General features: G+C 43.5%; 2 protein-coding genes across 2 annotated transcripts; one reads left to right on the forward strand and one right to left on the reverse strand.

Moving 5' to 3' along the window:
- The first annotated feature begins 31,215 nt into the window (after window positions 1-31,215).
- On the forward strand, window positions 31,216-174,196 carry grin2ab (glutamate receptor, ionotropic, N-methyl D-aspartate 2A, b). The gene is made up of 20 exons (XM_085356822.1): window positions 31,216-31,233; window positions 32,015-32,221; window positions 63,757-63,981; window positions 64,075-64,233; window positions 136,062-136,228; window positions 136,329-136,463; window positions 136,565-136,664; window positions 141,292-141,497; window positions 144,918-145,032; window positions 145,135-145,337; window positions 157,797-157,965; window positions 160,243-160,396; window positions 161,880-162,005; window positions 164,278-164,507; window positions 165,161-165,321; window positions 167,335-167,522; window positions 168,300-168,538; window positions 170,554-170,737; window positions 171,638-172,421; window positions 172,516-174,196. Exons 1-20 carry the CDS (start codon window positions 31,216-31,218, stop codon window positions 173,516-173,518), a joined length of 4,773 nt encoding a protein of 1,590 aa, XP_085212948.1. The 3' UTR covers window positions 173,519-174,196.
- Window positions 46,164-48,302, reverse strand: LOC146630273 (uncharacterized). The gene is made up of 2 exons (XM_085355710.1): window positions 47,847-48,302; window positions 46,164-47,777 (listed from the first exon to the last, which is right to left on the reverse strand). Exons 1-2 carry the CDS (start codon window positions 48,297-48,299, stop codon window positions 46,164-46,166), a joined length of 2,067 nt encoding a protein of 688 aa, XP_085211836.1. The 5' UTR covers window positions 48,300-48,302.
- Window positions 174,197-210,130: the final 35,934 nt, after the last annotated feature.

A 210,130-nucleotide genomic window follows, 5' to 3' on the forward strand; every position in this document is an offset into this window, starting at 1 on the left:
AGGAAGACGATATGATGCACTTCGAAGGTTTGCATTCGTGAGAGCCTGAAGGAGGCAGAGGAAAAGCAGAGAAGTTACTCAAGAGTGCAGTTTAGGTCACTAAAATGTCCCCAATATTACACTTCATTTCAATAGTCTGTAATAGCTAGAATGTTATGCTTAACTTTAGAAGCAAAAAAAATGCAACTAAAACAGCAATAAAAACATAAATAAAAGCAATACAAATAATGTTTACTTTATACTTTATTGAATAGTATAAATAGTAATAGTAAATAGTGATAAATAGTAATAGATTACTGTAGCAAAGCTAAATGATATACTATTTTTAACAGGTATGCACTTTAGAGATATCAGGGCCAACTGGCTTCCATGGGTCAATGATGATGGTTCCATCGGGCAGGGTGTAGGACACACCCTTTAAATAAGGATTCTGCAAGGCAGCTGCCAGGTTGGGGCTCTTTGGTTTTCTTGGGTCAACGATAATAGTTCCATCTGGGAGCGTGTATGAAGCTCCTTTCAAGGCTGGGTTTTGGAGAGCCTAAGTTTTAAAACAGAGACAAATGATTTAGTCATCAGTGAATTAAAGAGGCACCTCAGGTCAACAGTGATTATTAGACAAACTGGAGCCACGAGAACTTTTGAAGACATGATACTTATACTTGTTAACTTTTACACAAGTCCTGCTATGTGGGGAAGAGAGGGTGAGTTGAAAGAGAAATTCATAGCACATAACATATCAATAACTAACCTTGATCAAGTTTGGTGATATGGGTATATTGGGGTCTTGAACCCCTTCTGGTAATTTGAATGAGGCACTCCGCAAGGCGCTGTTTTGGAGGGCACCGGAAAGGTTTGGAGAGACAGGTTTGCGTGGATCAATGATGATGGTGCCATCTGGCAAGGTGTAGGATGCACTTTTGAGGTAAGGGTTCTGAAGTGCTGCTGCGAGATTGGGGGACTTTTGTTTCTTGGGGTCAATCACAATGGTCCCATCGGGGAGAGAGTAGGAGGCCTCACGCAAAACTGGGTTGCTTAGGGCCTTAGCCAAGTTTGGGGAAATGGGTTGCTGAATGAGCAAAAACAAATAGAGAAAAATGTATTAAAAGATTCCTTATTTTGAACAAACAGATGATGAAAAGAATGAGTTAAGAAAGGAACATAAGACATGGATTACTTGCTGTCTAGGATCGATAATGGTCCCATCCGGAAGAGTATATGAAGCAGTCTTAAGGTTCTGATTCTGAAGAGCTCTCGAGAGGTTAGGAGACATTGGCTTCTGAGGCATACGAGGGTCCTATGTGGGTAGAGGCAGAGTGTGAATTAGAAGAGTATAATGTAATGAGGCAGCTGTTGTTGTAGCCTACATAACTGACATATTCCATTTACGTACCCTGATCGATCCATCGGGCAAAACATACGAAGCTCCACGAACTTGCTGATTTTGCAGGGCATGGCCAAGCAATGGGGAGGAACGTGGATCTGCATATGGCGAAACCAAAGTTCCATCTGGCAGACGGTAAGACGCTTGCATCAACTGTGGGTTTTGCAGGGCACTTCCTAATGCTGGGGAAGAGGGTGGTTTGGGTCCATATGGAGATCGTCTGAGTTGCACAGGAGTGTGATAAGAAGCTTGACGAAGGTTTGGGTTCTGCTGAAGAGCACTGTGGAGCTGAGGCCCAGCTGGTGCATAAGGGTTACGACGCTGCATCATAGGGGATCTCATAGTTGAGACACTCTGCAAACCAGATCGGTTTTGCAGTGCATCATGGAGCAGCGGTGCAGGGGCAGGCTCAGAGATATAATCATATGGTGTAACAACAGTTGGTCCATATGGCAAACTGAACTGTGTCTGATAGGAAGCTACGCCTCTTAGTGCCTGTCCATGTCTCATGGCTTCAGGGAGCACTGGAGATGGAGGTACAGATGGGGGATAAGGGGATTGAGGTCTATAAATAGGAGATACATAGGACGCTTCTCTCACTGCCTGGTTTTGCAGAGCTCCAGATAGTAATGGAGAAGAAGGGGACAGAGAAGGTTCAAGAGTTGACACTGGCCTTTGTAAAGGGGAAACATAAGATGCATCTCGTAGAGCTTGATTTTGCAGAGCCCCAGACAGCATAGGAGATGAGGGTGCCATAGGCTGACCATAAGGTGACACTGGTCTCTGGAGTGAGGGGACATAGGAGGCATCACGAATAGCCTGGTTTTGCATTGCACCAGACAAAGTAGGGGACAAGGGAACATAAGGGTCTACTTCAGGAACCATATCCTCCATCACTACCATTTGGGCTACCTGAGGTCCAAGGGGGGATGAGAAGGAGGCTTGTCGGAGAGACTGGTTCTGCAAAGCACCAGAAAGCATGGGAGAAGATGGAGCTACAAATTGATGTGACTGTTGAGTGTAAGGATCAGCATAGGGCATCATTTCTGGTGTGTAAGTAGGCGAGTGGACAGCACGTGGGGGCAGGAGGGGGGAGGGCTGACGGGAGACTCGAGGAGAGAGGTGCGGGGACGCGGAGTGCGGTATGTGTTTAATGGACAACTGTGGGGAAGGGGGTGGCATACTTCTTACTGACCGCGGGGCCATGAGTGGACGTCCTCGAGCAATGGGACGAGGAGGTAATCTTCCAGATTCTCTTCTCCTCAAGGGAGCACGGTGGACCATGTGAGGGGAGTGGAAAGGAGAGGAGTGAAGCGAGGAGTCCACTGTGAGAACAGAAGACCTATTGCTTCTTATAGAGGAGGCACGAAAAGGACGCACATTCTGGGTTGGTGGGGGTACTGGACGTCCTCGGAGACCCATAGGGGAGGGTCTGACAGTACCTAAAGGAACATTTCCACCCATCCTAGGCCGGGCCACTGGTGTTGGATCCCTAAGCAGTCGAGTTGAGCGGCGAGAAAGAGTAGGGGATGATAGGTGAGGCCGGGGCCCAGCAGGAGATAAGCTACGATGAGATGGGGAAGGAGATGGTCTTCTGCTGAGCTGTGGAGAGAGGGGGGGAGATACATGAGCAGGAGAGAGGGTAGGAGATGGTGACCTATGAATCTTTCTAGCTTCAAATGGGCTGAGGGCAGGACTGGGTGCTGGTGGAGGACTTCGCCTTCTCATGGAAGCACGAGGTGAAGAAGGTGGAGATCGTCGCCTCATTGATGGTCTTGGTGACGGTGGGGGACTATGCCGGATCATTGAGGCACGGGGAGAGTGGGGGACTGAAGGACCTCGAGCCAGGGGAGAGGGTGATCTCTGAGGTTGCATTCTACGACGAGCAAGCGGGGAGGCCATAGGCGAGGAAGGAGGTGAGAGTTGCCTAGACATAATAGAGGGCGGTCTTTGGGCATTAATTAAACCACTCCTCATGGATGGCTGTGGAGAGGGACTGCGTCTTTGTGCAAACATAGGAGAGGGTACTGGGGAAGCCATAGCAGGAGGATGACGTTGCATTTGTGGGGAGGGCATAATGACAGAACGGCGGGATGGTGTCGGAGAGGGTTGAATACGGCGTCCCGGAAGAGGGGACATGTTTGCTTGCTTAATGATCATTGCAGTTGGAGTAGGGATGGATGGTGGCCCATAACCCTGCTGCTGTGGCATCATCATTGGGTCAGTCATCATCTGCTGCTGAAAGAGCACAAAGCTTTATGTTCAAAATGGAAACATGGACTTTAGCCCAGTAATTTACAGGCTGTGAAAAGCAGTTATCAGATTTGCAAGCTGATTTTGCCTGGAATATTATTTTTCATCAAGAAAATGTTACACTAATTATTTCAAAGAACTATTTATCACATTGTTGGTCATAAGCAAAAAAAAGCAGCTACACCTATCTAACATTGGCTTATTGATTATCTATCGCTATTTCCAGTTCAAATGAAATGAAATGAAATTAATGCTGCTATCACTAATCGTACTTAGTACTGAGAATCTAAAAATAGAAACATCCCATCTCATCTCAAAAAGTAGTTCATGCATTTATTACTTCTAAACTGGACTATTGTAATTCATTATTATCAGGCTGTCCTAACCCCCCCCCCCCCCAAAAGAAAAGCCTTCAGTTGGTAAGAGTACTGACAGGGACTGGAGGGAAAGAGAGAGCATATTTTTCCCATACTGGCTTCACTTTATTGGCTCCATATTAAATCTAGAATTAAATTTACCATATTACCCCAACTTCTCTCTCATACTGCTGGTTTACTTGTGGCTCCCAGAGTATTTAAAAGTAGAATGGGAGGCAGACACTTTCAAGCCACTCTTTTATGGAACCAGCTCCCAGTTTGAACTTGGGAGACAGACACCTGCTCTACTTTTAAGATTGGATCAGACTGGATCATACGACCCCAAACCCTCCCTTAGTTAAATTGTACAATGCTTAGGCTTCTGGAGGCTTCCGATGATGAATGTTTCTTCTTCACTCAGCGCTATTCACTCTCTTAGTTATTACTAATCTCTGGCTCTCTGCACAGTGTGTTTTTATTTTGTCTCCCTCCCCTCGCCCCCAACCAATGGCCGTCCCTCCCTGAACCTGCTTCTGTCGGTATCTTCCTGTTAAAAGTGAGTTTTTCCTTACCGCTGTCGTGGTGGTCTGATTGTTCCCTATACAATTGTAGGGTCTTTACCTTGCAATATAAACCACCTTGAGGCAATTGTTATCGTGATTAGGCACTATATAGAAAAACTGAATTGAACAATGTTGAGCAATATTTTCTTTATTTATTGAATATGTTACTGCCACATTTCTCCGTGTGGTGGGATTATTTAAAACAAGAGAACTGTGTAACTTGAAAGGGCAGTGCATGTGTACTCTTTTGAATTTCCTATTTTTTTCTTTTTTATATTTACAGTGCAATATGAATCACACTGAAAGTCAGCAAAGTCACCCTCCTGTGACTCTCTAGCTTTAAGAACATTGTCAGGTTCAATGACACTGCACAGCTTGAATTACCTGTGGTGAAATCATCTGTTGTTGTGGCAGCATCATTTGCTGTGGCATCATTTGCTCTTGTGGTGACATGATTTGCTGTGGCATCATTTGCTCTTGTGGTGACATGATTTGCTGTGACATCATTTGCTGTTGTGGGAACATCATCTCTTGTGACATCTGCTGCTGTGGCAACATCATTTGCTGGGGCATCGTCTGCTGCTGTGGCAACATCATTTGCTGGGACATCATCTGTTGTTGTGGCAACATCGGCTGCTGCTGCGTTAACATCATTTGTTGCTGTGGTGACATAATTGGCGATGACATCATTTGGGGGGACATACTCTGGTCTTGTTGTAACATCATCTGCTGCTGCGGTGACATGACTTGCTGCTGAGGTGATATCATTTGAGGGGACATCATTATTGGTTCTTGAGGGGGCAACAGATTTTGCTGCGAAGACATCATTATTTGTTGTTGTGGTGACATTGCCATCTGTTGCTGTAATGACATCATGCCACCAGGCTGACCTGGCACGAGAGGAATCTGGTCTTCGTACTGGATTTCTGACATGTCTTCAAATTCTGGATCAGGCGGCAAAGTTGGTGGAGGAGGCAAGGTAACATCTAGACGTTCTTTCCCAAAAAGGCGCACTTGAGGTCTGGGAACTCTAAACGTCATCTCCCCCCCTTGAACTAAACTGCTATCATCTCCATACTGATCCATCTGGCCAACATTCTGGTTTCCATAAAGGTACTGTCCTTGACCTACAACTTGGTCTCCAAACCCAAACACCTGTTGGCCTCCTGGAGGGAATCCAATTGCCTGCTGGGAGCTGAAGTCTTGGTATGGCATGCCAACATCAGTATAGCTAAGTTGATAGTCCTGCGCAAATCCACCTTGCATTCCCATAGATGATACATAAGGGTTCTCATAATAACCTGCCTGTCCAATGTCATAATAGCCCACTTGTTCGCCACCATAGTAAACTCCCTGATTATTTTCATCATAATAGCCCTGAGTCTGAGGGTCAAGGAACCCATCCACCTCTCCTCCATACATATGGTCATCACCCATTACTGCATAGTAGTCCAGATCCTCATCACCATACATTGCCTGCTGCTGCTCGTAAGCATAGTAATCAGCAGAGGAATAAGGGTTATAATATTCCCCCGTGCTCTCATCATAAAGAACACCAGGATAATATTCTGCATTTGGATCATTGAATCCTTCATCCTCATAGTAACCAAGGTCTTGATATCCTGCTCCCCCTGCCCCATTGTCATTGTCATAGTAACCATAATGACCATGATTTCCATATGCTGCCTCATCTCCATAACCGTCATCATACCCTTCATATACTTTCTGGTATCCGTACACATCTTCATCATGCTCATAACCATTGTTTTGGTAACCCTGGAGATAACGTCGGGAGCTGGCTTGCCGACTGTGAGCTCTATGCCCTTGCCAGCCATGCTGTTCTGAATTTTCCCGCATTTTGGTGGACAGGAAGCGTTTCGTCAGCCAGTTAGTTGCCGCTGCAACCTTCCCCAACAGTAGACTTCTGTTCTTGAAGTCGTCAACAGCCCCATCACCGTCCTTTTTCCCAAATAAGCCTTTGAAGAAGCCCCCTTTCTTCTCATTGGAGTTGTTCCCTCCCAGGCGAAGCAGCATATAGGTTGGCTTCTTCCCACCATTTGCCTTCTCTTTGGCCTCTTTCTCCTTTTTCCTCTTTTTGCTGGTCTTGAATCTCATCATGAAACGAGAGGTGTTCTTCAGAATGGACTTGCGACGTTTCTTCTTAGCAATTCGCGTCTTTCTCTTCCCCAAACCCAGGAATAAACGTGAAGTACTTTTAAGCTTCTTCCTGCTGTTCCTGCGTCGCTTGAAGCCTGAAAACTTCATGAACATCCTGGACATGTTCTTCAGACCTTTCCTCGGGAAAGTCAGTGCTTTCACTGGAATCTGTGGCGTTTCCTCTTTCTTTTTGCCCTTTTTCTTCTTTGCGTCAGCATCGGATTTCCCTCCTTTATGGTGGCGATCGTCCTTGGATTTTTTTTTGGATTTCCCATAATCCTCATCATCCTCGTCTTCCTCGTCATCTTCATCCTCATCATCATCCTCCTCTGAGTCTTCACCCCGTCTAGACTTCCCCACTTTCTTTCCTTTAGCTCCCCTGCCTCCTCGCCCCTTCCCTCTCCTATCATCCTCTGAGTCTTCCTCATCCTCTTCATCACTGAACTCTTCATCCTCTTCATCGCTCAGGAGCTCCTCCTCTTCCTCCTCAGACTCCACTTTCTTGCCTTTCCCTTTGTCTTTTCCTTTCTTTCCATCATCTTTCCCCTTGGGCGGTTCCTCTTTTCCCTTCTTACCACCCTTTTTATCATCCTTTCCACCTTTCTTATCATCCTTGCTGGCTTTCTTGTCGTCCTTCCCTCCCTTTTTGTCATCCTTGCCTTTCTTTTCCTCCTCCTTCTTTTTCTCTGGTTCAGGTTTTCCACCCTTCTTTGCGTCCTTTTTGGGGTCTTTCTTGCCAGGCATTTTGGCTAAGGGCACACCATGCCCTCTCTACGAGATGCAATGGAGCTGACCTTCAAAAGAAAAATAGAAAGACATGACATGTGTAGAGTTTGGAAGGCACCACTGTGAGAATGTCTCAAGTTCAATAAAAGGCATGTTGTGTTCCAAAAAGTCTGACCTTTAAAAGACTCCTTGCCTTATATGTGCCTGTTTGACTTTGTGCCAGAGCTATATGCGGGTTCTGTATCTGTGTAAGGACAGGTCCACCTGGCCAAAGCAGTTTGACACTGCCCAGATCGGGTCCCCATGAAGGCTTCTGTGCAGGTAGATAGATAGATAGATAGATAGACAGATAGATAGATGAATGTCTGCAATCTCACACATACAAATAAGACTAACATTAATATTGCTATCACATTCAGAAACAGCAGTAAAATGCATTTAGTTAGATAAGTCAGTGTTCTTGTCTTAGCACGAATACTGTCGTAATATCATATCCTTTACAAAGTGATTAGAGCTCCTATCTCTATATTACAATATGAAGACATCATCTAGAAATGTCCAGTTTCCATACAGAAATCTCTTAGCAATACACAACCTCAGTGAAAAGAGCCATCATCTATCAATGTCCAGCTGTACTATAGGCTTTAAGGTCAGCTCTAAAAGCCTTCTGTAAATTGCAATTCTACATTAGTATGCAAGGTGTTGACTGTAAACCTCACTGCAAACTCTTTGAAAGGAGATTGTTACTGTGTTGATTTTACTCATTTCCACACAGTTTGATCCCTACGGTGTTTGCGTTCGTGCAAATGCAAGCACTGAAAACACACAAACAACATATGGAGCTGTTACACCAGCTCCAGCTCTACTCCCTCTATGGTCCAGTCAGTGCTTCATCTGTAGACTTGAAGTTAAAGCCGCAATCATTCATCCAAACCTTTCCGGTCATAGTCACCTCTACTTCACTGACAAAAATAACGTCACAAAAGAGGAAGTGCTGCGCTCTTGGCTGGTGTCTGCAGTCTTCAAATCTGACGCGTCCTGTTTGCAAGTTTCTTCTTCAGCAAAAAACTCTGGGCAAATGTCTTTGGGTCACACCGAGCTTCTTCCTCTGACCTACTCTGTCCTCTGTTGCTCACTACAACACATTCTCTCACTCAACACGCCACTCTGTTCACCAAGCCCTCCTGTGTGTGACAACCAATGCGCGTGTATGTGTGTATATGTGTAGGTTTAAAGAGTTCCTTTTGGCAGCTCGTAGAAGGAGTCTTAATTTGTCATCTGGCTCTACAGGTGAAACTTGAGATCTCTGGGCGGCTGAGGGGGCGGGGCATAAATAATACAAAAGGTTGAGATAGTGAGAGAGAGAGAGAGAGAGACAGAGAAGGATAAAGAGAGATAGACAGACATGGGATGCATAAGATAAGCCTGATTGGCAGTAAAATGTCATCATCCCCACAAAGATGTAATAACAACCCTGACCTGAGCACCCAGACACACATTTATGCTCTAACCTTAAATATTCTCTAACTCTGTTTCCTGAACTCTGTCAGCTGTGTGCATGTGTGTGTGTGTCCTGCTCACACAGGCTTCTTTTCAATAAATATTAAATTTAAACAGCTTCAAAATGAGCAATGCAGCCACCACCAACCTACTTCCATATACGTAACAGCAGAAGAAGGAGCAGAGGCAGGAGAAGCACCCACTTGCTAGAGATATGACGTCTTCCCTCTAGGTATCAATGACAGAGGAATGACTCTCACACACACACGCACACATACACAGAGAACCAGTGAAGGATCAGTAACAGGGCTGTGATTATTAGTGCCATCAACCAAATTATTCCTCTTCGAGAGGGAAGGGGTCGGATTGCTGGATCAGTCCTGTTACAGAGTATAGGTGTTGGGTTGCCAGATCCTGATCTTTTGGTCTCTGGATGTAAGTCTATCTGATCATTACACACCAGGAACGGGCACAAGCAGTGCATGTGTGCACAGGGTTGCTCATAAAGATGCCATTGAGTGGGTGCACGTGTGTATTAAATAGATGGAGAGTGTGATGAAAGAGTGTTTTTTTTTCTTCCCCTGGCTTTCCCACAATTTGTTTCAAACTGTACATCCGCCTTTGAAGGAGAATGAAAAGCCCTTATCAAATGTGAAAAGCTCTGAGCTGCAGCCAGTCTCCCTTTTCCCAAAGCAATCGCTGCTGGCAGGTGGCCCTCCATCTTTTGATAGAATTTGCGGAGAAGAGACAACATAGAGAAACTGGGATAAATGCCCGGGAGGGGGCAAAAAAAGCAGAGTTATGACAGAGGTGGACTTGATGAGGCTCATCAAACGCATTCAGGTCCCAAGGGGAAGCTGTAGACCATCTTTGTCACTTTGCACACATACATCCACGCACACATGCACACACACATACACACACAGTAATCTGCTGCTATCTAGTGGAGCAGCATTACACCTGCAGCACTTCTTGTAGTCAGGAGTTGGTCGGATATCAGGTAAGTTTACAGGCCTGTGGCAAAAAGCTTGCACAACACACAGCAGTTACCTAACAATTCTGCATTTCCTTACATGATTTAGTTTAGTCTTATAATAACGGGCTGGGAGAAACACCGGGCAATCCAGCTCCAGGAAAAACATTATACTGCAGGAGAGAATAAGACCCACCAAAGCCAAAGCATGCAGGCAAACAGATAGATGTGCACTGTATGTGGGAGGCATGGAGGGAGGGGGAATGGGTGTGGATTTATGCACCTATAACCAACCTTTCCCTGGCACACACCAGACCTCGGGAACGGGCATCCTCACGTTACTGGAGCTCCATATTCACGTTTCACCATCCTCCTACGGGTCAAAATAGAGCGAAAGACTAAAATCAAAATAAAATAAAAACAATCCCCTTTTTAATTTAAAAAAATCTTAATTACTCACACAGCTTTACGCCTTTGCTGCTGCTCTAGCGGGTCTCGAAGCAGTAAGGGTCGGTCTGCAGGGAAGAAAAGTGTGCCACCGGGAACGGAGGATGAATATTTAACGACCGCTATTCTTCAGCGGCCGGCCGGGGGCTTGAGTTCCACACACTCCGGTGTGAAGAGATAAGGTCCCCCGGATGGGCAACAGCAGTCATATGTACGGCGATGCACGCTGATGTATGCAGTGTAAAAAATAAACAAGGAAAGCACGTGACATTCATTCTTAATAAAACGTGAATAAGACGTGAACCTAATTAATAAACTCCCCCGCTTATTTCAAAAGATGGAGCACCATTAAGTGGGTAAAAGTTCATTTCCTCTGCAGTGTACCTGCCTGCTGGTCGGAGCTTTGCTACAGTGCGCGGGTTTTTTTTTATTGTTGCATTAAACACTTCCTCTCATCCGGACTCAGCAACGGTGGGAAAGTGTGTTATGAGATGGCTCAAGGGGGAAATGGAGCATAACAGATGAAGGTGAGAGTTACCACAACAACAACAACAACAACAACAACACACACACACACACACACACACACACACACACACACACACACACACACACACACACACACACACAAAATGTGCCATTAACGTCTCCACATGAGCAATCCTTCTGCTGCCCGCCAGATGGACCCGCCTGACAACAAACAAACTGCAGAGAGCCACAAACTGCTGCATCTCCACTGGATTCACTCCATAACCCAGACGACCTTGCCGTCTCCCCCCCCCCCCCCCCACACACATATGACCGGCTGGCCCGGCTGTATCAAAACAGGTCTTGGCTTTGATATAAAACCCACTGTGGCGAGACGCGTAGCAAGAACACCTCGCTGGTGTTTAAGGAAAAAAAAAATACACACATACACACACAAGCCTTTGGCTACATCGGAGCTATTTTTGGCACTGTTAAGGAAACAGTGACTTACATGCTATAGGGTTCGGCCAGTCAGCGGATTTGTTCGGTTTTTGGTTGATATCTTTCATAGTTTTTGCTTCCAGACACAACAGGTAGCGCAGGTAATGCGAAGTCGGCTGTCTCAGCTCGTTTTTTAAAAACCATATTCAGAGCTCTCAGTGTGAACAGCTAATGTGCACTAAACTCTTCGTAGACGTATGTCATATTTAGTGTTACATAGATGACGGGCTGAATCAGGTGACCCTGAACCCTTCCTTAGTTGCGCTGAAATAAGTCTTGGCTGCTGGGGTCCTCCCATGATGCACCCTGTTTCTTCTTCACTCACCTTCTCACTCACTATGCATTTAATCATTAGTTATTATTCATCTCTGGCTCTCTTCCACGTCTTTTGTCTTGAATTACCTCCAACTTGTTACGGCAGATGCCCGCTTCTCCCTGAGCCTGGTTTTCTTCCTGTTAAAAGGGTATTTTTCCTTCCCACTGTGGCCAAAGCGCTTGCTCATAGCAGGTTGTGTAATTGCTGGGTTTTCTCGATTTTCTCTCCATTTTTGTAGGGTCTTTACCTTACAATATAAAGGCGCTTCAAGCAACCGTTTTGTTGATTTGGCACTATGTAAATGAAATTGAACTGAACTGAATGATGGATGTAAAATAACCAGTAAAATATAAAAAGAGTGAAAAATGTTTTGCTCAGAGGAACAATTTGATAGTGTGCCAAAAGTGGAACTTTGGTATTGCATGAGGAAGTCAGGAGTGGCAGAGAAGTATGTGTGGAAAGGCGTAAGGAGCAGAGGTAGCGAACGTAGTTTAAATACCTGGGGTTAACCATCCAAAGCAACAGGTGGTGCACAAGAGAAGTGAAGAGGAGAGTGCAGGCAGGGTGGAGTATTTGGAGGTGAGTGTAAAGGGTGAATGTGAGTACATCAGAGGGACAGCCCAAGTTGAGTGTTTCTGAGAAAAAGTGGAGATACCAGGCTGAGTGGGCTTGGAAATGGCTATATTGGACAAAGGATGTTGAACATGTAGGAAGACCACTGAGAAGATTCATAAATATAATGTAGGAGGACATGCAGAGGGTTGATGTGACAGAGGAGGATGCTGGTGATGGGAATGAATGGATAGGATGAAATGGAGACGGATGATCCACTGTGCTGACCACTGAAGGGAGCAGCCAGGAGAAAAAGAAAAATGGGTAGTTTTAATGTCTTAAGGCTTTCCTCAAATAAATTGCATTTTTAAAGTGGTGGATAATTTCAGGACTCCAAAAATTATTTGAGCAAATGGGAAGGAATCTATTTCAAATTTTGGTTAATTTGAAAAAGGTTAATTTGATCTGTAACCTGTGAGGATTGATTTCAAGCAGACGTTGCCTCATTTTAGAATAAAAAAAGAAAAAAGAAAAACACTGGGAACCACTGTATTTGGTAAATGATAGCAGAGGGTATGACTCTCTCTCTCTGTCTCTTTCTCTTTGCATGCTTCTTTAGTGATTTTTACAGAGCTACAGGGTGGCAACAGCTTCGAGCATTTGTGCTATTTTTTTCTCTTTGGATTAAAACTTTGCTTGAATTATTTGGCTGTTTTGGAGCTGTTACATCCAGAAGTTGCTGCGAGAAATTGTTGCTCCCCAACAACAGCTTGCTCTGGGCCCGAAAACAGTAAATATCAATCATGCTTGACATGTTCCTGGGCACCTCCGGAGTGAATCAGTCAAGGAAAGTTACAGTGTCACCCCACACGCTGGAGCTACCTTTCCAGAACAACATATAGAGCAAAACCCAGTTACTCGAAGGTCATGCATCAAGTTACAGGAGTGGTATCAGAAGATAAAGATATACTGTTATTTGAGTGGAGAAATATTAGTGCAGAAGAATATAAGAGATAAACTTTTTTTTAAGGAAGAAACTAAATGCATGGCTTCTTAATGAAAAGCAAAAGCTCCCCACAAAAAGCCCTCCCTTGCTTACTTACCTTTCGAGTCTGAAACGGATGTGGTCGTGACCATTCTTGCTTACCAGGCTTTGCTGGGTGAACGGCAGACAGGCAGAAGAGCAGTGAGTGGATCGCCAGCATTCGTTTTCCTGCTGAAGGAGTCGGCAGAGTCTCGAGCTGGAACAGCTGTTCTGAGACAAGCAGTCTCTGTAGCAGGTCAGAGGATGAGTGTAGAGAAGTCCCACTGGGACAGAAGGATTGTGTATGTGTGTGTGTGCATGCAGGAGAGACAAATCTATAGACTGAGACGGAGAGGAGCAGAGAGCTGGCAAGAGAGGAAAGCAGCAGGGCTCATACGTTCATATCCACTTAACAGAGGCTCCACCTGGATAGGCTGGATCGTGGAGGACAGCGAGGCTGTCGGAGTAGCGAGGGCCCTGCTGTGTGTCCATCAGTTTCAAATAAACCCTGCTGCTTCTGCTAAAGTGTCCTTGAGTCACATGTTGAATCCCTTCCTGTTCAGAGACGCACTTTCCTGCTGTTGAACTCCAAACCGCAGTGAATTTGTTCCTGCCACTCACATAAAACTGCTGTTTTTGTGCATCCACAGGCCAGATTGGAGACTCGCAGGCAATGTATCCAATCAAACGCCTTCTTCAATGAAGTGTGAGTTTGTGTGTGTGTGTGTGTGTGTGTGTGTGTGTGTGTGTGTGTGTGTGTGTGTGTGTGTGTGTGTGTGTGTGTGTGTGTGCACGCGAGGGTTAGTTAATGATGACAAATTGTCTTAAAACATCTGAGAGGTTAAGAAAGGACGTATGACAGTTACTTATTGACTTACATAATGAAGAAGACCTGCTGTGGAGAAACTTGAAAATCTTTTATGAGGGAGAACATGATTTTCTGTAAAACAAAATTAAAAAAAAGAAGGACATTAAGTTATATATAAGTTATAATAGTTAGGTCCATGACTATTTGAACAATGGCACATTTTTATATAGCGCATTTTAAATCAGACAATCAAGATGTGATTGAAGCTTTAATTCAAGATATCATCAACATTTTTAGAGGCCCAGTGGAAATCGCTAAATGCTGTGCTTCCTCCTTGAGATGCTCTGCCAAGCCTTCAGCAGCCACCTTCAGCTGTCGCGTGTTTGTGCATATTGCTGCTGAATGAGTTCATCTTTTTGTGTGCTGCAGCTTGGTATTGCCTCTGGTGACAACATCAAGATACTTCCTCAATAATAAGAAAATAATAGCATGCTCGGTTGGAAATTAGTTTGCAGTTGGTATACTGTGATGCAGGCTAAAGTGGTAAACTTCATGTTGGACTTGTACAGAGCAGACATGGTGTTCAGGGTCAATGTTAGGTTTCTCAAAGAGAGAGGGAAAATAGTGCAAAGAATTAAGGTGGGAATTGACTCTCCTGGCTGTTTTTACTCATCATCAGTAAACACCAGTGACCCAGTTCCACTGGCAGTAATACAGTGAGCACTGATGTGGTATGGTTTGGATCCATACTTTACTCCTGCCATTATTCTGGTGTTTTACCAGATGTGTTCTGGTAAAGTATTATGTGGCTTTCCTGTTTTTGAGTGTAACCAGCGGTTTGCATCTTGCTGTAAACTTCCTACATTTCCTCCCACAAGGATGTTTCTTGATTGATGCGACAGGAAAACACCTTCTTCCTGAAAAATGTCTTAATGTGATGTGAAGTTGTTTTTCTTAACCATGGAAAGAATTCTGTGATCACCCACTTTATTTATCTTTTTTGTTGGTGTTGGTGAGTGGGCAACTGCATTCCTTTTTCTTTAAGAATGTACCACATTTTAAATGTTGCTATTCCCAAAGTTTAGTGTCATCAACATCTGTTTGGACCTCATATTTATTGAGACTTCAAACAAAAAACTACCCAATGCAACTTCAACAGCTGGAATCAATTCCAGATATTTTATCCACTTAATTTGTCATGAAATAACAATGGAGCAGCTCTCACCTGGCCATGAAACTGCTTGTCTGTCTGAAGCCTCTGAAAACATAAAAATCTATTTAATTCCTCCACAGTTACTGCAGTAGTTTTGTTTTGTGGTGTGTGGGGAAAGATTTACAAAAATTACAAAAAATCAAATGTGTGTGAAAGATGAACAAAAGAAAGTCAAGGAATGAAATTATCACAAAAGAAACAAATGACTGGTGTGGACCCATGGGAATATATCAGTTAGTTTAGTAAAAAGCATGTCCACTATAAATGGACTAATAGGTCATAGATACAGCACAGAATAGCATGTACGCCAAGTAGCAATCAAGAAAACTCAGAAATGCATTTATTATCCCTAAAGCATATGTATATTTATCACCCTTTGTTGTCTTTGTACATGTACAACAAAACAAACTCAAAGTAACAGCCAATCATGTCCCAGATAATATCAGTTTGTGACAATATACCTGTATGGGGACATGATAAATGATTGTGCATGACGGATTCCATGTAACCACATCATCTGTGGATTTTCTCTGTTGCATGTCGTACTCTGATTATTGTTATTATTTTGTTTTTTGTATGGTTTGTTATCACCAAAAGTTAATATTTTACAAATAAATTCTGCGGCTCAGAATATTTTGAAAACAAAACAAAACAGTTGAACATTTTAGAGTTTTTATTTGAACGTTTTAGTGTAATAAATGAGGAAAGAGCAGGATTTACTGAAAGTGGACCTAATGAATTAAGGCTTTATTATGAGAAATCTTGGCTTTGATTTTAATGACTAGCAACCTCCCGTCACAGGGTGATATCTGACTGATTGGTTATCTCTTACAGATAATGGAAAGTAACGTTATTTGTCTCCTCTACAGCTTCCGGGAATGAGCTTTCATTTACTAGAACAAATCTCTGGTATTTATCTACATTCACAACATTTATTACAGCAAACCCACTTAGCTGTATTTCTTGAAAAGGGCTATTAAAACATGATTCAGCTTCAGCATCTCTCCCCTCTGGGTGTTTTGAAAACACAACATTGTAAGTTCGCTTGGTGTAGCTTTAGATCTACTCCACTATTGAGAACATGAGAGCAAAGGGGCAACAGAGATAAAATTATCATGTTGTTTTCTGCACAGCAGGTGATTATTTGATCATTGGGAGCCACTCGGTTCTGAGATTCGGCTTTCATGTTGGGATGGTACTGTGGAACAGAGATAACACCTGTGTTGGCACTCGGAAGCACAGAATTGGAATTTATATGAAAGCTGACGCATCTTGTAAGCTTGTTATATGAAGCCAAATTACAATTTCTGATCTTTTTAAGTAGAGGAAAGTAGGCAGTCCACCCATAGTTGATTTTCTTTTTTATTTAGACATGGAGCAGAGACACCTAGCAGAAGGGACAGCTGTGGCCTTAGACTTGGCAGACTTGCTGCTTGCTTTGACTAATTGTACTGCAATCTGAGACATTTATTCATATTACGCCTAATATGTGGAAGATGTGCAGCTGTGATTTATCAAATTTTTTTCTCTTCCCCTTTGTGTACTGATGTTCGGGACCAGGCAGGTTCCATAAATTTATATTCAGAAGGGCTAACTTCAACAGATTGGCAATAACACCACAGCCCACAGAGAAGACATTAAAGTACTGCATGGTCTACAAAGAGACAGTATAATCATTTTTTTCAAGAGAGCCTTTAAAATGGACTTGGCATTTTAAACACTCATAACATGTAATGAAATTTAATGTGAAATCAAACATTCAGGTGAGCATTAAAAGAAGAATACAGTTTCATCCTCCAGTGCCCTTCATTAGCTCGTGGTTCACTAGCTGGGACAAATACTTCAGACAAAACCTTTCACTGTGTTTGGTTTTTATGACTGTGCTCCATTGCTCTTGCCGTTGTTGGAATGGTTTTCGTGTTCTTTGCCCCTACATTTAGGATGCTCGAAATTTAGGTTAGCACTGTAACAGGTGTCAGACTCAGAGGCAGTATCAGCGGGTAGGAGTAAGTATGAGAAAAGAAGCTTTACTAGGCATAAGGCAAGATGTAGGTCAGAAACAGGTAGGCAGTCAGCAGAGGCAAACAGGACCAGAAGCGTTCGGGCAGGCAGCCAAAAGTCCAAAAACTAGCTGGGTTCAAAGTTACCAATGCAAGCAGGCACACTGGCAGGTGGGTAGATGCAGAGAAAAAGGCTGCAATAGACAATTTGGAGAAGAAAGTTGAACTACTAGGAAGCTACATATAGCGTGGGTCTAATGGGGTAATGAGGTCCAGGTTTGTCGACAGGTTCGGTTAAGTAGTGAAGGTGGAAATATCCTAAGAGGCAGTGGCTAAAAATCAATACAGTGCATTCATATACTTAACTGTGCTACTCCTACTAATGTCAGCAGGGTTTCTGTGCTCTGCTCATAAAAACATATTAAATGTGGAGCCTCAAAAATTAGGTTGTATCTATAGCAGACTTGAAATGAGACCTGCAAGCAAACACAGCAGGTAGTGGGACAAAAATAGGCTTTTACTTGTCAAAAAGACAGCATTTAGGTCAGTAACAGGTAGCCGGCCATCAGAGGCAAACAAGGCCAGGAGGGATCAGGCAGTCAGGCAAAAGTCCAAAGAAAAACTAGCTGGGGTAATGGTCTCTGTCTCTGAAGACAGCAGGCTGCAGCAGACCTTTTCAACGCTGCACATTTTAACTTGGCAAACGAGAAAAAGCACAGGTGAAACTAATTTCATTAAGTTTGGTTCCATCAAGTGTCCCAAAGAGGCCAGCATGCACAGTGCAGCCATTTTTAATTGTATTAACTGAACCTGTGCAGACAACATGACAAGTCAAACTGTCTACTGAGCCGGTAGTGGGAGGATTCTGCAGAAAACAGAGAAGTGACTAGCTTTTACAAACAGAATGGAGCCGAGGGAGGGAAAAGCTTCCAAACGAATTACATTTATTTGATTAGAAGCGTCGTTATTATACAAGCTTAGTTTGTGACAAGCTGTTTGCACTTTGAATGGCGTCTAGGCCGTGGTGGTGGAGCAGAGGTGAAGAATGATCTGAAGATATGGAGCGGGGCTGCTGATGAGCTCAATCCAGCGAGCGTTGGCTGCTGGTTCTGAAACTGGAGCTGAATGTTGGCGGATGAGGATTGATCTGACACTAAAATGACAGCTCCCGGCAGCAGTTTCATAGGTCATGGCAAGATCCGATTGATTTAACAGAGGGGAGAATGCTTTCAGTAAGCAGATGTGATGAATTCAGAGAGAGAGAGGGGGAACATGTAAGTAAATATTGAAAGCATGAGACTGAACCTGCAATATTAGTGGGCTGGTATATACACATACCGTGCAGCTGGAGTAATAAGGTTTGGCTGTGCAGGTGTAGAATCAGGTTTGCTTAGGAGTGGAAAATCAGTGCAAAAGTCTTGCAGTGTGCACTGGCATTAACTGGAAAAAGCAGTGGCTATGTGAGAAACTGGCAGGTTGGTGAGTAGCAGCAGAAATAAATACAAAAAGTTAATAGGATAAAATAAAAGATCACTGAAACTACATTAAGGAAGCGACAGTTTTAATTTCCAAAGTTCCACCACTGGATCTGGATTCATAGTGTCTGACTGCATCACAGAAAGACACATTTTGAAGAGTTTCTCTAGTAAAAGCTTCAAGTTTCCACAATGCACTTGGCTTATTTTGGACCAGGCTTGGCTCCCAAACTAGTTGCAATTTCACAAATTGTGGTTACAGGTAAAAAAGCTTTGAAAAAATAAGCTTTATAGTTTGTTTTTTTTACCCCATCATGCATACAAGGCTGATGGGGTATTGTTATCACGCCGTTGGGCAGGTGGGACACCCAAGTTTTTGAATGCAATAACTCGAGAATGAGGCGATGCAGGATTTTGAAATTGATACCATATGTGCAGCTACTAAAAATCTCACAAAAGTTCAAATCTCAGTGACTTTGAACTCGAGGTCAAAGTCAACTTTTTATGAAAATCACAGAGAATTTTCAAGTTTATATCATCAGTGCATCTGCTAAGAGGCAGAGGGGTAACACTGGCGACGTAACCCGTCAGCTGGATTTCAATACTTTTAAAGTGTTGAAATCTAAAAGCAAAAACAAAAAAACAACCCAAAAGCCCATGTCAAGCCCTGCATGGAGTACAGTGAAGGTCAAACATTTAAGAGAAGGCTGACCTTTTGTGTGCTGAGTTGCACTTTGTGGATGAATTCTGTTTGGCTGCCTCGATTTCAGGGTCCTGGTGTCATTCACGCTTTCTCACACTGAGAGAACCATTGTTCATTTTACTAGTAACCATGTCCTAATGTGAAAAGGCAAAATGACTTGTTAAGATACATTTGAAACCCAATAATATGAAAGAAAAGCATATGCAGGTTAACACACCTGCCAACCATTTGTAAATTAACCCCTGCTATTGCCTTTAGGGACCCCCACTCCTTAGAAAAAGCAGTCACCCAGTAGAACAACAGCGGCTGGTTAGCAGGCAGTTATCCTTACATTGCATCCTTTTCAAATGACCCCTTCCCCCTCTGATTTTTACAGGATGCCTGTAAATGTTTATAGTTCACCAGATCTTTATGTTCATTAGTTGCATGCTCTTTTTCTATTTACAGAAATTAAACAAGAGCCTAAAAGTAGAGCCACGGACAAGTGATCAAGTGATGCCCTCAACAACCCCCCAGCCCCCTCATCCCACGCTGTGCTCTCTCTCCCTCCCTCTCTGTGCATGGGGAAGGCACAGGGCTCTCTCAGCTCGCTGCTGGTCCCAGTTGGCCACTCATGATGGTCAGTCCACCTACGCCACAGTGTTTTTGCCAGTTGCAGAAAAAGCACAGGCAGCAACAATTGTAATCATGATGCATGGGAGAGGAGAGCCATCAAAGGTATTTCTTGAGCAAATTCTCCATTCCACATAGACTCACACAAACCCTCTGAAGTTGGCACGTGACTAATTAGCATCGAGATTTTGCCAAAGCTGTTTACGCTTTCTGTGTCTCTGTCTGTCGCACCCCCCTCTGTGGGGAAGAGTAAATGCATGGCGTAGCCTCCAGTAGCAGCTGGAGAAAGTCGGCGATAATGTCAAGAAACAGCTGGAGCAAGTTCACCTCATTTAAGGCATGACACACTCACTTGTTTACTTATGACTCATATGCAGACGTCTCCGCATACATTGCTGTGTCACGTGAATCCAACCAAACTAATTACCTAATTGGTACATATGCCGTGTTTGTGTGTACATATCTGCATGTTTAACAGGGAAGTATACCAGCAGGAATCCACTGACAGGATGCTGATTCTAGCAAATGATATCCATTCTTCTTTTACACACAGTAGTGTATGTGCTTACAATCCAAACAGCTTGCCAAAGTGGGGGAAAAAAATCCACATAATCTCATTGTAATGGATACAGTTTGGGGTTTCTCACACAAAACATTTTTTCGGAGTAACATCACAGCTGTCCCAGTTTTCTCCAGTTTGGGGGAGTGCCCGCTTTTAAGCCTGGCACTTCTGAGGAGGACGGATTTCTAAAAAGTGCTGAAGGGGCACCTGCTAACACTTTTAGTAAGAAATATATGATGAGACATTGAATATTTGTGGAAATAAATCAAAAGTATGTAATTCTACAAAAAAAAAAAAGGATTTATACCACTGACTCCTCTGTGAACTGCTGCAATGAAATTTCAAAAGGCACATCAAGCTGGAGTCGGTTACATTTAATGATTTGCTGGTGTGACCAGACACTGACGTTACTGTCATTTCATTAAGTACACCTGAATTACTGACAGGTGCCAGACAGGCTGGTCTGAGTATTCCAGTAACTGATAATCTACTGAGATTTCTCCACACAACCATTGCCAGAGCTCACAGAGAATGGTCTGAAAGAGAGAAAATATCCAGTGAGTGTTGAGGTCAAGGGTCAGAAGAGAATCGCCAGACTGCTTTGAGCTTGTAACAAGCCAACAGTAACTCACATACTACTTGTTGCTGTCAAGGTACGCAGACAAGCATCTCAATATGGTCAGAGCCCCTGCGTAAGCATCCGTTCATCTTGTGCTTTTGATTAAATGTGAAGATGTATTTGTTGTTGTTATTGTATTTAATTGTTTTAAACACATAACTCTCTTCTTCCATATTTCTTTACACACTGTTTCTCCTGCAGTTTCTCCTTTACAGTTTTTACTATTGCTGCTTTTGCTTGCAATTCTAAGACCTGGTGTCTTTAGTAGGCCATCCTTTTCTACTGGTTGTTGGAGCCCAGGTGCTGCACTTAAAATATGGTACATTAAGAGAAAAATCTCTGCACCTAACCAAGTTCTAAACTCTGGTTTGGCCCCAGCATGATGCTACTCATGTCCCCTAAAAGCAGGATTTCACATGGACTCTCAACAATTGCACAACAGAAGCTTGGAAAAACATTGCCTGTTGTGACAAATCTCAATTTCTGCTGTGACATTTCAACGTCAGGGTTAGGTGGTGTAAACGATATGAAAGCATGGTTCCATCCGGTCTTGCATCAACAGTTAGTGGTGGCGGTGGATGGTGGTGCAGACTTTACTAACTTTGAGCCCCTTAGTACTAACTGAGCATTGTTTAAACACCACAACCTGCCTGATGACTGCTTCCAGCAGGATAACACACCCACACCATGTCACAAAGCTCTCTAATGTGAAAAGTCTCCACAGTCAAGAGATCTCGATTGAGCAGAAGACCTTTGGGATGTGGTGGAACGGAAGTTTCACATCATGGATGTGGCACCGACAAATCTGCAGCACCTATTTGACGCTACCATGTCATCAACATGGATCATGAATCTCTGAGGTGTGTTTCCAGCAACTTGTTGAATCTATGCCATGAAAAATTATTGCAGTTCTGGCAGGTGGTCCAACCCGCCAATAGCAAGGTTAAGTTAATGAAGCAGCCAGTTAATAAGTAATAGCGACACTAACTGTATGTCAGTCCATAACAGCATGTTTATGACATTCTCATGGATGCAGGGTATCACAAATAAAAGTGGCCATCTGGTACCCAAGTACAAAGCATCGTAGAAGATTGCACAGTAGGTGGAAAACACCGACGACACCGACGGGGGACAAATGATCCCACTGGAGCCATAATAATGTGGCCTTCACTGATCACATCGACCACACCATATGTGCAAGAAAGTGCTACAGCATTACCTTACAAAGAGGTAGGTGTCTGTGTGCAAGAGTGTGTGTGTGCAAGTGTGACTGCATAATGTCGCCACCCCACAATCCCTCTGTGGTCCTTCAGGAGATGCAACAGATGGACGATATCCTCACAGAGCCGCAGTTTCTCATTCAGGAGAAAAATGTCTCAAAAACCAATCTGCATGAAATTACACAATAACCAAGCTGAGACACAAACGGGGAATAAAACAGTCATTTGCCAGCACACTGAGTGGGCACTTGTCTGAACAAACTGATTGATTGATCAACTTAAAAATTCAACAAAAAATTATAAGCACTAACTTTATAAAACCGTTTTTGTATCCCTTTATTAGTTCGGTTGTTTAAACCTTTTAAATCATCATGTTCAAGATTTAATGCAAGCGATTAATGGCAGAAAATTACTTAATCACTTGCTCAGTGATTTGTCACACTTGTGATCAAGGAATATCGATTGGAACAGTAAACCCACGACGAGGGAATGCAGCCCAAGCTGAACTTTCACAAAGTGACTTGATCAATGGTTAAATCTCCTGACAGCAGTTCAGGTAATTGTTCAGTCTATCCCGCTGCCAGTGCCTCAGGAATCCTTTCCTTTTTAATATTTCAATAATTGCTCCCTCTAAGACTTTGAAAATTGAATATTTTACTCGCTCTTCTTCACAGCATCCAAACAAATAAGCCCACAATCTTTTCTTATCCCTAGAGAAGCCAGTAACCGATCATTTTCTCCCTATTAACCCGATTTGCTGATGCCGGCATTCAACCTTAACATTCCCCACCACCACCAAGAACTCAGGATCAGCAGTTGGCTGATGGCCGGGCTGAGGGTTTTATGTTATTATCTGGTTATTGGATTCATCCCCATAATCGGAGAGTTATCCCCAGATAAACTTATGCCAATCTAGTCGAAGCTTAATCAACAACACTAAACTGATAAGCTGCTCTCCTGACTGACATCATCGCATGTATCTTTTTTACTTGTCAAAGTTAATGGAAAACAAGCGAAACAAGTACTCTCGTGGCTTTTAAGCGTTCAAAGGGGATCTAAAAATACATCACTGGAGTGCTATAGTTCATCTGTAAATATTTGCTGGTTCACATGTTCATTATCAGTTCTATCCAGCGTCTCACTGAGTCCTTTGCAGTCCCGTGTGCTAACACAAACAGCCCCTCAAACACTTTAGTGAAAAACAGCCCAGTTCCATTTTTTCCCAAAAGCTAATAAGTTCTGACAAACCTTTTAGCATTTTAGTAAATCTCGTATTTAGAGGACATACTGTCTGTCCTCATCAGGAGATCTGTGGTAATCTGAAAATTAATAATGCTTCAATCTCACGGTCAGGCTTTTGTTATTGCCAGTAAGAGATTTAATGCACCCTCTGGCTACGCTGATAATAGAAAGGTCATAAAAAGTTACAGCCTCAAGATGAGCTATTTTAAATTGTTCTGTGGACTGGACCAATTAGTTTGATTTGGCTACAGTCTCCAACATTGAAATGCTCTATTGCACCAACTTCTTGGCTGCAGTGCCCTGAGTACCCAACGTACACTCCGAGCACCCGGAGAATTGAACGCTCGATACACACGCAATATACAAATGGGATTTCCTGTAGCTTTGTAGATTTCCAAGCTGTCAAACCGAGTACCAGAGAGTGTGCCCTGGTGCTTTAAGTGCAAATTAGCCAGCACAGTCTAAATATGTACTTCCCCAGATATACTAGATTGCATAATTTCTGCATGTTTTTGCAGGTGTTCAAGGCTGTTACTCGAGTGGGCCATGTTGAGGAGTCGGTGTATTCCCTGCTCCTCTGTTTGTGTGCCATAACACTGCAGAACAGGAAGGCTGTGACCTCTATACGACTCCCCTGACTGTCAGATGCAACTTGCTGGTTGCTTTATGAAACCTGGAAATTATTCTTTATGTATTCAAATAACAGTTTTAGGGATAGTTTCAGACAGATACTGTATCCAAAGGTTTTCTCAGCCTAATGACCAGCATTCCCAAAGGCTGCTAACTAAATGTGCTGCACAATTTCTGCAAAGTTCCCAGTAGTGCTCCCACAGCTTCATAGTTTAATACAAGACAAAACCCATTACATTTATATTAAATTCTGAGTTATATTTTAATGAAATAGTGACATGTCTCAGTTTAAACATTTCATATATTTTCTATGTTATAAAATATGGGTTTGTGAGGTTGATGAGATCATTGCATTCTATTTCTATTTACATTTTACACAGTGACTGACCTTTTTTGGAATCGGGTGTATAGATCCTGTTGAACAAGGTCTCTCTTTTAGTAATCTTGGCTGGAACTGAACTAAACAGCAAGTATGTGAGGGAGCAAGAGGTGTGTTTTGATTTAAAGACTAACTTCATGGCAAAAATACATCTTCTTGTCATGACAATCGTTTTACCAGCTACTCTGTTTTTTTAGATGTTGGAAGTCAAAATACATGAAATCCGATAATGTTTTTCATTGACGTGTAAGAAGGATTTACAAAATGAACATCATGTTGTATTTGTGACTGCAAACTAGCAACTGAAGTCAATGCAACTAAACTGTATGCGCCTAACAGCCATCCTTTATTTACATTCTATGGTATTTTGGTACTAAGCACTAAATCTATAGCACTTAGCCCGGCTTTTGAGGAACTAGAATATCTTTTTTACTTTTTACACCACTGCGAACCAGTTCAGTTGCATGTATGTTGGAAACAGATTTATATAATGTACTGCATGTGGTGAAGACTTCATGGGAATTTAATAGATCAGCACTAAAGATTAGTCTCACCAGTTCAGTGATCACAATATTCCCTTCTGTTCCTGAGATACAGGGTTGAGTAATGGCAAGAAAAGTGTTTTTGCAAAACATTAATATATTATGTTGGCCTTTGACCTTTTGGAAAATGTCATCACTTTGTCATTTTTTCTTATTAATAATTTGTGTTCACTTCTGTGATCATTAGCATGTGAATTCTTGAACTATGACCCAAAATTCACACTGAAAATGTGACCTTTGTCAACTAAAATAAATCTATTCCTCACACCTCAAGGCTGTTTTTAGGCTGGTTGTTTTAATATTGTGGCTGACTGGTGTAGGTATGGCTGGACAGACAAGCCCTAAGTCAGTGTACACCCTTCTGTATACGGATGGCTTTGCCTGATTGTAGCATTGCAGCAGAAGCTCCACTGATGGAAACTTAGGCAAAAGCACTCAGGCAAATTCAGTATTTATGGGGAACGTTAAAGCAGTGATGTTGGTCAGTAATTACCCTTTTATTGGATTATTTCAATGCAAACTGTAGGGTGCTTCTAAGTTGATGCAGGTAAATAACTTTTTAAAATGACTTAATAATAATGCTGCATGCTGCGACACATTTTTCACTGCACTTTTAGTAAGTAGCTTCATATTCACGAGTATAGATACTAAGTAAAGAAAACGTATACGCATATTTCCCAAACTAGTGTCTTTAGCAGTGGGGAGGGGAGACCATATCTTGATCCCCTGCTGAATTTGTAAGTTTGCTCACTTACAAAGAAATGAACAGTATCTTATTTTTATATTAGTTTCATTTGAATGGACCTTTCATGTCTTGCTAACTGCAAATTCAGCAGTGAATCAAATAATTATTTAATTTTCCCGCTGTGAGTGTATTTTTTCCCCTTTTTATTTACAGTAACTATTGAAGCTGAGACCCTCACTTGCAGAGATTTTTCGCATGGAATTTATACATTTTGAACCTCTTGTTAAGGAAGCTCAGATGTTTCTCATTTACAGTATATTTTACTCTTTTCTAATGATATTCACAATATGAATTATTCAAATCCCCAAGCTTAACTTGTGCCAATTACTTTGGCTGAACTTACTTCAGTTTAAAAAGTCTAAATTGCTCGCCTGATTAATGCTTATTCGGTTCGACTGTTTCTGAAGTGGTTGAGTTTTTGTTGCGAAAATGAAGATGGGCTATTTTCATGAACACAGGTATAGCTGGAGCACTCCAGCACTTTCTAATTTCTTACCTGCAATTAATTGTTAAATTATTGACTGACCTTTTCAAGTTGAGGATAATTGCTGATGTAGCCAAGTGGAGAAGACACAGCAGTGCATCACTCCTGGCTAATTGATTTGGCCGCTGCGCTCATGAACTTTTCACTGACATCAGCAGTGTGACAGCGAGTAATCACCCATCAGTTTTTGAGATGAGCGGTTCTCTAAGGTGTCTATGAAATCCGAATGCTTGATTATGCTGAGAATCGGGCATAACCGAGCTCCACATACTGCCCCTCTCTGGCTGGAAGCAGAGCCGTCTGTGGGAGAGCTCATTCCAGGTCACCCACTCTCTGTGGGCGAGAGAGCGAGAGAGGGTGGAGAGTGCAAGAGAGGGAGGGAGACAAAGTTAAAAAAAAAAGGCAGACCAGAGAGAAAGGGAATATCTATAGCTCAGTAAGTGCCAGATATCACATCGCTGTGTTCCAGATAGAGAGCCTTGAATACATTTCAGTTTATTTTGTTGCCATTTATTGACAGAGTGATTCATTTCCTGAGCCTATATAAAGCCATGTACTGTAGCTACAATGAAGTGTCTTTGCTGTGGCAGCGCCTCGTCTGAGAAGAAAATGAACAGTCATTGTATAAAAGACAAATTCGTCCTGTATGCTTGCCTCTCCCTTGAGCTCATCGTGCAGCCAATTAAGCTGAACGCAGCCCACCTACTTTCTTTACCAACCAGCTTACATCCATTTGTCTTCAAGTGTACACTGAATCATGCTTTTGTGGAATTTCTATATTGTTTGCCTGACAATCAAAGTGTTGATGAGTGTCAGATAATGTCTAGTTTGTGCTCGGAAGAAGTTGCCAGTAAATTTAAATTAAATTAAATTTACAAAAAGCTGGGCAAGCATGTGTGGCTGCTGGAACTATGGTAGATGACCATGTGTGACAATCAGAAAAGAAGACAAGAAAGCAAATTCATAATGCTTTTGTTGAAAGCACATACACATTAACAGTAAAAAAAAAAAAAAAGATAAAAATTACAACCCAAAGTGTGCCATTATTACTTGTTGTCATGGAAACAATGCAGTTTTTTTTTTAAATTTAAAACACACAAAAAAATTCAAGTTTACAGTTGACAGTTACAGGTTATAATAGACCAGCCAGCTAGCTGTGCAGCTAATCAGCAGCACGCGCTTCAAAAAGTTTCCATATTGCGTCACCGGTGCGCAGCTGCAGAGGGGCTGCGCGTGCCGGGTAGGTGCGATCAGTGGTGCTGACGTCTGTCGGTCTGAATGAGCGGCTGCCTGGTGTCCTGCACCAGGCACAGGTGTTTGTGAATGGGGACTTCGTAGTGACAAAGCACAAACCTTTATATATCTGTGTTGGGCGTGTCTGCCATAGCAAAAGTGGTGACACTGAAAAAGTCAGTTACCATGGATACAAAAATTGCCCACATCATTTTTTGTCAGAGGCCTTGTATAATCCCTTTCCTTTCCCTGTAATTTATTTTATTTTATTTTATTTTATTTTAGTTTTTTTTTTTTTTTTTAATGTATTTATTTGTTTGTTTGTGTGCCCGCGTGCTGGTTTCTTAGCTGGAGCTGCTTTAATTGGACTCCTTTTCCCGTTTCCTCTGATTCATTCCAGGAATATTAGAGTGCGGGGCTTTGACTATTAGCCAAACAACATTAGTGAAATGAGCTTTTGTCTTGAATAATTATACACAGTGATAACAAAAGAGTTAGCACGCTGTTGACGCACTGCACAGTGATAATGGGTTCTTCCTTGTTTTTCAAATATTTTATAATCGCACTCGTGCTATGAGCTATTAGCAACACCCCTGTGAAATTTAATCAGAGGGCACAGATGAAGAAGCAAAAGGCGGCTCATTGTTTGAATGCTGGGAGCCAGATCTGAACTTGAGCTGTGTGTGTGTGTGTGTGTGTGTGTGTGTGTGTGTGTGTGTGTGTGTGTGTGTGTGTGTGTGTGTGTGTGTGTGTGTGTGTGTGTCCGGCACTGTCTGGGCGGCACGACATGCCTGGGTAACTTCTATTTAGCGTGCTGCTGGCCAATGAAAGATGCATGATGACTGAGACCGGCAGTTATAAATCTATTACATCAGCAGGGGTGCGTGTTCACGCTGTTGTAACTCTATTGGTTTCCCATCAGCTGCTTAAATACCCAGACTGCACACAGGACACTGTGCAGTCCATAGTCTAAATCACAGCCATCCTCAAGCCTGTGCGCATGAAGAATGGTCGCGTCCCCGAAATTACAACAGGGAGGTCTTTCAGGCATAAATTCCCTTGAATGAGATTAAGGAAAATACGGCTTTTAAAAGCTTATTTATGTGGTCAGGAGAGAAAAAATAACAAACGCATGAGTTTATTTCCTTGGCAACAGCCTGGTGTTTAAATATAGAATGAGACAATCGTACTCCATTGGGGCTATTTTTTTGTCTTTTTTTATTTTGTTTAAGATACTAAGAATGAAAGTCATTGTTAATGGCATCACACAACGTACATCTCCCAAGGCAGTGTCTGAGTCTGGCCTGTCCCACCAGGATGCCTCTAATGGGTAAATAGCAGTGGGAGCTGGTGGTGGGTAGGAGAGTCTGAAAGCAGACCTATTATATTCGAAACCGGGATTTATTATTCCTCAAAAGAAAAAGAAAAAAGTAAGACCATTATCTACTTTTGTGTGGTCTTCTCCCTTCTTTTCCCCCCCATACCCGTGTTATGCAATCATGTATTTCTTTTATTCCAAGCCTGGGAGGCTCGAGCTCTGACGGAGGAGGATAGAGAACCTCAACAGGTGGAGATTTTTCTTCCTTTCTTTCCTTTTTTCGTTCTGCTAGGGATATAAGCGGAGGAGGTGGAGGAGGAAGAAAAGGGTAGTGAACTGTTCCTTAATAATAAGCCCTCTGATCTGCTTATGCTGCGCTGCTTCTTGCCTCAAAGGGTAACTAGGCTTATGACAGCCAGTCCTAGTAGAGCCCCGGCCTGCTAACATGACCCCATGCAGGATCTACACCATCTGTCTGCAATGGGACTCCAAGGCAACACTCAGAGGGAGATGCAGAGAGAGTGATGGAGGTGGGGGGAGGAAGAGAGAGAGAGATGGGGGGTGTCAGCGTTCCCCGAGGACCCCCTGTGCTTCACTTTTGATCTGCTAATTATGTTCAATTGAGACTGTGTAATTCACTCGCGTTGCTTCTATTCCCCCTTATCTGAGCCGCGGCTCTTAACAAACTCCGGCGCTGATGAGAGAACATGACACACAATCAGCAATAAAAACGTTTTCCGGTGCGGTAATTTGTATTTATTTATTTATTTATTTTTAAGGGCTCTGCGTTTTAATTGTGAGGAAGAGTTGAGGTGTCTGCAGGGGGACCAATAGATTGGGTTATAACAGTTGAGCGGATATTGAAATGTTTTATCTGCGCGCAGCTGAAGAGCAGAGGAGGCGCGACGCGGCGACTTCTTTGACGCCGAGACAGTCGTCACAAACACACGCGCGCGCAATGACACCGGCATCCAGGAACAAACACGCGCGCGCGGCTTCGCTTTAGAGAGATGGCACCAGGTGATGCCATAAACGACGGATGATGCTGTGCGCCATACCCCCTCTCGCGCTTTCGTTTCTTTTTTTCTGCCTGGGAGAGGACGCACGAGGGAAAGGGAACGACCCGGAGAGGGAGAAAACACGACCAGGACAGACAAGGAAGCGACATGTCAGTTTTAACGAGCTGTGAAGTTGGAGTCGCTCTTTTTTTCTTAGGGGGGTAGACATGGCGAAATTTCCCTAGCACGCTCCTTCTTAACTCCCCACATATCTTTTTTTTTTTTTCGTTTTTTTATAATGGGAAGATGAAGTCACCCAAGTCTGCACCCCCTCACCACTGCCTCCTCTACCCCTTATATGTTTAATTAACTAGGCTGATGTGTAAGTACCTTCAGCTAGCGGAGCGTGGGCGGCCGGGCTGCTGCGGGGTAAAGACACTGTCGGGAGAATATTTCCTTCTTCCTCTCCGCCCGGACGGCTCGGTCGACTGCCGAGCGTCACCTCGGTCGTGCGGCGCGGAAAGCTACAAAAATAACTCGACCCGTTTGAACTTGTTCCGAATTGTTTAGGGCGGCTTGGAGTGCGGTGCTCGTCGGAGAGCGCGTGAGGGGAGCAGCAGCAGTTGGAGGAGAAGAGGGGGGAGAGAGGGAGGGCAAGTGAGAAAAGATAGGGAGAGAGAGAGAGTGTGTGAATATATATGTATGTGTGTGTGTTTTGATGTTATTTGTGACGGAATCCCCCCCTTCAGTCTCCAAGAATCCGCGAGCGGCGCAAGGAGGAGGAGGACAGGAGAGGAGGAGGAGGAGGAGGCGCGCGGACCTGTCCACGAGCCCTCACTGCGGAACGCGCGGGGCTGCCGCTGGAGATCCCAAACCAACGGTTATTTTGGATTCTAGAGTCTAACTGATCCCCGCGCGCCAGGGGGCTTTTTCCCCCACCCCGTCTCTCCCGTTGAATGGACGGCGTTTGACATCTAAACCGAGAGGAATACTACCTATCTACGGGTGGGAGAGGTGGCGGTGGCGGGGGGAAGTCTTCAGAACCAGACAGGTGGATTTATCCGTGTGGTTTCGTTTTTTGGGGAAGGGAAATTGAATGGAGGAGAAATTGATGGATTAATCTGACGGAGAGTCGTATGCGATTCCCACTCCTGCCGAGGGCACCCGAATGGAGTAACAGGCTGCAATGTCATCTCCACCTGGCCGCCTGGTGAGATGTGTCACGGGAATGGGGTGAGCGTAATTAGTGTTTTCTTTTTTATTTTATTTTTTTTAGGTTGGGTCAAAACTAACTCTGTCACCAAAGACGCGGAAAATGAGCGGCATTTGTCGGGATCCGGTGGTTTTAATATCTGCCGCACTCTAGCTCTCCTTAAAGTGGAACAGCGGCGGGGTGGTGTGTGCCTGGTTCGGGTTCCTCCGCGCTCTTACGCTTGTCCGAGTCCTCGTCACACAACCTGCTGCATGCCCTACATAAACGAAGCCCGGCACCGGAGAGAGGAGCGTGAGGGGAATATTCGCCAAAGAGCCACAGGCTGTTTTTACTCCGTCGTCCCCCCCCCCCCGCTCTCTCTCTCTGAAACACACATACAAGCACACGCGCGCGCACGGAGGGAGAGAGCACTAATTCGTCCTTTTCACCGTAGCCTACACCTATGATATGAACTTGTGTTTTCGTCACGGCGAGCTTTTCCCTCCAATAATCCCCCAATAGAGAGACGCAGGCACGCGCGCACTTCTGCTCCGACTCACACAAACATATAACCACGCACGCGCGCGGAAACAAAAAACACGCAGACAGCTAGCTGGTATTTGATGCTGTTCAAACTGTTAAAATGCTAATGAGGTGCGAGAAGTAAAACGACATTGGTTAAAACTGTTTATAGCTCACATAAGCACCTGCCTGTACGCTCGCGCCTATTTATAGAAAAGCGACAAAGTCATCAAGTCCTGGGAGCTTGCGGCGCAGTGTTAAAATCTGGTATCTTTTCGTTTCTTTCTTTTTTATTTTCAGATCAAGTTTGAACACTTTTCCTCTGGTTTCACCGACGCCGTGAGAAGGAACCAAAATGCCAGTAAACGGACAGGTCACGGTGGCTGCCCGCACGGGCCCTCGCACCACGGCAGCACAAGTCAACATTCATCGCACGGACTCCGCAGAAGAAGGCGCAAAACCTCCGCGAACACAACCCCGCAGCAGCCGCGCTTTGTGACACCGAAGGTAAGGACAGCTGCGTTCAAGGAGAGAGCGACGCTCTTCTTTTAGACGGAGCGCCGAGCGACGCTAAGCGGCGCTGTTGCATCACATTATCCCCCGGCTGCTGATGAGAAGCCATGTAATGAATTCATATCTCAAATTACAGTTTTCAGGCTTTGAATGCAGTCACGTTGTAGAAACACATTTTCTTCCGTTTTCCTCCTGCTTGGCGTGCCAAGTCTGACACACAAAGTGTCTTCTCCTCTTCTCAGGGACACTGAGGCCTTCACACGAACGCGCACGCACGCTCATGGACATGCACACACATAAACACACACAGATGTTACACTGGAGGGGGTAAATATAAGAAAATAGGAGTGTGACGTGACAGGATGACAGGATGTATAGCCCTGAATGGCCATAAATCTTCATCATGAATGATCCCCATCGTTCCTGTTGGCAAACAGATGCCCTCAATTTTGACTACTTAATATTATGTATGAATGAATGCACATTTATCATAATCATTTAGAGCAAATTATCATCCGTGCTGCGCCAGACTCATTGTGGTGTTGTAGAGAACTGAGAAGAGAGACTGATGTTGTGCTCAGCAGTAGCCTATTTTCCTGAATAGTGGGATGACACAAAAGGAGATCAACTCTGTAGGGCATAAACGCAATAGAGTGGGGAGCAGAGAATGTCGAGTGCTGTTGCTACCTTCATTAATATAAATATCTCGTGCAAAGCAGCAATGAATTCTGGGTGTGATGTCACAGCACCTTTTAAAAAAGCTCAACAGTATTTTATAACAGGCCTACTTTTCTATTCACTTTCTGTCTTGTTGTTATCACTCCAGAGAGAATTTCCTGCTCAGTTGGGCCTTGTATTTTCATCGCTTTGCAGTCTGCTATTAACCAACTACTGAGACAAAGCTAAACAGGAAAGACCTTAAAAAATCTCTGTGATGTGATGCATACCATATTCTGAGTCCCATTTGGGCTCCGGGATGACATAGTGTTGACGTGATGTGTCGAGATGCATCTGACTGAGCTGTGCACTGAACCGGCTCCATTGTTGGACAAGCAGGTAAAGTACATCAGAACTCATTGCGCCTAAGCTTCTTGTCAGCGCTGTCAGAAGTGAGGCCCTGTTGTTTTGGATTTCCGCAGTTAAATCGATTTTAATTTCTCGTTTTTTAATGTGCCAGTGCCAACATGTTGTTGTGCTGCCTGTAACAAGGCAGGCCCCTTGGGGATTATTTTGGTGGCACCTAAGTGGAACTGGCTTTCTCTCCCCATGGCTCTGCTGAAGCCCAAATGTACTACATTTACACAGGGATTCGGAGAGGTTTCTTGCATCAGAGGGGCTGCAGGAGGTGTGCCTTCACACTGCTCTGTGTCAACCAGGGCTCTGTGTTTTGGTTTTTAATATTGTGCGAGACATTTTTAGAGTCAGAGCCCAAATTTAGCCAAAAATCTACATATGCCTGCAAGTGTGGGAAAGGTTCAGGGAGCGATCATGCAGAAGTCTTTCTTTTCATGAAAGATACATAGAGGTTTTGTTTGTTTTTTTTACCTCTGTTGAACTGTGAGATATACTGAAATGATCCAAAACTATGCAATTATTATTGTGCATTTACTGTGATGTGGTCATACCACCAGAATGGCTTTGTGTGAAGATTGACTCTTTGATTATAACACTGACTGAACTGTACAAATATTGCTTTGGTGCCTCTCAGGTACTAGATACTGTGTTTTTATTTTTAAGTTTTTACTCATATGGTCTCTTTTTCCTGCAGTTTAGTGGATTTTAGGTAGGAGTGCTCACACAAGACTGCAACCTTGAGCATTATGAGAAAAATTACAAAGATACTTACAAAAAAAACAAAAACAAAGGAGAAGAAAAGCCAGGGAAACTTGTGGGTGGAATTATTTACCTTCCTGCCCTGTGTTGTAGCTGTATTTGTCCAGAAGAAGGTATGACATATCCTGTGATAGGAGCTACAGCAAATAATCCTCTTATGTGCACACTGTTTTTGTTTGGAGGTCCCTATCTAAGTTGACAAACTGTGGGTTTAAGGTTTTCGATGTCGGAATTCTGCCTACGACATTAACAGCCAAGCCACGTGCAGCCACCGAGCCTCTGGCGTGGCCTTTTAGCTGTTATCTGCTGAGTGAGTGCTTTCTTCAAAGTCAATTAAACCTGCTGCTGGGCCTGCACTTTGTTACTTCGGATATTCTCGTCGCAAGAAAACATCCGTGGTCGAAATTTGGTTACACGCGACCCGGCGGCGGACAGTTTGAACCCATTTTCTTGTTCACCCCTAGAATAACGAAAAAGCCAGTGCCTTTTTGTAAATACAATGGCAGTTCAGATTCGTCTTACACCGAGGGCTGAGAGGATGAAAATTAGTGTTTTCATTTTCCTTTTCTTAGCCATTTCCAGTAAAAGGGACAGAGTGACATATGATAATGAGTATTTTGACCCCTGCTGATCTTCTGTACATTGATGTGTGATAGTGCAGTCTCAGATGCAAGTTAATAACCCAAACGCCTCTTACAAACGTGCACTGTTTAATCATTTAATCAAAACACAGCTGGTACTCTCATTTAAAGAGTTAGTGAGCCATGTGTGATATTAAGTAGGGTTTGACTAATACAGGTTTTTGAACCGATCATTTTTAAATCAAGCTGACAGTAGATGCCATTTCGTAGAACCACTGCGTGCCTTAACACACTTTTCTGGTGTGTGAGAGTCCCTGCTTTAACATGATAGGCCCAAAAGTTGCTAGTGGTGATAAATTTATCGCCTAACCTAAATTTTTCTAAATGTTATATGAATTAATAACTAAGAATAAGAGACATGACTGCATCATTGTTGCGGTTACCAGTATTGCGAGTCGAAGCTGTAGCCCTACAGTTTAGATTCTAACTGAACCTGGTGGCAGTTTGACCTGCCTATGTGCCTGTGCCTAATGGTTATAGCTGGTGCACGACATCTCTAGTGAATTTTTAATGGTTTTAAAGTGTTTCCATCTGCTTCAGATTTCAGATAAGTCTTATCCAGTTTCAGCACAGTCTTTCAGAACTTTATGGATAGGATTTAAGTAATCGGATTGGAATAAATCTTAAAATTGGCGTTTTCGTTTGTTTGTTTGTTTTTTAACCTGATAAATCATATTCTCATTGCTCAGGCGAGGATTTGGATTTGAGAATGAAAAACCCACCTTTAATCAATCTCAAAACTTGTATCTGTGTTTTTCATGACTCAAAGGCAGATAGTTGTGGTGCTGGAAATCGAGATAATCTTCATCCTGCTTGAGAGGTGCTTTCGGGGTGGATTTAGAGACGTGACAAGCATAATAGGGCTGTAACCAAGAAATTGCCATCTATACATCTTGAGAAGAATTAGCATTTCATGATTCTATTTTCATCAGCAAACCTGTCAAAACAGTTTCATCCCAAATGTCTCTGTTGCAGATGGAGGGACCAGCTGGATAGTCCATCAAATGGCCTTTCAATTCCTTTATTTTTTTCTATAGATGTCTTCATGTAGACTGCTATACTGCATTAACATTTCAGTAATACAATTAGAAATCATAAAAGTAATTTTATTTTTCATTATGGTTTAACGACACCATCCATGCTGCCGTATTCACTTTACCTTATAACAGCGGTTCATGCCATTTTCACTTTGTCCATACAAATAGTTTTAGCTGAAAAGCAATCTGTTATTATTAACATTTTATATTGAGCTTGTAGTGAGATAAGGAGGGGTGGGATGTTAAGTAATTTATAACTTTTATTGACCTGTATTGACAGGGCTGCAGGAACGTCAATACATCTCAGCAGTTTATCACTGAGCGAAACATAACAGTCATACTCTCCCAGTAAAAAGTGAAGGGAGTCCAATTCTGGGGAGAGACTCAACAGAACAGTTTTTAATAGGTAAAAAAATGTCTTAATAGAACGGCTCTGCCAGGCCCCTTATCAATCTGAGGCGAATCTTGGTTGTCATTGCTGGCCACCATCTCCAAGCAGCCCAATGCCAAAGACTCTATATAAAAGATGGATGTAACATCTGGGTCTGAAAAGGGAAGACAGTGTTGAAGGGCTTTAAGGGGGTCGACTCTTTTGATTGCAAAAAGAAGTTTGTGAAAAAAAAGACCTTCCCATTTATCTATGACCTCAGTAAACTCTTTCCCTGATAAATTTATGATGTCATTTAGTGATGTGTTGTTCACAAATGACTCTAAGAGCCGATTGTAGCGCACGAAAAGAGCCGACTCCGTTGGGCAGAGCCAAGTCTTCAGCCCTTCCTGCTCAGGGCTGAGCATGTGGCCAATCACATGCAAGGACAGACAAGAATCACACTATTGTGTGAATATCATGTAGTGGGACAGGTCAGGTACACAGAGAGACAGGAAGCTGGATTTAAATCCAAGTGCATCAGGACAAATTGAAGAAACAAGTGAAAACTGTTGTGTTTGCGTCTCTGTCAGATTCACTCGCTCACGACTTCACCCAAAGACAGGACTTTACTAACCAATGAGGGATGGCAATGGCTATGCGCATCTTTTATATACAGTCTTTGTTCAAGGACCTGAAACTGGCTGATAAGTAAAACGTATTGTTAAAGCAGCGTTAATTTTGGGAGACGGGGGTGTACTTGCCCATAGCATAAATTTCTGCAAAAACAATATTAATAAATTAGCACCTTCCAATGTTATAGTGGACATGTTAGCAAACAATTGCTTATTAAGAAATCCAGCAGGCATGGATCAACATAAACGTTCATGTTGAGAGGTGCCTCCAGCTACTTAATGAAGTAAGAATGCTCCCTTTTTAATGACTGTTTTCAATTACAGTAACTCCCTAGCGAAACACACTGTATATGGCACTAGTTAGAGTCACTACCGTGAGGCTGAGAGCACTTACTGGATTTATCTGATGTTTTTACTGAAAAAAACAAACATCAAACTGCCTGTTCTCGCTGGAAATCTAGTTGATGAGTGGAGAGACCTTCCCAAAACACGGATGGGTAAAAACAAAAATAAAACATAAAAGTCATATTGCCAAGAGGATCTGCTGCAGTGTAGTGCGGGAGGATCAATACCTATAATTTTATTATATCCATAATTATTATAAAACTACTGATTGGGGTTACTGTGAATTGACAATGTTCCTTCAAAATAGTTAATCCTCAATACTGATAGCAGGCTTTTTTCTGAAAATATATATTTAAATAAATGGATGCGGACAGATTGCTCCCCTTTGATGTCAGTATTAATCTTTCAATTGAAAGCTTAAGGCTTTCAAGATGGTGGAAGTTTCATTTTGGATTGTAACCTCCCCCTTATGTGCCTATTTGAATGCTGTGCTTTAGAATTAGCTTGATTAGTATTAGGCACAACATGTGGCTCTGAGAAGAATCCAGATTCCTAGGAGGCCGGGTTGTTACCTTAAATGATGCCTCTTACACTTTGTCACTGAAGGTTTTTTTTTCCTAGGCTGAGAAAGAGGCTTAGGAGGTGCCTAAGTGCGGCCAGCCTGGCTCTGTCATTTCGGCCAACTTAACACCCAAAACCCATATTCCAATTTTATGCTTTTACAGACACCAGATTTTGGTTGAGACTGATATAACACTGTCCTAGTTAAGACATTCTTTAGCTTTTTAAATCCAATTTGATTCAGTTTTTCATGGCTACGAGGACCAGATCATTCACATAAAGGTATCAGCATTACCGGTGCGTTGGTGGTTCTTTGTATCTGGGGGTGGGCGTCCGGGTACACACCGGCTCACTCCTTGGCGGCCGCTTATTGGGGCTCGCTCGGGCCACTTTGGAGGTGGGGTGCCCCCGGCCTCTCGGCCTGGGGCTCGGTCACTCAGGCACGGCTGGCTGCCGGCGGAGCTCACGGGCGCGTCACTGCAACTCCCCCTGGCTTCTGCTCCGCGGCTGCTGAATGAGCTCTCATCTGGGACTCTCCTTAGCTCTTACTGGGACAGTGGCGCGGCTGCCCCTCTGTGGGTCTTCCTTGGTCTCTTGTGTTCTGGGGGCCTCTGGATGTCTGGAGTTTTGATCTCCTCCATACCTGCTTCATACCCTGGAGGACGGGGCTGTGGCCCCCCACACTCTCTAGCAGATCATTACATGGAGAAACCGTCTCTTCTCCCCTTTGGTTTTCTTTCTTCCTCTCCCCCTCTTTCTTTCATTCTTTCCCCCTGTCCTATTAAAAAAAAAAAAAAAAAAAAGGATGACAAAGGATGAACTGAAGCTCCGCCATCACGTGATGTCACATGCTGCTGTTTCTGATGTCACTTCCAAAGGAAAAAAAAAAAAAAAAAAAAAAGGTATCAGCATTACTTCATCACTTTTTTTGTCTCTAACACAGATTGGTGTGTAGCTGAAGTCTCTCTAATTCCATGAAATGTAGTTCCTGCTCTCACAGTTTCATGCCTTACATATGTTATGGCACAATTAGCTCAATGTGTGACTGAGATGATTAAGACATTTTTACAATGAATCAGACATTATTAAACCAGAGGAGATAACACATGCACAGTAGGGCTTTCTTTAGACAATGGTATTATGGAGCCACACACACTTTTTTTTTTTTACTGCAGCACCGTCTTTCTATTGGCAAAAGGCAATGTATAAAAAAATAGTAAATGTAATTCTCTAGAAAACCCAGCAGCTACAGCTACAAAAAGGAAAGGCTGGCGCTGTGTGCACAGCACTAACTGTGCCAATGATGTTAAGTCCATAAGGAATTTTATCAATCAGCTTTAGCCCAAGTAACATGGCTTTATTTTCTTCCCCATATTATTTCTTCCTTACTTCAGTAAATATAATTAGAGTTAAAACACACACACACACACACACACACACACACACACACACACACACACACACACACACACACACACACACACACACACACACACACACACATCACTGAGGGTTTTCTTTTAAGGCTTGTTTCATGCGTACACAAGAAATAAGCTTCTAAAAAGATTCGAGAATTGCAGCCCACAAATGTTTCGTTTTGTTTCTGAGCACGTGCGTAACTTTCTTTACCAGACAGTTTGGTGAGGTGACTTTAGCTGAAATGAAACCCTCGTTCCGTGTGTATCAAACAAAAAAAGCCTGTGTGGCACTTCTGAGCACCACCTGTTTTGCTAGCTTAACAAGGTTTGTCCTCAGACTCAGAGTGACCCTGGATAGAGGGCAACTCAACACAGCTGTAAACCTACGACTTTTATACTTTATACTGGGAGCATTTGGGCACAGTAAAAACCTAATAACTGTCTCGTTTGGCTGCTGCCTGCTGTCCAATCCAGCGTGTGTTGAAGCGAGCTGACTGGAACGTCAAAGGCAGCTTGTTCAGCAGTTGTTTGATAATTTGTTATTAAAGACTTTTGAAAGGGATTTGAATTGCTCTTTTATTATAACTTCTTATCATGTCTGTGTTTGTAATTTTCCTGTCGTTTGGGCTGAAACACAAGAAAACACATCGGCTGCTGTCATGTGATGCAGATGCTTCATCAAATATGGTTGTTTGAGCTGTAGACTGGCAGTTTTTTGGAATGAATTTTTCACAGCGGACCTGTATGAGGTTTCTCTTAAAACAATTTTGGATCCTTTACAGCAAATCAAATCTATAATGATAGTAACATTTAAGTACTGGTGATTAAAATGTGGGTACATCTGTCGGAAGTACAACAGAGAGTTAACACAAATAAGACTGAGCATCTTCATGAACAAATGAAGCTTACTTGGTGCCATACAGTCGGTTCCCCAGCCCAGCAGAAAATTACAATCTGATGATGGAAATGGGCCACCAGTACAAACTGACATAACAAGAATTTAACACTATCAGAGTAGAACTTGAAAGAATATCAGATTCAAAACTCAAAAGACGTTTAGGAACATTATCTAAACTATTTTATAGAATATGTGGACACCAATGGAGGAATCCCAGCTAGAAGATGTGCCTGGTATGAAAATATGGGGGAATTTCAATTCAATTCAATTCAATTTTATTTATATAGCGGCAAATCACAACAAAAGTCGCCTCAAGGCGCTTAATAGATACAGAGAAAAACCCAACAATATGACCCCCTATGAGCAAGCACTTTGGCGACAGTGGGAAGGAAAAACTCCCTTTTAACAGGAAGAAACCTCCAGCAGAACCAGGCTCAGGGAGGGGCGGCCATCTGCTGCAACCGGTTGGGGTGAGAGAAGGAAGACAGGATAAAGACATGCTGTGGAAGAGAGACAGAGGTTAATAACAGATATGATTCAATGCAGAGAGGTCTATTAATACATAGTGAGTGAGAAAGGTGACTGGAAAGGAAAAACTCAATGCATCATGGGAATCCCTCGGCAGTCTACGTCTATTGCAGCATAACTAAGGGAGGATTCAGGGTCACCTGGTCCAGCCCTAACTATATGCTTTAGCAAAAAGGAAAGTTTTAAGCCTAATCTTAAAAGTAGAGATAGTGTCTGTCTCCTGAATCCAAACTGGAAGCTGGTTCCACAGAAGAGGGGCCTGAAAACTGAAGGCTCTCCCTCCCATTCTACTTTTAAATACTCTAGGAACAACAAGTAGGCCTGCAGAGCGAGAGCGAAGTGCTCTAATAGGGTGATATGGTACTACAAGGTCATTAAGATAAGATGGGGCCTGATTATTTAAGACCTTGTATGTGAGGAGCAGGATTTTGAATTAAATTCTGGATTTAACAGGAAGCCAATGAAGGGAAGCCAAAACAGGAGAAATATGCTCTCTCTTTCTAGTCCCTGTCAGGACTCTTGCTGCAGCATTTTGGATCAGCTGAAGGCTTTTCAGTGAGTGTTTTGGACATCCTGATAATAAAGAATTACAGTAGTCCAGCCTGGGAGTAATAAATGCATGAACTAGTTTTTCAGCGTCACTCTGAGACAGGATATTTCTAATTTTAGAGATGTTGCACAAATGGAAGAAAGCAGTCTTACATATTTGTTTAATATGTGCGTCCAAGGTTCCTCACAGCGTTGCTGGAGGCCAAGGTAATGCCATCCAGAGTAAGAATCTGGTTAGATACCATATTTCTAAGCTTTTCAGGGCCGAGTAAAATAACCTCAGTTTTATCTGAATTAAGAAGCAGAAAGTTAGCGGCCATCCAGGTCTTTATGTCTTTAAGACATTCCTGCAGTTTAACTAATTGGTGTGTGTTATCTGGCTTCATGGACAGATAGAGCTGGGTGTCATCTGCATAGCAGTGAAAATGTATGCTATGTCTTCTAATGATGCTGCCTAAGGGAAGCATGTATAATGTAAACAGAATTGGTCCTAGCACTGAACCCTGTGGAACTCCATAATTAACCTCAGTGTGTGAAGAGGACTCTCCATTTACATGCACAAATTGGAGTCTATTAGATAGATATGATACAAACCACTGCAGTGCAGTACCTGTAATACCTACAGCATGTTCTAATCGCTCTAATAGGATATTATGGTCAACAGTATCGAACGCTGTAGGCTAGAGCTCGCCCATTACCAACACTGGTACAGTTTCTTCACTTCAAGGAAAGGCGAAAATGGTTCCATTACAGGAAATTTCATGACCTCAGGTTAAAATAGTCCGTGCTTTATCCATCCATGGTGATGATGGCAATCCCTGACTTTTCCATTACCTTGAAGAAACGGTCTTTTTTTCTTTTTGAATTTTTACTATAATCTCCACAATGAAATGCACAATACCCTTCTCTCACAGTGTAATCAGAGTATCTGATTTTGAAGTTTCTTTGAATGAAAAATGTTGTGTATGTCTGTTTTTTTCCTCTTATGTTTTGTTTTAGGATGCATTAAGTTAAATTTAGTTAACCGTTTGATCTGCTGACATGAACAGTCTGTTACTGTGCCTGCTTTATCTTATTCCTCGTCATTGCTGAGCTTTTTCCCTGTTCTATCTTGTATACAGTGTAGCGTCACTACAGCATACATTTTTTAGATCTGGAGTTTTCAAACTGTAAATTCTAGCCTCAAGTAAATGAGTCAGCCTGCTGATCTGGATTATTGACTTTCTAGGACTGCTGAAAAGAAAATGTGAACAATCTGTACTCAAGTCTGCTCGTCTTGTCTTTGTGCTATTTTTAGTTTATGCACTTCAGGGGGCTGGAGGCTGGCATATGTCACCTCTAGACTGATGTCGTCACATTTTTTATGATACATTTTATTTAAAACAAACCTAATGCATTACTAAATGTATATTGCCCATGACTGACTTTCCGCCTGTCTATTTGATAAAAATGCATTTGACTGCATAAATGTAACTTAATCTTAGACTTACTGAAATCATAATCTTCCATGTCTTCCAACATAATGTTCCAATTTTCCATGTTGTTTACAGATTAATAATTCAGACATGCTTTTTGATCGTTTTCAGTGACCACTCTATTCTCTTCTGTGTTTGGAATATTAAAATCCAACATCTTCCAATATGCATGAGGCAGAGTTAAAAATATGAATCTTGATATTTTAGTTGCTGAAATTATGGCAATAGACTGGAATAAGTCTGAAGATGCAAGGAAATTGCTGATAATCATGATTTCTGGTGAGTTAAAAGTGCAATATTCTTTCAGAGACACCAGCAGATTTCCCTAACATGTGTTATATGTAGTTATATTTCTTACTAAGATAATATGAAAATGCAGTTTAAAAGTAATGTTGTTTTATTGTCACAAAAAGTTGTGGAAAACCTGTTTATGCTCCAATCAGCACACTTGGGTCTGTTTGTGCTGCTCCAATCAGGTACTGCCAACAGGGTAACAAGTTGCAGAGTGCCCGCTGGTGGACCAACTGTGCAATATCAACACATAATGTGTTTGAAGGGTGTTTCTCCCTCTCGTTTTTTCATGCATCAGCTGTTAAACACTGATATATCAGCAGATGGCTAATATTAATCAGGCCTTAATCCTTATCCATTGGCCTGTCATTAGCCCTAGTTTTCAATTACTATTTTTCTTTTTTGTGATTAATCTTTTTTTTCTACAAATAAGGACTATATTAATTGGACTGTGGTGTAATTTTCTGTGACTTGCTGTGCAGTTAACTGTAAAAACAAACCTTTGGAGAAGTAAGTGCTTTCAACAATATCAGCATTTTATTTTTGCATTAATTAGCAGGTTTCTGTGAGTGTGGATGCACTTTTATAGCTATGTTAGCTAGCACAAATGAATAGTTTGGTTCATCCAAATATGTCTCCAAAACACCAAAATAGTAATGGTTAATATTCCAAGCCACTTGAGGTTTCGAAGCACCCTAAATGAGTCAATCGAGAAACATGGGATCATGTCATGGTGGATGCATCCATCGTTTATAAATACAGTTTGTATTTATTAAAACCTCCTTTTAGTTCAGTCATCATATGTACTTAACTGTGTGACTAGGACTTTGGTGGAACTGAACTGATTGTTCTTTTAGTACTTCAGAATTTCAGTTTTTGACTTTAAACTGACTGGATATCACTTGTGGCTGATCTGTTAGGTAGTTCGGTTTGTATGGTGGAGAGCCCTCCTGTGTATGACCTTGCTGATTTTGCTGTTAGTTATTTTTGTGTTATTAGACTGTTTAATTAATTAGCATCATTATTTATGCATGTAATTTTTGTTTTTGTTATTGTTTAAATTATTTTTAATTTTTAATAAGTTTTGCGTCTGAGGACCCTGTTTAAAAAATTACATGGTGCATCTCAAAGGGGTTTTTCCTCTAATTAAATTTTGAAATAAAACCTCAGTGCAGGAAAAACCTGTTTATTTACTCAAGAAAAAACATTTATGGTTCAGTTATCACATTAAGATTCTTTAACTGGGGTTTTTGTGATGATTTTTTACTCAGTTTAGCACAAAAAATACTGGCAATTGCTGTAGTCACATCACTTAAAGTGGTTTTAAATCTGCGCGTTATTATGTTAAAGTAAGACAGATTTTCTTGGACTCAACACAGAGGGGTGGATCTTTCAGTTTCTGCAGCATAGAGACACTATATTAAGCATTAAGGGAATTGACAATCATGAACAGTTGCTGAGAAAGGTGTCACATGGAATTATTTATCTATAACATTATTGTTTCTTTGGCACAGCTAAAAGAGGGAAAATTTAGGAGATCTTTCAAATTTTTGGACCAATATTCTGTCATTACCTTTTCACCTGTTTGATTTTGGAGGCAGAAGAAAAAGACTCACTTCTAAAAGAATCCTGAATAAAAATATGGATACCAGGAACTGAGTGTGTATGACAAATGTTTTGCCACGACCTCCAGTCACACAGTGGACTTTCAGACATGCCCTCTTTTACATGTGAACATATCAGAGCTGTATTTGAATGACTATGAGAACTAGCTGCGTCTGATCTCTTAACTTTGACATATCAGAGGCCTGAACTGCATGCCATCGTGTTAACTGATAGGCAGACAAAATGTCAACTATACGTGGCTCCGGTATTTAATCAGCTCTGCTTCTAATTTGCAGTATGATTAAAAAAATCCTCTGTGATGCATTTTTGTAATTCCCAATCCAGGAGTGGGGGCAGCTGCTGCACAAACATATTGACTCTGCTGTCAGTGACAACAGCAAAGAAAGTCTGGTAAACTTCATTAGGTGCTGACAGTGCGCGTTATCAGTGCACCAAATCTTTTGCTCATATGGCAAAACATAACACACCCAGCATGATTGTCTCTCTCTCTCTCTGTCTCCCTCTCATGGGAATGTCCAATATACCAGCAGTCGTGTTATGGAGACAGTAAGCCAAAACAAAGTAGGCAAGTACATTTACCTACCTATCTTTCCTGTGATGATGATTTGCGAATTGCATCTGCCATGCATCAGGTCAGCTATATGAGTGGCCAATAAATGTTCCTATCTGGGCCGTTGATTGTCTTTTTTTTTAGAAGAAGGGCAGGAAAACCGCCATCTTTAGCATGTCACGTTCTTGCAGAGCGCCCGGTCTCCTCCTCCTTATAAAATGTCTCTGCCAGAAAACAGCAACATTAAAAGGACGTGAGGAGTATAAAAGTGACCTGAATGACAGAAAACTGTCACATTATCAGAGCGATGAAAGCGGCAGGATTACGTATCTCATGTCTGAATAGGGCATATGTCCCTCCAGAGATCAGAGCGATGATATGTCACGGTCTGGCTGGCAGACCGTGGGGATGTGGGGAAGGAGGACCCAGGCGCAGAGCTCAAAGTTCAAGCAGTGTGTTTATTTACAGAGTGGAACAAAAACAACAATAAATCCCCGTGTTCTCCCAGACTCCCGTGTCGTGTCTCTGCGTGAATAGTTCGTGTCTCTGTGCTCTCCGCTCCCGTGTCAGCACCCCCCGGTACTCGCTGCTCTTCGTGCCTTCCACGCTCCTCCTGCGGGAAACAATAGACGCAGCCGTCAGGACACAAATAACCGCGGGCATACACTTACACACATTAACTCAATTCAATGGGACGACTAACGTGGAGTCTCAAGCAATGATCCCGCGTCGGTGGGAGCTCCAAGACTCTCCTAAGTAGCTCCCCCGACGAGCCCTGATCAGCGGCAGGTGTGTGGCTTCGGGTGTGGCCAGTCCTTCCGCAGGGCCACACCCCTCAGGCCTGCAGGTGGCTGAGCTCCATCCTCCAAGCATCCCCGCAGACATAAACACACACACACACTCACATCTACAATCATGGAGGAGAGCAGCAGCAATACCAAAATACATATAATAATAATAATAATAATAATAATAATAATATAATACATAACTGCTCAGGGATCCTGGGTCGCTGACAGTACCCCTCCTCAAAGGGTCGGCTCCCGACGACCCCAAAACCAAAACAAAAAAAACAGCACAACCAACCCAGGGCGGGCGGCTGGGGGAACCAGGACGGAGGGCCAGAACCAAAACAAGCAAAAACAACAAAACAACAAACCGACCCAGTCCACAGTCTCAGAGTCAGACCGCGCATCCCGCCGCGGTGCAAAAAGAAAACGAAAAGACGCCACAAACAGTCACAGGCGGCCCATCAACACAACAAGAGAGTTCAGGGGGCCTACCTCGAGCCCAACGGCGGCGACGTAGCAGCTCCGGCGGACGGCCCCGGGTCCGGCGGCAGCAGCAAAACAGTTCAGGGGGCCTGCCACGGGTCCGGTGGCGGTGGAACGGTTCCGGTGGCCTGCCACGGGTCCGGTGGCAACGTCGCTGCTCCGGTGAGCAACAGCGAGGCGTGGCAACAGGTCCATGACGCGCCGATCGCTGACGTGGACGCACCGGACGTGGACGGCGAGGAGGCCGCGCTAGACGTGGAGGTCCCTCCGGTCCGCTGACCTCCTCGGCCGGCAGCGAGAGCTCCTCCTCGGCCGGCAGCGAGAGCTCCTCCTCGGCCGGCAGCGAGAGCTCCTCCTCCGGCTCGCTGAGCTCCTCAGCTGGCAGAGCGGGCTCCTCCGGCTCGCCGAGCTCCTGCTCGGGCATGCTGAGCTCCACAGCTGGCAATGCGGGCTCCTCCGGCTCACTGAGCTCCTGCTCGGGCATGCCGAGCTCCTCCGGCTCGCTGAGCTCCTCAGCTGGCGGTGCGGGCTCCTCCGGCTCGCTGAGCTCATGCTCGGGCATGCTGAGCTCCTCCGGCTCGCTGAGCTCATGCTCGGGCATGCTGAGCTCCTCCGGCTCGCTGAGCTCATGCTCGGGCATGCTGAGCTCCTCAGCTGGCGGTGCGGGCTCCTCCGGCTCGCTGAGCTCCTCAGCTGGCGGTGCGGGCTCCTCCGGCTCGCTGAGCTCCTCAGCTGGCGGTGCGGGCTCCTCCGGCTCGCTGAGCTCCTGCTCGGGCATGCTGAGCTCCACAGCTGGCGATGCGGGCTCCTCCGGCTCGCTGAGCTCCTCAGCTGGCGGTGCGGGCTCCTCCGGCTCGCTGAGCTCCTGCTCGGGCATGCTGAGCTCCACAGCTGGCGATGCGGGCTCCTCCGGCTCACTGAGCTCCTGCTCGGGCATGCCGAGCTCCTCCGGCTCGCTGAGCTCCTCAGCTGGCGGTGCGGGCTCCTCCGGCTCACTGAGCTCCTGCTCGGGCATGCTGAGCTCCTCCGGCTCGCTGAGCTCCTCAGCTGGCGGTGCGGGCTCCTCCGGCTCGCTGAGCTCCTGCTCGGGCATGCTGAGCTCCTCCGGCTCGCTGAGCGCCTCAGCTGACGGTGCGGGCTCCTCCGGCTCGCTGAGCTCCTGCTCCAGCTGGACGAAGTCTGAGGTTTCCCGAGCTTGCACTACCCCCCGGGCTTTACGCAGGGTGCAAAGGCAGGCGGAAACTCCCTTGAGCTGGCCGAGGTAGGGGTTTCCCTCCAGGAGTGCCTCGATGGCGTCTAACCCCACCACTCTTGCCCTTGTGTTGGTGGTGTGAGTTACCCAGTCCATCAGGCGTTGGACGCGGGTGAGGTCGCTCTCTCCGGACAAGGCCGCTGGAGTGGGCAGTGGAATGGAGGCTGCTGCTGGTGGAGAAGATGGCTGAGCGTGTGATGTGGATGGTGAACAGGATGAAACGGTAAGCGGTGAGGTAGATGTCGCGGGGGATGATTCAGCAGGTGACGGCTGGATCACTAGCCGGGCGATAGGCTGAGGTACAGCGACCAGCTGGGCCGCGGGCTGCGCTTTGGCTACCGGCTGGGCAGCTGACCGTATAAACATAGCCCCAGAGTAAACAGTTGAGGTGAGTGACGATGAATTGTCCATACGACTCACCACAGCCGGCTGTTGAGATGTCTGTGGATTTAGCTGCGGTGAGGAACGCTGGCGGCGCGAACGTCGTTTCCGTGTCGGCGTCGGGGCCGGCGTCTCAGGCAGTGAATCCACCAGCTGTCCGAGCTGGTGGGCAGCCTGAGGAGGAGAGTGGAGGTGGAGGGTGGAAAGTAGGAAGTCCAGGACCACCGCATTAAGGGAGTCCACCAGCCAGGGGAATTTAAAAAGCATCTCCTGCAGCCGCCTCTCCACGGCGTGACGCAAACCTTCCGCAGGCTTCTCCCACCATAAGTCACACATGCAGTACACTTTGTCCATAATTTCCCTCCTGAGCCTCTCCTCGGAGACCGCTGGGTCCATAAGTGGCGGGATCATTCTGTCACGGTCTGGCTGGCAGACCGTGGGGATGTGGGGAAGGAGGACCCAGGCGCGGAGCTCAAAGTTCAAGCAGTGTGTTTATTTACAGAGTGGAACAAAAACAACAATAAATCCCCGTGTTCTCCCAGACTCCCGTGTCGTGTCTCTGCGTGAATAGTTCGTGTCTCTGTGCTCTCCGCTCCCGTGTCAGCACCCCCCGGTGCTCGCTGCTCTTCGTGCCTTCCACGCTCCTCCTGCGGGAAACAATAGACGCAGCCGTCAGGACACAAATAACCGCGGGCATACACTTACACACATTAACTCAATTCAATGGGACGACTAACGTGGAGTCTCAAGCAATGATCCCGCGTCGGTGGGAGCTCCAAGACTCTCCTAAGTAGCTCCCCCGACGAGCCCTGATCAGCGGCAGGTGTGTGGCTTCGGGTGTGGCCAGTCCTTCCGCAGGGCCACACCCCTCAGGCCTGCAGGTGGCTGAGCTCCATCCTCCAAGCATCCCCGCAGACATAAACACACACACACACTCACATCTACAATCATGGAGGAGAGCAGCAGCAATACCAAAATACATATAATAATAATAATAATAATAATAATATAATACATAACTGCTCAGGGATCCTGGGTCGCCCAGTCCCAGGACCCTGACATGATACCTCACCATGCAAATGGAGCTGGAGTTCAAATCTTTTGATGGCGTGAATAGAAGTAAATTCTCAAAGTATCAATGGACACCCAGGGGGCATACCTACGGTGTTATGCACAGATATTTGCACTTTCATCAGAAAACTATTAAAAAAAAACCTAATTTCCCATGTCGGGGAGGACCTGTTTGTACTTGTTTCTGTCAAGAAAAGAAATGCTTTCAAAATTTAGGCTCTTTTATCTATTATTGATTTGCTTAAAGTCATCCATGGTGTTATGTATTCTCATGTAGTCAGCTGTTGCTTTGTGTTTTTTCGCCTCAGTCAGAGGCCTCTCTTCTCTCCAATTTGTACAAACATGGCACCTAAGAGACTTCCTGGAGCACCAACTCTGTTTTTATTGATTCTGCTGTTGATTCTTTTGTGTTATTCAAGCCGTGTGGAGGGCAGTGCAGCTCTGAAAGTCCTGCACAAAAATAATTATTGCTTTAATTATGTAACTGTAAAACAAACAATAAATCTGCAAAGGGGGAGGGGGGTGATTGCTTTTTAATAAAAACCACACTTTGATTTAAGCAGTTAGCGTAATTTAATGCTAACAACCCAGTGGAGCAGTTTTTCAAAAGTCCACTTCTTACCTTGAAGATACAAACACGCTGATTTGATAAATATGTGAGCAAAAGCATTACCAGCAATTGGTTTCCCAATCCAAAAGACATTTGCATACTAATACATGCCCATAAAATATAACATGGTAATCAAATGTCTGGGAGTATGACACTGCCCGATTGATTCTGCCCTCCTGATGATGTGGTGTATTAAAAAGAAATGGTCAGTGGAGCAGCTGAGATGCATCTTGGTAAATGCGATGAAGTTTTTAAGGCATCATCAAATAAAATGATGCTGTTACTTTCCTGAAAATCTTGGAGATGCTGTCATTTTTACCAGCTTTCCCCATGAATAGGACCTTGATCACTCCATGATTTAGTGTGTCACGTCCAGTCAGTTTTCATTCCTTTTTTCCTCCCTCAACATGATCTTGTTGAGAACTCTGCCAGGCAGCAGGATGCACAGGCCAAAAATATTCCCAATACAGCCACAGATCATCCAAAATATATTACGCCAGGTATAATGCTCCCTTCTGCGCCGGCGACAGGTGCTGTCTCAGCCAGACAGTGCATCTGGTGATGTGGGAATATTTGAAGCCTCTGTCGCCTTCTGCCAAGTGTAGTTTTTAACAGCAATGAGCAGCACATCAAAAACCATATGCTGACCAGGCTCCCGTGCTCAAACACGCATGATCAGGGATTGATTTCATGTCGGAGTCTGTCATCAAATGTATTATTTCACATCACAATATTTCAGATGCCGAATGTGTAAGGTTGCATGTTTCAGCTGTCCATCGCATTCAAACACACACTAGATCTTCTCTATGTATAAAACAGAAGTGCGTACATCACTCTGCAATATCACTTCATTGCCCAATGACTCAAAATTGTGTCACCTTACATAATTACATTACTCCTGAGGTTTGCTTGGTTATTTGCTCTTATGTAAGAGCTTTGATTGGCTATGATTAAAAAACAGTCTCCAAAGTATAATTTCACAACAAAGATTAAGTCTTTTGTTTTTTCAGTACGTTCTGTGTCCTTAATGATGGATTTAATCCTTATGTTTGTAATTTTCTAATATCTGCTCGTTCCTTTAAGGCGCCTTATGTATTCAGACTCACCCTTGGTCAGGTCATAGCTTTTCCAACTGTTGGTCTTAAAGAAACCTCCTGTGTGGTTTTGGCAACGTGGGTTTGATCACTAACGCTGGAAAATTCCTTACCTGCCATACTTCTGGAGACTGCACTCATAAAGCCCGTTAAAATCACACTCCAGCCTCCGTGCTTCTCTGTAGGCACTAAGAATTCAGTTTGGTAGTCCCGATTAGGTTCACGTCAAACGTGTGGGACTCCACATCAGCAAAATTAATTTATCTTTGTCATATCTGATCAAAGAATGCATTCATCAGATGTCTCTTCGTGTTCTTAAGCAAAATTTAATCTTGGAGTTTGTTGCCAAAGAGTAAGCTAGAGTTTGAGTTTTTTTCCTTGGATGCATCCATAGATGTTGACATTATGCAGCGTCCTTCGCGCTGTCTGAGCTGCCACAAACTGATTTCCAGTGCCAAATCTGAAGCACGTTCCCATCTGTTTTCAGAGCTTGTGCAAGTATTACAGTGTTTATGGTGACATTTTGGGAAAACGGCCACTACTGCTCTGATTAGAAGTACTGTGGCTTCTTCGGCACAGTTCGCTCCAGAAGTTTTCGAACAGTGAGAACAGTTGAGATGTGAACCTGCCCAGAAAAAATGTCCTTGGACAGATGAAACCAAGACCAGAATGATGAAAAGAGAAAACCACAGAGAAGGAAACAAACAGCTCATGATCCAAAGCATAATGCATCATCTGTCAAACATGGTGGAAGTAATGTTAGGGCATTGCCATGTATGGATGTCAGGTTAACAAGCAGCTACTGAAGGTGTGCAGCAGTAAAGGCCGAGCAAAGCATCTCAAGGGAGGAAACATATTTTTGCACAAACCATTGAGGGGAAACACTGGACCTACGAGAAGTCAGAAAACAACTAAGCGTAACATTCAGCCAGTAAAATACATTTTTCTTTTTAGAAATGTAAATTAAAAAATGCAATGTGATCGTAAGGTTTCTGTTTTTGTAAAACATTTGAAAATGAATTGATAACAAAAATAATTATATTTTAGCATTAAAAATATTGTTTTGATTCAGTTTCTGTTAAGCACTGTATTTGATATTGAGGAACTAAGAACTGGATCAGGTTCATATTGATAAGATTACTATCATGATTTTTAAAGAGAAGTGATTCTGACCTGGAGCTTTTAAAATTTGCAGCACATTTAGACCATGATGAGTGTCTCTGACGGGGGCATGGAAGTGAAAAGTACAAGCTGCCTGGATCATTTTTCATCGTTTTGTAGCGATAAACAAAACCTTTGATTTTTAAATGCCGTTACAGCACATACGCACACCTGCCAAGTTAGTCCCAAATTATCCCCAAATCAAATAACTGGAAAAACTATTGGAGAGTGCACGTTCTGCCAAGGTCAATGCTCTCAAGTTTGGAAATTCAGGAATAGGGAGTCAGATTCATACCACAAGGTAGGGATTTCTACCTTTACCAAGGCCCTACCTGTACACTAAGTTTATTTACATTGACCCTGTTAGGTTATGATTAATCTTGCAAAAATACTTCTACAACGGTACTGATTACACACGTGTCTCGGCTCTGTCATTCGTCCACAGATAATCACTAAACAACGTTCTACATGCATGAATCTGCTCTGCTGAAATCAGTCACTTTCTCAACTTTGTACAGAGTAATGTTCTTTAGACATTACGGCATTCTGCGGATTAATAAATGTCTTTGCTTTCATCAATAATGGATCGTGTAAGAGATTGGCGCACTTGTCATGCATGAAAGCGAGAGCACGTTCGTTTTTTGGTTAAAAATTAAAGCGTGAATTTATTCCATCATTACATCAGATTGTTTAACAAGGCAATGATTGTCTACAACTGTCCTGTGTCATTTTAATGTTTCAGGTCCTTTTCAATAATTGATATCTAGAAAAAATCTCATTGTATATTCATAAGAGCGGGCCAGTCCCAGCTCAGCACGCTGCGCAGTGTTCTTGTAACCCTGCTGTTCTTACAGTTTTGGGTCAGACACACTTTTTACATGACCATTTTAATTAATTAACTTTGACTGGCAGCTGCTTCAGACATATGCAAAGAATTCTGACATGTAAACTAATTAGTTCTGGAACTAAAAAAAACAAACCAAAACAATCACAGTCAGACTTCATGCATCCCAAATACAGAATCCTAGATGAGAGTTAATGTTACCTTATAATAAGTCCTCTCTCCATCTCTCAGACAGCATCGAGCCTCAAAGACTACATTTCTGCACCTTGGCACACTTTCATAATAACTTTATTTTCCCTTTCTTTCCTCCCTCATCTTGTCTCACCTTTTGCCTTTTAGTCTCCTCCACAGGGGCTGCGTCTTTCTTACCTGTCTCTTTCTTGACACGGTGCTGCACAGAAACACAAATGCCCTCAAAGTCAAACTCACACAGCATATAGTCATAGCCACAAACACAGTAACAAAGAGAACAAGTGCAGGCCCCTTATGAATTAGACAGAATGTCCTTTTTGGTGTTTGGCATTGTGCTTGTTTTTTCATATTTATCAGCAATGAAATATAAATCACAGAAGTCATGCAGAGTTAACATATACCACATATATCCGCACATACAACAGTGACATAAAAAAAGAGGACTAAAAGAATTGGCTGAAAGTCTGCCCCCCTAACAGATGAGCACACATTTCTCAGAGTTACTGAAATTTTGATGTGGGATAAGGCTGTTGGGCTGTTAAAAGACTGCGTCTAGAGGGGAGCAGGCAGCAGGCAGCCGTTTTTATCGAGGACAAGCAGGAAGGCACTTGGAACTCGTGTCAATGTTAAACAAATAAAAGTGTGATATTTCAAACAAGCTCTTTCCACCATATTCTGCCATCAAATCAAGACAGCAAACATTTTTGTTTTGCAATTTAGTGTCTGGTGGGTGGATAATGATACACGCCGTACTTTAGCAAACGCACGACAACCCCTGGAAAAATGAACCGCGGCAATCGAAGGTCAGGAGAATCACATCGAAATGTGTAATTTGAAAGCAAAGATGTATTAAGATTATTCACAGGTGATGCACTGCACCTGTGGAAATGTGAAGCCGTGTCATCTAAGTGTTGTGCTGTGCACTTAAATGTGTTATTTTTGTTCTGGGATGATTTTGATTTAATTCAGTAATTTTTAGTTCAATTTGTTTTCCTGACCATTTTCTCTGAGATTTATAAAATGTAAGATTGTAAAATATGAAATTTCTCTATGAATAAATGACTGTGTGATTTTACTGACAGCTTTACTTTAGATCGGGTGTCAAACATACAGCCCTACAAGTCAGAACCATCTCACCAAAGGGTCCAATGCAGCCCACTCAATGACTTTGGAAAACCTGAATATTTTAAATAAGAGAGCATAAATTGTGGACCTTTTATTGTAATTTCAGCAGTTTTTACAGTCTTCTTGCTGACAAAGACATAACACTGAGACTGCCTTAGTAAAAATGACAGCTTTTTAAAAAAGATAAACTTAGTTTAAATTAGATAACAAAAACATGCCTTTTTCACCATGTACAATAGAATATTTGTAAAATTCTGTGAATTCATAGGTAAATTGTGTTGTTTAATTACAGGATAAAGTCCTGTTTTTCTTTATTTCTAACAGTATAAACCCGATTAGCCCGATTTCATACAGCAGCATTTCTTTATAATATGGAAAAAATAAGACCAGCATCATGCTTACAATTACACTGTTAACCCCTCAGCCATAAGGAGCTGATGGGGCATTGTTGTCATTCTTTGTCAGGCTGCCAAGAGGGGGGTGTGAACAACTGACAATTAACTTGAGAAAAACTCACTCAGGATTTTCAACTGGATACCAAAGGAATCTCAGTGTCCTTGACCTTAAGATCAAGGTCAGAGATCAAGTGTTTTTAAAAATAATGTAATCACATAGGATTATCTTATACCATAGCTGCATCTGCTAGGAAGGTGATGGGTAGCTGTGGCAGCCAAATAAATTTTTAATTCAGACATCTCAGGGACTGAATCTGTAGTTAAACTTTGTAACACTGAAAGTTGGAGCTCTTTTTTTATGCATGTTATTAAGCAATAGCTGTAATGGTCCAGCCTACTTAAGATGAAATTGGAGTACATGCAGTCTATGAAGTTAAATGAGATTTTCCCCCCTGCTTCAGATGTTTCTGTTCTTCAAACACGACCATGTGAAAGGAGTCTGATTGCGCTCATTCATTCTTCAACTCAAAGAACCTGAGCTATCGACAGCCATACTCAGTTACAAAATCAAGAAGGCGTTTCATTATAGATAATAATGTCTGACCCTAAGTTAGACATTCTGTGGTGAGTGACAGAAGATACTTGGATTAAATGTACAGGTTCCCCTTGAATGTGGACTTGGTCTTTTGGGGGGCTTTTTAGTCTTTATTGAGGTTGAACAGTGTAGAGAAGACAGGAAAGCAGGGAAAACATGAACGTAGATTTGAAACCAAACCTCTGTAATAGCCTAAAAGCATGTGGGTCAACCTGGTGCACTATATCCGTGCTTGTGGATTTGATGTTTGACTTTTCTATGATGTTAATTTAAAAAAGGAACAAGAAGAATTTTCAGTTCCTCTTAACCAATAATGTCAGAAACCCTTCCATGCTGCTTTAACTGCAAAATAAGAACCTTCATTAAGATGGACACAGCTATACTACACGGACAAAAGCACTGGGACACCTACACATTACACTAACAGGAGCTGCTCAGCCATGGAAAAACATGCCATGAAGCTCCCGGGACACACAGTGATTGCGGTGATGTTAACACCAGAGAAGGCTTGGAGGTCTGCAGATATTTATTCAGCAGAGCGTTGGTGACTTTTTCATACTTTTTATGGACTTTAACTTTATGCAATCTGCCACTTTGTGGTCTGTGCTGCTGTGGATCCTTCCACTTTGCAATATAACCAGTTATAGTTAGTCGTGGAAAATCTAGGAGGGAAGAAATTTCACAGACTAGCACACCTGAATTCAGTGGGCTGTTTGGAGCTACACACCCATGAAGTCTTGCACTTCATTGTGTTGACAGTGTCTGTGCACATACAAACAGACACAATGACTTGACACCTGCCGAACTCCTGAAACCTGCTCTCATGGTAGCATCTGCTGATTTGTGTCTGTAAAAACATTTTGCACAGAATATACACACATACAAACATACGTACAAAAAAATTAAAACAAGACCAGCCACACCACATTAACACTGCATTCAAATTTATTAGGACGCACTATCTAGTCTCCTCATATGTTGAAGTAATTGTAAAATTGGCTGGGTGCACTTACAAGTACTATAAGGACTGTTTTTAATTGAAAATGACATGCTCAGTCCCCCGATGAAAGCCCAAGAAGCTGAGAGCTGCCAACATGCCTCGGAGCATTCAGTGACGCTGACTGGTTTGTTTTGTGCTGCTTGAAGTTTGCATTTTAAGGTCTTTGTAAGAGCCCAGAGCATTGATTAACAGCTCTATTGAAAATCTGCACAATGTTCGACTGCTTCTTCCTTTCTGTTTTCACAAAAGATGCAGCATGTGGATGTGTGGACCACTTAGAGTTGTTTGGCTTATAATTACTCTTGAAATGCATTAACTGATTCCACGTTTTAAAGCAAACGACCCACCACTAGAAGCACCAGCCCGTCAGTGTCATTTCCAGTTGACAAACTGATATGCTGATTCACCATGTCCGCATGCTGACTTTCAGTTCTTGGAGGCGCATTGATCTCACCCACCTGTTATTTATCTTGCTTGCTCTTTGAGGATAAACGGGCTGAAATGCATCATCTCCTTTTTGGTGCAGCTTGACCTCAGCGCTTTTCCTCCAACTGGCAGAATCAGCTAATCATTCTGCACAAAATCATCCTTTAATAAATGACCGAACAAATCTGAGAGGTGGGCAGAGATTCAAAAGGTCTGGAAGCAGGCTAAGCTGCACCTCATTACTAGGTTATTGTCGAGGATGCAGCCCAAGTAATTAAAAGGCAAACTACTGATTCTCCTCCTGTCTGATCCTGATCTCCACAATATAGGTTTGCTCCTGTTACCCGACGGATTCTTGTTCCATTTAACTCATTCAGTAATATCTGCAGATTTTCTCTTTATGTTGGCCATCTGTTTCCCTTTGTTTGCAGTCTTTATGTTAAGCTAAAGCAACTAGCCGCTGGCTGTAGGTTCTTACTTATCTGCTTCTTTGTGTCTGAAATGAATGGAGAGATTTAATTGGTTGCCAACAGATGGGGTAAAACCTACATAAAGGAAAGGCATAGCTGCAAAGTATCAAATACTTTTGATGTATATTATCACAATTAAAATGACATATCTGATGTAGATAATTCCAGCATCACCATTAAGCGCTCAGTGCCATGAATGTCAGCTGCAAGTGCTGTATTTCTAGTGACTTTTTTAAAATATCACTTTTATCAGCTAAAATTGATTTAAATGCTAAATGACAGACGGATGAATGTTAAGCTGTCAGTCTCATTTTTCATACCCATTAAATGTAGTGTGTAGTGTTTGAGAGTGTGTGTGTCTAAGTGTGTGTGTGTGTGTGTGTGTGTGTGTGTGTGTGTGTGTGTGTGTGTGCCTAGTTTCAATATTTACTCGCCTTGCTATAAATTTCATTCAAAAAACACTTTCTCTCTTTAAGCATTCAGGTTTCTCACAATACTTGAACCTGAAAACAAGCAGATTATGGGCAAATACTGCAGTCTTACGGTGCTAAATTCAGCTGTCTGTCTACAAATTGTCTCTTAGGAGTCCTTAACAAATCAGAAACATGCACACGCATTGATTTATTTACTGTCTGTGCAGCAGTGAAAAAAAGAAGAAACATCCATTGAACGATATTCACCCCTTCCAGCCATTTCCTTTCTGTAAATCTGACATTGATACCTAATGATAGTGCTTGCCACTTGTTTACCTGCATTAGACCAACTCCACACCACGTCTGACATGTTTACAGCAGCCAGCGTGCCCGAGATGTTGGGTGACTTCGTGCAGTTCTGCTCCCATCAGTCACACATTAGCGTCTCTGCCTTGCCGAGGTCTGTGTAAACATCACAGGCTACAGTCGCTCTGTGTCCAAACTCAATAATCTATATTAGGGTGACAGTGCACTGGCTCAGTTAAAAGACAAGACTGTAAATGACTCAAGACATTTGCTGATTCACACTGATTCAAACTTACTTCTGAAAGGTAGAATTTAATGCATATATATGTATGTATATATATATATATATATATATATATATATATATATATATATATATATATATATCAGAATCAGAATCAGAATACTTTATTGATCCCTGGGGGAAATTATTTTTTGTTACAGTGCTCCATTTTAAACCAACATTAAGACAAGACAGACAATACGCTAACTAAGAATAGTACAATATATACATATATATACATACATACATACATAAGTCACTTATAAATAAATAGTTGGAAAAGAAACATGTGTAGTTGTAGCAGCAAACAGTGTGTTAAGTGGATGCGTGGTACAGGGAGATGGCCACAGGCAGGAATGATTTCCTGTGTCGTTCAGTGGTGCTTTTCGGTAATCTCAGTCTCTCACTGAACGAGCTCCTGTGACTGACCAACATGTCATGGAGTGGGTGGGAGGTGTTATCCAACATTGTCTTTATCTTGGACAGCATCCGCCTCTCCGACACCACCTTGAGGGAGTCCAGCTCCATCCCCACAACATTGCTGGCCTTACGGATTAGTTTATTAAGTCTGTTGGCATCTGCGACCCTCAGCCTGCTCCCCCAGCATGCAACAGCATAGAGGATCGCACTGGCCACAACAGACTCATAGAAAATCCTCAGCATTTTCTGGCAGATGTTGAAGGACCTCAGTCGCCTCAAAAAATAGAGACGACTCTGGCCCTTCCTGTAAAGTGCTGTGGTGTTTTTAGCCCAGTCCAGTTTATTGTCAATGTGTACTCCAAGGTATTTATAGTCCTCCACAATGTCAACACTGACCCCCTGGATTGAAACAGGGGTCAAGTGTTTCCTGGTCTTCCTGAAGTCCACGATCAGTTCCTTGGTCTTTGCCACGTTGAGCTGCAGATGATTCTGCTCACACCACGTGACAAAGGAGTCGACCACAGCCCGGTACTCTGTCTCATCATCCCTGCTGATGCATCCAACCACCGCAGAGTCATCAGAAAACTTCTGAAGATGGCAGGTCTCTGTGCAGTGGCTGAAGTCTGTGGTGTAGAGGGTGAAGAGGAAGGGGGAGAGGACAGTCCCCTGTGGTGCCCCTGTGTTATATATATATATATATATATACATACACTGTATATATACTGTATATACAGTGTGTGTATATACTGTATATATATGTGTGTATAAAAAGGCAAGCTCAGAGTTTTTTTTCTTTTTCAAGGATTCCACACCTTTTAAAACATTTTCCTGAAATATGCCCCTGAAGACGTCACACTGCCATCTGCAAGTTTTTTCCAACTGAGACACAGTTTAGCACAGACTGGCTGGTAATGTGACGAGCATGGTTAGCTTCTCACAGTAGTATTGCAGCCAAATAAAACTTAGAAACAATAAAGGTGGGTGGCCAACTCTTCTTTTAACTTCTGTGCACTATAATCTTTCCAAACGCTGAACTGCTCTCTTCAACAGAGACACGGACTCCTTTTTCTTCATCCTTCTCATATATGTATGCATTATGCACTGGCTGCCAGATTCTTAAGACAACGCTGCTAACATTGCCAGTCTCGTCAAGTCATAAGCAAGTATGAAAGCCGACATCAGTGCAAGTTTTTTTGGCGTGCGTGTTATTTATCGACCGGGTGCATCGGCCTGGAAGCGCAGTATGAGATGCAGCTTGTGTGCATCCAGCTTGTGTGCCTCTCTTCTTAATGCAAATGCAATTAGCATTTAAGGGACTGCGCAGACATCAGAGGGAGAGTGCACATTTTGTGGTCGACTACACATTCTGGTACATTTATTAAGGCTCGCCCAATAGTCAGGGGTCAGCGTTGGGAGGATGAGTCTCAGATTTGAAATGAGCTGTTAAAGGAAGGTTGTGCAGAGTAGCAGGATGGAAAGCTGAGATCATTAAAGCTGAACTTGAACTTGACACCAGAGCTAATTCGAGCGAAGCCACTGTGGAGATTGTGATGTTGATCTTGATCTAAGCTGCCGTGGCTTTTATTTCCCCAAACATTTTATGTTCCGAGTGACTCCTGCCTCACATGCTCCAGTAATTTTCTAACTTAGCGTTTAATCAAGACCTCAGTAAATGGTTCGGAAAGTTAAAAACTTCCTTTAATGGGGGACCTTTATTTCAGTATCAGCACATTTTTATTTGCTTTTCTAGGCTTGATTTCTTTCTTGATTTATCACCCCTCTGCATCCTAGTTTCACTGTTGAGGTGCATCTTTGGAGATCTCGTTTACAGGCGGAAAGCACCTAAAGACAGTCCCAGTTACTGATAATTAGCTTCTGCTTTAGAAAATCAGACGCTAATTTCATGCAGATTGCCAGTTCAAATATGCACATAAATCTGGCCCTGACACTAATATTTTAGAACCGGGTATTACAGGGATAAACATACCAAACTGAAAATATATATATATTTTTATGATAAAAAAAGAAGCTTTTATGTATCACTCACACTAGAAAGAGGGTGGTGAGATATTTTAGTTTGGAAGTTGTTGTCCTGTGCTACCACCGGGGCTGTGCATATCAAAAGAAATGCTAATATGTTTTAAGTTATTGAACCCTGAGAGTGCGGAGAACAACCTACCGGTTTGATATAATGCAAAAAACCCTGCGTTTGTGCTCCCGTTAATGTGCAGTTTAACGTTTTCTCTCGCTAAAGAAACTCGCCCTTAAGCAAAAGTAGATTTAATAGCGATCGCTGCTACATGCTTTCTCAGGAAAAGGACAACACATTTCCCAGGTGTTTCTGTACCAATACCGTTGAGAACAATATTATTGCTACAGCATGATGAAGAGGAGCACTAAAGAGGCCTGTTTTACTGATTTGTTATTGGACTCATTTTCTTCCTCCCTCTCTAAGCTCTCCACTGCAGCTGCATTGTTGCTGACCACCGATTTGACCATATTCGAAATCTGACTGTATAATACAATGTTGAGCTCTTACACTGCACTGAACACTTGACATAGGAAGGTTGTGCCTAAGGAGGTAGAGAAGGCTGGGCGCTAATCAGGAGGTCGGCGGTAGGGGTTTCGATCACTGGCCCTTCCAGTTTCTGAGCACGATGCTGAATTCCAAATAGCCCTGATGGATCCATCAGCGTGTCAATGTGATAGATGAGAGTTTCATGTGTGTGAATAGATAGATTTGAGTGGTTAGTCAGGTTAGTAGGGTGCTATATAAATGCCTGTCAGCTTTACGCATATGACAGCAGATCCTTAGTTAGAAAAATAGCAAGACAAATTTGATCAACTCTAACACGAAGCAGCATTTCCACACGCACAATTCAGATTTGTATGACAGATGCCTAAAAGAGAATCTCCACCAAAAACTGTTTGCATATTTGTGCAAATGACTTTTGTCACTTAAATTCCGTCAGTGACTGACTAAGCTTAATCTGTTACAAGAGGCCTCTGAAGGTTTAAGGAGAGATATCGAGTGGAATACCACTTTAAGGTATTTTGGGGAAACAGCCGTATAACCAAGAGCATAATTTGTGTTGTCATGTAGAGGCACTATGTAGGTCTGCTTCATTGGCGATGAATGAAAGGATGAAATTGTGGACTGATAGATTTAAGCAATTACGCCCACATGAGCTTTATTTAATAGGAGTTGGGGCTAACATTATTGAACCACAAAATGTGCTTATATCCGAGGAAAATCACTCTGGGTTGTGTTACAGCATGCACGCAGACATCCTCTGATTCACTGTCACTGAAGCTGCGGCTTGAGGGGCCCGTTAATGCGAGATCCTGCTCGAACATTGGGTGTGTTGTCTCGATTTTTGACAGATACATCATTTTCACAAATCTAGATTCAAGTTCAGCTACGAAAACAAAATTTTTTGTTCTTTTAGACGAGACTTATTTCCTGCTTGGAGGCAAACTTGTTCAATTTAGAAAGCATGTTTAATAATCACAAATGAAAAAGCTCCTTGCAGTCTGTTCCACTGCAGTAAATCAGCCACTGGGGGAAAAAATAAAAATTCCTTTTCATAGTCATTTTTTTAAAGAGTGAACACCAATTTTTGTTGGCAGAGAATTATCTCACTGAACATTTTACTTCATTAAGATCTTGCTTGGCCCTCATCTGGCAACATTAGCATGAATGCTAACAGCACTCAGTGACCCAAAGTTTTCCAGCTACGTTGACCGTTTTGAAAACTGCGGTGCAGCACACTCTGACTCCCAGTTATGTTAGCTCTGATGCTAACTCCAGGGAAAGTTAGTGTAATCTTGTCCCATTGGTTGGAGCTGACACTAATTCCCTGGGACAGGAGTGTAGCGGTGTGTGATTTAGCGGCGTATGCTAAGTGCTGCTGGAGCTCCGGGCTAGTATGTGGGCACCAGGGCAGAGAGAGCAAGCTGGGAAAGTACTGCCTTCACTAACTGGCCTGATTAGACCGGGTGTGAGATGACATGGATCAGATAAGATAAGATAAGATAGAACTTTATTAATCCCTCGGGTGGGTTCCTCTGGGAAATACACATACTAACCCACATACTAACCCAGCTGGAAAGACAGATTGGGAAAAATTAAATAAAAAGAAAAAACAACATGAGTGCATTAAGAGAAAATGAACAGATACGGATGATTAGGAGAAATGGGTGGAAAGTTAAAAACCAAGAGAGGGGAAAATGAAGAGATAAAAAGACAGTAGGTTAATTTTGTGGACGTGATGTTTCCTCCTGGGGTGTTTTTCAGCTCTGCTGGACTGTGGCGGTGTAAGAAATTGGCTGAGATGCAACGTAGCATTTGCATCATGGTTTCATTAGCTCTCATTCAGCCCAAGGCATTTCACACTGCATTTCCTCTACTCATCTGCTTCTCTTAGATCTGCTCGTATTACAGAAAAAAGAAGGTAATACAGAGTAAGCTGAAACAGGGAGCAGGAGCTTGTCTCAGACTAGAATTTGGTTAGGATATAGAGCTAAAGAGCATTTTCATCTCAGCAAATGTTACTGATTGATGCAGACACTTGTGTGGGCCTTTAGCACTTTGGTTTCCTCTCATATCCCCCACCCCAGGAATGAGGTAAAATCAGATTATTTATTTCGGGGTTATTTTATCTGTTAATAGCTGGCACTTTGCTGTGAATACTGCCTGAAGGCATAGATTGTGTTCAAATAAAAGCAGACAGTGGAAGGGAGATTTGGGGCATCTCATGAAGGCCGATTAGCGGTTAGTTAGGTTTAGCCCTGGTCTCCATGCGGTTGCCCACTTTGACACTGAAAGAAGTTATTTTTGAACACTAGAGGACAAAAAGAGGATGATGGGCTTCTAGTCGCAGTCATTTCCTATCATCTAATCTTTGGTTTTGCACTTGAGATTAATCATTAAATGCATCTGAGTCACACTGTGTTTAGATAAATAAAACCCAGTCTGTGAGAAAGCTTTGATATCACTTCTGTGCCTTTTGAAGACATGTGAATACACTGCCAAAATTTATCCTGCCTATTAGGGAGTAAAGTACTGTAGATTTGAACATGTTCTTGTTTTTTTATGACTCAAAATCATTCTTTACATTAAAATAGTAAAGATTTCACTTTTTGTGGCGGAAACTGTGTGACTTGTTGGTTATTTTACTTAAAAAGTCTTGGCTATAGATTTTATGATCTCCAGGATTATTATTTTAAGATTTAAGATGTTCATAAAATATGAATATACAGGTATTTTCTTACCTTGACAGTGCACGGTGCTGCATCTCTCATCTGCACCTGTGACATGCTGCTGATAACAGGCAGAATTTGTCAAGGTAAAGAAATATTGTTACAGGCTCAGTATATGAGCCCCGCCATCATTTCAGGAGTAAAATGTTCTGTTACTGGTTCTTATTTGTATTGATGTGTGTGTGTGTCTGTGTTTTACAGGGTATAATGGGTGTAGTGGGCTGGATGTTGCTCCTACTTTCCCATATGATGGCGCCTGTGGCATCCCAAAAGCCCCCAGGGCTCAGCGTGGGCGTGATCATGGGCCAGACGCGCGCCGTTATCGACCAGGATCTCCGACCACCTCGGCGCCCCGAAGATGCGCTCGATGTTTCCGTGGTCACGCTGAAGATGAACCAAACAGACCCAAAGTCTGTGATTACACAGGTGAGAAACGCATTGGCATTCACCAAGCATTACACACATGAATGCATCGCCTGCCACAAACTGATGCAAGAGTTTGTTTTACTTTGTCCCAAGGTGTGTGAGCTTCTTTCTCGCACTCGTCTCCATGGCATCGTGTTTGCTGATGGCACCGATCAGGAAGCCATTGCCCAGATCCTTGACTTCCTGTCCGTTCAGACTCAACTTCCAGTCCTGGGAGTCCACGGAGGCTCCTCTATGATTATGGCTGACAAGGTCAGTGACCTGACGCAATGTTGGCCATTTCGAGGACACACATGCAAGGCGGACTGCTTTGCATACATCAGTGTTTGTTTTTTGGAAGTGAAAATAAGGACCCCAATTAAGTTTTGTTTTCCAGATGTTTGTGGCACTGATATAGTCCATATAGTCCACTTGGTTTCCAATATGAAAAATGTTAAGCTCCATGCGTTACACATGTGAATTGCATGTTCTCAGCTGGTAGGTACATGAGTAAAAAAATCATTTGCTTCCAGTGAGTTACTTTGGGGATGCCTCTTTGAGGTTGTTTGTCTTATAAATGAATGCTCTAGATGAGAAAATAATACACTGGGAGGTTTCTGAATGATGTGTGTGCTATCAACAGCTCCATCAGATTAGTGTTTGTTTAAGTTGAAAGTGGAAATGCTGCTGTCAAAGTTAAACAGAATTTTAATTGCTCTGAATTGATGGCTGCTATCACCCGAAGTAATTTTATGTTAATTAGGCTTTTAAAAGGTTACAAAGTGCACATTTAGAAGTGAGGTGTTTGTAAGGTCAGAAGACGCCTTTGCATGGAGCACGCTGCATCCTCTGGTACATCATTTTTATTTTAGCAGATGATCGAGGATTGTTTAAATATGTAATAATGCATTTTCTGCTTTGTCTAGAACTGGGCTATGCAAAGCCTAACCCCCCACCCCCAAAGAAAACCAAAAGAAAGAACAAGAAAAAGAAATCCTGAGCTGTATGTAGCTGTATCATGTCTAGTGCTCAGTGGATGCAAGAAAAAACAAAAACGACAAAACAACAAAAAAACAGATTTCTAGTTTTAAAAGAAAAAAGAGGAGATATCTTTTAAGAACGGGTATTTGTGTGTTTGTGTGTGTGTGTGTGTGTGTGTGTGTGTGTGTGTGTGTGTGTGTGTGTGTGTGTGTGTTTGTTTGTGTGCGTATGTGTGTGTGTTTATTTTGGTGCGGTGCTCAGTGCAAAGTTAAGGATGTACATTGCTTTCTAAGCTGAATTCTCTCTCTGGTGCTGGCTCTGTAGACCTCGCTGATTGACAGACAGACAGACAAACACAACTGGTTCTTTAGCTTTTAAATCTCTCAGGGCACAGCAGCCAAAACACAGGAACCAATAACTGCCGCAGTACAGCAGCCTTTTGAAGTGCTCCTTGACGGGGGATGCAGTGCGCGAGCGTGTGCGAGAGAAAAAGACAAGAAAGAAGGATAACAGAAATGAGGAGTGAGGTAAAGGAGACAGAACTGGCTTGAAGGTGAGGGGGTCTGTGGTTGTAACGTGAAGGTCAGCAGTTTGGACTCCCCGCTGAGTTTATAACGATAGGGGAAATAAATAAACGAAACTTTTCTCGCTCTCAATCGCTGCCGTTAATGTTCCATTAAACAGGGTACTTAGCCCCCGACTGCTCTAATTGAACAGCTCGGTGGCCAAAAGTACAAGAGAGCGGTCATTTCTGGCAGCTCCCAGGTGTAAAAGTGAGTGTGTATGGCCTGTAACTAACCAGCTCCTCCACAACAGCTCCTGCAGGGTTTACCTGTAAATAACAAAGACTCCATGCCTGGTTTAAATTGGGGCAAAACCATCCCACTAGCAGGCAGGTATGGAAGAACAGTGAATGAGCAGATCATCGAAAATTCTCAGACATGCGGTTGCTCGAGTTCACATCTACCTTGTCAGATCAGAAATGTAGGGAAAGGACATGAGAGGGCACAAGTGAACTTCCTTGTGCGTGTTAAAGCTTCCTGTAGACACGATTGGGACTATAGGTTTTCATTAGCTATTGATATATCGTCAACAACTCACTTCAGTATTGCTGTCATTGCACAGACATGAGCTTTACTGACTCACTGACTCGTACGCCCTCCAGAGTGAATACACTTGTTATATTGACAGTGGAGGTAAACAGTGAACCAGCAGCCTGCGCTCACTACAGATGAATAACGACCAGAGTTGCCACCATAGCTAGGATTATGCACTTGAATTGGAAGGACTCAGGTGACTGTAATCTGCAGTCCACTGACATGTAGTCGTGATATTTTACACACTGTACCTTTAACAAGAGATGCGTATATTTTAAAGGGGAGACATGATCACCTCTTTGAGATAAGAGGTTTTTTATTGCATATTTGCAGATAAGGCGAGCCACATAAAAACTGCTACAATGCACATGGCATGATAATAACAAGATGTGGCGGCTAGTCATAGATAACTATTATTTTCTTTGGGAGGCAGATATGCTATGTAAAAGGCCTCTTTACACATTTGTGAATGGATACTGTTACTGTTCAGAATCTTAATAAATAGATACAAATACATAAATTCAACAAAAAATATTACATTTAAGAAACAATCAAAAGTTTGGTATTTTTATTTGATTAGGTGTAAAATATAGCTGGCATTTATTTGTTTATTAACCGATTGATTCTTTTGATAATATTTCTGAGCGTCAGACATACTGGTGTGCTACAGCATTTGCTGATGGCGCCTATTAAAAATAATTACAGAGGTGCCGAGGACTCTCAGTGAGGCTGACACATGCTTTGCACTTGATGCTCCCTCTGTGATCGTGACAGCTTCACAATAACCCCCTTCAGCACTTTTTTTTCAGCTCTATTAGCTCCCATTAATCTCACAACATCAGACACATTTAAGCAGGAATGGTCTGAAGACTTTGAAAAATAAAAACAAACCAACTCCAGCAAACATGATTTGCTGTGGAGGAAGAAAAAAAAAGTCTGGCTATGTGAAACATCTCTTGGCAGTGTGACCACTGCTTTCATACCTGCTGTCAGTGGTGTAGCGATAATCTGGAGGATCGAAATAAATCCCAGTGGGCTGGTAACAATTCAGCTTGATTACTGTGGACTAACAAACAATATTGTGCTTTTTTGCAGCTTGAGCGAGTCGTGTGCTCTCTGTCACCACGTATACATACACTTCACTCTGTTAGTGTGCCAATCAAGTTTGTACTAGAGGAGTGGAAAAATGAGCGGATCCTCCTGTGGTACCTTGGGTATGTTAGCTGGCCACAGTATCAGTTTAGACAGCATGCTTTAGATGGAGAGCAAAAACAGAAGGAAGAGGATGATGCCAAGAAAATACAGAAGAAAAAAAAATTGTGCTCTAAAATAATGGATATACATAGAGGTGGGCAGTGCAAGTGTGAAATCCTTGGTGTTAAAGCAGTGTTAAGCTGCCAGAATGCCAACTTAACTGTCATGATTGTGTCACATTTCAAGTAAAGGCTTTCTCCAGTTGTCACTTTTATTAGCTATAAACAGGGATGGGCACTGCAGCGATCCATATAAACTGATAAAGAACCAGGGTGAGGTGACTTAAGGCAATGACTCTCTATTTAAAAAAAAATAATAATAAAAGTGTTAAAACGAGGATTTATATATATATATATATATTTCAAGTATATTTCAACTTGGGGATCACTGCACCGAGCCCTCCGACTACCACTGGCCCCACTGTTACCCTCCACATTTTCTCGAGCTCTTCTTTGAGCTCTTGGTACTTCTGCAGCTTTTCGTGTCCTTCTTCCTGATGTTGCTATCATTCAGTATTGCTACATCTATCACCTGGTGTGATAGACCCCAGCCTCTATAGATCTTGTGCTCAATAAGCAGCTGGATAGCGTAGTGGCAAGCAGTGTTGGTCAAGTTACTTGAAAAAAGTAATCAGTAACTAATTACTGATTACTTCCCCAAAAAAGTAATCCCGTTACTTTACTGATTACTTATTTTCAAAAGTAATTAATTACTTAGTTACTTAGTTACTTAGTTACTTTTTTAAAACACGATTTACAACCGTGAGGTGATAAAGTGATAGATCTTTCAGCCCAATTCTACTTTTTCTGCATAATCCATCATACAAAATGTAATCAAATGGAAAAGTCTCTTTTTAAAACTTGTTTTATCAGTTTTAATCTTTTAACTTTATGCATCAAGCAAAAATTTAATTATATGCAACATTCTCTGACTTGAATAAATTAGTTTAACATTTAAACCTATTTTCTGCACATTCCAGCACATAAAATAAAAATCTTTTTTGTGTTTACACTCACTCTTTCAAATAGATGCAAGTAAAACACAGCAGAAAATAAATAAAGTCAAAGACTCAGCGGTCCTGTTGCTCTATTTTCACCTGTAAAGCAGGACTGCGGTAGGCGGAGGTTTACCCTGGTGCAGGTGTGCCGCAGCGGTCAGTTGAAGAATCCGCGAGTTTCTCTGTGAGTTTCCCATTACGTCGTAGCGCACTCGGTGCTTGCTTGGAAGTTTAGGGGTTTTTTTTTCACTGTAAAAAGAAGTTTTCTTCCCACGAACGATGGACGCTAATGTTTTTGTCACTTTTTATGGAATCAAACTCAAAGTAAGGTCAGTACTTCCACGCTTTAAACGCTGCACGCTCATACTCTCTCCCACAATCGATATGTGATCCATTGTTGATCTGCACACAGCTGTTGTCACTAACGGCGCACTCGCTTACGTCACTGTCGTGAGACATTCTCGCAAAAAATCACGGTTTTAGTAACGCAGTAACGCAGCGTTCCTACGGGAAAGTAACGGTAATCTAATTACCGTTTTTGCAATAGTAATCCCTTACTTTACTCGTTACTTGAAAAAAGTAATCAGATTACTGTAATCTGATAACGCAGTAACGCGTTACAAGTAACGCGTTACTGCCCATCTCTGGTGGCAAGACTATATGGAACGGGAGTTATGAGTTTGACTCCATACCAGGACTTCTACATCCAGTAAGGGTCCCTAGGCTAGACCCCCCCTATGCTAACTAAGCCTCCCTCAAACATGAGCAAGAGACATAAATATGAAGCAATACCGGCTCGGACGTCACACCTGGCAAGGTCCACGTCAGGTGTTGAGGAACAATTACACCCTGAGAAGTGGGCTGCTGGAACAAGATGGCTTAAGTGAGCACATATTTAAATGAACCGTCTACCAGGCTTTCATGTAGCTTCTTGCAAAGCACAAAGGAATTTTGGACTGCTTGTCATCAGTCCTCTTTAAATACAGCTTCTGACTTAAGATTGGATTAATGAGTGGATTGTTCCTCCAAAGACTGCACTGGATCTGGGACCCAAAGTAGCCCCCAACCATGATGCTCACTCCACCGTGCTTCACAGTTAGAACAAGTTTTCGGGGTACAGTTAATTTCATCCTTATCATAGTGTTGTGGATTTTTGTCCAAAGAACAAAGTGTTCTTTAACACCTACACCTACTTTGAATGTGGTTTGCATGCTATCCATTCCATTACATCTTTTTTATACAGATTTTTCTCATCAATGATACATGAACACAGTTTTTGCTGGTGTTTTCTTGTCACCCTTGAGTTCTTTTTCAAATCTTTCAGGATTTCAAAATGTATTCTTGGTGTTATCTTTGCAGGACGCCCACTCCCAGGGAGAATTGCCTCCATTTGCTGACAGCTTGTCTTTGTGGATTGATGACCAGCTAGGTTTTTAAGAAGCTTTTGCAGCCTTTCCAGCTTCATATGTCTCTATAAAGATTTTCTAACCCCTTTAAAAGTTGTTGTCATCGAGGAATGCTTCACACAAAGCTATATTTCCTCAGAAAAGCAGACTTTGTCTTTAACCAGATTTTGTCTGCCTTTTTTTGTAGAGAGAGGCACCTCTGCAACCTACGCATCCAATCTCATTTCCTTAATTGTTCGCTTACTTTTTCCTCAGTGTGTTCAGTAAAAAACATGAAAGGTATGGCAGTTTGTTTGTTCTCAGTTCAGTAATTTTGTCTTTGTCTATATTTGTGGCTTTGAGAATTTTATTATCCGAAATTCTGATAAGTCCTGGCGGTACACCTTATAAAAGAAGCTTTATACCTCAGGGTTATTCTGCAGTTGCACACTAGTAACAGACTGGCCCTCTAGATAGTAACCTTATCCACCATCACCCTACATTGTTATTGTACAGCAACATTTTGGCTGAAATTAAGTGAGTTAAATCAGCCTCTGCCAGCTGCAGACCAAGATGCTTTTTTTCTCCTAATTAAAGACAAACAGCTTAGAGATCTGTCCACTCTTTCCAGCTGTCTTTCTCTCTCTTTTCCAGTCTCTGCCTCCTCCTCATCCCTCATAATGCGTGTCAGGGGATAAACAGTGGGAAGTTTGATGTTGTGCAGTTAGGAGAGAGACATGGTTAGGGAACGTGGAATGGATGTGGACAGAGTGTATGTGTAAGCCCGGGAGAGGAACAGGATTAGTTTGGAATGCTGTGCTTCCATTTCAAAGAAACTGCTTTGGGAAATAAGACATGTTGTTGGCTTTACCTCAGCCTCATATATGCTCGCTTATTCTCTGCCAGCCTTGTTCATCTCGACTTTAAACTTTCTATTTTCACATGTGTGTGTGTGTGTGTGTGGAGGGGGGAGCAGAGGGTCACAGTGTGTAGGAAGAGGAACATGCTGAAATGGAGGGTTGTGAATTAAACATGCATGTTCTTTCTGCTTTGCTCTGCCACTGTGGTCGGATGCTACTCTTAGTGTCTCTGTATCTGCGTGTGCATGTGTGTGTGGGTGTGTGTGTGTGTGTGTGTGGATGTGCACGTCTGTCCCAGCCTGGGATGTCCCATATCAGTAGGGGCCATTTGCCCAGGTTCTCTGCTGCGACTCTTTAATATTTAACACCTGCTCCCCTCACCTGCTGTCACTTGCTGAAGACACATTACTGTGTCATTCACTCGCTGAGCTCTTCCACGCTTTCACCTCTAATTCTTTCCCTTTCTCTGCCATTTGTTTCCTTCGTATCTCCCTGTCTCCTCCAGTCCTACGTTTCTTTCTGAGCCTCCTCTGCTTTTCCCTTCTCCCACACATCTCCATTTGTGCTGCCACCTTATCCTTCTCTCTTCTGTTTTTTCATTTTATCCACTCTTACTTCCGTGGTTGTTATTCTCAGAAGGCTCAGGTTGTGTGAAGAACAGCCAGCCATGTTAGAAGGATTTGGGAAGTCTTGCTGGCCTTGAAGCCTGTGAAGCATGCTTGGATGATGGCTTTGTGGGTCTGTATGTGAGAGAAATAACAAAAAACCTCAAAAGAGGAGGGAGGGAAAGAGAGAGTAGCTCGGTTAGTATGGTTGCAATGGTGACTAAACCAGACTACATCATTTAGTCCTGTTTTCCTGGCTCCTGTGCTTCTCTGGCTCCACAGGGTTTGATGCCTGGTTCCTTGAGCTTGGCTGAGCACCACTTTGACACAACCGACTGGCAGTGTGAACCACATTTGAGGTCTTTTTCTCCAAATATAGTGAATCAATTATGACTAATTAAAAAAATATGAAGTATGTCCACACTAGCAAAGGTCTTTATCCACACTAAAATACCTGAAAAATAGGAAGCCTCTTCTCTGTCTTATTGTTTTGGTCGACAAACATCTAAGCAGCAACATTCACAGCAAGCAGATGCTGTGTATTTCAAATGTAGGTTAAAGAAATTAAAAGAGGTCTTCAGTATTTTCTGGAATAAACACACTGTTAAACATGGCCAGAGTCTGAAATAATGAGGCCGGTGTATTTACATGTAATTACTGTGAACCAAAGGTTCAGGCTTCATACTGCTCGCTCAATTTCTGACAGGATTTTTCATACTCTTGGCTTTTTATGATATCAGAGAGAGTGAATATCCTTAAGATCCTGCCTGGCTGTTTTCACGAAAGCCCCACCCACCTCCTATTCAAACCAATCAGAAGACAGTTCTAAAGAATCCATCCATCCAATTTTTTCTGCTAATCCAGTTCAGGGTTGCTAGTCCAGTTATCAAAGGACGAGAGGCAGGTTACACCCTGGATAGGTTAGCAGTCTATCACATGACTAATACTGTCTGTCACACACGATTATATTATACATACATTCTATATGTATAATATAAAATATATGTTATAGCACCCAGAGTGTAAATATGACTGAGTTGCAGCCATCTGCGGTGGGTGAGTTGTGCCCATGCCTATTTCACAGTAATGTCTCTCAGTTTTATGTACAGAAATTCATTTGTTTTGTTTCCAAAACCTCAGTTTTCCTTTTACACTGAGATGTTTTTAGAGTCATTCACTTTGGAGACTGTTTTAAAAAATGTGTTTAGTGAATGGAAACTCCGGTTTTGTCAACACATAGGGGGAAAAATGTGTTTACAGTTTCTGTTTGGCACTTTCTTATGGTAATGCAGTAAAAAAACTAAAACTAAAACTAAACAATACCACAATGTGGGTCATATCACGGTTATCCTGGAAATAGCCCCCATTATGCTGATATTCTGTTCATCAAGTCTGTGAATGTGACATAGCTGACGAACAGACTTTGACTTATCCTAAGTGCACAGTGAAGTCACCGTTTGCAGAGGAGCCAGACATCTGCCAACTGATGCAGCACATCAAAGACTATCATTGCTTTAATGTTACACACCTACCCTTAAAAGTGGTGATGAAATAATATATGTGGCCACTGCCAGCTCATCACTAGGCAGCATTTTACTGCTTCAAACATCAACTTTACTGAGTTCATCTAAGGTCATTTCCTGTTGCAGCATTTGCTGTCATCAGCTGACATGATAAAGTGTATCAAAGCTGTTACCAATAAAAATAATACCTCGTGTGCATTCAGAGGTACCAGTAAGTGCTACATGCACTTAATATTTGGTCCTATAGAACTCTTTAATATCTAACACTGTGTGTGTGTGTTGCCACCTTTGGCATGTTCATACTTTATATCCAATCTGTTTCTCTTTTATAAAAAAAAACAGGGTTACTTTTACTACGCAGTATAATTAAAGATCCTATGTGCTTAACTCAAATAGAAACAAAATTTTTATGGCTTTTTTTCCATTGTTGAACATAGAACAGCACAAAATGTGCACTGACACAAATCAGAAAATGGACAACTGAAAATGAGAGACAAACAAAAAGACCAAAAAAACATCACATTTGTAGCATATTTCATTAAAATTCATCAAAATTGTTTGTGGGTTGAAGAAATATATTTGAAACTTGAAAGATTTAAAAAAGCAGCTGGTCTATGCCCTATTGTGTTAAACAGGATATTGGAACTTGGCTGTCGGGTGGCGAGGTCACCATTTCCAAGAAGAAAAAGAGCTGAAGCGCGTCTCCTCGTCATGCTGTTTTCTGTTGATGCTTTTTTCATTAGAGCCTCAAAGTATTACAGACTGTTTTAATTTGCTGGGTGTCAAATTCTGCCATTTTGTAAAAGCTTCACTGCCATCATCAGTTGTGGTCGGTCTCACTCGCAACTTGTCAAATATGAATGCTTGTTAAGGATGTTTTGGCATCTCAGTCATACTCAATCGTTTGTCAATGTGCAGGATCAATGTTGTGACGGATGATATACCACAATCTTTTAGATACCATGTATCTTTTACTAAATGTAACAAAGTGGATTTGGTGAAAACACAAAGATCCCCCGGCTCTTGTGTAACGTTAATCGACATCATCATTTTTTTCTTTTTCAGTAAAAAACTGAAAACTTTTTGTGAAGTAAAGTCAAGTTGTTAAGTAACCTTGACATGACCCCACTGCTCTGCAGTCCTAAAGCTTTGAGCTGAGCATTTTTGCTACTTCCAACCCAGAGTTTTAAAATTGGACGTGACAGTAAAGCTGTTCCTACCTTATTGCCTTATTTGTCTACAGTAGAGACAATAACTTATGAACTTATGAATGAACATCATGTTGTATTAAAATGGGCGCCCTGGTGATGAGGTGGTTTCCACTGTTGTGTCCCAGCAAGAGGACCATAGGTTTCTGTGTGGAGTTTGCATGTTCTCTCCAGCTTCCTCCCGCTGTTCAGAGATATGCATGGGGTCAGTCTAAATTGACTGTAGGTGCAAATCTGATGGTTGTTACAGGTTGTACCTTCCCTGAAAGCTGGGATAGGCTCCAGCCTCCATGCAACCCTCAATTAGACAAGTTGAAGAGAATGCATGGATGCTGTTTTATATATAGTCTTTAAAAGTCATACATACAGTATGGTATGTATGACAGTGGTATCTACCTATCTAAAACAATATCAGAATTTTGCCCTCAGTAACCACATCTTCAGCTTTGACACGTCTCCCTTTCATCATCATTACCTTTTAACTTGGAGTGCTTTTTATCTGTGAACAATGATGTTCTCTCTTACTTTTGTTCTTACCTTTTAGTACACGTTCCACTTTCCTTGTCCTTGAATTTTCTGTTTATGAAGTTTGATTTTCTGTAGGTTGTCCTAAAGAAACCTACAACAAACTGGCAAGACCTTACAGACTTGTTAAAGATCAATCTGGGAATTCATGCTTTTGCCGTCCATTTCTGTGGAGAGATAAAAAGAAAAGAAAAAGAAAACATTGCTCTAAGTACACGATTGATAAAAAAAACATATAAATTTTACTTGACTGGACCTCCTTTGAGATATTAAATCCAAATTCAAGCAGAAGGCAACTGAGGCACAGTAGTAAGATAACAAAAACATGGAGAAAAATAATACTCTTATTCAGTTCTGGTGAACTGTGCTTTACACGCATCTTTTGATTTTCTTTCTTTCTTTTTTCACCACCATCAATGAAATGGATTTTGTTATTATAGTAATACAGTTATTAGTGAAATGTTGATCACAAAAGGAAAAAGATGCTAGAAAAAAAAGGGGAAAAGACATATAACAACAGTCCCTGTTTAAAAGTCGACGTTTGTAGATATAAGCACGTTAGCAAAAGTTGCTTTTCATTTAATCTGCACACTGCTGAATGAGCGGATCACTGCCTTGAAGGATGACAGAAGAGCAATCCATTTGTTTCCGTTAAACAAAAGCTCCTCTGATCTGACCTTCTGCTCCCACTCTACACATGATTGCTTTAAGTGAAATAATTTGCATCCAGTGATGTGGACGACCAGTCTGAAAGGTCAACACAATCCATTAAAGCCATTCTACTTTGGTTCTTTTTACAGTTTATCTATTAAAGGACCCTGGATATCAGTGCACAATGTATTCATTACTATAATAGACTATAATAGCTATTTATTCAGTGCTATCAATTAAGAGAATGAGTGTGTTTACCTGGACGTGACTTTAAACTCTATATTTATACTCAGAAAGGATGGCAGGCACACACTTTACATCTAAGCTATGGCTGCTATTTTTACTCAGGGAATATGTCAGTTTTGATAACTTACCCACTTTCTATCCAAAATTACAAATACAGTACATAATTACAGTAAGAATACAAACAGTTATGGGTGAGGGGAAACATACAGTATACTATCACGATAATTTGCGTGGTGACATCAATCCAGGGACAATAAATATCAATATTTTATTAAATAAATTAAAATAAAAACTCTGGCAATACTATAAAAACAAGGGCTCATCTGATGTACCACCATCCTGTGAGAACGTCAGCTGAACAAACTACATCCATCACTGGTCGCACTTAGCTTGATAAAGCTAGCTCCTAATTCACAACAAGCTAATGTCTCAGTCACATGAGTAAAGAGAGAACAGCAGTCTCCTTGTATCTACAAGAAAATCAGTGGCTGCCTGGTGATTGTGTTGAATTCTTTCACATTCTCCCACTGAATGCAACCCTTGATGAGTGAGTGACTGAGTGATTACCCATAGCTTGAGGGTGTTTCACACTCATAACCACTTTTGTTTACAAAGTGATGGCACAGGTCACCAGGTAGGATCATCCAGGTCATGGTAGTCTTAAGAGCTTGAAAAGAAAATGAGAAGTGAAACATCTTAAAACAACGTGAAGAAGTCCAGTTAACTTCTTTTTGAGGTCTTTTGTCTTCATCAATGAGCATAGCTCAAGAAGACTGGACTCATCTGGCTTTCAGCTGGTTGTATTTTGTTTGGTTGCTGAGTTCAAATGTAATCATTAAATGTTTCTGATCAGTGTTTCTATTTAATGTGATTTTATTTCATTTAAACAGCGGTAGATATGTCATTTTTGGCTATTTATCTCAGTTAATTGCTGTATTATCAGAAGCAGATTAAATGTAATTGCTAACTTGACCCCATTCAGTTGCAGACTGATAGCAGACAGGATCTGTCTTATGGCAGCATTAATGGCATGTTGTAGTGTGAGTGTTGATATGCTTAACAATCTCATTTTGCAGTAAGAAAATAGCTGAAGTATATGTTACTGGAATACTGTTAAAAGCAGTATTGAGAGTTAAGTATTGTGATAATATCATATCGTTGGGTGTCTGGTGATTCCGACCTCTACGTTATGCACAATTGCAGCTTTTGAAATTATACATGCATTGGTTATGATGAAATTTAGTTTAATTTTGCCTCCTTTGTATGACAGTATAAACAACCATTTGTACCAATGACTCCTTTAAACAGAACTACGAATATGTCTTTTAAATAAACCAAGTTAACTTGCTTGTTCAGAAATGTTTTATTCCATTTCAGAGCCTCGTTATTGTATTCAAAATGTTCGAAATGTCAGTAAAATGACTCAGTATGAGGAAAATGGAAAGAATCTCAGCTATTGTGATGCTCAAGCACCGTCATATTCCCATCTCGCTGTGTGTCGAGCTAAGTGCTAAGCACGCAGCAAGATGTTTAGGATCAGGCTCTGCAAGTAATCCCTGCTTTACCAACCCTTTGAAACACACATTTTAAAGGACGTGCAGATTCACTTTTTGTTTACTGTTTTAAGCCAGCGATTGTAGTAACACAGAACCATTCTTTGCGATGATGTTGTGCTAAAAGTCCGTAGATGTAAAAAGCCTTTGGTGATCAGTTGGTTTCTGTTGACACCAGGAGCAGAAGTGCTGTCAGTCGCAGCTGATATTTGACAGAATAGTCTTTAAGGTCCTGGCTAGTGGAGTTGCTGCCCAGCCTAAGCCTCTGCTTTTTTCCTATTGTGGTGACTCAGGCTCATACAAGTCAGCTTTGACACTGACAACGCCTGGCGTTCATGGGGGCAATGGTCTGCCCTTTTTCCTCTTGGGTGCAAATTGCCCTTTTCAAGTAGCAATCAAAACTTTTCAGGCCTTGCCCTGGTCCTTTCATAGTTCATGACCTTCTCTGGCTCAGCTGAGTTAGAATTAGAGCTTTTATTTATTTTTTGCCCATGCCCCTGAAAACTGCCTGAGCAAGGCAATGCTGACAACCTATTATCAAATGTGAAATAATCCATAGCGTCATCTGCTTGCTTATAGTGGGAAGTCATTTTGGCTGTCCAAAATGCCGATGTCAACTCGGGTGCCCTTAGCTCATCAGAGCTGAAGGAAAGGGAAAGAAAAAACCTGAATGTTATCTCAGAAAAAAACTCCCTCTGCACTTCTCTCACCATCAGCTGAAGTCAGAACATGTCACCGGATTCAAACTACTCTGCTACATCTGGCCATAGTGATAACAAGTAAAGGATGTGTCGTTCCTTTGGCTTAAAGTTGGAAACCAGCAAAAATTACTTGCATCGCAACAGCCAAGCAATATGTGTCCACATTAAAATGCTCTATCTCTAAAAGTAGAGAGAGAAAAGGTTGGCACTAAATGCTGCCATGGACTTCCATCACGCTGACACATGCAGCCAACGCAAACAGGTAGAAGCAACATCGATCTTTATTAGACTTAGCTAAGCAAGAAGTCTCAATAGAGAAAGCATGGAGAAGCAAACCAAAGTGTTGCGTAACAAAGGTAAAAACTAAATGAGACACAAACTAGTGGAACTGACAAAGCCTAGAGATGAGGAACACAGACGTGGAGTGGCACAGCGCACACAGGCAATCTGAAAAAGACTGAGGGGAGTGCAGAGCAAAGTACAGAGGCCTGCGTTAGGATAAGGAGGTAACTTCACTGGCTCACTTCTCTGGGGCAGGTTGTGTTTGTGATAACAGGCCAGCAGGTAAGAAATCGCAGCCTACTGGGCAATCAGTTCTCTGGAAAATAGTTACAGTTCCTGAAAGATCCAGTTGGCCTCGGTGCACAGATGGTAAGACGGTCAGTCGTTATAGGAGACGTTAAAGTCTTTGTCTTTCCCTGATGGAATTCAGTAGAAATATATATATTCTCACGAGAAACTGTTTTCCTTACATGTTTCCCTGATGGTTACAAACAGTTTTTAAAAACCTGTATTGTTCTATATGCCTTGATGCAGCACCATATGCTACTTAAAAGGTTTAATTCTCTTTGTTCTTTACCTTCTCTCAGGTGTTAGCAGCTAAGGGCTGCTGGAGCTGTAGGAAAAGGCAAAGAGTGTCTTGCACACTGTAGGAAATTCTGTCCATTTAGGGCAGAATTAATTCAGCAGGAGAGGCTGCACTCTTGTAATTATACTCAGATCTTGCCTGTGTTTTAATGATGGGGCAGTGATACTAATAATTCTAATACCTGACGCAGTGGGCTTTTTTCCCAAGCTTTTCTTCTTGGCTTTGAATGTCTTTATTTGCAGTAAATAGAGCTTTTACATTCAAAGGCCTTAAAGCGCGCAAATGTTCTTGGAGGGCTTTTTAATACTACAGACCTACATGCCATGCACGGTGCTTTTCACATCACCACCACTCACGCAGCGCTACTTTGATTGCAGCAGCTGTGCTCCTTTTAGTCTGCGTTGTATCTTTAACCTCTTTGGATTTTTCTAATATTATAGGTTTCCGTTCTTTTATGTGTGGAAACCCTGGGTTGATTTATCGAGTTGATAGCCTCGTCTGTGAAAGCCTGACGCTGCCTGTTGATGTTAGGGTAAGTGAAGGCAGATAAGGATAAAGATAGCCTTGTTTTGGTGAACTTCAGGTTAAACTGGGGTTGCTCAGGCAATCAAAAAAGGAAGGACGGAAGAAAAATAACACAAAGACACACAAAGAAATTCACCAGCCACTTTATTAGGTACACCTTCTTACTACTTAGTTGAACCACCTTTTGTTTTCAGAATGAGCTGAATTCTTTGTTCACCAAGGTGTGCTGGAAACATTCTCATAGATTTTGGTCCACATTGACATGATTGCGTCACACAGTTGCCGCAGATTTGTCAGCTGCAGACCTTTGATGTGCACCTCCGGATCCACCCCATCCTAAAGGAGCTTTTTTTATTGAGCTCTGGTAGCCATTTAGGTACAGTGATCTCACTGGCATCCTTACAAAACCAGTTTGAGATGACCAGAATAACTTAATCTGAATAATAATAAGTGAATAACATGAACATGAAGACTCCTAAGTCAAGACAACAGACTCCATGACAAACATTGAGACATAGAGGGGCACTGGGTTTTATTAGGTACCCTTAATACTCATCCTGACAGAGTCTGTTACTACATAATGTGTCCATCTTCCACATGGAGGAAATAAACAGATTCAAATGATATCTTGCAGAAAGATCCAAGTTGCCTTGATGTATCAAAAAGAAATCAATAAAACTTCACTGAAGTTTAATTTCACACATCCACACATTTCACATCAGTAGAATCTATGTCTAACTTTACGGTTCGTCCACCGATTCATTAATTTTAAGCAACAACAACAAAACCCCTGCAAAATTCTGACTTTTTTTTCTGTGAAACATTGTTGACAGTGTAACAGCACTTGTGTAATTATGTGTTTGTGTGTGTCTGCTCTCTGTTTATCTGTCTGTGTTGGCAGTGAGTCTCAGTTATTGGTGTTTGCTTGCTGGAAGCGGCTGCTGAGGATGTCAGTCTCTCCACAGCAGAGCTGCTGCAGCTGTTTAGCATACACTGTGTTGGTGCGTCCTGATGTCTGTCTGCGCTGTGTGATGGAACAGCAGGATGTCGCTGTCAGCCAACAGGTTCCTGTGTCTCACACGCACTGAGAGAGCTGCGTTAGCCGGACCCGCCGTCCCCCACCTGTGTTTGTGTTTATGAAAAAGAATGTGTGCACGAGTGCTCACGAATCACTCAGATCTGTCAGCAGTCATCTCTGCCTCAAACAGCCCAGCCCAACGCACCCGCTCCGAGTCTATGTTAATATATCTTCATCTTTTTTCCTGCTTACCACTGTCATCTCTCACAGTCCACGCTTTCCATCTTTTGCCCTGTTTCACTCCTCTTATAACCTCTTACTTTTCAGTCATCGTCTTTTTACTTACTCCCTCTCTTCCCGTCACATCTTGCCACTGCCTTATCTCTTCTCCTTTTTTCTTGTCACCCCCCCTTCCCCCCCTCCGTTTCCTCTCCTCCTTCTCTCACGCCCCAGTTGGGGAGTACAATGAGATGGCAACGGCAGGGCTGTGTGGTGCGGTGCGGTGTGTTTGTCTGTGTGATGTCACACTACAGCAGCTCCATAGTGGCTCTCTCTTTTTTAATCCCCATGCTCACAGACCACACTGCTATTTTAAGATTCTATAAACCTTTTCAAAGAAGCTTCGATGGGGAAAGCTTGTCCGCGTACTGTGCACCAAGTGTGTTTGGCGAGAAAGAGTGAGCGTGTGAGTTTTTAGTTATGGTTGTATGTTTTTAAGTCATGGCAGCTGAGCACACGTAGCATGTTTAGGCTTCATGTCAAAATTATGAACTTAAAGCCTTTTTGAACAGCGAGCAAGTGTATACCTGGAAAACAGCTGTCGCTTCTGAATCTATATGTACTATGTTAATTTTTTTGCAGAGCCACATTTGCGTTTTTGCTGGGTCATGAAACTGTTAGTGTCTCAGCAAAAAAAAAAGTCAACTTGAATATTTAAAAAGCAAAGCCGGTGTTTTAATAAAACAGGCGGGACCTCCAGACAATAAACCTGGCAGTAAAACTTGACTCAAAGAATATTGCCTGCTCATTTTTGCCACAGCAGTGTAATATCTCCAGTTGTGAACTGTTTGATCCCTCGGCCTTCGTCATATGTCCGTTATTAGCACAGAGTAGCAGTTCTCTCTTTTCCGTAGCGCTTGGTCTGCCATTTCTGAGTCATTGCCCCTTTTAAACTTATAAAAAAATAAAGAGTGGCACAGCCGTGGCACAGCCGTGGCTCTGAGCCAGCGCTGCACCTGTGCTCCTTGGAGGGAAAGGTGAGAAAGAGGAGGGATTTTCACTTATTTGATAGACTGCTTAAAACATCACGAGACATTCAAGGTCATGACAGAAATATACTTCTCTGCCCTCACAGTAAAAAATTCACCATGCTAATTACTCCAACAGGGTAAAAGCCCAGCAATAAAGTGTCACTTAAGGAGAACAAAATGCATTTTAGCAGCTAAAAGTCATATGTCCTGTATATATTATCCTGTGTTATGACTGATTCATTAAAATAAAGTACACTCTGGTATTGTTTCGAGACGGAGCGCTTTCTGAATTCAGCCCGCTTCTATTTGAGGTGCTCTTTGGAAGGGATGCATATAGGCTTTGTGTGCCAAAACATGGTGGAGTTTTTACATAACCTCACCGTGAAAAAAAGGCATGTTCGTTTTATTTTAGAGAGGGAGTGCCTTGCAGTTTGTTAACATTTAAGCCTAAAGTATACACTAGATTTAAACTTTATAGCTGATTTAGACTTATACTGCTGTACACAGCTGTTACATACTTTATACTAAAATAATTTCGTACTAAATTGTTATATTTACAAGGTCAACGTGTGTATATATTACCTTACAATCATAAGCCCTGTGACAGGCAGTCTGTCCAGAGTGCAACAGAAACTTGCACAATCCCAGCTGGGATCGCTTCCAGTCGTCCTGCAGCCCTGAATAGGATAGGTGGGAGAGAATGGATTCATGGATGGATAGAAGTACTACAGTCATACAGCAGATACAACAATGTAAAAGTACCTTTGTATCACCCACAAATGGGAATTTTGTGGCTTTAGTATGAAAAAGGAGCACAGCATAAAACTAACAGGTCGTATATTTGATCATAAATCTCTTGGTTCAGTATAACTGAAATGATAACAGAAAATAGAGCAAGTTAAGTGAATACTTCCAGCACGCGACTAAATGTGCATGGTTGTATGTGTGTTCCACCATCGCCGCTCTGAACATTAACATCTGCTGTTACAAATTCAAACAAATGACCAGCACTGTTGTTTTCTGGAGTGGACAGTCTCACGGGCCCTGTTCCACACTAATAAATGTGTTGCACTGGTGGTGTCCTACAAATGTCCCCCAACATTTCTATTTCACTGGGAAATTCTGCTGTGCTGAACTGCTGTGAGCTTTCTTTCTTAATAGAGACTGTTTCCTACATGAAATATACAACCTGCCTCTTGACATTATCCCCACAAGCCCCCTTAAGGGGTTTCTGATATTGTCGGTCCAAGTGTCATCTCCACTGTAAATAGCTCTTTGGCCACTGGGGCTTTTCCGTCCTGTTTTATACATGCAATGGGCCGGACTCTTGTTAAAATTACACAGTCTTTTGAACCATTTACATATTGGTGACTGTGTGCTGCTTTTGAATAGTAAGCACACTTGCCTGACTGCTGGTTCTGTCTGTGCTTTCCTCATACACTACTGCAGTGCCTTTGATAAAGTAAATCATACAACTAAAACTGATTGTTCTGAGAACCGGGCTAGTGCAGACAGCTCTGTCCTGGCTGTGCTTACATCATAAGCAGGCACCAGAATCATTCGGACAGTTTTTCATTTACTTCGACTTAGATCTTTCACGAGGTCCCACAGGGTTTGATTCAAAAGCCATTTGTCTTCTACATTAGTTTGCTACTTTACTAAGTCATAAACTCAAGATTTACATTTCCTTTCACTGCTATGGTGAGAACACCCAGTGATATGTCCTGCTAAAACCTAATGATTTGTACAATTCAGAAATGGAGTATTCACACTGTGAGGAAATACTCTGCATTTAGCCTGTCTGGACTTATTTGTTTGTATTAGTATTATCAGTTGCAATTGTATATGTTATCTAATATGTTCTGATATGAAAAGCCTTTTGTCTTGTCTTGTTTTTACCTAGTGTATTGCTGCAAAGATATAAATAATGACCACATTATTTTATCTTTTTAATACATTACTGTGCAAATGTTTTGAGTCACCCGCTTCTTTTTTTATATTTTGCTAAAAAAAATAGAAAAAAGGTGCAACAGTTTATTGAAATGTGCAAGCATACATGGAAATACATTAGAAAGGCTGTGCTGAAGAATATGACCACCATTATTCTTCAGCACAGCCTGAACTCTTTTAGTCAGTAGGCTTCAAGAATGCTTCTCCAGGCTTCTTGAACGACACTCAAAGCTCTTCTTTGGACCTTGGCTGCCTTTTAGTTTATTCTCTGTCATTATGATCCCACACTGCTTCAATAATGTTGAATTCTGGGGAGGCCAATCTATGACCGATAGCGTTCCACTGTGTGCTTTTCTGTCCAGGTATGTTTTTACCGCATTGGCAAAAAAATTAAGCCACTGCCGACTCTGGACTCGTAGTTTAATCATTTTTGACAGCAAAAATGTCAAAAATTACATTATAGAAGCAAAATATAACAAATCATGGGTGGCTCAACACCTTTGCACATTATTGTATAACTATAATTCCTCTTTGTGTGAAGAACATCTTCTCTATTTATATCTTTTTTTTCATTTACTAAAAAAAAACTGTATTAACATAGGCCGATGGGATACAAATTCAAACTCAAATTCAAATTCTATTTGTCACGTACACAGTCATACACAGTACGATATGTAGTGAAATGCTTGGACATACTTGGATACCACATAGCATCTATAGACTGTCTCCAATTCTGAGACCACTGCCTTTTATCCTTTTTCTGCTGGATTACTTAAATCCTCGCACATATGGACTGGTCTGTCTTTCATGTCCTGCCTGACGAATAGTACATTGCTGCCAGTCTTATAAGAGAAAGGTAAACCAGATTTCCCCGTCGGCTTGTCTTAATCTCACACTTGCGCTTTCATAGCACAGATGTGTTGCGTATGGTCTGGCATTGTAAGCCTAACTGTGGTTGTTCTTTAAAGACCCTTGAAATGGCTCAAACATCAGTTCCTCTTTATCTACAGTTTGTTTATGTCACGGGGGATTCTTTATTGATCCATATTCAGAGGAGTCACCTTTGCCTTTTCTTAGACTATTGACATATCCTGGCATAGTGTTAGGGGTTCCGAAAGAGACTCAGGCGCAGGCCAGGGTTTTCCTTTAAGCGAAGGACAGTGCGTTTATTTCCAGTGAACACATACACCAAGTGGCTATATACAACGTGCAGGGGAAACGGGTCCGGGTCGCCAGGGTCCGTGGGAAACAGGGTTGGGAGAAGGGTGTTCCACACTTTCTGTACAAAAAGTTCCCCCTTCAATCACTCCTCTCCGCATCGGGTTCCAAAAACGATCTACACAAAAAACGTCGGGTTAGCAGGATAATAATAAGAAATTCTCAAGGTGAAGGTTAGCCGAAACACAAGTCTAACTGACACTGATAGCTCAACGATCCAGCGAAGACTAGTGCAGACTCGCCATCTAAGTAGTGCAGTAATCAGCTGGGATCAGCGGCCGGTGTGGTGATGAGCAGGTGTGTGGGCCAGCAGCGGGAGCCCGCAGTGAGCATCGCCGTGGCGAGAGAGAGAGAGAGAGAGAGGGCGAGAGAGCAAACAAACCACAAACATATTGCCCAATAGAGGATTGACCAGCGGGGCACAGGGACCATGACAGTACCCCCCCCTCAACGGTAGCCCACCGGCGACCCACCAGGCTTACCAGGATGAGACAGATGGAAGGCCCGCAGCATACGCTTGTCCAGGACAGCGGCCCGCGGAACCCAGGACCGCTCCTCAATGCCATAGCCCTCCCAGTCCACAAGGTACTGGAAGCCACGCCCGCGGCGGCGAGAGTCCATAATCCGCGTGATGGAATAGGCGGGCAAGCCGTCCACAAGCCGGGCGGGCGGAGGGGGCCCGGAAGGAGGGCACAGAGGGCTATTCCGGACAGGTTTGATTTGGGAGACGTGGAACACATTGTGAATCCTCATGTTGCGCGGCAGCCGGAGTTTCACAGAGACGGGGTTGATCAGCGCCGAAACCTCAAAAGGACCAATGAAGTTTGGGTTGAGCTTCTTGGACTCAGTCCTGAGAGGAACAAAGCGCGTGGACAGCCATACCTTTTGTCCCACGCTGTATGCTGGAGCTGGTGTGCGGCGGTGATCTGCGGTCTGTTTGGTTCGGTCCTTTGTGCGCAGCAACGCCGTCCGTGCGGCCCGCCAAGCTCGTCGGCACCTACGTAGATGGGCCTGGACAGATGGTACAGAATACTCACCCTCGACAGAGGGGAAGAGAGGTGGCTGGAAACCCAGTGAGACCTCGAAGGGAGACAGACCAGTGGCGGAGGAAGTCAGACTGTTATGGGCGTACTCAATCCAGGGTAGTTCATCACTCCAGATGGACTGGTTGGAGGACGCTGTGCACCGCAACATTGCCTCGAGCTCTTGGTTAGCTCGCTCACACTGACCGTTGCTTTGGGGATGGTAACCGGAGGTCAGACTGACCTTTGCTCCTAATGAGGAGCAGAATTCCTTCCAGACGCCAGACGTGAACTGGGGGCCTCTGTCAGACACAATGTCTTCCGGGATCCCATGCAAACGAAACACATGACGGGTAAGCAGTCGTGCGGTCTCCATGGCCGTGGGAAGCTTGGGTAGAGCTATGAAGTGGGCAGCTTTAGAAAAACGGTCTACGATGGTAAGTATGACAGTGTTGCCTGCTGATTGCGGCAGTCCGGTTACAAAGTCCAAAGCTATATGGGACCACGGCCTGGACGGAGTCGGCAGGGGATTGAGCTGTCCAGCGGGCGGCTGATGAGACGGTTTATTCCGGGCACAGGTTGCGCAGGCGGAGACGTACTCCCGAGCGTCTTTAGTCAGAGAGGGCCACCAGAAGTAGCGCTGGAGGAAGTTGATAGTGCGGTGGACCCCTGGGTGGCACGTAAAGCGGGCAGTGTGGGCCCATTGAAGTACTTGAGAACGTACTGATTGAGGGACGTAGAGCCGTTGGGCTGGCCCACCTCCCGGATCCGGTTCCGACACCTGAGCCTCCCGAATGGCTGCTTCGATCCCCCAGGAGATGGCGCCCACGACACAGGTGGCGGGGAGAACGGGAGCGGGCTCAGTGGTGTCCTCCGAGACTGAGAACTGACGGGACAGGGCGTCGGGTTTGACATTCCGGGAACCGGGTCTGTAAGAGATGGAGAAGTGGAAACGGGTGAAAAACAGGGCCCACCTGGCCTGTCGAGCGTTGAGCCTCTTAGCTGATTGTAGGTATGCCAGGTTCTTGTGGTCTGTCCAGACGAGGAAAGGCTGAGCCGTGCCCTCCAACCAGTGCCGCCACTCCTCCAGGGCTAGTTTTATCGCCAGCAGTTCCCGATCCCCGACATCATAGTTTCTCTCTGCAGGGGACAGACGGCGGGAGAAGAAGGCACAAGGGTGGAGCTTACCGTCCTTCCGTTGCGACAGAACCGCTCCAACCCCTGAGTCGGACGCGTCGACCTCGACCACAAATGGCTGCGTGAGGTCGGGTTGGATCAGGATGGGGGCTGAGGCGAATCGTTTCTTCAGTTCTTGGAAAGCTGCCTGAGCTTCTTTGTTCAACTGAAAAGGAAGCTTGGGAGAGGTTAGCTGGGTCAGCGGCAAGGCAACTCGGCTGAAGTCCCGAATGAACCGCCGGTAAAAGTTGGCAAACCCAAGGAAACGTTGCAGTTGGTGCCTATTAGGAGGTTCCGGCCACTCAACAACGGCTTTTACCTTCACAGGGTCCGGGCGGAGGTTTCCTTGGTCGATTATGTACCCCAGGAATGCAACGGTGGAGACGTGGAACTCACACTTTTCTCCTTTGACGAACAATCGGTTTTCGAGGAGTCGTTGCAGGACCTGTCTGACATGGGTCTCGTGCTCGGATTGGTTTCTGGAAAAGATCAGGATGTCATCTAGATAGACAAAAACAAAACGGTTAATGAAGTTTCTGAGCACGTCGTTCACCAGGGCTTGGAACACCGCAGGGGCGTTAGTGAGACCAAAGGGCATGACAAGGTACTCGAAGTGGCCGAGGTGGGTGTTGAAGGCGGTCTTCCACTCATCGCCCTCACGGATGCGAACCAGATGGTATGCGTTTCGCAAATCCAGTTTGGTGAAAACAGTAGCCCCCTGGAGGAGCTCGAAGGCCGAACTGAGGAGCGGCAGAGGGTATTTATTTTTTACTGTGATGTTGTTTAATCCGCGATAGTCAATGCATGGCCGGAGGGTTTTATCCTTCTTTTCGACAAAGAAGAAGCCTGCCGCGACTGGAGAGGTGGAGGCCCGAATGAGGCCGGCAGCCAGGGATTCCGTGATGTACTTGTCCATAGCGTCTCGTTCTGGAAGTGAGATGCTATATAGCCGACTGGTGGGTAAAGGAGCTCCCGGGAGCAGTTCGATAGCACAGTCATAGGGTCTATGCGGAGGAAGTGACTGGGCGCGGGCCTTTTGAAACACCTCAGCTAGGTCGTGATAAACAGAGGGCACATTAGTTAAATCAGCTGATTTCAATACCCCAGGAGAGGGCGTTTCAGTGCTTGGAGGCGAGGCTGCTTTAAGGCAGGTCATGTGGCAGTCCTCCCCCCACCCAGTGACACGCCCCTTTAGCCAATCTATGTGAGGGTTGTGCTGTTGTAGCCAAGGATGGCCGAGAACTAGTGGAGTGCGAGTTGCTTTAAACACCAAAAAACAGATTTCTTCAGAATGATTGCCAGAGAGGGTGAGCTCGACAGGCTCCGTCACCAGAGTGATGTCTGGAAGGCGTTGACCTGACAATGCCGTAACACGTAATGCATGAGGCAGGGGCTCCAATAGTAACCCAAGTTGCCGGGCTAACTGACAGTCAATAAAGTTTTGTTCCGCCCCAGAGTCGATTAACACCGATAGGGAGCGGCTCTTAGAGTGAATGGAAAGCGTGGCCGGTAGTGTTAAACGGGGAGGAGCTTCTTCCTGGCTCAGCTCGCCCACCAGTACTCCTACCATCACTGGCGGGCGCGCCCTTTTGCCCGCGAAGGGCAGGTAGCCACAACATGTCCCCTGTGACCACAATAGAGGCACTCACCGGCGGTAATCCGGCGCTGACGCTCCGCCGCGGTGAGATGGGAGCCGCCCAGCTGCATGGGTTCCTCTCCGTCCCCGCTCTCGTGAGTCCGGGAGGGGCCGGCATCCGCCATGGCGCCGGTGCCAGAGACTCCCGCAGCCTCATGGAGGTTGTAGTTCCGCTGCGACCGGCGAGCCCGTAACCGCTCATCCACCTTAATGCACAGGGACATTAGCTCATTAAAGGAGGCAGGGAGATCACGCATGATTAGCTCGTCCCTTAATTCTTCTCTGATATTGTTCAGCAACGTGCTCCGTAGCGCCTCCTGATTCCACCCTGCCTCTTCTGCCAGAATCCAGAAGTCGATAGCGTATTCAGACATGCTTCTCCTACCTTGTTTGAAGTTGAGGAGACGGAGAGCAGCGGCCTCTGCCCCGGTGCCTGGGTTAAACACATTCTTAAATTTGGAGAGAAAGTCAGCGTAGGTGATGACAGGATCAGAGTTTAACACAACCTGGGCCCACTTTAGTGCACGGCCCCTCAGAAGTTGAACTAAATAAGTGATCTTCGCCCCATCGTTGCTATGAAAACGCTGCAGCTCGCGAAACGTCAGAGACACCTGAGCCAAAAATCCGGCACATTTGTCAGACTCACCCGAGAATGGTTCCGGTGTGGGTAAAGGTCCGTCAGACGGCGTACCGACCCGCGGTGAGCTACCTGACGCTACGGCAGGCGGTGCCGCCTGGGGAGCCGGGCTGGGCGGCTGGGGATTCCCTGGTTGCGCATTTCCCTCCAGCGGTATTAACTGCGCCACCGCCAGGGTCAATGCGGCGACATCCTGCCGTAGCTGCCCGAGCATTTGTTCATGGCGGGCCAGCGCGGCTTCCTGGGCGGCCAGAGCCCGGCCCACGGGGTCCTGTCCTGCTGAGTCCATAATGGCTGGATCGTTCTGTTAGGGGTTCCGAAAGAGACTCAGGCGCAGGCCAGGGTTTTCCTTTAAGCGAAGGACAGTGCGTTTATTTACAGTGAACACATACACCAAGTGGCTATATACAACGTGCAGGGGAAACGGGTCCGGGTCGCCAGGGTCCGTGGGAAACAGGGTTGGGAGAAGGGTGTTCCACACTTTCTGTACAAAAAGTTCCCCCTTCAATCACTCCTCTCCGCATCGGGTTCCAAAAACGATCTACACAAAAAACGTCGGGTTAGCAGGATAATAATAAGAAATTCTCAAGGTGAAGGTTAGCCGAAACACAAGTCTAACTGACACTGATAGCTCAACGATCCAGCGAAGACTAGTGCAGACTCGCCATCTAAGTAGTGCAGTAATCAGCTGGGATCAGCGGCCGGTGTGGTGATGAGCAGGTGTGTGGGCCAGCAGCGGGAGCCCGCAGTGAGCATCGCCGTGGCGAGAGAGAGAGAGAGAGAGAGGGCGAGAGAGCAAACAAACCACAAACATATTGCCCAATAGAGGATTGACCAGCGGGGCACAGGGACCATGACAGTACCCCCCCCTCAACGGGAGCCCCCCGGCGACCCACCAGGCTTACCAGGATGAGACAGATGGAAGGCCCGCAGCATACGCTTGTCCAGGACAGCGGCCCGCGGAACCCAGGACCGCTCCTCAATGCCATAGCCCTCCCAGTCCACAAGGTACTGGAAGCCACGCCCGCGGCGGCGAGAGTCCATAATCCGCGTGATGGAATAGGCGGGCAAGCCGTCCACAAGCCGGGCGGGCGGAGGGGGCCCGGAAGGAGGGCACAGAGGGCTATTCCGGACAGGTTTGATTTGGGAGACGTGGAACACATTGTGAATCCTCATGTTGCGCGGCAGCCGGAGTTTCACAGAGACGGGGTTGATCAGCGCCGAAACCTCAAAAGGACCAATGAAGTTTGGGTTGAGCTTCTTGGACTCAGTCCTGAGAGGAACAAAGCGCGTGGACAGCCATACCTTTTGTCCCACGCTGTATGCTGGAGCTGGTGTGCGGCGGTGATCTGCGGTCTGTTTGGTTCGGTCCTTTGTGCGCAGCAACGCCGTCCGTGCGGCCCGCCAAGCTCGTCGGCACCTACGTAGATGGGCCTGGACAGATGGTACAGAATACTCACCCTCGACAGAGGGGAAGAGAGGTGGCTGGAAACCCAGTGAGACCTCGAAGGGAGACAGACCAGTGGCGGAGGAAGTCAGACTGTTATGGGCGTACTCAATCCAGGGTAGTTCATCACTCCAGATGGACTGGTTGGAGGACGCTGTGCACCGCAACATTGCCTCGAGCTCTTGGTTAGCTCGCTCACACTGACCGTTGCTTTGGGGATGGTAACCGGAGGTCAGACTGACCTTTGCTCCTAATGAGGAGCAGAATTCCTTCCAGACGCCAGACGTGAACTGGGGGCCTCTGTCAGACACAATGTCTTCCGGGATCCCATGCAAACGAAACACATGACGGGTAAGCAGTCGTGCGGTCTCCATGGCCGTGGGAAGCTTGGGTAGAGCTATGAAGTGGGCAGCTTTAGAAAAACGGTCTACGATGGTAAGTATGACAGTGTTGCCTGCTGATTGCGGCAGTCCGGTTACAAAGTCCAAAGCTATATGGGACCACGGCCTGGACGGAGTCGGCAGGGGATTGAGCTGTCCAGCGGGCGGCTGATGAGACGGTTTATTCCGGGCACAGGTCGCGCAGGCGGAGACGTACTCCCGAGCGTCTTTAGTCAGAGAGGGCCACCAGAAGTAGCGCTGGAGGAAGTTGATAGTGCGGTGGACCCCTGGGTGGCACGTAAAGCGGGCAGTGTGGGCCCATTGAAGTACTTGAGAACGTACTGATTGAGGGACGTAGAGCCGTTGGGCTGGCCCACCTCCCGGATCCGGTTCCGACACCTGAGCCTCCCGAATGGCTGCTTCGATCCCCCAGGAGATGGCGCCCACGACACAGGTGGCGGGGAGAACGGGAGCGGGCTCAGTGGTGTCCTCCGAGACTGAGAACTGACGGGACAGGGCGTCGGGTTTGACATTCCGGGAACCGGGTCTGTAAGAGATGGAGAAGTGGAAACGGGTGAAAAACAGGGCCCACCTGGCCTGTCGAGCGTTGAGCCTCTTAGCTGATTGTAGGTATGCCAGGTTCTTGTGGTCTGTCCAGACGAGGAAAGGCTGAGCCGTGCCCTCCAACCAGTGCCGCCACTCCTCCAGGGCTAGTTTTATCGCCAGCAGTTCCCGATCCCCGACATCATAGTTTCTCTCTGCAGGGGACAGACGGCGGGAGAAGAAGGCACAAGGGTGGAGCTTACCGTCCTTCCGTTGCGACAGAACCGCTCCAACCCCTGAGTCGGACGCGTCGACCTCGACCACAAATGGCTGCGTGAGGTCGGGTTGGATCAGGATGGGGGCTGAGGCGAATCGTTTCTTCAGTTCTTGGAAAGCTGCCTGAGCTTCTTTGTTCAACTGAAAAGGAAGCTTGGGAGAGGTTAGCTGGGTCAGCGGCAAGGCAACTCGGCTGAAGTCCCGAATGAACCGCCGGTAAAAGTTGGCAAACCCAAGGAAACGTTGCAGTTGGTGCCTATTAGGAGGTTCCGGCCACTCAACAACGGCTTTTACCTTCACAGGGTCCGGGCGGAGGTTTCCTTGGTCGATTATGTACCCCAGGAATGCAACGGTGGAGACGTGGAACTCACACTTTTCTCCTTTGACGAACAATCGGTTTTCGAGGAGTCGTTGCAGGACCTGTCTGACATGGGTCTCGTGCTCGGATTGGTTTCTGGAAAAGATCAGGATGTCATCTAGATAGACAAAAACAAAACGGTTAATGAAGTCTCTGAGCACGTCGTTCACCAGGGCTTGGAACACCGCAGGGGCGTTAGTGAGACCAAAGGGCATGACAAGGTACTCGAAGTGGCCGAGGTGGGTGTTGAAGGCGGTCTTCCACTCATCGCCCTCACGGATGCGAACCAGATGGTATGCGTTTCGCAAATCCAGTTTGGTGAAAACAGTAGCCCCCTGGAGGAGCTCGAAGGCCGAACTGAGGAGCGGCAGAGGGTATTTATTTTTTACTGTGATGTTGTTTAATCCGCGATAGTCAATGCATGGCCGGAGGGTTTTATCCTTCTTTTCGACAAAGAAGAAGCCTGCCGCGACTGGAGAGGTGGAGGCCCGAATGAGGCCGGCAGCCAGGGATTCCGTGATGTACTTGTCCATAGCGTCTCGTTCTGGAAGTGAGATGCTATATAGCCGACTGGTGGGTAAAGGAGCTCCCGGGAGCAGTTCGATAGCACAGTCATAGGGTCTATGCGGAGGAAGTGACTGGGCGCGGGCCTTTTGAAACACCTCAGCTAGGTCGTGATAAACAGAGGGCACATTAGTTAAATCAGCTGATTTCAATACCCCAGGAGAGGGCGTTTCAGTGCTTGGAGGCGAGGCTGCTTTAAGGCAGGTCATGTGGCAGTCCTCCCCCCACCCAGTGACACGCCCCTTTAGCCAATCTATGTGAGGGTTGTGCTGTTGTAGCCAAGGATGGCCGAGAACTAGTGGAGTGCGAGTTGCTTTAAACACCAAAAAACAGATTTCTTCAGAATGATTGCCAGAGAGGGTGAGCTCGACAGGCTCCGTCACCAGAGTGATGTCTGGAAGGCGTTGACCTGACAATGCCGTAACACGTAATGCATGAGGCAGGGGCTCCAATAGTAACCCAAGTTGCCGGGCTAACTGACAGTCAATAAAGTTTTGTTCCGCCCCAGAGTCGATTAACACCGATAGGGAGCGGCTCTTAGAGTGAATGGAAAGCGTGGCCGGTAGTGTTAAACGGGGAGGAGCTTCTTCCTGGCTCAGCTCGCCCACCAGTACTCCTACCATCACTGGCGGGCGCGCCCTTTTGCCCGCGAAGGGCAGGTAGCCACAACATGTCCCCTGTGACCACAATAGAGGCACTCACCGGCGGTAATCCGGCGCTGACGCTCCGCCGCGGTGAGATGGGAGCCGCCCAGCTGCATGGGTTCCTCTCCGTCCCCGCTCTCGTGAGTCCGGGAGGGGCCGGCATCCGCCATGGCGCCGGTGCCAGAGACTCCCGCAGCCTCATGGAGGTTGTAGTTCCGCTGCGACCGGCGAGCCCGTAACCGCTCATCCACCTTAATGCACAGGGACATTAGCTCATTAAAGGAGGCAGGGAGATCACGCATGATTAGCTCGTCCCTTAATTCTTCTCTGATATTGTTCAGCAACGTGCTCCGTAGCGCCTCCTGATTCCACCCTGCCTCTTCTGCCAGAATCCAGAAGTCGATAGCGTATTCAGACATGCTTCTCCTACCTTGTTTGAAGTTGAGGAGACGGAGAGCAGCGGCCTCTGCCCCGGTGCCTGGGTTAAACACATTCTTAAATTTGGAGAGAAAGTCAGCGTAGGTGATGACAGGATCAGAGTTTAACACAACCTGGGCCCACTTTAGTGCACGGCCCCTCAGAAGTTGAACTAAATAAGTGATCTTCGCCCCATCGTTGCTATGAAAACGCTGCAGCTCGCGAAACGTCAGAGACACCTGAGCCAAAAATCCGGCACATTTGTCAGACTCACCCGAGAATGGTTCCGGTGTGGGTAAAGGTCCGTCAGACGGCGTACCGACCCGCGGTGAGCTACCTGACGCTACGGCAGGCGGTGCCGCCTGGGGAGCCGGGCTGGGCGGCTGGGGATTCCCTGGTTGCGCATTTCCCTCCAGCGGTATTAACTGCGCCACCGCCAGGGTCAATGCGGCGACATCCTGCCGTAGCTGCCCGAGCATTTGTTCATGGCGGGCCAGCGCGGCTTCCTGGGCGGCCAGAGCCCGGCCCACGGGGTCCTGTCCTGCTGAGTCCATAATGGCTGGATCGTTCTGTTAGGGGTTCCGAAAGAGACTCAGGCGCAGGCCAGGGTTTTCCTTTAAGCGAAGGACAGTGCGTTTATTTCCAGTGAACACATACACCAAGTGGCTATATACAACGTGCAGGGGAAACGGGTCCGGGTCGCCAGGGTCCGTGGGAAACAGGGTTGGGAGAAGGGTGTTCCACACTTTCTGTACAAAAAGTTCCCCCTTCAATCACTCCTCTCCGCATCGGGTTCCAAAAACGATCTACACAAAAAACGTCGGGTTAGCAGGATAATAATAAGAAATTCTCAAGGTGAAGGTTAGCCGAAACACAAGTCTAACTGACACTGATAGCTCAACGATCCAGCGAAGACTAGTGCAGACTCGCCATCTAAGTAGTGCAGTAATCAGCTGGGATCAGCGGCCGGTGTGGTGATGAGCAGGTGTGTGGGCCAGCAGCGGGAGCCCGCAGTGAGCATCGCCGTGGCGAGAGAGAGAGTGAGAGAGAGAGGGCGAGAGAGCAAACAAACCACAAACATATTGCCCAATAGAGGATTGACCAGCGGGGCACAGGGACCATGACACATAGAGTATTTAAATCAACTCTTTTATATGTTGCTCACAGCAAAATTGATTTTATAACCTTTTTTTTGCACTTTATGAGGACACAGTGTTTTCTGTGCATGAGTGAATTTATGGGATTGAGAATTAAGTACCTCTTCGTAGCACCAGGAGAAGATCAGCATTGACGAGAGTACATACCACTGTCACTGTCTATCAGGACAAAGAACTTAATAGCCTTTTATATCAGAATAGTCCAAGTCTTTGACATATGGACTTCTAAGCTCCAGTTGTCGATGATAATGACAGTGATGTCAGAGATGATAACGACTATGATGACAGCGATGAAGATAACAATGACAAGGATTTAGATGGTGATGGGTGGTGAAGATACTGTGAAGACTAGAGAGCTCTTTTTATCTCTGATGTCAGGAAATAGGAAATAATAGTCATCACAGCAGCACTGAGGTCATTCTCTGTAATTAGATTTTTATGTATTTTTTTATTTTTATTAAAAAGGATTTCACATGTCTCTGCGCAATATTCAGATTATATGGAAACAGTGTTCATATTATATGCTAATGAACGGTAAAATAACATCTACATTAATAATGTAAACATCTGCTGTGTAATTAAAGTGGTCCATCCCCTGAAAAACAAAGCTGTTCACTGCAGTGTTTGCCTTCAAAATCCCACTAATCATGTAGAATTTCATTTCAAAGTTATTGTTTGAATATATTATCAGCGATTCGGCTCAGTGAAGAGCTGTTGTTGCGAAAACATGTGCTCAGCACCACAGATTAAGAACAGCATCATCCAAATCATCAGCGTTAGGAAAGTACATTTCCTAATTAAGTTGTTAGACAGTGACGCGAGGGCTTCCATGGGAATTAAAATCAAGACAAATCAGCGCAATTAAACACTGACTAAACCAGAAGCCATGGTGACTCTTTATTCATGGTATCTTTTTGACATTCGTTATTATTCCAATAACTTAATTAATGATGCAGACACACACATGCTCATACTTTTGGTAGTAAACTGGGGCAAATTAAACAACACGGTGAAAATAGGTGCACGACACAGCCTGACTGGGTCTGACCTGATATGAACTGAAGCAGTGTTTTATGCATGTGTCGATTGAACAAACCTGTCCATTAAGCCGCTCGGCAGACGGCAGTGATGCTTCTCTTGGGAGGAGAGTTAAGGATTTCGCCTGGATTAGATGGATGGCTGATGATTTGCGGAAGACTGGTGACAAGAACACTGCGTTAACCACTAGATAGCTGATGCATCGTGAGCGTTTTTAAAGGTGTTTTCACCGCATTGTTTTGCCTTCATTAGGCAGATGGCAGAAGAGGAGTAGCTGCGAGAAAAAAGCGAGGAGAAGAGATGAGAAATGACACGCAACAAAGGTCAGCAGTGGATGCAAAGCAGGGACATTGCAGTTCATTGGCCATGCCTTCACCCCCAAGCCAAAATAGCGGCCCAACGTTCAGAGCATAATTAGGAGGTAATAAAACTATTATGAGATTATAGTTTTAAAGTTCAAGGCAAATGCATACTTGAACATTTTTTTGGATTGTTTATCTGGACCCGAGCTCAGGCCTGAATAAATAGGACCTGTTTGCGTTACAGGCTCAGGCTCATACTGCATTCATTAAACTTTGCAAACAGGCAGCTTATTCTTTCTTCTGCTGCAGGAAAGCATGACAGGCAGAGGCAGCTAATCAAGCAGTCACACTCTTACTGTATGCAAAGACTCAGTGGTGGTAAAAATAACATTAAAATGCTACCATATTTTTCAGTTCTCAAGCCAATGAGTGCTCCCCTCCTAGTTAACCCCCAGTAGTTAAGATTAATTTTATAATCCCCCAAAAACTTTTATAAAATCTGGGTCCGATCACGGTCTGTAATAATCCTTGTCTATTCCGGCCCTGCCAGAAGAAACATCTATTGACTAGCAGAGTGTTGGGTAATTATCTGAAACAAAGATAGGTGGCAGGCTAAAAGTTCTGTATTTATTGATACTTCTACTGTAGAGTTACTGCTGCAATTCTCACTCACGGTAATTGGTTTGGTGAACAAAGGGCTGAATTCTCCAGAGCAGATATTCTCCATAGGTGGAATACCACCTCCTAACTTTTCGATTGTTTTGATATGCCAATTACTGCAGCTGCCATGTAACCCAATCAATCACAGTTAGGACGGTGCTTGACAAAGTCACAAGACATGAGGGACCAGTAGCTTCTGTTTTACATCACTCATCTCGCAACTGAAAGCAACTGCAAAATACTGAAAGAAGGAGATTTTTAGATCCATTTTATTAAATTGTAGTTAAACACTGGAGCTGCAGGTTGAATATAATATGCAAGGTATATGAGATAATTCTTCATGAAAGAAAGTCCTGTTGCTGTTTTAATTTAATTTAGTTCAGGAACAATTAGTTGTTGCGCAACTTATATAACATATGTCATTGGTCTGACATACTAGTGATAATAATAATGTATACTTTACTGATCCCGTGGGGAAATTCCTCTCTGCATTTAACCCATTCACTCAGTGAAGCAGTGGGCAGCCAATGGCCATGTTGGTGTCAGCAGAAAGCTCTTTGTGATTGCTTTAGTTGCTATAGATTGTTTGCAAACACGTGCCCTTTGAACCACGTTGGCTGAAGGCACTTATTTTTCCTTTGAAGGCAAACTGTTTCTACTTTCAAACATACCTTTTTACAGGTTTGCTACTGCTTGGTGAGTAGTTGGGGAATAGTTGCAGACAAAGAGGTAGACAGCAGTGTCTACCTCTTTGACACCAATTTAACCTCCAGCAACAAATCAAGGCAAATCAAGACTGGCCTGGATGTTGCGAGGGGGTCACTGAACAGCCTCCATGGACATCCTAAACTATGAATGCTGAGCTAATGTATCCTGTATAAGTTAGCTCTGTTGGTGTACATGAAAGATAAATTTAAAAAAAACTCTTTGTACTTGCTAATGGGTTCATGAATATGTGGTACTATATTTACAATCCCTGATTATCATTACCACAGCAGCCCAGTAGCATTCGTTACGTAAGTTGCCCAATCATATGTAACACTGACATAACTACTGACATATGTAACAGCTACAAATGAGCTGTTGCTCTACATAATAGACAGATACAATGAATGATTAAACCTGCATACGTGCAACATAGTGTTTCTCACCACTATCTACTGTACAGGCGGGCAACCATTTGTGCTAAGACTGTGAGCACATACCTCGAGGCATCCACCCTCGACGTGCTTTATGCGATCTATTGGGAGAGAGGAAGAAGGTGGTAGAGGGGGAAACAGACAAAGAAAAGGTAGAGAAAAAGTAGATTTGAGTGAAGCCTGTGTCAGAGGCATACCATGTTGGTGTCAGTTCCACTCCTCTTCCTCCATGTTAAGAAGTTTCTCTCTCCCTCAGAGGGAAAACACACCAACTGGCCCTGAGACACAGAAACTAAGAAGAGACACGGACACTGGAAACAATTGCAAGGACATGAGGACATAGCAAAACAAAAGCAGAGTGATAGTTTTGGTAACAAAACACTACATGCAGCTGTGCTGTTCAATTATATGCCTTGGAGAGCTGACTTCTCTGTGTGTGCTGCATCTCCATTCAAACGAACAACTCAGCTTTTTTTTTTTTTTAATATTTGCTCATGTTTCTCTCATGACATTTCATTTAGTCTGTAGCTTATCGTGCACAGAGAGTGGAAATGCCAAGCCATTGATCTTGAGTAATATCAGGCTTTCAGCCCATCTCTAAATGCAGGGAAGTATCCATGTATTTGTTCAGGAGTACACAGTCTCTCCAGGTGCTTTTACATGATTATCTCTTTACTACACTGGCTGTAGCCGAGTGTTCTGCATTCAGAAAATAAGGTATAAAGCACATTACTGTAGAAGGTGACATAGGGGGGTGTCGTGTGAGCTATTCAGTCACATCAACTTGAAGACAGTTTAGGGTTAATGAAAAAAATGAAAAAACTGTTGCCGTCGCGAGCAAGGAAAGCCCCCAAACTCCCTCCAGGTTATGTCTCCGGATGCTTGTTTTGCAAAATAAATGGATCGTTTTTTGGCCCTAGCTTTCTGAGTCATGATAAAACTGACATCCAACCCCTGGTGGAAGTGCTGCACTGTTATGTAACGAGAGAAAAAAGCTGATCTCTTAAATAAGGGTACAAAAATGCGTACAGGGGTACGCATTTTTGCGTACCCCATAGGACAAGAAGCTGGGTACACCCTGGATAGGCAGTGAGCCTACTGCTGGGCTAATACAAAGAGACAGACAACTATTCGTGCTCACATTCACACCTGCGGCCAATTTAGAATCACCAATTAACCTAACAAGCATGTCTTTGGACTGTGGGAGGAAGCCCGAGTACCCATCCACGCAGTTTCTTCAGCTTATCCAATTCAAGGTTGCGGGTGGGAGTTGGAGTCTATCCCAGCTGCCATCAAGGGGGAAAGGTGGAGTAGACTGTTGAAATGTTGACAGGTTGCCAGTCTCTCACAGGACTGACATAAACAAATAATAAGCAAATAAACAGCGCCATAAAAAAAAGATCAAACATGGTGCAAATATGTGTTAACTGCTGAAGAATATATGTGTATGTATTTTTTTAATCCTTTGAAAATGTGCACATGGTTACTTTAAGGTGCACTAATCGGCCCTGTGCATTTTGCATGTGTAGAGACATAGATGGACTTTTACTTTACCTGTATTTCTGAGATTGTGTGACTTTATAGTCACCATATGGCAGCTGATGTCACTGATTAGCTATACCTTAAAGCTGAGAGGATGCAATTAGTTAGTGAAGTCAACTGAAGTATTAATTAGATGGTAGGAGAGCCTTTATCTTTTTGTCGTTTCGGTTTGTTTTAGACTCAATTTTCTCCTTTCTATAGCAACGGAGCACTAAATGTTATTTTCAATCACCAATAATTATGTGAGACATGCATGCAGATGTGTCTGTGCTGCAGAGAAACTGTCTCTTGAGTTATATCTTTTAAGTCAGAATATCTCATATTTTATTGTTAGACTTTTATCTTCAGTACTTGTGGCAGTTAGTTTGCTTTTAGTGGCTCCTTTTCTTTAAGCTGGGCTGGGGACTTGAGCTTGCAGCCAAGCTGTACACTTAGTGTCTGTGTTTTGACTAAAAGCAACAGGAAGCTGCCGTGTTGTGACCCCACCACCTGTGATATTGATTTAAGGCTTATTTCGTATGGGCAAACTGGACAATTTTGTGCACCGAGCTCCTAATATGACACGTTTAGTTCTTGTATACCAAAGTGAATGCTGTTTTGTTATACCTGCCATTATATTTAATATGTTCAAGACAGATCAAGAATACAAGGATCTTGCATTTTTACCTGGTTTCCTGTCATATGTGAGACAGGCAGGGAGCTGCAGCTGTGGTGCGGTGTGCTGAGAAGAAAGAAAAAAAACTCCACTTATGTTGCTTTCTTTAAATCACAGATGGTGCTGTCCTTCTGGTTTCATCAGTCCGCGACCTCCAGTGTGCAGTTTGAGCTTTTTACTTCTGACTGGTGAGAAAAGGGTTAGCACCTCCAAATCGGAGGTTGTGGCTGGCTGTGTTCAGACAGAGGGGAGCGTCTGCATCAGGTGAAGGAGTTAGAATACCTTTGGGTCGTTGTCACTTATGAGTGTAAAAGAGGGGCCAGGAAGTTGACAAGTGGTGTTGCTACGTGGGTGCTGCACCAGAATGTGGTGGCAGAGGCAGAGCCAATTTAGAAGAGACAGTGTGCTGGTCAAGATAAACCACAGTCCTCATCTGTTGTTTTTCAGGAGCCTGAGCTTGTTTCTGAGAAATGAAATTGGGGATATGGATACTGTGGTTATCCACAGGTTTGCTGGCCTTAAAATTTCCAAGAACGGTCAGCGTGTCCAGGCAGAAACTGTCCTTGGTGCTTCCTACTGGAAGTGTCACCTTGGAAAGGAATCCGAAAGAAAAAGGTAATTATATTTTATAACTGTCTGTCAATGCCACTGGATCCTTTAAGAGTGGCTGAAGGATGTTACCTGGGAAATTGTCTCTTGTCCATTATATTTGCTCACATTCAGTTATAGTCCTGTAAAAAACTGGCAGCTTCACAAAATTGATATTTATGCACTGACAGTACCGTACCCTGTAGTAGCTTCACCAGCTGAGCTACCTGAACTAGAGCTGAAACGATTAGGGAGTTAAAAGTTAACTTAATTAAAAAAATATCCATGAGGAATATGTTAATTAAGCCACAATGAAGTCTACTATGAAAAAACAAAAGATAATTAAAAATTTCTGCTCATGAGAAGTTGACGATATAGCTTAAAAATGATATCACAACATTTCAGGGAAATTTGAAATGACGATATTTCTGATGATACAGAACACAAACATACTAAGATTGCAGCTTGCAGGCAGCAGCATTTGTTAGTGCAAACAACATGAAGAGCATTTTCCATCCTTTGTTTCCAACGAGCTGCTGTCGTAGATGACAGACTGCCTAATTCAAAGTGTGAATCTACTAAACAAGGTGCCAGCAGCAGCAGCATTATAGTGTAACGGTAGTGACACAGCATTATATCCATTGATACAACATAAGTCAAACACAAGCTCAAAAGTGGCGTCATTAGCGTTTTTCCCATAAAAAAAATTATGTAAAATTGTGACATAACTGCACATAAGACTAGTGTAAAGATAACTAAAATAACCTTCTCCTCATCAGGAGCTTATTTTCTACCTGGGCTGTTGTATGTTGAGTTGAGCATTTTAGCCAGCTGCTTAAAGCCGTCCTATATCTCCATTAAGCCGCATCAGTACTTTCTATCCATCGTTTCCTTTTCCTGTCATAAGGAGTCCAACTAGTGAGTGCTTCAGTGATGCTCAGTGAAGTCATTTGTTTAGTTTTGGGCTGCACATCAACAGCTGCTATAGTCTCCTTCTCATGTGCCTTCATAGCCTTGTTTGTACTTGACGGTGTGTTTGTTGCCTAAAGTGATTAAAATCTAATGGTCATTGGAGTGTGACACACAGATTTCATTTTCAGACATAACTGACATATACACATATATATATATATGTATGTATGTTGTTGTTTTCACACTTGACTGAAGCTGATTTCTGGGCTAATTTAACCAACTGTCAGTGCGCCTCAGGGTGGCTGTGGCTACAATGTAGCTTGCCATCACCAGTGTGTGAATGTGTGCATGAATGGGTGGATGACTGGATGTGTAAAGCGTTTTGGGGTCCTTTGGGACTAGTAAAGCGCTATACAAACACAGGTCATTTACATTATCACCGTGCTCTGTGAGGGTAAGTCTAGCAAATGGTTTCCTGCTGAATTTTCTTAAAATGACCTATTATCCCTGTCAGGGCCAATCATGGTAGCTGCAGCCCACACTAAAAGTGTTGTTCTAAAATATGAAAAAGAAAAAAAAAGGACAATATGTGTGAGTTCAAAAAGAGTACATATAAGCGAGGAAGTCATGTTAGTCAGGGTAGGCAGTGGGATTTGTTTTTCTATTTTTATCCAACTAAACTTGAGTGAGTATCCATGTTATTTTTTATTAGATGTTCCCAGCCAGTCAATAATTCACACTAGCAACCTTTGAGTCATAGTCCCACTTCTCTGACCTCCATACAGAGCTCTGACTCACTTCACATAATATGATGTTTCAGTATCCAAATCAGGAAAATGTGCTGCAGGAAAAAAAAAAAAAAAGCCTTCAAACGCTTTTTAGACAGCTTTCAACAACCTCGCTATTAATCCCTTATGATAATTATACTTGAATATATTTTGCAATACTTCAAACAGTTTCCGCCATATTACACTGGAAGGAGAGCTTGCGTGTTTTACGTAGTCATTTCTTATCCTGTTTACTGTCATTTTTTTAAGCTGCTGCCCTTGAACTATTAAGAATACCTCGCTTTAAGAGTGTGAACTGCAAGCATTTGATGAGGCAAAGATAAAGAAGCGCAGCGGCGTGGCCATAGATGGATTAAAAGAAAGAAGAGTTTTGTTTGTGTTTCTGAGGTGATGCCCACTTTGGCAAGTCAAACTCCCTTCACTGCTCTGTTCTGCTCTGCTCTGCTCTACTCTGCGTGGGTTGTTGCTGTATAAATAACACTCTCAGAGCAGATCAGAGAGAGAGAAAGAGAAAGAGAGAGGATGAGGGAGGCTGTAACAGCAGAGAAAGAGATGGTGAGGGAGATTTGGGCGGGGGGGGGGCTTGAATGTTGGAGGGGCTACAGCAAGCGAGATGGTGAGAGAAAGACAGAGAAACAGTTGATCAGAGTCGTTTTAGTGTTCAAGAGGAAAAGAGAGCAAAGAGAACAGTACTGCAGAGAGAGAGGGAGAGATGGAGGAGATTGAGAGCGCTTGTAGAATAATTGAACCATATATGGTAACAGTTAAGTATGAGGTGATCTGAAAAGATGAGAGAGAGAGAAAGAACAAGTGTGAGAGAGAAATGGATGTGAAGATGTACAGTACGAACCCTTCAGAGAGAAAGAGAGGGAGAGTTTTGTGTGTGTGTGTTTGTGTGTTTGTGATCTCATGAGATGGACTGTCTTAGGCGGTGCTTGTGTGTGTCACACAAGCACCGCCTAAGACAGTCCATCAGCGTTAGTCACGGTGAAGATGATTAATAGTGTAAAGATACTGCAGCAGCTCATCACTGCCAAACAGCAGATCTTTAATCATTTGGTTACATACACAACAGCTAATTCTGCCATTTTTTCCCCATGTTCGAGTCACTAACGCGATGAACAGATACCGCACGTTTACAGTGAGACACGTCACAGTAGTTTTTGCAGATTCGTTCCTAAAGATGAAATAAATGACAGTTATACAATTTGTGTAGGCGTTTTATAGAAATAACACCTTCCTAAATCTTTGGGGGGGTTTAAAATAAAAAGAAACGTTAATTAATGGACGAACTTGTGAAGTTAAATGAATGTTTTTTGCCACAGTAAGCCGTTAAAAACCATTCTTACGTCACCCTATGGATGACAAAACCTCTCCCTCTACCCTTCACATGATCCCTAAATAATTAAGTGGCCATTGTCACAGTGACAGTAATTAAATTCAGTCGGGTCACATAGCTTTTCTCTCACAAAATGTTAAATATGTTCTCGGGGTGTGTGTGTCCATCAAAGTGGTTTTTACCCGAAGCAGGTGGACTTTTTTTCACATCTTTGCAATCCGAGTGTTGTTGTTTAGTTTTTTTCACATTAACGCTGAAAAAGCAAGAAATGAAAAACGTTGAACTTCAGGTACGTGTGCTCGTCACTGTCAATTTACCCAGCTGTCCTAGTGGATGAGGAAGGAGGCAAATATGACACAGATCAATGGTCACATCCTGCAAGTACAAGTGCCAAACAAGTGTGAAGGAGAAATTAACACTGCTGCTCTATGAGTGTCCGTATCTGTAGTAAATGGCACCACCACACGGCCACAATATTCACACGGAGGAACATTTTGTTAGCTGTGGATCTACCTGTACAAATACCTTTGTGGATATTCTGTATCATAGCAAAGAAAGCTGCTCCGCTACACCTCCAAAGTGCTGCCAAGTGCTCCCAGCTGGTCAAACGGTTTGTCTCCAGTTGCTTTGGTCGACACTGCCTGTTAAACTGAATAGCCCAGGGACCAGATACAAACTTTTTATATTCAAATCTATCCATTCTCTTAAGTGCATATCCAATTTAGGGTCGCAGGGGGGTATCCCAGCCAAAACAGAGTGTAACTTTGACAGGTCTCCAGTCTATCAAAGGGGTCACATTTGCACCTACAGCCGATTTACAATCACCATTGACCTGACATACATGTATGTGGGAGCAAGCTTGAAATTCTGCAGAGGAACATGCAAACTAAACACAAAAGGGATTCTAACCCAGGACTTTGTTGCTGTGCACCCCTAATATTCTCATAAACTGAAATACAACAAACTGGAAGTGAAGCAGGAAATCCAGTTCATCATAATGTCATTAATTCTCTGTCAGGTTTCTTTTCTTTTTTGTTTTTGTTTTTTGCTTTTTTTTTGTTGGGGGTTGGGGCTTAAATGTAGTGAATGGATGATAACAAAAGATAAACTCAGTGCAAAGCAGGAAGCAAACCAGTTTCTCTGATGGCAGACGTGACTGATTCCATCTCCACCCTTTCAACTTCCAATGCGGACTTTCTCGCTTTTTAAAAGAGGTCTCTCTCTCTCTCTCTGCAGCTAGTGCATGAAGGCACAGACACCAAAGGGCACCTTCATGTATCTCTGTGACACCAGCAACATGTGTCAGGAAAGCAGTATTTACTGCCCGGGTTTTGTATTCTCCCATATAAATCTATTAAACCTTTCTGTCTTACAAACACCGCAGCATGCGTGTTCAGCAGAATTTTTCCAAAATCACTATCTATTAACACTGCAGTTAATATGCATGTTGTGAAATCCTGCATTGAACTAATAACTAAAAGAAGTTTTATTCAGAGCCGAAAAAAATTACCAGCATTGGAAAGCATTAACCATTTGTTAACTCTTTAACTTTCTCAGATTTGCTTTTGTTCATCAGAAGATGAAAAATCCAAAAAAGTAATGCTTAGATTTCTGCCAAATATGTTACGACAGATTCATTATGTGTACTGTACATGGACCAATCCGGTTGTTCAGTGATGACGCGACGAATCCTACTTCCGGGTCTAAAGTAGTCTGCGTTTAATATGGCTTTTGTGTTGTTAACATGTTTAATGTTATGTATTTTCTTCTATTTGATCTCAAAAAGCTCCTAAAACAGTCAGCGACCACTGTTGACCTCCCTCGGCTTTTATTACCGCTAATCATTTATTTAAGCTCAGTTTTTAAAACCTTACGATGTAACTACAGCCCAGCCCATGCAGCAGTATATGAATGACTAACCTCGTATTGTGGATGGATTATCTCAGTTGTTCTCCTGGCTGAAGTTTGGTCCTTTTACAGCATCCTGCCATGCGATTACATTTGTTCCTGACCACCGAGAACACTCACATTAACTTTTATCGAGTGGAAAAAAAGTTAGCTTGTTTATATTATGCTAACATAGCTGTGTCGCTAGCGGTCACGTAGCACATCATTATATACCAGCTAGCCCAACTTCAGTAACCCTACAAACGTCACTGCTGTTTAGTTTTCTGTCTTCATTTATGCTGGAAGTGATAGCAGAGCTGTACGTTTTAATTTGTTTCCAAAACCCCGCAGTCAGGACATGCTATATTGTATTTAGATAGAAGCTAGCGAGCTAACTCCCTGCTAACTTCTAACTCCGTTAAATGTCATAAATTCCGTTTTCATGGATGCCTGGATGTTAAACTCAATTGTTACACCTGGTAGAGGAGAAGGCTGATCATTTTATTAAAGATGAAATACTTTAGACAGTTTTTCAACTCTCAGTAATGCCATAGTGATCGTTTGATAAATGGACCTGCAGCGGAGTTTAGACCCAGACACGGCTAGTGACGTCAGACTGAACAACCGGATTGTTATTGCGTGCATAGTGCCCCCCCCCCCCCCCCCCCCCCCCCGGCCCATTCTGCCAGTAAAGTTCCTGTATTATTTAGTGATTTTCCTCCATGCGTTTAACATAAGCATTTGGAACATCAGGCGACGTCTCATTTAGTCGATCTACACAAACAAGGTGTTGTCTTTCTGGTGGTGTTTTCTCAGTGGTGTAATTCTCCATTGCACCACACAACCATGGGTGAGGGAAAGTTCTCCAGCTGAAAAAATCTTTTTGATATCAGAGGTCAGAGAAGAATGGCCAAACAAGATAACAGGAAGACAGAAGTACCTCAAATAACACTTTGTATCAACCAAGATATGCAGAAGGGCGTCTCTGAACACACAACACACTGAAGCAGATGGGCTACAGCAGCAGGAGACCACACCATGTGTTCCTCCTGTCAGCTAAGAACAGTAGGCAACAATTCACATGGGCTCACCAGAACTGGACAATAGGAAGTTTTACAAGCACTGCTCATTCCCTTGACTCTCAGTTTCTTTTACATTCAGATGGTAGGGTCCCAATTTTTTGTGCTGTTTGAGCCATTAGTACCAATTTAGCATCGCTTTAAACACCACAGTCCAACTGTTGACCATGTCCATCCCTTTATGTACCCATCTTCTAATGACTGCTTCCAGCAGGATAGCACACCATATCACAAAGTTCAAATCATCTCCAACATGTTCTTGAACATGACAGTGAGTTCAAATGGCCTCCATACTTAATGCTGTAGACCACTTTTGGGATGTGATGTAACGGAAGATTTAAATTATGGATGCGCAACCAACAACTCTGCAGCAATCTTTGTGATGCTGTCATGTCAACATGAACAAAAATCTCAGAGGAATGTTTCCGGCAGCTTGTTGAATCTTTGCCATGAAGAATTAAAGCAGTTCTAGAGGCAAAAGCAAGGTGTACCTATTAAAGTGTCCAGCGAGTGCAATGTACTTCATAGATTGTCAACTAATTATCTTGGGTTTGCAAATTCCCCGTCTATCTTATGTACATCCTCCTTTAAATGTATTCTGCATGTACCTAATTACACGACACGAGTCTGTTCAGTGTAATAAATCCAAACACAAAGGTAGCTGACATAATAGATGATATTATTGATGTATAGATAGACAAAAAAAATAACTTTAATTGTGAATTGTAATAATGCTTTTGTTTATATATATAAAAACTCGTTTGGAGGAAATCATTTCTATCAAATGTGAACATGTGAATTCGTAAACAAAATTAAAGCGTTATTAATTGTACCCCGGCTGTGTGTGAGCAATATGGAACAACATGGCCTACCTCGCTGCAGCACTTTAATGATGGCCAGAGGTGTTGCTGGGCTAGCTGATTGTGATGCATCCTAGAACACTGTTCTGCAGACCAGTGCTAATCAAGTGTTATTGGTACGAGGCTACATAGCAGAGGACTTGAATCAAAGTAGTGTGCGAGAGGCCTACATCACTAAGGCCGGTTAATGATGGCCAGCGGTGCTACAAGCCTGGCACATCCTAAAAGATTGCAATGCAGAGCAGCACACTGCAGATGCTTGCATCACAAGTCTGGCAGGGGTTATGTAGATTATTTTAGGCACTCTTCACATTTTATTAGTTTTACTCCAAGATGTTGAAATAGTAGTCCACACATGTGTGGACTGGAGGTTCGTTCTTGAACTCAGAGAACGACTCGTGCTACAAAACGAGCTTTTTGGGAGCGCTGTCTGACAGCCTTTCTGTCTTGTCTACATTTTTTATCAATGTGGGAAAAACAACAGGGGAACAAGCAACTCCAAAATCATCTGATAATAGCAATCCAGCTTGAAGTGACACCACTATAATCTCAATAATGGCGTTCCTGTGTAGCAGCCAGCAGATTGTCATTACACATGTACTGGAGGGAGGGAGATTTTTGACCTCAAAACAAGCATCATTCTTTAGGTGCAAATGTCTCTTTTCTGCTGCTGGGCTGAATTTTTGGGAGTCTCACTGGAATATTTAGCTTTTTTTTCTCCTTTCTTTTTCTTTTTGGCAGACCAGAAGCGAACTGGACATTTTACATCACTCCTATCAGCAGAGATTCTTTATGCTGTATGAATGATCTGGGAAATTACAGCCTGAGCAAATCTAATCCGATTTGAACAGTGCAGTTTGAGCAGTCTGGCTTTCTTTTTTTTTTCTTTTTTCTTTTTTTTTCTGCTGGGGCCAAGTCCGTCTTAGTGCATGTAAATACTGGCAGATTGGCGCTAGGCGAGGCTAATGCAGGTGCCAAGTGGAGTGTTAAGTGCTCGCCATGTGATGCGGGCCTATGGCTCCTGTTGCTGTTATGAGAGAGTCTCGTTCTCAGTCTCGCCCGGTTGCTGCTAATTGCCTTAATTGAGAAAGTGACCTACATCTGAGAGAGGCTTTTGGTGGATCAGCAGAACAGCTGGCGGACCTGCAGAGGGAGGGCGGGGTGATGAAACGAATGAGGGAGAAATTTGGAGAGACGGGAGAAAAAAAATCTGGGTAGCCTGACTCTCGTGTTTAAATATACTTGATAAAGCATGAACGTTCCTAAAATTGTTTAAGGTTATTTTTACTGTTGTTTTGTGGTTACACACATTGTGATTTATGGATCCAATTAGGCAACGAGGAGCCACCAAGGTAAATTTAGCCATTGGCTTTATCAAGGGCGGAAAGTGGAAATGATAAAGTAAGGTGCAAAGAGGACCGGGAGGAGGAGGAGGCTGAAAGTGACATCATGCTTTTAGAGCAGAGGCCGGCCCTCAGGCCAGCGCTGAATACACTCCTAACAGTCTTGTGTACTTCCCTTAAACTGAATTATTCAGCACCCGCCTGATGGAGAGACTGGCTGTGACTGTGTGTGTGTGTCTGCATGTCTGGCTCCTGCATTGTGCATGCGCGTATGGGCGTGAGCACGTGAATTCATTTGTTGAGAGAGAGAAATGTAAGTTTGGTGTGCATTTGTCTGAACTTTTCTTTATTTGTGTGCTAGAAGGAGTGTAGGAGAGAGAGGCTGCTCAGAGCCACTGAATGGGCTCGCAATGTGTGGGTGGCTGCTCACTTTTACGTGCATGTGGCGAAGTGCGCACACACGTCTGTCAAGTCTGTTGAAGTAAATGTGTATTTTCTGTCTTCGGCTACTTTTTTGCTCGTATTTAAAAAAAAAAAAAAAACCTAACTAAATTGTAGTCAATCAGTCCTCTTTGTCCCCTCTGTCTCACCACACTGTGTGTCAGTGTTCCCTGCCTGATCCGCTCGCACACACACACACCAATATGAACACTCATGCTAAAACGCACCGTCTCCCTCGCTCTGTGTTTTGGATTTCAAGCTGCAGTTCTCTTCTGTGTGTGCGTGCGTGTGTGTGTGTGTGCCCCCATTTCTTGTTTATGTGTGTGTTCTTGTGTGGTCTGTGTGAATTTTCTTTCAGTGTGTATGTGTGTTTTTGCCAGTGTGTGTGTGTGGACAGTGAGTGTTGGGGTTTGATCCTGTGCTAATGATCTCCCAGTGGCTCAAACTTCTGTAAAGTGTGTTGAGCAGGAAGGGAGAAAGAGGGAGACACAGAGAGAGGGGAGAGGGAGGACATGGGTGGGTGGGGGGTGGTGATAGTGCCTGATCATCATCATCGTTGTCATCACTCCCCCTCCCATGCCAGTTCCCAATACACTCTCACCATTTTTTAAGAGTAACTCTCAAGGAGCAGGAGCAGCCACGAAGGCAAAGCCTGCATGCGTTGAGAGTTGCAGCATCAAACCGGTTGACAGAAGGATGTAAGCAGGGGTGGATGGAGAGACAGATGGATATAGAGAGCCAGCGTGTGATGTGTGTGTCACACTCGTGCTCTGCTCAGCACACGCATGCACATTAGGAAGCATCATCTGCAGACAAGTCAGATATTAGAAGTGAGGCTTTTCCTCTTGTTTCTTTTTTCACTGGATGTCACATGGAAGGGGTTTTCTTGCATATCTCACTCTCTCCTTCTTTCTGTTTGTCAGTCTCTCTAACTCTCTCTCTCACTGCTCCCCTCCCCTCCCCTCCGCTCTGCCTGTCAACCCTCTGCTCATCTTCCTGCTTACATGGACTGTAATGTACTTTTGTTTTCTGAATGTGTTAGCACTTCCTCTGCTTCCTCCCCATCCTCCAAGTCTCGCCTTACCTTCTCCTGCACTCCCTCCCCATCTGGAAAAGATCTGTCTCACTAATAGGAGGCCTGGTAAATTAGCCCTTCTATCCTTCCTCTCTCTCTGTCTTTCTCTCTCTCTCTCTCCCACATGCTCGTTCACACCCACAGATACGAACACAAAAGTACAGATTTGCCCCCATTTGTGTGTCTGTCTGTTTATCTCCAGCTTGGGTACTGGCTAATAGGGCGTAGTAGGTAATGGCAGCCATAGCCTATTATCTCTGCTCTGCTGTCTAACAGCCACTGGCTTTAAGCATCTGCCATGTAGCTGCTCGTACTCCCCCAGTGGACACTTAATAACTTAGCACATACACTAATAGACAACACACACATGTACAATCTTACCCCATACTGACGCACAGCAGAGATAATATACACACTGCCAAAAGTCATTTGTGCATGTGTGAGTTTATCCGTGCATGTGTGTGTGTGTGTGTGTGTGCGGTTATCACCACATCTAAAGCACCATGCCCTGGCATTTGGTATGCTCTCTTTTCCTTAGGAGCAGTGCCTGCCTTTAATTAGTAAAGGAAATAGATTTGCTTATCTGATCTTCAACATATTGGCCACACACACACACACACACACACACACACACACACACACACACACACACACACACACACACATACACACGTGTGCACTCACATCTGCCTGCATGCACTCAGCCACAGCAAATCCACATCAAACCATTAACACAGTGGTGGAATGCCCAAATACATTGTGTGTTCAGGCATGTGTGTGTGTGTTTGTGTGTGTCAGTGTGTGTGCAAGAATGTGCTAGGGCGAAATGAATCTGCTCCCATCTGTAGACTAGCCATTGATTTGCCATGGTAACAGTGGCTGGTGACTGTCGTGTGAACAAAAGCGATGAGAACAAGTGGCTGGATTGGAAGGGCACTGAGAAAGGAGACGAGGGGAGCTGGGGAATCGAGGAGGCCGGTGGTGGCATTAAACAGGCACAAGTGGACTCACACTGGGACAAATTCAACAGAGGCCACAAGACGGAGGAGTAATGCTCGCTAGCCTGTTGCTGGCTTAACTAAATGTAGCAACAAGATTTTTATGTGTGCATTTCACAAAGGGAGAGTGGGTGCACAATAGAGTTGTGGGAGTGTTTTTGGAATAAAAAGGCTTACACAAACCTGAGTAAGGCTTATATATAATCAATGAATCCCCCTTCAGCTACCGTTTTTCTTTCCTCTGCAGAATTAGTGATTTGTCTAAGCCCCCCCCTCCACACACACTCCTTTCCCCGCAAACAATCTTCGCAAAACGCCTTCGCCGCTTTCTAACATTTGCTCCCAGAATCAGCCCTGCGCCCAACTGACAAGCCCCGGGGGCATCTGTGTCATTGTATAAACTTATACTGTGGTATTTAGTAGATATAATGCCGCTGCTGTCATAAATTCACTTAAGCAACACTAGTCTATTGTAATTTTAACCAAAATGTGGATAAACCAGTGTTTTAATATTCAGCAGGGCCTGAAGCGCTTCTCTAAATGCAGGAATACTAACACTCTTTGAATTGTCTAATTAATCTTCTGGCTCGCGGTATTCCTACATCAGCCAGATTTGTTTGCGTTGCAGTGATTCTGGACAAGTGACCCCGACAATGACTGACCATCCGGTTCCCATACCTGCGGCACCAACGTGCTCCGGCGATCAGTGCTGCGGTAGTCGGCCAGGATGGGCTGACTCAAAGCTTGCTGCCATTTTTACACCAGGCCTAAGGTTTCTAAAGTCCAACGGAGTCACCGTCAGTAGGCTGGAAGAGAGAGAAAGAGAGAGAAAGTAGGATTTTTTTCACCCCCCCCCCCAAGGCACTCCAGCTATAAATATCAAACTGGCAATTCTTTGATTTACCAATGAAGGCTGCCAAAGGAGGGAGGAGGATGCAGGGTCTTGCTCAGTTCTCGAGCTGCTTTAAATTCATTCACCAATGGGGGAAGAGAGGAACTGAGGGAGGAATAGGGTTGGCTTTGTCATTTATTTTCCATGTAGAGGGATGAAATAACGTTAACATCTCTTTCTCTCTGAAGCTCTATAAGTCAAGCACTTATTACTCAAACAGCCGTGGCCACACACGCACACACGGGCACACACGCGCACACACGCAGACCATATATAAACAGGCATCGCATTCGTTTTCCTGCCACACATATGCTTGCGTGTTTGTGGTTGTCACAGCCTGGACAGACACTTTGGTTTTAATAAAGCAGAGGCCTTTGAATACTCTGGCAGATCCTGCTGTAATCTCTCCTAAACAGGTGTTGTGATTAACCTCTGCCGTGAGCAGGATTCTGACACTTGGATAGGCAGGGCCAACCATACACACAACCATCAGCTACCACTCTGGAGACAGATTTAACCAGCAGTGCTTGGCAAGCGCTCGTCCGCCCTCCAGTACAATGGGCTTTGTTGTACTTGTGCTCAAAAAAAATTACATTATTTCTTTACATTATTCTCATTGACTTTTTGCACGCTGATGCAGCAACATATGTGATGGAGTCAGCACTGCAGAGTGCATCTTGATTTATCGGGGACAGCTGATGGATTATTTCTGTGAGCACACGCGGAGTCAGAGGGAATACCGAGAGTGTAGCCTGATGTGTTTCACCGAATCATGGCTGCACCAGGTCATTCCCGATGAGAATGCTTCCGTGGAAGGCTTCCACACTGTTCGGGCGGACAGGGACAGCATCGCTAGCGGTAAGCGGAAAGGAGGTGGGCTTGCTGTTTTAGTTAACAACCGGTGGTGTAACCCTGCCAACATAACAATCAAAGAAAGGATTTGTTGCCCGGACACTGAACTGTGTGCTGTTGGACTCAGGCCGTATTATTTACCCAGGGAATTCTCTCACGTCATCTTGGTGGCTGTTTATGTTCCCCCCTCTGCTAACCCCACAGCTGCATGTGACACTATCCACTCTGCCATAGCTCGGCTACAGACTCAGCACCCGAGTGCCTTTATTGTGATCTCGGGTGACTTCAACCATGTATCACTGGACAATACACTACCAACATTCAAACAATATGTGGACTGTCCCACCAGGGGAGAGAAAACTTTAGACTTACTGTATGCTAACGTCAAGGATGCATACAGCTCCTCCTCCCTCCCCCCACTTGGTAGGTCAGATCATAACCTGATTCACCTCACCCCCCGCTATGTGCCAATTGTGAGGAGGGAACCTGTGACCACCAGGACTGTTAGGAGGTGGTCAGAGGAGGCAATAGCGGAACTACAGGGCTGTTTCGAGGTGACCGACTGGGAAACACTCTGTGAGCCTCACGCCGAGGACATCAATGGGCTTACTGAGTGTATCACAGGCTACATAACTTTCTGCACCGACTCCATTGTTCCAGCTCAGACTGTTCATTGTTACCCAAATAACAAGCCGTGGGTGACTAAGGACATCAAAGCCCTCCTCAACAACAAGAAGAGGGCTTTCAGAGGGGGCAACAAAGAGGAGGTGAGGAAGATCCAGGTGTTACTAAAGGACAAGATCAGAGAGGCTAAGGACAATTACAGGAGGAAGCTGGAGTGGAAACTCCAGCAGAACAGCATGAGAGAGGTGTGGAGGGGCATGAAGACCATCACTGGATTCAGGCCAACCAACAGCAGGGGAGCTGAGGGAGGTGAGAATAGAGCCGACGAGTTGAATCTGTTTTTCAATAGATTCGACACCACAGTGTCTGCTCCCACCCCCACAACCTCACCTGCAGTCAGCCTGGAATCCAGAGCCACACCACTGTGCCAGCCTCTCTCTTCACATGTTGCCTCCTGTGAGATTCCTGACACCCCTCCCCCACCCATCACCTTCACTCAATACCAGGTTGAGATGCAAATGAGGAGACTTCACTCAGGCAAGTCTGCTGGACCAGACGGAGTGAGTCCCCTTGTCCTCAAGGCCTGTGCCCCCCAGCTGTGTGGAGTCTTTCATAAACTGTTTATGCTGAGTCTGAGTCTGCAGAGGGTCCCGGTGATGTGGAAGACATCATGCCTCGTCCCTGTACCAAAGACGCCCCGTCCCAGTGGCCCCCAGGATTACAGGCCCGTGGCACTGACCTCCCACATCATGAAGACCCTGGAAAGGCTCATCCTGGATCAGCCTCGTCTCGGAACAGAGGACGCCATCATCTACCTGCTCAATCGTGTCTACACCCATCTGGACCAGCCGGCGAGCACTGTGAGGGTCATGTTTTTTGACTTTTCCAGTGCTTTCAACACCATCAGGCCGACCCTCCTGGGTGATAAGTTAGCAGCGATGCAGGTGGATGCTTCTCTGGTGTCCTGGATTGTTGATTACCTGACAGGAAGACCACAATATGTACGTCTCCCACAGTGTGTGTCTGACAAGGTGATTAGCAACACAGGGGCACCACAGGGGACTGTCCTCTCCCCCTTCCTCTTCACCCTCTACACCACAGACTTCAGCCACTGCACAGAGACCTGCCATCTTCAGAAGTTTTCTGATGACTCTGCGGTGGTTGGATGCATCAGCAGGGATGATGAGACAGAGTACCGGGCTGTGGTCGACTCCTTTGTCACGTGGTGTGAGCAGAATCATCTGCAGCTCAACGTGGCAAAGACCAAGGAACTGATCGTGGACTTCAGGAAGACCAGGAAACACTTGACCCCTGTTTCAATCCAGGGGGTCAGTGTTGACATTGTGGAGGACTATAAATACCTTGGAGTACACATTGACAATAAACTGGACTGGGCTAAAAACACCACAGCACTTTACAGGAAGGGCCAGAGTCGTCTCTATTTTTTGAGGCGACTGAGGTCCTTCAACATCTGCCAGAAAATGCTGAGGATTTTCTATGAGTCTGTGGTGGCCAGTGCGATCCTCTATGCTGTTGCATGCTGGGGGAGCAGGCTGAGGGTCGCAGATGCCAACAGACTTAATAAACTGATCCGTAAGGCCAGCAATGTTGTGGGGATGGAGCTGGACTCCCTCAAGGTGGTGTCGGAGAGGCGGATGCTGTCCAAGATAAAGACAATGTTGGATAACACCTCCCACCCACTCCATGACATGTTGGTCAGTCACAGGAGCACGTTCAGTGAGAGACTGAGATTACCGAAAAGCACCACTGAACGACACAGGAAATCATTCCTGCCTGTGGCCATCTCCCTGTACAACGCATCCACTTAACACACTGTTTGCTGCTACAACTACACATGTTTCTTTTCCAAATATTTATTTATAAGTGACTTATGTATGTATGTATGTATATATATGTATATATTGTACTATTCTTAGTTAGCGTATTGTCTGTCTTGTCTTAATGTTGGTTTAAAATGGAGCACTGTAACAAAAAATAATTTCCCCCAGGGATCAATAAAGTATTCTGATTCTGATTCTGATTCTGATATTTAAAGTCTAAAAGGCACAAACTCTTGTGTGCGTGCAGAATTTATCACCGGATTACAATAAGTTTTGTTTTCGAGGCCTTTTCGTTTGTGTAATTCTGTGTTTTTTAATGTGCTTTGTTTTTCTGAAGCCCCTTCGTGCCAGCAATAGGAATAAAGTGTCACCATTACGATCAGTGTCAAATTACTCGATCATGAGTAAACACAAACAAAAGGATTACATTTGGGGGATATGACTCAGTTAGCTTTGCAGTCACAATTCTGAATTATATGCATCCTCAGAACATCTGCATTCAAAAGTTTTGCTAATTGGATCCAAATCTTGTAAGAGCCTGTTTGTGTTTCACAGTCCTAACCTAAAAAGCAGGCTGTTTCAGTCGCACACATTTACTTCGTATCAGACAAAAAGAAAACCTTTTTTTTTACTCTTCACACTGTAAGTTCAGTGAAATCCAGCTTCAAAAAGAAATTATTTAACCAGCCTTTTTTATGTAGTAATATTCCTTATTAATATTTGCAATAATGATTCTTCAATTAATACAAATCATCGCCAAAAAACAAACTTTGACAAACTCAGGCACACATCTCAGATGTCAGAGCTGGAGTGCAGTGTTACAACAGAAACATTGTAAATAAAAGCTGGTGTTGATGGCAGAGTGGAGAAGAGATATCTTACCTGATTTAATCATCCGGATTTGCTCTGGCACGTTAAGAGGAGTGTGACACCGGATTACTAACTCACTAATCTGCTAATCTCATCGTGCATTAATAACTGATAATTTGTTTTTGCTTCACAGAGATTCCCAACAAAACTGTAAAAAAACAAACAAAAAAAACCCAACTCACAGACATGTTCGCAGGAGAGGAATGCATTACACGAGTGTGATGGATTACAATACGTTCTTCAACGCTGCAGCGTGTCCGCGAGCTGTTTTTAATGGATTTTTGGAAAACAAATGTGAGTTTATGACTTCTCTGAGATAATGAAGGTAAACCTGCAGCAGATGGGTGTATTAACTGTTGACTAAAGCAAATACATCAGTGGGTTCAAAGTTTTGGTGACTGGGGCAAAAATAAATAAATTACACTGAAATGACAGCAGAAGTCTGAGAGGTAAATTACTTCTCTCTACATGTAAAAAATAAAAAATGACACACGTGCACATTTGCATATGTAACAGTTTTAAATTAAATGATGCTCAACACAAACTTACACTTTAACACCTGTGAATATTGCATTTAATGGTTTACTTTGAATTCATCTGACTTCATAAAAATCCCATTTTAAAGTTCAATTTCTAATTGGGGATTTAAAATGTCATATTTATAAGCATTAAAATGTTCCAAAACTTGACAAACATGAGCAGAAACAAACAGGAGGAAAGTTTTACTGGCTTTGTAATTATAATGATGAATTAAATGCGTCCTAAAAACATCCATATTTAAAGGTTTTGCTAAATATATCAAAATCTTTCTAGTTGTGTGTTTAAAAGGGGTTTAAAATTTTTATATAAGCATGAAATATTCCAAAACTATATATATTATATTTTTTTTTCATTATATATCTTTTTTTAATACTTCAAGTCAAATTAATACAGTAAGAAAATGTCCATCCATCCATCTTCTTCCACTTTATCCGGGGCCGAGTCGCAGGGGAAGCAGCCTAAGCAGAGAAGCCCAGACCTCCCTCTCCCCAGCCACCTCCTCTAGCTTATCTGGGGGAACACCAAGGTGTTCCCAGGCCAGCCGAGAAATAATCTCTCCAGCGTGTCCTGGGTCGGCCTCCTCCCGGTGGGACATGCCCGGAACACCTCACCCAGGAGGTATCCTCGTCAGATTCCCGAACCACCTCAGCCGGCTCCTTTCGATGTGGAGGAGCAGCAGCTCTACTCTGAGCCCCTCCCGGATGGCTGAACCTCTCACCCTATCTCTAACGGAGAGGCCAGCCACCCTTCAGAGGAAGCTCATTTCCGCCGCTTGTATCTGCGATCTCGTTCTTTCGGTCACTACCCACAGCTCGTGGCCATAGGTGAGGGTAGGGACGTAGATCGACCGGTAAATTGAGAGCTTCGCTTTTATACTCAGCTCTCTCTTCACCATGATGGACCGGTGCAGCGTCCGCATCACTGCAGCTGCAGCCCCAATCCGTCTGTCGATCTCCGACTCCCTTCTCCCATCACTCGCGAACAAGACCCCGAGATACTTGAACTCCTCCACTTGGGGCAGGAACTCATCCCCGACCCGGAGTGGGCACTCCACCCCTTTCCAGCTGAGAACCATGGCCTCAGATTTGGAGGTGCTGATCCTCATTCCCGCTGCTTCACACTCGGCTGCGAACCGTTCCAGTGCGAGCTGGAGGCCCTCACCCGATGAAGCCAACAGAACCACATCATCCGCAAAAAGCAGAGATGAGATTCTGAGGCCACCAAAGTGAAAGCCCTCCGCCACTTGGCTGCACCTAGAAATCCTGTCCATAAAAATTATGAACAGAACCGGTGACAAAGTGCAGCCCTGGCGGAGCCCATCACCCACCGGGAACGAGTCAGACTTATTGCTGGCAATGCGAACCAAGCTCTTGCAATGGTTGTATAGGGATCGAATGGCCCGTAGCAATGGGCCAGACACCCCATACTCCCGCAGCACGGGAAATGTAAATGAGCAAATATAAATGATGCTACACTGATAGATTGATTTAAAAAAAAAATTGATACAACACAGTTTTGTGATATTTTTGCTTGGTGATGTTATGTCAATACAGGGACATCAAAAATGTATGTATTTAATTAAATAAACAGAACAAGAAAAAGAGGGTCCTCTCTTTCAACACCATCCTGAGATAACATTAGTCAAGCACACTCACATTAAATTGGTTCAGCTGAAAAACACTGGACACACTCGCCTTGGCAAAGCTAGATCCCAATACAGAGCAGGCTAATGGCTCAGTCACACGAGTAAAAATGACCATGATCACGGCGACTGCACAGGTTGTCTGACAGGAAGCAACCTGCGGTCACTCTCAGAGGTTTGCAAATAATTGCTGCCTAATTTCTAAATACAGACAGATTGCCAAAGTGTTGCCATCATTATGAATGAGTCTTTGTCAATGAGTGCAACTTGAGGGGATTTGACTCTCTGAGTGCCAGCTGGTTGCATTCTAGTTAATTTCCTGTAGAACAGAAAGGTTGATAAGCGCAAATGTGATAGTGAAATATGTGTTTCTGCCTCTATAGAAAGCTACAGATATGTGATTTTCAGTTATTTCTCACAGTTAATTGGTGTATTTTCATAAAAAGTCTGCATGTTATTACCAATTTGACCCCATTCAAGTTGGCAGACTGATAGCAGAGTGAGTCCATCTTATCTCATGGCAGCCTTTTTTTTAGTGATGCAGTTATGCAATTTGTGCAAATACCCCCAGTATCTTCCTGTTAAAAAGGAGTTTTTCCTTCCCACTCTTGCTGGGTGTTTGCTCATAGGTGGTCATCTGATTGTTGGGCTTTTCTCTCTGTTATTACAGGGTCTTTACCTCACAATATAAACCACCATGAGGCAAATAAATATACAAATAAATATATAAATGAATTTGAATTTTTTTGCAAATATTGGAAAATGTTAAAAATCACAATAATAGCATATTGTAAGTACTGTGATAATGTTGTATCATGGGGTGTCTGGTGATTCACATAACAGATAGATAGAAAGATTTCTTTCTCCTATAATTTCAGAGAAAAACATTGATGTTTAAACAATGCTCTGTTGGGACTAAGGAACCCATAACGTTTCAATAAAATGTCCCAGACACCAGCAGCAGTTTGAATTCCTGATATAAGCCAGGATGGAACCAGATTTTCATATTGATCCGATTTTAGCATCCAAATGTTGCAGCAGAAGTTGAAACTCATCAGACCATGCAACATTTTTCCAATCTTCTCTTGTCCAGTTTTTGCGAGTCTATGTTTCCTGTTCTTAGCTGAGAGAGTGGAGTAGTACATGGTGTGGTCTTTTGCTGTTGTAGCACATCTGCTTCAAGTTTCACTTTGTTGCACATTCAGAGATGCCCTTCTGCATACCTTGCTTGTAACAAGTGGATATTTAAGTTACAGTTGCCTTCCTATCAGCTCAAAGCAGCACAGCTCAAATGAATAAGGTACTGAACATGTGTACCTGATACAATGGCTGGTTAGTGCGTATTTTTAAAGTATTTTAGAAATAACTTTTTCTTCTTCCATAGTTCTCTACATCAGTGGATGCAGACCTTTACTTTAAAAGTAACATCCTCAGCAGTGTGACCATTTAGGACGGTGTGTTCTGGATAACTCAGGAGTAAAATAACATTAAAACCATTTAAGTGTTGGGTCGGAGACGGAAAAGTGTTTTAAATGTCAGGAGACCCGCCGTATTCCAGGCCCATTTACATTCTGAGGTTTCGTTGTGAGCTTTGTCTATCTGAGGCTGCGCTGCTGTCCATTACGTGCTTCCCATGGTTTTGTGGTGAGACCTAATCTAAGCTAGGCTGTGCTAGCTTTGGGGCTCTGCGCTCTGTTAAATGGTATTCTGTGTTTCCATGGGGACCTGTCTCTGTGTTCTAAAACTGAAGAGCTTTTAGAGCTTAAGGGACCTCTGCTTGTTAGCTATTGAAAGACCTGCCTTACATCAGTGTTTTTAATGCTGCAGAGGTTGTCGACTGTGATGTCCCTGCTCGCAGCTTTCAGAAATACCCACAGACTGATGTTTGATGTAACATGTGTTACTATTATATTCATAAAACTGCTCTTTGTAGAGTTCCTGAAGTCACAGCACAGTTTAAACACCAAGAAATCAAAGTACACGTGTAGAATTAAATGCCCCCGTTGTACTGAAGCTATTCTAACACAAGCAGCTCTCTTTGAATAACTCCTCTTTGGCCTGATTATTCTGGTTTTGGTCAAGTAAAAAATATTCCTTTCCTTGGCTACCCGAGGTGTTTGTTTGCGAATAGATTTCCTGAGCTAATTCTATGTTAGCGCATGGATTTAGAGCAGTGTTTGTTAGCACTTGGGTTTGCAGAACATCTGCTGAGCATTTACAGAGAATTAGACTGCAGCAGAAAATGTGTCGCGTTCACCAGTGAAGCTCTTTAGTTCAGTTTTAATGTTTGACAGGCCCGCTTGTCATGCCCCTATGTTTCACCCTCTTAACGCACTAACCTGCAGTGTTAAATTATTCCTAATTGCACTAAGATCTAATATCACAGGACAACTAGGACAAAAAACAAAAAAACAAAATCTGTTGTGTACAGCTGTCCCCAAATGTGCTTACTGATGCCATCCCATAATTTATATACCAAAGTACTTCTTTTTTTTGTCAGTCACCTGTATCTCAGACCACAGGGAACTGAGGTAGTACATTTTCTGCACTATGTAGCCAGTAGACTTTGATGTTCAGTTCACCAGAATAATGTGGGGATTTATTTTAAGCTTTCTACAACTCAACTTTGGGCAGAATCTCATTCTGGGTTAAAAAAAACAACAAAAAAAACCCTCTGCCACTGTCGCTGTGGCTGTTCTCTTCTACAAGTGACCCTTGAAGCTTCACTTTGTTGACACAGATTTTATTTTGCCATGCTAGTTTGTTTGCACTTGGGGGCCATACTTAGTCAGTCTAAGTTAACGTAGCTGCTCTATCCTAACTGACCTGCTGCATTAAATATTAATATAGCACATTGCTGGCCTCATCACCCTCCTCCTCCTTCTCCTCCTTCTCCCCCCTCACCCATCTATTTGTCATCATCCCGCACACTGGCTTTATTCTTTTATTTTCTTCTGCCGCATGTCATGTACTCTCCTTCCAGACATTTGGCTGTGGTGTCTTAGCATGTGGTTGCTCAGTTCTTGCTTCATCCACCTTCACTAAGGGTAGTTTCAACTCCAACTCCTCCTCCATCCTCTAGCCCGTATGACTCCATCTCCCAGCCGTTTCTAGAAATGTGTCAGTTCATCCGTCATTAGCCTGAATCTGCACCGCTGCCACTACACTTTCATATTTTCTTAATCTGATTGCTGTAAACAAAAATGAATTTTGACATAAAGCACCATGTGTGTGTGAGGGGGAGCGAGAATAAGTGAGATACTGTCTTGGTTTTGATGGTGTATTATTCATCAGTATGCTGGCTCTTGAGTAAGGCTGTATTTTAGCCGCTCTTTGTGCACGAGTGCGCATGCGTATGTGCCGTGTGCATGCACATGGAATGATGTGAAACTGTACGCGAAGTTCACTGTATTTGTATAATTGATGCACAATGTCATCAGAGAATCTCTAGGTATGTGCGGTTATAATGTGGAGACACATTTGCAGTTTGTGTGTGTGTACACACGTGTTATGTTCATGCATTATTCATAGGTAAGCTTCTTGGTGGACTTGTGTGATTTGATGAGAAGGTGCAGGTCTGTGTCAACGTCTCTTATCCTTTATAATTCAGCAACCACCAGCAATTATCATCTTCTCCTCCAGTTTTCCAAAAAGACTTTCACCTCATTCATTCTAAATTCTCCACATGCCCGCTGTCCTTCGCTCTGCCCTCGCCGCTGAGGTAATGAAGGCACACTGCACAAATCTGTAGCTGAAAAAAAAGCATGAGATTTGAGAATGTGTACCTGTGAAAGATGAATTCATCTGGTCGTGCAGTGAGACTGTTAATGTTATGATTTTTTTTTACACAAGAAGAAATAAGGTACCAGTGCTTTACTGCAGTTTGCAGGAAAAGCATGTGTAAAGTAAATGCATTTTGCTTTATGAGAATATCTATACTAGCCAAAAATAAAGCATAAGTTTTTATTTTAAATCAATTTATTAGACTGACACTATCATATATGTACATGCGAGATATTTACTATGAGGCATGGCCTCCTCTGGATGCAATGCACGCAGCACACCTGTCTGCCCAAGGTCTGTAAAAATGTCCCAATCTGTTGAGGGAATTGCTCTCCATCCAGGTTAGTGTAGCCTGCAGCTGTGCAATGGTCATTGGTTGTGGTTAACCCTGATGCAAATGTCGACCCAGCATCTCCCAGGCATGCTCAGTAGGACACGTATTTGGACTAAATGCTAGCCAAGGAAGTGTCTGGATATGCTCCTGATCCAGAAAGGCCTTCACTGCTCTGGCGTTCCTGGCAGTGTTTGGGTGGGCATTGTCCGGCTGTAACAGTCATAGGACAGGGTCCTCCTGGAAGAGTGGCACAGGTACAATTTGGAGGACCACATTTCGATACCTCTGTCCAGTCAGATCTCCGCCAACAACAAGAGTCCAGCATGCAGTCAGCTGCAGCACGGTTATTCATATTTTGGTTTTTGGTGTGTACAACTGTAGCTTGCCTCCACCAGTGTGTGAATGTGAGAGTGAATGAATAGTGGAATTGTAAAGCGCTTTGGGTGCCTAGAAAAGTGCTATATAAATGCAATCCATTATTATTATAACACAGAAAAGGAAAAAGGACAAAGAATCCTGAATCTAAATGAACAACACATTACAGGACACAATAAACAGCTGTAAAATCAAAGTCAACAAGCCAAGCCATGTCTGGGTATTAGGTCTGGACAGTAAGCGGATTTTGACCTTTTCTTTGATCCGTACTCCGCAGTTGCTTTATCCACGCCCTGCTGCAGGCACAGGTCAGTGGTGGACAGCTCCACGATACTGATTCCTTCAAATATTTCTGTATTTCAAAACATTGTTTTAAAAGAGGGGCGTTCTGATGCCTCGGCAGCACTGTTGCGTCAGAGCAAGAAGATTCTTGGTTGTAATCACGAACAGGTGAAGTAATTTAATAATAATAATAATAATGGATTGCATTTATATAGCGCTTTTTGCACATAAGAGACATAAGATGCCTTTATAAGTTGAAACTATATGTGTATTGGTGTTGATATTGGCTATACTGATCCTGGGTTTGGTTGGTAACGGATCAATACCAAAATTTAGAGTATTGCACAGCACTTCTGGTTCCTCCTACAGTCCAAAGACTTACATGTTAAGTTAATTGATGATTTTAAACTGGCTGTATGCGTGAATATGAGAATGGATGTGTCTGTCTCTCACTGCTGTGATAGATTGGAGACCTGTCAAAGGAGTGCCCCGCATTTTAAACCGTGACCACTGCAATAGGCTGCAGCTTCCCTGCAACTCTGAATTGAGTGAGCTATTAAGAAAATAAATGAATGCTTAGCTACAATCTTTAAACTGTAGGAGTAATGAACAACTCGTCACTAAACCAACAAAACATCCCATTTCACTAAAAAAAACAAAAATCAAACAAGTCTTATAAAATGTGTCAGACTGCTACATAAATCATCATTTAAATAACTACACGAAGAAACGCCTAGACACAAATACTAGAAATGAAAAACAGCCGTGGCTTTAGCTATATCTGTGTAGCAGTTTACAAATATATGTCTGTGTAGGTTCTCAGTCATCCAGGCAGTTAGTAGTCTAAGTTGGTAATCTAAGGCAGTTTGCAATAATGTTTTGTCATAAATGTTTTAAACTCAGATATGCACAGGTATCCAAACACACTCGTGTAATTCAAACACACACAGTACATTTTTAACACCCCTCAAACAAAAAAAGAGCACAAACATTTGTGGTTTAACTACAAAAAAGAACAGAAAAAGATTAGAGGTAAACCTGCGAGTCAGGCTAAAAGTCCTCACCAACATCTCATGTGAGGTTTTATGGAATTAGCGCCTGTGGAAAGCATGTTCTCGAGTATCTGTCTAAAGTATGAGGGGTCTTTACAGTTTTAAAAAGGCAAAAATGAAACATCAGATTTTGAAACTCTGAAAATGTCTTTTTAAATATATGATCTTGTCTAAAAGCTGAGACAGGGACAATTAGGGATTATTAAAGTTATACCAAAAGAAAAAAAATACCAAGTGGAAAATCTCACTTTTAATTATGTTAATTGCCAGCAGGTAAATTTGATAATTGGGTATTAAAAGGGCATCTAAGAGAAACTCTTTTAGAAGTAAAGACAGGGAGGGTATCACTTTCTCTTAAACACAAACAATTTTAAAATAACCTTTTTCAGTGTGAAATAACAAAGGACATGGGAATTTCATCATCTGCTGTTCCCAATATCTTTAAAAGAGTCAGAGAATTCGTGAAAATCTCTGTACACAAGAGACAAGGCCAAAAATCAATATGGAACGGCCGTGATCTTTGAGGCGTCAGGCAGCACAGCATTAAAAACAGGCACCTTTCTCTAGTGGAAAACACTCCTTGCTTCATCCTCTTTTGCCTGTCACATTCTTTCCATCCGTTGTTGGCATTAACCTTCAACTCACCCGAGCTGCTTTCTCAACATTTATAGGTTTCATCACATCGAGTGAGTCTGAGTGATACCTGCGTGCCGTAGTTGTGCCTAAATCTGGCCACATGTTGATACTCTTATCCATGGCAACACAGTGCAAATATGTTTTTTTAACTAGCTTAAATGTCCTTGAAGTTTTCTTAAACACTAACTGAGATCAGTAAAAAGGGTTTCTCCAAAGAATGTTTCAATGAGGACTATATTGTAATTAATAGATGGCGCTGGAGTGACGGCAGCCTTTCCAAGTAGCTCTGCAACACCGCACCTTTTTTCTTAACTTTAACTTTTTTAGACTAGGTTTTTCAAAGTTTTTTTCACCTTCCTCTACGTATACCTCTTAGATATAGCGATACAAGATGGATAATGCACTTTTCAAAACTTCTGGAACCAGCTCCTTCATTTATTCGAGAGCGGAGCTGCTGGCACTAAAAACAAAGGGACAGACCGGCATGCGACACAACATCCCGGCCGAGCTAAAGAGGAGCTACAGAGGCTGCAAAGCTGGAGCGAGGACAGCGGATCACCGGAGGCGATTCAAACCATCAATCCCGACAGTGATCATGGGCAACGTGAACTCGTTACAGAATAAGATTGATGAACTGTGCGCTCTGAACAACCACAGACTATACCGTGAGTGCAGCTTGTTTATCTTCACGGAGACGTGACTAACCGAGCTAACGCCGCAGGCTAACGTAGACCTATGCGGTTTCACATCCGTGAGAGCCGATAGGGACACGCAGGCCAGCGGAAAAAGCAGAGGTGGGGGACTCATTGTCTACGTTAACAACAGATACTGTAACCCTGGACACGTCTCCGTTAAAGTTTCGGTATGCCGTCCGGACCTGGAGCTGCTAGCTGTTAGCTTGCGGCCATATTATCTACCTCGGGAGTTCAGTCATGTGATCTGTGTGTGTGTTTACATCCCTCCGAGGGCCGACGCAACAGCTGCCTGTGAGAAAATACACACAGTCACAGCAAGACTTCAGACACAAAACCCCGAGGCTTTCATTATTATATCTGGAGACTTTAACCATGCCACACTGGATTCTACTCTGGCTGCTTTTCACCAGTTTGTGAATTGTCCCACAAGGAGCAACAGGACAATTGACCTACTGTATGCTAATGTGAGAGATGCATACAGAGCCACCCCCCTCCCCCCACTAGGGAAGTCAGACCACAACCTGGTTTACCTACAGCCACAATACACACCCCTCGTCCAAAGGCAGCCTGTCACAACGCGCTCCATCCGGAGATGGACCCCAGAAAAGGAGGATGCTCTGAGAGACTGCTATGACACCACAGACTGGGATGTGCTCCTGAGCCCACATGGTGAGGACATAGAGGGGGCGACACACTGTCTTACAGACTACCTCAACTTTTGTGTGGACACAGTCGCCCCTGCTAAGACGGTACGGTGTTATCCTAATAACAAACCGTGGGTAACACAGGAAGTCAAAGCTGTCCTCAACATGAAGAAGAAGGCTTTCAGGAGCAAAGTGAAGGAGGAGATGAAAGCAGCACAGCGGGAGGTGAAACGCTGCCTGAGGGAAGCAAAGGACACCTACAGGAGGAAGGTGGAGCAGAAGTTGGAGAGGAACAATATGAGGGAGGTCTGGAATGGTGTGAAAACCATCACAGGCCACAACACCAAGAAAAGCACAGTGGGGGGGACTGTGGAGAAGGCAAACGAACTCAACAACTTCTTCAACAGGTTTGACCAGCCCACAACCCCCCCACCCTCACCCTCACCCTCACCTTCACTACAGAGTCCTCTCCCCACTCTCCTGCCTCCCTCGCTTCCCCCCCTTCCTGACACCATGACACCCCCCTCCTCCAATCCCTCTCTCAGCAGCAAGACATCTCCCCCCCTCCCCTCCTCCCAAACATCTCCCAGTGTCACAGTGGATCAGGTCAGGAGGCAACTGAGGAAGCTTCGCCCCAGAAAGGCAGCAGGCCCAGACAAGGTGTGTCCTAGGATGCTTAAGGCGTGTGCTGCGGAACTTGGGGAGCCGCTACAACGAGTCTTCAACCTCAGTCTGCGACTGGGGAGAGTGCCCGCCCTATGGAAGACATCCTGCATCGTCCCGGTCCCCAAAAAGAACCGGCCCAATGAGCTGAATGACTTCCGACCGGTGGCACTGACGTCACATCTTATGAAGACTCTAGAGCGGCTCTTCCTCAACCTCCTCCGACCACAGGTACAACATGCCCAGGACCCACTACAGTTTGCATACAAGGTGGGTGTCGGAGTGGAGGATGCCATCCTGTACCTCCTACACAGAGCCCACTCACACCTGGATGGGGGAAAAGGCACGGTCAGGATCCTGTTTCTTGACTTTTCCAGTGCCTTTAATACCATCCGGCCCTGTATGCTTCAGGAAAAACTGAACAGGATGGAGGTGGACCCCTGCCTGGTGGCTTGGATCTCCGACTACCTCACCGACAGACCACAGTACGTCAGGCTGAAGGACATCACGTCTGACACAGTGGTCAGCAGCACAGGAGCACCACAGGGAACTGTGCTGTCCCCTCTTCTCTTCACCCTGTACACCTCTGACTTCTGCTACAACTCTGAATTATGCCACATTCAGAAGTTTGCAGATGACACGGCCATCATGGGGTGTATCTGGGATGATCAGGAAGAGGAGTACAGAAGTCTGGTGAGGAACTTTGTCGCATGGAGTCACACAAACCACCTGCAACTCAACACCTCAAAGACTAAGGAACTGGTTGTGGACTTCGGGAGGTCCAGAGAAGGTCTACTGCCAGTTCAGATAGAGGGGGAGGAGGGGGAGGTGGTCAACAAGTACAAGTACCTCGGGCTGTGGGTGGACAACAAACTGCACTGGTCATGCAACACAGAGCACCTGTATAAAAAAGCCCAAAGCCGACTGTACTTCCTCAGGAGGCTGAGATCTTTTAACATCTGCAGGAAGCTCCTGAGGATGTTTTACCAGTCAGTGGTTGCTGGAGTACTTTTCTATGCTGTGGTGTGCTGGGGGAGCAGCACAGCAAAGAGGGACTCATCCAGGCTGGAGAAACTGATCAGGAGGGCTAGCTCTGTGGTCGGCATGAAGCTGGACACTCTGGTGACAGTGGCAGAGAAAAGGACATTAAAGAAACTGATGGACATTATGGACAATGCTGGGCATCCTCTGCACACGGCCATAAACAATCAGAAGAGTCTGTTCAGTGACAGGTTGCTTCTCCCCAAGACAAGAACTAACAGACTTAAAAACTCCTTTGTCCCACACGCCATCAGACTGTTTAACTCCTCTCTGGAGGGGAGAGGGAGGGGAAACAGGAGGACAAAGGAGGGGGGAACAACTAAGCTGTAGTGCCTCTTCACCTCACTGTACAATACCTTGTGCAATACTTTTTGTAAATAGTCAACAGTGCAATAGACTCAATACTTGAAATGTGCAATTCACTTGTATTTTTATTTTTTATTCCTATTTATTCTATTTATCCCCTTTGTATATTTTATTTATATTTGTCTCTGTATTTATATATATGTGTGTGTGTGTGTGTGTGTGTGTGTGTGTGTGTGTGTGTGTGTGTGTGTGTGTGTGTGTGTATATGTATGTGTATATATATATATATGTATATGTATATGTATGTATATACATACTATACCAACTACCGACCAATAACCTGCCTCAGTACTACATGGAAGCTCCTGTCAGGCATCATATCGGCTAAGATGAACAGGCACATGGGTCAATACATGAGCGGGACACAGAAAGGAATTGGCAAGAATACCAGAGGTGCAAAACACCAGCTACTGGTAGACAGAACAATCAGCCGAGACTGCAAGACCAGACTGACCAACCTGTGCACTGCCTGGATTGATTACAAGAAGGCCTATGACTCAATGCCCCACAGCTGGATACTGGAATGCCTAGAATTGTACAAGATCAATGGGACCCTAAGAGCCTTCATCAGGAACTCAATGGGGATGTGGCGTACAACACTAGAGGCCAACTCCAAGCCCATAGCACAAGTTACCATCAAGTGCGGGATCTACCAAGGAGATGCTCTGTCCCCACTGCTGTTCTGCATAGGCCTGAACCCCCTCAGTGAGATCATTAACAAGACTGGCTACGGATACCGACTACGGAACGGAGCAGTTGTCAGCCACCTCCTGTACATGGATGACATCAAGCTGTATGCCAAGAGTGAACGAGACATCGATTCACTGATCCACACTACCAGGCTATACAGCAATGACATTGGAATGTCGTTCGGACTGGAGAAGTGTAGTCGGATGGTAACAAAGAGAGGGAAGGTAGTCAGAACTGAGGGGATTGAACTACCAGAAGGCAACATTGCAGACATAGAGGACAGTTACAAGTACTTGGGGATCCCACAGGCGAATGGGAACCATGAAGAGGCCGCTAGAAAAGCTGCAACCACCAAGTACCTGCAGAGGGTCAGGCAAGTCCTGAGGAGTCAGCTGAATGGTAAGAACAAGATCCGGGCCATCAACATGTACGCCCTGCCCGTGATCAGGTACCCTGCTGGGGTAATAGGCTGGCCAAAGGAGGAGATAGAAGCCACTGACATAAAGACAAGAAAGCTCCTTACCATGCATGGAGGGTTTCACCCCAAGTCCAGCACCCTGAGGCTGTACGCTAAGTGGAAGGAAGGGGGCCGGGGACTGGTGAGTGTCAGCACCACAGTCCAGGATGAGACAACGAACATCTCAGAATACATTGGGAAGATGGCCCCAACTGACCGAGTGCTCAGTGAATACCTCAGGCAGCAGAAACCCAAGAAAGAGGAGGGAGACGAGGAACCATCATGGAAGGACAGGCCCCTGCACGGTATGTACCACCGGCAGATAGAGGAGGTGGCTGATATCCAGAAATCCTACCAGTGGCTGGACAAAGCTGGACTGAAAGACAGCACAAAGGCATTAATCATGGCAGCACAAGAACAAGCTCTGAGCACAAGATCTATAGAGGCTGGGGTCTATCACACCAGGCAAGACCCCAGGTGCAGGCTGTGTAAAGATGCCCCAGAGACAATCCAGCACATAACAGCAGGGTGCAAGATGCTAGCAGGCAAGGCATACATGGAACGCCATAACCAAGTGGCCGGCATAGTGTACAGGAACATCTGTGCCGAGTATAACCTGGAAGTCCCGAGGTCAAAATGGGAGATGCCCCCAAGGGTGGTGGAGAATGACCGAGCTAAGATCCTGTGGGACTTCCAGATACAGACGGACAAAATGGTGGTGGCTAACCAACCGGACATAGTGGTGGTAGACAAACAGAAGAAGACGGCCGTAGTGATCGATGTAGCGGTTCCGAATGACAGCAATATCAGGAAGAAGGAACACGAGAAGCTGGAGAAATACCAAGGGCTCAGAGAAGAGCTCGAGAGGATGTGGAGGGTGAAGGTAACGGTGGTCCCCGTGGTAATCGGAGCACTAGGTGCGGTGACTCCCAAGCTAGGCGAGTGGCTCCAGCAGATCCCGGGAACAACATCGGAGATCTCTGTCCAGAAGAGCGCAGTCCTGGGAACAGCTAAGATACTGCGCAGGACCCTCAAGCTCCCAGGCCTCTGGTAGAGGACCCGAGCTTGAAGGATAAACCGCCCGCAGGGGCGTGCTGGGTGTTTTTATATATATATATATATATATATATAATGTGTGTATATATATATATATATATATATATATATATATATATATATATATATATATATATATATATATATATATATAATGTGTGTATATATATATATATATAACAGTTCTGTAACTGTAACTTCGGTCGTTGCTGTGCTTTTTTTGGAAGTCGAATTTCCCAGAGGAACCCACCCGAGGGATTAATAAAGTTCTATCTTATCTTATCTTATCTTATATTCAGAGAAAAGGACATTTTTTAAAAAAAACTGCAAGAGAAATGACACTTAAATCTAGTCAGTTCTTTTTTAAAATGTTTTTTTGTTTATTAATGTGAAATATGAAACTGCAAATATTGTATTTGCAGTTCTACAACTGCTTGACGTTCTCATTCACCCGTTCAAACATGAGCTCACGTACCAATGAGAGTGGAGCGGTGAACACTTTAGCGTGTAGAGGTTTGAGGAATCAAACCACCGTCTGAACTGAATTTCAAAGTGTATGGAAGTCATTGGTGACCTTTTTTTAATTTTTATTGAGTATCAACAATGTAGTACGAAGATATACATGTAGCAAGGCCACAATGCTCCTTTTTATATATTTACCCCACCCCAAGAACATGTTGGACACCGATCCAGAGGGGAAAAAAATTAAAATAAATAAATGAATAAAGTGAATTTAAATGAGATACAAGGAAATTCACCATATTTGAAGATGTGCACCTAAAGGGCAATAGTTTGCACAAAATTAATCATAATCACACAGGAAAAGGATGTACGGCAGCTGTGGCTATGGTTTTAATGTATCCCAAACTGCAAAGAATCTCTCCTTCGACCCCTTGAGAGCATACTTTATTTTTTCCAACTGTGTAAATTGTGTCAGGTCACTGAACCACAAAGCCGCTTTGGGTGGCTTTTTTTTTAAGTTAAGAAGGAGCTTGATCAAGTCCCCAAAGTGATGCATATGGAGGAGAAAACAACCAACATTTTTTAACTGTTGAGGCAGAAAAAACACAGGTGTAAGTGATGCCAGTAACAATGGATGCATCCCATTTAGGTGAGTCCTTTCCAGGTATTTTGCTGGCTGGTTGAAATGGATTGATGGGACACTTAATGCATCTCAATAGTCATTAGGGTTATTCATTACACCTGCGCCTATTCGGCTGGGATGAGTTAAAATGCAGGCACTGTAAAGTGACTTTTTCTTACTGGTGATAAGTTCACTAATGAAAGGACCAGAGGAAGTGTAGGTTTCTGTGAACTAATAAAAAAAACCATCTGGACTATTCATTTTATTGCTCCGAATAGAGATCTGTGAGCATATGCTACTATAATCTAATACACCTGCCCAGGAAAACAGAGCTGATAGATGCTGAAAGGGTGGATGATCACACATCAGGTTATTCAACCGGTTTATTCTAACAGTGTGCACCCTTAATGTTCTACTTAAAATCAGAAACTAATAACCATAATGGGGTGTCTGATGATACTGCTGATAACACAAAATGTTTGTACATAAATTATTTGATGCGGATGCAACACCAGCATTTATATAAATAAGAAATATAAGTGTGATTTAAGCTCTTGTTACTGGACAGTCTTTGCCTTTGCAACAGTCTTGCAGCTGAAAGCAGTGTAAGAAGATGTTGCCTCATACAGCTGATGGTAATTAAGCTTGAATTTTCCTGTAGAATAACTAGCTTCAGATCCACCACCTTCACTAAGAAATAAAACATATATTCTTAAAACAATCTGGATAATCTTACACAATCAGCTCTTACATAGTATATTGTTCTCAAAATGAGATGAATAGGACTTTATGGTGAGATGTAAGACTGCAAGTCTTGGTTAGATCCAGAGTTTTACCAGGAAGCTTAAATTGAGAAGTTATGCAAGAGGTCTTACTCTTAAATTAGGGAAAACAATCTTGTTCCTCTGCTGGAATATTATGTAAACGATTTGTTCAAGCCTGTTAACTGTAGCTCAGTGTTAGCTGGAGTATCCTATTATAACAAAGTTGGATATATTGCCTTAAAATGAGATTACTATTCTAATACAAAGGGCTTCTCAGACAAAGAAGACTCATTTCCTACAAAGAGGTTTCTTTCTATGGCTTTCTTTTTTTTTCTTTTTTTTTGGCTGTTCATTTTCAATAAAGCGCAGCTTCGATTACGATGACAGGTGTAAATGTACCATGAACATACACTCACTGGACACTTTATTGGGTATGCGTTGCTAGTCCCAGGCTGATTGGCTTCTGAAACATCGCTGCAGACTTGGACTGTTGGACTGTTCACGAGGACTTTTTCTAAACCTCAGTAAATTTGGACTGAGATGTGGTGACTATGGAGGCCATTTGTATACAGTGAACTCATTCGCATGTTCAAGAAATCAGTTTGAGATTTTTTGAATTTTGTGACATGGTGTGTTAACCTGCTAGAAGCAGCCATCAGAAGATGGGTACAACGAGGTCATAAACTGATGGACATGGTCAGCAACAATACTCCAGTAGGTTGTGGTGTTTAAACAATGATCAGTTGGTACTAGGGGGTCCAAAGCTACCAAGAACATATTCCCCACACTATTTCATCACTAGCAGCAGTCTGAACTGCTCATACGAAGCAGGATGGACCCACACTTTATGTTGTTTACACCTAATTCGCACTCTACCATCTAAATATTGGAGCAGAAATCAAAACTCATCAGCCTAGGCAATCTTCTATTGTCCAAATTTGGTGAGCCAGTGCGTATTATAGCCACAGTGTCCTGTTCTTAGCTGACAGGCTGTGGTCCTCTGCTGCTGTAGTCCATCTTCAGAGATTCTCTTCTGCAGTGAAGCTCTTCTGCATACCTTGAGTATAGAGAAGAGTGATTATTTGAGTTACTCTTGCCTCCCAGTCACTTTCAAGCAGCCATTCTCCTCTGACCTCTCAGATCAACGAGGCATCTTCACCCTGAAAACTCCCACTTATTCAATACTTTCTCTTTTTTGGACCATTTGGTATACAACTGAGATGGTTGTGTGAAAGAATTACAGCAGAGGAGCTTGTTTCAGACGAGGCCGTCCGGCACCAACAACAATGCACATTCAAAGTCACCTAAATCACCTTTCTTTTTGATTCTGAAGCACTATTTGAACTTTAGCAGTTTGTTTTGACCATGTCTACATGCCTGGAAGCACTGAGTTGCTGCCATGTGTGGGTAGATTAGGTTTATAAGATATTAGGTTTAACAAGCAGTTGACCAGGTGTACCAAATGAAGTGGCCAGTCAGTACATATAACTTTTAGCACCACCTAAGTAGCTTTGTGTGTGTTGCAATACAATGCACACAATGCTAAAATTAAAAACAAGATATTTTAGACTCCTTATATTCAGTTGCTTTATGTGTCCAACCAACAATCTCGAAACCTTTCAGGCTAGGCAAACTTATTTAAATGTGAAAATCGAGGTGCATAGTACAATAATTACCTAATCAGTGGTAAAAATCACTCATGGCTTGCTGGCTTCCTCGTTCCGATATTGACGCACTTGCTGCATTTGTGCACATGCATTATTACAGTCATTTTGAGTGCACTCATTTACACATGAATGATTTAGATAATGTGGCTATTATATGTAAATTTGGTCTTGTTTACAAGACGACTCAGACAATCAGGCAAGTCGGACTTTGTTGCAATGTCAGGATGTTCCTTTGTTCCGGATCTTAACAATTTGCCTTGACAACTAATAATCTGCAGTGGTCAAAAGTAGAAAAGAGTGACCCAAAATCATCACCGTTATTAAAGCTCTGGCAGATAATTAGGTTGACCGGCTACCTGACAAATCAGATTGCTTGTAATCTCACTCGCAGCACTGATTTATATGTGAGTGTACAGCTGTGCACTTGAATATGAGCGAGTGTTAGTGTGTGGTAGTACCTGTGCTTGTGTGTCCCTCTTATCTAGGAAGAGCTGAGGATGTGCCTGTTGCCACACAGAGGGAGATTTCTTTTTTTTTTTTCCTTTTTCTAAGCCTCAGTAAAGTATAAAGACACACACACACACAGATGAAAAAAGCAAGATAGATCTTTTTGAAGTACAATTTCATCCTCTCCCCTTCCCACTTTTCTCCTTTTTTTCTTGTGGTTGAGGGAGGCGTGTTGGATCTGATGTGCGTTACGGCTACAGCCGAGAAATTTTTGTTGGACCAAAGTACTACGTGCGCAAACAGCATAGACGCACACATGCACGCACAACTGAAGAGAAGAACGGACTCTTCGTCTGTGTTCACGAGGGCTTTGATGTTTAATGTGTCACGTTTTTCGATGCCCTCTGCTGAAAGAGTGTTAAAGCATGTATGTGCGCGTGTGATCTTTCTGCCTGCAGAATAGAGGCACAGTCATAGTGAAGGAGGGTTTGATGTCAGTGTCTCTCTCTCTCGCTCACATACTTTTCCCCCCACTTCTTCTGCAGCAGGTATCTCAATCTCACTCAGAAGGCTGGAACATTTTTCTCCATCTCATTCACCCCTCTCAGCCTTTTTCTCTTTCTCCCCGTCCACACCCCCACCCCCTCCTCCTCTTTTCTCCCTCCGTCTCTAGTGGCTCGGCCGTGTTGCTGTCTGTTTGTTGGGGGTAGATTATCCTTCATGCAAATATACATTCTGCGATCATTAGCAACTTATTTCACACTCGGTTTGGGGTTTCATTCTGCTTAACAGCTGCTTTGGTTTTGATAGTGCATACTGCTCTTTTACTCTCACACAGTTTCCTCCTGAATCTGAGACGAAATGATTTAAGTGTGTATGGCATTGTGAGTTATTGCTCCAAAGCTGTGAACATTTCGATCCGCAGTTTAGAGACGATGGTTTCCAAATGAGACAGTTATAGGATGACTTTATATATTGTTGCAGTTAGCACAGGGGGGAAAAGGAAAAAAACAAAACATAATGACTCAAATGTTTTTAAGTCAGTTCACGTGATTGGAGACATCAGTATTTGGCTCAATTACCTTTCAAGACAATGCCTGGCTGTTTGGTATATTGGCTACGGAGTGCTGAAGTGAATCAAACCTGTGAGTTATGAGGCAGTTATCTCCTACCATTAGGCCCCCTTGTTGCCGGCAGTCACTCTTCTTGCTGTGCAGTCTCACTTGTTGTCGGAATCTCTCAGCATCTCTTCGTCCCTTTCCCATTTTCCCTCTCTACTTGTCGCTTCTCCAGCTCTTGCAAGTCTCTCTTATCTCCCTTCTTCTCTCGGTCTGTCTCGCTGATTGTAAAATTGAAAAGGGCTCTAATTCTGGTTTTTTGCTCACATAGACTCCAGTGCCTTTTTTATCCCTTTTTCTGCAATTAATTTACTTCCTCTGAAAAATCTGCTGACTGTCTGTGCTGCTGGCCCCACATGTCATTGCAGGATGAGAAATCCACATTCTTCCAGTTCGGCGCGGCTCTTCAGCAGGAGGCTCTGCTCATGCTTGCTATCATGGAGGAATACGACTGGCATGTTTTTTCTATCGTCACATCCAAGTTCCCCGGGTACCAGGAATTCATAAGCACGCTGAGGGTAACTGTGGATCACAGGTAATGAAAACACCACACACAAACGCACATGTTGTTTTCTTTCCTTTATTTATGATAGCTGACAAGCTGTGTGTTATTGTTTAATGGTTTATTGTTACAGCTTTGTGCGATGGGACATGCAGAGTGTGGTGACTCTAGATGCTGTGGATGGCGACCCAAACTCTAAATCACACATTGCACTCAAGAGGATCCAGAGTCCTGTTATATTGCTCTACTGCTCCAAGGATGAAGCCGTGTAAGTGTTTGCGTGTGTTGTTTCGTTGCGCCATTTCTGTCTCTTTGTCACACACTGCCTTCACAGACTTCAGCAATGGATCTGTCTCCTTTGTTTGACAGGTATATAATGGAGGAGGCTCGGTCCTTGGGTCTGATAGGAGCTGGTTACATCTGGATCGTGTCCAGTCTCACCACTGGCAACCCAGACTTTACCCCTGAGGTAGTGAGGTCCCATATGTAGTAACAGGTGGCCACTTTTGTGTGGTTTGATAAAACAAGCCGTGTTTTTGATCCCAGGCTGTTGCAGGTCATCTGCTGACTATCCCAGATTTCCCCTCTTATTTATGAATGCTGACCATGATACATGGTCAGCTTTTTTGAGAAAAGTTACATAAAAAATAATATAATTCTCCGTACCCACAGATTAATTAATTGTTTCACATCTAGTTTAAATAAATAAAAACTCTGACATATTGTATATATATATATATATATATATATATATATATATATATATATATATACATATATATATATATATTAGGGGTGCAACGATACACAAAATTCACGGTTCGGTTCGGTTCGATACTTTGGTGTCACGGTTCGATATTTTTTCGATACAAAAAAAATGTTCATGCCTTTTTAATTTGTCATTTATTAAAATTATAAATATATATTTTAACTCAAAAGTACAGTTTTTAAATTTAACCCTAACCCTTGTGCGCGTTTTTTATTTTGACAGCGAATGCGCACCTGCGGACCACTTATGTGCAGCCCTGGTTATTTAGCTCATCATATTGCAGCCACAGAAATTCTTTTGTCCATGAAACCATAAAGCTGCACTTTCTTTTTGCCTTATAGTCTGATTTGTCATAACTTCTCCGTTTTGTGGTAAGCTTTTCTTTGGCTGTCACTTCTTCACCCTGACCTGTCTTATTTGGCTCAGCAGAACTGAAATGCTTTTACACACGCACTCACATAAGCTCAGCGATTCTCTGCGCGATCAACCTCTCACATGTTTAAGCTGCGGGAGATTTCACTTGTCATGTTTGCATAGTAAGCTAACGATTAATAAGACGATGTCAGAGGAATTGGTGCACAAATTTTCATCACTCACAGATCAGTGCTGTCGCTCTCTATACACAGTTCGCACGATTGCAAAGTGAAAGCAAAAAAACAAGCGCAAATTCAAACGCGATTTCAATATGTCACATATTGACAGTGGCTCACCGATGCCAATGACATAATTACCCAGCTACATTTCTGAAAGAATGCGAAAGCATTGACATATATTTTTCCTACAATAGCCCGACGGGCAGGGAAGAGATAGATTTTGGTAGCCCGACTGAAAAAAATCGCTAGCTCCAGGACGTCGGGCTAGCGATATTGCAAGCCCTGTATCTGATTGAGGAATCACTCATCTTTGGAAAAGAGAGTTTATTACAGAGAAATGTCTCTTTCCAAAATAAAAGCTATACTATCCGCTTCTTCTGGGCTATATTCTCAGCAGCATAAGGAGAATCATGTGCTAACAGCTGTCTAAATGACTCGGCTAAAGTTAGTAGCATGCTTGTTGTTTTTGTCTTTGCACTAGGATGATGTCGGCGTAAATGTGCAGTCATATTCGTTGTGTTCCCACTAGTGATTTCAGGTTAATCTCGTTGAAATGACCTTAACGCCACAACACGGCAAATCTCCGTTAACGAGCTACCGCCGATCGCCCCGTGCATGGGGCTAGACGGCCAACACGTTAACGAGCTAACTACGCTAACACACTAGTTCCCTCCCATGTAATTGAGCATTGCACGGCACATCCAACATACTGTTTTACTTTAGTCCATGACTCGCTTACCTTCAGGGTCATACGCCACATGAAAACCAAAATAATTCCAAACGCCAGATCTGAATGAGGGAGGTCCATGTTGCAAGGAGAGCTTAACTTCTGTCTTGCTAGCTTGCCCTGCACTCTTCCTTCTGACTATGCTGTCTGTGTTGAGCGCTCAGTGGATCTGCGCTCAACAGTGCAGCCTAGGCGGAGTAGTCGAACGCAGATTCACTGAGCGCTCAACACAGACAGCATCGTCAGAAGGAAAGTTGATAAAATAAATTACAAATGTTGTATTGTTCGATATATATGCGTACCGAACCGAAAGCACTGTATCGAACGGTTCAATATCGATACGAATATCGTTGCACCCCTAATATATATATATACAGTGGGGCAAAAAAGTATTTAGTCAGCCACCGATTGTGCAAGTTCCCCCACCTAAAATGATGACAGAGGTCAGTAATTTGCACCAGAGGTACACTTCAACTGTGAGAGACAGAATGTGAAAAAAAAATCCATGAATCCACATGGTAGGATTTGTAAAGAATTTATTCGTAAATCAGGGTGGAAAATAAGTATTTGGTCAATAACAAAAATACAACTCAATACTTTGTAACATAACCTTTGTTGGCAATAACAGAGGTCAAACGTTTACTATAGGTCTTTACCAGGTTTGCACACACAGTAGCTGGTATTTTGGCCCATTCCTCCATGCAGATCTTCTCGAGAGCAGTGATGTTTTGGGGCTGTCGCCGAGCAACACGCACTTTCAACTCCCGCCACAGATTTTCTATGGGGTTGAGGTCTGGAGACTGGCTAGGCCACTCCAGGACTTTCAAATGCTTCTTACGGAGCCACTCCTTTGTTGCCCGGGCGGTGTGTTTTGGATCATTGTCATGTTGGAAGACCCAGCCTCGTTTCATCTTCAAAGTTCTCACTGATGGAAGGAGGTTTTGGCTCAAAATCTCACGATACATGGCCCCATTCATTCTGTCCTTAACACGGATCAGTCGTCCTGTCCCCTTGGCAGAAAAACAGCCCCATAGCATGATGTTTCCACCCCCATGCTTCACAGTAGGTATGGTGTTCTTGGGATGCAACTCAGTATTCTTCTTCCTCCAAACACGACGAGTTGAGTTTATACCAAAAAGTTCTACTTTGGGAGAATGTCATGTGGTCAGATGAAACCAATCCTCTGCTGTATCATCCATGTGCTCTCTGGCAAACTTCAGACGGGCCTGGACATGCACTGGCTTCAGCAGCGGAACACGTCTGGCACTGCGGGATTTGATTCCCTGCCGTCGTAGTGTGTTACTGATGGTGACCTTTGTTACTTTGGTCCCAGCTCTCTGCAGGTCATTCACCAGGTCCCCCCGTGTGGTTCTGGGATCTTTGCTCACCGTTCTCATGATCATTTTGACCCCACGGGATGAGATCTTGCGTGGAGCCCCAGATCGAGGGAGATTATCAGTGGTCTTGTATGTCTTCCATTTTCTGATGATTGCTCCCACAGTTGATTTTTTCACACCAAGCTGCTTGCCTATTGTAGATTCACTCTTCCCAGTCTGGTGCAGGTCTACAATACTTTTCCTGGTGTCCTTCGAAAGCTCTTTGGTCTTGGCCATGGCGGAGTTTGGAGTCTGACTGTTTGAGGCTGTGGACAGGTGTCTTTTATACAGATGATGAGTTCAAACAGGTGCCATTCATACAGGTAACGAGTGGGGGACAGAAAAGCTTCTTACAGAGGACGTTACAGGTCTGTGAGAGCCAGAGATTTTCCTTGTTTGAGGTGACCAAATACTTATTTTCCACCCTAATTTACGAATAAATTCTTTACAAATCCTACCATGTGGATTCATGGATTTTTTTTTTCACATTCTGTCTCTCACAGTTGAAGTGTACCTCTGGTGCAAATTACTGACCTCTGTCATCATTTTAAGTGGGGGAACTTGCACAATCGGTGGCTGACTAAATACTTTTTTGCCCCACTGTATATATATATATGAAGATTACAGATTAAAATATCAAATGTAATTGTGATAGATGTTTTATGATGGGCTGGCTGGTTTCGACTCTTGAACGCTGTTAAACTCTTTATAACCTCACGACAGCAAGATTCCAGGAAATCAGAGCTTCCAGCCAAAACAATTACTCTGGCAGTTGAACCCTGGTTGCAATATTGTGTTTCTACCTGTTTTTGTTTGTCCGTAGATCAGACAAGCAAGACAGAAATTCTTAATTAGTAGGGTTAAGAGGGGCTGGCAGGCAGATACGATTACATAGACAAGTGGCGTTGTGTGTCTGTGCAGAATTCCCAGAATTTGTGAAACTTTATCTTTAATCCATGTATTACATATTAAAAGATGCTTCAAAGACAAATCATGTTGACCGCTAATACAGTTCATGTCAGAGCATACTAATTTACAGATAATCCAGCAAAAAGTCATCTTTTACACAACTTTGTACGTAACAACATATGATCAGTCCCAAAGGCATAAAATACTCACATCTCAAAAGCCTTTCAAATGTTTATTCTCCTAATTCTTCTCCATCTCTGGCTCGAGTCTTCCTGTTTGTGTTGGGTTTCCGCCTCTGATTTCTTTCTCAGTCATGGATCTGACTCTACAGCTAGAGCCAAAGTAAAATGTAAAAACAAAGTACTGTAGGGTAGACAGACAGATTGCTGTGCCTGCATTTTTTTTCTGATGTTTGCTCAGTCTGCTTCAGAGAGATAAAGTTTGAGCTATACAGTTTTTTTTTTTCAATGACAGCTGCAAGATGTAGGCGATACCTGAATGAGTAATTCAGTTTATAGACATACAGTCTGTTCACACGCATCTAGTAGCCAGCTATGAATTATTTCCGGAGGACAGACAGAACCAATAAATCATCCGCCTGACACCTTTGAGAAATGCATATGGATGTTTCAAATCTGGGGTAAAAATGTCAAATTAAACTAAACTTGAAGCTTACAAACCATATGTGTCGTTTCTTAGATGTCCTCTCGTCCCCCTCTCAGGTCTTCCCCCTGGGTATGATCTCTGTGTCCTATGATGACTGGGAGTACCCGCTCGAGACACGGGTGCGGGATGGGGTGGGCATCATTTCCTCTGCAGCCACCTTCATGTTGCGGGAGAAGGGAGAGCTACCAGAAGCCCAGAGCAGCTGCTACAGCACAGCATCAGACAGGAGCCCGGGGAAGCTCCCACCTAGTGCCCTGCGCAGGTGTGTGTAACTGTGGATGTGTGACGATTGCGAGGAGATCAAGGTCCAGGAACTTGCATAACTCGGTTGGCTTTGTGGCTGACTGTTCGGCAGCCTTACATAACTCTTTTTAATGTAGTAATGAGAGGGGAAGAGGAGAGAAAGGAAGCAGAGATGACAGCAGTGTTAAACACTGTGATTTCTAATGGCTTTTAACACTGTTAGATGTTGTGTACACGGCTGCTCGGTGTGTGAGCTCATTCTGCCTCCTTAGCTGGGAGACCTCAGGCAGACCTCCTTGTTGTTGCCACCCTGTGTTAACTAGAGCTTAGGATGTGTCTTGTGTATGCGTGTGTGTATGATAGTGTGAACCTCTGCGTGTGCACCTTGCTTCACATCGACTGTCATTAAGTTTGGATTAGAGCAGGTGTTACTAGCTTTGTTATCTGGATTTCTTTTTTACTTGATCTGTGGGGGGCTCATACAGTGTATGTCAGAAGGTGTGTGTAGGTGTGCATACCAGCATGCAAGATAATGTACTCTTCTCTGAAGTCTCTGTGATGTACAGGCGCACACATACACACAGAGAAACACAAGCATGCAGATTCATACTGAGCTACTGAGCAGTCGCTGCTACAGGGCCGTTAGCTAAACTGCCTCTGTAAAGTTTTTTTTCGGAGTGATATTGTGACTGCATCTTGAATATGAAGCATGCAGTGGCTAATATGCTGTTATAAATTCAGAAGTCTATATTAAACTAACTGAAAATATAAAGGTCATGTTGCTAGGGTCTGCACATTGGTGATGACTTATGAGCTGGCTCATTAGAATGAGAGCCACAGTGCGATTTTCACCATTATGGCTTTATTATCCTGTTTTTCTCTCCCATTAGGCCGCTACAGTGTATATCAAGGCATATACAACACTGCTGTTGTTGACAGGTTGATCCAATATAACTCAGACCTCGACAGGAACTCAAATGTTTATTCAGAGCTCTATTCTTACTGTCAGAGGTACCTCATTTGTCTCACTAACTTATTAGATAGAATTTGCATATTTGTCAAAACAACTGCAGCCAATTTTTTTGTGATAATAAACTGACAGGTTGGATTTCCCCCACCCTGATTCGGAAAAGTGGTGAGGCTGTGATCAGGATTCTGTATACATTAGTCTAGATACAATCTTGCCGCAGTGTGCATATAAACAACGCGAGGTGGGGAGGAATAGGACAACATAATCCGGCACTTAAAAGACACTATCAGACCCGCCGGATTTTCTGTCATTCTTGCTTGACAGGAATTAATATCTCAGACTCTAGTTGAGCTTATTTGGTCTCCACAATGATACAGGTTTTTACGGAAGGTTTGTCCTTGTTGTAAATTTCAAAAGGTTATTCTTTTTGATGGAACCAGTGTAGCGTGCAAACCCCTAAGCTGTCACTTTCCTCTAAAAATATGCTCTCTGCCATAATACAGAATTTGGGAAGAAGCCTGCCTTTCTTCTTTATTCATACTTTCATAAAAGTGCTCAAAGAGTATTTCAGCTAATAGAAAAGTGCTTCTCACATAGTGGTAGCAGGATCCACATTAAAAACTGCACTTACTGAAGGAGGGGGTTTCATATATTTCTATGATGCAACTCTTTCTTCCACGTACTACTTAAACCTCTACTGAATTTCTAGGCGATGATGATACATTTATATAAAAATCGCTGAACCCACTTCATAATGTAGCTTTACATTTCATTTTCATTACACAAGGAATCACAATACAAACAGGATCTGGTTCTCCTGCATGCCTCAAAAACACAGCGCCGTCTTTCGTTTACATCAGAAACTTTTTTTCCCCCAAAATGGTAACAAACCTGAAATAGGAGGCGACAGCAGTTTCCCAGAATAAACTGCCACAGCGTTTCCGCTACATGTACTCAGCCGTGGCGATGCGCTGTGACAAGGGCATCACCTGCTGCACCGGGAAGATTTTTCCAACACAAAAAAATATATATTTGTCTTGACGTGCCCCTTATAGTCCAAAGCATTGTGATCTGTGACAGAGGTAGGTCTGGTTGTAGAGTGAAGCCTGTAATGTTTGGCTGTGTAGGTTTATATTTAATTATTGTGTTTGCTGGGAGAGGACATAACTAAACCGCATATATCTATATTTACTTATTTATTTATTTTGCAGTGCCAGTACACGAGGGAGACGGGGACCTTTTGTTTACTTTTTCTCAGTGTGAGTGGAGCCAGCTTTCACAGAGCACAGGCCTTTTTCCAAGTCTTTGTAAGAACAGATGATTAATGTAGCTCCCTCTAATCCACTGTCCGACTACAATATTTATGTGTGTTGACTCTAATACCTCTCCTGGAGATGGGACAACATAAAATCCCACCTGTTTGAACTGGAGTGTAATTATCATAGTTTTCAGCTGCAGGGTGCGTGCTAAACAGTGCTCACACGGTTCTTTTTATGCATCTTGACTTGCTGTCGCAATATCTGAGTGCACGCATGACTCCTTCATGGCCCCGTGCCCTGGTTAGCTCACATAAAAAACCTGCTTTTAACTCTTCCTTTTTAATAGTAATTCAGATAATGTATGTTTAGATAGCTGATGGACTGAGACAGTTTTCTTCTGGATGAAAAGGGGAATCTTGTGCAGAGTATGAATATGTTTATAAAGCAGATGTTTGCCTTCTGAAATATTCTGTTTTAGCTGAATGATATTTCATTTGTACGGCATCACACGATGCGGTGTCGAGATGATTCAGACAATTTCTAATAAAACAGAACACAAGGTGTCAGAGAAAAGGTGTTGTCTGTATTGGACAGCTGCTGTCCTGCCTGTGATTCAGTCTTTAAGGTAAACGTTCTTGAACAGGCCTTCTCTCCCCTAGTGGGAATCCACACTATTATCCCAGTCCTCACATGCAGAAATCCTCTCCTTCTGAAAATTGTTTCACTGGAGCGAGTGTATCTTTAATCCCCATATCACTGTGTGTGATACCGGTTCATTTACTTCTCTCTGCTGCTTCGCTTTAGCGAGTGTGTAAACGTTTCAGCATAGGATCTGTTTGCGTATGCAGGACAGCTTTAGTGAGTAAAAGAGTGAGGGCAGCCTTGTTGCACCAGAGACTTGTCCTTCAGGCATATATCTGTGGAGAAATCAATGCAGAATGTTGATGGGAGAGATACATGGCCTCTGATTCTTCCCACTCCTACACACAAATATATGCACGCACACGCGTACACACTCAGGCATCTGCGCACACATGGTGGGTGAAGACAACATTGATTTGAAGTGGAGACACTTGCGGTGATTACAGAGTGCTTAACTTGTTATTCTGAACGTATTTGCTGTTGTGCACATATACAAACACTCCAGCAGATGCAAATCAACAACAAATCTTCCTGCACCCCCCCCCCCCCCCCCCCCCCCGTGTTTCAGACACATGATGCACGTGTGGAATGAAGGCCGAGATTTATCCTTTACTCCAGACGGTTACCAGGCCAACCCAAAACTGGTGGTGATCGTCCTAAATGTGGAAAGGAAGTGGGAGAAGGTAACAAATTAGTGCGAAAATTGAAAGAAAAAACTTTAATAAGATGTCTTTTTGTGGATTTTTGGAGTGATTTTTGGTGTGTTTTTCCTCCCGTGCTCACAGATGGGCCGCTGGGAGAACGGGACGTTGTCGCTGATGTTCCCGGTGTGGCCGAGGTATAACTCCTATGGGGACGAGGATGCCGATGAAAACCACCTCTCCATTGTCACTCTGGAAGAGAAACCTTTCGTCATTGTGGACAACGTAGACATCCTCACTGGCACCTGCATGAGAAACTCAGTGCCCTGCCGCAAACACGTCAAAAAGTAAGTACCTGCACCCACACCTGCCCACTGCCCACATAAAATCACAAGCCAGGTTGTTAGCCATACTTCGCTACAAGAGACAGATACCTGTTTGTTCTTCGAATAGGTTCAGTCTCATTAGGACACAGGTAGTGTTAGTTCATCTGTTTGTGTATCTCTTGGCTGAACAGAATCACACCTCTCTAACCAGTCTCAGTGTGTCTGACAGGATGATTGTCAATCAGCTGCCCTTTGTTCTTGCACTTTTCGGGATCTATACTGGGCCCACTCGTTTTTAGTTTATATAATAATGATTCACCATCTGTTTGTCCTCTAGTCTGAAATCCAAATGTACAGTACGTAGCTTGCACTGTAATCGAGGCAAACTCGATTACGCTTCAGCACAACTTAATACTAAACTCACAAACTCTGCATCCCATGTTACAACTTGACTGAAAACGTTCGCACCTATAAGAGGAGCAGCTTTCGCCTAGCTCGATTTTTGTATTCTTTTCCCGCTGTCTGTTCTTTGCCAGTGTTGTACAAGATAAAAGTCTTGTGTCAGAGACAGAACCGACACACACAGCCCGAGTTCTCATTTGGTTCAGAGGTAATCATTTCTGTCAGCATTAATAATTAATTGCTCTCTGTCACTGTCAGCTCGCTAATGCCAATCTGTCGGTATACTCGATTTTTGTTTCTCCTGCCGCTTTAGTGGCAAGTGCAGCCCTCTGTGGTTTTATTGTTTCATTAGTTCGGTTTGATTTGTGTTTTATTTTAAATGCTCTGAATGTGTTGCTTGTTTTTAAATATTGCAATACAGCTAATTAGTAACCCTGCTTATTGTTTTCCTCATATTGCATATTGTACATTAACACTGCTCTCATTAAGGCCGTGCGTGCTTGGATCCTGGAAGAATGTGGATATTACTCATAATGGGAAAATTAAACCCCCCGGTGGTACTCTGCACCTTTCATGATTTGGGTTTTACGTGTGACTTGGAGAACTTATTCAAAATATTATTTAATACAGTTTTTTCTTCCTGATTTTTGTTTTCTTAAAGAGGTTGGCTTGAATTTATGGGTTCAAAAACAACCAACGGATCTCTCAGCCTGAGCTTGATTATAAGATCTTTTGATTCTGCACTGAAAAAAAGGCCATGTTGGATTTACTTGATTCAATAGTGGACATTGGTTGCACACAAATGTTTTGCTTTGGCAGAAACTTAAACAATTGTGTTCAATCAACGCAACTTTTTCATAATCAATAAACATGTGCATTTTGTGTTCATAAAACACGATTGAAACATGTTTAGATGAAGTAAGTTGAGCTCTTGGAATATTTTAATCCTTCACAATTTTGTCATTGTATTTCAATCAGAATCAGAATCAGAATCAGAATGGGTTTATTGCCAGATGTTGAGGTTTACAACATTAGGAATTTGCTGCGGTGCTTCAGTGCAAACAATAAGAATTAAAGTGCTATGTAGAAAGAAAGATATGTGCATGAGATATACATGAGATATATACATGAGAATAAGAATTAAGAGTGCTACGTAGAAAGATATATACATGAGTGCAGGTGGTGATCAGTGCCAGACATGAGATGATGCAGTGACACAGCGTAGGGTCATGTGTGAGTGGCGGGGACAGTCATGTGGTTATTGTTCATGTGTCCAACAGCAGAGGGGAAGAAACTGTTCTTGTGGCGAGAGGTTCTGGTGCGAATGGACCGGAGCCTCCTGCCTGAGGGGAGCAGGTCAAACAGACTGTGTCCAGGGTGAGAAGGGTCAGCTGAGATCCGGGCTGCACGCCGCAGTGTCCTGGAGGTGTACAGGTCCTGCAGAGATGGGAGTCTGCAGCCAATCACCTTCTCAGCAGAGCGCACAACACGCTGCAGTCTCTGTTTGTCCCTGATAGTGGCTCCAGCGTACCACACGGTGATGGAGGAGGTGAGGATGGACTCGATGATTGCAGTGTAGAATTGCATCATCGTCCGTGTTGGCAGGTTGAATTTCTTCAGCTGCCTCAGGAAGTACATCCTCTGCTGGGCTTTCTTGATGACGGAGGTGATGGTGGGCTCCCACTTCAGGTCCTGGGTGATGGTGGTACCCAGGAAGCGGAATGAGTCCACAGAGGTGATGGGGGTGTCAGTCAGGATGATGGGGGGGAGTGGGGCTGTGTGCTTCCTGAAGTCCACAATAATCTCCACTGTCTTCTGGGCATTCAGCACCAGGTTGTTGTGGCTGCACCAAGACACCAGACGTTCAACCTCCCTCCTGTAGGCAGACTCATCCCCGTCAGAGATGAGCCCAATGACGGTGGTGTCATCTGCGAACTTGATTAGCTTGACAGACTGGTGGGTGGAGGTGCAGCAGTTGGTGTACAGGGAGAAGAGCAGAGGAGAAAGAACACAGCCCTGAGGGGAGCCGGTGCTGATGGTCCGGGAGTCCGAGACATTCTTCCCCAGCCTCACGTGCTGCTTCCTGTCCGTCAGGAAGTCAGTGATCCACCGGCAGATGGGATCAGGCACATTCATCTGGGAAAGCTTGCCTCGGAGATGGTCTGGAAGGATGGTGTTGAAGGCAGAGCTGAAGTCCACAAACAGGATCCTGGCGTAGGTTCCTGGGGAGTCCAGATGCTGCAGGATGAAGTGTAGGGCCATGTTGATGGCGTCGTCTACAGACCTGTTGGCTCTATATGCAAACTGCAGGGGGTCCAGGAGGGGGGCCGTGAGGGTCTTGAGATGGGAGAGAACTAGGCGCTCAAATGACTTCATGACCACAGATGTCAGAGCCACGGGTCTGTAGTCATTTAGTCCAGTGATCCTAGGTTTCTTGGGGACAGGGATTATGGTAGAGGACTTGAAGCAGGCAGGCACATGACATGCCTGCAGTGAGGAGTTGAAGATGCCAGAAAACACTGGGGCCAGCTCGTTTGCACAGTGTCTGAGGGTGGCAGGAGACACACCGTCTGGGCCGGGAGCTTTCCGAGCATTCAGATTCTTAAACTGCTTCCTCACATCTGCTTCATGAATATGAAGAGTTGTGGTCGGAGGAGGTGGTGTGAAATCCTCTTTTGTGTGGGGTGAGGAGGGGGGTGTTGTAGGTGAACAGTTTGAAGGTGGTGATGGCTCTATGGAGGGGGGAGAGGTGGGGGAATGAGTGTCCAAAGTGCCTCTATTGTTGGGGTCGTTGGAGGTGTGAAGGCTGCCTGATGGCTCGTCAAAACGACAGTAGAAGTCGTTGAGGGTGTTGGCCAAGAGCAAGTCATCAGTGGAGTGGGGGGTTTTAGGCTTGTAGTTTGTGATATTCCTAAAACCTTTCCACACAGAGGCCGAGTCATTCTCTGAGATCTGCTGCTGCATCTTCTCAGAGTGCTGATGTTTAGCAATGTCCACTTCTTTAGTGAACCTGTACTTGGCCTCTCTGTAGCAGTCCCTGTCTCCGCTTCTGAACGCCTTACTCTTTTCCAGCCACAGCTTTTTGAGTTTAGGAGTAAACCAGGGTTTGTCATTGTTATAACTCACCCTGGTGCGTGATGGCACAATGCTGTCCTCGCAGAAGTGGATATAGGAGGTGACAGTGTCCGTAAACTCGTCCAAGCTGTTAGAAGCAGCCTTCAATGTGTCCCAGTCTGTGGTCTCCAAACACGTGCGAAGCTCCTCCACAGCCTCGTTGCTCCACAGTTTTTTGGTCCTCACGACAGGTTTGGAGAGCTTCAGCCTCTGTCTGTACGCGGGGATTAGGTGGATCATGACGTGATCAGAAAGTCCGAGTGAAGCGCGCGGCACCGCGCGATAGGCCCCGCTGATCGTGCTGTAGCAGTGGTCCAATGTCCTCTCCTCTCTGGTCGGGCATTTAATATACTGCTTGTATTTCGGAAGCTCATGGCTCAGATTGGCTTTGTTAAAGTCCCCAAGAGCAATGATGAGAGAGTCCGGGTATGTCCGCTCCGTGTGGAGAATCTGCTCTGCGAGTGCGCACTGAGCTGCTCGCGCATCCGCGTCTGGCGGGATGTAAACAGCGGCCAGGATGAATGAAGCAAACTCCCGCGGAGAATAAAACGGTTTGCAGTGAATAAAAAGATATTCCAGAGAGGGAGAGCAGTGCTGAGCAATCACTGTTCAACACTATTAAATAACATTTACCCCAATACTACTTGCTCATTTAAATACTACATGTTGTCTTCATATTACATAATGTTCAACAAAGTCTAGAGTCTGGTAAACATAAAAATTTAATGGATCTACAACAACTAACATCCTATCTTTATCCTGGTTGCAGGGGGGCTTGGAAATAACCCTGAATTGTTAGGCAGGGTACACCCTAGACAACTCACAAGTCTGTCACAAACAACCATTTGCACTTACATTGACAGGTAATTTAGAATCATCAATTAACCTAACTCTAACAACTGCACGACTTTTAACTGTGGGAAGAAACCAGAATACCCAGAGAGAAACTAGTGCAAACTAGCCAGATTGTGGATTTGAACCCAGGATCTTCTTACTGTGAAGCAACAGCACTAATTCAGTTCAATTCAATTCAATTTTATTTATATAGCGCCAAATCACAACAAAAGTCGCCTCAAGGCGCTTCATAGATACAGACAAAAACCCAAGAATCATATGACCCCCTATGACCAAGCACTTTTTTTTTTTTTTTTTTTTTTTGGCCTGTCCCGTTTGGCTCTTTTGCCATCAGAATTGTTGTCTAAAGGCAAAGAAAGATGCCCAACGGATTTACTTTACCAAACTGACCATCCCAGCCTTGCCGTAATGGTCCATTTGATTCACCTTTTATTGTTTATTTTATTTTCACTTACTGAATACGGGACAGACTTGACTGGGGGAAAGAAGGGGAGAAAGAAAGAGGGAAAGAGAAACAGCTGAGAAGAGGGACGGGGGAGAAGGGCAAAAGACAAAAACCAACAGAACGGGCAGAGAAAAAAAAATGCATATATCAATCACCTGCTGAGAAAGAAAAAAGAAAGCAAGCAGAAGAGAACAAGAGTAATAGAATAAACAACATCACAATGATATATGGGAATATGACAGTAAATACTAAATGTTAAACATTATTGTGCAGCACATAAGATCAACAGAACACAGTGTGCTTTGAGGTAGGAGCCAAAAAGGGTGTAGTTTGTGGGTGTGATCACCCGTGTGTACACCTGTGAGCATGGACGCGCTTGTTTTTTGTTTTTTTAAAAGGTTCCTTCATGTAATAATCTGCTAGAGGGTGTGGGGGGGCCACAGCCCCGTCCTCCAGGGCGTGAAGCAGGTGTGGAGGAGATCAAAACTCCAGACATCCAGAGGCCCCCAGAACACAAGAGACCAAGGAAGACCAACAGAGGGGCAGCTGCGCCACTGTCCCGGAAAGAGCTGAGGAGAGTCCCAGATGAGGGCTCACTCAGCAGCCGCGGAGCAGAAGCCAGGGGGAGTTGCAGTGACGCGCCCGTGAGCTCCGCCGGCAGCCAGCTGCGCCTGAGTGACCGAGCCCCAGGCCGAGAGGCCGGGGGCACCCCACCTCCGAAGTGGCCCGAGCGAGCCCCAGGCTCCAGGCCCCGATAAGCGGCCGCCAAGGAGTGAGCCGGTGTGTACCTGGACGCCCATCCCCGGACACAAAGAACCACCAACGCACCGATGTCTGAGGGGGTCCGCCACTGGCAGGGGAAGTGGTGGTAGGGGGAGATAGGCCTCCAAACCTTGGAGGGCCTGAGATGTCCCCAGAGAGGTGGCGCCTGACACCCAACCTGACATATAGACACAGACATACAGGCACACACAGATACAAACATCCATTCCCACCCTCATATGACCAAGCACTTTGACGACAGTGGGAAGGAAAAACTCCCTTTTAACAGGAAGAAACCTCCGGCAGAACCAGGCTCAGGGAGGGACGGCCATCTGCTGCGACCGGTTGGGGTGAGAGAAGGAAGCCAGGATAAAGACATGCTGTGGAAGAGAGACAGAGGTTAATAACAGATATGATTCAATGCAGAGAGGTCTGTTAATACATAGTGAGTGAGAAAGGTGACTGGAAAGGAAAAACTCAATGCATCATGGGAATCCCCCGGCAGCCTACATCTATTGCAGCATAACTAAGGGAGGATTCAGGGTCACCTGGTCCAGCCCTAACTATATGCTTTAGCAAAAAGGAAAGTTTTAAGCCTAATCTTGAAAGTAGAGATAGTGTCTGTCTCCAGAATCCAAACTGGAAGCTGGTTCCACAGAAGAGGGGCCTGAAAACTGAAGGCTCTCCCTCCCATTCTACTTTTAAATACTCTAGGAACAACAAGTAGGCCTGCAGAGCGAGAGCGAAGTGCTCTAATAGGGTGATATGGTACTACAAGGTCATTAAGATAAGATGGGGCCTGATTATTTAAGACCTTGTATGTGAGGAGCAGGATTTTGAATTAAATTCTGGATTTAACGGGAAGCCAATGAAGGGAAGCCAAAACAGGAGAAATATGCTCTCTCTTTCTAGTCCCTGTCAGTACTCTTGCTGCAGCATCTTGGATTAGCTGAAGGCTTTTCAGTGAGTTTTTTGGACATCCTGATAATAATGAATTACAGTAGTCCAGCCTGGAAGTAATAAATGCATGAACTAGTTTTTCAGCGTCACTCTGAGACAGGATATTTCTAATTTTAGAGATGTTGCACAAATGGAAGAAAGCAGTCTTACATATTTGTTTAATATGTGCATTGAAGGACATATCCTGGTCAAAAATGACTCCAAGGTTCCTCACAGCGTTGCTGGAGGCCAAGGTAATGCCATCCAGAGTAAGAATCTGGTTAGATACCATATTTCTAAGATTTTCAGGGCCGAGTACAATAACCTCAGTTTTATCTGAATTAAGAAGCAGAAAGTTAGCGGCCATCCAGGTCTTTATGTCTTTAAGACATTCCTGCAGTTTAACTAATTGGTGTGTGTTATCTGGCTTCATGGACAGATAGAGCTGGGTGTCATCTGCATAGCAGTGAAAATGTATGCTATGTCTTCTAATGATGCTGCCTAAGGGAAGCATGTATAATGTAAACAGAATTGGTCCTAGCACTGAACCCTGTGGAACTCCATAATTAACCTCAGTGTGTGAAGAGGACTCTCCATTTACATGCACAAATTGGAGTCTATTAGATAAATATGATACAAACCACTGCAGTGCAGTACCTGTAATACCTACAGCATGTTCTAATCGCTCTAATAGGATATTATGGTCGACAGTATCGAATGCTGCACTAAGGTCTAGCAGGACAAGCACAGAGATGAGCCCACTGTCAGAGGCCATAAGAAGATCATTTGTAACCTTCACTAAAGCTGTTTCTGTGCTGTGATGAGCTCTGAAACCTGACTGAAACTCTTCAAATAAACCATTCCTCTGCAGATGATCTGTTAGCTGTTTGACAACTACTCTTTCAAGGATTTTTGATATGAAAGGAAGGTTGGAGACCTTACCACCATGCCACCAATCAGACTTAACAAAAGTAGGAAAGCTATGATTTCAAGGCTTGATGCAGAATTTTTTTGTACGTTTTTGTCCTTGACAGGTTAATCCACAATAAATAGCAATAGCATGCATGTGGTGTGTGTGTAGTTGTCTGCCTCTTATAACGCCAGTGATTTTCCTGCAGTTTGACATCTCGTGCGATCTTGTGAATTTCATGAGTTCAGCAACTAACCGCTCTTACTAGATTGTATCAGGTCATCTCAACAAGAACAAATTAAGTTGTTGAATTTCGTACAGATCCTTCATGATTTAATTACGTTCATAGAAGCATGAAATTATTGTGTTTAAATTACAAGTTAATTTAGACATGTAATTTTGTTTTTAATGTAACAAACACCCAATTTACTTTTTCAGTATACCAAAAAAAGTAGTGGAGGCTACTCGAATTGACTGAGATGGATGCCTTCCTGAAACCACGATCCAAAGCATACGAAACTGAAAGTTATTGACTTGCTTCACTCGAACATGATATGAACAATTTAATCTAGCCTCTCTGCATATCATGTAGTTTCTACACTATATAGTTACACTTAACTTTAAAGCATGAAGCACTTATGTTAAATACACGCAAGATGCTTACGTAAATCCAAGAGTTGGCCAATCCCTTTTTTTCAGCGTGCGTCATCACGTACTTCTGTCCATCCCATTCTTATGAAGGGGGTATATTCTGGAAATTTAACACAACATTGTTTTGATTGCAGTGTCACAGGAACACTAAATTTCATTGCATCTGGCACAGATGTTCAGCCTGACTCAAGGTTTGAGTTTGAGTCTTAGAGTCAAAGCTCACTTTGACCTCACAAAACACATTTTTAAACTCAAGAATTCACAAGACAATTATAACAAAAACTTCACATAATTTTATAACAGGATAAAATGATGAGAGAATGACATTTTATATCCAAAAGGTCGAGCAACAGCTTCGCTGTTCTGCAACACACTTTTGTAGCTATTATTCTGTGTCACAGCTCAGGAACAGAAGGGGACATTGTGGCCATTTTTAATATTTGGGTGTCCATCTTTGAAACTATATCAGAGCCTGCATGGAATATACATAATGAATCTGGACTGATATGGCTGTAAACCTCATCATGATTGGTTTGCAGAGGCCAAAAACCCAAAGGTGGTAATTCCAGTTGAAATTTGGACAGTTTTTCTATAGAAAAGTATTTTTTTAAATAAATTTTTACATTTAACTGTTTATTAATTGATTAATCGATGGACCGATGATTTAAATTATATACTGTACATGTGAAGAGTACATGCAGTATACTAAATAACTGGGTTTAAGACAGTTGTTTGGATAAAGCTTTTTGGGCTTGATCAGGTGACCCTAAACCTTCTCTTAGTTAGGCTTAGTTATGTCAACAGGTCTGGGCTGCTAGGGCAACCCATGATGCACTGAGTATTTCTTCATTTTTTCACTCTCTATGTGTTTATACACCAGTGTGCATTTAATCATTAGTTATTATTCGACTCTCTTCCACTGTATGTCTTTTGTCCTGTCTCCCTCCCCTCACCTCCAGCCGCTAGTGGCAGATGTCCACCCCTCCCTGAGCCTGGTTCTGCTGGAGATTTTTTCCTGTTAAAAGGAACTTTTTCCTTCCCACTGTCGCCAAGTACTTGCTCACAGGCAGCCGTCTGATTATAGTCTTTACCTTCCAATAAAAAGCACATTGGGGCTACTGCTATTGTGATTTGGTGCTATATCAATAAACTTATTATTGATATGTGGTATTCTGTGAAACAAGCACCTTATCTTGGCATCAACACAGTGTTCAGTAGATTAGAAAATGTTGATCATCAGAGGCATTAAATTTCTTTCAGCCTTTTTTGTTTTCATACCAAGAACATAGCTTTCTGGGCAACTCCGGGGCACTCAGTTATGTGTAACAATTTTAGCAGAGGTTAATTTATGTTATAAAAAAAAGAACAAACCCCAGCCTGCACCACGCCTGGAGACAGAAAATGAAAAGATGTTTCATGTGGGACGCTGCCCAACCTTTTGTCATCGGCCATCTGGAGTGCTGCAACATCCACCAAGCGTAAAGTATTCTGTTCAGCAGAACGCTGCAGCCTGCCCTGCCGTCAACCTCCCCAAGTTCTCCCTGCGCTCCCCACCTCCTCCACACTCTTCTTCCTCACTGGCTACCGGTGGCTGTTCGCATCGAATTCTAAATTCTGGTCCTGGCGCTCAAGGCTCCTCGGGGAGTCGTGCGTCCATATCTGCAGGCTGCGGCCTATCCAAACTCACCAGCTTGTGCTTTGTGCTCTGCTACAACTGGCCACTTAGCTCTCTGCTCCCTGCGGCAGCTTCGTCGTCATTTCACCTGGCCTTGACTTCTTCTTCTTTTTTTCTTTTTTTTTTGCTCTTGCTCTTCCCCAACAGCAAAATGTCCTTTCTACTCCAGGCGGGAAAGCAGAATTGCTCCATATCCTGTGTTGTAAAATATTCCCTTGAATATCTTGATTCCTCACTCACATTAAAAACAACCCTCATACCCGTTTGCTTAAATTTTTTTCTTATCATTATTTTTAGCAAGTCTTTATCTGATATCTGATGTCTTTATCTGGATCCCAGAACATTTTGTTATCTGTTATCAGCACTCTTGACAACAGTATCACAAATTCACACAGGCTTTGCCATGCTACTTCATTTAATGTGATTATTTTATGTGTGTGTGTGTGTGTATATATATATATATATATATATATATATATATATATATGACAACATAGTACACTTTTACTGTTACTGTCCACCTCATTGATTGATGTTTGTTCTGCACTGCATGTCATTTGTGTTGCAACAAATTGATAATTTTTCAGTTGATTTAAGATGAAAATGATGAAAAGATATTTTTGATAATACGCCTTTAATAACATCAAATATAGATTCCTCAGATGTCATATCAGTTCAATGTGTTTTAACGTACATGACATTTGTTTTTAAGTCAGCCCAGCAGAGAGCTTTTGAGCCTTTTTTCAGCAGCGGCATGTCAAACAATACTGAGGACTCTTCTCTTTGAAAGAACTTAAAAGGCATTATTGTAGAGGCTGAAATATGTCGCATGCCGTCTTGAATGTATAAACAAAAAGAAGATATTTTTCAGATATACAGTGAAAGTAGAACTTTCTCAATTAAACTCCTCTTGGATTTGCTCCATTTATCTACTTTACAAATGGACACCTCGACCAGTGGCTCTCCGTGACAAGATAAGGCAGCTTTTCTATTTTGCTCATTTGCACATTTTGGATGTCCAGTTTGGAGCCCCTAAATATGCATTATAATCGACTGAGGTTAATTTTGTCACTTATTGAGTACCATATGTGTGCTTTCATTAACCACAACACAGCCCTAATGTTCAACTAACATCTCTTTTCTGAAGCATTCTGTGTCATCAATGCGTCGGTTCATCCAGACAGCAGAAAATAGTTGAAATTGTTCAGGATAGTCATTAGCGTGGGTTAGCATAGATAGGATAGGATAGGACTGTCACTGCTAACCACAGGGGAAGTGCAAAAACTCACCGGTAATTACTTTCTTTGAAGATTTCTTTAACAGCCGGAAGCCACCATATTAAAGGTTTTGCATCTGTAGAACTCAAAGAAGGCAGACGGGAGATGCCTCAGAGAAATGGATGCATCATAACAACCTCTGAGATTATCAGCACTGCAGGCAAGGACTATTAGACATCTGAATCACCTCTCATACAGAGCTTAACTTGTGACCTTAACCAGTCATCCGCTAGAGGGGATTGCTCTAAAATCTGAGGTAAAAAGACAAGTTTCTTCTACACTTGTCATGTTTATGTGCAGCACTTCATGTGCAGATGTCCATACATCTGTATACAGTATCTAAACCCCTACAGCTGCTACATTTACACAGTCACTACTTCCATATCATTTGCATCTGTTTGTTGTTATGAAAATAATCAAAGAGATGTACTATATGTGAACCTCAGACAGCCTGTTGGTGTGTGTGTATATGTGTCTGTGTGTTTGCATGTTCAGAGAGAGCCCAGCTGGGAAAAACTAATGTATACAGTATGTGTGCATTAGAACACCTGCGACACTGAGATTTTACATACTCAGACTCACTCACGCGTACGTATACGATGCTTGCTCTGGCTCTTTCTGTCTCTCTCGTACACGCAGTAATGATGCGCCGCAGATACAGTCGACTGCAGTTAAAGAATCTGTTAATCCTTTGATGTGTCGTGTCTTTGACAGTCGTTCTCGGTGTTCTGTGCGCGTGAATCCCTCAGTTCTTCATGAACTTTCTCCTGAATTGGAGTCAGCGAAAAAGGCAAGTGAAAAGGTCACAGAGCTGCTGCTCCCATCCGCATACAGTACGCTACATCAAAGATTGCTGACATGGGAACGGAATTAACTTTTCATGGAAATGCTTTTGAAAATGCTGGTAGGGTTTAATAGATTATGAGAATCATTTGATCCAACAATGCAGTTTAGTTCACTGCTCTGAGGTCCTCGGGGACGGCTGTCAGAAAAGTTTACTTAAACACCGGCTCGAATTCTGTGCATCCTATGTGTGCGGCTGCGGAGTTTTTTGGGGCAGCATCTTCCTACAGACGAAAGCTGAGAAACACCGAGGAGGCAGAGCGAAAAGGACACAGAAGACAGATGAGGAAAGGACAGCTGATATTTTAATTATGTGGGTTGGTTGTTCTGTAGAGCCTGGCTCTATTTAAAGCCCAGTAGCTTATGCTCGGTACCCCTGTGTTTTCATCTGGTTTGGGTAGCTGGCACTAAGGGAAACACACAGTCCCTCACACACAGACTGAAAGCTCTCTCTACCCTTTAGTAGTGTCATAATTCTAGTTTTACAGTTTGATGGAACCACCAGATGTGGAGCGAGCAGGCAGCTCGCACAGTTACACACATAACACTCAAATGTCCTCTGATATAAAAAATGACCTAATTCTGTTTGTGCATATGCTTGTTGCAGTAACAGCACATCAGGAGGCGCTTATATTAAGCAGTGCTGCAAGGGTTTCTGCATTGACATTCTCAAGAAGATAGCCAGGAATGTGAAGTTTACCTATGATCTCTACCTGGTCACCAACGGGAAACATGGAAAGAAGATCAACAACGTCTGGAATGGCATGGTTGGAGAGGTACTGCCTGTCTCTCTCTTAATAAATGAATGTATATTCTGTGAGTCTGACTTTCTGTGCAAGCATTTCAATTAACAATGATATGAAATAGAACTTTAAGTATAGCAGTGACGTAGTGCTGCCTGCTAAGTTTTTTTTATGCTTACGCTACCAGGCTACTTTTGCAAAATGAAACCTGTTCTCTCTCCGGGCGTAATATAATGATGTTCTGTGAGATGCCACCTGCGTTTCCTAATTACACACAAGATGTCGTTTAGAGTTGGTTCCTTCACATACTGGCACACAGATATATTGGCTGCCTTTAGAAATCAACAATGCCCACGTTTTCACTTAGTAGCTAGTTACAGCTAGTTACAGTTTGCCAGCACTGGGTTGGATTCCCTTTTGCCTTCAGAACTACCGAAATTCTTCATGGAACAGTTTTAGCAAGCCGCTCGAAACATTGCTCGCTGATTTTGATTGTCTAAGATGTGAAAATCGCATTTCAGCACATCCCAAAGGTGCTCCGTTGTTTTGAAATCTGTCAACTGTTGAGGCCATTTGAGTACACTGATCTCACTGTCATGTTCAAGAAACCAGTTTGAGTTGATCTGAGCTTTGTGACATGGCGCATTATCCTGAAGCAGCCATCAGAAGACAGGATGGATCCATGGTTTCATGTTGTTGACCTTTACTTCCAAAAATCACATTAGAAATCCAGACTGATAAGACCAGGAAAATGTTGGTATGCCTGTGCAAATTGTAGCCTCAGATCCTTTGTGTGGTCTTCTGCTGCTATAGGCCATCTGCTTCAAGGTTGGACACTTGGGACCTTTGTGTTTTGTATTTAATTTGGCTTATTTTCACTTTCTGCTTTGGTTTAGGCACCAAACGAGACTCCCAAATACCCACATTTAGTTACGTTTATTAAAAGATGCAGTGTAAAATATGCTTCTTCACATTAGTAATGACACTTGTTGACAAATGACAAGTTAGGGGTGACAGACCTATCTCACTAACCATAAACCGGTCTGTCAGGGCATCGTGGGTAAATGAGCCATGCTAGTTTGGCCAAATGAGTAATAATTGATGGTCCTAGAAACGTGAATGGGCTGAGAGGCAAGGGGCCAGTTAAACAATAATATTTAGCAAAGTAAAAATGAATAAGCCGTAAGGGGGGGGGGGCATTTTTCCCACTTTCATTTCCTTTAATACCGATAAAAGTGATTCTTAAAAAATGGATTGCTAATGGGTTTTTTTTTAAAGAGGCTCAGTAATCGCAATTGTTTTTTTTAATTTAATTAATTAATGTCTCAGTACAAGAGCAATACTGTTTAAGTGGGATGAACTTGAAATAAACTGCAGTGCCTGTGTTAATTCTAATGAGGGAACTTGTAAATCTAATGACTTCTTTTTATTACTTTAAGGACAACGATGGAGCCCTGGGGGCACCGAGGCATGTTTTAGACTTTGGCTATAAAAACAATGCGATTAGTTGGATCAGTTCAATGTTTCTGGTTGTTTCACATAGTTTGTTATCAATATGAAAAACATAGAATATCAGCTTTGCTCTCAAACCTACAGTTTGCACTCTCAGATCTCAAAACACAGCACTGGGAGGTACTCTTTAATCTGTTTTGATTAGCTTCAAAGTGTAACAGAAATGCAACGACTGCCCAGCCGCTTGTTTCTTTTCACTGAACAGTTATGTCCGTGGGTCCTGATTTAAAAAGGGGACAGGACACCATCAGTCTTACCCAATTCCTATCAATTATCTTATCTGGAAATGATTTATTCAGCCACAGATCATATTAAACCTAAACGCTGCCACAGGGAAACCTTTAAACTGAAATTTACACCAGAGATAATGAAACCTGACATTACGATCCACAGATTGTTCACGGATCAGACCACTAGAAGCCTTTCAACAATTACATTTGAAAAAGAAAAGCATAATATTTTATTTCCTACTAAAAAAGACATCTTCATGAGCAGAATGTCCCTCTGTCACAATACACTGAGACATTTACAAATGGTGGCACAATGAAAAAGACAGCTGTACTTTCACTTTTCATCGGATTGGCTGGAGCTGCCCTCCAACTACGGCTGACATTCTGAGTTATACCCTGTGATACAATGTGATATTTCACATCCAAAATAAAAAGCAGGAAAAAGTCAGAGTGAAACTGTGTGATGTTGTCCAAATATTTACAGAGCTCACTGTATTTATTTCTGACAGTGTAGGCAGTAAGTCATGCTCTCGGTATAACAGTGCTTCTCTCTCTCTCTGGTTGCTAGGTGGTGTATAAAAAGGCAGAGATGGCCGTTGGCTCGTTGACCATTAACGAGGAGAGGTCGGAGGTCATCGACTTCTCTGTGCCCTTTGTGGAGACCGGCATCAGCGTCATGGTGTCACGCAGCAACGGGACCGTCTCGCCTTCAGCCTTCCTCGGTAAATCCATCGCTCTCTTTTTAACTCGACCCCCTTTTTTTTTTCTTTTATTCTCTGGCAGTCCCCCAACTCAGTTGACTACTGGGGGCAGAGAAAAGGGGAGGTGCTTACATGTTGGCGAAGTCTTGCACATAAAATGGAATATTTTATTCAGACAGTATATGCTGGCCAAATTCCACTTGTACTCTTGACTTTATCTGAGCCTCAACACCCTAAGCACATTAATATTTCTACCAGTGCAGAGGAAGTGGAGCGTGCCAGCTGTTTTTTGAAAAGTCAGCTCAGACAAAGCACTCTTGATACACCCCTCCCCCCTTTCCTCTCCCCTGCCTTCTCCTCCTCTCCAGTTGTTCAGATGACTAGGAATTGAAGCGCTCCTCTGTGGTTGCCTAATGTCTTGTATTGTCATTGGAGCGAGGCAGGGAGCGAGGGGATGTATTGGACCATGCGTGTGTTGGTCCCAGCGTGTCAAGCCATGTGTCAGTATGCACGTGTGTGTGTGCTGTGAGAAAAACAAAAACAAGACATTTTTGCGATATTATATATGCATACATATATATTTATATATATTTATATATTGGGACGTTTGTGTAGTGAGACAAGGAAGTGTGGAGAACGAAGGTGCTGTTGCCGTATGTATGTTAAGGGGTGAATGCTTTGTGCGTGTATTTATGTTAAAGCTTATTGTATGATTGCGTGCATGTATGCATGTGTGTGTGTTTAAGCAAATGTGTGTGTTGAGCCTGCGCCAGGGTATCAGTGACGGTTCAGTATCTCGCACTCATATTAGAGGCACCTCAGCGCACAATCTCTCAGGGTTGGCTAACTCTGGCAGTCGCATACTTACACATGCAGTGACACACACACACACACACACACACACACACACACACACACACACACACATACAATTTGTCTGGGTTCAATGTCTCTGGCACTCATCCCGCTCTCTGAACTACTGCCCTGCTACACACCAAACACACAAATAGATCACATACACGTGCCCACAGCAGGGCACAGCAGATCACTCTGGGCTTTGTTCCTCTCTCTCTCCCCCCCTCTCTCTCTCTCCCTCTCTCTCCCTTTCTCTCTCTCTAACCCTTTCCTCTACCATCTCCCCCGCCCCAGGCCTCTCCCTCTCTCTCAGCTCTCATCCAAGGGAATAATGAGAAATATGGAAATGTGCTCCGTCAAACTCTCTGTGACTAACTCTCCCTCTCCTTCCCTCCTCTCTCACTCCATCTGTATCCCTTTTTCCCCTCTCTGTTTCTTCTCTATCATCATTTCCTCACTTTATCTCCCCCCTCATCCCTGTTTTTTTTTGTGTGTGTGCGTCTCTTCTTTTATTTCCGCGAGTCTGTCTGCCTCCACTTTCCCTCTACGTCCCTCACTCCTGCTCCTCCACGATATCTCGCTGTCTCGTGTACTCGATTTGCCTTTAACTCTTTCTGCTCCCTCTCTCTCTCCTTCTCCTTCCTCTCAGAGCCCTTCAGTGCATCGGTTTGGGTGATGATGTTTGTGATGCTGCTCATTGTCACAGCCATCGCCGTCTTCCTCTTTGAGTTTGTCAGTCCGCTGGGCTTCAACCGCAACTTGGCCCAAGGCAAAGGTAGACTTACACACACACACACACACACACATACAAAGAATATCACACCAATCGTTTTTCCCAGGAGCAAGACGCCCTGAAGCAAAAGAAGTGACCTATTATCACTTGACTTCAGACAGTTCAGGTAATGCTACAGAGCATTAGCATTTCTCTCCCAGAACTACCAAACCTGTAATCTGAGGCGTCATCAAAAACCAAAACTTGGAGCTTCCCTGTCGGCTCTGAATTGGAGATTAATGTTGTATAAAAGGTTGTGACTTAATTTAACATTTAAATCAGCTAAAGGCCGATCCAGAAGTAGCAAGTGAATGTTTTTTCCTTTGATTTTCCACTCAGCACTTCTGAAAGTTCAGGAAATCTATACAATGTGTTTAGCTTGCTGTTTTTTTCACCTCCCACTGATTGAACAATGAGTGCTTGGTTTAAAACTTTGTAACTAGATTTTTAACCTGAACATTTAGATCCATTTAGATTTGATTGAAGCCACAATTTGGAGATCTGATTACCTCTTTTGCTTTTTTTCATCTTCTTTTTTGTCTTTTCCTCTGAAACATATTAATCTGAAAAACATTCATTTGGGTTTGGCTCAACCCACCAAATTGGAAATTAGATCAGTTAGTGGACAAATTTGTTTGAGACTTTGATTTGATTGGCCAAAAACTTTTTCCACTATTTCTTTTTTTTAAAACCCAAGAAAATGCTTGTTCTTCACAGTGACATTGAAAAATGCTCAGGTTGAGTGCATTTTTACAAAAATCATCCCCCTGATTCTATTAAATTATAAAGCACTTTTTCCTTCATTTACAAATTATGTCTCTATTCTAAAATAGGCTGCCAATTATAAACACGTATTGTTTTAAGCATCACATGATGGTGAGGAGAAGGAGGTGGAAGAAGAACCTGTGCAAAAACACAGTCGGGTGTAAGAAAAAAACAAGGGTTTTCTGATTCTTATTGTTATTATTATTTTTTAAATTCATTTAAATACTTGGAAGTTAAAAAAGACGTTAGAAGACGTTACAAAAATTTATTTAATTCTTTAGTTTTTCATTTTTCTGTTGCAAATCAAGGTCAGTGAAATTACCATATTAGTTACCTTAGGGTTAGGGTTGGGCTGGTTAGATGCCATGATGTTGAGGGGCTGGGAGAAATACATATAAGCTCTTCGACTTCACAGAGAGGGGTTGAGGCCATTTTGGATGTTTACTGAAGTTTGGTTTCTCACTCGAAAAAGGGTTAACAACCAGTTGCTGTTGTTTTGACAGTAGAATGTTTCCCTTGCTCAACAGGACTTCCTTTGTTGTATTTTTCATGTAAAATATTGCAACATATGTTGACAGTTTGTTCTGGACCGCAGGCCTGACCAGGCTTAGCACTCGGACTCGGTCATGCTCTAGTATTACTCACAGAAAGTATTTTGGTTTTATCTTGATGAAATAATATATCATTTAGCATCATTCATGATTAATGGTGTCTTCACAGATGTGCACATTTGCATTAAAGCACTCCATATACAATATCAGATGGCAGCTTTTGAACTGTAAGTAAAAAAAAAAACAAGCTGAATGGCCCCTCTCCTCTTTAGCCCAGAGCACACAACATCTCTAAGTTGTCCATGAAGAATTTCAAATATTGATTCCCCCAGACCACAGGACCGTTTTTCCCTCAACTTGAGCTTTAAATTGTGTTTTTCTTGAAGAGTTTGAACTTACTGTTAGTGCAGCAATGACCTGTATTCACCAAGATTTTGATTTTCTGTAGTATTTCTGAACCCGTGCACAGGAATTACCACACATTACTGTAATCATTTAATAATAAAATACAATACAATTTTATTTATATAGCACATTTAAAAACCAGAGGTGCTTCACAGAACCAATTAAGAGCAATAACAATGTATATGTAGATAATAAAACCCCCAGTTTACTTTGTATTTTTATGTTAAGAAACAGCTACTCACGTTACCAAAAACCCTCATAAGTTCTGCTGGGTTTATTTTCTTTAGCATTATACAACTTTTCCAGTCTTCTGTTGCCCCTGTCTTAACTTTCCTTTTGAAACATGCACCATTTTCAGTTAAATGTAGTTGAAATGACTTGTAAGTCATTGCATCATTTTTCTAATTTACATTTTACACAAAGTTCAAACTTTTTGAAGTTCATGTTGTGAGTTTAAGGTTTTGTACACGGGTCCTTTCCCCGTTTTTTGACTTTTTCTTTATTGTTGCTCCTTCTTCTCCCCTGCCTGGTCCCTGTCTCCGTCTCTCTCACAGACCCACATGGCCCCTCATTCACCATTGGTAAGGCCATATGGCTGCTGTGGGGTCTGGTGTTCAACAACTCTGTGCCTGTGCAGAACCCGAGGGGCACCACCAGTAAGTTCATTGTCTCGGTGTGGGCCTTCTTTGCTGTCATCTTCCTGGCCTCCTATACTGCCAACCTGGCTGCTTTCATGATCCAAGAAGAGTTTGTGGACCAAGTCACTGGACTCTCTGACAAGAAGGTGGGGTTAAACACACACAAATGGACATGTAAACACACACGCGCGCACACACACACACACACACACACACACATTCACAGTCAGGGTTGCTCTTGTAATGGATGCCAGCCCTGCAGCCAGACAGGACTCTCTAGGGAGCGCCCTTGGGCTTCAACAGCCCAAACCCTCTGGCCGTAGCTGTCACCACACTAACACTGCCAGCACAGCAGACCTACAGGCACACACACACACACACACACACATACACACACACACACAAGCTGCATAGATCAAAGCCGTGTGTGTTTGTGTTTGGATGTGTATGAGTGTGTGTGTGTAGTTTCCAGGGGCTGGCAGTGTCAGCAGAACCCCAGCCAGTCTTACGCTAGACTGGACACACAATGATGATGACTGATGAGTCCACTCCACTGTCTTCCTCCTCTCTCCTCTCCCTCTCCTTCGTTTTCACACTTTAGCTCCGACTCCTACTCTCGACCCCCCCCATTTTTTCACTCCTACTTTGTCTTCCTGCTGTCTCTCACCACTGCTCTTCATCTCTGAGCCTTTCTGTTTTAAAGTTTCTCTTTCCCTCTTTGTGCTCCTGTCTCACGCTGTCTTTTCCCCCTTTGAACAATATGTCACTATTTCGCTGTACTTATTTTTCCTCACTGCAGTTCCAGAGCCCGTACTCTTATTCCCCTCCATTTCGGTTCGGGACGGTTCCAAACGGGAGCACCGAGCGCAACATCAGGAAGAACTACCCAGATATGCATCAGTACATGACCAAATACCATCAGACCGGCGTCATGGATGCACTAGTCAGCCTCAAGACCGGGTACTGTTAACTTGTCAAGCCAACTCACATCAAGGAAAGATTCTTTATACCTGAGGCGGTCATTCTGTTGGCAAACACCACATATGCTTAAGAACATGTGAAAACAAACACAAAAAGAGTCATTGCATCATGCAGGAACTCGACCCCATGGGGCTAAACAGTAGCTTATGCTAAAATGCTGCAGTAACTGTGCTGAGTGTTTCTGTCACTGACATTGTCTGCAAGTGCTCATTATAGAGTCTTGTTGCTGCTGGAAAGAACGAGCTGCCAAAACAGGGAGAGTGTAATTTGTTCTGGAGTTCGCTACCTTTATTCTTCCATCTAAACACACACTAAATAGAAGGATGGCTACAGTGCTCTTATTTGTTCATTAGTTTTGCAGGCTTTGATCTTTCTTCAGAAATAATTTTCATTTCTTTGGTTTTCTTGTTCCATAATAATTACTTTATTGATACTGCATATGAAAGAAATAAGGTTTGTTTTTTAATACACTAGGCTTTGTTTATACAGCATCAAAACTGTATAATGACGACGTTCAGCAGCATCATCAGTATTTTGCTAACTTATTAGGCAAAAAAAAATGTTGTTTTGACAGAGAAAAATATAAACACTTGGGAGTCTGAGTTAAAATTTCAGTCCAGTCATGAAATGGTCTGTGACGCACATTCAGGACGCTCTCTATCCTTTAATTAATTTATATTGTTTTCCAGTGCTGTGCACAGTTACACAAGTGAATATTAGTTTAAAATTATCTGTGGAGCAGCAACTCTCAGCAACAACAGATCGCCCATGTATTCATTTCATACAGTATATGCGCATTTACATCCAAAGTATAACTTATATTTATGCACATGTCTAGCCCCAAGGTATACTCATTCTATTATATAAAACCAAAATGAAGTTAAGTGCAGGCTTCTTCTGTTATATGGGATGATGATAGAGGGTCCTTGTTGCCTTGTATTTGGTCAATCATTCATCAGGCTCTATTCTGTCGTTTTTTTTTCCTTTGCTGAGTTCAGATGTATCAGGCTCACATCTGGGCTAGTATCAGACACAAACTGTGGCCTCTTAGCTAGCAGCCCATAGTGTCAGTGCAAAAACAAGATCTAAAAACTGAAGGGTACAAGCCTGTTTATGTGAAAAATATCAGTTACACAAAATTATCTTTCCTTCTTGTATTTGTTTTTCACTGAAGGGGGGGGGGGGGGGGGGGGGGTTAATCCCTGGAGAGGTACGTTTTTCTTGGTTTTATGAGAAAAAGGCAAAAGTTCATACAAAAACTATAAAAATAGTAACTTCAGTTACTACTAACCAATTGTTACAGCTATTGTACAACTGAGCATTTTGGAAGTACCCCTATTCGTTTTCTTTCTGACTGTTTAACAAGAGTGATGCCACTTTGATTTCTAAATGTAAGAGTTTAAGCTAGCTGCCAGTTAGCTTAGAGCAAAAACAGCTGTCCTGACTCCACCAAATGTCATGAACACTACACCAAATGATATCAAAAGCTGAATAATTAGCACAATATTAGTTTAAAAAAGGAAGCCTAAAGACTACACATTCTGTAATATGTAAAGCTAACTGGCTTTAGCTTTCTATTAAATCAGTGGATCTCAAACACTTTCAGAAGGTGAAAATGGCTCACGTTCAAAATCTTGCAATTTTAATTAATAACATTAAATATTGTTATTAATAATTTAGTTCACAGTAAAAAACTGAGCCAGTTTGACTGTCGGTGAAGTAAAAGTTTGTACAAGTATTAGTAAACTCTTTTTTTAGCTCATCTGGCCAAAGGAACAGTGAGGTGTCTGCCACTGTGAGACATCCATCATCTGCCCACAATTCACAAAAAGCATTACTCTTCCAACGTTATTGGTGAGACTTTCATCTAACTTGGACACAATGATCACGTAATGGGACTTCACCCAAACCGAGCTCCAGGTCCTGATTGTTGTTTTATATTCTGGCTTCAATCTGTTAGTGCTTAATAAGTATATTGTATACTACTTACAGGAAGCTGGATGCTTTCATCTACGATGCGGCGGTGTTGAACTACATGGCGGGGAGAGATGATGGGTGTAAGCTGGTGACCATCGGCAGCGGTTATATCTTTGCCACTACAGGTTATGGCATTGCCCTGCAGAAAGGATCCTACTGGAAACGCCTGGTTGACCTGGCCATACTGAGCATCATAGGAGACGGTAAGCCGTGGAGAGCCATCTCAGTCACACACTGTACTGAAATTGAAAGTCTCTAAGTTGTTGGAGGACTTTGCTCAGTTGTGCCATCGCTCAGCTTTCTCCTCCTTTACCCCTCTCCCTCCAACACTCAGCCTCCCTCCTCCCTCCCTCTGTCAGAAAGCTATCAAGGGCTAGTCTTAACACACCATTTCATCATCATTACTCTCCGGGTTTGTGTGCGCGCATGCGTGTGTGTGTGTGTGTGTGTGTGCGTGTGTGTGCCCACCGTGTCCTGTTATGTTTACTCCTCCAGATTGTTCTGTATAATAAGCTGTGAGATGGTGCGAATGGAAGAAAGAGAATCAGTCGGACAGAAATCAAACTGCTGAAACCACTAAAGCGCTTTGCTTCACACACGGCCATTTTATTCAGGGCAAACACCCTCGTGCTCAAGCACACGCGTTCTCAGACACACTCAGTTTGATAATAATTCCTCCCATCTTTCCTTATCACTCCATCACTATCAATTCTTCGCCCTCCTCCTACAACCTCTTTTTTCCACTCCGCCTCCTGTCTCCTTTCCATTACGATCTATTTACCACTTCACCTCTCGCCCCTCCTCCCTTCTCCCCATCTCGCCTCATATGCCTCTTTTCCCACCACATCCCTTTCTTGCCCTCTGCCACCCATCACCTCGTTCACTTTTTCTCCTTACGTCTCGAATTCCTTTGCCTTCATTCCTCACGTTGTTCTTTTTTCCCCTCCAGTGTTAACCCTTCACATTCATCTTTGCAACAGGTGAGATGGAGGAGCTGGAAGCTCAGTGGCTGACTGGGATCTGCCACAATGAGAAGAATGAGGTAATGTCCAGTCAGCTGGATGTGGACAACATGGCAGGGGTCTTCTACATGCTGGCCACGGCCATGGGCCTCTCCATCCTCACCTTCATCTCGGAGCACCTTTTCTACTGGAGACTGAGATACTGCTTCACTGGTGTCTGCTCTGGAAGGCCGGGCATTCTCTTCACTATCAGCAGGGTAAGAAAGAGGAAATCATCACACACCTGGAAGCGTGCACAGGAACCCACATTTTCACAGCAGGAAGTTTTGGTTCCTAGTTTTCAAAATCTCACGCAGGACTTTAATGCTTCAGTCACACTGGAGCATTGCCAGCATTTTTGAAGCATGGACTTGCAGTCTTGTTGCCTTTGATTGTTTCACAGACAGGGGCCGAGTCTGCAACCACTCACAGTCAGTTCAAACAGACTTTGACGAGTTGGTCACCTCAACTATGTGCAGTTGGCTGCCAAATGTGAAAATATTCAATGCAATGCAATCGTCAGTTTTCCAAGTCACAAGGATGTCTCCGTCCTCTTTTACTCTAGTGTGACTGAGGAATAGATAGCTGCTGTTAGAATTCATAGCAGTGAATGGCACTTAGTGATAAAACAGGGCCCTATAGGGTATAACAACTGATGTACAACGCTCATTCAGACTGCAAGAAAGCACTGGATTTTCCTATATCAATAATGGGATGAGGGCTGTGAGTGTCTCATAATGTTATTGATGTTTAACAGCACAGCCGGCTAACAGAGTTCTCTCAAAGAAAATCCGATAAAGAGAAAAAGCGGGCTAAACATACAGAGAATCTGCAAGAGAAACAAACATAACTATATTTGTAGATTACTTCAGGCCGAAGCAGAGAAATAACAGGGAAAAACAACTCAGCACATTATTGCGGCTGTGAGGGCCGGTGGAGAGCATTTGTGGTGCCTAACAGCAATAATTCAAACAGCACAGTAAATTTTAAGAAATGATTAGTTTGCTGCTGTCTTGTTGTGAAAAATTTCCTCTAAAACAAAGCATCCAAATTTTAATCCATTCTGTAATTTGCCTAATCTTTATGCTTATTCCGGGGCATCGAAAATACACACAGGGATGTGCAGAAAGGACTTTTCTAACAGATGAATCAGAAACTCACATAAATCTACGGGCCTGTGTGTGTTGCTGTGATTCAGCTGTCTGAAACTGTCTCAAACACAAACAGTTGTTACTGTTAGGATACAATAATTTTTTTGCACGTGTGTGTGATTAAAAAGGAAGGAAGGGCAGTGTGATAATGGAGCCCAGCTGAGGCAGAGATGAATTTACTGCTGCGCGCACGGACGACAGGATAGAGGAATCAGACAACTAAGAGGACGCGAGTTCATTTACATACACACAACGCCCTTCTCTCTCACACGTGAAAGTTAAAAAATATAGTGAAAGAACAAAGATATTCTCCCAGTTTCACCACTGCTAAATGTCATCCTGTTTGCTGATAGGCTGATGGCATCCGATATCGAATATTCTGACGTTCGGTGCGTCGCTGGCTCTCTTCTAAAAATGGCAACACATTCGCAGGTGGAGTGAGATGAGGGACAGGCTTGACCAAACAGGGGTACACATTGATATATGCACACGCACACACAAATACACACCCAAAAAACTAAATGGGCACACACAGACAGACCACTATTTCATTATTCATATGTCATGTCTCTGTGTTAGGCAGGGCTTTTATTCCAGACGAGCAGCATTTCACACATTAAGTGTTTTACAAAAAGAGTCCTGTGTGTGTGTGTCTGTGTGACTGTGTGTGTTTCTTGGCGTGCACATGCTGTTAGAGCAGCGATGCTGGAGGTTAAGTGGCTCTAGGAAGAACATCTCCTTGCACTCAAAGGCCCCCTCCAGTGACATCATCACCTAAATTTAATTTTCTAGGCGCCTCAGAAAGCAGTTCATCTAAAAAAGTGGTGATTATCTCTTCTAGCCACATTACAAAAACAAAATGAGGTTAAGGTTTGCAGTAAACGCACTGGAGAGAGGATGCAGAGGTCTCTGCTAATTTACCTCACAAGGAAATTAGTCTCGGGGATTGTCTGAACTTTTTTTGTGAAGTCACTGGGTTGTGAATTACACTAACTCTCTATTATCTCTCCTATCTCCCTCCTCTCCGGCTCTCATTTCCTTTCCTTTTCTTCCATTAATTTCCTCTCCTCGTCTCCTCTCAGGGTATATGGAGCTGTATCCACGGCGTTCATATAGATATGAAGAAGAAGGCACCAGAGCTGGGCTTCAGTCCTCAAGCCAACATGCTGCACCTGCTCAAGTCTGCCAAGTCCATCGCTTTGCCTTCTCCCAAACGCAACACAGTCGTTGTGCAGCCCAGCATCATAGACATGATGTCAGGGAAAGGTACTCAGTACACTCAGAGGGTCACTTGGAAATGTCCTTACTTCTTAAAGACAAGTCTATTTTATCATTTTAAATGGCATTGGTTAGATGTTGTTAGTGGTTGTTGGAATCATTGATGATAAATAACAATGAGCGGTTGAGGTGCCTTAAAGGTCGTCAACTGAAAGAATCATCCAAGCGTTTATGTGCTGGTTTTGAAGAGTGAAACCGACTGTTATATGGCCTGGTGTAGACAAGTTTCAGAAGAAAGTGTTCTTGTTTGGGGGACATTTGGAGACGAACCGATGACTGATCCAATTTATTGCTTCTTAAATCAACAGTTTTCAGCCGGGCTAACACGATCAGTTTGCTGTCTAACTTAATAAACTTGCATTAGGCAACGCAATAAGCAATTCACACACTGTTGCTGGCAACGGGCCTCTGTTTTCCTACACAGTTATTCAGTTAAAAATGAATCATAATTTATGATGATGTCATGAATCATTAATCATCATTTGCAGATCTTCTGATCAGGTTCATGTTATATTAAATAAAAGCTTTAATTGGAAGAACAAGGGCATTTCTAAACCATAGAGGGGTTCTACTAACTGTATTTTCTGAGCTCTGAGCTCAAAACTAATATATTGTGCCAGCGCAAATCAGGAAGCCGTGTCACCTGTAATAAGATCGTTCACATAGCATCTGCCTTTTCTTTACATTGTCTGTATGCGTGAGTAAAGGTGACTACTTTCACCTTGCTGACTGTCATGTCCACGCCTTCCTCGTGATTAGAAATACATTAGATGTCACACATTGCATGTCGAGGCAGTAGATGATGTATCAGCTGACCTGGCTGAGCATCCAACCAATCATCCATATTTTGTATCTTCTGTCTAAGGTGCATCTCTCCTTGTCTCCTAGGTAACTCCCTCCATACTCTGCCTCAGAAGGGTCCTGGTCTCTATAGCAACGCTGCGGGTCCACAGGGCTTCCTGTCATTGTCCGGGAGGCACAAAAACCTCCTCAATAATGCTGCGCCATTTCCTGGGCAACAAAAAGCTCCACCCCACCAGACCAGCCCCAACAAGCCCCAGCTGTCAATCACAGATGACAACGGCCAAACCCGCCTCACCGGGGCGGGCCTCACTGCATCAAAGCCCCGAGCCTTGTGGAAGAAAAGTGTCGAGACCCTGAAGACTCAGCCGAGCGTCGTATCTCCAGGCCACAGCCCCGCCCCTGCATCTGGGCCCGGACCGCCACAAATGAAGAGCCAGCGCTACCTACCCGAGGACCCACAGCACTCGGACCTCTCGGAGTGCTCCAGTCGGCCACCGTCACACAAAGATTCTGACTCCATGGCAGCAAGGGGTGGATTTAAGCCAATCAATCAACTGAGGAAGAGGGGTGGGGGCGGTGGAGGAGCAGGCGGTGGAGGTGGAGCATCCAAGATCTACTCCATTGATTCAGACCAGGCCAGTCTCCAGTCCGTTCCCCCATACCAGCGAGACAGCCAGGGGGGAAGTGATGAGCACCCTTACCCCCCTGACCTGTTTCCACCTGACAGCACATACCCGCACACACTCTCCCACCAGTCAGACGCACCCATTTTGCAGCTGAGCGCCAGCCTCCTACACCACAGTCACAGCGCTGAGGCCGACCTGCACTCTCTGAAGGATAAGAAATACAGCACCTACACTCACAGCAGGTATTTTATTTAGCATTAATCGCACATAAAGCCCCGTTTAAGGTGCTTGTTTTGTCTCTTTGTGTATAATCAGCTGCGTCTTCTCTCCCTCTAGTGTGAAAGAGAAGGTCGGAGGTTCATTCGAAGCCCCAAGCGCAGGTCCAGGGACGCAAAGTGTCAGGCCCGGCCACTGTCGCTCCTGCCTCACCAAGCTGAGCGGTTACTCTGGCCTCTACACTGTTCGCTCGCCACAAGCTCGCTGCGATGCCTGCGCCCACCTGGGGAATTTGTATGACATCAGTGAAGACCACCTGCACTCGCACTACTCCCACACACACCCTCACCCACACAGCGCGGACATGTTCACGCACTACCTTCCCCAGAGCGAGCTGGGCCTGGTGGGTGAGGGGGACGGGCTTGTCAGCCACTTTGAGCCCACCCCTTCCTCCCCGTCCCCTCTCCCCACCTCCTCCTCGGCCCAGCACCTCCAGCTGAGTCGCCAGCACTCTTACGAGAATGTGCTTCCGGACGGCATTCCCGAGCGGCAGTCGCAGGCCCACCCCCACATGCGGGGGCTGAGTCTGCCTGACAGAGATAGGGAGAGGGAGCTGACCCTGGATGAGGGGGCCTATGCTAATGTTCTCACAATGCGCTCTGATCGTCCGCTGAGCAGCCGCAGCCCCCCCTCTCCCTCACCCTCCCACCACCACAGTTTGGACACCCCGATGCCTCTGCCGCGGCGCTCGAAGAGCCTCTTCCCCGACCGCCCATCCCACAACCCCTTCCTACAGTCGGCGCCGGGCACGGCACAACGCGATCCCGCCTCCCAGGCTACAACACGAATGCCACTGAGAAATTCCGCCCATGAGCTCTATAAGCAGCGAATGCCTGTGTCACTTACTCTGGGTAACCATGGCAACCATCACTTCAACCAGCATGGCGGCCAGGTCGACCAACAGGTGTTCTACCCTCCGCAGGAGCCTCCCGTTGTGGCCTACATGGTCCCACCTGCTGCCTCGCAGCCAATGAGCTATGTGACAGCGCCGCGAGCCTCGAGCGCGGGCGGCAACCGACCCCGGCTCTACCGCCGCATGCCCAGCATCGAGTCTGACGTCTGAGAGTCACACGCAGCACACTAAAAATCTCACTGAAACACACTAACACGCACGCATGCAAAGAAAGAGGTGTGTGTGACCGGACGAGGCAGCTCTGATTCTAAGCACATGCACAAGAAACACACACACAGACAGACACGCACACACGGGTGAAAAGCGGGAAGCTCGGGACTAAAAAGGTTAACAGCGAGTAAATAAATCATTGTTTTCTTTACCACACCCTCCATAGGTCAGAGATGGGAGGGCCACAGGGACAGCTGGAGGCACAATACAAGATGAAGAGAGTGTGTGTGTGTGTGTGTATGAGTGTCAGTGTGTGTACCAGCCTCGAGCCGCGAGCAACGAGGCACGAACTGACAATTTGTCCGACAAGACGGATCGACATCCTGTGGAATACGAGGGACACTGTACACGGTTTCTTAACGCCAGCAGTGGGACGTAAGGGAACTTGTGATGAAGTGTTTGGAAGACGAGCCGACCTGTCACGCCCTCTCACCAGCCTCTTGGAGATAAAGGGGACACACAAGAAACCCCTTTCTTTCTGAGATTACACACACACACGCATATTTAACCTAAACACACCCACCCCCTCTCTAGGACTCTCCTGTTGCACTATGATTTCCAGTCAACCCGTATGTTGTCTGAGCCTCCAAACTGCACTGCCAGCATGGCTTAAAGAGTAGTAAACTTCACTTAGAGTAATCCTTGACTTGAATGGAAACCACTATCTATGTAACAGACCGGACCGGCCAGCGGGCAGCTGGTCAGGAAACAGGTCTGAGAAGTGTATCGGCGCCCGCCCGCAGACGTACAAACACTCGAACACACACACGTGCTGTCTGTTGTTACGGGGGGGGGGGGGAACCACAGACTGTTTGTCACTGTTGATGTCAGATAATTGAACATTCCAAAAAGTGGTCCGAACGCGGCCACCAGTTAAAAGCCTCTCAGGATGAGGGTGTGTGTTCTAGTGTTTTATCGATCTAGAGACATACAGTATAGCATCCTTGCTTCCTCTCTTAGCTAGCCTTCAGGTCATACTGCATGCTTCCTACTGCCCTGTGTTACAGTTAAACTCCTATACAGGGTCATATATGCACACATCCATACATGCAGACACACACACATACACATACGCAGTAGTCTAGGATAGTAGTGTAGGGTTGGGTGTGTGTGTCGAGGCTACAAGATAGCTTCATTTTGTGCACTTTGTAGATTTTATACCCTGCCACCTACACAAGACGTTTGACCAAAAACACTTTTATACTGAAAAATATGAATATTCTCAGTCATTCGCTGAATAGATGTTTTTTCTTTTCTCTTAATTTCTTCTTTGGCATTGGGGTTTAGGGCACTGTTCCATTGTGAGGTCGGACATTTTACAGTGTTAGATAATGGGGTACAGCATCATGCATACAGTATACACAACACAAACTTGAAATCTTTCTCTTCTTTTTGAACTTTTACCCGCGCTCCATCTTCTCGCCCTGCCCCCTCCCACTGATCCTTTTCCTCCATCCCTCTCCTTAACCAGGTTTCCTCCTCGATTCTTCTTTTTTCACTCCCCCTGCTTCCTCCTGTAGAGTAGACCGAGTATGAGAAGATTAAAGTTCAGTCGTGGTGTTTTTAAAAAAGAAAAAAGAAAAAAAACTCAACATTTTGCTGGAAATCACTTAACATCAGTAGCTGTGAGAACTCGTTCGGCTCTCGTAGGATCCCAGTGCTTTTTTTCTAATAACTTTCTATGTCAAGCAAAGGAGCCGGTTTTAATGTCTCCGTAGTGAATTTAGAGGCTGAGTGTATCGCTGTTGCAGATTTACTCATCTAATGAATGCTCCTGGACGCGCGTCAGAGTAAGCTGGTACTTGTGTGGCTCTTGTGTTGGCGAGAACACGGCGCTGTGTTTCAGCACTGAGAGTCACGTGGCAACGCGGAGAGTTTGCAAAGTGACTCGTTACAGAGGCAACACTCGCGCACACACAGACACACTCAACAAGCTGGCAATGTGTGTATGAGTGTTCTAGAAATCCATAATCTACTGAGTAAGGGCACTGATTTGTTTTTTAAATTTATTAATTAATTTATTTTTTAACACAAGGATTTTGATGGAAAAAGGACTTGATATCCCATTAGCTGAGCGTCTGTCTATTCTCTTTCTTTCTATGCTCTATTCTCTCTCTCATACGCGCGCACACACACACAGGCAAACCACGCTCACATATATCTAATATATATATATTGGCTGCAAAGAATGCGAGAGAGTTTGAACAAAAAACAGCACCTTTGAACGGTGAACGCTGCCCCTCTTTTGGTAATCTTAACAGGTTTGATGTGTGAGTTATATGCACAATATCAGGTTGCAATATTATACTTCTGTACAGAGAAAATCTTTGTTTTAAATGTTAGAAACTGATTTCATTTGTTTGATTTGAATGGTATTAAGTGTTGAATTCATTTCAATAACAACGTGGCTTTTTAATTCTGCTTCTTAAAAACAAAAAAAGACTGGCATGGTTTAGATTATCGTGATTTTGTTTGCTTTTGTTTTTTTGGGTTTTTTTTCATTTATTTCTTTATTTTTCCCCTCTGGTGTGTTGCTGGTTGGGACCTCACTGTACAGTCGTCACTGCTGGGTTAATGACTAGTTAACTATGCCTGTTAACTAGCTGCACGTAGCTGGGTCATCTGATTCACACTCAATGAATAATGATCGTCCAGCCTGTGTGGTTAATACAAAAAAACCCTCCCACCCACGTAGTTCCACTACAAGTCTGTGCTGTTTTACCTGTGAGCGAGTGTGAGTGTGTCTGTGTGCGTGTGTGTTTTACACCGTGCAGGCATTTATATAAAACAGAGGATGTGTGTATTTACAGGTTGTTTGTGGTGTGTGTGTGTGTGTGTGTGTGTGTGTGTGTGTGCTTTTCTGGACTCTCTTCCCTTCGTCCCACACGTAACCTTCTGACCTGGCTCTTACTCATACAACACAAATACAGCTAGGCACACACACACACACACACACACATGTTGCGTCTGTACCGTTGTGATTAAGCGAGCATGAGGTATGCGTTTTTGTATGTCCACCATCACAGGTTTTTACACCAACCTTTTGGTTTTACTTTCAGATTTTTCAAATTGCATGACGTGCTCGTGTTTCTGGTGGTACATATTTTGCTGCAACACCTAAGTTCTCCCTGAGTTAGACCTACTGGACTACACGAACCAACACGTACCCTTCCATGTCTTGGTCAGAGGCCTGGATGGTTACACTTCCTGGCTCCTGGCCCCATGATGTCAGCGGTAAGGCACCCGGCTGGCTCCCACATAGCCGCTATCGAGGAGCACACTTAGTGTTCCCGGGGCTCAGTACAGATCTCAGTTTGGCCCAGGTGTTCACACACAAACACACATACACTGTACTAGGTGGACAGAGTGTGTTGGTGTGTAGTCCTGTGGGTCTCCCTGCCGTGTATCTCACTTGTGTATAAGTTCAGGGGTTTCTAAGCTACTAGTTGTGTTGTAAATACTACCTTGTCACTCAGTACCTCTGTACAATCTGTAAATAAGTAAAGGTTACATTTTTCTACTTGTCTGGGTTGTGTCAGTTCTTCAGTCTGCCACTAACGAATTCATCTTTAAAGTGTTAAACATGAAGTTTAAGAAAAATAAAACACAATTATTCATTAGCCACTTTTAGACTAAACAGATCCAGAGAACCAGGAACCTTCCTGGCATTTCTACTGTCTGCATTAGCAGGGCTAATAGGAACTCTGAGGCGATGTAATGGCCAACCATCAGGTGGTGTCTTCTTGTTTTGATGCTTTATTGTCTTGTAATCCTATTTCAATGTCTTCATTTTCTTTATTATGTGCTTTTGGCCCAGAGACAACCTTTCACAGTCCTTGTAACTGACAGAGGAATTCACCTTCCCAATCTTTGCAAGAAATTCTGAAACTTCTTCGAACCCTGTTTTTTGGGGCTGAGAGTGGTCCTATAGACATTTTCTTTTTGTGGGCCAGTCCCCTAAGTTGGGTTTGCCTAAGCTCCATTAACAAAAAGCCAGTCATCTTTTTCCATGTTCTTTTGTATCCTCACAAAAATAAGCTCTATGACTATCCATCCATCCATTCTTTTCCACTTCAGGGTCACAGGGGGGTAGGGGCTGGAGCCTGTCCCAGCTGTTATAGGATAAGGTGGAGTGCACCTTAGACAGGTTGCCAACCTGCTGCAGGGCTAACACATACAGTCAGACAATTATTCACACATTCACACCTATAGATTTGGAAACATCTGAAAATGTACATGGAAATACAGTATGGAAGGCAAAATAGCCTGAACTCGTAGCTTTCTTCTCATTTCTATCAGTAGTCTCCAGGAATAGTTCTCCAGGCTTTTACAGGGACAATCAAAGCTCTTATTTTGAATGTTGGCTGCCTTTTGTTCTGTTCTCTGTCAAGATTATCCCACACCGCTTTAATAAAGCTGAGGTCTGGGCTCTGGGGAGGCCAATCAATGACTGACAGTGCTCCATTGTTTTTCTATCCAGGTATGATTTTAATGAAGCTGTTGCCAATCAGATGCTTTCCAGATGCTGTTGCTTTGTGGATCAAAATCTGTCAATATATTTGTGTTCATAATTCTATCCATTTTGACAAGATCCCAAACACCACTGACTAAAATGTAGCTTCAAACCACAACAGAGCCTCCACCATATTTTACAGATGGTTGTAGACACTCACTGCTGTACCTCTCCTGCCTTTCTCCGTACACATTGATGATGATCTGCACCAAAATGTTCAAACTTGCTGTCATCACTCCTTAAAGCCTGTTCCCTTTGATTATGAGTCTAGTTCTGATTAACTTCTCCCTGTTTACCCTCAGTATGAAAGGCTTCTTGATAAAAGCAATATATAAAACATCATTTGTTACATTTTTAAAAAGGGCAGTACTTAATTACTCCCTGGAGAAAGTATTTTGATACACTGCTCGTTACATTATTCAGTCTTACATGCTGACACAAACCCCTACCTAATGACCTAATGAAAAAAAATACATCAAAAAAGACACAATCATAGCTGTAATGTGATTACTGAATTTAGAAAAACAGTGTGCATTATCAAAAAATGAAACGTGATCACAACCGACACTTGCGTTCATCCAATCAAAGTACCAAAAGCATCGAGAGGTGGCAATCACAGTGTAACGCATCTATCACTATCGCTGCTATCATGACAGGTTTCCAGTGACAGCGATGATATCGTGATACAAAGATACTGCAGTACAATTTGCAAAGCCATGATGTATGACTTGCTTCTATCATCTGTGTCACTGAAGAAGAAAAAACACTCCAGTGAAGACAAAAAAGCAGGATTCCTGTATCCACTTCACTGCAGTCCCATTGTGTGTGTATCATTATTACTGTTATGTGTTAATTCAATTACATAGCTCACTGGTTTGCTTTTCTCTGCTGTCCTCCATTCTGCCCCTTTGAGTGTTTTTTCCAACACTTTGCTCTCATAAGCGCAACAACGAGGCATCATAAAGCAGTGACTCTGCTAACTCTCCTTCATGTTTTCTTTACAAAAAAATATCTGTATTTAGCACCACTGTATATAAGCAGTATGAGCCACAAAAAAACCCTCACTAAATCTAATAGCTGCAATATGATGATTCCCAGTTTCGGCACTATAGAAACAGAAACTACCTCCAACATTTGTACTTGGAAAAATTCCTGCTCTCCAAAACTACCCACTGACTTAATAATGTGCGATAGATAAAGCAGGTTATGCTGGAGGAGGATAAAGAAACCTGGCAACATGAGACATTTAGTATAACTCGTATGCCCCGTCAGACTGGGCCTCTCTGTCTGTATGTATCTCCTTCCATCTCTGCAGTTTACTGACTACTCAGAGAAAAGGGCTTTTTGGATTCTGCTGCAAAAGAGCTCTCTGTCCCTCTCTCTGTAGGCTTTCATAATGCACCCCTGGTGTGTGTGTGTGTGTCTGCGCGCACGATATGTGTATATATACGTGTGTGTTCAGATCAGTGTTCTGGTAAAAAGCTTTATTTTTATATTTTTGTCTCCCTCAGGAGACGGACGCTCTAATCTGGGTTGAAGTGGGACAGGAGAGGGGAGCAGGCAAGAGCACGTAGATACACAATCGCGCACGCACAATTCTATGCGTGCTGCAAATCGGCACACACCGAGGCTGGAGGATCTGTCACAAGCCACAGACCAGCTGCAGCCAGAGGAAAAAGAACGAGAGCAGAGAACAAAGACATGAGGACTCCCGCTGCAGCCATCCAGACTTTCTTTGAGATGTCTTTGTGTGGAGGAAACATCACAAAACACACCACAGAGCATCTGCACAGGCCCACATGAATGTATAATTGTGCACAAGTGTGTGTGTGTGTGTGCTTCTTCCAAGTCTAAGTGCGAGGACCACGACGGCCTAATTCTTCCTGACGTGATCCATATGCTCGTATCTAATGGACAGAGCAACAACACACTCTCAGACTCGAGCCTCTTCCTCTTTTTTAATTAATAGAATGGAGCCACCCCACATGTCAGGCTGTAATGTAATTACTGTAACACACAGGGGCAGAATATATATGATCATTGCCCGCCTGCAGTAACTTACAACGCACTCTTAAATGTGGATATTCCTGCGGATACACAGACATAGTCCCAGGGCTACACACACAAACACACACACACACATCTGACTGGGCCTTCTCCCACATATAGCCACTCTCTAGGGGTGTGAGATGAAGCAGATAAATGAAGATAATTAATTTCCTGGATTAAGAACGTCTCCATCTGAGCAAGCCCCCGGCTGGAGAGGAGTCAGAAGGAAAACAAGAGGAATAAGTCAGAGAGAAGAGGATGATGGAGGACGATGAGGGTGATAGTGCAGACTTTGACAGGGCCGCTGTAGGCTGTTGGCTCTTCCCTAGACTCCAAACATCCTCATTAACCAGCAGTCAGCCTACTCACTTAACACGTGTGTTAGCATGCACTCTTGTGTTCTTAAACTGCTCTGATCGTGTGTGTGTGTGTGAGAGAGAGAGAGCAGCATGTCAGCCTACACACTAAACAAACCCATGAAAATTCATAAGGACCTGGCGACGCCTACTCACTAATACTAAAAATACTGGAGTGAGTTGAGCCTAGTCAGAGGAGAGGAAAGGGGAGGAAGGAGAGTGAGAGAGAGAGAGAGTGAGGAGATGAATAGAGAGGAATGAGAGCGAGCGGCAGAGGAGGAGGGGGAGGGAGAGAAGACGAGATAGGTGTAACATGAAGCAGGGGAGAGGAGAGCAGGAAAAAAATGGGAGAAATAATAGTTACATCAACTGCATCAAAACTTGGAACATCTATTCTCAGCCTCCAGCGGTCAGCGCTCACTTTGTGTGTGAGTGAGCGAGTGTTTCAGTGTGAAAATGTTTTCCCACTTTCCCTTGATATCTTGAGCTTGAGGAGAGAGGCAGGAGAAGTTTCAGTTTTTTCCCTATGTCGACATTCACAGGCCGTTCTCGTGCCTATCTGATGGGGATTGACAGCATTTTACCGTCAAAGTCATCGGTGCAGCAGGGGGAGGCAGGGTGGGAGGGATGGGCAGTTTTGGATTTGGAGTTTTGCCTTTGGGACTTGAATAGTCAAAGGAGGACTTTTTCTTTCTGGATGTCTGGATCGGAGCCGGGCTGCTCCTTTCACGACTGCAAAGGTCGACTTTAGGACGGGTTCAGTGAAGCTGACAGATGACGTTTGATTGACAGCGCGGCTGTGTTTCTCGAAATCCCTTTTTTCAGCATTACATCTGTGAAAGGGATCGAAATCAATACAGAGTCAGAGACTACGTTTTATAATTCCACACATTCATCTTCCCTGTCAAAACCTGCCGCCTACATTACCTGTAACGCAACTCAGAAGCTCAGCCTGCAGTAGATACAGAGGTCCCGCTTCTTTCTAGCTCCACACCTCCAGACTTTTTTTATTTTCATTTGAGTCAGACTCACCTGAGACACTGCAATCACCGAGCAGCTTATGAGACCTACAAAGACATTGATGTTTGAAATCATTGTGGTTCTCTCTTAATAACTAGTTGTATCTTATAGTCAGTAAATATTCTTTAAGGCTTAACAGTTGAATAATAACTCATTTAAAAAGGCTCTATCTGCTGGTCATCAGATATGAAGTGCTCACTGAGTAGTTGCTGACTAGGTTTTGTGATTGGTACACAGTGATTTCTTACAGCATTTTTACATAGCAACTGGTTGCTGTTGAAAACAACACACATAAGAGCAGAATCTCTGTAAAAGTTGGTGCCAAAGCTGAAAACCAGGGGATGTTAATGCTGTGGAAATATTCCTGCGTTTTCCACTTAGCGTTCCTATTATGTGACAATTCAAGATGCAGCCTTCTTATGTAACCGCTTCTCACTCTTTACAGACTCCATATTAAAAAAATCAGCTCTAACAAATGTCTTCAAAGTCAGCCAACTAACAGTCTGAAAATAACTCTATTGTTAACCAATCAACAGTAAGCAGTGTTTAAAGGTTCTCGTTCAGTATAACAGTGCGTCTGGTTTTAACTTTGGCTGATGAAAGCACTGATATCTTGAACTTATACGGTGCTTGATCTGAACCCTACTTTTAACTGAAAAACAAGTGATTATGGTAACTCTGGTATTTAGCATGCATGGGTAACTGGACAGACAGCACAACAATGTGAAAAACTAAGTGAACCCCATGACTCAGTAGCTTATAAAACCGCCTTTAACAGCAATAACTATACATTTGTGTTCTGTATGACTTCATCTGTCCCTCACATGATTTACAGACAGCTCTCTTAAGGTCCCACCACACCATTTCAATCAGGCTTAGGTCTGGATTTTGACTGGATCATTGTAACACATTGTTTCATTCAATTTCTTATTCAGATATTCTGTTGTAGATTAGCTGCTGTTGGGATCATTGTCCTGCTACATAACCCAGTTTGGGCCAAGTTTTAGCTGTTGGACAGACGGCCTCACATTTGACTCTAGAATACTTTGGTACACAGAGGAGTTTATGGTTGATCAATGTTCCCAGGTCCCGTGGAGCTGTGGCCACTTTGGTCTCATCTATCCAAAGAACATTGTTCCAGAACTCTTGTGGTTTGTTGAGATGCAACTTTGCAATCCTAAACTGTACAGCCATGATCTTTTTAGGGAAAAGGGACCTTCTCCTGTCAATCCCTCCAAACAAGTAATTGTGTACTTACTTTTTCCACTGGACCACACAGAGCCCTTTCAAAGCTGTATTCTTTTTCACATGAGTGTACATAAAACATACTAAAACATACCTAGAGATCTAACTGAAGCTTCACTGGCGAGAAAGAATTTGATCCAAGACTGTATGTTGTGGTTAGTAGTGATATTGAATGGTATCTTCTTACTAATTTAATTGGGCTCGCCATATTTGCTGCTGGGACAATTTCTCTGGATCAGCAGATTTGACCAGTGGTTTTGTTTGTTTGTTTGTTTGTTTGTTTGTTTGTTTGTTTTTAAATCTGAGTCTTTGCAAATTCTCCAAGCTTACTGTCCAATACTGAATGCCTTTAATGTCCGGGATAAACGACTCCTTTCACATCTTTGATGTGGACTTTCTACTGGCTTTACTGAACACTGACAGCTGATGTCTGAATGACACCACAGTCTCTGTCAGTCAGCTCAGTTTGAGCAACAAAAGCAACATGGCCTCTTTGGTAGGAAGCTATAAATCTGAAATAAGCACTGTGTGAAGCGATGTCACTCATGACTGATGACAACTAGTCCCTGTCTCACCTCCTCCTTCTCTCTCACTCACACACAGAAAGAGTACCTACCACGCTATGCTTATGCTAATAGCTGTATGCTAATCAGGGCGCTTCCAGGTGCAAAAATAGACACAGAGCATTTAGAGTAAATTTAGCTTCAATAACCTGGCTAATCACACTATTAATGTTACATACAGCCGGTTGCACACGTGCGCAGTGTGTGGCATTGTTGGTACTCTAATAGAAGGTTTCCACCTGACTGCTGCTGGCTGAGGGATGCTGGGAGGCAGGAACAAGGAATTGGACAAAACTCTGCTCCGTGTGCATCTCTGCTAGCCTCTCAACGCGTGAGAGTGTGTATCTGTGAGAGCCACAGCTCCCAGACTTCACGCCGTTTTGTTGTGTTTGTTTTATTTTGTCTCGTCTATAAATGATGAAGCTCCAGGCGGGAGAGAGAGAAGCACTCAGCCCTCCCCGGGGGGGGAAAGTGCTTGCCGCTGGGCATCGTCCCCTCTGCATCACCCACCTCCTCTTCCACCCCTGAACAAGGACAGTTTGTGCATATGTGTGCATAGAATGTACAACATGTCTTAACATTTTGGAGGCACTTTTTCATTCGAAGCATTCATTTTATGTCATGCTGCTTTACTCATTAGTTCAGTGACACAGTCATTTGTCAGAGTCCAGCCTGTAATTCATCTAACATCTCTTCAAACACTCCTGTTTACGACATGGCTGACCTTGTGAGAGATCAACATGACCATCAGCAATAATATTTATTGTTCGTGTCATCTGCTTGGTGGGAAAAAAAAAAGTTTTAGCAATATTTTGTCGCCCAGATGGAGAGAAATCTTTCTGTCACTTAATCTGAGTTTGCTCGGTGAGATGGGGATGAGGGCAGCGTCTCGACTTTGATGTGGCATCAAATCATGATCTGAAAGATGCCAAAAAGGCATGATACAGTACCAGGTGTACAAATGCTGTAGGTCCTGGATGCAGAAATGTAGATAACTAGTCAACATGCTGCCAACAAAGCAAAATAATAAGTGCTTTGTTATTGTGAACACCAGCCAAAGATTATAATCAATAATGCAAATTGGTAAAAATGCACAAAAAAACAAGTTTTCCGCAGTTTGACTATTGAAAATACCTTTACTACTCATTCTATTTAATGATTTTAAGGGAAGAATTTGACAGTTAGATAAGAAAACTGACACCAACACAGATTTTTTAAAAAAAGATTATGACACTGGGTTTACATGAAAGACAAAAAATAAGTAAACAAAGGAACAACTGTGTGTTGGGTCAGAGAGTGAAGGAGCCATTGTGATGTCACTCACTAGTATGTGAAGCCCCTTTGTGAGGCGTCATAGTTTTAACATTTGGGTTGCTGTCCTGTCGGTCTTTCACAGTGAGAAGTAATCGTATTGGGATGAGAGGGTCCAGTGCTAAGACATTAGCTGCTAGCAGACAGCTACAGCTGGCATCTAGCTGTCAGTCAGACCCCTAATAATACAAATGTTAAGCCTTAGGGGGGGAAAGCTATATGAAGAGGGAAAGAGGCTTAAACTTATTTTATGCACCAAGCTGTAAAAATGTTTATTTCTTACGGAGCCCCGCAAGGGACATGGGGAAAAAAAATTACGATGAACTTTTGCGAGATCTCGCAAAACAAACTCAGGATCTCGCAAAACTTTATGCAAAACTTTACGCAAAACTTTTGCGAGATCTCGCAAAAGTTGAATTCCAACAATGGCAGCAGCTACGTAGTTGTAATATTACTCTTTCTGGGTCACAAAATAAACTTTTAAGATATTTTGAGGCGTGAATGTAGTTGTGTAAACGTCAAATACCTGCTCGGTTTACAAGACATCACACATTTGCAAAAGTGCTGCGACGTTTTCGGAGATCTGACACCCACCATCTCGAAGCTAACGGGAGGTCGAGACCTACTACAGCCGGGAGGAACACCGCTCTCCCGGCACATCGTGCCTCGACCTCCCGGTCAGCTTTGAGCTGGTGGCCTCCGAAGAACGCGGCTAAAACTTTTGCGAAATTCCGAGTTTGTTTTGCGAGATCTCGCAAAAGTTCGTCTTAATTTTTTTTTTCTCCCACATCCCTTGCGGGGCTCCGTAATTTCTTCTCTAGAGTTGGATAATTTAACGTGGAAGTGTAGGGGGACTGACTCACTTTTGGATCAAGCTTCAAGTGGCCACTAGAGGAACTGCAGTTCCATTTTTCATCCCCTGCAGCTCTGTTTTCTGTGGAGTCACTTATATGGATATCACCTTACCTTTCACAAAGGCACCATAAATATTCAAATCCTCTTACTAATTATATATAGTTTTCAGTCATTATACTCAGCTAAGTGGATCGCCTTCTGGATCTAGATCCGTACTCACACACAGACATGATGGTGATGTCATTTTTGTCAATTTGTCAAAGGACAAGTGAGCAGCAAAATAGCTCGATGGTGATCATGAGCTCTTCTTAAAATAGCGGTACAAAGTAAAACTTCAGTTAATGTGATATTTCATTGGACAATGACAAAAAGTTGTGTTGTTGGCAATGTTTTTGTTGAATAAGCCCTTCACACAAACCTTTTGTGGAGTGGTAAGAAAGCTTTTCTATCCTCTGTTATTAAGGTCCATTATTTAATAGTGATTTAGTCCATGCTAAAAACATCCTGTAAAAAACAAAAGACAAAAAAGGTCAAAATGAACCTAGAAAACGCATTTGGTAGCCTCCAGTTCAATCACAGGTGTCTCCCCCTGCTGGCCATTAGAAAGAATGCAGGTTTAAAAGCACTTTTTTCCACTGGCTTCATTTTTAATACATTACAGAACTCTGTGTGCTGCAAAAATGACTCAAGGAAATCAACTCGTACATCTTTTGTTTCGCAGGTCCTATTATCACTTTTTTATTATTATGAAGACACGAACATTCGCTGAGGAATTTTAAATAAATTTGTCTCATTTAACTTTGCAGTATCTGTACCCACGCTGACCCCTGTCTGCACCTCCCTCTGAGTTTCCTTAAGTTTTACAAAAATCAAATGCAGTTAGTGATTTGTTAAAGTACTTGTCACTGTCAAACATGGCTTTCAGTTGAGTAAGCCGCTTTTAAACTGTTCAGCAATGTTGGCTGAGGCAATAAATTATGCAGCTCCGACCACAAAGATGTTAAAAAATGGAGTCATGTGCGCAGTTGAGGCGAGCTCTGCAGCTTTTAACCGTCGTTGACTCACTGTTTTGGAGCATCTCACGGTCAGAAGAAGCCTGTAAGTCCACTCGACAAGAAGAATCCTTGTCCACACTTGTATTGAATTATGTTCCCACCAGGAGTAAAAGCCAAACTGGAAGACTCGACGGGAGGCGGGGATCACACTGTAGAAAACTCACCGCTGGGCCTGATGCATGTTCCCCACTGGCTGAATATGGATTTACACTTGAATCCCTCCTGCTGCGACACCTCGAACGGTGAACATTGTCTTGATCTGTTATAGTTTACATTGCTGCACACACACACACACACACACACACACACACACACCTAGTCTAATGTTGCTAAATAAGTTCAACACAGAACAAAGATTTCTGATTGTCTTTCACGCTGCATGGACAGTCCAGGTAACACTGTGTCTCTGTCCAAAGTGTTTGAAGAGTTTCATGCTGTCTGTAACATTTCCTAACCGTGGGAAGCCCTCAGCCTGCGTCAGATCTTTGTTACTTAATCACTCAGACATTATTTGTTCCTGTCGACTGGGACATACAAACTGTGGGAGGTTTTTTTTTCCCTCGCTGACACTTTGACAGTGTTTTGTGGGTGTGGGTCTGTTTTCATGTGATCAAAATATATGTGTTCTTTTCTGTTTATGAGACAGTTAACTGTGTATGGAGGTGTACACTTGTTTATTAGGTACTGCTTGTTACAGTTTTTTACAGACGCTAGGACACATGTCTCAATACTTAGGTCACTTTTGCAAAACTCCTCACACAGTGAGCACAACAGAAGTCTATGTGGGCTAAACTGAGGACCAGTTATCATTGTTTTGGCACAAAATGCATTCAATGACTACATCTCTCAAATTTCATGAATTATCTTCTCACTCAGACACAACAACTGCCAAAAATCTTTGTACGTACAGGACATTTTGCATGTGCTTACATACTGTTTTCAAAACTGTTAAACATATGGCCAAAACAATAATACAATGCAAAACTTAAAAAGACAGCAAAATCCAACAGCAATATTTTATTGAAACATATTTTACAGTTTTTTCTGAATGCTTAAACCCTAACTGTGATTCCTGTAGCACAATCTCTAAAACTATTCAGACTTATAGCAAAACCACTCACTGAGTTTGCAAAACTAAAAGCACAAAAACTGCTTTGCACTCAGTTTTCAATTTTGTAACACACACTTTGCAAAACTGCAGGCACAATTCACTGCACAACACTCAATTACCAAATTTCCAACACACTCCTAGCAAAAGTATACACATGTATGGCTATCATTAACACTAATTTGCCAACTGTCTGGCACACTTTCACATGTGAAAACTTTTTTAGATAATTAGTTCACTTTGCAATCTGCCTAAGCACTATAATACAGGTAAGCTGTGTGTGCGGAGTACAATGGAGGGAGCAGAAAGAGTGAGAAGTAGAGGAGGCCGAGGAAGAGGACGTGGAGGTGAAGAAGTAGGATGAAGAGGACGACAAGGACAAGGAGGAGCAAGAGGAAGACGAGGAGGGGGGAGAGGAAGGGTAGGAAGGGTAAGAAATAGAATTGCTGATGACATCAGAGCTACAATAGTGGACCATGTAATCAACCGTGGAATGACCCTGAGGGTAGCTGGCCAACGGGTCCAGCCTAACTCGAGCCGCTACACTGTAGCAAGCACCATAAGGACATCTTGAAATGAGAATCGGTTAGTACAGTCACTTCGCACAAAGATTTGTAGCACTGCCGTATGCCAATGAGAAACACACCAATACCATTGATGTAAAAATACTGAAATTGTTACTTTACAGAATTGCTAGATGACCAGATGCTGGGGCAGAGGAAGCATGTTCACTGCAGACCAAGTAACCCATATAGTCATTATGGCGATTGCAAATAATCCTATACTTGGAAATAAACACTTGTGTTCGTTTTGATGTGTTTGAATAAACACCAGTACTTGAAGTTTGGATCCCTCTATGCTTATGGATCTATGACAGAAGTATGAGCTCAAACTGACATAGCCTACCTTGTGCACAGAGAAAGCAAAAGCCAGATGTGTTTTGTATTCATACCATCAGTGTGCAGTTGGCGCATTGTGTGCTTAGTCAGAATCAGAATCAGAATCAGAATACTTTATTGATCCCTGGGGGAAATTATTTTTTGTTACAGTGCTCCATTTTAAACCAACATTAAGACAAGACAGACAATACGCTAACTAAGAATAGTACAATATATACATATATATACATACATACATACATAAGTCACTTATAAATAAATATTTGGAAAAGAAACATGTGTAGTTGTAGCAGCAAACAGTGTGTTAAGTGGATGCGTTGTACAGGGAGATGGCCACAGGCAGGAATGATTTCCTGTGTCGTTCAGTGGTGCTTTTCGGTAATCTCAGTCTCTCACTGAACGAGCTCCTGTGACTGACCAACATGTCATGGAGTGGGTGGGAGGTGTTATCCAACATTGTCTTTATCTTGGACAGCATCTGCCTCTCCGACACCACCTTGAGGGAGTCCAGCTCCATCCCCACAACATTGCTGGCCTTACGGATCAGTTTATTAAGTCTGTTGGCATCTGCGACCCTCAGCCTGCTCCCCCAGCATGCAACAGCATAGAGGATCGCACTGGCCACAACAGACTCATAGAAAATCCTCAGCATTTTCTGGCAGATGTTGAAGGACCTCAGTCGCCTCAAAAAATAGAGACGACTCTGGCCCTTCCTGTAAAGTGCTGTGGTGTTTTTAGCCCAGTCCAGTTTATTGTCAATGTGTACTCCAAGGTATTTATAGTCCTCCACAATGTCAACACTGACCCCCTGGATTGAAACAGGGGTCAAGTGTTTCCTGGTCTTCCTGAAGTCCACGATCAGTTCCTTGGTCTTTGCCACGTTGAGCTGCAGATGATTCTGCTCACACCACGTGACAAAGGAGTCGACCACAGCCCGGTACTCTGTCTCATCATCCCTGCTGATGCATCCAACCACCGCAGAGTCATCAGAAAACTTCTGAAGATGGCAGGTCTCTGTGCAGTGGCTGAAGTCTGTGGTGTAGAGGGTGAAGAGGAAGGGGGAGAGGACAGTCCCCTGTGGTGCCCCTGTGTTGCTAATCACCTTGTCAGACACACACTGTGGGAGACGTACATATTGTGGTCTTCCTGTCAGGTAATCAACAATCCAGGACACCAGAGAAGCATCCACCTGCATCGCTGCTAACTTATCACCCAGGAGGGTCGGCCTGATGGTGTTGAAAGCACTGGAAAAGTTAAAAAACATGACCCTCACAGTGCTCGCCGGCTGGTCCAGATGGGTGTAGACACGATTGAGCAGGTAGATGATGGCGTCCTCTGTTCCGAGACGAGGCTGATAAGCGAACTGAAGGGGATCCAGATGTGGTCTTACTATGGGTCGCAGCTGGTCCAGGATGAGCCTTTCCAGGGTCTTCATGATGTGGGAGGTCAGTGCCACGGGCCTGTAATCCTGGGGGCCACTGGGACGAGGCGTCTTTGGTACAGGGATGAGGCATGATGTCTTCCACATCACCGGGACCCTCTGCAGACTCAGACTCAGCATAAACAGTTTATGAAAGACTCCACACAGCTGGGGGGCACAGGCCTTGAGGACAAGGGGACTCACTCCGTCTGGTCCAGCAGACTTGCCTGAGTGAAGTCTCCTCATTTGCATCTCAACCTGGTATTGAGTGAAGGTGATGGGTGGGGGAGGGGTGTCAGGAATCTCACAGGAGGCAACATGTGAAGAGAGAGGCTGGCACAGTGGTGTGGCTCTGGATTCCAGGCTGACTGCAGGTGAGGTTGTGGGGGTGGGAGCAGACACTGTGGTGTCGAATCTATTGAAAAACAGATTCAACTCGTCGGCTCTATTCTCACCTCCCTCAGCTCCCCTGCTGTTGGTTGGCCTGAATCCAGTGATGGTCTTCATGCCCCTCCACACCTCTCTCATGCTGTTCTGCTGGAGTTTCCACTCCAGCTTCCTCCTGTAATTGTCCTTAGCCTCTCTGATCTTGTCCTTTAGTAACACCTGGACCTTCCTCACCTCCTCTTTGTTGCCCCCTCTGAAAGCCCTCTTCTTGTTGTTGAGGAGGGCTTTGATGTCCTTAGTCACCCACGGCTTGTTATTTGGGTAACAATGAACAGTCTGAGCTGGAACAATGGAGTCGGTGCAGAAAGTTATGTAGTCTGTGATAGTAGATGATGGCTTGTGTGTACTGTTTGATACGGAAACACCATTTTTACGAAGGTGTGAAGAGTTAATCTAGCTGTGTTTGCTTTTGCAAGAGAACTACGATGTTTTGATTATTGGGTGACAGGTTTTCTTATTTGTGTGAAGAGTTTTGCAAAATTAGCCAATAGTTACAAAAAATGTGCTTAAGCAATCAGAAAAAACTGTAAATCTAAAAATCAGAATCAGAATCAGAATACTTTATTGATCCCTGGGGGAAATTATTTTTTGTTACAGTGCTCCATTTTAAACCAACATTAAGACAAGACAGACAATACGCTAACTAAGAATAGTACAATATATACATATATATACATACATACATACATAAGTCACTTATAAATAAATATTTGGAAAAGAAACATGTGTAGTTGTAGCAGCAAACAGTGTGTTAAGTGGATGCGTTGTACAGGGAGATGGCCACAGGCAGGAATGATTTCCTGTGTCGTTCAGTGGTGCTTTTCGGTAATCTCAGTCTCTCACTGAACGAGCTCCTGTGACTGACCAACATGTCATGGAGTGGGTGGGAGGTGTTATCCAACATTGTCTTTATCTTGGACAGCATCCGCCTCTCCGACACCACCTTGAGGGAGTCCAGCTCCATCCCCACAACATTGCTGGCCTTACGGATCAGTTTATTAAGTCTGTTGGCATCTGCGACCCTCAGCCTGCTCCCCCAGCATGCAACAGCATAGAGGATCGCACTGGCCACCACAGACTCATAGAAAATCCTCAGCATTTTCTGGCAGATGTTGAAGGACCTCAGTCGCCTCAAAAAATAGAGACGACTCTGGCCCTTCCTGTAAAGTGCTGTGGTGTTTTTAGCCCAGTCCAGTTTATTGTCAATGTGTACTCCAAGGTATTTATAGTCCTCCACAATGTCAACACTGACCCCCTGGATTGAAACAGGGGTCAAGTGTTTCCTGGTCTTCCTGAAGTCCACGATCAGTTCCTTGGTCTTTGCCACGTTGAGCTGCAGATGATTCTGCTCACACCACGTGACAAAGGAGTCGACCACAGCCCGGTACTCTGTCTCATCATCCCTGCTGATGCATCCAACCACCGCAGAGTCATCAGAAAACTTCTGAAGATGGCAGGTCTCTGTGCAGTGGCTGAAGTCTGTGGTGTAGAGGGTGAAGAGGAAGGGGGAGAGGACAGTCCCCTGTGGTGCCCCTGTGTTGCTAATCACCTTGTCAGACACACACTGTGGGAGACGTACATATTGTGGTCTTCCTGTCAGGTAATCAACAATCCAGGACACCAGAGAAGCATCCACCTGCATCGCTGCTAACTTATCACCCAGGAGGGTCGGCCTGATGGTGTTGAAAGCACTGGAAAAGTCAAAAAACATGACCCTCACAGTGCTCGCCGGCTGGTCCAGATGGGTGTAGACACGATTGAGCAGGTAGATGATGGCGTCCTCTGTTCCGAGACGAGGCTGATAAGCGAACTGAAGGGGATCCAGATGTGGTCTTACTATGGGTCGCAGCTGGTCCACAAAATGCAGTTTAACCAGCCACAGCTGATTCTCATTGTGGATGAACATCTACACAGCTGTTACTCCTTCAATTTTTCAACTCCTTCAATTCTGGCATGCCAGAAGATTCTTTCCTAGGTGTATTGCCCTAGATGACATAAGATGTGATGTGGATGAGAACCTGCGGCCAAATGGAGAAGACCGAGTAGATTAGCATTACTATTGTATGTGTATCAGTGGATGGTGTGTATACAAATTCTTGTATTTTGGGATTACTTAGTGCAAAAAAATAAAAATACATAAACAAATATTAACGAATTCTGCATGATGTCTGATTCATTCCAGTAACATATATTGAAATTATAAACAGAGATGTGTCCTTGTTTTACACAGGAAAACACTGTGTAATGCTACATGTTGTTAGTGTTTTTTAGGTCATTGTTTTGTGGGTGACAAAGTGTGTTTGTCGGCTGTCAACCTTTGCTAGTGTTCTGGAAGAATGAGGTTATTTGAGACCTGAATAAAGTGTTTTGGTAGTTGTAGTGCATTTTGAATGTGAAATGAACTGCTTTGCCAAGCTGACGGTCAGTTAGGAGAATTGTGTGAAGAGTTTTGCAAAAGTGACCTAAGTATTGTGAAATGTGTCCTAGCGTCTGTAAAAAACTGTAATGCAGTAGAATCTAATCAGCCATTCAAATGGTGGCAGTACCCCGATGCCGGGAGGCAGGTAGTTGTGGTCAAGATGACACGTTAAAGTTCAAACTGAGCTTCTTTCAAGGAGAAGAAAGGTGATTTAAGTGATGTGGCATGGTTGTTGCTGCCAGACAGGCTGATCTGAGTATTTCAAAATACATCCATCTCTTGAGTTTATAATATCCAACGAGTTCAGTTCTCTGGGTGAAAATGCTTTGTCGATGCCAGAGGTCAGAGGAGAATGGCCAGACTGCTTCAAGCTGATAGGAAGGCAGGAACCTGAAGATGTAGTTCACACAGGCTCACCCAAAGGAAACAACGGGAGAATTGAAAAACATCGGCTGGTCTGATGAGTCTCCGTTTTTGCTGCTACATTCAGATGGCAGGATCAGAATCTGGTAAACAACATGAACTCATGGATCCAACCTGCCTTGTGTGAAAGGTTCAGGCTGCTGATGGGGGTTTAATGGTCTCAGGGTACCCCAGAAGGTTGATTCTGTTCATCTGGACATAACGTTTTCAGTGGGAGAAACGTTTCGTTACTCATCCCTGTGACTTCTTCAGTCGGAGACGGAGACAACTTGGATGAGTGATGAAAGATGAATCTATGACAGTAGTTCAAAAAGCAAAAGGGGGGTTCAGCCCAATACTAGGTAGGTGTACCTAATAAAGTGGCCAGTGAGCGTATACCACCTTGTTGTTGTTTTTAAGCTAGGAATTACAATAAGCTTTCATGCGCTCACAAACTTTACAGGTCTATGTACAGACACTCATATGAGTTAATCAAGGATTTCAGTCAACGATCCTGAAGCACAAACTTCTTGGATGGTCTGTACTGTTATCAGTCCACGCTCACATTAGAAAGTGAGGAATGCTGCTATCTTCACTTTGGTGTTGGCATCTTCAAATGTTTGATGCCTTCATCCTTCATAGAACATCACTCAGGGAATGACATGATTCATAGTATAGAGGCAGAGCTTTTTCTCTGCCAATTTTTATTCTGATCTCTTTGTGTTCAAGTCTTAGTGTGATAACGAATGAAGATGAGAGGCTTTTAAATGGAAAAAGAATAATAACGTGGTTAGCCAGCATAATGCTGCCTCGAGTAAAGTGTAGATCAACTTTTCCAAAGTTCCCCAAATCCAGCAAAGATGAGGACAGGGCTGCTGGAGTTAGCCTTTCTAAGTCACTAACCTAATCAATAAACTAGCACACTAACAATCAGTTCTCAAGCCTGTATTCTTTGTCTTTGATTGCTTTGTAGTGTGAAAATTGAGTAGCTGTCACACATGTCTGGAAGAGCTTTTCACACTTTAAATGAAAGAAGAAAGGTAGATTTCTACGACCCAATCACAACAGATATTTTGGCTTGTCGCTGAAAAGCACAGACATAATTAATGGTGTAGAAAACGATGCCTTTAGGTGAGCTGCTCACAGGGTGGAAATGTGGTCTGGTTTCTTGTTGGTGGCTGTAAACTTTTGTTTCCCATTGTCTGTCCTGTTATGAGACAAAATGTCACCGCCCTTTCTCGTGGATGTGAGACCAGCCAAGCAAAAGGGACTGCGGACGTTTAAATAATTCATATATCGACCCCGGCAGCAAAGAGCAGGTGGGATTCAGAGCCCCTGTTGAGGACCTTTTAATCAAGGGCTGGATTAAAGCGAAAGGGAACTTCTAACATATGACTCATAAGACCACCTGGAGGAGTTGATTATGTTTGCCATTTTGAGTTTACGTTTGGCTCAGCGGGAAACAGTGAGAAAAACCAAGGCCGGCAGAGAGGCCAATGCAAATCACAGCCCTCTTAGCAGCGTGGAGTGGCTCTGAAATGGCTGTCCACTCGTCCACTTCATCACACGTGATTGTGCAATTGACATCCTACGTTTAACCTGTCCTTTAAAGGACTGGGAGTCACTCACAGCGACTGCAGGCATTTCAAAACCTTTAAAAAAACATTGAAAAAAAGTCAGCGTTAGTGTTTTTTCTAAATTGCAGTAATTGTGGCTGGGAAGCTGTACAGACTAACCACTACAGTGCATTTCATTGGGCTCCTTTCTGGCTCATTCTACTATGCTAAAACGGATGATATGATACATGAAATTTTACTACATTTATTCTTAGTCATCATTCTAATTAAGAGATTATTCCATTCATTCTCTTAACCGAGTGAGTGAGGCCGGAGCCTAACCCAGCCGTCGTAGGGCAAGAGGCTGCCAGTCCACTGCAGGGCTAACACAGAAAGGCAGGCAACCATTCATGCTTTAATTCATACCTACAAACATAAGGCTTGGCCCAAACTGGGTCATGTAGTAGGACAATGATACCAACAGCAGCGAATCTACAACAGAATAACTGGTAAAGAAAAGAAAGAAGTTGTTACAATGATCCAATCAAAATCCAGAAATAAGAGTTAATTATATGACAGGATGTTTAGGTGTGCCCACTGTTACCATTTCCACTTATCCCAGAGTTTAGTAATAAGGGAACTTATTACACCAACTTAAGGTCAAATTTGCACTGAATGCTGATTTCTTTTTGACAATCTTTAACCTCCTAGGACCTGGCGTCCACATATGTGGACATCACATTTTGGGTTATTTGGACCAAAATACTCAATTTTGCTCTACAAGGGCCTGATATCCACATACGAGGACATTATCCTGCTACTGTTCTATCAAATTTTTAAACAAATATCCTCATATGTAGCTCTCATTTTTCTTAAAAACAAAAATAAGGTAAAAAAAAAAAAATCTGGTAATTCTTTGTTTTTGCATTCATCAGGCCCCAATATGCCCAAATATCAAAGAGAAACTAAAAATGCATGCTGTGGAAGAGTTCGGGTCTTAGGAGGTTAAAGGATGATTCAGGTCTCACTGTCTAGCATGAGTGCTGTGGAGCTTTGATACCTTCCAGGTCTTGCTGAGTCTTACTGCGTGAGAGCGCCAACGAGCAAAACTGTCACCTGGGTCAAAATTGTGGCGTTTTGAAAAGTGTTTTGTGTTCATCTGTCCTCTGATAAAGCAGCAGCCACTAAGTGCTATTAACGGTCCAAATTTAAAGGACTAGTCCTTCACTAAAAAACAAAAATGTAAAAAGAAAATGGATTCATTTTCTATTAGTTTACAACTGAGCTGTCACTCACTTTGACTCAATTTCCAGCTGCCATCCCATCACTCTGTGTCATCTGCTCCTTAAATGCCTTAGTGTCTAACAATATGCACAAAGGCTGACTACCGATGGCGATGGACGGAGCCAGCTGAACTCTGGAGGCCACATCTGTGTGTGTGTGTGTGTGTGTGTGTGTGTGTGTGTGTGTGTGTGTGTGTGTCTGAGAGAGAGAGAGAGAGAGAGAGAGAGAGAGAGAGAGAGAGAGAGAGAGAGAGAGAGAGAGAGAGAGAGAGAGAGAGAGGATGTACTCCTGTCTTCTGTCAGTGCCTAGCTCTTATAAAAAACAGTTCATCTACATGCACACACACACACACACACACACACACACACACAGAAACACACAGCACACGCATGAAACATAGTTTGCATTACAGTTTTTCTCGATTGCCTAAACACTATAACCAGGCCTCTAAACTAAAATTTCAAAACCGTAACGCTATTGTTCAAAAAGCTCACCCATTTCCCTGAACTATAAACACTATTCCCTGCTTTGACACATGACTCAAATTTGGTGAACTGTTACTGCAAAACTCTACACACAAATCCCTACATTTTACAGTGCTTACACCATGTAGTCATTTAGAAAGCACTAGCATGCAATAATGTTAACTTAAGTCAGCATAGCTTGAGCTCAATTAGCACACAATTAACCAGGTGGAAACACTAGGAGTCAAAATTTAGCACACACCAATCAGAACCTGCGATGGATAGATAAAAGGGCCAAAGTCAGCTCATTCAGGTTTGAAACAATGGATCCAAAGAGATGCAAAGGAAGAGGACGTGGTGGAGAAAGAGGACGTGTTGAAGGAGGAGGACGTGGTGGAGGAAGAGGACATGGTGAAAGAGGAGGACGTGGTGAAAGAGGAGGACGTGGTGGAAGAGGAGGAGGAGGTGGTCTAGGACAACAGGAAGGTGGTGGAGGAGGAGGGAGAGGTGGAGGAGGAGGAGGACGTGGTGAAGGAGGTGGAGGTGGAGAACGACGGCGACAAGGAAGGGGAAGAGCAAGGGCAAGAAGACAGTCAGTCTCGGATGAAATTCGAGCCACTTTAGTTGACCATGTCCTTGCATGGGATGACTATGAGGGAGGCTGGGCAACGAGTACAACCAAATTTGAGTCGCTTCACTGTTGTCTCCATCATCAGAACCTTCAGGGAGGAAAACAGGTAGGTGTACTTGCAGTAAGACTGCTTTGTACAGTAACGTTTAAGTTACTGAACTTATGTGTCTTGAGTATGTTTCCATTATTTGCCTGTAAAATGAATGTGTGACAGTTACAGTAATGAGTGCTTCTATTTTTGTAGGACACAGAGACGACCACCTGGTGGAGGCAGGTTAAGGCTTTTGTCGGAGGAGCAAGAGAGGGAACTTGTAAACATGGTAATTGCAAATAATGTAATCCGCCTGCAAGAGATTCAAAGGAGAGTGATTGAGGATGATCATCTTTTTCGAGGCATAAATGCCATCAGCCTCTCCACAATTGACCGCATCCTCCGAAAGAATCAATTCCGGATGAAACAGGCATACCGAGTCCCTTTTGAACGAAACTCTGACAGAGTGAAAAACCAACGTGTGGAATATGTTCAGGTATGAGTTTTGATACTGTATAAAGTATTGTGTACCATCACAGCATGGCAGTTTATGCTGCCATTTCAGCACTCTTGAACTGTGGTTCAGGGTACCGATTGACTCTACTGTGTTATGTGTTTTGCAGAGAATCTTTGAGATTGAAGGACGGCCTGTTCCCCATGAAATAATCTTTGTGGATGAGGCAGGTTTTAACCTGACCAAAAGAAGGAAAAGGGGGAGGAACATCGGGCTATTGTAAATGTCCCTGGTCAGCGTGGAGGGAATGTCACTATGTGCGCAGCCATCAGCCAACGAGGGGTACTCCACCGCCATGCCGTACTAGGACCCTATAACACTATGCTTCTCCTTGCTTTTCTTGATGGTTTAAGACAACATATGTTCCAGCTGGACTACAGGGAACCAGCACAGCCAGAGCAGCCTCACTACGTTGTTGTGTGGGATAACGTCAGCTTCCATCGCGCTGCTCTGGTTCGTGACTGGTTTACCAATAACCCAAGGTTTTCTAATATCTTTCTGCCTGCATACTCTCCCTTTCTAAACCCGATAGAGGAGTTATTTTCGGCATGGCGGTGGAAAGTGTATGACCGAGAACCTTATGTCCGTGTTCACCTCCTTCAGGCCATGGAAGAGGCCTGCCTAGACATATCAGTAGATGCATGACAGGGGTGGATCAGGCATGCAAGAGGATTTTACCCCCGCTGCCTGGCTGGGGCCAATATAGCCTGTGATGTGGATGAGATTCTCTGGCCTGACCCAGACCAAAGACAAGATGCTGAGGTGGGATAATGTTTCTGGTGTGTGTTGTACTGTATAGTACATGAATGACAATGTGCCACTGTACATACATTGGTTGCGTCTTTTGTGTTTATCATGTGACAAGGGTTTTGAAGGGGAGAACCATAAGCAACCTATTTGTTTTGGAGCTATTGTTTTGAATTAATTGTACCAGTGTGCAAAACTCTGTTGTAGTGTGTGTGTTTTTGAGGGCTTGTGTTTGATGTCTGAGGGCAAAGTTTGGTTTTTCAGCAGGAGTGAATAGTTTTGGGTGTAGAGCTTCATTTTGACCTGGAAATAGGATGTTTGGGAAATTGAGTGAGATGTTATGGATTTGTGTTTACTGTTGTGAGGATATGAGGCGTAGTTTCAAGAAATGTTTTTTAGCAATCGAGAAAAACTGTAAATACTTGATGAGGTGTGTGAGGCTGTCAGGCATCGTTCTGCAGCTCGGTGAGAATACTTGTCGCATCCAATGAACAATTTTGTCTTGTGTAACGTCTCTTGAGCCTCAGTGTGGGGATTCAGCCCTGAGAAACTAAGTCCCAACAAGCTGCTAATATGCATGAACATACATGCAGCCTACCACGGTGTATAAAAACATTCAGAGGATTATGAAATGTTTGTGTTTAGAATAAGAACACATGGGCTACAACGTGGCCACTTTTCCTCAAGTGCAAATATGAAGTGGATGAAAATGGTGGGATCTTTTTTTTCTTTTTTATAATATCAATATGACACAGTTCAAGGTAAAATCGTTCCTTCGCTAAAGTAAAGGTATCTGTTTAAGGTTAGCTGTGTGTTGGAATCAGGAAAAGCACATAAATCGCCTGTGTTAAAGTAGGATTTTTTTTTAATTTACCCATTTAATCACCCCAACCTCCTCCCCAGACCTTGCTCCTCCATTGGAGTGCTTTTGTAGCTTGATTTCTGTCTATCAGTTGGGAAGGATAAAAAATGCTTTTGCACTCTTCTTGGGAGGACATCTCACCTGCTCAGCAGCTAGAATAAGACTAGAATCTATGTTTTTAATTGTATCAGCAGCGAAAACCTAGATCAAAAATCTAAAGCCATGTAGTGCTCAAATGATGATAATTACTTGAAGCACATAGCTGGACAATCCCAGCATCGAGTGTATGTGACTGTTAGAGTCTTTGTTTAGAAAGGTTCAAACAAAGGTCGTTAAACGGCCACTCCTGGGTGGCTCCCAAAATGAGTTAGTCCCCATGCACTCACATTGTCATGTGGTGTCATTGTCATGTAGTGTGTGACGAACAGGGTGTGGACCCAGACAACTCAGCAGACCAAAGCTGCAAAATCGCAGCTTTAATTAAATGCTGACAGCAACAAAAGTAGAACTATACAAGAGCATGAAAAAGACAAGACTGACAACAAGCTGAACTAACAGATAGACAAACACTACAACCACAATGAGGGAGAGCGCAACAACGAACAGAGGAAGAAGCCGACAATATACAAAGGAAGCTGATCAAGGGAAGTGGAAACACATGGGAACACAGCAGAACTGAATCAGTGAGTTCTAACATGAGGATATGTTAAATAAATAATAATACAGTGTTGTTCATCTGGTGTTGTATTTAGCTAATTTTAAGACCTGCTAAGAATCAGATGATTTTTATTGTATCATTATATGTAAAAACTGTAAAGAATTAAAGAGGGCATACATCTTTTCTCATATGACTACATGTTTATATCCTGGTGTGGAAAAAAGCTGTACACACTTTGTGCATTGTATATTGGGGATGTTTTAAGCTTGCTAAATGCACCTTTCTAACCAAGCTAGCCAGCCAGCGGTACCCTTTCCTTACTGTCTGTTTGCAACCAAATTTAAAGGATAAGGAGAAAGCCAGAATGCGAAACTTGAGGTTTCAAAATGTTTGCTCACCAACTATGGTTAAGTTGGAGTGGCTACATCCATCTTCTAGAAACAGTCAAGCTCCTACCAGCACAATAACCCTCAGCGGCATTATACATCACCAACAAAGTTGTTGAGCTGGGTTGGCTTGGCTTTTTCAGCAGGATTTGTGTTTGCTATGAAAATTGCTGAATATAACGTGCATAAAGGGAACATACACAGTGGTGTATATAAGGTGTCAAAACTCATCATTAAGGGTACGGGGGTCATCTTTTTTCAGTGATTATCATATGACGCGATGACATAATAACTGATTATAAAAATGTGCTTTTAGCAATGCACACACACACACACACACATTATAGGTCTCAGGGGCTGCACCTTCAGGCCAGATTAGTTTGAGTGACTCAGAAGCAACTCTCCTGCTGTGTAATTGAACACAACTACTGTACCGTCTCTACGTGCGCACTTAAAGAGATACAAGCAGATGCGTACACAAGCACTGTGGTTATTGTGTAAAAGGCAACACCAAGAAGAATTTGGGATGAAAAAGTTTGAGAAGGAGGAGTGAAGAAGGAATATTAAAGTGAGAGGAAAACAGGGGGAAAGGAGCAAACGAGAGCACAGAGAGATGTGAGGCAGAGGGGTGCGAAAGAGAGAATAAAGCAGGGGAGCCTTCTCTTTCCTTAAATACTCCTGCTGAGATGCTGCTCTGCTGATCAAACAACGAGAGAAAAGAGGTGAGGGGGCGCGCGTGGGAGGAGGAGAGAGAAAGAAAGAGATATAGAGAGCAGAAGAAAGGGAAATAGAAGCTGCTGAGCAGAGAGAATGAAAAGGTAGGGAGGAAGACGGGAAAGTGAATGGTGGCAGTTGTCAAATTTGGATTGTAAGAGGTGTGATGGCAGGAGCAAAGCTTTGGCTACGAGATATTAGTGCCCTCTCAGCTCTCAAGCCATCCACTTCTTTTTCTTTTCTTTTTTTTTTTTATCTGTCAGCTTTTGTTTCATCACTGAAAAGTCAGTCATATACCTGCAACAGCAGCAGAAACACTGACATCAGCCCTGCTGGCACTACGCTGACGTCAGTGACAGTGACGACCGCCATCTTAGGGATCTGCAGCGGGGAGACAGAAAAGAAGACGGCGTTCAAGGGCCGGCTAAACGTGCTCACACTGTGCATGTTTTTTCAAAGAGAATTTGTACCCCAATGTACTTGGTGACAGCAGACACACACACACACACACGTGTGTGTATTTATACACATAAGCTAGGCTGACAGTCAGAATACACACTTGTCACACTTTGAAAGTAAGATTAGGTGATATCACAGTGATTTTTTTCAGCCTTGCATCATGGAAGTGGAAACGTGACACAGGAGCTAAAAACGTGCAGCTAGCGGCTTTGTTGCTTTGTCGGTTGTTAAAGTGATCTATCATCGGCGCGTACATTTGAAATGCAAACACACAAATTGCTTTTAACAGTGAATTCACATGTTTCCAGAGTCTTCACAAAGTTAGCACAACAACAGCCTCTGTGGACCAAACTGTGAATCATTTTTTGCGTTGGCACATAAAGTGACCGGATATTTTAATATTCATGAAGTCTTTTCTCACCAGCAAAACTCATTAAATGTAGCCGCAGTCAGATGCTTTTGAATGGTGCTTTTGATGCCTTCGACTGGACACCACTTGTGATTAACGCACTACTTATTAGCTAGTATGTGACCACTGGTTTGAAAACTGGCAAGGATGGACTAAGAGTGGGTAAAGGAAAAATACTAATTTGATGATGGAGGAGGCTGTGCTATTTGTTCTGTATTTGTGCAATAAGTGTAGAGACATGATCAAACAACATGACGCCAACAAAACAAGTGAAGAGCACGGACAGAATACATTAGGATAATAACACCACTGAAACACCTAGAGCAAGGTCAGCATAATAAACAGTGTTTTCTATGGAGGAAAGGCTGTTTTTGATTGCAGAATATTTAAGTGCAGGGATTCCCAGGAGATCTAGATCCAGCCTCTCCAAGGCCTGTGCTGCTAACCTTGTGGTGCACTCCATTTATACAGCGTTGCCATTTAAAGACCCGTATCCAGTCAGTGTGGAGTCTGTGAGCAGTTATGTGCAGATGAGTGACTTTTTGTCAGCATTTATTAATATGGTTCGTCAGCAGGGTCTGTCTTAAATTCTGACATGTCTATCAACAAACACTATATTGTCAGTTGTATTCACTTACCCATCCAAATCATTCACTTTCATGGCCACAGGTGTATAAAATCCAGTGTTGGGTGTAATGTGTTACTAAGTAACGCGTTACTGTAATTAAATTACTTTTCCACTGAAAAAGTAGAGTAACTGATTACTGTTAATTTTTAGGTATTTTAATTACAGTTACTTACAATGTACTTGCGTTACATTGTAAAATAATTAAACTCGCTGAATATCATTATTTAATTTCAATAATTTATCTTCTAAACGTAGAAGTAAACTCTGCCGCTTTAACATCGCTGTAGTGCAGCTGCACTACAGCGATGTAGTGGGTTAGGGTTAGGGTTAGGGTTAGGGGTTAGGGTTAGGGTTACCCATAGAATATGGGTAAAGTGCCTTTGTTTTCATACGCACACGTCAGAAAAAGCATGGCGACGAAAGCGGCTCGTTGAATGAAACAGATGAACCAGAACTGGTTTGTAAAAATGCTGCAACTTCAGTGGTGTGGAACTGGTTTAGCTTTCGTCCGTCAGATACACAACAAAGCACTATTTTTGGTAGAGCATGCTAGCGGGCCGTCGTTATTACCGTGTTTTTTGGAAAATACGGCACACTAATTTCCCTCGGGATGAATAAAGTATTCTGATTCTGATTCTGACTTAAAATCAATCCTTTGATTTTTCTGAAAGTCGACAGTGCCCCTTATAATCCCGTGTGCCTTATGTATGAATTCTGGTTGTGTTTACTGACCTCAAAACAAGTTTATGTCGTACACGGCAAAAATCTGTCAAATGTTTGAGTATGACTTTGCTAAGCTACGAACCCGGACTGCTTGATGGATTGTCGAAGCATTACGGCTTTATTAGGCAGGAGCCTCACGGAGTGATACATACTGTGCATCAACATAATATTACCGTATTGTGTGTGTATAACCTCTTTTTAAGTTTTGTGGATATTATACACGGTTATGCGGAGGATATGTCGGCCAATTTCCACCGGAAATGCCTTTTGGTTAAACTGTCAGCAAGGAATTTGCATTTGCACTGTTAAATTTTTATATAACTTTAATGCACATAAAAAACAGCTGCTTGTTTAAGTGAAAATACATTGATGTTTGTTTGTTTTTTGCACTAATAAAGTTGTGGAGTTGTAAAGTATTTTGTCTGGTGTCAGTTATATCGTCAGTTATATCGTTATCACAAATTTTCAAATGTATATCGTGATAAATATTTTTGGTCATATTGCCCTGCTCTACTGCCGTATCTTCACATTTCTGAAGCAAGTAGACAAGAACATTACAGTAATATGTAAAAACTATCGGCCGCTGTTAATAGCATGATTAATCTACCGAAGCGCCTGACACGAGAGCATAGACGAACAATTCTGAGTGATCCTTGTTCATCATCCATGGATAACACGCGGCTACTCCTGCTAAGCAGGCAAAACTTGATTTTACTTCAGCAGCACAGAAAGCGTCTGAAGGTGAGCTTAAAAAATGATTGCAGGCTACATTGTGGAAGAGATGCTACTGCTGCTTACTGTAGAGTCTACGTCTTTAAAAAAATGTATTTATTATTTAAAGAGTTTAATTTCTATTGTTTGTCCACTCACGGTTTATAGGGATTTTAAGAAGTATTTAGTTAAATTACTTATTGAGTAATTAAGTTAGTGTTGGGTAATTACACTCAACAAAAATATAAACGCAACACCTTTGTTACTGCTCCCATTCCCCATGGGATGGACGTAGAGACCTAAAATTCATTCCAGATACACAATATAACCATCCCTCCCAAACAGTGGTCACAAATCAGTCCAAATGTGTGGTAGTGGGCACATCTGCTATATTGAGATAATCCATCCCACCTCACAGGTGTGCCACATCAGGATGCTGATCTGACATCATGAGTAGTGCACAGGTGTACCTCAGACTGCCCACAACAAAAGGCCACCCTGGAATGTGCAGTTTTTTGCGCTATTGGGGGTCTGGGGACCCAGAACCGGTCAGTATCTGGTGTGACCACCATTTGCCTCATGCAGTGCAACACATCGTCGCATGGAGTCTATCAGATTGTCAATTGTGGCCTGTGGAATGTTGGTCCACTCCACTTCAATGGCTGTGCGAGGTTGTTGGATATTCGTGGGAACTGGTACACGCTGTCGTATACGCCGGTCAAGCACATCCCGAACATGCTCAATGGGTGACATGTCCGGTGAGTATGCTGGCCATGCAAGAACTGGGACATTCTCAGCTGCCATCTGCCCTGAACAATGTGAACCATGATTCATCCGTGAAGCGCACACCTCTCCAACGTGCCAGACGCCATCGAATGTGAGCATTTGCCCACACAAGTCTGTTACGGCGACGAGCTGGAGTCAGGTCAAGACCCCGATGAGGACGACGGGCATGCAGTTGAGCGTCCCTGAGACGGTTTCTGACAGTTTGTGCAGAAATTGTTTGGTTGTGCAAACCAATTGTTCCAGCAGCTGTCTGGGTGGCTGGTCTCAGACGATCTTGGAGGTGAATCTGCTGGATGTGGAGGTCCTGGGCTGGTGTGGTTACACGAGGTCTGCGGTTGTGAGGCCGGTTGGATGTGCTGCCATATTCTCTGAAACGCCTGTGGAGACGGCTTATGGTTGAGAAATGAACATTCAATGCACGGGCGACAGATCTGGTTGACATTCCTGCTGTCAGCATGCCAATTGCACGCTCCCTCATTGCTTGTGGCATCTGTGGCATTTTGCTGTGAGACAAAACTGCACATTCCAGGGTGGCCTTTTGTTGTGGGCAGTCTGAGGTACACCTGTGCACTACTCATGATGTCAGATCAGCATCCTGATGTGGCACACCTGTGAGGTGGGATGGATTATCTCAATATAGCAGATGTGCCCACTACCACACATTTGGACTGATTTGTGACCACTGTTTGGGAGGGATGGTTATATTGTGTATCTGGAATGAATTTTAGGTCTCTACGTCCATCCCATGGGGAATGGGAGCAGTAACAAAGGTGTTGCGTTTATATTTTTGTTGAGTGTAATTTACCCAACACTGAAAAAAATCAAGCACTTAGGAATGCAGACTGCTTCTACAAATATTTGTGAAAGAATGGCTCGCTCTCAGGAGCTCAGTGAATTACAGCGTGGTACTGTGATAATATGCCACCTGTGCAACAAGTCCAGTCATGATATTCACTCACTACTAAATATTCCACAGTCAGCTGTATTATAACAAAGTGGAGATGACTAGAAACCTCGGCAACTTAGCCTCAAGAACAGTGTGCAGACTTGGCAATTTGATTGATGAGTCTGGGTTTGGAATTTGCAAAGTGTAAAGTCTGGTGAGGGGGTTGTTGTTCAGGAGTTATTATTCCAATGAAAGGATTCATTTCATGCTCCCAACTTTGTGAGAACAGTTTGGGAATGGTCCCTTCCTGTTCCAACATGACTGTGCACCAGTGCACAAAGCAAGGTCCATGAGTGAGTTTGGTGTAGAAGAACTTGACTGCCTGCAGAGTCCTGACCTCACCCCAACAGAACAGCTTTGGGAGGAATCAGACTGCAAGCCAGACCTTCTCGCTTGCAGCCTGACCTCACAAATGCACTTCTGTAAAAATGGTGAAAAATTCCCATAAACACCCTCCTAAACCTTAAGGAAAGCATTCCTAAAAGCTTGACAGAAGAAGACTGGATGTTTTTAAGTTGTTTGAAGACATTTCACCTCTCATACAAGAGGCTTCTTCAGTTCTACAACCAACATGTGCAGAGTTCCAGGTATTTAATCCCTAACAGTTGTTGTCAATTAGGAGGTGGTCACTGACTCACTATTAATCATGTGAGTCATCACATGAGCCAAGGTGTGAAAAAAGACATGGGTCACTACCACCAGTTTTTGGATGAAACCACCGTGAGACTGTGCCCCACCCTATCACGTGACCTATTGAAGTCACCTGAAACAGGTGAGACACCTGGTAAGAGATCTTGAGACTGTAAATTGTAGATTTGCTGCTGTGCTTCAGATCATTCTCCTGTTGTATGACCACTTTAGATCAAGCTTCGGCCTCCTATTTGACTCAAGAATACTTTGGTTTACAGAGGAGTTCATAATCGACTCAGTTACTGCAAGAGGCCCAGGTCCCTTGGCTGCAAAACACTCAAATCATCAGCCCTCCATCGCTGTCCTTGACAGTTCGTATGAGGTGCTGTTCAAACACAGCACATGATCAAACCTCTTCACTTTGTTAACATAAGCAATGCGGCCATGTTTGTTTTCGATAGAAGAGGCTTTCTCCTTGTTCAGTCTCTTTCTAACAATGCTATCATGAGCTCTAACATTTAACATGCTAACTGAGGCCTGTAGGGTCTGAGATGAGCTCATGTTTTTTTCTTTGGTTTTTGTTTTGTTTTTTATGGAGGACGTCGGCTAGTTTTTCTGAGCATTGACTTCTAGGAAGATTGACAACTGTCTTGTTACTGTCTCATCAGTGCCTGTTTCCATTTGTGTTTTGAAATGGTTTCATTCCCTTCCCGGGTGGATGTGTAGCAACAGCTGATCAGTTAATCAAATACATTTAATTAGCTGCTTCTGGCAGCTACTTACCCTCTTAATTCCCATGGAGGCAGTAAGATTATACATTATTTTCACACACTGCTTTTGCATTTTGGCTTTGTGTTTGTGAAATAATGGAACAGTATAATAATATATCATGTTTGTAGCTTGTTTATTTACCTAATTTTAAGGACTTCTGATTGCAAGATTATTTTCTAACTTCCTGATATATAAAACGTTACAGTTTAAAGGGGGTGTTGACTATGATTATGAATGCAAGTCCAGAGATGAAGAAGTGTGAAGACAGACAGACCAGGGACTGGAGCTAGATGTTTCAAAACTTCTATAATTTCCATATAAAACATCCCAAATTAAGTCTCACCTGAATCAGACTTTAGTGAAATATATTATTTAAACTCAAAAAAGCTCCACACTGTATCCTTACTTGGACTTAGCTGCAATGAAGTACCACTGAAGGCTCATTTGACCCAATAGGCTAATTAATGTATATGTGCCAAGTGCAGGCTAATGCCACACATCACCCTCCATTATTAGCATGAATGCTCATGAGTTCATATGTCATGCATTTATTCATAGAATAATTCATGCTGATTCCTGCACATATTATTCCGGAATTACGGATAAGTCACGTACACTTGTGCTAAAGCCCTACATTACTGGATCATGGCTCATTTTCATCAGGACATGACAGTCGATGAGCAGATGTCCTTTTTCACTCATCGTGTCTTTTAAAGATGTTTCTCATTTTTCCCACTGCTATAACAAGGGAGAATCAGTATGATGCTGCACTCTCACACTGACTTTTTGTGTATTCAGAATTCATCTTCACAAACGGTGGACTGCCTTTAGTTACACCACAAAGTCTACATAGTAATTAAAGCCAAAATGAAGCCTTGTATTTTACATCAATGCAAGATCTTGTCATAGTCATAAAAAAATAAAGGAAGATACTGTGGTTTACTATGGAAACAAGTCTGAAAATATAGCTTTCAAGAAAACATCATATTGTGGCTCTACAATTTTCCAAGTACTTTCTCAACACTTATCCAGGTCGCAGCAGAGCAGATGACTTCCTCCCTTCAACTTCCCCTGGAAACTTCCTCCAACTTCTTCCAGATCCTCCTGCGGGATTAGGGTTGATTTGATACCAGGCAACTAAAACCCAGCTTTCTCACTCTGAGGGTAAAAAGACTGAACAGCTCAAAGCTGTGACCCTGGCTCCTCACACTCCTTCAGCACTTCTAACAGGATACCTCAGGGAAAACAGAGATAAGCCGTTATAAATCCACAAAACACAGGATTAACAAATTCCCCAGACTCCTCTGTTATTAGTGTGAGGAAAATGTATTGGTCCACTGCCCTCTGGTCAGAAGAGTTTTAGTCTGGTTTCTCCGGAGCCTCAGGACTCTGGAAACTAAAATCTGCCCTGAACAATTTCAGAGGTGACTCGCACACACGGGAATCACGAATGGTGCGCCGACGCTTTTTCACAAACGGTTGCAAATTATGGATGACTCGACAGGGCGTTCGTATGCTCACGCACGGGTTGCTCGGTGTGGTGTTTGTTTTGATCTGTGAAATGTGTCAAAACGAAGCTGGGGGAAATGATCTCATGTTTTACATTTCAGCTCGCATGTTGCAAATCTGGTGAAACAGTCCTTGGGTCCTCGGGGAGAGAGCAGAGATGTGAAAATGGACAGAGCTCCAAGTAGCGCTGTGTGCTGGCAGAGATGGAAAGGTGGTGTGCATTCAGATAAAGGAGAGGTCCAGCTGTAATCAGTGGCTGCACAGATCGGCTCACTGTCACCGAGTCAACGGGCAATCTTGATGTGTTTGAAGCAAGCCTGTGCAGAAACTCCTGCGACCTGCGTGCTATAGACGTAGAAGGAAGGAATCCTACCAGATTGGCTTTTTTGTGTGCTTTATGAGTGTATTTCATCCTAAAACCTGCTCAAAATTTAAAATAAATGACCACCATCCATGTCTGCCACACACACACACACAAAAAGAAATGGTTCAGCATTCGCTACATATATTAGGGTTTCGCTTAGGTATAGATTTTCATATTAGTTTTGGTACAATAGCTGTGTGCCCTGAGCATTGCTAGCTGCTGTAATCTTTCATGCTATTGATCCATATCCTGACTGCTGAAGGGCGGGTTTAGCTTTGTCTGAGCTAAACATACATTTCGATATGTGACAAAGGCAAGATTTTCTCTATCATCTTCAAAACACAAAGGGAACTCCGCTTTGCTTAACGACAGTGCGAGCGATTACAGCAGCCGGTTTCTATCAGCGTGTTTACATGTGGCAGAGTTTAAACACTCAGAAGCTTTCCTTTAAGCGTTGCAACATGTCAAGATGAATCTAATCCACCCACGCATCCTCCACTTACTTACAGGTGTAATTTCATGAGAAGGCAAGGGGACTTGTCATCGCTCATATGTCATGTAAATCATTTATGCCCCTCAATTAACTCTATAGAGTGTCCATTGCAATCTCAGCTCTCCTCAGACCTATGAGGGAAAGAGACACAGACAGACAGAGGCTGAGGTCAGAGGTGGCAGCTGCACAGTGTCTGCTAAGTTGTTTAGAAAAGTGCTACATGGAGTTCAAAGCCAGTCAATTTTGCAACTACTTGTAGATGAAAACCATCTGGCCCACCAGTGTTGGGTAAGTTACTTTAAATTAGTAACTTAGTTACATTACTAGTTACTTCTCTCAAAAGTAACTCAGTTACTTCAAGTTACTCGTTACTTTCAAAGTAACTAGTTACTAGGGAAAGTAAGTTTGGTTTTACTCAGACTTCTCTTGTTAATGTGTTGCTTCCATTACTTTGCCAGTCTTCTAGCTTGCTTACTTGCCACAAGTGCACTGTGCCACCTACCAATAGAAAGGAAAAGATAATGTGCATATTTCCACGAGAGAAATCCCACGCCTGGACCGTCATTGACTACTGCCATGATTCTAGCCTACTCCACAGCGTCATGTGCGCCTTT

The sequence above is a fragment of the Diplotaxodon limnothrissa genome, linkage group LG6 (genome assembly GCF_057381915.1).
Source record: "Diplotaxodon limnothrissa isolate DT_005_m linkage group LG6, D_limnothrissa_male_GT1.1, whole genome shotgun sequence".
In the NCBI taxonomy this organism is placed as follows: Eukaryota; Metazoa; Chordata; class Actinopteri; order Cichliformes; family Cichlidae; genus Diplotaxodon; species Diplotaxodon limnothrissa.

Bases quoted from the DNA above. Each gene is read 5' to 3' on its own strand.
- LOC146630273 (XM_085355710.1), bottom strand. From the start codon at position 48,299: ATGATCCCGCCACTTATGGACCCAGCGGTCTCCGAGGAGAGGCTCAGG. The intron at 47,778-47,846 runs GTAGCCAAAGCG...CTAGTGATCCAG, and splicing joins TACGGTCAGCTGCCCAGCCG to CCGTCACCTGCTGAATCATC.
- grin2ab (XM_085356822.1), top strand. The intron at 32,222-63,756 runs GTAAGGACAGCT...TGTGTTTTACAG, and splicing joins CGCGCTTTGTGACACCGAAG to GGTATAATGGGTGTAGTGGG. The intron at 136,665-141,291 runs GTAGTGAGGTCC...TCCCCCTCTCAG, and splicing joins ACCCAGACTTTACCCCTGAG to GTCTTCCCCCTGGGTATGAT.